Below are 252,056 nucleotides of genomic sequence, written 5' to 3'. Positions count from 1 at the left end.
AGGGTGGAGTGGAAATGGAGATTTTGCTGTATTTCCTTCCCCTGCCATGCCCACCAAGCCACACTCACCAAGCCACACCAAGCCCACATAATTGGTATTAAAATGTTTTGAATCCCACCACTGATAATGCATCAAAGACAAATTCCTTGGGTGTCCAATCACACTTGGCCAATAAAGGATTCTATTCTATTCCATCCCGTCCCATTCCATTCCATTCCATTCCATTCTATTCTATACTATTCTATTGACAATTTTAAAAAAGGGAAATTAAAGCAATAGTTTGCAACAGAAAAGCATTTAATAAGCAGGTCAAAACAAGGAATAAGATAAAGTAGCAGCAGAATGTTAAAAATCATAGCAGCACTATTATCAAAAACCTTTAGTAGCATGAAAACGTATTTGCCAGGCGTCAAAAAGATAATAAAGATGGTTCCAGATATATCCTGCCTGAAAGGGCATTCCAAGGCTGGGATGGTCACCAGACAGATCCACACCCAAGGAAGTCCCCAGTCCCACATCAGTCAATGGCAGGAATATCCAGGTGGATGTAGAGAAAGTAAAAGCACCATTCATCATTGAAATCTCATCCCTTTTTACACATCTGTCACCTGTAAAAAGATGCAAGGGTTTATTCCCATGCTGCAGCCACCATCATGATAACCTCCATCCCCAGCCTTGTCAGTCAATGGTATCAAGCCCTTAAATGGTGGCATTTTTCCAACCTTTCTCTCAGCAGAGATAATCCACCTGAGCTTCCCAAGCAGTTGCAGTGCCAAAATTAGGCCTAAAATTTCATTGAAATGTATCTAAAAAATCTAGTTCAGCCAAAAAGATCTTGGTGGATTTGATCAGCTATGACATGTTGAAGCATCTTGTTGGCCAACCGTCTTTAACATATATAAGGCTTTACCAACTCATGCTGACTGAGAGAGAATACAACTCAGAAAGCATAAGTAGTATGGTGGCTTACTTCATTTGTTCATTTTTATATGCTTTAGAAATAGACCGTACATCAGACTGGAGACAGACAAAAGAAACAGACAGCTTTCCTTCCTTCTGGATGTGAATGGAATCATAGGAAAGGGTGTAGATACAATAGAAAGGTAAATGTAAAGGTTTCCCCTGTTCAGTCATGTCCAGCTTTATAGAGCAGTGCTCATCTTAGCTGAAGGAGCCAGAGTTTTCCATGATCATATGACCACCATTTAATGGGAGCTTACTCCGTCACACAGCATTTGGGTCTCGAACCCAGGCTGTCAACTTTCCACCTGCCAAGCTCAGTATCTTCAACCACTGAGCCACCGAAACCCTTGGATACAATAGACACTATTGTTTATTGAACATGCTGATATTATCTAAAAGGACAGAATCCAAATAGTGTGAAAATTTACAAGGCAGTCATTTTTAATAGTTTATCAAAAACATTCCAATGAAAGGATTTACTATATTTCTTTATGTAGGGTAAATTACTCAACATATATAGTCTGTGGCCTTGTTTTATTCCCAGCTCTCTCCTGCAAGTCTGACCAGTGATCACTATATACATTCCAATTAAAAAAAACTTGCATTTATCTCCAATTACTCTTGTTTTTAATTTAAGTGATCATTTTTCCCACAACAGTGGCAAAGGTGAAGAAACACTGTGACTGATCAAGCCCATTCACCTTCAAATGCCATTCAGCATAACTCCAATGGGTGATAGTGATAGTGAGAAGACCCAACAGCAGGAAAAAAAATGGTGTTATGTTATGCCCTTTACTTTGTTACACAGTAGAATCAATAATACTGTATGTTCTTAGTACTCATGAGTACTGATGAGCTCTCTTGATTTGCTATTAAAATAAAGGGACGTGGTGGCTCAGTGGCTAATACACTGAGCTTATAGATCAGAAAGGTCAGAACTTTGGCAGTTTGAATCCCTAGCGCCGTGTAAGGGAGTGAGCTCCCATTACTTGTCTCAGTTTCTGCCAACCTAGCCATTCAAAAGCATGTAAAAATGCAAGTAGAAAAATAGGAACCACCTTTGGTGGGAAGGTAACAGCATTCCATGCACCTTCGGCATTTAGTCATGCCGGCCACATGACCACAGACATGTCTTCGGACAGTGCTGGCTCTTTGGCTTTGAAACAGAGATGAGTACTGCTATGTGAGGGGAACCTATAACTATAAAGGGGCTAAAAAGGCCTATTCCATTCTCAAGTATGATCATGTCAACTGTGTTGGTCATCTATGTATGCCATAAGGAAGTAAAACTATTGACAGGAGTGTGTATCATACTGTCTAGAAAATCTCCCAGAGTCTTCTGAAGTCCACTGAAATACAGTAGCTTATAAAGATAGTCAATTTCATTAGTTATCCCACTTTTCTAAAGAGGAATAGATGCAGTAATCTGAATTCCAACTGGAAGTGTGTGTGTGTGTGTGTGAGAGAGAGAGAGAGAGAGAGAGAGAGACAGAGACAGAGACAGAGACAGAGACAGAGACAGAGACAGACAGACAGACAGACAGACAGACAGAGACAGAGACAGAGACAGAGACAGAGACAGAGACAGAGACAGAGACAGAGACAGACAGACAGACAGACAGATCGAGTCAGACTAATGTGACCTGCCAGGTATGTTGGTCAATAACAATTGGAGAAAGAGCTGTGATTACCATGATGACTGTGATGTCTTGAACAGCCCTAATTCAGTCAGTTCCAGCACAGATATTGAAACATTGCAGAATTAAATTCTAAATATTTATAATAGGAGTTCCATGACCATTTCTGCCAGCTTCCATAAGATTGAAAGACAGTGGGATGATAAAACAGAAGCAGAATCCTATTCTTAGCTGAGTACAGATTGCAAGATACATATATCCTAAATTGGTCTTTGTACAGATCTGGGACTGTCTTCAACCTTTCACAAGGAAAAGACTTTGCCATCATTCCATAAAGCATCAAGATAAAACACTTTCATAAACTACTATAAAGTATCAATATTCCCTCAAGTGAGAATTTTAGCTTTCTAAAAATGTTAACTATTTTCTCACTCCATGAGTTCATGTGAAAGACCACTTGATCATTCCCAGGGATTATATTTTTTGTCACAAAACAATACATTAATTCAATTATAAATATTTTCCTCTGATACATGGAGATGTTCATAATCCATATTTGAGCAGCACTGGCATTCAGGGTTCTGGATATTGTCATTTTTGACAAAACATGCAGTTTGGAAATAGGGGTGTTGCACAGGGATAAACAAAATAGCCTTTTGGAAGCAATATAGTCTACCCCTCAATTTGCAAAGATCCATTTGGATTCCTCTGTACTGTGAACAGAACATTATTGTGGATACAGGACCTGAAGATGAATAGCCGAATGCTTCTGTGTCCAAAGAGGAGGAGGAGGGACTGTGACATGTTGAAAGAAAAGTTTTTGAAAGCATGGAAAATGAAATTGGCGCAGATGCTTAATTGCCTCAGGTGCTCTGGGCACACAGCAGGCATCTTAATGAAGCAATACTTGCATAGCCTTTGGATTTTTGCAACACATTTGGCTGCCTCAAATTATTGCCGAAAATAATTCAGTCTATAAATGATACAGAATGATTGCCAGCAATGCGTCACTGAAGGTGCAAACGCACATATTAAAAAGAAAACCAAATAGGAAGAAGACAGGCTGAAACAACTTCAACCTTTCTTCCTGCACTGTCAAGAATTCTTGTTCAAAATATGTAATCTCAAAATTACTTTTGGCGGGGGCAGGTTGCTAATGTTAAAACTAACATTTCCTGTTCGCATTCACAATTCATCACTAGGAACAAATTAAATTCATTTTCATTCCAGTAGATTAGTTTTATAGTCTAGTCCTTCTTAGTAGCTCTGTGTTGACAGATGGAAAGTTATCAGCATCTCGTTGTAGATTTTATGTTTTCATAGGGCCTTTCTGAACAAAATATGTATTTGATGATTGCCCAGTTCACTTTTAACAAAAATTGGCTGTTTACGAAGTCCACGGAGTGTCTGTTCAGAGTATAAGTAAATACTATGCTTGCCAATGGATATTATTAGAGCTAAACCCTGAATAGCCCAAAGAGTCTATAAATCATCCACAAATGTCAGTGAATCATCTCCTTCCCAAATCATCTCCTAAGGATAATGAGCAAATTTTCCAAACAGTAAAAATAACCTTATAATGAACTAAAAAAAATGAATGGGAAATGCAACAAATTCCTATATAGAAATCCTAAATACATACCTGTTTCAACATTGGTTTAATATCTATGAAGCATTTTCTTAAAATACCACTTTTTATACATACATACATATGCTGTAACTGTCTCTATGTCTATAGCAGTGTTGAAATGTGTTGAACAATTCCTATCACTTCTAGCTAGGATTGATGTCATAGAAAGACTAATTTACAAAAACTAAAGAACTATGTAATGCCAATATGAAAAGATATTCAAAAGGTATCTTGATACTTTCAAAATGATGTTCTATGTATCCATTCATGTCCACAGTATATCAGAATGACCACGGACAAATTCATGAATAGCAAAAGCTGATCTGCGAATTTCATTTGAAGTTACTGTATGCAACTATTTATATGTACATAAACTTAAACAGAATTAAAAAGCTATGTTAAAGACTTCTAAAAAGTTAGATTGGTAGTATTGGTAGTTTTATGGATTACAGGTAATATTCAATTTACAACAATTCCTTTAGTGACTGTTCAGAGTTACAACGGCACTGACATGGTCATTTTTCACCCTTAGGACTTTTGTAGCAGACCCATGATCTTGGGATCAAAATTCAGATGCTTGGCAACTAGTTCATATTTATAACCATTGCTGTGTCCCAATGTTGTATGATCACTTTTTGCAACCTTTTGACAAGGAAAATCAATGGGGAAGCCAGATTCACTTAACAACCATGTTACTAACTTGACAACTGCAGCAATTTGCTTAACAAAGGTGGCAAAAAAAGTTGTAAAATGTGTCAAAACTCACTTTAAAAATGTCTCATTTAGCAACATAAATTCTGGGCTCAATTATGATCATAAGTTGAGCACTACCTGCATAGTCCCACGCCCATTTGCACCATTCAGGGAACCCTCATGACACAGATAAATCTCCAAGTGGTCTTAATGACTCACTAAAAGAATGCAAATGACTAGTTGTCTGCAAAGAGTATAAATCCTTCCATTCCCCACCATCCAGTAAGAGCTGAAGAAGCTTCTTGGATGAGAAGCGAAAAGTCTTCAAAGAAAAAACAGAAAGTACAGTTGCCTCTTGAAAAAGCACCCTAGGAATAGTTACAAGAAACTACCCTTTGACAGAAGCAACTGAGAACTCAAATGCAATTCCTTTGGAACAGAAGCATGTGACTGCCAGAACTGAACTTTCTTTTCCAGTTCAATTGGCCTTTTGAACCTGCACTGTTCAGAAGTACTTGTACTGGTTTTTTTTTTTTAAGACAAATATAGAAGCCTTTTAGAAGAATACTAAACCCATGTTTAACACTGTGGTCTAGCACTTTTTCAAAAGTGCTATCTATAAGGAAAGCACTGGTGAGAACTTGATGAGAACTGCAAAGCACTGGTGAGAACTGGAAGATGCATTTCTGGAAGCAGGTACCTGGTCTATTCTGCATTTCAAGCCCAAATTAAAAGTAGTGCCTGGTGACAGGAAGGAAAGACATATCCTTCCAGGAGAAGTAGATAAATTTTTCTGGACAGATCCCAATCTCCAACTGTACCATCATGAATATTGTCAGTGAAGTGACATAGATTGATTAGTTGGTTGGTTGGTTAAATTTATTGCCTGCCAACTCCACATCATTCTTCTACTGGTCTTGGGAAGAGAGAAAAATAGAAGTATTATATGACTTCCACTGTGAACTAAGGATGAACCATAGGCCATATCATGAGGATGTGACCTTGATAGAACAGCTAATGAGGCATAAGGATAAGCCAACAGATTCTTTTAATTAATTTACAAAGCAATTTAAAATAATACATAGCAAATCACAGGCTCAAGCAAAATATAATTTCCCAAGAATATTTCCAGGTCTGCATAAAGAAATGTACTTAGAAAAGGTAAACAGTGAAGGCTTTATATGAAAATATTTGTGCTTGATAAAGTGATATCTTGTGGTTAGCTATGGCAGTTCCTTTTTGAGAGGATCCATCATATGGCTGCAGATTTTCATACATGCCTATTTGCCTAAAAGTATAGATGCCAGCATGACTGATGGATTGGAGTAGCCTGACAGGTCACAAATTGAACAAATTATTTCCTTGAATGCATTGAATAATAGCTTTGCTATTTCCTAAGGTTAAGATCATAGAAAAACAATCAATGATGTTAGAGTTATCTGAACTCAATGTATCTTTTGAATAAACTTTAAGAAAATAATAATACATTTTGAGTATGACTCCATAAATCTCAAAGTGCTATAACAAGAAACAAAAACATACCAGTCAGCATTTTTTAGATGTGTAGAAATAGAAAACTGTGATGCTGTGTTTTCTTCTGAAGTAATCCTAGTAGAATCTTAACTGAAATTCTAAGAATTTTGAAATACTTATGGATGAAGTCACAAAAGAGAAAATGAAGGCATAATCATCTAAAGTATAGTCACTAGTCTTATTAACAGTGCAGAACATGGATGTCCAAATAAAGAAGAGAATTATTCTCATATTCATTTCCAAAGATGTTTTCAGTGTCACATTTTTCTACAACAGAATCCTATGGAATCTAATAATTAAATTGTGTATTGCAGCCAACGCTTGTGTGTATACATATATATCTACGAGTTGGGACTAGGCGACACATCAGATTTAAGGGCAAAATGTGTTTCTGAAAGGCTGGGAAATGAAGCCAGCAAAGTTTCAGGAAGGTAGAGTGCAGATTTTCAATCAGTATATGAAACAATAATGAGTCATGAAATATATGAGCTTGCCTAATATATGTGATCAGCATCCTTTATCAAGGATGGAAACACAGTTTTAATCCTAAACTTACCATGGTTGCTTGTCACCTTATATATTTGAGATGGCCAGTCATATAAATTTAAATACAGACATACATTATGGGGTGAAATCCAGCAGGTCCTAACAGGTTCTGGAGAACCAGTAGTGGAAATTTTAAGTAATTCAGAGAACTGGTAGCAGAAATTTTGAGTAGTTCAGAACAAATGCCACCTCTGACTAGTCCCAGAATGGGATGGGAATGGAGATTTTACAATATCCTTCCCCCAGAAGTGGGGTGGGAATGGAGATTTTGCAGCATCTTTCCTCTGCCATGCCCACCAAGTCATGCCCACCAAGCACACTATGCCTACCAAGCCACGTCCACAGAACTGGTAGTAAAAAAATTGGAATTTCATCACTGCATGTATGCATGCATGCATGCATACATACATACATAATACATACATACATACATACATACATACATACATACATACATACATACCCTTTATCTTAGATAGTCACAGAATCAACGGCATAGGATTATACAGCATGTAGTACCTCTTCCTTGAATTTATTAGATGTTTGGAATCAGGTAATATTATTGTTAATTTACAAAATGCAAATCATTTGCCCTTACACTTTCAATATATTCAGATAACATAAAGTTGTTGACCATTTATCACAACTCACAATTTACAATACTGTTAGGAATATAATCTAATGGTTGGGTTGGCAATATATAAAGCATGTAACAATGCTACACCTTTTTCTTTAAATCATGCTGTAAAATGTGATTGGTTGCTGTTTCCTCAATTGGCCATAAGATGGAGCCAGAATCAGTGTTAGATGCTGATCTGATCTGAGTGTTTGGAAGCTGGCTGTTAGAGGTGCCATAAAGAGATCAGCATGAGCTATTGTAAGTTTTGCAACTGCTAGCAAACTTTGTGTACCGGACTGTTTGTATGATTATGGACTATGTTATTTGGATTATCCCTTAACTGAAAGACGTTGATGACTGACTGTCTTAACCGTATATGACTTGGACTGTTTGATGGACTCTGATACCTCTATTTCCATGAAAGTAAAAGCCTATTTAAACTGCAGTGTCTCTGTATGCTGGTTAAGCTCCCAATGGGGAGCTTACCTGACAAATACAATACAATACAATACAATACAATAGCAGAGTTGGAAGGGGCCTTGGAGGTCTTCTAGTCCAACCCCCTTCCTAGGCAGGAAACCCTATACCGTTTCAGACAAATGGCTATCCAACATCTTCTTAAAGACTTCTAGTGTTGGGGCATTCACAACCTCTGGAGGCAAGCTGTTCCACTGATTAATTGTTCTGTCAGGAAATTTCTCTTCAGTTCTAAGTTGCTTCTCTCCTTGATTAGTTTTCACCCATTGCTTCTTGTTCAACTTTCGTGTGTCCAGTTTTTATTTATAGCTAATTATTCAAGGGCATCTGCCAGAGGCAATAAGAAGAGTAACTAAAGTGCTACCATTAGAACCATCATGTTGAATTTGTGACATTCGCCACTTTCCTCCACAAATCCTCTTGTAGTCTCTGCTTACTGTACTTTAATTTCTAAGTGAGTTGTACCTCGTGTTCTAGGCTTTCCTTTTCAATAGTACTAAACTTGCAACCTTTTTTGGAATAGCATTTTAGCAGAATATTACTTAAGTCTATTCCATTAATTGATGTAACTTAGCATTTTTTTCCCATCTGGAAAGGCATCCAAATGGTTAGCAAATGGTTTGCATCCGAATCCTTCTGATTCCAGTTTAAACACAGTTTAAACACATCCAAATACATTTGATTTTTTTTTTCTCAATAGCACAATATTCTGATCATAGGAGGTGTGCATATGTCATAGTATAAACAACTGACAATTGAGCATCACTTTCCTTTTCTGTGCAATAGTTCAATGAGAACAGTCAGACAATCAATGATGGCTTGTTGGCCAGTAATTCAAAGCTTTCTCTTGCCCTTTCAGGTCTTGCCAGAAAACTCTCACCAAAATAAAACAACATATGTATCTTCTGTTCCCCATGATAGTAATATGCCAGCAGTTCAATATTTGGATTTTTTTACCAAGACATAAAACCTTGCAACACAGCAGATTTTAGGGCCTGTGTATCACTCTGGTAGGACCCCAGAACACACTGCAGATGCATGGAAATTATTGCTTTTCAAGCCATAATCATGCCTTTCAAATGGAAGCAGCTAGCTCATTGAAACAACAGAGATAAATCACAAGATAAATTGATAAGTTTTAGCATCTCGTTTTCTGTTTTGACCTTATCAATGAGACTAAGTCTTGTGGCTGCCTTTTTCTCTTTTCTTAAAGGGTCACTGATGCTACTAAGCCCATCAAGGTGTAATTTCCTGAGAAACATTGTAAAATTTCACATTGTTAAATAAAATATTATATTTGATAGACAAAAAAGAACTATTTTGTGTCAGTAATTGGTATTCCATTTCACCTCAAATAATTTGTGGCTATTTCTCCTTTCATCTTAATTATTACCTAGTAAAAAGTGTGCTTCAAGTAATTCATATGGTGACAATTAAATGATCACCTCTTGAATAATGCTTTGGCTTGCAGCTAATCTCCCATAATTCACTTTTTTTGTTGATAATATGGCTTATGGAACTGTTGCAAGAAAAATATGTGAAGCAAATAAATAGTGATATTTTTCTTCTTCTCAGATTAATAATTAGTACATTATCTGATGAAGATGAAATTCATTTTCCATAGCCATAAAATTAACTCTTTCTTCCATGCCTGAAGTGTTTGCTATTAGAATATCTTTTGTGACTTTAATTCTATAACTATCTTTCAGATGTTTTTAGTAACCTACTAAAAAATAAGGATAGGCACCTGATATCACCACACAAACTTTCATCCTATTTACAAAACTGATAATTTGGAATCATAATGCCATTTCTCGGAAGAACTTAAAATCTGCCAAAAACTCTTAAGCGAGAGGAAAAAAAAGGTACTGTATTTTTCAGAGTATAAGATGCACCCTTTTCCCTCAAAAAGAGGATGAAAATCTGGGTGCATCTTATACACTGAATATAGCATTTTTGGCCCCCTGAAACCCTGCCCCCTTCACCAAAATGGCTGTGCATAGCCTTTAGGAGGCTTCCAGAGTGCTCCTGGGGACTGGGGAGAGCAGAAATGAATGAAAAATCGGCCATTTTTTGCTCGTTTTTGTTTCCCCAGCCCCCAGGCGCACACTATAAGCTTCCTAAAGGCTACGCATGCCCTCTTTTTTGACAAAAAACAGACCAGTTTTCCCAAAAAATGGACTGTTTTAGGAGGTCTGCAGAGTGCAAAAACTTTTTTAAAAAATTTGCCTCTTCAAAATCTTGATGCGTCTTATACTCTGGTGCGTCTTATACTCCAAAAATATGGTAAGTATTCCATACATCTACCTCTAATACTAAAAAAATCTGTGGGGAATACAGTCAGCAAGTATTCTACACCCTGTAAGTAAAGTGACAAAAATTGATGGAAACCTAAGATAGTTTGAATTCATGTCATACCTTTACAAAAACATAATCTATTATAAATTTACTCTAAACAAGATTATATTACTGTTGTATTTTCAGCTATTGTTAAAACTGCTTTCAACTGATCAAATTTTTAAATGCTTAAAAGGTTGCTCTATTCACTTTTAGTTACAGAGCTTTGAAGCACAAAGACAGTGAGATCAAACGAGAAACAGAACAAATGCGTGGTTTCAAAAAAAAACTCTAGCCTGTAGCCTTCGAGCAGCAGAATTCAAGTATTTTTTTCACTTTCTTGTGTTTTCTCAGATTTAGGAGGGACAAAGTTCTTAAATGGAGTTTAATAGCAAATAATAGATGATTTTTGTTAGAGAGGGAGATTTTAGTCCTTAAGTTGAAAAATAAAGCAGGAAGGAGCCGAAGAAGAAAAACTGGTTCGTTCACTTTAAGAAGGGGTGGGGGAGAGAGAGAAAAAACTGCGAGGAACATTTCAATCCACAAAGGGTAGTTACAAAAAGAAAAGCATACTAACCAAAACAATCCAATGAAGATCAGTTCCGTCGCTAATGTCTTCTGCTTAAGGATTTAATTTAGCATAAAAAAGAGATTCTTTTGGGCATTTTTTTTTCAAAACAGAAAGGATTTACCAGATGATCACACTTTCTCTTTCCGTTTCCTTCCGTTCCTTAGCCATCCCCACTTCATCAGCCTAGACTGCCTTTTGTCACCAGCTTGAAGCCCTTCTCTTGTATCAATCAGAGACTTGCGTTGTCCCTGATATCAGCAAGACGTGGTCTTCCTGTTCACCTTCTCTTCGGGACGGTTTAGGTCTGATTGGACCCCACAGTGGCAAAAGTATCAGCTGCAGTCTCAGAACATCGAGACCGCACATCCGTACCGTTGGGACATTGGCTCCTCCTCAACGTCTCTTCTGGCATTTGTCCTAATCAAACCAATACTTATTTTCAATTTGTGCAGCACCAATTTCATAAAATGGCTCTCACAGAGATCAAATAGTGAGGATTTTTCACCACATTGGCACTCCCAAGGTGAAATGGATGGGATCATCATAATCAGCTGAACCAATTTTCATAGAAAAACTACGATGCTAAGCATTATTCACCATCTGGTTTTTTTAATTCTTTTAATAATACAAACATTAATATCAGTAAAGGGATATACCATTAGGAAACTGGCAAGTTTCAAATAAATCATTCATTTTTAATATTGTATTTATTTTCAGGAATGCCTTTGACTCTCAGAAAGATTCTTGTGGATTGGTAGACAGTAGTTTTGTATGATTACCTAGTCTCTTTCTGGTACATTAATATTTTGGGGAAATGCCAATCTTTGTAACCATTTTGTTGCTTCACCAAATATATACTTTTAAAAGCAATAGCAATAGCATATAGATTTATATAGTGCTCCATAATGCTTTACAATAGAAGTCCCCTACCCCCAGTCCATGGACTGCCACCAGTCTTCAGCATGCCAGTAGCCAGGTCCATGCAAACAAGTGAAGTCCCATCTGCGGGATGCAGGCAGCATACAAAAAAAATGTCCCTTACAGTCTACGAAAAACCTTTCTCTATGAAACCAGTCCCTGGTGCCCAAAAGGCTGGGGACCACTGCTATATAGCACTCTGAGTGGTTTACAATGTTAGCATATTGCCCCCAACCATCTGGGTCCTCATTTTACTGATCTTGGAATGATTATAGAAGGCTGGATCAACCTTGAGCCCCATCAGGATCGAACTCCTGGCTGTGGGCAGAATTAGCCTACAGTACTGCATTCTAACTACTGCACTATTATGCTCTGAATTGGTTGCCCCCCCTCCCAAATCCCACACTCCCAAGATTCGTTTTTCTCACCTTGTACATGTATAGATCTGAATTAGACTATGTTGTTTTTCTGTGTCATATAATATATGTGGGTATATGCATAATTTTGTATTTATTTATTTAGTCATGTTTATGTAGATATAGGTATTTATTATATCTAATAAATAAATATTAGAGATGGGATAAATAAATAATAGAAATTGGGAGACTTTGAAAGCTGCATTCATTGAAATTTTATTTTAATGTATGCTAATTAGTGTAAATTCAAAATGGCAATAAAGTTAGTCTTAAGTCTACGTTCTAATGGTTAAGGGGTTCAGTAAACACTCTCAACCATTATAGGAAGTTATCACCCAGCCCTCTCCCAGAAAAATGAAATATCCTAGGAAATATTGAAAAGGCAGAATATTTCTCTGGATGTGAAAAGAAAGAAACCTGTTTTAAAAGACAGAATAGCTGCCTGTAGCTTCCTGCCCATCCCCACTTTGTCAATGGGCCATGAAGAAGGCCAAGCTAGTCCCTTTACATAATAAAGACTTCTTCACTTCAGCTCCAGGGGGATGGGATTAAAGCATGATCATATTGGCCCTTTACTCAATTGACCACATGGCATCTGAGAACTCAACCAAACCTGGATTCAAAACGCAGCCTAGAGAGTTGCCCCTGCATGGCCCTATGGGAGTCTGACAACCAATCAGAATACATTTCTTACACAGGAACAAGAAACAAATAGATGGGATTGAACAGGTTATAAAAAGCCTAGGAAGCCCCTCCCTCAGCCCTTCACTTCTTATCCACCAACATTGAAGCATGTGATCACTTTTTCTGTTCAGGACTCAAGCCATGTGGTCCTGTCCACCAATAAACCATCTTTCCAACCAACCTCCATGTCTCCAGTGTCTTTTTCCTCACTTGGAGCCAAACCCAGAAGGACATTTCTTTCATCACCATAAAAACTCATTCTCAGCCCATCCTCCTTATCCAGTTTGGTGCTATGAGAAAAATATGGAGCAAAATGCTCTATGTAAGCCATTTTCAGCTTGTGAAGGAAAGCAGGATATAAATGAAACAAAAAAATTTTTTTTTAAAAAAAATCCTTTCTTCCATTTCTAAAGGGGACTGTCCCACTGCTACTAATGCCTTGCAGTGATTTTTTTTTAGTTGTCTTGGGAAAATGTGCAATGGTATGTATATTCTCCAAGGAGAATAACTTTAAAGGATATGAAGTATCCTGCCTCATTACCTTGGAAATGGAATAATGAATGCTATGGGAGTCATAAATGTAATTTCCTTCTCTCTTCTTCTTTTTCTTCTCCTCACCCTCAGTACTTTGAGAACAATTGGAAGTAAGCACTGAGGAACATTAAGATCTAACCATTTTTCTCCCTGAAATTCTATTTGGAATGTGCTTCCTTGCAATCTGCCATACTTCCTCACGCTTAAGGGGTTTGAGTTAATGAGTAATTCTGCTGAAGAAAAGAACAGATTCTCTGCCTCAGAGTTCTTTTTTTCCCCTCTTGTAAAATATATGCTCTTTGGAAATTTCAACCACCTTGGATTTCCATCAGTCCAAGCCAACTGCACACACATACAAAGACACTTTCTTCATTATTAATAAAGGGGTTTAATAATGCTGTTGCTTCCATTATTTACTTTATTTTTTGCCTCCATAACGGTCATTGCCATTTTTAAAAATGATGGAAGTTTAGACCAAGGAGATTTATACCACCTGCAACTGTTTGAAAGTCTATGAAAGAGAGAAGAGAATTGTGCAGTTAAAGCAGTTGTCTTCTGAAAGGTAAGGTTAGAAAGGGGTGGGGAGACGGGGTCATAAGTAATCCTGCTTTCAAAATGTTCAATAGTCAAAGATAATTGCATTCATTCAGTGAAAACAGAGACAACAAAATCCACAACATATAGCCATATATTCCCTTTTGGAGGCCACCTAGTATCCTATACATCAATGATGGCTAACGTTTTTGTCATCGCATGCTGAGAGCACATGCGCATATGTGACCGTGCACATGTGCCCATACCCATAATGCAATGTGTGCATGACACACACACACACTGCGCTCCACTTCCTCCATGCGCATGTGACCTCCCTGCCCCCCTATGTATGAGCAGGTGTCTCCTGCATGTGCCGCCCCCTGCACGTGAGCGATAGAAACCTGAAAATCAGCTGGCCATCAGGAGGTCCGCCCGCATGCGCAGTGGAGCTGAGCTGGGATGATGGCTTGTGTGCCTGCAGAGAGAGGTTTGTGTGTCATAGGTTCGCCATCATGGCTATATATCATTCTACTATTTCACCTATGACTGTGAAATAAGAGCGCTGGAGGCTGTTCTAAGCCATGTTTGATTTTAACTATGATTTCTTCAATATGCTATACTGTTACCAGTTAAGACATTAGCAATGCTCATCGACTGAGCAATTTTATAATCTGTGAGTGATGAGTTCATTTAGTACTGTAGGCAACAATGATGACTTCATTTAATACTGTACCTATATGAGATACGTATGTAATAATAGATGTGTGTTGTCTTGGTATAGTTTCGTACACATACACAGCCATATAATCATAAAGTATTTTAAGCTACAAGTGATTCTGTTGTATTATGATTTACTACAGAGAAGGGAAATGCTATATACTGCAAATGCATATGCAGACGCAAAGACTATTTGCAGTATGTCAGCTAAAATATTTTTAAAATGAAAAAGGTGTGGTTTAAAAGGCAACGGATCAATTCTCAGATTTCTTCAAAATAGTAAATATTTGTGAATTCTGTTAAAAATATTGAGGATGGTAGAAAGTTAAGAGACATGCATGAACTTTTTTCATGCATATATCTTAAATCTAACATGAAAATGTAGCACTAAGCCACATCAGACCAATTGTCAAAGGCAGATATATGGGTGATATGACTGGGACTAGACCAATGCTTCAAAAGGGCACAAGATTCTATTTGCTATCACCTGACTTGCCTTCATAAAAAACATTTCATTTTAATAAGGACAATGGTTTTAATGGTGCAACTTTCTGCAATAAGACTAAATTTTCTAAACACAAACTTAATATTTAGAAACTGGCTTCCCAGAAGTCTCACTGACACAATATGTACAGTTTAATTTCTTTATTACGGTCAAAAATGGACAAAGAAGTTCATGTTTACTACTGTTTGCTGGTGAACCGCATTTAAAAGTCTCCAAAAAGATCTATTCTGTGGAATTTAAATTCTAGGCATGTGCCTACTGCTGCCTTCCAAGTCAACAGAAATTTGGCCATTCTTTTCAAAGTTGATATAATATTTCTTTTGAGTCTAGGAATATATAGTTTATGTCTCATTAGCTTCATTCCTAATACTTGTTTAATTAGGATAATGGGCACCTTGAACTATGATATAGGTTACCATCTTCTCCCATCCTTTTGGGTCCTATGTGGGCCAACAGCAGTAATCACTCCAAGCCATTCTCCAGCCATCATCACACAGGTTGCTTAGCAACCTTGACACTTTTCCCCACAGGCAGTTGATATGTAGAATATTTGTTTGCATTGGCTAGGGAAGTGAATGTCAGAAGCTGATGAAGAGGCAGAGCTATTTGGTTCTTTAATTGTGTAACCTCACTAATTGGTTCTTGCAAAAAATGCCTCAGATTGATCTGCTACCACCTAGAAAAGGCATGCTTGTCTTTTACACCATGAATGCAATAGAGAACTAAATTGTTGTGATCATAACTTCTTTCCCTAAACCACCTCCCTTATCTGCTCAACCAATACTTATTGGTTACCTGCTCTACCTATTTATACCAATTATATTGTGCATTAGACCACATAACAGAGAGAGAATTGAAGGATAAATGGAAGATCAGGAAGGGAGAGGTTGGATGCAACATGTCCCGTTGCTTGATAAAGATTGGATCTGCAGGCAATGTGGCAATATTCAATACCAAGGCAAGCCTTCTTTTCACTGCTTCAGCCAGAAACATCTCAAGTGGAAGATATGAATTAATGACACTGACTCTACAGTGCTTCATGACTTGATGATCATAAAGTAACACTTGGGTATAGTTAAAGATTTACTCTATTTCCCCTCTGTTTCTATCCCTCTTCTGATCTTCGTTTTATAACATTACGGATCTCAGCCACTTCCTTTCTTCCCAGAGCAAACTGTTCTTTGTACATAGCAACTGCTCTTTGATTCTCTTCCAGGTAAGATGTAGGTAGGTATATGTAGCACTTTCACCTATCCCTGGAATTTATAAACTATAAATAAATCTCCTTTTCTTATTATTATAAAACCTATCTTGAAAATCTTTGCTTTCTAATTCTTGCTCTCACAGACACAGAACAGTTCTACCTCCAACATTTAAAAAAAACAAAACCAAACCTTTCTAGAGGTTGTTGCAGTGGCACAGTAGTTAGAATGCAGTACTGCAGGCTACTTCAGCTAGCTGCAGTTCAGCAGTTCAAATCCTTCCAGGCTTAAGGTTGATTCAGCCTTCCATCCTTCCGAGGTGGGTAAAATGAGGACCCAGATTGTTGGGGGCAATATGGTGACTCTGTAAACTGCTTAGAGAGGGCTGTAAAGCACTGTGAAATGCTATATAAGTTTAAGTGCTATTGCTATAGTGCTATTTCTGTGTGACTGAAATATGAACAGAGGACCAATGTCTTGTACGTAGTCAAAATGTTCAAAATTCAAACTATCCATAGCAACATTCTAGAATTTCATTAATTCTAGTTCTGTCTGGAGACACCAGAAATGGAACATGGAATTTCTGCATATGTTGGCAGCTTCTCCATACAACACTGATTTGGGGAGAATTATTATTTCTTTAAGCATTTCAATCCTTGTTATTGTAGATATGGAATATATATTGAAATCTGAAAAAAAGCAGTGGATATGTAATAAATGAATAAGCAAGCACAGGCTGAGACGTTCCAACATTTTAAGTGCTCTTCTGTAACCTATTTTAAAATGAGATTAACATAAACTTTTGCTACTTCTGATCTTCAGAACTGATTTTAAATACTTTAAGATTACATCTTCCCTTAGTTTCTTTAAGTTTAGCAATCTGAAGAGAAGGAGCTTCAAAGGGGGAAGGAATGATTAAACAAGATAATGAGGAAACAACCTTAGATTTACCTGTGGCTGTAATTATGAGCTTGTTCTACATGCTAAGAAGAACCCTTAAAGTAATTTGTTTTGTATACTTGATTACTCTGTCTTGCTATATATACCTTACTCCTTATCTGGCTTTAACCTCATCTTGTTTAAAACATTTCTTAAAATGAAAAACTGCCTTTTATAAATTGGTATTTTCCAGATGCCTGATAGATAGATTAAAGCATTTTACCCAATCTGGAGTTCTCCAGAGATGCTGGCTTTCTACCACCATCATTTCAAAAATATATTTTCTTGTCAAGAAATATGGGATCCAAAGTCCAACGCTTCTAGAGGCATCAGGTTGGAAAAGACTTACTGTTTCTTTGTTTGGTCTAGTTTCCTGGGGTTTCTATAATGTTGAAAGGAGAAAGCAGATGTCCATTTTACAAAGAGATCTAGCAACAAAGATCAGGTTGAGGTAACACTTTATGCATTTGATCCACTTTGCAACTTACTATATGATGGGAAAAACGGGACACAATAGATGGGCAGATTTGGAAAACTGTGCATTGGAGAAATGATTTCCCCCTCAAATCAGGCATTTTAGCCGCCTTTACTCATTTCAAGTTCATCCTACCAGGGATTTCTATCAATGAATAGAAGAACATCAAGGAAAGCTGAACTTTTGGTACTCTCAATTGTCTCTAAAAATCCCAAAGTTGAGACTTTTAATAATTCTTTATTGAATAGATTGAGGGAACTAATTTATAAATGACCTGTACAGTTCCAAGTGCAGCACTATATACAATTTTATACAATTTTCTGTTCTACCAAAGGGTCTTCAAGGCAAATCTATTGTGGTAAAAAAAAAAACTATTGCCATCTGCATTTTAGCTCTTTCCATTAGAAAATTACCTTGTGGAGTAATTGTGCCCTAAAGGTTAATGAACATTCATTATAGTGAAGTAAATGGATAATGAAAAGACAAAATGAGCTTTTAGCTCATGAATTTAAGAAATTGGGACTTCTGCATTGGAAACATTACAATTACATTAAGTGTTAAAAGCAATTTTGGGGTGGAAGCATATTGTTTATGAATTGCAAAAATTCTGAAAACTGTCCAGTTCTGCTGCTTATCTGTAGTCACACCTTGCCACTCCAATTAAAAATTTAATAAACCAACATTATTGGACTTTTGACACTGCTGAAAATCTGTGCTACATATAACTTTTCAGATTAGATTTATTGTTTTGCTTTCGGTTTACAAACTGCTATTGTAAGAAATCATTTAGGGGTGAGATTTGGCACAGGAAGATACTCATTTACATTCAGGAAATTATTAAAACATAATTTACTATATTTTACAGATGTATTATTGAAAAAGTGCTCCATCTGCAGGCTTAGCTAAGTTTATAAAATTCTTATGAACAAAGAAGAGGAAGAAAAAAAGGAAGAGGGAAGAAGAGCTAGAGACAAGATTAATAATTTAAGAAAAAGCAATTTGAATTGTCTAAGTTTGTCTTGTTGGAAGAAATGTCCTTCTGGGTTCAGCTCCAAGTGGGGAAAAAGACACTGGAGACATGGAGCCTGCTTGGAAAGATGGTTTTAATGGTGGACAGGACCACATGGCTTGAGTCCTGAACAGAAAAGGTGATCACATGCTTCAATGTTGGTGGAGAAAAAGAGAAAGGAAGCCTAAGATGCTGAGTTCCTGGTTTTATGCCCTCTCTGGCCTTTGATCTTGAGCTTGTATTCTGATTGGTTGTCAGACTCCCATGGGACCATGCAGGGTCAACTCTCTAGACTGCATTTTAAATCCAGGTTTGGTTGAATTCTCAGATGCCATGTGGTGAGTTGGGTAAAGGGCCAATATTATCATGCCTTAATTCCATCCCCCTGGAGCTGAAGGGGAGAACTCTTTATTATGTAAAGGGACTGGCTTGGGTTTCTTAATGGCCCATTGACAAAATTTCTCACTTTTCACATCCAGAGAAATATTCTGCCTTTTCAATATTTCCTAGGATATTTCATTTTTCTGGGAGAGGGCTAGGTGATAACTTCCTACAGTCTTAATCTGAGCTTTCCAACACTTTCCCTTGTGCCTATCAAATCCCTGTTCCTAATTAGATTTTACATTAGGATTGTCTTTCTTGGGGATTTTCATGGTAAAACATGGGCAAGCATTTGTCAAGAAACAAAGGCTGCCTTATCAGTTAATGTAGCAGCAAATGCTAAAATAGATCAGATTGCATTTCATTTTAATGGTCTGAAAAATGTGTACATAATATGCAGGAGTGCGATCCTACCAGTTTAATAACCAGTTTGCTGAGCGCACGCTTTGCAAAGCTACTGGTTCACTCAAACAGATCCAAACCAGTAGAATCCTCGATTCTCGATTCATATTCTCATATTCATATTCTAGAATACAGCTTGTGTGCCTGGAATCCACACTGTATATCAGACATTAATACAATTGAGCAAGTCCAGAGATATTTCATGAGAAAAGTACTCCTCTGCTCACAATAGATTACCTTATGCCATCAGGCATGTAATTTTGGGCTTGGACAACCTAGAACTATGCTGCCTTCAGTCTGACCTAAGCGTAGTACACAAAATTGTCTGCTACAACATCTTACCTGTCAATGACTACTTCAGCTTCAACCGCTTTAATACACAGGCAAACAATAGATATAAACTCAAGGTAAACCACTCCAAACTCAATTGCAGAAAATATGAGCAACAGAGTGGTCAATGCCTGGAATGCACTACCTGACTCTGTTGTTACATCCTCAAACCCCCATAACTACAACCTTAAACTTTCTAGTGTGGACCTTACCCCATTCTTAAGGGGTCTATAAGGGGGCATGCATAAGCACACCAGCGTGCCTACCATCCCTGTCCTATTGTCCCCATTTATTTGTGCCCACTTCCTGTGTTCTTGTCCATGTTTATGCTTACACCTGTTATCTCATACACATTTGATTAAATAAATAAATAAATTCCACCCCTGATAATAAGGTTCTCATGTTTTAGCCCACTATCATCCATAATTTTTAAATGCATCAAAGTTGCTATCCTATACACAATGACTAGAAAGTAAGATCTTTTGAATATACTAAGATATGTATTTGTAGGTAAACATGTTCAGTATTATAACTCTACCATATAAGAACCATTGGAATTCATTTCTCCTCCCACCCCTCATCGCCCAATATTCTGGTAACATGCATTTTGTAATTGCTCATAAATATAGAATAATTCTCTGTTCTCCAGAGAAACACAGAAACCGTAACTTGGTTGATGTCTACTGAACCTTAAGAAACTTGCATGTACTAAATTAATGAAATCTTATTAAAGTCTGGCTTCAAGGACAGCATGTTAAATATTTATTTAAGCCCTTTATATTTTGCATTTTAAAAAGTGAATGGTTACCATTTCTACCATGCATGTATTGCAAAACAAAAGCAACAACAAAACAACCCATGCCATAGGTGAAAGTAGACAACAAAAACTCTTGAAAATACATTTAGGAGATGCAAAACATATCACACCTATTTCCATGAATTTTATAAGGTTTGAAGTTTATGGCTAATTGAGATATCAGATCCTAAAGTGTGCCTCCATTAACTGAGCCTACAGACACTTGCCTTCTGCCCCACTAATTCCATGACTTAGGGGTTTTTTTAATTTAAGATTATTTTATATAAAATAAAAGGAAATTGTGCATTGCTGCTCTCCTCACACACCTCCTCAGAAAATAAAGGGTGCAAAATATATGTGGATATGAATTCACTAGCACATAAAGCAAACGCACCCTGAATGTTGATCAGAGAGTAGTAGGGAGCATTCTAGGGACTCCACTAGGTGATGTCTCCCTCTGAGAAATGTTCAGAAGGTCTCTTTGTGAACTGACAGGTTCCTGGCTTGTGGCAACTCTATTAGTGTTCCTATGAGGACAGTTCATGAATAAAGATTGAATTCCTCCACTACCTGAATAGGAAACAGCTGCCTGAATAAATATACAGATATATCTGAGCAAAGTACCTCAGCCGTAGCAACTGAAAGTCAAGAAACAGGTATATTACAATGGCACTCATATCCAAAGAAGCCAGTGATCCATATATTTTAATATCATGGTTTGACAGCTGTCTCAAGGGATGGAAAGTATAATTCTATTACATTGACAGAGCAACTTAAAGGAAGGAAAGCAAACAATTGTCCAAATTATAGAGGAAAACTACATAGACAAGTAATATGTGGAACATTATCTACATTGCTTGATATGTCCCAAACTTGACTTATCAGCAAAAAAGGATCCAGAATTGTGTGGAACAAAGAAGTGCTCATCAGTTTCAGCATAATGCGATATAAAATTAGCAGAAAATCTTGTGGACAGCCAACTAATTTTTACAAAAACAAGAAATTAAATTATTTATTAATAGCACATCATAAAGGTGATGACTGTATCAGTCTATCCCCAGCATCAGATACATAGAAATACGTTGGCCTTGAATCGTTTAGATAATATGGTGCTACACAACTTTCATATAGTATAGTACCAAGGCTACTCTCAAACTGAAGGAATAGTTAGCTTCATGTCTTTTATGTTCACTTTGTAATGATTAGAGATGATTCTATGATTAATATGCAAAACAGATAACCATACCACTGTAGCATGTGCAGTCATACCACTGCAACCTGGCATTTGGGAGTTGTCCACTGTATTGACGTTCTCAAGAAGCTCAGCCATATCATCATTTTAAGATACTAAGTGAATGGGACTTAGCAGAATACCTAGCCATCACTTCCACTCAGTCAATGAAGCCTGAGGAGAGGGAAGGATGCTTAGTTCATTACTAGTCCTGCCTTTTAATTAACCTTTCTAATGTACTACCCTTCAATTTGTTAGGCAACAACCCACAAAAGACTGATAATTATGGGAGCAGCAAGAGTTAAACATGGCTTTAAAACACATTTATTTAATATTATAATTCAGCACATGTGAAAGAGCTCAGGCTGAGGAATTTTCCAGTTCACAAAAAATAGGTGGAAGTTAAATTCTTGTAGTAGATTTATTCTTCTTGTGAATACAATGCTTGTATTATCAGTATTTTTCTGTATCAAATCTTGGCTGTGTTGTACAAACTATAGACTGCATGGTCTTCTAATAGATATTTTTTCTGGTCAGGATTTATATAAATAAAGCCAGTTACAAAGCCAGCTAAAGATGTCCTGAATTCTACAACTGAACATTCATTGCATTTTATCCCATTGTATTCCCCTAAAATGCACTGGAATGCAAACTGTATTTCTCAAAGATTTTCCACAAATTTCTGATTATGAATTGTTAATTTTCATGCAAGCCAGTGTATTAGAAGTTCCGAAATATTTTCCAAGTACTTACAATCCAATCCTAAGCATAAAGACCGAAGTGACACACTTAGAAAGGTAACTTTAGCATTCATTTAATCAAATATACATACACATATTTTAAAAAGATCAGAAACAGGTCCTTTGCAGCCAATTCACAGTATAGCTATGTCACACTTCCTTAGTCTGAAAGACTGACATAAATCACTGATGCAGAAACATCCCTTCTCCACAAAACCAGTTAAGCTTGACCTATCCATGTCAAACTGACATCTGCTAAGCCATTGTGACGAGGGAGTAGAGGCACACACACAAAGCAGTGCAATACCATTATAAGCAAAAGTAGTCCACCTCAGATTTGAGTCTTTTCAAGAAGAATGATGGGAGCAAGTAAAATGTGAGTTTTGTGGTAAAAATGGTGACTTGGAGCATGTGAAAAAACAATAAAGTTTATCATGCAGACTCCCAAGAAATGTCCATTGGACAAAAATAATTTAAATGAAATAAAACGATATCATAACAAACTGTGAAGGACAGCAAAATATTATAAAACTATTCAAAATCAGAATACTCTTCATCAATGCAACTCTGGCTTAATTTACATTTCCTTATCCTATTGTGTGTGTGTGTGTGTGTGTGTGTGTGTGTGTTTTCTCTATAATAAGAGTGGGGAAAGATTGATAAGTCTTCTACAAGGCAAAGTCCATCCATTTATATTTGTAAACCCACTAAAGATCTAGAAAAAGATATAAGAAATCCCAGGGTTGAAAGAATATAAAACATATTACCTTAGCAGAACTACTAGAAATTGGTCATTCTTTAACAGAATAATATACTATAGCCTATTTTTTGAAAGGGACTTGAAGGATGTATTTTAGCTAATGAAATTACAATCATTTGGCATTCATTTCTCCAGAGGTTTATTTATTCTGGAGAGTTAAAAGAAGAAGAAGTTAAACTAGCTCCTGTCCTGAGAAAGCAACATTGGTAAAGAATCTGAGCATCCTATGCCATTTTTATAAATTCCATCGTGTCTAATAGCTAAATCTGAATTTAAATTAAAGCCTAAACTTCTAAAGCATTCTTTAGAAGTTTTATAAAGTATCTCAAATATCCAGTTATGTCTGGTAAAAAGCGAAAAAGGATTAAATGAAACCACTACACAGTCCACTGTTAAATAGTGAGGTTTTTTTTTTTGTTGTCAAAATACTTAAACAGCAAAGAAGCTTCATTAAACACAGGGGGTGCTACATCTAAATAAATATGCAAAGATTTTGAAAGTGCGGCAGGCTCTCAAAGATAATGTGTCTGTTAATCATTTTTGTTCTCTTGTTTTGGGCAAAAATCTTTTAAAAATCATCACTGTTTTTGCTACTGGAATGTAAAGTAGCTAAGTCTGGCTCAGAGATCAACCCAACTCTTGACATTCTTCATTCACTTGGGGGACATGTGGCATTTCAGATGAACCTGGGCAATTAAATGATGGCTTGAGCATGAGGAGGCAGCTTTGGTACAAAAAGTCATGTTCTATTTATCCACAGATAGAACCAAAGTTTGTTTCTACGAATAATTTAGCTACACTTCTTAATTTTTCTCTTGTTTCATCAAATAGGGAACTTCTTATCAGTGGTGTGATTCCAAAAAATGTACTACTGGTTCTGTGGGTGTGGCTTGGTGGGAGTGACATAGCTGGGTGGGCGTGGCGTGGTGGGCATGGCAGGGCAAGGATACTGTAAAATCTCCATTCCCTCCCTACTCCGATGGAAGATTACTGCAAAATCCCCATTTCCCCTCAATCAGCTGGGACTCAGGAGGCAGAAAATAGATGGGGCAGGGTCAGTCATAGGTGGTATTTACCGGTTCCCCTAACTACTCAAAATTTCCACTACCGGTTCTCCAGACCTGGTCAGAACTTGCTGACTATCACCTCTGCTTCTCATGCTTTATTTGATTCTTATTTTTTCTAGGGATTTATTCCACAAATGTTAACTGCAAATGCCAGGAATTAAATATGGACATCATCTCCATTTTAAAGAGAGGTAATATAATATTTCTGTTCAGGGTATCTGAGGAACCATATTACCCCAATGGGATAACCCACCCCACACATTCTAGCAGAAAGGACCTACTTCAGATTCCATTTGCCAAAGAATTTTTGCTGGCAGGATTCCAGGAGAAGAGCCTTTCCCACTGTGGCCTTCTAGAATATTCTCCCATCAGAGGTGAGATCCATGAGCACATTCCTGGCCTTCTAGAAGAGCCTTCAATCTTAGTCTGCTATATTGGGGTGGTTGATGAGGTAGACAATATTCTTGTCCCCATGCTGCCCATCATCTCGGTTCTTAACTTTTAATATTTTTATTTGAATTTCAATGTAATTTTAATTTTTTTAGCAATTTTTAACTTTTGACCATCCACAAATATCATTATTATCAATTACATTTATATGCCACCTGACTTCCATGGAATCTTGGCAGTTTGCAAATTATTTATTAGTCGTATCATTTTTAGAAGGGCAGTCCTTCTAATCCCTAAGAAAGCAATAACTTCTTTTTTCCCAATTGTCCGTTAATTCTCATTATGATTTATCATGCTTTAGTAGTTGTACAAAATTAGACCAGCTGCACACTGATGCTCAATCTATACTTTGAATTTAAGCTGATAAACTGGCAGCTTAATCCTACCTTAACATATGCATTAAGGCAGTGAATCAGGAGTCAACAGGGGTCATGTAGTGAACGCAAGGCAACTTTATATCAGAATGAATCTGCTATCCTGTTGACATCTTTTTACCGCTCCTGGTCTGCCAATATCTGTCACTTTATCATAGCAGTTTTACGCTGCTTCATGATAAGCGGACTGAGGATTATGGCAACAGTCTAAACAATGCATTTAAAAAATGGGGACGAAGAAGAATTCTCTATTCCTATTCTTTTTCATTTCTTTTTCCATCAGTGGGGCTCATTGTCGCTGATGTCTGAATGGGCCGGGGACAAAGAAATGTCTCTGTTTTGAAACTGGTTGTTTGTGATGACTCACTTTAAGAATAAAAACGCCATCATACTCCCTTCCTGTTCTTGTCAAACATGAAGAGCTTTTAGTTAGTAGTTATACTGGCTAGAGTCAGCATGGTTAAGAAGCTAATTGGATACTGACCAGCCACCTTGCCTTCTGCAACATTAATCTTCTTACTTAACAGTAGGTCATGATATCCAATTAATTGAAGTGTTTTTGGTGTGTTCACTAGATGAGAAATATAGCTAAATAGCTATTGTGCATAAAAGACCACCAAATAGGGAGGCAGGTTAATCACCCGCTACACAGATATAGTGCAAGAAAAAAAATGAAAGAAGAGGTGATGGAACAAGTTGTTTCATTTGTAAGAGCCTATCAGGTTCATTATGATCTGATTATTGTTTTTGAATGGTAACTCAGAAAGGTTTCTCAAAACATTAATTTTATTAGTCACAGCCTAAACCAATATAACATTCATTAGTCATAAATGTCAGTAATTATTAACAAGTCCCCAAAAACATTTGCTTGTTTAATATCTATTACATTGATTTCTCATGCATTTTAAATATATGTGAGGAACAGTACATAGTGTTATAATCGAAAAAAGCTGAAACTTCAATGGCAGAAGGGACTTCCTTTGAGTTCATCAAAACTCTGCACAAAACAGTGCCTCTCTTGTAATTCTATGTTATGCTACAGAGACATTGCATTTTTTTAAAAAATCAACACAATATGTTCCAAGAAAATTCATTAATATAAATTCCTCATAAAAAGACTATGCATTTACAGACACACAAAAACAACACTCTTAGCTCATCCAGTTGACTTTACTATTAGGGCTTCTGCTTGTTCCATATAAATTTCAAATTCATTGGAAGTGGCTGATTTCTCTAATTGTGTCCGGATAACAATCTCTAGAAGAGGTAAGAAATAATGCTTCCCCAAACTCCACCTGGCTATCCTCATATACAGATAGTCCTCGAATTATGACTGCAGTTGAGCCCAAAATTTCCATTGCCCCATTTTATGATCTTTCTTACTACAGTTGCTAAGTGAATCACTGCAGGTGTTAAGTTACTAACAGGGTTGTTAAGTAAATCTGGCTTCGCCATTGACTTTGCTTGTCAGAAGGTTGCAAAAGATGAACATATGACCCCAGGACACGGCAACTGTCAGAAATATGAGTCAGTTGCCAAGCATCTGAATTCTGATCATGTGACCACGAGGATGCTGCAACTTTAGTTCACAGTGTAAGTGTGAAAAATTATGATGAATCACTTTTTTCAGTGCTATTGTAACTTTGAATGGTCACTAAATGAACTGTTGTAAGTCAAGGACTACTTGTATAGAGCTCTTCCAAATATAACAAATGAGCATAAACTTCACCATATATTTATATATTGAATTGAGAGCTATTTTTCAGATAGAATACAAGACTTCTATCTTTGATTTGATATTTTCATGTATGATTTTATAAACACAAATCATTTTGAATGAGATTCATCTTCTTGAGAGATAAGCCAGCACAGTGAGCAAAATAATTTTCATAGTTTAAGCATTGTTCATGTTGGATTTTATTAACCTTTAATCTAAAATATTCAAACTATATAATTACAACCCAAATTTAAAAAATTTCCTTCCTCGGAGGCACATGTAACAGAATAACAAAACAAAATAATTCTAGTGAATTCATGCAATCTATTATTATGGAGACCCAAAATCATTGATCACTTTCCCTTATTCATTTTATATCAATCCATTTTAATTAAAACTTTATCTGCAAGCACAGTATTGTAAACTAATGCTGAGCAATAATGCAATACTACAGCAAAAAGGTATGAAAATAATTAGACATCCATTGGTTGTTCTTTTTTAACTCTAAAATCTCAAAGCACATTTTCAATATAAATCTATAAGTAATGTTATAATAAAAATAAAAATAAACTATGCCAAGAAAAGCAATCACTTGGATAGGCTGTCGTTGCAGGAGATTATGAAGTACTCTGCAAAACTAAGCCCCGATTAAACATCTAATTGGTTTGAATAATACTGCCCTGAAAAGCTAAATGCCTCTAGCATTTAATTACAAATGACCAAAGATTTTATAGATCTTTGTGAACAAATATGTTCAGTAAATTGAAAGGAAAATTCACCAAGGTGATACCACACTCAACAGAGGAAAATGTGAATGAGAACACTCCAGAACCATCATCGCAACCTTCTGTGGTAGGTTTCCATAATTGATTGCTTTGTTGACATTATATTTGTTGTAGGATAAGACTTCTAGTGAATATTATCATCCACAAACATTATAAATGTTTGCTAATTGAATCAGAATACAACCTTAGTTGAGCTTATTTTATAGCACTTACTCAGAAATAAATTCCACTGAACTGAATGAAAATTGTTTGAAGATCTTTGAAACCAGATATAGTCTTAGTTGACATTATACTGATTATTGTCATAATAACTGTTGTTATTTATATAGCTCTATGCCTCCAAATGTTGGTTTCTATGCCCTTAATCTCTAATAAGGAAATTCAACTTCATATGATTCTTCCTAATGACATAAATTTCTTTGTAACAATAGAATGTAGCAAAATTGTCTCATCAATATAATTATTAGAATCCTAACAAATCTTACTATAGTGTCATAACTATTGTTGAAAAGATGTTTGGCATTACTTATCTAGATTTCATTTGGGTACAATATGTTTGGATGCAGTTACAGCATAAGCCATCCTATAGTGCAGCTAGTTTCCCTTATGCACTTAATGTTTTTTATTTTTAATGTGTACTTGGAATATCAATTAATATTTTAATATTATCAAACACTTGTTAACCTTTTAGAACACCAGACCGTAGAAAATGGATAATCATTGGTGGTATGATCTGTAATCTGCATGCTAGATTGGTTCTCAATATCTTGGCATTAGCATTTAACAAGAAAATCAAAGAGTTTCGATAATCAATAGCATATATAAAATCACTTATGTAAACATGATATGAAAGGGGGGGTATTAAAATCACCATTATAATCCTCAAATGGTACTGGAACAAAGAAATCAATACTCTGCTGATGTCAGCCTCTGCTTTGCTGCTGCTTTGGCTGTCATTGAAACGGGGAGGGGGGGCATGGTATCTGGGAGGGGAATCATTATGTGCTGGAGGAAGTTTCTAGTTGCTGATCTGACCACCTTACTGCGCATGTGGAAGAAGGGAGTTTCCCGCCAAGGCCAAATGTCCAGCATTCCATCCTGATGAGACTTTTTGAAGTTATCTCCCACCTGACAGTTGGGTGCATTATAATTGGACTATGTACAGGGGTGCCAAGGGGAGGGGATTGAATTGTACTTGATATTATCCGCTTTTGCACCTAATTAACCAGATTCAGCTTTCCTTTGCAACTGTTCATTTATAATTAGTAAAAGTACACTTGATTTCAATCAAATGGAATCCAGTGGTTTCTTTCCTGATTACTAAATGAAGTCAATGTTGACAGCTATATCATATAGATGTTGAGACTCTAGAAAGAGTGCAGAGAAGAGCAACAAAGATGATTAAGGGATTGGAGGCTAAAACATATGAAGAACAGTTGCCGGAACTGGGTATGTCTAGTTTAATGAAAAGAAGGATGTGGTTGACATGATAGCAGTGTTCCAATATCTCAGGGGTTGCCACAAAGAAGAGGGAATCAAACTACTCTCCAAAGCACCTGAGGGTAAAATAAGAAGCAATGAGTGGAAATTAATCAAGGAGAGAAGCAACTTAGAACTAAGGAGAAATTTGCTGATAGTTAGAACAATTAATCAGTGGAACAATTTGCTTCCAGAAGTTGTGAATACTCCAACACTGGAAGTTTTTAAGAAGAGATTAGATAACCATTTGCCTGATGTGGTGAAGGATTTCCTGCCTAAGCAGGGGGTTGGACTAGAAGACCTGCAAGGTTCCTTCCAACTCTGTTATTCTATTCTATTTAATGGATAACTTTCACAATCAGGAGCTCTTCCTGTTGCAAGATCCAATCCGGGTTGGTTTAGTTTTAGTTTTCTGTGCTTTCAGACACATACTGGAGCACATACTCAGGAAACTTCTCACTGGCAAAACATTAGAGAGAAGTGTTTGTAGATATGTTGGAATTAATTATTCTTTGATGAAATACAGATACAGCCAAGTAGACAGATTGATTGAGGGGAATTTTTTTTGTTACTTACATTTGACTCAGTATTATACAATTACGTATTATAAGTATGATTTTAAAAAGAGATGTTGAAGTATTAAATAAGGCATGTACTTTGCCCTGAACATTTTAATAATATAAATAAGTTTAGTATTAGTATTAGAAACAATATTATTTTGTAGTAACTGTTTCATTATTTCGGTTCAACTCTTTCAGGCCAGTAATTTATCAGCAGTTTAACCTTGTTCCTAATGTCTAATTCAGTGAATATTTTGCATCAAATTCAATAGAAGAAGCTAGTTTCCTTTTTAGCACTCATAAAAGCTTTCGTTACTGAGGAAAAAGCAATTAGTGCAGTGGCATTTGAATTTGTCTTAAACATCTGAAGGGCTGTCAAGATCTGAAGCTGACAGTCCTGTTTCATAGATTTATAATGCAAAGTTTAAACACTTCTTTTAATAGCTTCCCTAATTGTTGCTTGAAAGGAATCTTTAGATTAATTTAAAGGATTATTCAACTGCTTACAAACTTATTAAAAAGCTAAAGAGTAGTGTTGTGTTCTTTGTTATAACAATCAAGACAATTTGGATTGCTGTAAATCTGGTAGACCAACTATACAAACCAAAGGAACCATAAAACGACTTGATTAACTGTACCACTAGGATATAGCTAAAGAAGAAAAAAAGTAGTTAGCTCTGAGCCTTCTTCTTAATTGCTTCCTTATGAGCAAAGGAAACTTTGCTTCTGTTGGTTAAAGTCATTTAATTAAGGCTCTGACCCCAAACAGGCTTTATGCAAAGGATAACTTTATTGGACAGAAGAGAGCATGCTTCCCAATAAATGTGTTTATCATCAGTATGGAAGAGTATGGAAAGCATTTGATGGCTAGTTTACTCTCAAATGTAAGATAAAACTGATTGCCAAAGTCCATAAAAATTTATCCTGATATTAATTTAACCACAGACCTTAATAAATCCTAGCCCAGCTCTAACTTTACCTTACTACTTATTCCAGTACTTAGTACCAATTATAACACACACCTAAGACTATTATGGTTAAATTTAACATAAAGGTTACCATTAGTTTTTGGCTATATATTATTTTTAACCATACAATTAGATTTAAACCATCAAAACTCATCCATTAATTACATTACAATCCATTAAATTAAACATTATCATAAACTTCAATAAAGCTGACCCTTTACCGTTAATAACATCAACTTTAATAAATAAAAAGTTTTACCTTTTATCACTAATCTTGGAAAATATATATCTATGTGTTCATTAAGAACTGACATTGACTTGATGGTACATAATTAGTCAAGTTACACAAAACAATAATATAAACCTAAGACTACTAGTACTATTACAATAAACTTTAACATAGAAAAATAAGCTTCTGCAAAAAATTTAGTTTTATACACACATACACACACACACACACACACTTAACCCAGCACACAATCCAAATAGAATAAACCTAATAAACCAGTTTCCTAATTCCCCCAATATAATCATAAACCTCAAGCATATACCTAACCATAAGTAATACCAATGCAAAGATGTATCCCACTCTTTTCTCCAAGTACTCATTGCAAAAACAAATAATAGTACAACCATAATATAAACCTAAGACTACCACAAAACAAACCAATTCTTCCAATGTTAACTGTCACAAGAAATATGACCATTGGGCACAAAGAAGATTAAGTTTAATCTTAATTTTACCCTAACACCAATACAAATGTTTAGGCTAATATTTATTACACCACTCATTCTCAGTGGTAACACAAAGATTTCCTAAATAATTTATATAATATTCAAATGCAATTAAATGGCCAAACTAGATATAACTAGATAATCCATGACCCATTGAATAAATGCTTCAGGGTAAATCCTTCCCCCCCCCCCAAAAAAAAAAGAATGACCACAAGCAAGCAAAAAAAGTCAGTAGGAATAGGAGTTGAGTTTATTGAGTTTATTGGTCTTGTATGCTGCCCACTCCCGAAGGACTCCGGGCGTTATTTCCATCTTCCTATGAGCTTCCTCAGTGCGTCTGTACTGAGTTTCCTGGAAGGAAACTGGCAGTCAGCATAAGAAATCTCCCTTCCTCCTTCTATCCTTCCCAGCAGACAGGTAAGTGGCTATTGTGAGGTAGGGGAGAAAACAAGTGCATCTTGGCTGGTACAGGACAAGCACAGGACAAGAGGGACTAGACCTATAATGGCGAACCTATAGTATGCATGCCATAGGTGGCACACAGAACCCTCTCTGCGGGCACACAAGCGGGTGCCCAGCTCAGCTCCATCGCACATACGTGCATGCCTCCCACTGGCCAGCTGATTTTCATTCTCTGCCACACATGCAGGAGATACATGCGCATGTGCGGGGGATGGGGATTGCACGTGCAGGGGACCATCGTGAAAACATACATACCATGCCCATTTTTGGTCCCAGGAGGCTTCAAGGAGACTGGCTAGGCCCAAATGGGCTGCAGGGAGGGTGCGGCACCCCTCCTATAGCTTGTTTTTGGTCCCAGGAGGCTTCAATGAGGCCTGCTAGGCCCAAAATGGGGCACGAGGAGATCACATGTGCATGCACAGAGGAGCACAGAGGGGTCGCAAATGCATATGCAGGGGCGGGGCATATAGGGGGGCTGCATACATATTGCATTATGGGTGTGGGCACGTGAGGACAAAAAGGTTAGACATCACTGGACTAGACCATTTCTCCTTTGACCCTGTCCCTACAAGCTTTCCACAAGCAAAGTTTGCTAGCGGACAGGTAAAAAGTTGCATAAGAGTGTCAGTAATCATATCAGTTCCTTCTGGCTTCCCCTTTGCCTTGTGAGAAGCTGTCATAGAGAATTGAAAATGAGCATCCTTAGATGACAGCTGACAGCAGCCACACGACAGCACTGAAGTGGGCAAAAAAACCATCGAATTTTATTCTCTCAAGAGTAGAGAGCCTCAACATTCTGTAAATTAGCCCATGTGAAGTACTTTTCTTGACAAAGCTTTGACCTCTGATGCAGCTTTCATTTGTAAAAGTTACAAATATCAAACAGAAATGAGAGTTTTAGTAGTGTACAGATAAGGAACAAACAGTGATCTGGATATTTGTCTTACTTTGTAGAGGTGTTGTGTCCCCTGAAACCTAGCAAATGAGCTAGCAGTAACAATGGAATAAGTCAAAGTCTCTCATCTTGGGAGCACATAAGTATCTCCATGCAAAATCTTTGGGCAACTGGAGAATCAAATAGAACCTGCGAGTGAGCCAAAAATAGCATTACAAAACTAATCCAAAAGAAGGAAGATAAGATCCCATCCATGTAATTTTATGAAATGATGAAGGTTTGGTCTCTCTCTCTCTCTCCTTCCCTCTCCCTACTCCCCCCCTCTCTTGCTGTAATCTGATTTATAAAGCTGGAAACTATATGCTGTCAGCAATAGTTCTGGCTGCAGGGGCCAAAAGCTTTGTTAAATAAATAAATTTAAAAGTTAAGAACAAAAGCTGGGACAGGCCAAAGAATACAGAGGCTTCTACCGGTAGATATAGAAAAAACTGATCCTTTTAGGGGGGTATGTGAAATGAATTCTATTCCCTCCATATGGACAATCTCTAAATTAGCTAAAATTGTTCCTTACAATAGTCTGAGACGCTCTGGAGAAATTGTGGGACTGCAAAAGGAATGTATTGTAGCTTGTTCCGCAATGTTTAAACCCTGTCATCCTGTATTTTGATTAGAATTAGTTAACAGCATTTCCTACAGTCCATTATTCTGAATAACATGTATAATAGAACCTCTGGTCATGACCAGAATTTGTTCCATAACTTTGGTCGCAAACCAATTTGGTTATGACCTGAACTTAAATTTTGGAAATTTGGTGCTTACAAAAAAAAAATGGCAAGGAAGGAAAAATCGGCTGCGAAAAAAATAATTGTGAATTTTTTGGTCAGAACCCTATTTGGCCATGGTCAGAAGTGTTCGTGACCAGAGGTTCTACTGTATGTGTTCCTTTGTCTCAGCCATTATTCATTAGATTTTGAATAAGAGGATTAGATTTAGATTTAATAAAATTTATAGGCCACCCAATCCTGAAGGACTCCAGGCGGCTGACAACAATACATTTAAAAAATAGAAAAGTTAAAAACACAGAAACATAGATTTAAAAAGCCACAACATACACCCAGTCTAATCGGGGCTGGACCTCAGTCATGAGGTCAACAGCCGGGGCCTGCCGGAATAGCCAGGTCTTAATAGCCTTTCGGAAGGCCATGAGAGTGGGTAGGATGCAGAGGAAGGAAATACAGCCTATGGACCCTCCTTAACTAAGGTCTGTATCTTTCATCATACTGACTGGTACTCCAGACCCTAAAGGCTGAGCCAACTTCAGTCTTTGAATGGTCAGTTGTGCTGCTACCACGCAGAGTCGAATGTTGTTCTGAGCACTATATTTTCTCCATGCCCTGTAATATGAAATTGAGAAGCATGAGACCTTTACAAAAAAAAAAAAGAATTAACCCACCTCCCCAAATCGCAGAAAGAACCAGTTGATTTTTATCATTCAAATGATGTTAAGAAGCAACACCCAAATCAAAAAGGACCAAATATTTTGTCTCTGCCTACTGCAACAATGTCATATCACCAGATGGTCCTTTACATTAGACATCATGGGGGGGGGGGCATGCCTCCACTCTCAAAATCAAAATGGATGCCACCTCTGCTTTGAAACTTTTCCTCGTGTTCTTTTGTGCTCCCAACTGCCTCTTCCAAGTGCAGTTAGCCGTAGGGGAGAAGAAAAAACTTTTGATAGAAGCCTTGAAAAATGTGAAGATTCAGACTGGATAAACAGGACCAGTCTAAAGCATTTTGTTGCTGGAGGCAAAGGACAAATGTCACATTCTACATTCCAGATGGAGAAAACAGGTGGAGTGGCCACTTAATCTTACTTCAGTCGCGACAATAGAAGAAGACTTTCTTCACAGCTAAGGGCAGCAGATCAGTTAAGGCAGAGTAGAAATGCCAGGCAGATTCCCTTACCCAAAGGCCATCTGTCACCTGAGACAATGGATTAACACTAGCATATGGAAGAAGCACTCCTATAGATAAACATGACTGGAGAATAAAATATTTCTTTCACCTTCCATCCTTCTGTTTTACTCTTCTACCCCAATTCTATAGCCACTTGCCATTTAAAAAGCAATGATGGGAAATCCATCACAAATGTTGGTGTGATCATGGCATTCATATGGCAATGGGGAATGCTACTCATTTTATCAGTCATTGGGGAAAAAAACCTCCCCATTCTGAAATATCTTGAAATAACTGTAGCATGAAAATTAGTCTTTGTTAGCGGTATGCTTCTCATATATCAATAAAATGGAGCCTTGTATTCCTCACTGGAGTCAGTTATCTTTTCCAAGTCCTTTACCAGCAGAGGTCATAGGAAACATCAATGTTTTCAATGAAATGAAGAAATATGTTGGATTTATTTTGTCTCTGTGTTTCTACATTTCCCTTCTCATTTTTATTCATTTAATTAATTGATTTACAGTCTTGGATCAAGAGAACAATAAAAACGTACAGAATGACACAAATAGCAAGAGAATGAAAATGGGTATAAGAGGCAAAAAAAATTAATGGAAACTTTATTGTTGTGAGCTGCCCACAGTTGTGTTTTAAGATGGAAGGGCCATAACAATCTTTTAAATAAATAAACAAATTTTGTTTCATAAGAAGGTATAGGAATTGGTCCAATCTTGTGAAAGTCAATGTCTCCTAATTACAATAGTGAACATTTTTGTAACTCTCATGGAGAGCATAAATTGATTAAATAAGCAATGTAAATTCTATATATTCAGTTTTATAGATAGGCAGATTATAGATTACATTTTTTTTAAAAAAAATTGTTCACATGCTGGAATGAGGATTTTATTCAAAATTTATTATCTGAGCAAAAACCTTGAATACTTCTGTTATCTTTCGGGCAGGAAAAAGATAAGAAAAATGATGTTGAAAATGGGAAGTTGAAAGAAGAAAACATGGCACATTCAGACCCCAAGCAAGAAAGTGAGTAATATAACCTGAGACCTCAAAAAAAAAAAAAGGCTGTGACTGTGATTATAAGAAATATGAAGGTTCTAAAAATGTATTGTTGTCTTGGATTTCAATCACTGCAATTAAGTAATCATTTCTGAAATATTGTAGTACAGTATTATATTCTTAATGAGACATTAAACTGCTTTCCTAAAATATAGAATCTATCATCTCACAGATTCCTGGCTCTCTAAAACTTAGGACACGGAAAAGAAGATAAGTTTACATAACTGGGAAGAAACTTATTCACTTGATTTTTTTTAAAGGATCTAGCATACGAGTTTGTTATCTATTTTTGATAGACCCTTGTGCTAAAATAGAGAAGGTGATACAATGTGTTGCTCTATGATTTAATGATAAGATTAAGGATTAAATTAATTTAACATCTATATATCATTTGGATTTTGTCCTGTTAATTAGAACTTAAACAAGCTGGTTTTTGTATTCTTATTTTTTGTTAGATTATATTTATTTGGATTGTTGTTTTTTTGGTCAGGTTTGATTTATTTGAATCACTAAAATTTCTCTGTTTTATTTTATTTTATTTTGCTTTAAAATCTCTGTTTTTTTTCCTCTTGGTGTTTTTTCCTTTATTTTCTTTTTTATGTTTCACCATTAAGAGAATTAAAAAAATAAAAAGTAATCAAACTAGTAAAAAGGCTGCCTCATGGAGACGCAATTGTTGGATAGTTTACCCTATGTATGGATTGTAATTGTAGTATAGTTAGACCATATATAATTGACAGACTGGATTTTAGTATAGATTTTAGTTGTTATTTATTATTTTATACTAGAATTTTTAATTGTATATTTACTGGGCATTTTTATTTGTTCTGGTCTCTAGTTGAAGACTGTAATAAATTGATTTTAAAAATTACCCTATGTAACTGCAGAAAGTTAATACTATGGGACACAAAATGTGTAACTTTTTAATTACAAAAAGTATGAAAAACAGAAAGTATCATCTAATGAAATAATATGGTTGATTAAAGAAGTTCAGTCCATTTCTGATCTTCATGAGTCTGTATAGAAAGATGAAGCATATTGGAGGCATATTCTATATTAGCCTACACAACAATGCTTGTGCAACAGTTTTTTCCACCGCATATCATATTTAATTAGAAGAGCCCTGAACCTTTTAGGAACTCAGAAAATAAGGAGGCACTATCCATACAACTAGACCACTCTAATTGCTGATATAAAATACAAAATGACTTAGAAGGAAAGAAGGTTATTATACTAATATTCTTGAGCAGCTGAAAAGCATGAACATGCTTCTGCTGTATAGCTATATTATCCCTGAAATTACCTTGCAGTTAAAAAAAATGTTTTTAAGGCAATTAAAAAGAGCACAACTCTAGCTGATAGACATTTCACACATACTAAGCCTACATCACAAACCACAAACCACATCACAAATGGCCTTATATAGAAGACATTACAATGACATAGACATTGAGTAGAACAATGTTTGATTGAATGTACCTATATAACAACTATAGAGTCAATATGTCTCATGATATATGCTACTATGTTCCAGTGAACAAGCATGACATTGACACAATTATTGATAAAATAAAGGTGGAATTGCAAAAACAAGCCATTTCATTCTCACCCTGAACTATTAAAAACAGTTGCTTAAAATTACAGCAGGGGTGTCAAACTCAAGGCCCACAGGCCAGATCCTGCTCACAGAGTACTTAGATCTGGCCTCTGGGATTGCCCTAGAAACAGCAAAGGACCAGCCCGCAATGCCTCTGCCAGTGAAAATGGAGCTTGGGAGGGCCCCATGTGGAGGCCCCAGGCTTCATTTTCGCTGGCAGAGGACTGCTGGAGGCCATCACAGCCAAAAATAGGGACCTGTTTTCGTTGGCAGAGGGTTAGCAAGACAAACTAAAAACAAAACAAAAAGAGAAATGTTTCCCCTTTAGCATTTGAGCATGAAGGGACAAGAACGAGAAAGTGAAAGAGGAAAGAAAAAGAAGAAAAGATGGGAAGAGAGCAAGGAAGGAAAAATAAGGAAGAGGGGAAGGTAGAAAAAAGGAGAATGAAGAGGGAAGGAAAAGAAGGAAGAGAAAGAAAAGAAGGAAGGAAGGAAGGAAGGAAGGAGGGAGGGAGGGAGGGAGGGAAGGAAGGAAGGAAGGAAGGAAGGAAGGAAGGAGATTATAATGAGAGTGAGGGAGGATCTGAGGGAGGTCCTACCTTAGCACTTGGCCAACACAGGTGCCCCCAACACAATGATGTCAAATTGGCCATGCCCAGCCTAGCCATGCCCACTCCTACCATATATACCCTGCCCCCTGAGGTCAAATACAAACCTATGGCCCTCAATGAAATTGAGTTTGGCATCCCTGTTCTACAGGTATTATAGAATTCAGGCAGAAAACAACAACCACCAGGAATATTGCTGGTCCTGATTTATGGCCTTCAATAAAATGAATTCACAATCCCCACAGACCAGCCTTGATATTCATTAAAAGACAAAAGGACATGAAAGTAAGTGCTTGGTTAATAACTCTATTTCTTTCTTCTCCTTAAAGGAAAGCCCTTAAGATAAAGAAATAAAAAATGCAGAGAAGTATAAAGAGATATTCGTTGTCCCAGTAAGACAAATGTTAAACCATAATGGGTTTCATTTTTGTAGTTTTGAAGGATGCACCAACACTGAGTCAAAACTATTCCAAATATGGTTGAATGCCTCAATATTTGGGGTGGGGGCGGTGTAGAGATGTGACTATTTTGATGGAGTTTCACTTCTAGGCTTCTTTATTGCTGAACCTGTAAAGATGGAATGAGCCAGAATGAGAATATCATTTAGAAGCCAGAATAACTTCATGTGTATGATCAAATCATCAAACAAAGGAGTAATTTGTTCCTGTTGTATAATGAAATCATGATTTATATGATGTCATCACTGCTTTAGTGTCCATGGATCTGAATACCTTGTTATTCTGCTGTAATATTGTAAATGAAGATACAACAAATCTGGCTAGAGACAAAGAATTAGAGTAATTATTCAACTGGTTCAACCTTTAGTTGAGTTTGAGTTGAGTTTATTAGACTTGTATGCCACCCTATTCCCAGAGGGGGATCAAGTGAACTTGATGTAACACTGGGGGATCAGCTAATAAGTCAATGGAGTAACAGCTATGGCCTCTTTAAGGCTTTCACAGAATTTCTAAGTGCAATAAAAATACATTCGTGATACAGTTCTTTCTTGGACTCTTTTACAAAGACAGCCCTTGAGAATACGACTCATTTGATTCAGAGAACAATGAGAGATTAATTAGAAAATCCAACCTGACAACTGAAAACTGAAAATTAGATCTACTCTACCATTTCCATACTGACCTGACTTTTTTCAAGAAGAAACTGCTGCTAATTATGTAGATGTGAAAATTAAAGCGATAAGTAACAGATACTTTCTGCTTAACATCAGATAATGCACACAGCAATTACAAATTGCAAATTTTGGTGGCCTGGCCTCTGTCTTTTCAAAGAAGGGAGAGTAGCTTCTGGTGTCCAATTAAGCTACACCATGGTCTGCTTACAGCCAGTTCAAAATACCCAATGGGTCAAGTGAATATGAAAGTGTTAGCATCCTGAAAGAAAGTCAGATCAACAGCCAAGAAAATCTGTTTTGGGGTCAACTAACGAAAGAAGTAATTATAGCTATAACGGATATGTACTTGAAGGGTATTTACAATAAAAATAATTTTAATCATTCTAACATGGGGAATAGAAGTTGAGAGAGTCATTTCAGGCCAGTTCTTCAAATGGGGATGATGTAAAAGCACATATCGGTTTAGTACATAAAACTGGGAAAATATAAAAGATAGATCTCTTTTAGATAATTAGAAGAAATACACGGGAAGCCATCTTCTGTTTGCATTTCACTTATCTTCAGACCAGGATTCCATATTTTTTTCATTAAGAATAGATTTTCATTTTTTCAGTATTGTGATGTCTCATTGTTTAATTTTGTAAAAACCACAACATTTTCTTACATGTAATAAACAAATATCAACTTGAGTTTGGAAAGGTTGCTACATGGCCCATAAAATCCTTCCCGCTATCATAAAACATTGTGCCAACACAAAATTGTATTATGAATGCTTGGCAAATGGTTCACATTTATGACAAATTATCAAGGGCCCTGTGATTATGTAATCACCATTTGCAATTTTCTCTGCCAGCTTCCCCAGAAAGTCAATGGGTAAGTCGCAGAGAAGGTTACAAGCAGAGGTGGAGGCAGAGGTGGTATTCAGGAGGTTCTGACCCATTCTGGAGAACCGGTAGCAGGAATTTTGAGTAGTTCAAGAGAACCGGTAAATACCATCTCTGACTGGTTTCATCCCCATCTATTCTCTGCCTCCAAACTGATCGGGAGGGAATGGGGATTTTGCAGTAACCTTCCCCTGGAGTGGGAAGGGAATGGAGATTTTACAGTATCTTTCTCCTGCCATGCCCACTAAGCCACGCCACACCCACCAAGCCACACCCAGAGAACCAATAGTAAACATTTGAGAATCCCACCACAGGATGGAGGGTTCTGAAATTTTTCTGCAGGCTATAGGAACAGATCTTAAATCCCGAGGATCCTATCCATGAGAAGCTGAAATCTTTTAACAGGTAGCTCTTTCATTCTATCCTCTTAAGAACAAGAGAGGTCACTTAATGATAGAGATTACAGTCACTGAGTGAAGCAGCCACATGGGCATCTTGCTTAATAACTGCTACATTCAATCCTGAGATGCCAGTTTCAATTTTGATTGTTAAGCAAGGACCACCTATAAACTAGAAATTCCCACAGTATTTTTCCAACAATATGATGGAAGAAGATGTTGAGAATATTTTGAAAGAAAATGTCATCTAACTATTTAAACTATTTATCTTGATGGTTTCACTGTACATAAAGTTTTTATTTAAAATAGGCAATAATTTACAAGTAAAAATCTGAAATCAATGAAATGAAGCATCTGAGAATCATTTATATGGTGAATGCTAACATGTTTTTATCTTTTTGGAGCAAAATAAAGTGATATAGATAAAAAAGAGACATTCTATTTAAAGCTAATTCAGTTTAGCAAATATTTTAATATAAAATGCAATATTAACACAGGATCCTATACTGAGGTATATTCTAAGAAATTATTCCATGTTTTTTTCTCATGCAGTTTATACTTTCTTCAATATATTATATAAAATACCCTGAAGTACAGTTCTCTAGATTTATCATTTTGGGCTAAATATAATTTTGAGTATAATTTTCTATACCAAAAGAATGCCTGAGCAATTTTGATTATTATTTTTTGCCATTTTATTAAATAAACATGTGCATTAAATACTCAGTTACTAAGGTTCACATATACAAAATAGGTATTTGATTTAAAAGTGGAAAGAAAATATAATCACTGTAATTAAAGACTCTAATATTACTTCTGAAAAATATGGTGGTTTGTATTGATTTGCTTTCAGAGCAAATGTGAAATCCTGTAATTACTTTTAAAGGGCTTCACGACTTGGATATGAGTCATGTAAGACATTGCTTTCTTCTGCATGATCTGCCACATTCATTAAGGCAGGTGTTTCCAAATTGTGAGCCACAATCCCCCAGGAACTCATAAACAACTGGGACAGGAAAAATTGAAATGTTTTCTTAAAGCTAATGAAACTTGCAAATGCAAAGTAGAAATGTTATTTTAAAAATCCTCTTTTTTTGCCTTAGGAGGCACATGTAATCCTTGGACAAGCAAAGCAGAATCAAGAATATTTTAAATTGCAATTTTCCTTTGTTTTTGATAATCTGATCAGCTTTTAGAAATATTAAAGGTTCCCCACGCACATACGTGCTAGACATTCCTGACTCTAGGGGATGGTGCTCATCTCCGTTTCAAAGCTGAAGGCATCTCCGTGGTCATGTAACCAGCATGTCTAAATGCCGAAGGTGCACGGAACGCTGTTACCTTCCCACCAAAGGTGGCTCCTATTTTTCTTCTTGCATTTAACATGCTTTCGAACTGATAGGTTGGCAGAAGCTGGGACAAGTAACTGGAGCTCACTCCGTTATGCGGCACTAGGGATTCAAACCACCGAACTCCTGACCTTTCTGATTGATAAGCTCAGCATCTTAGCCATTGAACCACCATGTCCCAAAAATATTATAAATAATCAAAATTGGAACGCTGTCAAAATTTGCTTCCAATTTATCTAGAGAATCCAACCGAGACTTGTGCAGATAAAACAGGAAGGAAAGTCCATAGCAAGTTTTGGGAGATTGCTAAACCCAAGGGGTAAGTCAGGGGTGGGTTCCTGCCAGTTCTAGCCTCTGTCAAGCTGTCAGGTTTGAACACCCCCGGGTTTTTTTTCTAAAGGGTTAGGGATGCAAGGGTCTTGTAACTTGACAGCATTAAGACTTGCACACTTCAGTGCCAGAGTTCCTGAGACAACATGACTGGAGGAGAAATTCTGGGAGTTGAAGTCCAGTCCAAGTCTTAAAGCTGTCAAGTTTGAACACCCCTGGGGTTTTTTTCTAAAGGGTTAGGGGTGCAAGGGTCTTGTAACTTGACAGCTTTAAGACTTTCGTGCTTCAAATGCCAGAGTTTCTGAGCCAACATTTTGGTTGCTAACAAGAGCATTGTTAAGTGAATTTCACCACATTTTATAAGTTGGCCATGCCCTCCCAGTCACATGACTGCCAAGCCACTCCTACCCAGTCACATGGCTGGTAAGCCACTCCCACAAAGCAGGCCACACCTACAGAAGAGGTTCTAAAAAAAATTGAAATCCACCACTGGTCTAAGTGTTCACTATCCATAGCAGATAGTTTCCCACTGCATGTTAAATATGGCATAAAATATCCCTAATCTTTGGAGTCCCTGCAGAAATGTATGCTAATGGAGCTCAGTATTCTTACCCCTTTTTCTAAATTTCTAGATTTTCAAAGTTGAATTTTGGGAGAAAATGTCAACATGTCCATGATAATGCTGACCATGTAAAGTAAACTTAAGTCAAAAAGTATGTAAATATGTAAACATTATGTGTATTCCAGTAAATATTGTTCTTGTTTGGAAAAAAACCTAACTAAACTAAAATCATTACTTTTATTCATGAGGGGACGACTCAGAAGTATACTTAGCATTTTGTAGTATTACACATTTTGACTTCCACTGTGTTAAGGTCACCTGCAAATGTCCTTCACTCACTGCTTTTGGAGTTACTCTGTTAATGAATATCCCCCAAATGTAGTTTCACGACCAATGTTTTCAAAAATGTTATTATCCTTTGAAAAGTTTTGGCTTCCCCCCGCCCCCACTACTGTATTATAATGGGATTTAGTTTTAAGCCCTGTCCCAAAAATGAAAGTGAGATGATAGCAGAAAACCATGAGAGAATCCTTTACACATATACATTCACTTCAGAACTTGCACTCATTACTACAGAAATATCTGTTGAAAGTTTTAAGATTATACTAGGATCTATGCTCAGTCTAGTCTTCAAACCCCTATTTTCCTGAAAATAGTTAAAGCTGTCTACAGATCAGTCTACAGCAGGGGTCCCCAAACGTGACAAATTTAAGACTTGTGGACTTTAATTCCCAGAATGCTCCAGCCAGCTATGCTGGGATTCTGGGAATTGAAGTCCACAAGTCTTAAAGTTGCCAAGTTTGAAGACCTCTGGTCTACACTAAGTGTTTCACAATCCTTTGTAAAACCTAACAGTCTATACATCATAATAAGTAGTCTCTCAGTCGCTTCTGATTTCATTCAGGAGATGCCAGTGTCTCTCAGATCATGATTCTTCTAAAATCTTGTTTTTAAGAGACATAAACTAAATTTGCATTCCTTTTTAAAACTGGCAGACATTTTCTGTAGTAGATATTTTTTCATAAGGAAAGTTGCCTGAAAGTTTTTTTTTCCTGAAAAGTGAGAGGTTACAGGTTTTAAGGATCATAAAGACATGTTGAATGTGAATTCTTCCCTGGAGAAAGTTAACAAAAAGTACACGAGGGATGGTTAAACAGAGATTTCTTTGGAAAATGTGGGTTCAATTTAAATGAGGATAAATCTGTGAAGTCATTTGTGCTCTCTGAGCTTCAGCACAGATGTCACCTCGTCTGGTAACAAAACGTCTGCAGGAAAGCAATCAAACTCAGAGAACATCAAGGTCTCCACAGTTCAACCCTTAGCTCCATATAGTCTTATATTGGAGGATAAATATATTTTTAGACACTTTTGCTAGGAATGGGGATTAACAATGAATGGGATATAGCAGCCAGGTAAACACAATCAGTTATAATTTTATTCTATTTAGAATAAAAGGGAGAGAGAAAGAAATCTTCTTTGAAATAAAACTTACAATTTCAGAAAGTTTACTGGTAACTGAACAATATCCATCTGCCCAGATGAAAAATTCAAGATTAGCTGTTGTTGAAATACTATACATGAACTTTGCTGAACAGTTAACTATCATTACACTAACTATCCCCAATAGTATATTTGTACATACAAACAGCAGATAGCAACCTAGCTTAGTTGATCCTGAACTATTTTGCCCAGATAGTTTAGCTTTTTAAGCTTAACTGGAAAATCAGATATTTAAGTCAGATTTTGGTTCTATTATTGCTGTTTGGTAATAATATAGAATAAGTGTGTTCCATTCTTTCTGGGTTATTTCTATATAGTTAAAAACAATGATAATGTCTTAATTATTCTCTTAATTATTAAAAAATACCTCTTAAACTATCATTAAAATTATCCAGTTCTTTCAGCTGTTCTTCAACTACATTTAGGTACTTTCAGATCCCTGTTTAACAATAATTCTCCATCCCTTCAACAAGGCACATAACAGTAACACTTCCTTACTCCCTGCCAATTGATTTTCCATGTTTCTAGTTACTTTGAAATTCTTCTGGAAGAGGAGGAAGAGGAGAAGGAAAGCTCCCTCTGCTTTATTTTGTAGAATCTGGATTGTAGTCCTGAAATACAGAGATAACTACAGCACTACTCTTACCACTTGGGTTATGGCCCCTGGAGTCATACTTGTTGAGATAAACTTTTTAAAGGCTCAGTTTTGCCTGTGATCTTAGTGAAGCCAATGATGACTTTTTATTATCTAAAACCTATGCTGCTCTAAATGAATTTTAAGATTTTATGTGATTAGTTATTTTTTATTTGAACAGCCATATTGCACTGCTGATTCACATTATGTTTATGATTAAGACATATGGCAAGTTGTTATATCAGGAGGCAGGTGTCTAATCCCACAGCAAACAAATATATTCAATATAGCCTCAAAGCAAACAAATATATTCAATATATATATTCATTATAAATAATGCAGCTGCAAAATATACTCTGGTTAACTGTGGGTAGTGGGAAGAAGAATATACTTATATACCTGAAATTTATAACCAAAATTTCATTTGAATTATTTTTGAGCAGATATTAGAAATGCATGAATGACTATAAACATATGCAAGAGATTCATCTCAAATATTTGTATATCATATTACTAACACATATACTTTGTCTACTGATATTATAGACTAATTATGGAATTAAAAGCATTTAAAGTACGCATAATTATCAATAGTCTTTTAAAAGCAATTCATTTGATTCTATCTACACATCTTCATTTACAGGAAAAAAGGAGAGTAACACATCCATCAATATGTTTCATTACTGCTGGTGATAAGAGCATTAGAAGTGATTTTTGAAAAATATTAGAAGTGATTACTTAATGTTAAATGCCACCATTTTTCTCAACAAAGCGTTTTTTTAAAAAATAAAGTTCTTTATGTGTGGGCTTTGATCGCTATAATTCTTGACAGTGATTATGTGGTTGGAGAGTTACTTGAAATCCACTCAAAATACTCAGGTTTGAAAACACTAAGTAAACAATATTACGAAGGTTTTGATTTAATAATAGCACAGACAGCTAGTTTGCGGTAGTAGATTGCTTCAGGTTATAAACCTCATGAAGATCATGAATTGTAGTCCAACCTTAGACATGAAGCCAGCTGAATCACCCTAGAGCCAGTTACTTTCTCTAGGAAGGAGGCAATGGCAAAGCACTTCCAAAATTTTGTCAGGAAAACTGCAGGGAGTTATTCAAAAGTCAACATTGACTTAAACAAACAAATAATTAAAAGTAGCAATAATAATAGTGTTCTTTTGGTAACAATATTTACTTTGTATTATGTTTGTATGGTTTATTTTATTGTGAGTTGCCCAGAATCAGTTTTGAATCAGGAAGCATCTACAATAAATTAAATAAGCAAAACTTATACTACCTTCTATTACAGCACTTTATCCCTTTTCCAACCCAAAGGGATCAAAACAGCACTTTACGCTCATAGCATCTCTCCAGAATCAAGTCAGCCCTGAAATATAAAATACTTGCATCTATGTTTATAGATGCTCAGTTTTATTGTTCATATTTTAAGTGTGTGATATTCCTTTTTACAAAAAAAGGACATTTTTGCCAAAGAAACTTTCCTAGAATCAAGACAAGAGAATTTCATACAATGAATGATGGTACCTGCCATGAGTCTGAAATGCAAAACTTGTCTGCTTAGAATTCCCCTTTTGCTGCTCTAGCACATTAGAACAGCGGAAGCTTTTATATTGGATGGAATATGAGGGGAAGATAAAGATGGACTTTAATTACGTAAAGTAATTTTCCCAATTCTTCCCCTCTCATCATGACTTCAGAAACAGGCTCTTAATTAAGACAGCTATACCAGTGGGCCTTATCATCTCAGTGGATGAGAAAAAAGTGATTCAGATTCTTAGAACATTTCATGTGCAAATGATGGGATTTAGAAAGAAGTAGCCTAAAGAAAGTGGTCAGTTCTTCTTAGGCTGAATGAGATGGCAGCTTCAGGTGGAACATTGAGGATGAGTGGTCCTTGGTGCTCTCTGAGATTGGTTGTTTTTTGCAGACATTTCATTTATCCATCAGCAGAAAACTGATGATGTTACCTAGTTAGGTAATGAAACATCTGCAAGAATCCAACCAGGCTCAGAGAACATCAAGGACCCCTCATTTCAACTCTGAGTTACAAATATTCTCTTTTATTAATATTGGGAATGCTATCATAGTAAGCAAATTGCAACTTCTATAAATTGTTGAATTTTTACAACATGGAATATCTGTGTCAGGGACCACAGTAACTTGGTTGACTTTGAGTGATAGCCTCCTTGACTTGAAGGAGGGCATTGCCAATGCTTCTCCACTCAAAAATCAAGTCCCTTTGATTAAAAAAAAAAAAGATTGAATAATGGCTGAAGGGATTACTGTAAAGTTAAAGAGGGAAGAAGGATGATGAATTTCTTTGTGATTGCTGTAAAGAAAGAGGGAAGTCACTTCTTTAACTTCTTTCTTAAACTCTATTCTTTCCTCTACCTTTTTTTCTTTTCCTTTTTCTTGATATATTTTAGTTATGATTTTTTTTAAAAAAATAACAATAATTTAAAAGAAATCACATCTCTTAGTTTGGTATGTAGTGAAAAATATCAAATAAACAGCTTCTAGCCTTCTGAGGCCTCCAAGTCAAGAAAAGAGCAGGAGAGATAGCAATAGTACTAGCAATAGCAATAGCAATTAGACTTATATACGTTTAAGTTTAAGTTTAAGTTTAATAAACTTATATGCTGCCCAATCCCGAAGGACTCCGGGCGGCTTACATAAAAGACAATTTAAAAAGTATTAAAAAGTTTAAAAAGTAAAGAAAACAACGCAGGTTAAAACACAACACACTCAACCATAGTGGGGCTGGACCTCATTCAAGAGGTCAACAGCCCCAGGCCTGCCGGAAAAGCCAGGTCTTAATAGACTTTTTAAAGGCCGTGAGAGGGGGGAGGGTCTGGATCTCTGGGGGTATATCGTTCCATAGGGCCAAAGCAGCTACAGAGAAGGCTCTCCCCCGAGGAGCCGCCAAATGACAACCAGACTGAAAGGGATCTAGATAATCAGTTTCATCCAAGGTCCATCGGAGTTGAAAGGCCACCACCATTTCACAGTGCTTTTACAGCCCTCTCTAAGAGGTTTACAGAGTCAGCATATTATCCCCAACAATCTGGGTCCTCATTTTTACCAACCTCAGAAGGATGGAAGGCTGAGTCAATCTTGAGCCTGATGAGATTTGAACTGCCAAATTGCAGGCAGCCGGCAGTTAGCAGAAGAAGTAGGCTGCAGTACTGCACTCTAAACACGCACCACCATGGCTCATAGTATTATTAAATTCCAGCATAAACTTCGTCCTAGTCTCCTTTTTTTTTAGATACCAAGGACAAAAGTAGTTGAAAACTTGATCATAAAATCTGTAGTCTCTAGTAGCGCTTCATAGGGAAACCTGCTTTTCTTGCATGCTTTCCTGTCTGGAGTAGGAAAACAAAAGATTATTCCAAAGCTGCATTCAAACCCCTAAGAGACACATTATTCAAATAAATTCTGTGAGTTGTGAGAGGCTTATCAAATTGTTTTTAGGACAGGTAAAAGGTAAATGTAAAGGTCCCCCCGCACATGCGTGCTAGTCATTTCTGTCTCTAGACGGCAGTACTCATGTCCGTTTCAAAACTGAAGAGCCAGTGGTGTCCAAAGATGTCTCCATGGTCATGTGGCCGGCATGACAAAGGGGCACAGAACGCTGTTACCTTCCCCCCAAAGATGGTCCCTATTTTTCTACTTGCATTCTTATATGCTTTGAACTGCTAGGTTAGCAGAAGCTGGGACAAGTAACGGGAGCTCACTCTCTTATGTGGCACTAGGGATTCGAACCACCGAACTGCCGACATTTCTGATCGACAAGCTCAGTGTCTGAAAAAGCTTCACCTCATCTCAGTCTTTGGAATTCAAAGGCATAAAGCAAGTGATTTGACCGAACTGCAGCATAGTCTCCTTTTAAAATAAAAATCTAATATATTATTTGTTTCAAACCAATGTTTGTTTGGACTGGGCACCATCTCAAATAACTCCAGTATGAATAACAGGAATGCACATAACATTAATTAAGTCCTATGAATCTAAAAGTCTTATTTATGACTACTGTTTCTTATAATCCTAGGCAAATTAAAAATCACAGTTTACAATAAAGAGTGCAGATTTATGCATTAAGAATATGCTGCTAAGACATTTTCCTATAATCATTTTGTTTTGATTAAAATTATACTGTTTCTTCTTTGTGCAGTGTATCAGACTGCTGACAGCAACTTATGTTTTATAGGAATACAGATGAAATACCAACTAAGAGGAAGTAGAAAAATTAATCATTGCAGAGCTAAATGTCATTTAAAGGACTTTTTTTTCTCAATAATTCAGTTAAATGCTTTCTTCCTCAAATTTGCATTTTATCCCTACATTAACATCTGCATTGTTTAAAGCTACTGTACAAATAATGAGTTGAAAGAACAAATACATAATAACAAGCAAATACAAATCACAGATAAAGGATAGGGAAAGAGACAATACTAAAAATTTAGGGGTATATATAATGTCTATGGGGATTACTCAGTCATCCAGGTCATGGTGGTCTCAAAGGTGCTTTTTCAAGAGGCAACTATAGTGTAATACACAAAATTGTCCTCTACAACGTCCTACCTGTCAACGACTAGCTTCAACTGCAATAATACACAGACAAACAATAGAAACAAACTCAAAGTAAACCGCTGGAAACTCGATTACAGAAAATATGACTTTAGCAACAGAGTGGTCAATGCCTGGAATGCTCTACCTGACACTGTTGCTACATTATCAAATCCCCATAACTTTAACTTTAAACTGTCTAGCATGATCCTCACCCCTTTCCTAAGAGGTCTGTAAGGGGGCATGTGTAAGCGTATCAGTGTGCCTACTGCCCCTGTCCTATTGTCCCCATTTATTCGTACCCATTTCCTGTGTTCATATCCATATTTATTAATATTATACATATGTATTCCTGAAAAGCACCTTTGGGAATACATGTGATCTTAAGGAGTCAAAATGACATTTGTACCAACAAAAAAAACTCTTAGAAAAAATATTGTTAAAATAGCTAATAAATGCTGATGACATTTGAATAATGTTTTCTTCACTTCAGAGCATTTCAAAATCAATATTATATTATTTTTTTCAATGAGAGCAATTTCCCACTGATTTAAAAATAAGTAATCCACTAAAAAATAGATTTCATTTTCCAATGTTTTGCAATAACCAAACTGTCCACTGAACAAGAACTGAGTCAAATGCTTATACTGCATCTATTCTTCATGGAATAAGGACAATAAATCAACAATAGGATTTATTGAGGACAAATTGTTAAAAGTTCTATGGTTTCTTATCACTTGGGAAGCTTTAACCATTAGCGAAGATTTTTTAAAATATATAGGTTTAGGTTTATACCTAATCTCCATTGTTGTTTAAAAAGTAGTCATTTTAGTTTTTTTGAAAATGTGCTCTTATGGGCTATTTTAAGATTGATATTGTTTATACCAGTGGTGGAATTCAAAAATTTTATTACTGCTTCTGAGTGTGGCTTGGTGGGTGTGGCAGGGGAAGGATACAGTAAAATCTCCATTCCGTCCCCACTCCAGGAGAAGGTTACTACAAAATCCCCATTCCCACCCCATTCCAGGGGAAGGTTACTGCAAAATCTCCATTTCCTCCCTATCAGCTGGGACTCATGAGGCAGAGAATAGATGGGGGCGAGGCCAGTCAGAGGTGGTATTTACTAGTTCTCGAAACTACTCAAAATGTCTGCTACCAGTTCTCCAGAACTGGTCAGAACCTGCTGAATACCACCTCTGGTTTATACCTTTTCTAAGCTGAACGGTGTTGGGATTCCAACTATTTGAAAGACGCAGAATTCCCCTTTCTTTTATTTAGTACTAGGGAGGCGTGGAATGCAATACAGGTAGTCCTTGACTTACAACAGTTCATTTAGTGACCATTCAAAATTACAGCATACTGAATAAAGTGACTTATGACCATTTTTCACAGTTACAACCTTTGCAGCATTCCCATGATCATGTGATCAAAATTCGGATGTTTAGCAACTGTTTTATACTTATGACCAATGCAAGTAGAAAAATTGGGACCACTTTAATGGGAAGGTAACAGCGTTCTGTGCGACTGGCATTGAGTCTGCTGGCCATATGACCATGGAGATGTCTTTGAACAGCACTGGCCCTTTGGCTTTGAAACGGCGATAAGCATCGCCCCTAGAGTCAATAACGACTAGCAGGTATATGAGAGGAGAACCTTTACCTTTACAAAATTATTAGTTTATTCATTTGAAAACATTTTGTTTGAATATGCTAAATGAGAGCTTCAGCTGTACAGGAAGCATAAAACAAAGAACTAGACAGGAATACATGACCGTCACAGGCCCGTATAAGCAATATATATCTGTACCATATAGTTTTTATGATTAAATAGAAGAAAGAGCTATTTATAACCTTAATCTAATTGGAAGAAAAAACAACTAAGAAACAAATAAAGAATGAGTTAAATTTAGAAAGAGTACAGAGAAGAGCAACAAAGATGAATAGGGGTCTCAAGTGTGAATGATTGAGGGAACTAGGTATGTCTAATATAATGAATAAAAAGACTTGGGATTACATGATAGCAGTCTTCCAGTAGTTGAGGGGCTGTTAGGGGGGAAAACAGGGGATCAACTTATGACAAGAAGTAATGGATGAAAGGTCATAAAGAAGAGAGCAACTTAGAACTATAGACAAATTTCCTGACAGTGAAAACAGTCAGTGGAACAGCTTGCTTTCAGAAATTGTGGGTGCGCCAATATTGGAGGTTTCCAAGAAACTGGACAGCCATTAGTCCAGATAGGTACGTGCAAGGGGTTGGAGTAGAAGACCTTCAAGGTCCCATCCAGCTCTATGATTCTGTGGTCTATAGGCAACATTATCTACAATCCGAAAGGTCGTCTCCAATTGACATGAACAATATCTAGTTCATCTATGCACTACAACTCTCTTTTCTTTCTTTGCTATTAATGATTGAACCTTTTTTAAATTCTTTGAAACTATGGATCAACTGTCCCAAAGAGGCTTTTTCAAGAGGCAAATGTTCTGGTTTTTCTTTGAAGATATTTTGCTTCTCATCCAAGTAGCTTCTTCAGTTCATCCAAGATGTTTCCATGATCTGGATGATTAAGAATCTCTATAGTCATTTATGGATCAACTGATTAACCTCTAGATGGCAGGAAAGAATTGCAGTTTTTATGCCTCTTAGTTACTATCCAGTGATCATTCAGGGACGCAATGTCTCAGCGGCTAAGACGCTGACCTTGTCGATCAGAAATGTCGGCAGTTCGGCAGTTCAAATCCCTAGTGCTGCATAACTGAGTGAGCTCCTGTTGTCCCAGCTTCTGCCAATCTAGCAGTTCGAAAGCATGTAAAAATGCAAGTAGAAAAATAGGAACCACCTTTGGTGGGAAGGTAACAGTGTTCCGTGCACCTTTGGCATTTAGTCATGCCAGCCACATGACTATGGAGACATCTTTGGACAGCGCTGGCTCTTCGACTTTGAAACGGAGATGAGCATTGCCCCCTAGAGTTAGGAATGACAAGCACATAGGTGTGAGAGGAACCTTTACCTTAGTGATCAATCAGATTGTGCAGCTATTAACTAAGTGATGCTGATGAGCTGGATTTTGAGAAAGAATCAAGGCATGGGAATAAATATGGAAGCTGCAAACTTACTTTCAGAACATAATATAAGAAAAGGAAATGGTGTGCTGACACTCCTGGGAACCATGGTCATCAGGAAAAGAATTTGTCCAGACAGCCACACTAAAGTACAAGAGACATGTCATTTTGAATACAGTTTCAACTATAAGTATTAACACTAGTCAATTTAGGGCTTCACACTCTGTGATAGATTTCACCAACCCATTTATTTAGAAAATAAAGTGTGAAAATCAGGATTCCTGATCTCCTTTGAAGGAAAAAGAACACAGAAAGGTAGAGAACAGATCAAAGAATGATTGAAAGGTGGAGTGTCCCATAAGAACCAGGGGAATCAATCTGAACCATCAGACTGAGGATAAAGAATTTGTTATTTTAGGCTGCACATCAATCAACCCTACATTCCCCAAACAGAGTTTGGAAGTAAATTAGGAGGCAAAATAGCACTTTCAAAGCTATGTACCAAAACCTACCTTTACATCTCAGCTGTGGGTGGTGATTAGATACATGTGGTGGCATACACACATTTCCTCTGGAAATCATTAGTAGACCATCCTCATATCCAGGCAAAGAAGTTGTGCAGAGTCAGAACTTGGATTTTATTTAATTGTGCCTATAATGCAGGCTACAAATACATCATTTCTGACATATGATTATGGAGTTAATAGTAACTAGTAACTGAAGGGAGTCCACTACCTCCCAAGATGGTTTGTGTCATTGTCATTGTCATAAAAAACTGCCACTTTTAGAAAACATTGAAGTTGATAGAAAATCTATTATGCTTCAGTTTCCATTAATGATTTTATCCCTTTCTCCTGGAGGAAACTAAATAACTCCATCCATATTCTGCTTATAGGTGTGAGAGTGTGATGGAATGTAGTAAAGAGGTGGATTTCCAAGAGGGAGGATAGCAATAGCACTTAAACATATATACTGCTTTATAGTATTTTTACTGCCCTTTCTAAGCGGTTTACAGAGTCAGCATATTGCTCCCCCCACCCAAAAAAATCTGGGTCCTCATTTTACCCACCTTGGAAGGATGGAAGGCTGAGTCAATCTTGAGCCGGTGAGATCTGAACTGCAGAACTGCAGCTAGCAGTCAGCAGAAGTGGCCTGCAGTACTGCACTGCTTTCCAGAGGAGTAAGAGGCAACTCAGCCCAAATATTATGTGTGAAAGACAGACCTCCTGTAATAGTTTACAAAGTATATTGCAGATGCAGAAAGTAGTCTTCAGTTTGGCAAAATATTGTCTATCATCATCCTCTTCTTTTAACCACCCCATAATCCCTTGCAGGATGGAGTCAGGGCAACTGAATGGAGCTAGCAGAGTGTTTTAATGGCCAGATGCCCTTCCTGTCACCAATGTGGAGTTTTGTTCAGCAGATATATTCTCAGTGTGCCCAGAGAGAGAAATATGTGCCTCAATCTAGGATAGAATTCACAGTCTCCTGATTGTGAAGCAAGAGCTTCATCTCTAGGCCACTGCACCACTCCGCAAGATATCGTGTATAGATATGAAAAAAATAAAGAACTCAACTTGGAAAAATCACCATGTGTCATTCTTGGTTTGGGGCCTGACACACACACAGAGATTCCTCCTATTCCCATTGTTAATCTCTATTTCTTGAAAAAAAATGCAGTTCCTCTTTTGACATGTTTATTCTACATTAACTGTGAATGCCAGGCATTTATGGGAACCAAATGGAAGACAAGGAATTTGGTTGTTGTGGGAAGAGGCAGTCAAGTCCATTATCGACTAGGTATATATTTTCCTGGAATTTCTCTTCTCACTTTCAAGATTAATGTTTTTTAAACACTGATTAGTAGTCAAGATCCTTTCTGAAATATGTAGTGTTCTCATGTTTCTCAGCTCCATGGGGCTTAGGTTTTAGGTTTAGGTTTTATTCAACTTGTATGCCGCCCTATTCCCGAGGGATTCAGAGCGGCTAACAAAACCAAGGGAAGGGGGAGACAATACAAAAGGGAAGGAAACAGAAACAAACAACAATACAAAACAATTTAAAAAGGTCTCAACAAGCGCACCAATTCGAGTGGGGATGGAACTCAACAGCCCCAGGCCTGCTGGAACAGCCAGGTCTTAATGGCTTTGTAGAAAGCCTGAAGGGTGGTGATGGTCCAAATCTCTATGGGGAGATCGTTCCAGAGGGCTGGAGCAGCCACAGAGAAGGCCCTCCTCCGGGTGGTTGACAGCCGGCATTGGCCGGCAGATGGAATTTGGAGGAGGCCTAATCTGTGGGATTTAATGGGTCTTTGGGAGGTAATCGGCAGGAGGCGGTCTCTCAAGTACCCAGGTCCAATACCATGTAGGGCTTTATAAGTGACGACTAGCACCTTGAAGCGTATCTGGAGACCAATAGGCAACCAGTGCAGCTCACGGAGGATAGGTGTAACGTGGGTGTACCGAGGCGCACCCACAATCGCTCTCGCGGCTGCATTCTGGACCAGCTGAAGTCTCCGAAAACTCTTCAAGGGCTGCCCCATGTGGAGCGTGTTGCAGTAGTCCAGTCTTGAGGTCACAAGGGCGTGAGTGACTGTTGTGAGAGCCTCCCGGTTCAGGTAGGGACGCAATTGGTGCACCAGGCGAACCTGGGCAAATGCCCCCCTGGTCACAGCCGACAAATTGTGATCTAAAGTCAGCTGTGGATCCAGGAGGACTCCCAAATTGCGAACCCTGTCTGAGGGGCGTATAATTTCACCCCCCAGCCGACTAGCACCTGAGAGTTGGAGAACATGGCCAATTATTGGGAGGGGAAAACACAAGCCACTCGGTCTTGTCAGGATTGAGAGCAAGTTTGTTTACTCCCATCCAGACCCTGACAGCCTCCAGGCACTCCAGGCTTGCCAATATTGGCGTATAAAGCTTAAGGAACAACTACCAATTCTTCCCTCCATAATTGTGGTGGGCTTCAAGATATTTTACTGCTGGTTCTATGGGCGTAGTTTGGTGGCCATAGCGTGGCTTGGTGGCCGTGGCTTGGTATGTGTGGCAGGGGAAGGATACTGCAAAATCCCCATTCCCTCCCGATCAACTGGGACTTGGGAGGCAGAGAATAGATCGGGGTGGGGCCAGTCATGGAGGTATTTACCAGTTCTCTAAACTACTCAAACTTTATGCTACTGGTTGTCCAGAACTGGTCAGAACATGCTGAATACTACCTTTCCTCCATATGCCTCAGGATACAAGGATTACAGATACTTCTTTCTGGGCATCAACCATGCAGAAAAAAGAAAGTTATTGTGCGTTCATTTATTGGTCTCTTAACAACATTCTGTACTGCCTTCCTCTATGTTCTTAATTTCTATCCTTTTTCAGCAGAGGATCTTGTTCCAAGGACTTGACCTGGAGCAGTTTTTTGATCAGCTATCTGAAGAGTTGTTGTTGTTGTTGTTTAATTTGATGAAATTTCCACAAGAATAATCTGCCATTTTTTTAATTTGATAAAACTTTCACAAGAATAATCTGTCATTACCCCTTAAAATATCCTTCTTTCTTTTGGTTCCCACCCACCCACCCACCCCGGTTTATTTAGATACTGTCCTAAAGCTATAGGCTCAATTGAAATGCTAAGTATGTTTACCTTCTATAATCCAGGACTACCAATTTTAAACATACACTAGAAATGGCAGAGGGTGATGCAAAGACTATTCCAACATATCGGGAGCTATCTAAACTCTAGAAGAGACAGGCAACAAACATTTAGTATCTGCAGTACCTAATGCTGATATTTGTGAGTTTAAGTTATTCTTCTAGCTACATTTTCCCTGTCACTATTATTCTTTGGTTTTTAAAAATTAATATTCTGAGTGCAAGAGCATGCTTGCATAATAATATTATTAATTATTTGATTCTAGATAAACCAACAACTCCAAAACCAGAACCTTCTAAAGCTGAACAACCAAGGGAATCAAAGGAACCAACTCTGAAGGAGAAGGCACAGGCAGACAATGGGAAGGAAGAGAATGCAGCGTGAGTAGCAAAAATGCTGGCACTTCATTCATATTCAATTTCCTTACCCAAGCAGAGAAATGGAATGACCAAGGGCAAAAAGGTAGTCGGAGTGGAAGCCTCTTCTAACATCCTGCTGACTTGACTGTTGCTGATCAACTATGGCAGTGAATGGTGAGACTACTCCACCTAGCCTACAGAGGGCTAGAATGGGATTGATGTACTGAACCTGTGTATAGCATGGTAGCAACTCTGGAAAGATCACAACTTTACCCAATTTCAATCTTATGGGAGTTATGGGACCTAGATTTTGGATGCATTTTGTAAGTTAGCCCATTTGAGGTACCTTGGTTCACAAATTGTTGCCTTGTGATGCACTTAAAGGTTAAACAGTTAACGGTTACAGACACAAGAATTTTAGTAGTATGTAGATAGTATATAATATCTATATATACTATCTCCCTCTCTCCCTCTCTCCGTGTGTGTGTGTGTGTGTGTGTGTGTGTGTGTGTACATACGTACATACTTACTTATCGGTGGTGGGTTCCAGATCCCGTTGCAACCAGTATGGTGCAATGGGGCCGGGTGCCCACTACGTGCATGCACTACTGCCCACGATGCTCCAGCATGCACATGCGCAAATGCCCCGATTGGCTCAAATAGCGGTAAGGAGAGTGGGTGGGCAGGTGAACCCTCTGGAGCACGGTACCGGAATGTACCTGGTGCTCCCAGCAGGCACCTGTATGCCCATACCGGGGCGTACCGGTCGTATCCCACCACTGGTACTTATATGTACAGGTAGCCCTCAACTTACAACACTTCATTTACTGTTGTAAACGTACAACAGTACTGTTGTACTGTTAATTGTTCAAAGTTACAATGGAACTGAAAAAAGTGACTTATGTTTTTCACAGTTATGACCTTTGCTGCATCCCCATGGTCACATGATTTTAAGATTTAAGATTTTATTAGTATTTATAGGCCGCCCTTTTCCCTGAGGGGACTCAGGGCGGCTTACATAAAATAAGGAAGGGAGGGTACAGACAATAGACACAAACAATACATAGAAGTAAAATAGTAAGCAACATTCATTCATCATTCGGGTGGGGACAAATTAGCTTTATCCCCAGGCCTGACGGGCTAGCCAGGTCTTAAGGGCTGTGCGGAAGGTCTGGATGGTGGTGAGGGTACGAATCTCCACGGGGAGATCGTTCCAAAGGGTCGGAGCTACTACTGAAAAGGCTCTCCTCTGTGTAGTTGCCAGTCGGCACTGACTGGCAGATGGAACTCGGAGGAGGCCTAATCTATGCGATCTGATTGGTCGCAGGGAGGTAATTGGCAGGAGGCGGTCTCTCAAGTACGCAGATCCACTACCATGTAGGGCTTTATGAGTGACAAGTAGCACCTTGAAGCGCGCCCGGAGATCAACAGGTAGCCAGCGCAGCTCGCGGAGGATAGGTGTTATGTGGGCGAACCGAGGTGCACCCACAATCACTCGCGCGGCCGCGTTCTGGACTAGCTGAAGTCGCCAGATGCTCTTCAAGGGCAGCCCCATGTAGAGCACATTGCAGTATTCCAGCCTAGAGGTCACAAGGGCCCGAGTGACTGTTGTGAGGGCCTCCCGGTTCAGGTAGGGTCGCAACTGGCGCACCAGGCGAACCTGGGCAAATGCCCCCCTGGTCACAGCCGTCAAATGGTGGTCAAAAGTCAGCTGTGGGTCCAGGAGGACTCCCAAGTTGCGAACCCTCTCTGAGGGGTATAAAGTTTGACCCCCCAGCCTGAGCGATGGAACACTGATCGAATTATTGGGAGGAAAGCACAACAGCCACTCGGTCTTCTCCGGGTTGAGTACAAGCTTGTTAGCCCTCATCCAGTCCATAACGGCCTCAAGACCCCAGTTCATCACGTCCACCGCTTCATTGAGTTGGCACGGGGCGGACAAATACAACTGAGTATCGTCCGTGTATTGATGGTATCTTATCCCGTGCCTCCGAATGATCTCACCCAGCGGTTTCATGTAGATGTTAAATAGTAGGGGGGATAAGACCGAACCCTGCGGCACCCCATATGTTAGGGGCCTAGGGGTCGATCTCTGCCCCCCCACTAACACCGACATGATCAAAATTTCGATACTGAGAGACTGACACTGCAACCGTTATTACCACTGCAGTGTCCCAGGGTCATGTGATCCCTTTTTGCCACCTTCTGACAAGAAAAGTCAATGGGGAAGCCAGACTCACTTACTAACTTAACAACGGCTGTGGTTCTCTTAAGAAGTGTGGCAAGAGAGTTCATAAAAATGGAGCAAAACTCACTCAACAAATGTCTCACTTAACAACTTTGGGCTCCATTATGATCGTAAGTCGAGAACTACCGGTATCTGTATGTTTGTGTATATTTATATGTACATATATATAGGTGTAGGTGTATATGTATATGTATATGTATATGTATATGTATATGTATATGTATATGTATATGTATATGTATATGTATATGTATATGTATATGTATATGTATATGTATATGTACACTAGCTGGTGCTACTAGGATTATGGTAACTGGTACACAAATATATACCAGTTCTCAACCTCTGCTTGGGATGCATCATTTTATATAGAGTCCAAGGAAAACTGCCTATTTTTCACCGTTATCATCATAGGATGGGGAAAAAATCAATTTGTTAGCTTGTCAAAGGACTCATTCAACTTGTGATAGACAGGGTGATCACCTTAGAATAGCCTTGCACTCCATTAGTGAGGGAGGAAATGGCCCCCTTTTGCTTTCATCTCAGTACTTTCTTATTTTAAATACACAAAAATACATTGTGTTATTCTTTGGCAAATAGCAGCGGACATAGCTGCAATTTGCCAGGTCTCAAAATAATTTGGCATATGTGAATGCCCTATGTACTGGAAAAAAAATGTTGATTGAGCAAATGAAAGTCTTTTAATGTCAATTTCCTAATAATTTAAATTAAGATTCATTTTGAGTCAGGCTTGTCTAGCAACCTATTTTTTCCCTTCTGTCCTCTAATAACAGTACAATCATATCCCTATTAATAGCTTTTCAGGATAGCTATATTTTGTCACTGGTGGTTTTTGAGAGATGTGGAGAGGAATTTTCTTCAAAGTAAGAAGAGCAAGATTAGCAGATCATTTTGTCAGATCATGTTGTCAGTTCATATTAACAAGAATCTAATCTCAGGAAATTAATCCAAAAAGGCACCTCTAATAGCACAAAAATAATTCTGACATACATCAAAAGACTGTACAATGATAATAGTATAGAGAGAAATTGTACAATGCATTTAAACAGGAAGGGAATTATACTGAGAAAAATAATGTATACGATGTAATTTTAATGAAAAGTAACCTCTGTTACACTCATTTACTTATTTTCTAATTTAATTTAGAAACGAATTAATAATTCAGTCACTCCTCATAGCAATGAAATGGTGGAAGAAAAAAAACAGTCATGCAAACATTGATAGGTTGCAATAGTAACCTATAAAATTCAGATCAGATATTCTGATTCAACTGTTAGTGGTTCAGGCTTATGCATATTGTGGATCTTCAAGCACTGTGTTTACAAATTGTAACTATAAGAGGGAAAAGCAATGTGAATATTAAAGAATATTCACGTTGCTACCCTTAGATTTCCTTTTAATGCATGCAGAAAGGTTGAGGCCTTTTGAAAGACTTTTGTTATAAAGCAGTAATTAAGAAAGAAATGTAAACAAGCATGAAAGAATGTATATTATGCAGAAAATAGAGCATCTTTCGCTCAGTACTAAAAAAAAAAGTTACCGAATGAAAAAGTGCTATAAAATCCAGGACTGATAAAAATATTTCAACATGAAGCAAATAAGTACACTATGTTGCATACAGCAATGTGACAACCATCAAGATGGATAGTTTCAAAAAGATTATGTAGAACATACATTAACACCTTACTATACATCATGGGTATCAAACTCAAGGTTGTCATATTGCCGTCACATGATGTGTTGTGATTATTATAACTGAAAAAACCAGGCAGGTTCTTTAAAACACTGTAACCCTTTATTCAGTAGCTGAAGGAGTGTAACAAAACTCGCAACAATGTAATAATTGAAGCCGGCTAGGCGGCAGCAGAAGCAGCTGAAACAATGTACCAATCAGCAAGGTGGTTGCTCTAACAAGACAGTTAACTGTTAAAACGGCTTGCCTTTTATACTGCAGGCAGCTGGCTCGTGTTACAGCTCGCGCGGATAACAGCTCGGCAACTGACAGGCGCGTCTGATTGGCTAAGACGCGCCTGGCTGCTTCCGAGCTGTCATTCGTAACAGCGAGGACTTTCTTCAATACACAACACTTCTTCCCCCCCAGCTGTGCGCAAGCACGCGTAGTCTTTTAAATAAGCAGGGGCACGACGGATTCGCTCAGACCGCCTTAATTCTATTGCAGGCGGATCCTGGCAACGATGTCCTTGTGGTAATTGTGGAGGAATTGCACAACTAAGAGGTGAACTGTGTGGATGAGACATGGTGGCAGATGATGCTGGATGGGCATGAGGCTGGTAGTCTGCCTCTGAGGGGTTTGGGCTATGTATATAAGGATCTGGAACCCTTGGAATGGGAGGAGCATTTACACAGGCTAGATTTTGTTGAACTTGCGGTTGAAACCCTTGAACATCCGCTTTAGAAGCTATGGCTGCTGTCTTCCGTTTCCTCAATTGATCCAGGTGTCTTCGCCATGAGGATCCATCGGATAAGTTAACCCTATAGGAAACGGGTCCTGTTATTTGCGATATAACTGCTGGAACCCATCTCAAGTCCCCTCCATAATTTCTAGCCCAAACTAGATCCCCCAGTTGGAAAGAACGGGATGGGGTTGGAGGCCCCAGGTTGCCAGACTGAATTCCTGAATAGACGGGATGCAATCTATCCAGGGTGGTCCGCAGGCGCCTGCCCATCAACATCTCTGCGGGGCTCTTCTGTGTCAGTGGGCAAGGTGTGGAATGCTGTGCCAATAAGTAAGCATCCACCCTAGCCTGCCAGTCACCACGGTTTAGCCGGCCCAAAGCCTCCTTGGCCGATCTAACCGCCCTTTCCGCTCGGCCATTGCTTGCTGGGTGGTAAGGGGCAACCAGCGCATGTCGTACCCCTAGTTCAGCCAGGAAAGTTTGAAAAGTTGTGGCTGTAAATTGCGGGCCGTTGTCAGACACCACTGTGTCTGGCAACCCATGGGTTGCGAACAACCGTCGCAAAGCTCGCACAGTGCTGTCAGATGTGGTGGAGTGCATTAGCAATACTTCCACCCATCGAGAGTACGCATCCACAACTATAAGGAAAACCTGCCCATGGAATGGACCAGCGAAATCAATATGTAACCTAGACCAAGGCCCTCGAGGCATCTCCCATTCCCGGGAGGGAGAGGAAGGAGGAGAAGGCCGGGACTGTTGGCATGTCTCACATTTGGCAACCCAGGCTTCAATGTCGGCATCTAACCCTGGCCACCAAACAAAACTGCGAGCAAGAGCTTTCATTCTACTGACCCCAGGATGACTTTCATGAAGGCGTTGCAAAATCTGTTGTTGCAGGACCGTTGGGATGACCACACGGTCGCCCCACAACAGGCAGCCGGAATGAATTGAAAGCTCTGCTTGTCTGTTTTTAAAATGTTTGAATTGAGGTGGTAATGTACCAGAAGGCCAACCTCTCAGGACCCAATTAAGAAGTTTTGCCAAAGTAGGGTCAGACCGAGAGTGGGCTGCTATGTCTGTAGCAGACAAAGGCAATTCTAGCTCTGCAATTGCCAAAACTGAAAGGCAAGGAACTGGTTTAACTTCCTTCAATGGAAGTGGGCAGCGACTCAGGGCATCTGCATGCCCTATCTGCTTGCCCGGACGGTATCGTAAGGCGTAGGAGTACGCCGCTAAGAATTCCGTCCATCGTGTCATTCTTGGGGATAGAATAGGAGGGGTTGGCTTATCACCTGCCAAAAGCCCAAGGAGTGGCTTATGGTCTGTAAACAAGGTGAAATGCCGCCCGTATAAGTAATCGTGGAATTTTTTAATTCCTGACACTGCAGCTAGAGCCTCCTTGTCAATTTGGCTGTAATTCCTCTCTGCTGATGACAGTGTCCGGGAGTAAAAAGCTATGGGAGCTTCTGAACCATTGGGCAGGACATGGCTCAGAACAGCTCCCAAACCCACGGGCGAGGCATCACACGCTAGAGTCAGAGGCATCTTGTCACTGTATTGGACTAAGACTGCATCTGACATCAGCAGGGATTTGACAGCTGCGAACGCTTGTGCTTCGTGGCTGCCCCATTGCCAAGGCGCTGATCGGTCAAGCAACCGATGCAGGGGCTCGGCCAGTGATGCCTTGTGTGGAATGAAAGGTGCATAAAAATTTAAAAGCCCCAGGAACGATTGTAGCTGTGCCTTGGAAGTTGGAGCAGGAGCGTCCCTGATAGCTGCCAATTTTGAAGGGGTAGGGTGAATTCCCTGGGCGTCAATAGTGAAGCCCAGAAATTCCACTTGGGGAACAGCAAAGAAACACTTGCTTCGTTTCAATTTAAGTCCCGCGCCCCTGAAACGGTCGAGGACTTTCCTTAGAACTTTGATGAGGTCTGATCGGCTGTTTGCAGCGATCAGGACGTCATCAAAATATGGTACCACTCCTGGAAGCCCATGGAGCAACCGCTCCATGAGACTCTGGAAAATCCCCGGGGCAACGGATACGCTGAATTGTAGGCGGCGACAACGGAAAGCCCCCCGGTGGGTGACGATGGTTTGGGCAGCCGCCGCATCGTCATCCACAGGAAGCTGCTGGTAGGCTTGTACCATATCCAGTTTGGCAAAAATACAACCCTGCCCCAGGGAATGGAGCAGATGTTGTACAACAGGGACTGGATATGGGTTTGCTTGCAAGGCGAGGTTGATGGTGGATTTGTAGTCGGCACAGACCCTAATGGAGCCGTCGGGCTTCACCGGAATGACAATTGGGGTCTCCCACGGTGAATGGTCGACTGGCTCCAGTATGCCCTGTGCCACGAGCTTGTCGAGCTCGGCTTCAACCTTGGGCCTTAAAGCAAAAGGCACCCTGCGGGCCTTCAGTCTGATGGGAGCAACCTGGGGATCCAAGTTGAGAGAGATAGGGTTACCCTTGTACCGGCCCAGCTGGCCATCAAAAATGTCAGCGTAATCTGACAAAACTAATGCCACATCAGCAGAAGTGTCTGTCATGGAATGAATTCCATGTATTGAGAGACCCAGTGGGCTGAACCAATCCAAACCTAGAATGGATGGCAAGGGCTTAAGCACAATTAAAACAGGCAAAGTTGTACAATGCTGCCCATAAGAAACTCTGACATTATAGGAACCAACAATAGAAATGCTAGACCCCTGATAGTCCTTTAGGATAGAGTCAGGAGGAGAAAGGTGACAGCGTTTAACATGGGGGCACAAAAGAGAAAATTTGTCCCAAGATAACAAGGATTTGGAAGCTCCAGAGTCTACTTCCATGTTGCAAGGTTGACCTTCGATCAATGGAGTGACAATTATCTTGTTCGTACCCTCTGAGGAAGAATTGATGGAGACATCAGGAAGCGGCAGGCCAGCTTGCTTGACGTTGAAGCAATCATCCTGTCGCTGAGCAGACGCGCGGGGCTGAGGACTCCTGTTTGAAGCAGCTGTCCCATAAGGAGGTGGAGGAGCAGATGATGCAGCTGTAGCAGGCTGAGCAGCTCTACAAACTTTGGCCAAATGTCCTTTTTTTCCGCAACGGCGGCACTCTGCAGCCTTAAAGGGGCAGGAAGCCCTGGCATGCGGACCACCGCAGCTAAAACAGGCATTTGAATTAGAAAGTGGACGGCTGATAGACTGCTGCTGACGCTGTTGCTGTCTGCAGGGCTGTGCCCCAATCCTGTCCACCTGTAAATTAAGCAAATAGTCTGGAAGAGGGGCAAGCTCATCAATTAAATTGGTGATGTACGTTGGCTGTTGTAGTGGAGGAGGGACCAAGGCAGTTGAGGCTTGACCCGTTGGTAAACTGCCAGCAACTGTCATCTGCGCGAGGTAACGTTCTATCTCGCTGGATGACGAATCTGCCAACTCCGCAGCGCGAGCCTCATCTATGGCATAAACTAACGTGACTTTAGGCTTGCCCAAAAGCCGGCATCTGAGGAAAATGTCTTTTAATCCACAGACAAATTGTTCTGCAAGGTTAGCCTCTAAGTCAGGAAAATCGCACTGTGCTGCAGCAACTCTTAAAGCTTGCAAAAACTGGTTGACATTCTCTGCAGGCTTTTGGACGCGCCTGTGGTAAGCAAAACGTCTTGCTATTTGGGAGGGGGTAGGGGCATAGTAAGCCTGAAGCCCATCTGTGAGCTCTTGCCAGGAGAGGTCATAAACAGCTCTTGGGGCGGCAAAAGACCTTGCTGTGGCAAACATTTCCGGACCGCAAGCTGTAAGGAAAAATCCGCACTTTCGCGCTTGAGAATAACCCTGGCGGTTATTTGCGATCAGAAAGCACTCAAACCTTTCCAGGAATGCTTCCCAAGTCTCACCTCCGACTCCAAAAGGTGCAAAAGTAGGCATACCAGCCATGACGGTGAGGAGAACTCTAAACAACTGAGAGAAGAAAATTGCAGTTGATTTTCTTCAGGTTACAGGTCCCCAGTCTTCGTCGCCAGTATTATAACTGAAAAAACCAGGCAGGTTCTTTAAAACACTGTAACCCTTTATTCAGTAGCTGAAGGAGTGTAACAAAACTTGCAACAATGTAATAATTGAAGCCGGCTAGGCGGCAGCAGAAGCAGCTGAAACAATGTAGCAATCAGCAAGGTGGTTGCTCTAACAAGACAGTTAACTGTTAAAACGGCTTGCCTTTTATACTGCAGGCAGCTGGCTCGTGTTACAGCTCGCGCGGATGACAGCTCGGCAACTGACAGGCGCGTCTGATTGGCTAAGACGCGCCTGGCTGCTTCCGAGCTGTCATTCGTAACAGCGAGGACTTTCTTCAATACACAACAGTGATGTTTTCCCCATTTACGGATCTGGGGTGGGCGTGGCCTGTGCATGCACATCCAGCCCGCAGGCTGCCATTTTGACATCCCTGCTATATATGAACACCAACTAGCTGTTTAAACACAGGATGAAAACTTAATCTCACAACACATGGACAGACATACCACAGTTTCAGCTGGGAAACTATTTGCATCATAGACAACCCCCAAAATACTAGAAAATTCCTGGAAGTTTGGCATGCAGAGAAATCAGCCATCAATAGACACGTGGAGATAAACAACATCCATACACCATTCAAAAGAGGCAATAAAAAATCTAGAAAGAAAACAAAAATATTGTAGCATATCAACAGACCATATTCAGACAAGCAGGGACCAGCACCAGACAAAAAAATCAGGCAGAAAACAATATTTTAATCAAGGAATCACCAAGGAGAAAACTACACACCTACCTAAACTGGTTGGACAAACATTTAAATAGGCGATAAACCCACAGTCATTCACATTAAATATGTTACCTGTTTGGCTAATGAAATATATGCAAGCAAACAACCAAGAACTCCATAGTGATTATACAATTTCATAGAAATAAATGATCAGTTATTCCTGCCCCAGGTAGGAAAGTAGATAAGTAATCATTATGACTATGCATTCTCTAGTACTGGAAATTGTTCTAATTACCAGTTTGGGGGGAAAGTCTAGTGTAGCTATGTATCCGTGGTGAGATTCAGCCAGTTCAGGCTGATTCAAACATACTGGTTGTTAAATTGCTGGCTGGTCCCACCCTTCCTGCCCCGCCCCTTCAGGAGTCCCAATGCGCCCCATTTTTGCTCCCAGGAGGCCTACTAGGCCCAAAATGGGATGCAGGGGGAGGTGCCCCCCATGGCTGGGCTTTGCTCCCAGGGGGGTGCAGGAGATCAAGTGCTGCCTGCAACACTCTCTGGCCATGCCCACCATAGCCACACCCACCCAGCCAGTCATTAAGGCAGACAACCAGTTGTTAAATTATTTGAATCCCACCACTGCTGTGTATGATGAAAAAGCAACCATGAACTGGTTGCTGGAAGCAACCTGAAGTACAATAGAGGGTAGGTGATAGTACTTGCAGGAAATTGATGATAAGCTGCATTCAGTCTGGTACTAACTTCTTTATTTATTAATTTGCAATTCCCCCTCTCTTTGCTGATTAAGCAGAGCGCCTGCAGAAATAATATAACACATAAAACATACCACTAAAATCATTATTCAGGAAAATAATTCTGTTTCCTAAATGAGTTCTTGTGATGCTAACATTAAACTACTGATGTGGAATAATGGTTTGAATCATTTGTCTTCATTATTTTCTACTGTATTTATTTTTGTAAGTGTAGATGATTACTTGTTCATTTGGTCCCTTGCAGACATAGATCACCTTGAGCTCCTGAAGGGAAAGGGAAGGAAATATTAATCTAATCACATAATAGTTCAAGGAACATTAAGGAAATGCCTTCTCTATAATAAATTATACTTATCTTGTAATTGGAGGCATTAGCTTTGGGGCAGACTACCAAAAAAATATTGAAATCTGTAGAAGAAAATATATGTATCTGTTTCCAAATTCATAAACCTTAAAATATATGAGAAGAAACTCAACCATTGTTGAGATCATTTAAAACTCCACCTACTACCTCAGCCAGGAACAGGTTGAAAGACTCACATACTGGCTAGCTATACGTCCTGACCTATTTAGTCACAGGATTAAATTGTTAGAAGAATTTTCTTGGTTCAACACAAGAGGCAGCTTTTAGAAGTAGAGTAGCTTATTCAGTCAACCACATACAATTGTTGCCTACAATGTTAGATATGTATTACTAGAGCAGGGGTGGGCTGCTATGGGTTCCCTTGGTTTTGGGAGAACCCGCAGGTAACATTAGTTCGAAGAACCTCCAAATCCCACCCCTGGCTGGCTCTGTCTACCCCACCCCACCCTGCTCCTCCCAGGAGTCTCCATGTGGTCCATTTTGGATATGAATAAGTGCAGGGCCCATGTGGAGGCTTGGGGAGGGAGAAAACGGGCCTCCTGGACATTCCAGAAGGCCTCTGGAACCCGGGGGAGACAGTTTTCATCCTCCCAGAGGCTCAAGGAAAGCCTCCGGAGCCTGGGGAAGATGAAACCCCCTCCCCATGGTGCAGGAGGCCGACTAGGCCACGCCCACCATGGCCATGCCCACCCAGCAACTGGGCAGAGAACCCGTTGCTGAAATTTTTGATGCCCACCTCCATACTAGAGAGAGATATTATGACAAATGGGATTTGATGTTTAGATATGCAGATTGAGGTTCATGCCCTAGGCCTTGACTGGGAGGTGTATGTTTAGATATGTTAGGGATGTTGCCCTGAAGATGTGTTAAGCCCAGGAAAGAAGAATTTCCTAAGTGTGGATTATTATGAGAGAGTCTGGCATCTTCTCTTTTATTGTAAGTGTTAGGAATGTATGTTTATTCAAGGGATGGAAGTTACTAAAGGGAGGGAGGGTGCAATTGAAAAGCTTTCAACTACCAATATTCTTTTCTATGTTCTTTTCTATTTAAATCCTAACAGTATATCATAAAAAGTTATGAAATAAGTACAAAAACTCTACATGTCACATTACTCCCCCTTTTACTTACTATTAATTCATACAAGCACTGCTATCTGTCCCGAATTATGTATACAATATGCCTTTTTTCAGGAATTTTAAAAAAAGGTCCTTAGGGAATTAAACTCCTTAAAGATGAATACTCTTCAAAGCTTCAGAGTTATTTTCTGTATAACTGAGCCAAATGAAAATCACTTTTTCAAGCTAATCCAAACTTCAAAAGTTCACGTATAGCCGGGTATAGTTGATATCTCCCAAATGTAAAAATGGGAAATTGGAACAGAATCTATCTGTGAAAATATTTGGCTTATCTAGCCCAATTCAGCATAATTTATTTGATTTATTCTAGGCTCAGTTATAGTATACTGGCTGGCTGGATGGATGGTTGGTTGAAAAACCTGAAGCAAATCAGTTACAAAAACTTGTTAATTTGCAACAAAACGTGCACTGATTTTGAGTGGCAATCTATGATACTCATCTTAACTCCTATTTCATATTAGAACTAGCAATCAAAATCCTAGGCATTTCAAGTCAGAAATAATTTATAAACCCACAAAAAGCTTATATTTATAATAACTGGAATAGCTACATTGCATTTCTTTTTCTGTATAATTTTCTTTTTTATATAAAGACCACATTAGGAATACTGCATCCAGCTTTGGTCGCACAATGTAAAGAAGATGTTGAAATTCTTGAAAGGGTGTAGAGAAGAGAAACGAAGATGATTAGGGGATTGGAGGCTAAAACATATAAAGATTGGTTGCTGGAATTGGTTATCCCTAGCTTAATGAAAAAAAGTACTAGGGGTGACATGATAGCAGTATTCCAGTATACCAGGGGCTGCCACAAAGAAACTAATGGGTGGAAACTAATCAAGGAGAGAAACAACCTAGAACTAAGGAGAAATTTCTTGGCAATTAGAAAAATTAATCAGTAGAACTACTTGCCTCCTGAAGTTGTGAATATTCCAACACTGAAAGTTTTTAAGAAGAGATTGGAAAACAATTTGTCTGTAATTGTATAGGGTTTCCTGTATGAGCATGGGGTTGGACTAGAACAGTGTTTTTCAACCTTTTTTGTGCAAAGGCACACTTTTTTCATGAAAAAAATCATGAGGCACACCACCATTAGAAAATGTTAAAAAAATTTAACTCTGTGCCTATATTGACTATATATAAAGTAATTTTCCCACGGCACACCTTACAGTATGTCACGGCACACTAGTGTGCCGCGGCACAGTGGTTGAAAAACACTGGACTAGAAGACCTCCAAGGTCCCTTCCAACTCTTATTCTACCTCAGTCACCAAAGTAAATTTGGGTAATATGCAATGAACTAATGAATACGTTTTAAAAGCAAAAGAAAACCAATCAACCAGTAAACCAAAAGAAAAGCTGCATTAAACTCAACATTGGGAAAAACAGCATAAATCAAATAAGGATTAAAATTCAGGGTCATAAATCACCCTGCAGACACCATTAACAGCAGATAAATAATTATGTTTTACTACACATTTCCACAATTAGGCCTTAATATAGACTCCTATATGTGTTTGGCTGAACTAACTGCCTTTCTCTCAATATCTTTTTTTTTTTAATGCTTTATTTTCCAAAATTCCCAGATTGTGGGGCATGACAATTAGCACATAGGGAAAGGCAGCTCAGGAGCAATCCTGTCTCAGGCCACCATCCCTCCTACTTCCCAGGATCCCAATCAAATTGTCCATCAAAGCCTGTTCCATGCCAAACAGTGCAAAACTGTTGTGGCCCGCCAGCGGCCAGCAGAGCTGGCAGCAGATTCGGAACAGCGAGGAGGTTGGGGAGGAACATGGGCCAGTCCTGGAGTCTGGGGAAGGCTCTGATGAGGGTTCTGTGTCAGAGGTAGAGAGGGGACAAGAGCTGTATGCCAGTCATCAGTTGTTGTCTGAATCAGACAGCAGTGAGGCAGACAAACAGCTAGAGCCTGTTCCTAGTGTGCGCATGCACAGAGTTGCCAGACGAAGAGAACAACTAAAGAGCAACTTGGGAGTAAGGCCAGATGATGAATGGCCCTTCCCAGAGGAAATAAAAGAGGAGCAAAAGGGGAGTGGAGTTTGCAGGAGACAATTAGTTCACTAATTGGTTAGTGACTTTCCAAGACTCCTTGCCAAGTTCTGCTTGCCAAGTTCCGCAGATATCGACCTTCAGCTCGCCAAGCCAGATAAAGTGTGTGATCATAAATCTTCCTTTGAAAGACTTTGCCGGCTGTGAATGAGCAGAATTCACTGTAAATTAATAAAAGGGTTTTTTGCTGGGACAAGGAGTTTGTTTCATGCTCTTGGGAAGCCTAGGTCAGAACAAAAACAAAATGTCAGGTAAATACATGTTAAAAGTCTTTAATGCCATGTCATAAAATTCTTGACAGTAATCAGAGATAGATAGCTAGAATGTTAAGACTTGCCTTGATACTCGAGACAATAGTATTTTGATAGCAGGAAAAAGGCATAGACATTATCTGGAACAGTCCTGTATTTTGGCAACAGGAAATTATATGATCTGATCTGATTGTCAAGCAAGAGATGGGTATAGGCCCAAGAGTCAGAATGACAGGAACAGAAGTTCAGAGTTCAAGAGTTGTGCAAGGGTTTGATGGCTCCTCTTCAGCCCCAAGTGCTGAAATAACTGAATGAGGGCCATTGATTTCTTTTCCTCTCAAGGATCCTCTAAAAAATCATGCTTTGATCGGGAGCTGATGATGTGCTCTTGAACTAGGCAACCAGGCAATTTATATAAAAGATAGGAACAACAGTTCAGCAGAACAGGATAAAACAGACTTAACAATTCACTTAACAGATGATCTAAACTAACATATCCATGAATGAAGCATCTTGGATAATCTCGAAGGGATCACTTTGAATTTATTGTGGCATGAATATGGTGGACTACAACTCCTTTTGTAAGATGCTTGTAGCAAATAATACATATGCATTTTGTGAGTGGGTAAAAAAAAAATCCTTATAAGAAATAAGTTCAAAAAGGTAAACAACATGTGCAAAAATCACATATTATTGCAAGAATCAATTGGAGGTATAAAAGATTGAATCAGCAGGGATGTAACCTGTAATGGATTAATAAGCACAGAAAGATAAATAAATAAAGGTAAAGACAAATAACTTTCAAAGGAACAATTATTTTTTAAAAACGAGATTGCTATTTCCAGTATCTACTGAGTCCAGGTTTCAGAGTCAGAACAGATAAGATGGCAATCTAAAATTTGCATTGATATGTTTTCCCCTATGGATTGTACAATGGGGTTAGGCACAGGCTGCAGTGAAGGATCATAAATTGTGTAGGTCTGCATTAGAAGATGTCTTTTGTTATGAAGCTTTAATGTGATGGATAGTTTGCTTTAGCCTGCCCATAATTTAGCCTCACTCAAGAATAACTATGGCATTGTTTAGGCACATAATCAGAGCTATTAAATGAGCAATTAATTATGCTATTAATCACTGTGCCTTCATTAATTATAACAAAGAGGAATCCCTAAGAGAATCACCTAATAAAATGAACATTGCATCCATCTAAATTCAGCTTATCTGTTGGAGCATGAAACAAGTTTTAAGTGGCTGTATTAAAGTTGTGATGGTACAAAAGAAAAATGGGGGGAATGAGCACACTATGACAAATTGAGGAGATGGTTTTAGTCAAGCATAATGTGGCAAAGATTTGCCAAAACCCCTTTTGTTATGCAAATTTTATTTTTTTCAAAATTCAGTTGTGTTGGTAAATTTCTATTAAACAATTATTACCCTTTTCTTTTCTGCATTTAACATTTGGGGAGGGAGTTGAGGGCAACACCTAACAGGTTGGTGACTAAAAATAGGAGAAACTCTGTTACGTGGATAGGGGAAATTTGAAGGAAAATTTTATAATTACATTGCATTAATCTTATTTTAGGACTTATTTTAAATTTCATGCTTCCTTCCACAAATTGGCCAAAAGCTAAGCTGGTGACTTCTCTAGATCATGGTTGAAGGGAACTTTCAGGTACTGTATAGAGAAATGTAATTTGGAAACAAAACAAAAAAAAAGTACCATGGGAATCTTCCATTAGAGCAGGGGTGTCAAACTGGTGGCCTGCAAGCCGGATGTGTGACACGCAGGCCACGCCCACCCAGTTCCACAAATGGGAAAACACGTGATGGCAACGTAATGTGGTGAGTTTGACACCATACATTAGAAGGCTGCTGTCCTAAATGCTGAAATCAAATAGGATTGAAAACTCCTGGAATCAAATGTTGTTGTATCTGGATAGGCACCTTCCTCAGAAAAGATGGAGGAGGAGCGGATCAGGATGAAGAAAGTACTTTCTAGCCAGAGAGACCCTTTTTCCGTAATAAATAAATTTGAAAATGAATTTATTCAAGCCAGTTATTAATAAAATAATATCTCCCACTATAATGGGGACATTTAGATACAAAGGATGAAGAATTCAACCCCTTTCCATGCTATTTCAATGGACTCATACTATTTTTTATGGACTTCTCAAGAAGGAATGAAGAGAGAACCTTTTCTTTTATTCTTCTGTCCTGAAATTTTTTAAGCAATACTATACAAAAGGAATTGAAAATTTAGCACTTGTATTATAGCTTATGTGCTCCATATGGTGTCCATGGAAATCAAAATTCAATAATATAAATAATAATTTCAGGAAACTCTGAATTGTTGTAAGATGATCACATCTCATGTGTTGTGATGGCCTCATTTGAAATTTTGTGAGATTTGGGGCAAGTATGACAACTTGCAATATTTCATGATCTTCTGGAATTTTGATCATATTTGTCTTTATTTTTTTTCTCTTATTTTATTTTTGAACACTCCAAGATTCACTGATTAGTAGTGGATGTGTTAGAGCACATGTTGAAAACCATTAGTGTACATCACCGTTAACTTACTAGCAAACCTTATCAGGAAGCAATGAAATTCACCAATTGTTTATAAGAAAGATTTTAATTAATGTTGTAGGAAATTTCACTGAATGGAATTCATCCAAATATTAATGGAAATGGCATTATTAGAATACAGAATCATATTAAATGTTTTTTGATGCTACCAATAGCTGAATATAAAAAGAAATATCTCAGAAGTTTTACAAGTGTCCATATTTATTCTTATATGTATAAAAAAAAAGGTAAAGGTTTCCCCTGTCCACTCATTCCTGTCTCAAAGGGATGGTGCTCATCTCCATTTCTTAGCTGAGGGAACCAGCGTTTTCTGTGGTCATGCAGTTAGCATGACTATATGCTAAGACACACAGAATGCTGTATATTCTCACTGAAGTGATATCTATTCTAATCACATGTGCATGCTTTTGAACTGCTAGGTGGACAGGAGCTGGGGCAAATAATGGGAGCTCATCCTGTCACTTGGCGCTCGAGTCCCAAACTTGGGTTCCAGCTGACAAACTCATGGTCTTTAACTGTTGAGCTGTTGTGTCCCCTAAATCTGTTTAAAAAGGAGAATACAAATAAATAGTTTATATTTGCCTCTCGCAAGCATGTTGATTATTATTCACCTTGGTTGTTATGGGCAACTTCTTTCTTTAGAGAAGAACTTGGGGAAATAGAAATCATAAACAAACCTCTTTACCAGCAACATGTGGAAAAAGCAAGCAAACAATAGGACTGACCATGATTTTATAGAAATAGTTTAAAAAAACATGAAGGCTTTGTGCATCTACTATGATGAGATTTTTCTTTTTTTCTTTTTAAATGTCCAAAGTTAGAGCAAGATTTTTGCTTATGCCTTTTCGTGTTTGGGCTTGTAGGCCTTCAAGATTGTTTTTAAGCTCTAAGTATTTGGTAACTTATACAAACTAAAAGCAATCTCTCATATTCAGGAACCATTTTTGTTTTAAGTGAATATGTTAGAAATATTTAAATTAAATGCAGACTCTCTTTTGCAGCTGCTTTTAGCAGTGCTTCACTTGTGTCCCAGTAGATTTCTTTTCATGTGAGGAGTGAATGAAGGTCAAGAGAATGTACAGCTTTACTGCAAGCTCAGCACAATTTAATGTATTTTAGGCAACTGACATTCATGTCATAAATCCAAAATCAGTTATTCAGGAAAAGAATTCATTTCTATTGAAGGACTGTGCCTTGCCTCATCTGAAGTGAATTATCCAGTATCAGGGTAGTATTAAAACTGAATAATGAAGCAGCACCCTTTGGCTGTTTTGAAGGGCTAGCTAATCTAGTTATGTTCGTCGGTGAGGAAGTGGGTGTTCATTTCCAGAATATTTGACAAAACTCTGTATAAGCCTCTCATACTGATCTCGCTAAGTGCTCACCTGGACATGGTTTGCAAGAGGATACTTGCGCTAACCCATTTAATAGGATGCAGAGCTTTCAGGGCAGTTAATAAACTGCATTCTTAGAGGGTTAGGATGCTTCCACAGATACAAGTTATTTCTGCAAAGGTTCTCAAAAAGACACTGTATACTTCTAGCAGTTGGGACATCATCCTTTTTTCCTGGCTTGAGCCATGATACCTTCCTGAACCCACCCATTATTCTCTTACACTTAGTTAGAGGCAGTGGTGGGATTCAAAAATATTTACTACCGATTCTGTGGGCATGGCTTGGTGGGCGTGGAAATGCTTGCTGGGTGTGGCTTGGTGGGCATGGCAGGGAAAGTATACCTGAAAATCTCCATTCCCATCTCACTCCAGGGGAAGGTTACTGCAAAATCCCCATTCCCTCCTGATCAGCTGAGGCTCGGGAGGCAGAGAATAGATGGGGGTGGGGCCAGAGGTGGTATTTACTGGTTCTCCGAACTACTCAAAATTTCCGCTACCGGTTCTCCAGAACTGGTCAGAACCTGCTGAATATCACCTCTGGTTAGGGAGCTCCTGATTAGCCTAACTACAGCAGCACCAGAGCCATACATAAGAGCCTGCTCAGCAATCTAACACTGTAGAATCACCAGCTGGGTTTGTCAGCCTTCCATCCTTTCAGGGTGGGTAAAATGAGGACCCAGATTGTTGGGCGCAATATGCTGGCTCTATAAACCGCCTAGAGAGGGCTGCAAAAGCACTATGAAGCAGTATATAAGTCTAAGTGCTATTGCTATTACAATTTAGGTAAGGTGTGCTGATGGTATCACTGAAGGAAGCAGAGCACCTTCTTGTCTAACCCCAGAGTAGCTTATAACTGCAGTCCTTAAATTGTTTGTTTTCAGGAGCCCTTTACATTTTAAAAAAATGATTGAGGATCCAAAAAAGGTTTTGGTTTATGTGGCTTTTATCTACTGATATTTACTGTATTGGAAATTAAAACTAAGACACTTAAAAATATTTGACTTCACAGACTTCCTGACAGTCCCCAGACCACATTTTGAGAACCAATGGCTTATAGTATATAGACATTAGCTCACCAGAGACCCAGAAGCCATGCAAATTGTCCCCATTTTATTATTGTAATAGCATTATTGACATTATGAACTAGGTAGTATGAACAAGGTAAAGCTAATGAATGTATTATCTGCATCCTTTTAGATGACCAGAATTATCAGGTCTGCAGGTGAAAGTCCTTGGTCAGCAGTCAGGGTGTTATGCCAAAAAGGGAATGAATGAATTAGAGTGTATATTGAGATTTGCAATTCTCCAATTACACTGCAGTTGACCTCATTTTATCTGTAGGGGCGTGGAGAGGTGAGCTATATGTTTACTTTAATTATTCCTAACTACGTTGCTGCTATACTTAGCAAGGCAAGTCAAACAAAGCACCTTTCTAAAACCACTATTTCTAATATTTTAAATTTCAGTACGGTTCTACCTACTCCAGGAATGTGCAGATTAATAGATTTTTATCCCTCCTGTCCTTTAAGAGCTTAAGATGATGCATATAACATTCATCCTTTAATTTTATGCTCACAGAAACCTTATCAAATATGTAAGAGTGAGATGTGGTGACTGGATTTCTTTTCTTTCTTTCTTTTTGTGAATGAGAATAATGATGATCAGAGTACTGGAAACTAAGTTTTATGAAAACTTGATTTTATCAAAGTTTTATGGAAACTAATTAAGGAGAGATCCAACCTAGAACTAAGGACACATTTTCTAACAGTGAGAACAATCAACTAATGGAACATCTTGCCTTCAGAGGTTGTGGATGCTCCATCACTAGAGGGTTTTAAGATGACAACTACCTGTGAGAAAAAGTATAGGGTCTTCTGTGTGAGCTGGGGATTGGGCTGGAAGACCTACAAGGTCCCTTCTAACTCTGTTATTCTAATCTGTTCTGAATTATATTTGAGAGAAGCAAGTATCCTTGGTTTTGCGTAAGGATAATATAGTAGCATTTTTCATCAAGTGGCATTAACATGCCTATGAACAAGACACATAAAGGATGACACTGCATTTATGTGTTATAAAAACATTATAATAAAAATAATTTGATGTTGGAATAAGTAATTAAAAGATATGACCTTTTCTGGACATAGTTTTAACTGTTTTAATTGTATTTTAATAGCTTTGTTTCCATGAAATGTGGGGAGCCAGATTTTAGGGCAGCATAAAAGATTCAAACTGTATTTTTGAAGATGAATTGAATAAAAAATAGAAGTACAATGCGTTTTATATTTCTTTTAAAAAATCATCCAAATGTGCAAACACATAATTACAGTCTTAATTTTCCAGTTTATGATTTATACACTGGCAGTGAGAAACAATTAATGACTTATGTTCCTAGCATACCAGCAGAAGGAAAAGACAAATGTAATAGTGATATACTGATACTTTTGAATGCAGTTGATGACAAGCGTGCTTTCTTTGAATCAGTGGCCAATTATTTTTTCATACAATGTTTAAATTGGCCTGTTTAGGCTTATTGGATGCAAAAGAAAAGCTGAAAGGTTGCACATTGAATAATGAGAGGAAAGAATTTTGGCTTCTGCCGGTAACTATGTAAGAATGAGGAATGGTCCACATAATTTATGGTATAGAGAAATTGGTTCTTTAGCATAGCCAAAGGTACAAATCTATTGGCAGGGATGAGGCTATGCTGTCTCACTTGAGCATATGTTTCCTATATAGAGTAAGCAAGATCTATAACATTTTATTTCTGCAGTGTCTGCTCTTTTAATAATGAAATTATTCCACTCTCAAGATAAGGAACCATCTGTGTTATTACTAGATACTTTTAGCTTTATCTAAATATATGGATATAGTCATATTTTTCCAAAGATCTTAATCATTGCCCTACCACTTGCACCCCCATAAACAGCCCAGAAAATAAACCACCGGAAATCATTATCAATGAATATGCACAAATACAGCTGCAAGATATTGTCCAAAAAATGCGAGAAAGAACAGCTACTTATAAGGAAAAGGTGACTAATCCAGTAATCTCTTCACCAGAAGTCAGTCCAACTGCATGTAAGTTGTGGAAGCTGTACCTTTTTATTTACATTGTGTTATGAGTGGCTTGAAGGTGGTTATGAGTGGTTCTCGAGCTGGGCTAATTTTAGCGTATTAGTACTATCCTGGACAGTTATGTACAACACTAACTCAGGAAGTTACTCTTTATCTACCAAGTTATTTTTATAGTTTGTCCAATGCTTGACAAGAGTCTTAATTATTCAGCCTCAAAAAAATATCAGTACAGAAATATGGTGAGAATATAGTGAGCTGTCTGTACTTTTCTGGGTCACAAATGTTTAACTCTATGAAACTGTGTTCTTCAAAAGTTTCAGTATGCCCGTAATCCCAACCTGAAACCCTGAATTTATTTCCAAGAATACCCACAACATGGAAGTACATAGGGTAGAAGGATATTTTTGGGAGAAGACAATCCATCGCCATGATTATGTAATCAAAATTTGGACCCTTATTGATGGGGTTATTCTCCTGGAGTCATGGGTTCACCATTTGTGACCTTCCCAACCAGTTTCCAACCAGCAAAGTCAATGAGGAAGCCAAATTCACTTACCAACTACATGATTCCCTAACAAATGAAATGATTCACTTAACAATTGTAGCATAAAAAGCTCATAAAATGAGGCACAATTCACTTAACAACATCATTGTTTTACAATGGAAATTTTAAGACTCAGTTGGGATCATAAGTCAAGAACTAGCTTTATTTGCATGAGTATGGTTTGCACCAGGTAAAGATTATAAAAGTTGCTTATTCATTACTGTTTGTCTTTTAATTTGTCTGTCTTTGTTAATTTTTCATTTTTTATTCCCAGAGTTATAATGTTCAAAGCTGGAAAACCACATAAACTCTAAAAAATATGTTTTTTAAAATCATAACTGAAACCAGAGATATTTTTGCCCAGTCAACCTGTTATGACATTCAGAGACTATTTTCAATAAAATAAAATTATATAACTTTTGGTGCATCAAAAAAATCTCCCCATTTACTATCCTAATTATTTAGTTACTTACAATTCCAATGCTATTTGCTATGTTGAATAGATTCTGTTAAGTTCGTTATTAATTGAAGAGGCGTGAGGCAGCTGAGGTAAGAGAACAGCTACTTATTCAGAAGAACGGCAACAACAAACTATGTACAGAGATTCAGCACCTTGCCCTGTTTGACAGCTATTTATACTAGATCTGTCAAGCAGGGCGACCAGTAGGAAGGCTTAGGCTGCCCGCACTCAGCCAGCCGTGACTTAGCCAATCAGGCGCGATTGAGCTGTTGCCCGCTGTCAGTCGTAAGTCAAGGACTTGCGGCCAGTCGTAAGTCAAGGACTTTAGGATCGATCGCAAGTTGACGACTTAGCAGATTCATTAAGCCACAGTAAGATATGAATTTTATCTGACATCAATATTCATCATATATAATAATTGGCAGAATAAATGTTTTTCTCTTTTAAAAAAATAACAAGAATTATACCTGTAGTATATTCTATAGTTCAATGAAAATTTAATTAACTGCATTTAAAAGCCACAAAATCTATAGTGGAAAATTGAGATTATAGTGTATCTATTTTTATAATTTTGTAAAAAGTAGAAGCTTCAGCTTTAAAATGCTGTCTAAATGTTTTAGGGTTTTTATTCCTGAAGCATTATTCACCCAGTTCAGTCTCTTTGTTAAAATATTTTGTTTGTGTTACATTCAAGAATTAGTCTTTACGCATGGCACAGAGACCACATGTTCAGTAGAAAGTTTTATAAACACTTTAAAAAATGTAAGGACACATTATAATTTAACTCTTATCTTAGAAGCTGATTAGACATCAGTACTCAGAAAACTCTTTTGGAGTACAGCACTAAAGCTTCTGCTTCCTTTATCATGAAGCTACCTGACACAGTTGCAGGTAGTTTTTATTTAATGACTGCCTTGAACAGTGACCCCCTTCAATTATGACAGGGATGAAAAAGTAACTTTGAGACCAATCCTTGCATTTATGACCATTGCAGGTCTGTAAAGCAAAGAAAAACTGAAGTAAGACCATAAGCACAGTCCCAGTTTCACTTAGCATCCACTTTAACAACTGGGTTCTCAGTTCCAATTGTGGTCACTAAATAAGCACCACTGTATTTCAAAAGTCAAATTCCACCTTGGATGCCTTTTCTAACCTTTATTTCTGTAATGTCCTCGACTTGCGACCTTGACTTATGACTGGCCGCAAGTCCTCAACATACGACTGACAGCCTGGCAACCAAAAGCTCGCGCCTATTGGCTAAGATGCGCCGGGCTGGAAGTGGGCTTTTTACACTGTTACTATTGGCTGCTCTGCTTGACAGCTCCCATATAAAAAGCTGTCAAGCAGAGCAGGGTGCTAAATTGTACATAGTTACCTTTGAGCCTTGTTCTGTTGAAATAAAAGCTGTTCAATTCACCTCAGCAGTCTGTCGCCTCTTCAGTTGGTCCAGACTTCTACAACTTCTCTAATATATTTCTGTTCATAAGGGGATTAATCCTGCCCAGATCCCTTTTCTAAAGCAATAATAAATGTTTTTTTGGAAGTTGTAAAAAGAGTACCAAAAGGATAAAGGATCTAGGATAAAATTCTGTAGTTTCAGTGAATTTGATGCATTTGAGAAAGTGATATTAACTTTTTGACTCTTAAACTTACCTAGCACCCGAAAAGAAGCCGCCACCCCCTGCTGCCAAAGAAGAAAAGAAAGAGGAAAAGAAAGAAGAAAGCAAACCTGAGGAAAAGCCAAGTTCTATAGTCAAGAAACAATCCATGAAAGAATATATGAAAAAATTGAAACTGCCAGAGACCATAGATGCATTCACAGGTATGAGTCCAATTTTCCAGAGCAAGGAAGTGCTGGAGATAGTGAAATTCTCAATGATTATCTTTGGACATTACAAAGATCTTTGCAGACATCAAGTGCTATTGCAGTATAGATAAGTCATTGTGTTTTCCCTTTAACTTCAGCTGACTATTAACTCTGACCCGAAACATGGAATCTATTAATTGTTTGAAGATAGTGACTCAAGTTGAACCTTCTAAAAATAACTTCAGTATACAGGTTAACTAATAAATAATCTATGCATCACTTCTCAGACTACAATTAAACATAGCAAGTTATGAAACTTTCCTTAGGCGCTTCATTTATTTTTTCTGGGGAAATGCATTCCCAAATCCCAATGACAGTAATTTAAGCGAGCATATTATTTTTCTTTTCCAGATCGTCGCTATTTAATGTGGTTATTCTTAGTTACTGCTGCTTATAACTGGAACTGCTGGTTCATCCCACTGCGATTAGTATTCCCAGTTCAAACATCCAGCAACATAATATACTGGATTGCCATAGACATCTTAAGTGACATCTGCTACATCTGTGATCTCCTGTTATTTCAACCTCGAGTACAATTTGTGCGAGGGGGAGATATAATAGTAAGTAAAAAAAAAAAGGAAAGAAAAAAATGAGAACTTTGACACCTAGTGGGCTTTATCAGAAAATATTAGATTGAAAAGCCCACCAAGTGATGAAGTTCAATGTTATTTGGGGGGTTAGAATTTTTGTGCTACAAACAGAACCCAGTAAACCATTGGATGTCACCTATTACTATTGGTATTATCCAAGGGTGGGCTGCTGGGGGTCCACAGGGGTTAAGGAGAACCTCTAGCTAAGATTCTGTACATTTTGTAGAATTCCCAAATCAATTCCTGGCTGGCCCCGCCCAACCCACCCTTGCCAGGAGTCCCCAAGTGACCCATTTTGGATGCAGGTAAGTACAGGGCCCATGCAGAGGCAAAAAAGAAGTTCTAGAAGGCCAGAAATGGGCTCGTTTCTGGCCTCCAGAGGGCCTCCGGAGCCTGGGGAGGCCGTTTTTGCCCTCCCAGAAGCTGAAGGAAAGCCTCCAGGGCCTGGGGAAAGCAAAAGTGCGCATCCTCACACACACCATGGTGCAGGAGGCTGAACAGGCCATGCCACCATGCCCATGCCCACCCAGCAACAAGGCAGAGAACCCCTTGCTAAAAATTTTGAAGCCCATCCCTAGTACTATCTTTGCATTGTTTTACCATAGTTGTTGCATTTCAATTTGTAGGCCTTTCTATTTTGTGATTTTCCCCAATTCATTCCCTTCTGTTCTGCTGTCTTTGGGTACCACTACATCCACTATGCAGACATTTTGTCTTTCTTATTGACCAGTACTGGTAAGGTGACCAGACGTCCCGCTTTTGGCGGGACACCCCCGCTTTTCAATGCATTTTCCCGCGTCCCGCCCGCCTTTTTAAAAGGCACGCTTTTTTTGGCGCTCGCAGCTCCCGCCCATCAGCTGCTAGCTTGCTGGGCTGGCTCATCGTTCTGTTCTCTATCCTACCGATGAGCCAGCCCAGCAAGCTAGCAGCTGATGGGCGGGAGCTGCGAGCGCCAAAAAAAGTGTGCTTTTACCTACCTACAAATTTAAGCCAGCCCAGCCTGCCGCTCACTGATTGGATTGGCCTGGACTCCAGCCAATCAGTGAGCTGGCTGGGATGGGAAATTTTCAGCACGCCTGCGCAAGTCTCCATTTCCTTTCACCAAAAGACGAAAGAGGTTGCAGCTGCGCTGACTGGTGAGTATTAAGAGCCGCGAGCGGATGGTGTGAGATCGCCGCCCGGTAGCCGCCAGAAGCCGCTCCCGGCCGCGGGCCCCTGACCTGCCGTGTCCAGCGTGTCTTCAACAGCAAGCGGGTTGCCCGCCCGCCTAGCTGCGTTGCCCACACGCACGGGGATTCAAGAAATCCGGCTGGATACTTTGAATCCCCGTGCGTGTGGGCAACGCAGCTAGGCGGGGGAGGGGAGCTTCGCTTGAGATGACCATGCTATGCCCTCCATAGCCTGGTCCTCCCAAGCAGAGCCCGCCTAGCTGCGTTGCCCACACGCGCGGGGATTCAAGAAATCCGGCTGGATACTTTGAATCCCCGCGCGTGTGGGCAATGCAGCTATGCAGGGGAGGGGAGCTTCGCTTGAGATGACCATGCTATGCCCTCCATAGCCTGGTCCTCCCAAGCAGAGCCCGCCTAGCTGCGTTGCCCACACACGCGGGGATTCAAGAAATCCGGCTGGATACTTTGAATCCCCGCGCGTGTGGGCAATGCAGCTAGGCGGGGGAGGGGAGCTTCGCTTGAGATGACCATGCTATGCCCTCCATAGCCTGGTCCTCCCAAGCAGAGCCCACCTAGCTGCGTTGCCCACACACGCGGGGATTCAAGAAATCCGGCTGGATACTTTGAATCCCCGCGCGTGTGGGCAACGCAGCTATGCGGGGGAGGGGAGCTTCGCTTGAGATGACCATGCTATGCCCTCCATAGCCTGGTCCTCCCAAGCAGAGCCCGCCTAGCTGCGTTGCCCACACACGCGGGGATTCAAGAAATCCGGCTGGATACTTTGAATCCCCGTGCGTGTGGGCAATGCAGCTATGCGGGGGAGGGGAGCTTCGCTTGAGATGACCATGCTATGCCCTCCATAGCCTGGTCCTCCCAAGCAGAGCCCGCCTAGCTGCGTTGCCCACACACGCGGGGATTCAAGAAATCCGGCTGGATACTTTGAATCCCCGCGCGTGTGGGCAATGCAGCTAGGCGGGGGAGGGGAGCTTCGCTTGAGATGACCATGCTATGCCCTCCATAGCCTGGTCCTCCCAAGCAGAGCCCGCCTAGCTGCGTTGCCCACACACGCGGGGATTCAAGAAATCCGGCTGGATACTTTGAATCCCCGCGCGTGTGGGCAATGCAGCTTATGCGGGGGTGGGGGACTCCGCTTGGGATGCCGGGTCATGCTGTTGAAGACGTGCTGGACGCAGCAGGGCAGGGGCCCGCGGGCGTGAGCAGAGCCAGCCACTGCTCCCAGTTGGGACCGGACGCCCTTAACTTAGCAACCCTGCATTGCTCGTAATCTTGAGGCTCCACGCGAAAGGGCTGAACGTGGAGGAAAGGAAGGCGCGTCGGGCATCCAGATCGCAGCGAGGAGAAGGAGGAGGAAGTAAATACAAGTATAATAAATAGAAGTATTTATTATACTTGTATTTATTATACTGTGGATTTGGTCTGCATCAACCTGCCGCCTCCCCTCACCAGGCAAATCGCGGTGAAAACTCTGGGTGAGTCTCCGTAGAGAGCTTGGCGGGCAGCTGGCTGGACTTCTAAGAGGTGGGGGGGAGGAGCGGCAGCTCCTTGAAATGGAAAAAGGCTTGCTTCCTCCCCCTCCCCCAAATGAGACCGGGCTCCCAGCAGCGATTTGCCATTTGAGAGAGAGAGAGAGAGGGAGGGAGGGAGGGGGAGAACGTGAGTGTGTGTATCCCTCCTTCCTTCAGCCCAACACTCTAGCCCGGCTTGGCTCCCGCTTCGTCTCTCCTGCCTCTTCGCTTCTCTGTTCGATTGTTGAAAGTGGGAGCCAAACCGGGTCATTCCTTCCAAGAGGCAAGTTTCCCATTGATTGAATGACTCGCTGCCCTAGACCTTCTGCAGTCCCTCTCGTCTGGCCAGAATGCCAGCAAGAGTGTTGGGCTGAAGGAAGGAGGGATACACACACTCATGTTCTCCCCCTCCCTCCCTCCCTCCCTCCTTCCCCAGCCAGTCCCATGCCTTCTCCCAACCCCCGCCCCGTTCTCTTAGCTGCCCCGTTCTCTTAGCTACGTTCTGCCTTGTGATTGCTGTCTCCAGGCTCTCCTCTCCTATTATCGTGAAAGGTGTCTCATTTGGGGGAGGGGGGGGCAGGCCTTTCTCCATTCAACAGATCCAATATACAGAGTTTTATTTTTTGGCCCTAAAAATATTGTCACTGAGGATGAGAGAAATTTCTTCATCATTGCTATTGGCCTCAAGTAGCAAATAATTAAACATGGTTTTTAGTGTACTTAGTTAGCGATCTGCTTTTTAACATTACATGGTATCAGTTTCAAGAATGCATGCGATCCTGAAAATTTGTAACAAACTTGTTGAAGGGCCTATGAAATATTTTCTAGTTTAGTGTAGAATAAGTATTCTTAATAAAAGAAAAAGTCATTTTTATTTAATCAATTGCATTCCTGTTTATAATGGCATTAATTAACTAAACTGGAAATAAATCTATGTTTTGCTAGAGTTTTAAAATTAAAAAACCTTACATTTTGTTGCTATTATTTTAATCAGAGTTTTGCCAAGTGAAATTATATAATGGTTCCTCATGTCTCTGTAATTTTCTAAATCTCATCCAGAAGTACCACAGAATCTGGCATTTTCAGCAGAATGATGCTGATGCTAATAAAACATCCTGATTTTTGGTGAAAGGATGGAAAGAGGAAGGAAGGAGGAAGAGAGATCTAAAGTGCAGAAAGACAGAAGGCAGATAGGCAAGAGGAAGGAAGGAAGGAGAAAGAATGGAAAGGAAGGAAGGCTAGAAGGAAGAAAGAGGGAGGGAGGGAGGGAGGGAAGGAAGGTGAAAGGAGGAAGGAAGGAAGGGTACTTCCACTTGTAGGCCTGGGACTGAATGCAGGAGGAGTCTCTCCATAGGATCAGCTGCTCCTCTGATCATGGTCTATGAAAATGTTACTGCCTGCCTGATGCAAATTTAGACAGATGGTGCTTTGGGCTGCCCCTCAAATCCCCCCTTGACTCCTTCCCCTGTAGAATTCAGCCCCCTGAGTTTTGCCTTTGAGGGGCATGTGTGGTTATGGCGGATGGCAGAGTCAGCTGGAGGTTGAGAGGGGATTGGGGCTTTTGTCCGCCTGTGGAGTTCTCCCCATGGACAGGATGGGATGTTGGCATGAAAGGGATCTGGGCACAATCTCACCTGTTCCAAGTAAAGTTGCCTTTTGCAATTGGCTACCGGTAATCCTCGACTTACGACCAGGATTGATCCCCCAATTTCTGTTGCTAAGGGAGACGTTTGTTAAATGATTTTTGCCTCATTTTGTGACCTTTATTGCCACGTTAAGTGAATCATGGTGGTTGTTAAGTCAGGAACATGGCTGTTTAGTGACCAAAATTACAATGGCATTGAAAAAAGTGACTGATGACCATTTTTCACACTTAGCGACCATTTTCACACTTAGCGACCGTTGTGGCATCCTCATGGTTACGCGATCAAAATGTTGATGTTTGGCAACAGATTCGTATTTCTGATGATAGTTTGAAATGGTGACAGTATAAATTATTGCTGGTGTAATACTTAACAATGGTTTTTAAGGATTTCTTTTATTTATAGAATACCTTTTTTATTATTTTGGGGGGATTTTTACTTTTAAATTGTTTATAAAATGTATTTACTACAAGAAATGTTCCTTTTTGCAAATGTGATCTTTGCAAATCTTTGTGATGCAATATGTTCAGACCAGGTTTATGTGTCTCAAAGTGGCTGCTATTCTATGGGCAGGCCAGGTTGGTGCAAGGCAGCTTTGCCAGATTTGGTGTGTTTCACCCTCATTGAATTTTATATCGTATAAAGAATGGAAGGAGGAAGGAAGAGAAAAAAGGAGGAAGGGAGTGAGTGAGGAAAGAAGAGGATGGAAGGAGGGAGGAAAGAAGGAAGAGAGGGAAAGAGCAGAGGACAGATAAGGTGAAGGTAGATAAGCAAGAGGAATGAAGGAAGAAGTGAGGAGTCTCGAGGAGGGGGAAAACATTTAGTGACCAAAGTTACAATGGCATTGAAAAAAGTGACTGATGACCATTTTTCACACTTAGCGACCGTTGTGACCATTTTTCACACTTAGCGACTGTTGCGACCATTTTTCACACTTAGCGACCGTTGCAGCATCCTCATGGTCACGTGATCAAAATTTTGTTTGGCAACAGATTCGTATTTATGCTGGTTTCAGTGTCCTGGGGTGACCTTTTGACAAAAAAAAATTTTTTAATCAAGCCCCCCCCCCCCCCCCGGTCAAGGGTGTCCCTCTTTTCCAATCTGAAAATCTGGTCACCTTAAGTACTGGGTTTGTAGTGTCTGTTATATGGCAGGTGCTTATCTGTTTGAATTCCAAAGTCCAAGAGTGCTGGTATTTCTTGTAGATAGGCAAGTCCTGACTTGTTAGTGACCCTGAGGATCTACTTTTCTAATATGAAAGGGGAGGGGTTATATGTGTTCAACAGGAATTAAATGCTCAAAAATAAAATCCTCAAAATCACAATGCAGAAAAATAAAATTTCTGCCTGTTAGTCCAAAAACTATCTTCACACATAATGCAGGCTGCCAGTGTTGTTACTGAGTACACCCAGTCCAAACTCAAGAACGATTTTCCATTTGTTAAAAAAAAATCAGAATTACAATATTAACACAACATTATTAGTTGTGGTAACCATTTTAGTTCAATAGTGTTAGGTCCAAGCCTAAAGAAGACACAGTAAATTGAATCTGATCCGATTCTTTATTTGCTTACACCTAATGGACAGAATCTTGCTAAACCTTCTAACCTGCTAGATACCAAATCTATAACCCTCTATCCTGATCAGGGACGTGCAGTCAGGAGAGGCAGGGGAGGCAGAGCCTCACCACGGTCATCATGAAAAGAAAAAAATGTAAAAGAAAAAAGGCTGAGCTAGTTGCTGCCAGAATCACCATGGATTATTCTGCTTAGTGCTTAACTGCTTAAAAAAGCCTCTAAAAAAGTGCCCTCTACAGGAGGCGGCAGGAGAACTAGGTGCCTCATCTAGTTTGACTTTATGATCACTTGAGCAGAGTTAAGCAAGGGTTAAAAGCCAAAAAATTCCTGATGTAGATGAGGTACGTCGTTCTCCTGCCTCCGGTAGAGGATGTTTTTTTAGAGGCTCTGGCAGCAACTAGCTCAGCCTGACCTCAGCTCATGCCTATTTCCTTTTACATTTTTTTTCTTTTCATGATGGCAGGCAAGAGCAGAGTTGAAATCCTCTCTGAAACAGCTGGAAAAGGTACGTGTGTGGGTTGGAGGGAGGGGGAGGAATTCAAAAAGTTTGATTGCATGCAGAGCCACGTTGTCTTTTCAAACACACACACACGCACACACGCACACACACACAAACACACAAACCTACCTGGATAAAAGTATATAAGCCCAGATTCACTGATTACAAGTTTGAAAAGGCAACGTGGCTCCACCTGAAATCAAAGGCTCAGATTGGAAGGCAGCAGGGGAATGGGTGGGGGGGCGGTATGGCAGAGGAGCTGCTTTCAAGCCATTGGAAAATATATCCAATCCAACTTCTGTGTTTGTTTGAGAGTGAGTGAGTGAAAGAGAGATCCAACTTCTCTGTCTGCGTGTGTCTGTTTGAGAGAGGGGTAGGGAGAGAGAGGGAGGAAGGAGGGGGAGGGAGAAGAAAAAGAATGAAGGAAAACTTTTTCGCAAAGGAGAAAAACAAATGCTGTCGTTTTAAATCAGAACTGAGCATGCCTGGCTATGGAATTCTGGGAGTTGAAGTCCACAAGTCTAAAAAAATTGTGAAACCCCTGTGTCAGTGCCTCACCAGCCATAAACCACACTGCACGTCACTGATCCTAATAGATATGTTCTGAGAGATTCTAAGATGTGGCTACCTTGAATCCCCCCCTCTCCCCACTTACTCATCTAGCTTGGGACTGCACAGTCTCTTAGTTTGGTCTTCTCTCTGATGTAGTGCCTCCTCACTGGGAAAACTCTGTGCTATGCAGACTCTGTTCCACTGTTTCTCCAAGTGCATATTCCATCACAAACAGGAAGCACAGTCTGTTAATAAACTAACCTGCGACTTTCTGCTGAATAGCAGCTTTTTTTTTTTTACAATAATATTGTAAATATTAGATTGTCATAATTGCTATAATGTAAATCAATGTTTCTCAACCCCAGGAACTTTAACAAGTACAGACTCTTAAAACTGGCTGGGGGAATTCTGGAATTTGAAGTCAAAACTTCCATATGTTGCTGAGGTTGAGAAATGTTAATATAGATCACTTAGTCTGCCTTTCTTAAAGGTAAAGGTTTCCCTCGCACATATGTGGTAGTCATTCCTGAATCTAGGGGGTGGTCCTCAGTTCCATTTCAAAAGCGAAGAGCCATCAAAGACATCTCCATGATCATGTGGCTTGCATGATTAAATGCCAAAGGCTGAAGGAACGCTGTTACCTTCCCACCAAAAAAGTGGTTCCTATTTTTTCTACTTGCATTTTTACATGCTTTGGAACTGCTAGGTTGGCAGAGGTTGGGACAAGTAACTGGAGCTCACTCCATTACACAGCACTAAGGATTCAAACCGCCAAACTGCTGACCTTTCTGATCGACAAGCTCAGCATCTTAGCCACTGAGCCACCACTTCCCTTTCTTAGGAGTATCTTAAGTTGGCTGCTACCACCTGCTTATGTTCTTTCCTGATTTGTCTTTGCTAGAAAAGGTCTCAGCTCTTCCTCCTAGCCACTGCCTAGAATCACATTTTCCTACAGCTAGGAACCAGGACTACAACGTAAAACCTTCAATTTGGCCATTGAGTCCTTTAAACCTCATCAACTTCCTTTAAACCCCATCAACTCAAGAACAATCCTGCTCATTTTCAATCAAGAAGACAGTTCCAATCATGCAATCAATTCTTTTAAAATGCCCATGGAAGGCTTCAGTTATAAGCAGGCTGTTGCCAAGTGAAAGAAGACTAGATTTATTTTTAGAGTTCTTTAAACTTGTCTGATAAGGAGATAGCATCATTTCCCATCGGAGAACAACTTAAAAATAAACAACTAATCATTCTTAATAGATGCAATGCTGACAGTTCTAATGCTAATGAGAGCACATCCATCTGGCTTCTAAACGAAATCATTTGTACAGCAGTGTTATGTCTAATGGCTCATCCCTGCTATAATTACTACCAATAGATTCCAGCAAAGATTGATTACAATAATCATTACATTTTTCTGTAAAAACCCCATAATAAAACCCAAAATAAAAAAGTATGGATTTAAAATGAGGCTGAAGATTTCTTATCCAAAACCATGAATTTTATTCTCCCTGAAAATTTTACTTACCTACCCTTCTATTCTTCTTTTAGCTTGTTTTCCCAAATTTTGTTTTGAAAAAAGCCCACTTCTGACAGTATTTCAGCAATATGATCTTTCCTCTCTCTCTTGTTCAGTATATTAGTTCTTTAAGTATCTTTAATAGCATTCTTACAAAATATATGGACTACATATATTCTCCAGTTTAATGCCCTGTATCTCCAAGGCTGAGAAAGATAGGCTTCAAACATTAAAAGGCACCTAGCAACAGTAGAGGCAACATTGAATTAGTTATTTTCTACTTAGGTACCGGTGGAAAGAGATTCTGATGTTTCCAAAGCAATATTGGCCAAAGTCTAAGAACAAGTAATGCATCAAGGGAAAGCCTTAATAGTAGTTGAAATCACACCATATTTCTAGGTGTAAATAATGTGCTGATTCCTAAATGTTGTTATTTGAAGGAATCTATGCCGTAAATTATAAGCGTTAGTCTCAATATTTTCTCAGGATTTCTGACAAGACGGCAGCTAGATAATTTCCAAAGTTTTCTTCAAATCTATAATCAGGTTTAGGAGTTCTAGATATGGTCAGTGCTGAGAGAAAAATTGGGACTGCATAAAGCAACCAAATGAACTCCCTGTGAATACATAACTGAGCCCAAAATGTCTGTTGCTGAGTGAGACAATTTGTTAAGTGAGTTTTGTCCTATTTTACAATCTTTCCTGCCACAGTTGTTGAGTGAATCACTGCAGTTGTTAAGTTAGTAACATGGTTATGAAGTAAATTTGGCTTCCCCATTGACTTTGCTTGTCAGAAGGCGACAAATGATCATCACATGACCTGGGACACTGCAACCATCATAAATATGAGTCAATTGCCAAGAGTCTGAATTTTGATCACATAATCATGGGGATGCTGCAACGGTCATGTAGGGAAAGGTCACTTTTTTCAGTGTCATCGTAACTTTGAATGGTTACTAAATGAACTGTTGTAAGTCAAGGACTACTTGTAATTTAAGATCCATTGTTTTCAACCAAGCTAAGATGTAGCTGATTGTTGGGCTGCAATATAGCAATAGCACTTAGACTTATATATCATTTTACAGTGCTTTACAGCCCTTGCTAAGCAGTTTACAGAGTCAACATATTGCCCCAAAACTCTGGGTCATCATTTTACCAACCTCGGAAGGATGGAAGGCTGAGTCAACCTTGAACCGTTCAGAATCAAACTCCTGGAGTAAGCAATCAATTAGCCTGCAATAATGTATTTTTAACCACTGTACCACCATATACATTTGAAAGTACCTCTAGTAAATTTCTATTCATAGGGTGCACTATATTCTTTAGATAAATAACTTTGGAGTGTTTAAATAATATAAATATAATATATTTTGCAAGTGATTATGATATGATCCTATTCCACATACTAATTCTCATATGTTATTGAGATTATTTAACCTTGACTGTCTGCTCTTTCTGTTTTTACTTTTAGACAGATAAAGTAGAAATAAAGAAGTCCTACCGAAGTTCATTAAAATTTCGGGTAAGTAAGATGAGTAAATTGGGTAAACTTGACAGAGTAACAGTTACTTTAGTTCATTTGGGGAAACTATACTATTGTTATTATATTTGGTCTTTTTTCAACATAGCAATCAATAACAACAGTTTTTCAAGTTTTAATTATCTAAATTTTTACAAAGTCAGGAATCAGTGGCCTATACATAAATAAAAAGACTAAAAGAAAAATATATCAATAAATAAAATACGTAAACCAACAATTTACAAATAATGAAACAATTATTAGCTGGGAACAAAATCAAAATATTTTGAGAATCAACTGATTCTGTCTAACTACTTAATTTCCAAAGGAAAATGAAGGAAAGATATAGGGGTGGTAAGGAGACACAGTCCCTAAATGAAAAGGCAGTCACTGGGGAAACAGTCTATAGCTGTGATGGCAAACCTATGGCATGTGTGCCACAGGTAGCATGCGGAGCCATATTTGCCAGCAGGGCAGCCCTCAGCTCCGTTGCGCATACGTGCACCGGCCAGCTGATTTTCAGCCTTCCAGAGGGTCAAGGGAGGCTGTTTTCGCCCTCCCTATGCTTCAGGAAAGCCTCTGGAGCCTATAGAGGATGAAAAACAGGCCCAACAGGCCAACTGGAAGTTCATTCCTGAACTTCTGGTTGGGCCGTTGGGCCATTTTTTGTCCTCCCCTGGCTTCAGGAAACCCTGCAGAGCCTGGGCAGGCGAAAACTACCCCACCCCACCCCGTGCGGTGATGGTGGTGATTGTGCATGCATGCGTAGGGAGGTCGCACAGGCATGCGCAGGAGGATGGGGCATACACACGCATGCAATAGTGTACACGCACACAATTTTAAAGTCTTTATAAAAAGGTTAGCCATCACTGGTCTATAGAGAAGCCAGTTAGTGAGGCTTGTATTTCCTGCATGGGTGAAAGTAAGGTTATGGCCAAACAGTGGCCATAGTCCAGACCTTGTACCAGCCTGGGCCCAATACCAGTTTGCCATACTGAGTGAAATTTCTGAAGCCAGTTTAAGAAATATCAGTGGGAAGCATGGCAGTCAAATGTAATGCAGAATTCCCTTATTCTGTTACTGATCTCTAGAAATGGAATAGATTAAAACCACCCAGAATACTTTGCAAAATTTTAATCATAGGCTGAAAAGCTAACTTCAGTCAGTGAAGATGAGATGGGAAGTACCTAAACTTTACAAATGAATAAAATAAATCAATAAATTAAAATATTATAAACATAGATTATCCCATGTTTCTGTCAACATCTTGCAAAGAAGAACACATCACAGCATCATTATTGATGTGGTTGTTTTCTTAGCAACCATTAGATTAGAGGTCAAAACTAGAAGTTCCCCAGCTGTGTAAAATTGTAAATATTTTCAGTAAAAACAAGGAATAATGAGAATAATTTATTCTTCTTACTTTGCTTCTCAATTAGACACTGACAATTCTGACAAATATTCAGAACTCAAAACTCCAAATTAACTTTGAGTAACTTTTTTTATTATTATTTTTTATTTTCAAAACAAACACAACACAAAGAATCCTCCTTCTTTACAAACTGTAGAAAGTGTATCAGTTGGTTACAAAAGACTTTCGTGCATCTCTTCCACAGTCATCAACCATAATTCATATTAACTCAAGTATTTTGTCAGATATATTTATACATACCATCATCATACCTCCATTTTCATTTGACTATAATTGTTTAAACATCCTTCATCATAAAATATATTAAGATTTAAAACATAATCACATACTGGCATTTCATTTGCTATTTCTAAAATCCTCCAATAACACTGAATCCTTATGGCCTATTCTAGCTAAACATCCATAATATTTAGTAACAAAAATTTCTAATCTTCCTTTCCAAATCACTGTTTACAATTTACATCCAATTTCCTTATGTTGTATCATACATACATACATACATACATACATACATACATACATACATACATATGTTGTTATCATTATCCCTCCTTTATTTGACTGTATCCTTTATCATAACATTTTCCCCCTAATAATCAAAACTTTGAGTAACTTTTAATACAAGTATTAGATTAATATTAATTTAAGCAAAGACTAACTGAATTGTTTGCTTCACCAGCTTGATGTATTTTCAGTAATTCCATTTGATGTTTTATACGTTATATTTGGAATCAGTGCAATATTTAGAGTAAACAGGATAATGAAGGTAAGAAGAGATTATCTATTATTACTCTTAATCCTGGGATAAAATTCATATTCCTTATGGTTCATTGATCACACTGGGGATGAGACCAATTCAAAATAAAAGCATTTCCTACTATCTTTCAAATATTTTTCTTTGAGGAAAAAAGCTCATTCATTTCTTTCAGTTCTGAATGAATTTTAAAATGTTATACACTAATGTTAGACACTAGGAGACATTTATTTTATGAATTAATATTAATGTAAATTTGCAATGTAAATTTACAATGTAAATTTACAGTATAAATGTAATTGTACAAGTTTATCTAAAAATAGGTCTCACTGTGTTCAGTTAGATTTACACTTATACAAAGACATTTTAAATTAGATTAAATTAGAGATTGTCAGTTTTAAGATATGTGGACAGACTAGGGAATTCTGGGAGTTGAAGTCAACACGTCTTAAATTTGAAGAGGTTGAGAAACACTTCTTTAGGCTAATGGGTACATTTGGAATGTGGACTAGATTTTATTCCCTTTGGGGATATTTACAAAATTGCTGCTATGAAATTTCTGTCTCAAAATGCTTCTACAAATATTTTTATCTTTGATTTTCAATGTTTGCCAGTTTGTGTTTTGAGGAGGGAATGAAGATGCATGTGGGTATAACTACTTACTGTTTTTACTTTCTTAAGATGCCTGTGGATCCCAAAACTATTCATGTAAAGTATAATAGCTGTGACTGATATTGCATATATGCAATACGTATATCGGTTTCCTTTAAAAATAAATGGATAAATAAATCTTTAAAAAGCAGCAGGAAAGATAGGCATGGGCATCCACAGAAGAGGTCAAGGGTAAATTTATATACGTAAGATGATTTCATTATGTAAACGCTACAAATTAAGTACTTATTCATGATTTTTAGACTCTCTGTACTTTTTGGGGTGAGAGGTGTCCTGACTCATGATCTGTTTATCTAATTTAATTTCAAATTAATGGATTAAAGATGCTTTTTAATTTGCAAAGTTTAAGAAGAAGTTATTCAGACAATTGTCTCTCTTTCAAAAAGCTAATTATATAAAAATCAAGTCATGAATAAATATAATCAGCAAAACTTAGTCAGGAAAGTTTGGTTAACTGAATAAAACAACAGTGTCAAAAACACTGATTTGCTATCAGGGGGAAAAAAAACATCACCTCCCCTATAAAAAAGGGAACAGGTAGGCAATTTATGAGAAAAATGCATTATAGAGGTTGTTTTACTTTTTCTTGTTTTATATTTAGTATCTCACATTCTTTGAATTCAATGACAAGTTAGAGGCAGTAATGGATAAAGCATACATCTACAGGTATGTGTCACCAATGTTATAGTATCACATAGTATAGTCTTCATAAATATTTTAATATTTTGGAATGATGATGAGGAGGGGGAAGATGCAGTTTTCTATAGTTTTCTGCAGCTTTATCTGCAATCTGTAATGGAACAATTCATGCAATCACATGAAACATGTTATAAAGTCTAGAGTCTTGTGGGAAATCTAGATTTTGACATTTAAATGAACAATATTTATGTTACCAGAATTAAGTTCCGGTGTGATATAATGGAATCTACAATACTTAGCAAAATCTGTCAGGTTTCATACCTAGGCTTGGCTAGTCTTAGCATAAGACTCTCAGACAAAACTTTGCTAGATAGAATCTTTACTTCACAACACAAAAGGATTTATTGTTCATTCAGAGATGTGTCTGTGTGTGTATTAATTATTGCATTTTTCTTCCCACGTATCTGTGGCAAAAGATTCTTTGTTAGAATTTTGATTGCTGTGATAGACTACTCCAGATATTGTAAAAACAGTCAAGGTAGTTTTAACTGAAAAGTAGCAACACAGCCTAGATTTAGGGGTATGGAAAAAAGGTGTTTCAAGGAGTCTCTGTCTTAATTGACTTACTGTAAATCTGCCTGGGTAGGTACTCTTTCAGTCTTCAAGATTATGTTTTTGCTCTGGCTAGCACATTAAATATGCCTTTTTGAAATCAGTGTTTCTGCTTGAATTTGTCAACCACGTGGGGCTTTACAATTTATCTAATTTATTTATTATTTTTACAAATAGCAAAAAGCAGCAAGCCACATCATTTTCCTCCTATTTTCCCCACAACAACAAGCCTGTGAGTTGTGTTGGGCTGAAAGAGAATGACTGGCCCAAAGACATCCAGCTTTCATGGCTAAGGCAGGACTTGAACTCATAGTTTCCCGTTTTCTAGCCTGGTACCCTAACCATCAGACCAGACTGCCTCTCAATAAACAATGTCCTTGGGAGGCAACGAGAATTCATTTCAAATCTCTCTAGTCTGAGGATTTCTGATTTTAACATCACCAGCTTCCACCAAATATTATTTCACGAAAAGAAATGTTTATTTCCAAATATCCAGTGTAAATTTAATTAGCCAGCTGTGTTATCCTCCAGGAAACATAATTCACTAGTGTCCCTAGACCAGTTAAATAGGAATTGAATTTCAAAAGAGTAAAATATATTAGTAGCTTTTTTTAATCCTGTTAATATTGGGTGGGTGTCAGTGTTACTATTGACCAAAATCAAAATTTCCTAAGAAAAAGCAAACTCAGAAAAAAAATGCATCTCAGAACTTACATAAACTTTGGGTCTTTCTTTTTTTCACAGGGTCATTCGAACTATTGGATACTTGTTGTTTGTCTTGCATATTAATGCATGCATATATTACTGGGCTTCAACCTATCAAGGACTTGGTAGTACCAAATGGGTGTATGATGGCGAAGGAAACATGCAAGTGGTTTTATGTTACATTTCCCCTGTCATCTTAATTAAATGCTAAACATTCATAAACGTTTCCACTGGTAACCTTTTGCTCCAGTTTTAACAGCAGTAAAATGTGCTTATTATATGGAAGGCTGGTACAGTGAATGTTAGCATCCGGTTCATTTTATCAGTGAATGTTAATGATTTCATCTCTTTCCTCAATCATTTAGCCATCACGTGGCTTCATAAATTAAACTGACTCATTGTGTAAAGTGATAAGAAAATTACCACTTGGAAAAGATCGAAGAAGTCTAAATGCAATAAATAATGCATCCTTCAGATCATAAGAGACAATATCTTTCCTTTTAAGAGGCTTTATAGGATCTAATTCCACCATTTCTTTACTTACAGTGAAGGTCATATGCAAACATGTTCTTAAAAAAGATAATGCCTGTGGAAGACAACAGTATTTATTATAATTGACTGCTTGAAGTGACTAGGGAAGAGATGCCATATCATACATAAATTCACAGAAGGAAAACTAAAACGAATGGGTGGGTGTGATGAAGTGAAGATAACATGCTCTGAAGTATATATTTCTAAGAAAGTGAATAGTTACTATGGAAATGTCCAAAGACAGCTTAAATCTCAAGCCCTGTGTCCTACTGTGTACGAATGTCAGACATCTGCAGTAAGTAAAACTATTCTGAAAAGTAGGTAAAAGCACACAAAATGCAGAGCCCCCAACTGAAGAATTGGAGAGCTTAGAAACCATGCTTGCACAACACCCTGTGGGAACACTCAAGTAATATAAGCACACAGGGTGCCATTTTGCAGAGAATAGAAAAGATGACCTTGACAGCGATAAGCAAGATCCATTCTCACAGTGACACAGTGAGCAGCACGACTCAAGCCCAAAACAATCTGAGGAAGGGAGCAAACAGCTCAGATAAACACTTCCTTAGTTTCAGGAAGCTTATTTCACAGGAATATAAGAGAGGACTGGGAAGTGAGAAATAAAGCACAATTAGATTTGCTAGATTGCAACCTGGGGAAGTCTAAAACTACTGGATCCAGAGAAGTAGTATAATTCCGAAGTCCCCTGGATCCAGAGATTTGCAATTTTTATCTCTGAATTGGGTAGTAACTCCTCAAACATAATTTGGGGGGCTTTCTGCATTCACATCTGCTTCTAATTTATCAGGTAATAGATATGACTAGAGAACCTTTCTACAACCTAGATTGGCAGGTGCTATTGACTAAGGAGTGTAGGGCTTGGAAGAAACCATTTCTGCCATGACGCCTACCTTATGGAACACCATGCCACCTGAGATTAGACTAGCCCTGATCTTGTTGGCTTGTTACAAGGCCCCAAACCAAGGCTTTCTAACCAGACCTGGAGTCCTAAGTATGCGATGTTTAGAGTTTAGAGTTTAGAGTTTTATTAGAATTTGTAGGCCGCCCTTTTCCCTGAGGGGACTCAGGGCGGCTCACATAAAACCGGGAAAGGGGAATACAGACATCAAGATAGAAACATATAATAAAATGGTAGGCAACATACATTCATCATTCGGGAGGGGCAACTATCCTTATCCCCAGACCTGACGGGCGAGCCAGTTCTTCAAGGCTATGCGGAAGGCCTGGACGGTGGAGAGGGTATGAATCTCTACGGGGAGCTCGTTCCAAAGGGTCGGGGCTACTGCTGAGAAGGCCCTCCTCCTTGTGGTTGCCAGCCGACACTGGCTGGCCGATGGGATACGGAGGAGGCCTAGTCTATGGGATCTTATTGGTCGCAGGGATGTAATTGGCAGAAGGCGGTCTCTCAAGTATCCAGATCCACTGCCATGTAGGGCTTTATGGGTGATTAATAGCACCTTGAAGCGCATCCGGAGATCGACAGGCAGCCAGCGCAGCTCGCGGAGGATAGGTGTTATGCGGGTGAATCGAGGTGCACCCGCAATCACTCGCGCGGCTGCGTTCTGCACTAGCTGAAGTCGCCGGATGCTCTTCAAGGGCAGCCCCATGTAGAGCACATTGCAGTATTCCAGCCTAGAGATCACAAGGGCCCGAGTGACTGTTGTGAGAGCCTCCCGATTCAGGTAGGGTCGCAACTGGCGCACCAGGCGAACCTGGGCGAATGCCCCCCTGGTCACAGCCGTTAGGTGGTGGTCAAATGACAGCTGTGGATCCAGGAGGACTCCCAAGTTGCGAACCCTCTCTGAGGGGTGTAAAATTTGACCCCCCAGATGTAGCCTGTCTCTTGGGTTTGTCGGCAGTTGTTTTTGTGATGCTCATCTGCTATAAGTTTTTATTTGATATTGTGTATTTTACACATTGTGCAATGTGTAAAATACACAATCTAAGCTTATATAGTCAACATTTGTGAGATGAGTGGCATTAAATTAAATTAAAATCTGTTTCTGTATTGGGAGGCCCTACTCACAATAACTCATGTATTAGTTGCTAGCTGACTTGATTACTATAATATATTCTACATTTGGTTGCTCTTGAAGCTACAGCTGGTCCAGAAAGCAGCAGGGTAGGAAGTTTGGGCACTTTGCTACACACTCACATGGTACCTCTGACTCTTGAGCTATAGTGGTTACCAGCGAGCATCTGGGTGCAATTCAAGCTGCTGGTCATAACATACTCGCAACATATAAAGCTCCACACACACAGGGTTCAGGTACTTGCAGGACTATCTGCCTCATAGCCTTTGTTCATCCCATCACATCTAGCAAGGACAACATGGACTTTCCCTTCTATTAGGAAATTACCGTATTTTCACGACTATAAGCCGCACTGAAAATCCTAAAATTTGATCAAAAACCGGCAGTGCGGCTTATAACCCGGTGCGCTTTATATATGGAAAAAGATCGAAAATCTCTCCCTCCCGATTTTACGCTCAAACTTGAAACTCGCAAGCGAATGACCGCGAGCAGGCACGCACACGTCCCTTGGGTCTCTCCCTCCCTCCTTAGCCGGGAGGCACCAAACTGCGCCCAGCCATCCTCACTTCGTCCTGGTTAAGGGTGGGAGTGTCTGAGACGCCGCTGGGAGAATGTCCACTTCGGATTGCCGGGACAGCAAATTTCAAGGAAAAACGCAGCTGCTGGAATCGGTGCACCACCGAAAGTTCTCTGGTCTGGCTGCACCCGAGCTGGTGAAGCGCCCTTGCGATTGGAGCAATCGTGCGGCTCACCTGCACTGGCTGTCTCCCTGGCGATAGGCGGGCGGTTGCGAACACTCCATCAGCTTGGGTGCAGCCTGACCGGAGCCCTTTCTCTTCTCAGAAATGTCTTCTCAGTGGAGCTATAGCAGCCTGCATGCCCCTTTCAGGTACTTTAACCCCCCCCCCCCGGGAGGGAGGGGGCCAGCCAGAGGGGCATAAAGGGAGCCGCAGCTTCTCTGTGAATGGAGGGGAAAGAGTTCGGCTTCTCTCTGCCATTTAAAGGCTGCAGCAGGGAGAATCCCAACTTTTTTCCTCTCCCTCCATTCAGAACGAAACTGCTCCAGCCTCCCCCACCCCCACGTTGCCCAGTAACCCTAACCTTCGCGCTCTTCTCCGCGTTCTCCTCGGGATTGCAATAGATGTCCAGAAGCGGCTTTTGGGGCTAATGGGGATTGGATTTCCAGCTCGATATCCCCTGCCGCTTCTGGATGTCTATTGCAGTTGTGAGGAGCCAAGGAGAGTGTGGAGAAGAGCGCAAAGGTTCTTGGCGCTCCGGGAAGCGGGAGAGGCGCGCGGTTTGGTTTATCCTCCCTGGATGTCGCAGTAGCAGCCCCAAACTCACCGATCTCAGTGTTTTTCGCATCGGGGTGTGCTGCAAGAGGGAATGAGTGAAGAGTGAAGACCTTTTCCAGCCAGCGCAAAGGACTCTCCCGGACTTTTTTTGCTGAGCACAGGGCGACGGGCCCGCACCTCCACCACCAGCAATCCGGAAAGGTCTTCACTCACTCTCTCTTGCAGCATGCCCCGATGCGAAAAACACAGAGATCGATGCGCTTGGGGCTGCTGCTGCGACGTCCAGGGAGGATAAACCAAGCCGTGCGCCTCTCCCAGCTGCTTTCGCGGCTTCCTGGAGCGCCAAGAACCTTCGCACTCTTCTCCGCTCCTCGCGACTGCAACAGATGTCCAGAAGCGTCGGGAAACGTGCGGCTTATAACCCGGTGCGCTTTATATATGGAAAAAGTTTGAAAAATTAACGTTAACTGATACTGCAGCTTATAATCCGGTGCGGCTTTTGGTCGTGAAAATACGGTAACTTGTGGGAAGCAGGAGTTGTGTCTTCTCTGACAAAGCACCTGCCCTATTGGCTAGTTTATGACACAGACAGGCCCACTGTATTTTGTGCTACATGAACAGGTGTTTTTTCTATAGTTTATTGTTTTGTCTCGTTCTTCCCATCTGCTTTTCCAGGAACAGAAACATTAAATTCAGTCAACTAACACTGCAAACGGTGTGTGATATACATTTTGTTACATACACATTGCTCCATTGTTTACTTGGCTATTCTACAGGTATTTAAAGATGGCAATCACATTGGCAACATTCACACAGCACACAAACCAATAGCATCGTTTCTTTGATTATGTGAACTCAGTATGATTAGTAAATTTAAAGTTTATGGTTTAGCATGTTGCAGTATTGATTTAACAAGCTATGACTTTGGCTCTGTGAGCTCAGTCACAGTGTTACTTGGGCAATTTCCTAAGAGCTTATCCAGAAGAATGCAGGTTGATTTGAAACAAATCTGGAAGCCCAGCTTAGAAGCCAATTTAAAAGCATGGCTTAGTTTGGCTTAATAAATCTTCTTCCTAGCGTATTCCTACAGGTGCAGGGTCTGCTTTAGGATCATTGAGTGCCACTTTGCATGGTCAGCTGCATCTCCAGGGTGCAGGCCAGCGGCTTGCATATCTATGTTGATGGTGTCTTGCCATCTCTGTTTTGGACGCCAGGTTGCCAGCCATTGACTTCTAGTTAGTAGGCAGTCTTGGCTATGGTGGAAGATGCTGCTCTCTGGCGATGTCCATACCAGTGGAGTCGCCCTTCTCTCATCTTCTCTATAATTGGTGCCACAACAAAATGTGGTATCATTTGTGATGTGGTCCAGAAGTGGGATGCCCAATATCCAATGGAGCATTTACATTTCCATGGCATGGAGATAGCTTTTGGTTCCTGTTGTTGCTGCCCAGCATTCAGTGCCATACAGTGCAACAGGGTGGATGATTGTCTTAGACAGGTTGGCATTCATATGTCATGTAACACACCATTGAGTTCTCAACAACGGATCCAGGCTACATTCATCCTTGCTCGCACCTCACCATTGATGTCACCATTGATGCCTTGAAGATGATAGTTTGACTAATAAATCCAGTCATAATCTTAGACCTTTCTTGCCTTGGTCAATTTAGATTCTGATCTACAAAAAACCCTACATCCATGTAACTGACTAGAACCATGATGGTGAACCTATGGCATGCTTGCCCGAAGTGGCAAACAAAGCCATGTTGCCTGGCACATGCAGCATCACCCTTTTCCAGGTTTCTGGCATGCATGCATATGCAATGATCAGCTGGCCTTTGTGCGTGCGGCAGTTCTGGAAACTAGTCTTCCATTTTCCAGTGTGAGCATGAGCTGATTGTTGTGCATGCATGCATGCCATTAACCAGAAGACTAGCTGGCCGATGTGCATGTGCGCGCCAAAAACCAGAAGTTCATTTTCTGGCATGCATGCCAATTGGGCAGCTCCTCTTCAGGGTCATGTTCAAGACACTTGGTGCTGAAAAGGTTCGCCATCACTGGACTAGAACATATCTGCATTATTGGTTGTATGCTTAGCGCTTGATTTGTACAACTAGACAGCTACTCTTACAGGGCACACAATTTCTTAATTACTCTTTATCTAGATAAAATAGTAGTGAAAATCTCTGTGCTTCATTACCTAATTATTATTATTATTATTCCCATGATTAACTGCTTTGGAAAAAAGCATTATTCCTTACTCTGAATGTTAATATTCAGTACAACCATTGTAGAAAAATAATGATATCAGTAATTGTTTTATATCTACAGGTATCTAAGATGTTACTACTGGGCTGTTCGCACTTTGATTACTATTGGTGGACTACCAGAACCAGTCACTTTGTTTGAAATATGCTTTCAACTTACGAATTTTTTCTCAGGTGTCTTTGTATTCTCCAGTTTGATTGGCCAGGTAAACAAAAATATTACTGTGTTACTGTATTTGCCATATTATTATAGATATTCCATCAATTCCTGTAGCCTACCAACTTGGTAATGATCACAGTGTAGACTGAACATCTTCTAGTGGTAGGACCTCCAAGATCCCCTCCAACATTGTTATTCTGTTCTAGTGTTAGGATTTCTTGTATGTGTATACCAGGGCTGTCAAACTCCCAGCCCACAGGCCAGATGTGTCATGCACTGGTCATGCCATGCTCAGCTTAGTGAAGGGGGAAAAAGTCCCAATACATCACATGTTGCCACTGTGACAACATGAGTTTGACACGCCTGATATAGATTATCCTCCAAGTTTTCTAGGACTTTGTTTTCTCTACTATACAACATTCCTTCCATTCTCATTGATCTTCTTTGAAATACTTATTGACATCCCTTAGCATACCTAATTGAGATTTGAATATCATCGTCAGTCCCAAGATCTTTGTTTTCCCAGATTTGTTTCCATCTTCAATATCTTTACAAAGGTTGTGTGGTACTGCTTCTTGTCTCTTCTAAAAGCAGTTGAAATACTTTAAGTTTCTTCCTAAGATCCTTGCCTTTCTTGAATGATGTCTTGTGGACAATAAATAAGAACAGCACAATTGGATGATACCATGCCTGGGGCAGGATAAGGATTTTAAAGAATATGGGTTATTCATTATTATCATAAGAGATAAAGAATTTTAGGCCAGTATAATTTTCTGCTAGTTCAAAGGGTGGTGAACAACATTTTAGTTTGGTTATGAAAAAGAGCTCTTACTTGCAGTGCATATGCTTCACATGCAGATTTCAAGTTAAAATCCAAAAAGAAAAGGGAAAAGTGGTGGAAATAAATACTGCCAAAATAGAAAATCCTAAATTAAAATAGAAAATAATCTACTATATCACAGATCTCTCTGTTCCATTTATTAAATGACCTTCTTTTCAATTAGTGAATTAATAAACTGTTAAAATATATTCTAAGATAAAATAATATGGAAACTTAGAAAAGCCAGTACAAACTACAAAGACACCAATTTGTATTGCAACTAAAATTTTAAGTTAGCAAGATCCTATTATAATATAACATGTAATGATAATGGCTGATATTTGCAGATGCGTGATATTATTGGAGCAGCAACAGCAGGGGAAAACTATTATCGTGCCTGTATGGATGACACAGTTGCTTACATGAATACTTATACAATTCCATGGCTTGTTCAGAATCGTGTTCGAACATGGTATGAGTATACGTGGGATTCACAAGGAATGCTAGGTAAAATTCAAAATGTTTCCTTTTCCTGAGTCCGCTGTTTTAGGAATACCAGTTTCATTTGGTTTGATTGAAAAGGATTAGAAAGTTGGCGCTAACATTCACTGAATAATATCACTTAAACAACCGAGTTCAGATGATATGATGAGTCGCCATTATTCTATGTAGGAATGAGAGGTAAGGTTACGTAGAGACCTGCGCAGCAAACTGCCATGGTCTCAGTAGCCGTTTTCTTTTAACCTATGATCTCACCGAGCAGAGACAGGCCGTATCAGGGAGTTATGTGAGATTCAACCTTGGCTGGGATGGCCTTCTGGATTCACAAGGAAAAAAAGAGGGAGTAAACCAAAAACAATACTGTTGCTGTCTGTGCTCTGTTCCGCTTGATGAAATTGTATAAAAGGGCCAAATAAACTCTGCATAGGCAGACAGACATTTTGGACACAACCTGCCATGATGGATTTCTGAAACCTACATTCAAATCACTTGGGGGGGGGGTCATTTTTCAGTATACACCAATAGAATAAACCACCTTTTATCATTTTGTCTTGCAGATGAATCAGAATTACTGGAGCAGATGCCTGGAAAAATGCAGCTAGACATTGCAACTGATGTCAATTTTGCTATTGTCCGGAAAGTCGATTTGTTCAAAGTCAGTAGAACTTTGTGTAGTGCAACAATTAACATTAGCAAAAAAATGTATAGCAAACAATTATAACAAGCATGTTCAGTTTGTACTACAACAGATATAATCAAATTACAGCAATTACTATGGGCTTGGTGAGGATCATCAAGTTCTTACCAGTGGCTTAATAAGAACAATCCATAGAGATTCTACAAATACATTTGATTGATTTTTTTTTATTTTACTTTATTTGTATGCCGCCCTTTTCCCTGAGGGGACTCAGGGCGGCTCACAATTCAAGGGAGGGGAAAAGCAGACAAGTTACAAACATGAAAAACCATACACCATTAAAAAACACAACAGTCATACCATTCGAGTGGGGTTGCAAGTCTTTAGCCCCAGGCCTGTCGGAACAGCCAGCTTTTAAGGGCTATGCAGAAGGCCTGGAGGGTGGTGAGGGTACGAATCTCCACGGGGAGTTCGTTCCAGAGGGTCAGAGCAGCCACCGAGAAGGCCCTCCTCCAGTCGACATTGGCCGGTTGATGGAATTCGGAGGAGGCCTAGTCTATGGGATCTTATTGGTCTAGTGGAGGTAATTGGCAGTAGGCGGTCTCTCAAGTACCCAGATCCAATACCATGAAGGGCTTTGTAGGTGACAACTAGCACCTTGAAGCGCACCCGGAGATCAACAGGCAGCCAGTGCAGCTTGCGGAGGATAGGTGTTACGTGGGTGAATCGAGGCGCACCCACGATCACTCGCGCGGCTGCATTCTGGACAAGCTGAAGTCGCCGAATGCTCCTCAAGGGCAGCCCCATGTAGAGCACATTGCAGTACTCCAGCCTAGAGGTCACAAGGGCACGAGTGACTGTTGTGAGAGCCTCCTGGTTCAGGTAGGGACGCAACTGGTGCACCAGGCGAACCTGGGCAAATGCCCCCCTGGTCACAGCTGACAAATGATGTTCAAAAGTCAGCTGTGGGTCCAGGAGGACTCCCAAGTTGCAGACCCTGTCTGAGGGGCGTACTATTTGACCCCCCAGCCTGAGAGATGGAACACTTGGCCAATTAGTGGGAGGGAAGCACAGCAGCCACTCGGTCTTATCTGGATTGATTTGATCATCAAAGTGAGATATTGCAGCTATTGGAGTCATCACCCTGATGGTACTAGGATCATGTAAGATGCTGATCCATCCAGAAGGTTCAGTAAAGCAGGTGTCCCCAACCCCCAGTCCATGGAACGGCACTGGTCCATGACATGTCAGAAACTGGGCTGCACAAACAAGCGAAGTCCCATCCACCGGATGCAGGCAGCACACAAAACCATGCGCCCTCCAGTCTACTGAAAAATCTCTCTCCATGAAACTGGTCCCTGGTGCCCAAAATGTTGGAGGCCATTACAGTAAAGGAACTAACTCATACCACATAGCAAACAGTTATTCCTTGAACTCTTCCTATTCCAATCTTTGCTTCCAACAGTTAGATAAAATGGACATCTGTTTCTTTATGTTGGCTTAGATTAAGATAGGAAAGACATAAGATACATGGAAGTAGTAACTGAGCTTGATCTAATAGCGGCAAAGACCTGGAATTACTGGACAACAATGCTTCTATGTGTCCTAGCTGTTCTCCATTATTTAGCTTGATTCTCACAAAAAACAACCACAAGAGTAAAATTGTTGTCAATGTTTTACCTTTACCTTGCTTGGCTGTGGTTCTCATAAAGTAATTACCACATAAATAATCACATTGAAAAAAACTTAAATTTTTCTACACACAAAAAATGAGAGCCAAAGTTTTATAGGCCAAATATTTTGCATCTTTTCCCCCTTGATATTAGTCATTTGTGAGAAAATTATCTCATTTTAAGATTTTCAATTATATTTCTCCTCTTTTGAAGAGCTTTTGTTCCATTTATATTTCATGTTAAACTTTTGTAATACATAATTAGGCCAAAAATTTGAAAAGATCAATACTCAGGTGGTATCAATTTCATTATCATTTTTTTTTCCAGTTCCTGTTGCATCTTTTGTAATTTTTTTGTGTAGTTTCTTCTGAGCACTCCATTTCCATCTCCTTCAATTCTCCTTTAAATATTTTTTAAAACTGTGAGCATGGATCGGATTCCAGCACTGCCAGCAGCTCAGCTCCCTATCTGACTGCAAAAACTTTCTGTTTCTGCCGTTTATCCATGAGGAACAGCTGTCCAGAATGCACATGGAGATCTCACAATCTCTGTTTGATCTAGGGAGATTATTCCAATCAGAATCCATCTTCCAACAGGTGTTCTCAGTTATGATGCCTCTCTGCTCCTTCAGAAACATTAGCTCACCAAAATTCCCCACCAGAAGCTGCCCACTGTTTAATTTTGCTGATAAGATTTCACTTAAATATATTCCTGAAAGAGGTTTGTCTTTCCTTTTAAACAGGAATGTGAATCCCAAATGATATGCGACATGTTGCTGAGATTGAAATCCATTGTGTATTTACCTGGTGACTATGTGTGCAAAAAGGTGATGCAATCTATTTGTTTTTAAAAAATAAAAAACTAATAAGGAGTTCTGCTGTAGATCAAAAATGAATGTTGAATAAAATTAATATTAAAATTACATCCCATATATACTGTATATAATACAGAGCATGATCATCACACATGTTCTCAGATTTCTTACTTCGTCCAGAAAATATAGGATAATTTTAAAAAGAATATGAATGTTTAGTATTTAAATATGAATTATATATTGGTACATGTCATTAGAAGTGAAATATTGAAGCCACAATTTGCACAAAAATACTCCATAATACCCAGGAGGACAGATGAGGCTGAGTTATAAAACTTTGTCACTTGCCATCTGAAAAAAAATATATTGAGATACAGATATGCTGTGTTCTGCCAAGAATAATCAGCATTGATATTCATGTGTTCAGTAGCTCAAGGTCAGTAGTTTCCCAACTCTGGCTCTGGTTCCATGAAAAAATACTGTTCACCTGCTTGGCACAAAGAAGAAGCTTCAATTGATGCCAATGGAAGCATATTTCCAAGAGCAAATAGCAACTTTGGGAAGATAATTTTTATTGGGATGCTAGCATATTAGAAATTTTTTTTATAATTTCTAAGCCAACGTGGTAGAGTCCCAATTCACAGGTATTCCATAGCTGCTATTTACAGAGCATAATACATATGTTAAACATATAAATCCATTGGGCACTAAAGGAATGTTCAAGTCACTGGACCATCCTAACTATATATATGATAGATATGTCCCAGTTGTATGCTATTTTTCTTTTATAGCGCACTCAATTACTTTGATTGGAATATATATATATCACACAAGCTTAGAATTTTCAGTTCTATTTGTCCAGGTATAATTGGCTTCATTTGAATGCTAATCAACTCACAAATGAGCTGGTAAATATGCAAGAAACAGCAGATGCTTTGGTTGGTTGATTATTCTTGATTTCCCCTTTGAAATTATGCAAATGATCATTAGGAAAATACTTAAAATGCTGATTTACTTTTGAGTGTGCATTGTTTCATTTGTCTGCTTTGTTATTCCTGTTCTTGCTTTGAAGACTGAAAGAAGGTGAATTTAAATAGATATTTACTGCAGACTTCCATCTATAGGAAAAAGTTGATTCACTCTATTAGAATAAACTCCATGAAGGTTAATCTTCCTAGTTAACAAGAAATTGCAAAAAAGGGGGATATCAAATTAATTCACATTTCTTACGACAGAGAATTTCTTTAGACAATGCATGTTTAGACTTGAAGCCAAGATACAAATCTTAAGCTTCAGAGCCATCAATTTTCCCATATGGCATAAAAAGCTAGTGCTGAAAAGAATGAAATGTACCTCCTACTCAGCTTCACATCTCTTTCTACAGTGTAAGCATTAGCTTTGTTTTGAACTGATCTCCTAACTGATCTGCAAAAGTCCATATTAGATACCAGTAAAGAGTGAGTTTTCCATCTCTAACAGCTATCCATGTTTTTGCAATCCAGACATAATAGCCCTAATAATTACTGCATATGTAAACAATTCTTCATTTCCCACTATAATTGAATTAACATTTTAAAAAAATCTCATACATGAGTCTTCAGGAAAGCAAGTTATAACATTAAATTTATAACACAGGTTAGCAGAAGAAGAAAAATAAAGACCAATTCACTAAAAGCATGCTCAAAATTGATTACAAAGTAATACTAACTAAACCAGGTACCTATTAGAAGTAGAAGTATCTACTTCTTATAGAAAAAAGTTTAGGTTCATTGCAGTACAATGTCTTCTAGGTTCAACAGTTCTAAATTGGTCAAAGATACTGAAAGCTGCTTAGCTGTCCAAGAAAATTAAGGTGGTATTGTACTCTATAGTTTACCATAGGTAATCCAATTTAGAAGTCCAGAACACTCTCAGTCCTCATCTAAAATTATAATGAATAATAATACATATAAACTTTGGAAAAAGATGAATTGTCTTACTACATAGAAGAAAGTTGTTTCAGTAGCCAATTCTGTGGAACACTGTTTCTCAACTTTGGGAACTTTAGGACATGTGGACTTCAACTCCCAGAATTCCGCAGCCAGCATGATTCTAGAAGTTGAATCCCTCACATCTTAAAGTTCCCAAGTTTGAAAAACATTGCTGTGGAGAGAAGGAATTCAGTTTGTGGGAAGTTCACCAGTTGAAAATGGGATTTTATGTTTAACTCTGATTCTTCTTCAGATAGCATCCAACATAATTGGATATGATTCCTGATATGTTTTTTGCCCCGTCATGTGCATTTAGGGAGAAATTGGTAGAGAAATGTATATCATTAAACATGGTGGAGTTCAAGTACTTGGAGGTCCTGATGGCACTAAAGTCCTAGTCACCTTGAAAGCTGGAGCTGTGTTTGGAGAAATCAGGTATTCTTCTTTGTTCATCTTGTGATTTTTTTCAGAGAGCTAAACAAATAGCTATTTTAATAAATTATTATATGAATATCATTTCCAGAGAGGAAATGTTTCTTCCATCACAGATCAGTGCACATGAGAGTTTCTCCATATTGTCTGATGGGAACCAAGATGTAAAGTTCTTGACTGAATTCCTCCTGTCTTTAATCTGTAAGCCACATCTTCCACCATCTTTTTCCATTTTGACCTAGCTAATTTGTTCTGTGTGTTCAATAGCATAAGGGGTGGAGTTATTGGAGAAACTAAAGGTCCTTGCCTCTGTCAAGCTAACCAGCCAAATATTACTCGGAACACTGCAGAAATGTTCTGAGAAGCAACTGATATGTTGAGAAGATGATGACATCTGAAAACCTATGCACTAATTCTGTGAAATACAGCACACTTCATCCCCTTGTAATCATCTCACTATCCTTATTAACCTCAAAAGTTATCATAACTTTAAGAACGAGAATTATAAAGGAATAGTATGCAAAATGTGAAAGTGAATTAACTTAATCCTTGCACATGTTTTTACTTCCCTGAACATTTCATCTCATTCTAATCAAATTACACACACACACACACACACACACACACACACACACCCCATTTGGCACTTAATGTTATGGTGAAGCTCTAAGTTTTTTTTTTCTAATAACTCTCAGCATTATGAATGAGTCAGAAAAGGTTTTCTAATATTACTAGACCAGTAGAAATCAGATCAGGCTGTAAATTGTCCCTGTACGTTTATAGTGTGTAAAAGACTATAAAAGAATGTCCCGAGTCATATTTGAAGTAACATTTCATCAATATATAACTTCAGTAAACATATCCCTTTTTATTTTGTATAGGAATATATACAAATATATATATAGGAATATATATGAATATATACATTTGCATGGACTCTGACTTGTTTGCACTAGTTCTAGCTTTATACAGAACAGCTGGAACATAATATAATATGATTTTTCTTATCTATTTAGTTTTATTTATTTATTTTATTTATTTAAATTTAGCAGAGCTACCTAATCTCTGGGTGGCATACAAAACCATAAAAATCCTTTTCAATGGCTATTGCATCTGTCATAATAATAGAGGGGTTCAATAGCATTTTGTTTGGCGGTGGCTCCCCAATTCTTGTGCAGAAATCTTTTTCTTCTTGAGAGTTAGCACGCAGGTAACAGATTCCAAGCATGTATATATTTTTCATATTTTTAAACTACCCATCTCCCTCAGAGCATATTATCTATCACTGGCTAGGGCCCTTCCTATAAATTTTAAGTTAAAGATAGTGCTTCCAATTCTGTTGAAATAATTCCCAGCCAAAAATTCCCAGGCTATCTTATTGAGAATTCCAGTGTATCTGACAGCATTAAGGTGGATAAAGCTAGTTTGGACTTGTTTTATTTTATTTTTCAATAAAAAAAATGAAAGTGGCATATAAATTAGAACAATATACCAAGAAAGTAATTAGAGACCAGTAATAGGTTTTTATTCACAATGATATACTTTAATTCCAATTATCTTATCCCTTTTACCTTCTTTCAAATGTCTTATCTTAATGAGACCAGATTGTGATGCCTTCCCAATAGGCTAAACATAAATTGTCTTTCATGTAAAGTGTTTTCACATGCAAGAATAAAAAAAACTACCGGGATTAGTTTAGATTTATGATCACAAATAATTCAAGCTTGATCTAATACTTTCAAAAAATGATTTTGTTCACTCTAATATTGTACTAGCAAAAGTGAACTCTGAATAGTCCTGATTTATATGAATAACTCATAGATTAAGGAAAGGGGACATTAGTAACTCTTGGCTTCTCTGAATGCAATTACCTTTTCCCTCTTACTATGCATGTCTCATATGGTGCTTTGCTTGAATGATGGATAATTTATAATGTATTAATTTCATTTCATTCAAACAAAACAGACAGAAAGTAGTTTCCTACCAACTATTGGTTGCGGCTGAAAGTGGTAGTTCACCTCCCAAAAAGATTGTCTGCTCCAAAGAATGCTAGCCTTCTGCTTCCCACCATTCAGTGGTGGGATTCAAATAATTTAACAACCGGTTCTCTGCCTTAATGATTTCTTCCAACAACCAGTTCACCAAACTGCTCAGAAAGTTAACAACTGGTTCTGCCGAAGTGGTGCAAACTGGCTGAATCTCACCACTGTTGCCATTCAATGCTAAATTCAAAGCTAGAAATAGCTCAAGTTAAACCCTGGTGAGTTGCTCATGTGAAGAACATCAGAGAGAATTGGAACAGAGAAGATCCCATTGGAGGATATAGCATTTGTGTCACAATTTTTTATTTTTATTTTATTCAAAACAATAAACTGCAAACTCAAAAAAAATACAAAAATAAATAAAACTAATAGAAAGAGTGCATATAATAATAAATAAATTAAATAAATAAATAAAATTCATAACAGGCATAAGTTTCCCCCCCCCCCAGTCAAATACTGATAAAGATAAATATTCAAAGTATAGGAAAAGTTGTTTACAGGATGGCTAACTATAAACAGAGGTATGCCTGTTTCTTTTGTCTTTCAGCCTATTAGCAGCCAGTGGAGGAAATCGGCGAACTGCAAATGTGATTGCTTATGGATTTGCCAATCTTTTTATTCTTGATAAGAAGACACTGAATGAAATCCTTGTGCACTATCCTGAATCTGAAAGGCACTTGAGAAAGAAGGGAAAGTATGTGTTTTTTATGTCTATGAATAGAAAAATTGTTGCTGTGATAAGTGTTTTGATACATTACTATGGTATATCTTAGCCATAATGTTAGTATTATAGTTGCAGTATTTTAAAGGAGAAGCATGATTAGTGCTGGAAGAGAAACAATTCAAGATTAATATGCTAAAAACTATAGGTCTAAACCAAGTTCTTCAAAGTTAATAAAGATGTGTAGACTTCAACTCCCAAAATTCCACAGCCAAAATGCTGACTGGGAAATTCTGAGAAGTCTGTATATCTTAATGTTGCCAAGTTAAAAAAAAACATCATTCTAAACAAAAGGTTTAAAAGTTACTGTTTTATGTGAACACTACATGGGGCTACTTAGAGATTCTTACTGCAAAGTAGCATTATATTCTGAGTAATATTACAATTGGGTACAGAATGTGTGGGGTTTTTTGGTCAACTGAGATGGAAATTACCCATGCACAGGCAAAGCAGAATTGTTCATTTAAATAATAAGAATAATAAAAACAATTGTGCATTGGAAGATCTACAAGAAATCCTGTTTGCCTATAACCAAGAACTGGGTGGAACCACAAAACAGAGAAAGAAAATGAAGATGATAAAAAGCTCTGGGACTTTAGAATTCAAACAAAGAAGCACCTGGCATATAATATCCCACACTTAACAATTGTCAAAAATAAAGACCAAAAAAAGTCTGGATAATGAATATAGTAGTACCTGGCAACAGCAAAGTAGAAAAGAAAGAACTGGAAAAGATAATAAAACATAAAGACCCACAAATAAAAATAGAATGACAATGGGACAAGAAAGCAAAGATAATACCAATAGTAATAGGTACTCTTGACTACAATTCCAAAATGTCTGGAACACCACTTGAATACGATCGGCATTGACAAAATCTCCATTGATCAATTGCAAAAGGCAGCTTCATCTGGAATAGCTTGACATCCTGTGATGATAACTTTGACACCATGAAAAAGAAATACCTCTCTATCCTTGGTCCTTAGGAAGGAGTTGATAAGTAGGCAAACATGCCCAATCCAGTCTAAACCATCCAGCTAACTGGGCAATGAACTGTCATGATAACAACTGACAATGGAAAAAGAAGAAGACAACCATATATGGTACTCTTGACTTGGAAACAAGGAAGAGATAAAATAAAAAAATGTAATGTTAAAAATAATGGAAACAAAGATAGGGCATAAGTGAGTCCCAAGTGTCCAGCAGAAGTTGCTGTATTTCATTGACTAATTAGGAAAATAGGATTGGAAGACTTAACGGAGATTAGAATAATCATTAAGAAGCATTTGATGCTATATTTGATGATTTTTCCCCACCCTCTTCTTTTTCTACAATTTAGAGCACTTTTGAAGAAAGCAGGAAAACCTACTGGACCACCAGCACCATCTGTAAAGGGTCTAGCTCTCCTTATGGCTAAAGCGGAAGCACCTATGATGCTCAAAGCATTAACTGGTGGGAAAGGAGGCATTTTAGCCGCAATTAGCAGGGTGAAGAAAGAGAACGAGGCCCTGGTATGTATCTTTCATAGCCAGTATAAAACAAGAAAGACAGAAAATGGATCAAATTAAAGAAATACCTAAAATTCAGGACATTAGCAATTAGTAAAAATGATTTCAGAAATTAATTTTGCAACTATCTTTATGGCAGAGGTGGCAAACATAAGGGCCGGGGACTGAATCCGGCCCATGGGGTGGTTAGATCTGGCCCATGGGGCCACCCTGGAAAAGTGAAAGACCGGCCCACAGTGCCTCTGCCAGCAAAAATGGAGCTTGGGAGGGCTTCCTGTGCCCCCCCCCCCCCGAGCTCCATTTTTACTGACAGAGGTTGCAGGAGGCCATTGCAACTGAAAATGGAGCTCACAAGAGACATGGGCGGTACTCCCCAGCTTCCTTTTTGCTGGCAGAGGGTTGCAGGAGGTCATTGCAGTCAAAACAGACCTTGGGTGCCCATTTTCACTAGCAAAGTGCTAGGATCACCATAGGTGCCACTGACATGAGTAACGTCAAGCTGGTCATCCCCCCCCCCAGCCCCTCCAAGGTCACATGCAACCCTGATGTGGCCCTCAATGAAATCGAGTTTGATCCCTGCTTTGGGGTTAAAGAGCACTTTTCATACACAACACTTGAAACTTGCTTTAAATATAAAACTTATTGTGTGGTCTGCAAAACAAGTTTTTGAAAAAGGTTTATTTAAGTGTAAAACTATATTTAGATAGTATACCTTACTGATGCTATAGAAGGCATGCAATCTTTTAGTTATACGAGTGAAAAATGTTTGAATAGACAGATATCAGGTATTCCCTCAAGATTTAGAGATATTGGGAAATGCTCAAATTGTTATAAATGGTTTTAAAAAATAATTTAAAAATTATTCTGGTAGAAATAAATAATAATTAGAGATGTTTATGGTCAAACTCACTTCTGGGAAATTCTAAGACAGTTTATGTAGCAGCTTCTTGTCTTAGTAGTTAGCAGAATTTGTGAAGGGGTCCAGATGCTATATCAATCAGCCAATCATTTACTGTACTTTATTACCAGAAAACCACTTTGAAGTGAGAAAGGGTTGTTTACTAACTGTGCTTGGAAGTCTGCGTTCCTCTGGTCACTATGGACAAAGCTGTGAGGTTACACAATTAAGCATTCTTATTTAATAAGAGCCGAGGTGGCGCAGTGGGTAGAGTGCAGTACTGCAGGCCACTTCAGCTGACTGCTAGTTCAGCAGTTCAGCGGTTCAAATCTCACCGGCTCAGGGTTGACTCAGCCTTCCATCCTTCTGAAGTGGGTAAAATGAGGACCCAGATTGTGGGGGCAATATGCTGACTCTGTAAACCGCTTAGAGAGGGCTGAAAGCCCTATGAAGCGGTATATAAGTCTAACTGCTATTGCTATTGCTAATATATTTAGTCTATGTTTAGAGGGAAAATATGGAGGAAGAATAAGCAGACAAAAGGAGCAAAAAACACGGAAAGATGGTAGAAAAAGTTAAGTCAATATTTAATCTTTTTTTTAGAAAGAAAAGGAAGCCCAGGAAGAACGGGAAAAGAAAGAGAAGGAAGAAAAAGAAAAGGCAGAAAAAAAGAAGACAGAAAATGCCAAGCCAAATCCACAGGGGGAAAAACCAGCTGAAGATCCCAAGACTAAAGTCCAAGAAACCAAAGCTGAGTCCTGTGCTCCTAAAGAAGAGGCAGTCACAAAACCTTCACCACAGCCATCAATGCTGTCGGGCATCAATAAAGAGTCGCTTGTTATCAGCATGACTCCTTCAAATGTAGCAGGGGAAGGAGAGATCCTTACTGTTGAAGTCAAAGACAAAAAGGCAGCTTAACCACTGGATGTTACTATACATTCAGTATGTGACATCTCAAGCACAGTGAAGCTCTCAGATTATCTTATTTTCTGGTTCAAAAGTGTAGCCCATCTCAGATTTCTTTTGTTTGTTCCACAAACATAAATAAAAAGGCTAGTAGAGAGTTAGTGGTACTGCATTCATTATAAATTATAAGGCGAATATCAACTATAAGACCTCAAGAATAATTTGAAAGTAGAAAATGTGATCATTCTGCTGCTGATTGCTGATCAAACAATTTATAGTCCTTTCATCTCATTTTCTTGTCCAGGCTAGCTGGCTGGCTGGCTTAAAATATAACCCAATATTAATTTATATTTATTGAGGATTGTTCAGACTCAGTCCTGAAACACAATTGACTATGTTTCCAGATTTCTGTGACATGCTTTGTTTTTCAATGACCCAGTTAGCTGCATACTGCACTTTGCAAGTGTATGCTGCAAATCTACCCATTGTTTTTTTTTAAAAAAACTGATTTAAAAAATAAAAGTATAGTGTTTTAGGTAAATGATGAGCCTCCAGAATCATCCATCAAATTCTTCTCTTCGCCTCAGTAACAGCCACGTAAGTCTCATTCATCCTGTTGCTGCTGCTGAGAATGCCAATCCTCTTTCCCAAATCACAGACTCTATCTGATAGTTAGGTTGATCTTGAAATCAAGTGTTCAAATGACATGCCTGAAATGTTATTCTTCTCATTGGAAGACTTGAGACCTTGAAGCAAGCTTAAGGAAAAATTTTTTTCCTAGGGTCCACTTTATTAGGAGAGGGAAAAGTTTCATATCTGACCAAAAAGCCTAGATTGTGCTATAATAAGCAAATATATTATCTAGAAGGGACAACTAAAAATAAGTTGAGGTGGATTGTGTTTAAGAGTGTGCTATGACTTATTCAGAAATAAATGCCACTGATACATTAAAAACATTTCCAAATGACAACATAGAGCAGACCCCTGGGGAGGCCACGATGTTGTCACAGAGTGTTCACAAAGGCATGATGCAATCTAGTGCTTTAAATCTTGAATTAGAAGATCTTGGTGGTCCGTAGCAGTGGTGGGTTTCAAAAATTTTTAGAACCTCTTCTGTAGGTGTGGCCTGCTTTGTGGGAGTGGCTTGCTGGCCATGTGACCAGGTGGGAGTGGCTTGTCAGCCATGTGACTGGGTGGGCATGGCCAACTTGTAAATGTGGTGAAACTCACTTAACAACTCTCTTGCTTAGCAATCAAAATGTTGGCCCAGAAACTCTGGCATTGAAGCACGCAAGTCTTAAAGCTGTCAAGTTACAAGACCCTTGCACTCCTAATCCTTTAGAAAAAAAACCCAGGGGTGTTCAAACTTGACAGCTTTAAGACTTGTGGACTTCAACTCCCAGAATTCCTCCTCTCGCTCTTCATCTTGATGATGTGCGGATGGGCAGGGGGGAGGGAGCTGGAACCGGTTCTACATGGCACTGTAGATTTGTGGAACCTCTTCTATAGAAGAGGTTAGAACTGTCAGGAACCCATCCCTGGTCCGTAGCCATGGTCCGTGGCCACAAAAAGTATTTAAAGAGGATCTGTGGCAAAGAAAAAATTGAGAACCACTGACATAGAGGGTTCCAATCTAATAATATGTCAGTATGTGTCTTACTGTATCTATTTTTAATTTAGTATTTAAATCTAATATCTAGATTTTCCAAGATTTACGGAAGCAGTAGCTATGAGTACAACAAATACAGGAACACTGGGCTTAGGGGTCACTGTTTACTGTTAATATCGCTTAAAATTGTACTAGTGTTTCTACAAATCTCTTACTTACATAGAATACTAAGCAAAAATAACATTTTTAGAATTCCAAGGACAACACATACCACTAGTGAATCCATGCAGTTAGAAACCTTGGAAAAAAGGAGAGATTCTTTGGCTCTATCTTCTTGTGATTGCTGCAGGTTTGAAAATTATACAGTGTGCTGGCTTGCAGGGTGGCAAATATAACATGAAATATAACATGCCAAACAATGCCCAGAAGCAGGGGATTGACAAGGTACTTCCCAAGGATCAGAGTAAGATTCTGTGCTTTTCACAAGTAGTATAAATAATAAATACAATGTAAGATTTGCACAGTCAATTACGGTATCCAAAATAGTTTAATTGATGCAAACTGTTTACTAGCCTATTTGGACTTGAAAATTTAGCTTTCTGGCTAATTTTAAATAAAAAAAGCTTCCTTGTAATATTTAGAAAATATATTGTATTATAAGAGGACTTAGATTTTTCTATGCATGATCAATAAAATTTTTGCTCCTCCTTATCCTGGAAACAGGAAAATGATATTTGTATTCAAGGATTTTTGCTTTGACTATTTTAGATTATAAACTGCCACATTATTGTGTACTTTGGCTTGTCTAACTCCAGGAGGACATTGTCAGTAATTTATAAGTAGCAACAATAAGGATCAATGTGTGGTTTATAACTCAACAAAAACTGTAAAAATTATTTGAAAAGGATATCTGGAAACTAATAAGAAAAACCATTCTTTCTTTCTAATGGTACAAGTGTAAATTCCTTAGAAGGTGGTAAAACATAATGCTATCATTTAAACAATTGTTATAATTGTATAATTTATTTTACTTTAAAAAGTGCTGGATAATTGGATTAACATTGTTCTGTGTATTATTAAATAAAATGCTTTCTTTTCAGAATTTTGTTAATTTGAACGTTGTAATAATGGCTATCTGTTGATCTTTGCTTCAGAATCAATGGAGAAGCTAGCAATAAATTTGCAAACAATGTCTCACTTAATGACCATGGTATAAGTGAAGTTTTAAGTCCATCATGGTCATGTGATATCTTGCTTTATGACTACATCACAGTGAGGGAACTGCTGGCCACAATTGCGGGTTGTTAAGTAAGGATCAGTTGTATATATGACTTCTCATAGTTCGAGAGAAACATCTCTTCCAAAATTTCAGCATTCACTAAAGACATTTGTTCTACTTGTACAAGACATAGTTTTAAACTTATACGGCTTAAACGCACACACACATACACAGAAGTTAACTTAGTACATTAAAAATATAACAATGTTCAGTATATTCAATTATCTTTTCCCTTCCTCTTCAGCCAACTGGAACATGAATAAAGGTAAAGGTAAAAGTCCCCTTTGCACATATGTGCTAGTTGTTCCCAACTCTAGGGAGCAGTGTCATCTCTGTTTCAAAGCCGAAGAGCCAGTGCTGTCCGAAGATGTCTCCATGGTCATGTGGCCGGCATGACTAAACGCTAAAGGCACACGGAATGCTGTTACCTTCCCACCAAAGGTGGTTCCTATTTTTCTACATGCATTTTTACATGCTTTCGAACTGCTAGGTTTGCAGAAGCTGGGACAAATAATGGGAGCTCACTCCGTTAAGCGACACTAGGGATTCAAACCACCAAACTGCCTACCTTTCTGATCGACAAGCTCAGCGTCTTAGCTACTAAGCCACCATGTCCCTTTTGAAAGAGGAATAAGCACTCTTAAAACAGTACAGGTAGTCCTTGACTTATGGTCACAAGTGAGCCCAAAATTGCTGTTGCTAAGTGAGACATAGGTTAAGCAAATTTTGCCCCATCTTATGACCTTGTTTCCCACAGTTGTTAAGTGAATCACTGCAATTGTTAAGTTGGTAACACTGTTGTTAATTGAATCTGGATTTCCCATTGACTTTGCTTGTCTCAAGGTTACAAAAGGTGATCACATGACCCTGGGACACTGCAACCATCATAAATGAGTCAGTTGCCAGGCATCTGAATTTTGATCACATTACTATGGGTGATGCTGCAATGGCCAAAAGTGTGAAAAATGATCATAAGTCACTTCAGTGCGGTGGTTAACTATTAACTGTCACTAAATTAAATATAGGATTACCTGTACTGGAAACAAGAGAGAACCTGGTCACAATTTATTAGGCAAGCAACTGTAGAATTCACAACTCTTAATACTTAAAATAATGTCGTTCAAATGGTTTTGTCTTGAGCTCCAGACAAAACCTATTTTTCAACTTCTGAATGTTTTCCACATTCCTCTTATAAAAAAATAGTGATAAGAACTATGCACATACAAAAAAAAGGTTAAAGTTGCATAAGATTATAGGACTGGAAGACTGAAGTCCATTCTATTTTATTGATGCTACTAACCATGCATAAGCCATTCTGGAGCCTTTTCAGCAGAAGAATGGTAGTGGAACAATAGGGGTGGCGAGAGTAGTGCAGCTCTCATTTTAAACATGGGCCGGTTAAACATTCTGTAAAACAATTGACCTTTGCTTCCAAATAATTCCTCTGAAGGTTGTTTCTTACCTCACAATATACAATAATACAATAGCAGAGTTGGAAGGGACCTTGGAGGTCTTCTAGTCCAAACCCCTGCCCAGGCAGGAAACCCTATACCGTTTCAGACAGATAGCGATCCAACATTTTCTTAAAGACTTCCAGTGTTGGGGCATTCACAACTTCTGGAGGCAAGTTGTTCCACTGATTAATTGTTCTAACTGTCAGGAAATTTCTCCTCAGTTCTAAGTTGCTTCTCTCCTTGATTAATTTCCACCCATTGCTTCTTGTTTTACCCTCAGGTGTCTTGGAGAATAGTTTGACTCCCTCTTCTTTGTGGCAACCCCTGAGATATTGGAACACTGCTATCATCTCTCCCCTAGTCCTTCTTTTCATTAAACATCTTTTCTACATCGTGACGACCAATATGAAATTGAAAACCAACAGGAGAGGCCCTCCATAAAATGAACAAACTTAAGGTGCTTTTTACTAAAATTAGACAAACAAGAATAATCTTACCATTTTTATTGGATTATCAAGAGAACAGAAATAGCAGGACTTCTAAAGTCGTATCTACAATCTTGATAATTAAAAATATACTTCTGATTTTTTTCCCATTGGGAATTACTAGTGTTAAGGATAAAGTGAAGTGTGGCTTATACTTTTAAAAATATTTGACTGGGAGCAGTCACTGAACAATGCAATATATGAGGCAACAGTATATTCACTTCATTGGAACTTTTCCTACTTGCCAGAAAAATTGCTTTGGATGTCTGCATAATCCTCGAAGAGGAATCACTTGTGAATGAGAAATAATAATAGATTTCTTCACCAGACTTCCTCTGTTGTGGCCATCGATCATGTTCTACTGTTTCATTCATAACAATAACTTTCCAGGGAAATGCTCCATTTTGGTTAATAAAGCACTGCTGGCCAAAAGGTCAGCTCCAGCTGTACTGAGCTATTCTAAAGCCATTATGATGTTTTATGACCCTTTATTGTTCTAATGTTATCAGATTAGGGAGAGGATTGCAGGAGACTTCCCTAGCCTTGAGACTTTGCATTCTTTATATAGTGCCTCTAAGGATGAAAAGGTCTGCTGCAGGTCTCTAACTCAAAGGTGGCTGCTCCAGGACCACTAGCAGAATAAACAATGATGGAATTGAGCCAAGAATAAAGAATGCAATTGTACACGGCTTGTTCTTACTCCCAATAAAATACCTGTATGACTCTTGATTGAGAAGTTCCCTTCACCAAATGTCTTCTTTGCAGAATACTTAAAGAAACTAAAACAAAGACAGGGTTTCCCAATTCTGAAAGTGATGCAATGTGAATTACTCACCTTAAGTTTAGGTTGCTATATGAACTCAACAATTGTGAAGATGTTGGGAAACCATTTGTCTGAAATGGTATAGGTGGCACTCAGAACCCTCTCTGTGGGCAAGCGCACCATCGCCAGTTGCTCTTTTGGTTTACGGTGTGCATGTGGCCATATTTTGGGCTGTTTTCTGGGCCATTTTCCAGGCCATTTTCTGGCTGGGTCAAAAGCAGCTCAAAAAATGCCTGAAATCTCCCTAGAAAATGGCCTGTTTTTTTGGCTGTTTTCTAAGCCATTTCTGGCCATTTTCTGGGTCAAAAACAGCTGAAAAAAGGCCTGAAAATTTCCTGAAAAAGGCCATGGAAATGGCTTAATTTTTGGCTGTTTTGGGGCCATTTTCTGGATTGTTTTTCAGGGAATTTTCAGGTCATTTTTCGAGCTGTTTTTGGCCCAAAAACCAGCTTGAAAATGACCCCAAAACCAGCCTGAAAACAGCCCCCAAAAACAGGCATGTGCATCCCAGGCTGCTGGCCTTTGGGTTTTTGATGCTCCGGCATGCACACATGCACGCATATGCACACACGTTGAAAAGGTTTGCCATCATTGGTATAGAGTTTCCTGCAAGGGGTTGGATTAGAAGATCTCCAAGGTCCCTTCCAATGCTGTTATTCTGTTAAATTGTATTTTTTTCCCAGCACAGTATTAATTCTTCCTATTACTAAGTCTTCTAGGAAGCTATTCTCAGTCTGGTAACTTAAGGTAAAATGGGCAGCCTATACATTTTATATTAATATGATGAACAATTATTTTGGTCAAAGAATAAATTGGAGAATGTAAGCTAGGTTTTGAAAAACATATGGGCAAAATCATTTCTTCTCTTCTGCTATAATTGGACCACTAGTTCAGCAAACACATTTTCCTGGAGGAAAAAGTTAAAAGACAAGAGAGCTATTGGACTATAACAAATTTGGTTTATAGGTCACTAAAATATGCCACGTCAGATTCAAAGTCAGCTTCAACATCACATACAAAAACAGGTTTATTCAGAAAATATGATAGTGCAAGACATATATATGATATTGTATTTTCAAAGCAAAATACAAATTTATGATGAAAGTATCAAGTAGGAAAAATAAAAATAAAAAAATTGGTACAAATATGCCAATATCAAATTCTATCACAAGGTGGTGCTAGCAACTGGCTAGAAAAGGTATGCTGAAAACATACATAAGAAAAAGTATTACTTAAATAAAGTATTAAAAAGCAAATACTATATTCATATTTTATGGTTGCAGTTCTAATCGTAGTATTTTTTTTTAAGAAATGCAATGCTCCTATGGATTTACTTGCATAGCTGTAGCCTATGCTGTCATTTTTCAAGAAAGGAAAAGTTCAACACAGTAATTTTCAGAATAGTGAGCATTTGTTTAATTTTGTGAGCAATGGCTGACACAGTGGGCAAGGCAGTCACAAAATATCAATGGTCCAGAAGACAACCGTTCTTTTCAATTTAAAAAAATCCATTTAAAAAGTTGCATAGCTTGGCATATGGACTTAAGATCATATGTTGAAGGGAGTGAAAAACATGCAGGAAGAGGCCCCTGTTTGAGATATTGCCATTTCCCTTTTAGGTCAGAAAATACAGTATAAGGTAGTAACAAAGTGCAAAAATAAAATTTCAGTTTTTCTTACAAGAGCTCATAGCAAATATCTCAAGAGTTTACAAAATATAGCTTTTGTATTCTAATTTTTTGATCCTGAAATACTTGGGACTCCAACATGATAAACCTTTGATGCAAACTGGTCACAATACAGTAAGTAATATTCACAAAGCATACCATTACACAATACATTTTTACACATTCCGGACATCTAGTTTTTTTCACCGAACCACTAGCAACAAATCCCTGATCTAAATAAATAATCACCTATACATAGGCACGAAACAAGGAAAAAACGTTTCCCAATAGAATGCTAGAAGAGACATGCTAAATATTTTCTTATCACAGAATATTCCTAATAAAAATACCTTTAATTAGATGAATAGAGGATATTCTAAATATATGCGTACTTTTAAACATGGAATTAGTTATGTTATAAGCTGCAGATTTTTCAATTTTTAATATGATCTTAATGCAAAGCTTCAGGACAGAAGGCTGGTATTTTCGCTTTCCCAGAAAAATGCATACCTATCAGCTTCTTTGCTATTAACACTTTCTATATTTTTTTTTGCCTTTTGAGACGGGCCTACATAATTTATGCTGTACAGTTCACAATCCTTTTCAGACAGCTCAGTCCAATTTCATTTCACTTAATATGGGCACTTCTTTGTTACTGAACAAACGGGAAGAAAATATACTGATTATTGGTCAGCATATAGTTGGAATATAGAAAAAAAAGGCTGAAAGCAGATAAAACACAATCACAAACTGTCACTGATGCAAAAAATCCCCCAAAGACCAGAGGACCTGAAAGAACATGCAAAATAAGATAATCTAATACATGGGAATTATGAGAAAAAGAAAATTTACACTCTTTCGCTTCTCTAAATCAGCTGTGGGGAGTACTTCTGCTTATACTACTGAATGAAAGTGATAAGGCATCCTGGAATTAGCCACAGCCACAGAGAAACCTTTTAAATAATACTTAAAATAATACAGATTCTCTTAGGACATAGAGATCTCTATATATACAGCTATAAAACAGGTGAGCTTCCCCAGGCACACACACACATATAGCTTTTATGTCAATGTTCTTATTTTATGCAGTTGTATTTCTCAAAAATCAAATTGATTTGTGATAAAATAAGCAAGAAAAATAATGCTAATCCTATTTATATCCTTTATGTGGACACAAAGATGGACACAAACTGTTGGCAACTATGTATCACAGTCAGATGCCATCTTGATTTATGTTGTGGCCCGCCAGCAGAGCTGGCAGCAGAGTCAGATACTGAGGAGGTTGGGGAAAAACATGGGCCAGTCCTGAGGGTTGAGGAAAGCTCAGAGGGCTCTGTGTCAGAGGCAGAGAGGGAGTTAGAGAGCAGTGAGGCAGAAGAACAGCTGGAGACTGTTCCCAGTGTGCATATGCACAGAACTGCCAGAAGACAAGAAAGCAGAGTCGACTTAAGAGTAAAGCCACACCTTGGAGATGATTCGCCCTTCCCATAGGAAACAAAAGAGGAACAAATGGGGAGTTGGCTTTTGCAGGAAACAATTCATTCATCTGATTGGTTCAAGATTGGCAATTTCTGTGTGTGACTTTAAGAGACATTGTGCCAAGTTTGCCTTGTCCTGCGTTTGGAAACTAGTTATCTGGCAGCGCTCCAAACGAGATAAGGTGTGGATAAACATTCCCCTGAAAGACTGTGACTGTGAATGAAAGGAATTCATAGTGTAAATAAAAGAGGTTTTGCAGGGACCAAGACTTTGCTTTTTGTTTTCTAAGGAAGCCTGGGTCAGAACAATTTAATACTACAAAGCAAGCTGTAAATTGTAATATAATTCCGTTCCAGTCTCCAGATGATACTCAAAAGTTTTCAAATGTTTACTGTTTCATCAAATTGCAAATATTCAGAAATAGAAAGGCAGATGGAGGAGGGATGAAGAAAGATACTTAAATATCCTGAACTTAGCACCCTGGTCTTAATGGTTCTGAAGTTTGAAAAAAAAGATTGAATATTTAACATAGGGCATATGCAAGAATTAAGCACCCACAGCAAGTTACACTATCATTTCAAAGTAACAAAAATGTTTCTACTGCTCTGGGATGTGCTGTATATATTGTTGGAGACCTTGTATGCTAGACAACTTGCAATGGGGTTAAACACAGAGCATCGTTGGCAACTCAGAACAAAAAAGGAAAAGGCTATCTTAGCATGGCGCCTTTTCTGTAAAATGTATGAAAAAGCTTTTATTGTGCATCACAATCAAGAGACACCACAGACAGGCAGCACAGAAACTTCCCACAGAGCGATTCATGCTTGCTTCTGCTGTTCTTGCTTGGCTGACGGCTTGTTTGGTGGCTGCAATTTGTACATGCTGAAGTAGCCCACGACTTGCTGTGGCACCTCTGCCAGGACACTTTGAGCAAGAGCTTCCTTGGGAGCCTAATTCAAAGGACAGAGACAGAAGTAAAGCCAATTGATTTGATTCCTGCTCATCTAGGAAGATCTCAGGAGCGCTTTTTTCAAAGGAAAGACCGCTACCACAAACTGACTTGTTCATTAAGGTTGTCTTTATGAGCTGCCGTGTCATGGTGGAGGAGTTCTTCCTTTTACACTGGCTTCATAAAGCCAAAAAATAGCAGCAGAGCATTTTGGATATGAAAATTAGATGAAAACATTATGCAAGATCTATAAAAATCACCACTGTGCATTGTTGCAAGACATAACCAAACATTGAGCAATGTTAAATTGCTTAATTAGTGGAATTTCAGTAAGATTTATAAAGCCAAACTTTTCCTGTAGCCACCAATAGAGGGCATCCATCATATCCTCTTTGACTGCCAACTATATACTTGATAGCTTCCTCCAAGGTACACACATATTAATAGAAAGGAGGACTGCCAAGTTTCTAGTTACAGCCATTCAACTGAGAGTTCCTTATCTAGATCAGGTTGGGGTCAACTACCAAGAGGATGGTTTTATCTTATTTTATTTGATATGGTCATTAAACTAATCTGTAATTACTAGAGTAGTCACTTCAATCTGAATACTTTTTAAAGTATTTGAAATCAAACAACAGGTACTATAATCAAGTTCCATTTTTCAAAGCAAATGAATCTAGTTTCTCCCAGGCATATACAAGCAACTATTAAGTAGCAAACTAAAGTGTAATTCTCCACAGTGACAAAAATTTAAAATATAAAATAAGTCCTTTCTGTTGTAGCATTTAGCATTCAGAATGGAAAGTAAGGATTAACTGGGTTTTTTTTCCCCTAACAGACAGAGATTTGTTGCAATGATAACTATATTCACTGCATTACAAGTAGCACAACAAACTAGGGTAATGTAAGTTTTTAGTAGTATAGTAATGTCTCGAATAGACCTATGCAGTGAGACATAGATGTACTTCAATGAAGTGGTATGGGTCAGAGAGGTGACATATAATAACTATAATATTTTAGACATGTACTTACTGTTCTCTCCCTCACAGGGATATTCCTTTAAAAGAAGGCTCACTTAAACCTACTACTTCAAAAGTTTCCATTTGTGATGAAAATTGATTTCATTCAGAATTGCTCTTTGATAGTTTAATTGACTGCATGTTTCAAGCAGAATTCAATAAGAATGCTTGGGGTGTACAAGAGCACTAACATAGCATCAATCTACAACTTTTGAACAGCCATAGTTTTCCTAGATGGGAAAAGATGCAGCTGCTTTAAAGAGCTACAGAAAGTTGCTATTACATTCATCTTGTCACATGTTCTAAGCACACCTTCCTAGGACTCAACCTGAAGCAATGCACATCTTTAAAGAAGAACACTTACATTGTGGAAGTGTCTAAATGGCACAAACTGGACAATGTCTCGAACAGCAGCCTCTCCTGAACGTGATCTCAAAGCTCCGCTGTCACTGTCCAGAAATTCCATGGCACTGAAATCAGCACCTCCAACACCAACAATGATGATGGACATGGGAAGCTTAGATGCATTGACAATAGCCGATCTGGTCTCATCGAGGTCTGTTATCACCCCATCCGTGATAATCAGCAGTATAAAATATTGCTGTTGAACAAAAGGACTTTGTTAAAACTGAGGAAAATATATTCCAAAGGTATATTTGGGATACCTGTTGGGACTGGGATACCAATTCATAAGGATGGCAGAAAGGAAAAGTTCAGATGCTTGGCAACTGGTTCATATTTATGATGATCGCACAGTCCCTGGCTCATGTACTTTTGCAACCTTCCTGCAAGCAAAATTAATGGGGGATGCTATATTCACTTAACAACCATGTCGCTAACTTAATAGCTGCAGTGATTCACTTAGCTGTGACAAGCAAGGTTGTAAAATGGGGAACAACACTCTTAACAACGTCTTGCTTAGCAACAGAAATGTTGGTCTCAATTTTGCATCATAGGTTGAGGACTACCTATACTTTAAACAGTGAAACTTTCCATTAAGTTTTCTCCATCAAATCTTAAATCAACTTTTTACCCAACTAAATTTACTTTTATGTTTGACCAACACCAATACTCACTTCTATTTTAATTAATTTCATTTTAGTTGCCAGAGACATATTTTTATACAGAACCATTTTTGCTTCTTTAGACTTTCATTTCGTCCTATCCATCCTCTTATGTACGATTCCAGATAAAGGGAGTTTCTTGTTAATACCATATTGAGGTTTAGAGCATTTTAAGGATATTGCTGCATCTGAAAAATATAGCATCCACCAAGGCCAACTCACAACTCAGAAAAATAGCTAATATGTGGTGAAGAGGGTTCCTAAAACATGCAGGGAGGTAACTGCTATGTTCTATCACAAGGAAAGGAAAACTAGTTATATATATAGTTTCTTAGCCTGACAAATGGTAATAAACTCTTTTTACTTTTTTTTTTCATTCACGCATTGTTGCAATGAATTCTTGTTGAAGTTATATATACCTGCTTCAGGAATCTTACAAAAAGCCATAATTCATATTCTGAGCTTATATTACTCACTTATTTTCTAAATAAGTAATGATAGAATTATTAGCAGGAAGCCATAAATGCCTGGACAATTGGAATCAGGCTGATATCTCAATTATGACTTCCAAGTAGCATAATTATTCAAATCAACAGTTACCAGCATTCGCCCCTAAGTGTAACAGATGTAAATTTGCTTTATGAAAACCAAATTGCTTTAAGAGCATCTCAGGGAAAAGCAATGGACAGGTACAGGTATTTATGCTCTACACAAATAGCAGTTAGTACTGCTCTTCATGCCTCATCTTAAATAATTAATCTCCGTTTTGCTTTCTTGCAACATTTCACTCTTAGTACAAAGTACTAAAAGGATTCTAACATGGTAGAAATGCTTGCCAAATGTAGTTGCTTACTATATATGTCTGGGGGAAAAAATCAACTTGTTTGTTTATATTTTGTCATTAGCATAGACTTTGGCTAATTGAGAAATTCACTTCACTACTCATTCCCACACGGGTATCTTTTCACAACAATTAAAGAAAGAAAAACCCATAGCAAAAAGATACTTACGGAGGCTGTTCTCTGCTGTGAAGCTGCAGCAGCAAATCTAGCTACATGATTGATGATTGGAGAGAAGTTGGTGGGCCCATACAATCTTATTTGAGGAAGGCAGACCCGGTATGCATCAACAATACCCTGGACACCTGCAGGGAATAAAAACATAATGAAGGGAATTTATCCATCATGGTCACCCTCCACTCTAGTTTATGAAAGTCTACATCAGGGGTGTTAAACCGACGGCCCCCAGGCCAGATGCATCACGTGCAGGCCACGCCCACCCCAGCTACACGACGGGAGAAAACTTTGCGATACGTCATATGACATCCATGGTCTATACGCTGAAGCCTCAATAAGCTTTCTATTGCAAACTGTCTATATTTAAGGCAGAAGATCTACAAAGTTGCTTATCTGAAGCTTTGAAGTAAGCAGTCTAGTTAGTCAAATAGTGAATGAAACTTAAATCCCAAGGACTTTTGAAGGCCACGTGACTTTGGAGAAGAGCTGTCAGTATTTCCTGCAAAGGTGATTCTTTTCATATTGTTAAGTCCTGAAAGTATAGGAGCCAGCAGAGAATTACATCACGACCCAACATCAAAATACTTGTACCAACTCAGCTTCTTGTGCCAAAGAGAAATGCCTGTAGTAAAATATTAACAGTTCCACAAACAGCAACTCCTTTATGGAAAGAAATCATAAGAAATTCGTACACTTTAGAAGTCCCTTTGTGGCACTTCATTAGAGTGTTGTATTTGTGAAGGTTTTTTAAAAACAAATAATTCCTTCCCGTATTTTCAGAAGTGTCTAACCTGTTGCTAGTATGCAAAATTAACAGTATTAATTTTAGAATGTGCAATCATTGAGTCAAGTGTTGCTCTACTATTACATTCAGCATGCCTAGAAATGTCAGGACATGCTTTTGTGGTATATTAAAACTTACCATTGCAGAAGGGGTTTGATGGGTTGAAGCTCAACGGGAATTCATGAGACACCTGAAAATACATAAAGGTATACATTTTTCCCCCACAGGTTCACTTATCTTTCACCAAGTAGCTTTCCTCTAAATCAACCTTTCACAACTTCAGCAATTTTCAGATTGATGGATGTCAACTCCCACATTTCTTAGCCAGTAGAATTCTGGGAATTGAAGTCCACCTATCTTAAAGTTGTCAAGATGAGAAACACTGCTCTAAATCTACATCATGTCACTATTTTTTTTAATTTAATTAATGAACTTTAACAATGTTCTAGAGTTTAAATTATCTTCATAAAGCATACTGCTTACCTGCCACGAAGGAGGGATCTGAGCACCAAACCCAAAAGCTGGAAACATCTTATCTCTGTGTAAGCAATTTAGAAAAACAATGGTAAGTAAATCCATAGTTGTGCATTCATTGGAATATATGTTCATGAACAGTACAGGCAGCCCTCGACTTACAAACATTCATTTTGTGACCACTCGAAATTACAACGGCACTGAAAAATGTGATTTATAACAATTTTTCACACTTATGACTGTCGCAGCATCCTCAGGGTTATGTGATCAAAATTTGATCACTTGATACCTGGGATGTATTAGGAGTGATGCGGTGGTCCAGAGGTGGAGCTCTTGCCTCACAATCAGGAAGCTGTGAGTTCGATCCTAGGTAGAGGCAGATATTTCTCTCTCTGGGCACACTGAGAATATATCTGCTGAACAAAACTCTGCATTGGCAGCAGGAAGGGCATCCGGCCATTAAAATACCTTCTAGCTCCATTCAGTTGCCCCACAAGGGATTATGGAGTTGTTAAATGACAATAATAAGTGTCAGGCAATCGTTATTCGTGACCTTCCGAGCCAGCTTCAGACAAGCAAAATCAACTAGGAAAGCTTGAGTTGTTTAACAGCTGCATGATTCACCTAACAACTGCAGTTATTCCCTTAACAACTAGGGCAAAAAAGATCATAAAATGAGGCAAAACCTATTTAACAACTGCCTTGCTTAGCAAAGAAAAATTTGGGCTTAACTGTGGTCATAAACAAATGAGTAGAGTCCTTCCGTAGTTCCTGCTTACCTGAGAATATACCAAATTATCCCACTACCAAATTATCTGAGAGTAAATTTAATTGAATCAGTGAGTGTTTATTCTAAGTAGGTAGTGCAAAATGACAGAGAATAAAAAAATGAAGTCCATGGGAGGAAAACTCTTCCCCCACCTGTGCAAGCCATTCACCAAACAGACTGTTCAAGATTGCCCCAGATTGAAGATTTTAGGAGGTCCAAGTGAACAGAGAAGCAATATATAAGGATGAGAAAAGCCTTCCTTATTTACTCTTTTATGTTAGGTTTATCTTAGAAACCAAGTGTACTTTTTTTCCCCCCAGTGGACTGCCATTCCAGTCATCTGATTTACCCGAAAGAGTGTAGCCAAAGTGGAGCTGAAAATTAATCATACTTTTACTCCATCCAATAACTGAAGTTAAATCATGATTACAATAAAGCAAAAAGATCCAACATGATCTTCCACGTGACACCGACCAGTGTTTCCTCCAATTGCTCAATGCTAACAAAGTGGTTTACCCAACTTTGGAAAGACAGAAAGCTTGCATCTATGACTCATATCTCCTTCCAAATATCTGCTAAATTATTCTGCATAGATGGCCAAGCTACGATTCTAATCTTCTCATATCACTCAGTTATTGCATATTGTTTGCAACATCAATTCCAGAATAAATAACCTAGTGGCACCAACATATACAGTACATATTATACTGAAAGCTACTAAGGCAGCCCTCTAACCAATGTTTCTCAACTTCAGCAACTTGAAGATGAATGGACTGGGGAATTCTGGCAGTTGGAGTTTAGATATTTTATAGTTGCTGAAGTTGAGAGTCACTGAACTAAAACATTCAGATTTCACAACAGTTCTATGATTTATATACAAAGAAATGAAAAATCTATGAAATCCTAGTGCCATCACTTATCTGCAGATGAAGGATCTCTGATGAAACTGTAACTATTGCCAAGTAACACAGTGGTTAGAATGTAGTATTGCAGGCTAATTCTACGGACTGCCAGTTCGATTGCGACTGGCTTAAGCTTGACTCAGTCTTCCAATTCTTCCGAGGTTAGTAAAATGATGACCCAGATTGCTGGGGGCAATATGCTGACTCTGTAAACCACTTAGAGAATGCTCTAAAGCAGCGATATAATAAATCATTTGCTAGTGCTATTTCTCCTATATCCCTGCCCTAACATGCCTCTCTAATGTGACATTGCATAGAAGATATACACACTTTTCAAAGTTTAAATACAATTAGGCAAAACTGGAGATGTAAGCCTCCTAAAATCTCTTATTTCTTTGGGAGAAGAAGTTGAGTTGAAGGTCTGGTTCTGATTTCCAAATACTCAAACTGTGGGATATTAAAAAAAAATCCTTTTGGTTCATCAGATCCAAGAATTATGCATACAGCATGGAGTTGCACATATGGTTCTGCAAGTGCACAGGAAGTACATATCTGCAACAGAAATTTGGCAGGGGAGCGCAACAAAGGATAGGAAAAATGTGTAAGATAGTGAAAAAATAAATAAATAGAAAAGCCAACTAAGTAGAGAGCCAAAAAGATGGGATAACTAGTTAATACTTCACAGAAGAAAGATGATTCAATAATATCTAGATGGGCTGATGAGTACACTGAAATAAATAGGATGTATTTGAATATGAGAATACATTTGAGAGTATTAGTGCAAGAATACAAGGAAGGAAACAGTGAAAGTTTTAGAGGGAAGGTTGCTAAACATTGGACAAAACTCTCCTAGTTTTGTGAACAAATTACAGAACTTTTACAAGGAGGATATTCATAATACAAAAGTACAATTACCTAAGCAACTGTTGGAAAGTCATCATTTCCCCCCCCCCCCTTTATACTTTTTTTCACTGAGAAGATACATCAGTGAGAATATTTAGTTTTAGCTTAGCCATATTATTTAATGTAAGTGTATATTGAAAACCCACAATAATATCTTATTGATATTAGCAAGGTTGGGAAATTTTAAAAATATGCAAACAATGAAATAAAATATTTAAAATAAGCTTTGGCTTGTTGAATAATCCAAGTACACTCATCATGTTCAACAGTTTAAGAACAATTCAGTAAAAACACATACGCATCATAATCCTGAATGACCATTCCTACAGACCAAATGGCTGACAAGTATTCATTCACTCCATTGGGGCTGATGTAATGTAAGGAGTCTGAAGAACGAGGATCTCCATTAGACCCAGTAAAATCAATACCAACCTGTAATAATAAAAATAACAACAGCAATAATAATAATGTACAAACATTACTTTGTTTCATATTGCCTGTTGTAATATCAATCAACAGGACAAGCTAAGTTTGTATGGGAAAATGTGAAAGGTTCCCCCACCCACACTCTCAGGAATTAACAGCTTTTGTTTACAAACTGTATGAAGATTAGAAACTGCACTTTCTTCAGCTTCTTTAAAGGCAATTAAGATAAAATCACAGACGCAGGAAGTTATAGGAACTGAATTCCAAAGCAATGCTGCAGAAAGTAATGTTTAAAAGCACAGAGAAGCACTGAACATAAGGCTCCTGTCCCCCAGCAGGAAAATAGAACATCATGTCTCCTGTATTCTCTTCTGTAATGCCAGTGCCTTAGTACTAATGGAATAGTTCTGGCATGGAAGCATGTATCCAGTCTTTCTCAAATGAAGACAGTTTATTGCCAATACTTAAGACAGGGGAATTATAGTTTACTTACAGTAAAATTCAGCTGGCATCCTCCCATGACGTAGTCAAGGAAAGTACATTCTGTGATGACCTATAGAAAAGTCATGTAGTATAATGTCATATACATAAAGCAAGGAATCAGCTTTTTTTCCACAACATAGTTTTGTCCCAACAGGACCATGGCAGGCTTTTCTACATCTAAATTGGGGATGGGGATGAACTGTGAGGTGGGAACAGCAGTGTCCTAGTTGCAGAAATTTAAGGATTGACTAAATGAAAAATCCAAGTAAGATATCTGATGCTTGGTGCTGTCTGGTACTGTTGCAGTAGGAGTCACTAAGGCACTGCAGAGTCTCTGTTTGTAAGGCCAAGGCTGCTTTCAGAGCATGTGAGGACACAAACATAACATGTGCTGGCAACAGTTTTAAACAGTCAGATTGGGGGGGGGGGGGGGTAGCACAACTGTACTCTTATAATCCCTTAGAAAAGACATTTGGTCCAAGGGACTGCAGACAGGCGCTCCAGAGTACCTTTTACCCCTTTGAAACAGAACAGCATTTTACAGTTATTGCACAACTTTCACTAGCTTCAACTACCGTTTTTCTTTTTCAAAAAAAGGAAAGCTGTGCAGTGGCTGAAGCAATGCTGTGTTTGCAATCTTTCCTCTCTGCTAAACAAGGAAGATTCAGTTCTTCAAGGAAAAGTCAGAACAGATTACTGCCAAAGGCTGCACCAAAACAACTTTTTCAGACTAACTGATATCAGAATAGTTGTACGTCGTGACCCGACAAAAACGCAAACGTCATAAGTGAGCCAACAACACCGCGGCGCTAAAACCGCGATGTCAAAAGCGCGCTGACAACAGCGCGCCGACAACAGCGCGCCGACAGAAGCGCGATTTAATTTAAGGTAAGATTTACGGTTAGGTTTAGGGTTAGGTTTAGGGTTAGGTTTAGGTTTAGGGTTAGGGTTAAGTTTAGGGTTAGGTTTAGGGTTAGGTTTAGGGTTAGGTTTAGGGTTAGGTTTAGGGTTAGGTTTAGGGTTACGTTACAGCGCGCTTCTGTCGGCGCGCTTTTGTCGGCGCGCTTTAGGGCTAATTCGTCGCTCATTTGTCGCACGGTTTTGTCACCGCGCTTTAGACACCACGGTTTAGTCAGGCACGCTTTTGTTGTGCACGCATTTGTGGTGGAACCGTTGTACGTTGGGAGGGGGGGACACTTTGTGTTTGAGGAAAGACACTTTGTGCTCTTTTTAAAAAGCAGGATAAAAATCTAATACATGAATAAAACACTGCAAATTGTTAACCTCATAAAATTGCAGAAGCTGCATCAAAATGTTGGATTTAGTCACAGTGCAAGGAACAATGTTTTCTTCCAGTACAATCATTAAATCAAATACTATTGTTTCCCTTACTGCAGCTGGATTTGTCCACATAAATATGAACACAATATTTTGAAAGCACTGACCTCACAGTGTTTAAAGCTCACAATCCCTGAGTTCTTGTAGCTTTTCTTTTTCTGCCTCTTCTTTTCATTGATGCATTCAAATTCAATCTACAGAAAAGAGTAAAAGTGGCACATATTTAGACTGTGATCCCATGTGTGTTTACTCAGAAACGTGCTGTCACATACATGAATTTTGGCAACTTTTGTCTAAGTCCTGTTCAGATCTGGGTCTAATAAAATCTACTTCTGAACTTTATATCATGTCATGATAGCATAGTTGATAATTATTTATGCCAGATTGTGTGAAAAAACTACTTGTTTGAACTTGAGGAAGAAAAGAAGCAAATCTGTGCAATATGTTGCATTTACTGATTTTTAGACTGTTATTAAAATATTGCTGATATTAATATTTGGTAGATCGAATCTCACCAGGCTCAAGATTGACTCAGCCTTCCATGCTTCTGAGGTGGGTAAAAGGAGGACCCACATTGTTGAGGGCAATATGCTAACTCTGTAAACCACTTAGAGAGGGCTGTAAAGCACTGTGAAGCGGTATATAAGTCTAAGTGCTATTGCTATTGCTATTCTGCCCACACCACAAGACTATTAAAAGTAATAATAAACTTTTGGGAAGTAGCAGTCCAGGGCTAAATGCCATAACTGCTCTCAAACCTGTGAGAAAAGGGAACAGAAAGCAAGCGGATACTGTCATGCTGCACAGCAGTTTTCATTTTCTCCAATAATATATTTTGGATAACTTCATTTATAGGTTCCCCTTTTGAATCAATCTCTTTATTGTAGCAAAGCACCAAGGACCAGCAGTATTTACTTCCACATTCATTTCAATTAACATGATAAAGATGTATAAATAAACTAACTGGTGAATGTCGAGAGGCTTCCTTCAATTTAGACATTGTAGCTTGAAACGTCCCTATGAGATCATGCGATCCATCATTGTCGTAGTCATAGCACTCAACCTAAAATGAAGCACACAGCATGAGCCTAGAATATTGTACATGGTATCACGATATTTAAGAGTATCAAACTACGCTGCTGCTCAAACATAGCTATAAATTCAATAACTGTGATAGTGTCAACTTTGTTTTTAAAAACAATCCATCAAAACCTGAATGCAACAGTAGTAGTAATGCACTACTACTTAATGTGCCATTACAAGTCTCATGTATTTGCACCTCTGCTTTAAAAATTAAGTTTTAAAGAAATTCAGTTGCTGCATTTATCATTTTTGATGAGTTTACTGTTACTTCGTCTAATATATAAACACTGCAATGCAGCACATATCCAAAAATACATTTTTTTTAATGTTCTTAAGATACATGCACAGACATTCTCTTTAATGCAAAGCATGCAGAGACTCCTATTACCACAGATGATTTGTGGAAACAGATTTTGACATAATGAAAGCACACAGAATAAAGCTGAAGTCAGGGGTGGAAGACACTACAAATACCCATGATTCAACATGTATTTTATGGACATTCCTGAATTTTATGATTAACATACTGTAGTAATATGCAAATCATTGAGATATTCACCCAAAGTAATGTTTAATATAGATTTTATAACCTACTGAAAACATACCACTCATAATAGAAAAAAAAGAATTCATGCTTGCTGCTTCAACACACAAAGAGACACATTGAAGATAACTAATGAGGTATTCAGCTGAGATGCTTCTGCATTATGATTGAATAGAGAAACAAACCATTTGAACACATAAAATGACAGTATTGTCAGGAAGAAATAGAAGTTATTTTACTTACTACAACGAAATAGGAAGATACGTACGACACCGTGTGCATAAAGTATGAAAGCATTGTTCAGTTATTGTAAGATCATACTTCCCTATCTTGTTCATTATAACCGATTTTTAATTCCTGAAACTATCAAAGTTTTTCCATTTTGTCAGATGTACTTAATAAGGAAGTTTATACTGCAAGTCTGATCACACATCAGATCAAACATTCACTACATTTGATTTTGCTCCATCAAAATGAGAGACTGGCATTAAAATGGCTCATTGAAGAATAGTATTATTAATTATGCAAGAATGAAAATGGAAAGAGTAATTCTCCTAAAGTGTTAAAATGCCAGTTGCAGATAGGAATGAAACTATAAACATATGGCCTTTACTATTTTCATTATTTTTCCTTTCCTATGGAAATCCTTAAGTCAAAATAGAGAGCGAGAGGAACATCAACATATGGAATAAACAAAAAAGTATCAAAGCTAACAAAGGCAAGACAAAACCATATTAATAAGCTGAAAAACTCCTCTTGAATTCAAGGAAATAAAGATGTGAGTGAGCAGATGAGATGGTGTTCTTCTATTGCGGAATGAACTGCCAGGATTGCTACGTGATTCAGTATTGCTTCACACTTCCTCTTTAAAAAAAAAAAAAGGCTGTGAGGTGTAAGAAGATGGAGAGAAGCAAACTATGTACATGTCACATTAAGCAGCCCTGGAGATAAGTTCACATGAAATACATTTTTGCAAACACTTTTAGAGAACACAGCCTTTGCTTGTGGCTATCAGGGTGGTGTTTAAATTCCAAAACAGTATTAAAGGAAAAAGGTTTAAATTAATTATCCCATTAAAGAAATGTGGCCTACAGACAGCTCAGCTACAAGCATAGAAGCAAGATTTGATGTAAAATATATAAAACTAGTTTTAAAAACAGTTTGTAAAATCCAGCCAGCTACTACTGATTTATTGCATTTTAGAAAAATGAATGGGTGAGGAACATGGTCTTACATAAACTCAATTACAGTTGTATCACTAAAGAAGAACTAGACCATCTTTTTCCACCTTCCATATGTTGCTTTTTCATCAGCTGAAGATTGGCCAAGAGGCCTGCTGGTTGGATGCTGGTAAGAGTTTTAGTCTAATATAGTTTCATACAAATAGATGTTGACAAACTAGGGAAATTCTTGAATAGACAGCTTCTGTGTCCACTGACGCATATTCTCCTGACCTCAGATCTATCTATGATATTTTGGTAATTGATTAGAATAAAATTTTGCTTGTTTGATATCATATCATTCACTATCCACCAGTGTATTTTGCTGCCATATTTATGAATCTCTTTAATTTTCAGAATAGCATTAGGAAATTTTATTTAGCGTACAAATTCATTCATACCTCATAAAGCTACAGAACAGAAATTTATGTTAAGTTTCTAAATTAAAACACCTTTGTTCAAAATACTTTCAAATTATAATGATAGTTCTGCTTTCTTTCAATATTACCTTGATTGCTTTGTCCATGTCGCCATAACACAAAGAGTTGAGAGAGATTTTGAATGGTCTCCAGACAGGATTCAAATTATTTTTAATAACCTATAAAATATGTATTTGATATATTAACACGACTTCTGAATAAATCATTTTGGATAATACCTGCTGTTCAATTATTCCAACTAGCACAAATTTATCCAATAAATAACAAATGTATCACTGTATAAGAAAGTAGGCCTTTATTTCAATACTGACATTGTTCTATTAAGAAAAAACAATCTAATGAAAAAAATACCTTCTTAAAACTTACAGCTGATTTTTTTAAAGAGCTATCTATTCAGAATTTAGTTGCAAAGTTTCAGAAGTCAGAACTAAAGATGAAATAAGCTGTGATATGAAATAACCAAACCCAGAAAATGACACTTACTTCTGTCCTATGCACCATCACCCATTTTCCCTCAGACGTTTGCTTGTGAAATTCCAAATAAGGATCAGATTTTCCAAACAAATCCTGGAATTAGAAATAAGATATGTGAATTATATTCCAAATGTATTCTTTTGTAATAATAGTCCTGTTGTCCAAAGCAATTCTGTTTATTCCCTCTCACTGATAGCTTTGCAAAGGGCCAAGTATAATTTCTTTGATAATAGACTTTCTACCTTGAAAAAAAAATCAGGAAATGCATAACAACAAAACATTGTTCTCTAATGGCAACAAACTAGGAAGGCAATCACACACACAAAAATCCGGTTAAACAAGGAATGAAAAAAATCAATATAATACCAAGATGTTTGCACAAAGTTCACTGTAAATATAACCATTCCTCCTTGAAACAGAGTTATTGCAATTTTTTTACAATTTCAATGCACTAATCCCCCAATTCATTCCCCAAAAATGAATATTTAAAAATTAACATTCCATCCTTAGAACAATGCAGATGCAATGGTTCTGCCATAATTAGGTAATATGATTTGGGCTGTAGAAAGAACTTCCTTCTCCAAAACACCCCCTTATTTGAATCCCACTTATTTGCAAACTACACTTCAGTCAATTAATATTATATATTCATTTATTTCTGTTGTTTTATTTCTTTATTTATTACATTTATACAGCCACCCATATTTTAACCAAATGGGCGGCTCCCAACCAAAAATTAAAACAATACATGAAACCATATTAAAATTATAAAACCAAATATGATGAAACATTAAAAATAATCTGGCACCAAGCCTGACTTCCAATGTGCAAAATGCAATAATATCCGATTGCTGGGGGGGGGGGGCAGTTCTTCAAAGCTTTATGGAAGACTAAGAGGGCAGAGGCCTGCCAAATGTCAGGAGGCAGAGTGTTCCACAGGGCAGGGGCTGCCATGCAAAAGACACACTTCCTAGCTCCCACCAGATGGCAATATTCAAGACAAGTGACTAGGAATGTCCCCCACTCCCTCATCTGACCTGGTTGGATGGGAAAATGTTATTCTAAACCAAGAAATTATGAGAATCCAAAACCTTGATCTTATGCTATCAGTTTGAACCAGGTTTAGAATTTTGAGTAAAACTTGCCATAGCATGACAGATAGTGATTTCTAAAACAGCAAGTTATGCAGGAAATTGTTAAGAGAAATACTGCTGGGGTGGGGGTGGGGTAATACATTTAGCTAACAGGCACTTTTTTGATCCCTAACCCAAGAAACAAAGTTTAGGAATTGGGGTGAGAAAGTTTTCCAGTTATCTCACCTTGTTGTCTAGTTTTCTTGCTTCAGCTTCAAGTAGGACGACACGGTTGTCTTTTATTTCTTCTGCACTAATCTGAATAAACACAGACCAATATTTACCATTAAGACACTACATTCTAATATGGGCTTTGTTTTATTTTATGGAAGATGTTTAAACTATTTAAAAGTATAAACCCAAATCTGATATGCAGCAGGTTTGTCTTTGGATTAAAAATACAGTTTCCTATTTTTCAGACCACAAAATGAAGAAGAAAATGTTGGACAAATGAGAAAAACATAATAAATAATTTTATGGAAAAACACTTTACAAAACTTCAAACGCATATTTGCAGAAAAGTAAATCAAACCATGCTGAATGACCAATCATTCATTTCTCTTGCTTATATTTAAATACTGGAAGGAAGTGGAAAAGAGAAACTAAAAAATAATCAATCAGAAAATTTCTGCTTTGTTTTCATACCGTAATTACACCTTTTCCTGCAGGTTTGCCATTTCTTAACAATAAAGGTCTGGTAAGCGTCTTGCTAGAAACAATCTGTAAAATACAGAAATATTCAGGAAAAGAAAGCAATTTATTACAATTGTCACCTCTAGTAACTGAAGGTTGTTCCAGATGCAATTAATGTTTTATGAAGTCAAAAGCTATAATCAAATTCATAATCTCCAGTACTGCCCTTTTGCTGATAAGCCACCTTATACCTTAGTTTTTGTTATACTTCAATTCTTACATTTAATTTAAATTAAAACTTAGTTAGTTTCTTAGTTTAGATGAAATAGAAAATATTGCACTAAGGAAGATATCAGAGAAACTACAATATACCCAAGTATTCAAAAAGAAAATCATATCTGCCATACAGAACTTCTTGTTTCAATAAATATTAGTATAAAAAGCAATGATTATTATGGCTCAACTACCAAAGTAGTCAAATGTCCCAATATATCTTCATCCATTCTTATTTTTTAACTGCAGAATCATAGACGGTAACAGAAGGAAGGATCTTTGGAGATCATCTAGTCCAGGGGTGAAATCCAGCAGGTTCTGACCAGTTCTGGAAAACCGGTAGTGGAAATTTTGAGTAGTTGGGAGAACTGGCAAATGCCACCTCTGGCTGGCTCCAGAGGGGGAGGGAATGGGGATTTTGCAATATCCTTCCGCTGGAGAGGGGTGGGAATGGAGATTTTGCAGCATCCCCTGCCACACCGACTAAGCCACACCATGCCCACCAAGCCATGCCCACAGAAATGGTAGTTAAAAAAAAATTGAATTTCAGAACTGATCTAGTCCGAATGTAAAATTCACTATTTTATCAACTATGTTAAACTGAGAGAACCAGTTTGGTTTAAGTGCTTTAGATGCCAAGCTAAAAACCAGGAGTGTGACTACTAGTCTCGACTGAGGCATGAAGCCAGTAACTTTGGGCTTGTCAGTTTTCCACAGCCCTAGGAAGGAGGCATGTAAAGCCATTTCTGAAATCTTGTTAAGAAAACTGCAGGTGTATCTTCAGGCAGTTGCTAGGAATCAAAACTGAATTGAAGGCCTGCACATATTCACTCACGCACATTAAATTAGAAAGATTTTTAAGTAGCCTACTAGTTTCGTTCTTTTAATTTCTCGGAAATCTGTTTTGATTTTAAAGACAATTTAAAAATCTTCAAATTGCTTTTAAAGAGTATAGTTTTGTTTTTTTTTTGTTGAAAAGGAGATGGACAATAAGTAGCAATTTCTTCGATTTTCACTGTGTGTGTGCAAAGAACATTAATTAACCAGCATAAATGGGATTTCAAGTCATGCCATTTGCTGGATTAAATTCAATAGTAAATGAACTAATTACAGTTTCTAGAATGAAACCATCAGAAAGCACAAATTAACTGAAATTATACAAAAATCTGTTGATCAAGCAATGGTTATAATAGAATGTCCCTTGTCAAAATAAAGGTATCTTGTCAATGTTTTTTAGCCTTCCCCCCTCCCTCCCCCATGGCCAATGCTATTATATGTTAAGAAATGTCCAAAACCTGTTTGCACATACCTGTCCCAATGTGCATTCAAATTCTCCTAAGAAGTCATCGTCATTCAGCTGAACAGTTGTATTGTCAATGTCAAAAACCCCAAATTTGAGTTTCTGAACCAGTTCAAAATAGTAATCAATCTGGAATTTCTTGGAAAATTTAGGGTTCAAACTGTTTTTGATCCTTTCTGTGCGATCAACCTGCAATATAATACAGAGGTTCGTCACATATTTTTTTTCTCAAACTTGTTGAGCATTCTGAAAAATGCACTCTCCCCAAGACAATTAAAGCAAATAGGGGTAAATATGCAATCCCATACCCATCTACATTAGCATGGAGGAAGGAGTAATAAATATATTTGCCTCCTTGAATTATTTATAAAGTAATAAAGCAGGGATAAAATAATGAATAAAATGATATGCATAAATCTTAGTAAGAATAAATGGATTTGCACAGGATTATGCTGAAATTTTTGTAAAGTATCAACTGTACATTTTAGGCATGAAGAAAACTTTTTTAAAAATTTATAATGAGAGAATGCTGACAGATTTTCCTTCACAGATTGCTAAAACGTATAGTTTACAAGAAACTCTTTTTAATCGAATAAATAAGTTAATATAGCAACACAGCAATAACAAATATAATACAAATATTTTAATTACATCAATAATTAATAATCAATAATTCTGTTTATTTTGACCAAACTTACTTGGAAATAAATATGAAAAAAATGTTATTATACCGTTTTTTCCTATTTTTCAGAAGCACTTGAAATATTATGCAGTCTTTTAACACAAAATGTGATTTTAAAAAAACCTAGAAAATATGTACTTTTAAACTGACATTATTTTATTGATTCTTTCCTCAAGACACTGCAAATCTATCAAGGAACACCTATTCAATTACAAGGAGTCCTTAATTTATCACCTTTCATTCAGCAGTGGTTGGAAATTGTAGCAGTCATTTTAGCCCATGGTATGATGTGTTTTAGGGATGCGAAAGGTCAGCAGTTCAGCAGTTCAAATCCCTAGCGCCATCTAATGGGGTGAGTCCCTGTTACTTGTCCCAGCTTCTCCCAACCTAGCAGTTCGAAAGCATGTAAAAATGCAAGTAGAAAAATAAGGACCACCTTTGGTGGGAAGATAACAGCATTCTGTGCACCTTTAGCATTTAGTCATGCCGGCCACATGACCATGGAGATGTCTTTGGACAGTGCTGGCTCTTTGGCTTTGAAACGGACATGAGCACTGAGTCGGAAATGACTAGCAAACATGTGCGAGGGGAACCTTTACCTTTATGTTGTGCTTTATGACTACATAGCTTCCCAATTGTAGTCATAGGTCAAGGACTATTTGTAATGGGACTTCCTTCATACTTCTCCTTTAACTATGTGTCATGCACATTTCATCTCCCAAAAAGACACTCAAACTTCCAGAAAAGATTTGCAAGACACTTGGCATAAGAACTACTATTCTGTTTTTGTGTCAGATTGGCAAAGTGGGATGCAATCCTATATGTGAACAGCAAAATGGATTTTCTAATAAAAGGAAAAAGAAACAGAGCTCTTCTTACACTGCTTGAATGTGTAGAAATTCCCATTTGAAATGGTTAATGGTGCATTTTTGTTTAAAAACCAAGTAGTCCTGATACCTAAGGGCAAAGTCAAAAGAGGACTTCCTGAACTTGCTATTTCCCAACAAGAAAGCAATCAGACTATATTAATAACAGTAGCAATAGCACTTAGACTTATATACAACTTCATAGTACTTTCCAGATCTCTCTAAGCAGTTTACAGAGTCAACATATTGCCTCCAACAATCTGGGTCATTTCACCGCCCTCCCAATGGCCATTATAAACATACCTCGTACCACTGCTGTCCACTTGTGTATTGAAGTAGCACACAAAGTGGGTCTGACTTGGAGCTAATATCTTTATCCAGGAGATTGTTACAAGAAACAGTCAGTTCCACCTTTGTTACACACTGTGCCGCCATCTGCAATAAGATTAGAAAATCAATTATCATGTGTATCCTGCATATATCAATAATCTGTTATCTTGTTTAGCAAATTGTATCCACATGTAATTTTTGAAACTATATCCCTCCAGCTGTTATTGTACTTAATGTCACTTAATTTATCATTTATTAGACTTTAATATATCATCCCATGTTATCCACTGCTTATATTGTCTATTTACTCTTGCTTTCAATCAAGCACCTTGTGCAAATATTAAGACAGATATGGGTAATACATGAATTTCATATTTTCAGAAACACGGGGTCGATATACACTTCTTTACTTTAGATGTAACTTGAAAATCACACACTTTATGCAATGTAATCTCATCTAGTAAAGTTTGCTATGTAGTGTCACAATCTTAAGGATATCATCAAATGCATATTCTGTAGTTTTAATGTTTAGCCAACTGTTTCTTATCCTGCTATGAGCAGTTTCCAATTATTTATCAAATCTACATCCTATCAAATTTTAAGTATCTCATAGTGAATCCTCCATAACAATGTGTCAAACAGAATAAAAAAGAAACACATCATGAATATAACCAGTAAATGTGACTGGAAACCTCTTAGACTTTTTACATGAAACAAACAAAGAAAATGGCATGTGGTTTTGATAATTGGGAAAAAAGAGATTATAAAAAAAATGTAAGCTTTGTAATTGAGAGCCAATTTGGTGTAATAGTTATGATGCTGGCCTAGAAACCAGAGATTGAGTTTTAGTCCAGGCCTACGCATGAAAGCTATGAGGGTTAGGTTGTTGTAAAATAGGAGGAGGAAGGACTATTATATATGTCTGCTACTTTGAGTTACTTCTAGAGTAGAACTTTCAAACTCCCGGCCCATGGGCTGGATGCGCCACGCACTGGCCATGCCCATGCCCAGTTTAGCGAAGGGGGAAAAAGTCCCGATACGTCACGTGACTCCGCTGAGATGATGTGAATTTGACACCCCTGTTCTAGAGTAATAAAGGCACGATGAACAACTGTATAAAGTACTTTAATAGGTAAATTTACATTTGTCACTTATAACTGCTATAAAGACAATTGAAACCTACTTCTGTCTATATTTTTTCTTTCCTTCTTGCACTCTTGTCTTTTTTATTAGTTCTTGCTAGTTTTTGATTTTTAAAAACTTTATTAAAGCTACACACACAGACGTCACACAACTAGTGAACTAGTTAAAGAAACCAAGCTTCATAGGCTGCACAATCATTCTCAAGGGCCTTCCAGAAGAGTTCATTCTTCAAAATCTCCTGGAACACAACTGAGGACAACATAGCTTCCAGAGAAATGGTGATGAAAAAAACACCTTTCTTTGTACCCCTTCTCTTATGAACCTGGTATATCATAAGCAATCTTTCCCAAGGAAGAAAACGTAGAACATCTGTGGGCTGTTTTGTCATAATAGTCCTATTACGACTAAGGAAAAAATACAATAATGTACCAGCACATTAGTGCAACGATAACACTGGGTCCCATAATGTCATATGATAATCTAAACCAGAGATTCCCAATTGGTGGTAAAGAGGGGACTCAGCAGCAGTATAAATGGGACCCATGAAAAACATTTTAAAATAATAAATTACAAAACAGAATATCTTCCAGCATAATATCCTTTTCAGAAAAAAATACAACCTTGTACTTCTGAGGGAGCCAGTTTGGTGTAGTGGTTAAGCCATTAAGACATCAAGTTACAAATCCAGAGCTTTAGTCCAGCCCTAGGCAGCAAGCCAGCTGGGTGACTTTGGACCAGCCACTCCCTCTCAGCCCTAGGAAGTAGGCAATGGCAAAATCCCTTCTCAAATCTTGCTAAGGAAAATTGTAGTCTTGGTCCAGGCAGTCACCAGGAGTCAACACTGACTTGAAGGCACACCTGTCGTGCACCCACAAACCTCTGAACGAAAGAGAAGAGTAAATAGCCAAATAGGTTTTTGTTTCTAACAGTGGGGTCCAACTTCTTAAATCAGCAGGATCTGCACAGTGTTAAACTGCTCTTGCCACAGCCTGCACAGGTAAGGCATGAAGTGGACCTAGCATATCATTCATTGCCTTTGAGTCCCCAACACACCTAATTACGTCCCAGGAGCCACCACCTATTGGCAGCAGCTTCTTTTTCAAAATTATCAAACAGATACTAATTCGCCCAAAAGTTGTCTCCTGGCCTGTAATCCACGATCAATGTTATTGACTGATATTAAGGATCAATAACAACCAACCTATTTATATAACTTTCCTTCTCTGCGGTTATTCTCCCACTCACCCAAACCTTTTCTGTCTTTTTATCCCTCTGCCACCCGCCCCACACTTCGGGATCCACTTTCTTCTACCTCCACTAGTGTTGCTCACACTGATGCCTTTCAAGGTCCACCATCCCCCGGCCAACCCGACCAAAAAGGATGCAATTCGACCCATCTGGAAGGGAATACTCGCCACTGTACCGACCTCGAGAGATCACACCAGCCTCCGTAAGCAGCGATCCTTCTCCTCCGGCCTCGCCCAGTTTCTGTTCCACGAAGCACGGCAAATATAATGCAACGCAATGCAATCTGCAGCGGTAAGGCCGCGCAGGTATTTAAAGGGGCGGCGCTTCTGCTGTCTCCCCGTTTCCTCGCTGCCAATTGTGTAATCCAAGCAATTTTCCCAACGTGGAAAGCCAGTTGTTGGCACCCAAAGGCGCATGCGCTCTGTTTTGCGTCTATAAACCACCGTAAAGGTGGTTGGTTGTTGTTGTTGTCTTTTTAAGATTCCTAGACTAACCAAAATTTTGTGGGATGCTCTTCTTCTCCTGAAAATGACAGGGATCACGTGACCGAACTCTGGCAACTGGGCTTGTCCGGGCGTGGAAAGTCAGTGAAATGAAGTCTGCTTTTTTCAAACTGGGTAACTTTAAGACGTCTTACACTTCAACTCCCAGAATTCCCCTGCCAGTTGAAAAAAAAAAAAAAACTTAACTCCTCAGGGAAAAGCCAAGAGGGCGGTGGGTGGGATGCTTTGAGAAATCAGGGTTGCCAAGGAAGAGCGGAATGAATGCTGCTCAGATCTTGTTCCTTCCGGACTTCTTCAGAATGGGGCTTTTCCGGCGTAGATCACAGACATGCGAAAAGGCTGTGGAAGAGTTGAACAGGCAGTTCCTGTTTCCGGTAAATGCGAGGAAAGGGTGATTTTGTCGGTGCTGGGAAAAAAATAGCAAGGAAAGGTTTCTTGTCATGGCGCTGGGGAGGGTGGCGGTGCGACATTGGATTCGAAGTTGCTCTTTCCTGGAGACCCGTTTCTTTTGCGAGGCTCCAAGAATAAAATCTGGCGGCAGCCGTCAACTTTCTTCAGGCCATGGAGGAAAAAGGGGAGTCGAGGTATGACCGTTGTTATAGGCGCCGCCCTTCTTATCCTCGCCTGTGCAGGGCCCGAGTTTGTTCTGGCATAGGAGAAAATGATGGTCTTGGTTTGGTCGGAAAGCACGGCTCTCTTTTTTGGCTCCAATTTGGGGATGGGGACATAAGTCCTCGCAGCACAAATTTCTCGATTTTTGTGACACTGAAAATAAAACTTTTTTTAAAAAAAAGAAAAGCACGGCTCTCTTAAATGTTTTTTTTTAATCTGCCCTGGTGTTCTCCCAGGTATGAATTACTCCTTCAGCTTTAAGCGCTACTCTTCTTCGACCTTCTTCAATATCCCATATCTCAGTTACCACTGAATAGGATCCTCCAGCGCCCCAATCCTTTCATGAGGGGGGATGATTCTCAGCAGCCTCTCATGGGGTGAATGCAGAAGACAGGCTGAATCTCAGTGGATGAAATGGTCCTATGTTAACCTCTTGAAGGTTATGGTTTGGGACAACCATGATCAGCCAGACAAGGAATAATGGATGGAAACTGAACAAAGAGAGATTCAACCTGAAAATAAGGAGAAATTTTCTGACAGTGGGCGCAATTAACCAATGGAACAGAAGTTTCCTTCAGAGGTTGTGGGAGCTTCATCACTGGAGGCTTTCAAGAAGAGATTGGAGTGTCATTTGTCAGAAATGTTGTAGGGTCTCCTGCTTGGGCAGGGGTTTTTGACAAGATGACCTACAAGGACCCTTCCAACTCTGTTAATCTGACCTTCTAATTTGCTGAGTAGGAAAATCAGAAAAATTAAGTTAATAGACCTATCATTTTTCTTTGAGAAAAAATGTATGGCATTTTGGGAGTGTCTATGGAGATTGTCAGACATCCAGGTTCATGGTTGTCCCAAAGGTGCTTTTTCAAGAGGCAACTGGACTTTCTGATTTTTCTTTGAAGACTTTTCTTTAGAGTTGAAGAAGCTTCTTGGATGAGAAGCGAACTGTCTTCAAAGAAAAGCCAGAAAGTCCAGAAATTCCACCTTTAGCCACTTTGTGAACATATATGCTTAGATTTTAAAAATGGTATCAGATTTGTAAATAGTTATATTGATTTTTTTTTTACTAGGCATTTCAAAAATCCAGAATTTTCAGAAGAGGGTTTATATTCTCAGCATTGTCCTACCTGGGATACAACACTTATCTAGTAATCTCTCAGTCTGCTATGGTTCGTGCTGATGTGAAAAGTAAGAATTGTTTTTTCTAAAAATGTACAGTTGTCAAATCCAATCCTCTATTCCTAAAATATAATCTGATTTTTTTAGAGGAAGGATTAAGTATGGCTACTTATTTTTTGCTTGTTTTTTCTCTGTGTTATCCCTTTATAGATCAAATTTGTAAATCCATACAACTCAATAGAACTCTAGTGGGATACAGATTATATAGTATAGGGATGTCAAATTTAAGGCTGGATGTCAGGATGCAGCCTGTGAGTGTTTAATTCTGACCTGCAGTGCCAGCCTGGAAATAGCAAAACACCGGCCTGAGGTGCCTCTGGCAGTCAAAATGGGGCATGGTAAGGGGCGCATACTCCCCCCCCCCGCACCCCATTTTTGGCTTGGATGGCCTGCAGCAGTCTGCATTCCCCCCCAACAGCCTGTTTTGGCCGGCAGGGTGCTGCAGAAGTTATCCATCCCATCTCCCCTCCCCCACCCCAAGCAGGCCCTGCCAGAGGAGAACTGCAATGCTGAGCTGACACCCCTTTTTTAATACAATACAAAACAATGTGATAACCAGGGAAACAACATACCTCAATAGAAAACACATACTCAGGTGACTCCTACTCCACCTTACCTAAGGCCTGGAGGAAAAGCCAAGCCTTCAGTGTCCAATAAAAGGGTAACAAGATCAAAGTTATGTGATCCTATGGGGAATATCAAGAGGCCTAGCACCGAAGTGACTCAATGAAGAAAAATCCATATATTCAGCCTTGCAAATATTTAGATTCTAATTTTGTTCTCTAAAATGAAAAAAGAATGAAATATTATTTCAATCAGTATTTTAAAACCCTGAAGGTTTAAGGAATCTATTTTACTCCTCATACCCTATACCGAAGAGGAATAGTTGGAAAATATTGGATCCATCTTCAGGAGATCTTGGAAACTGCAAATAATGTTGCGGACTATAATTTTGTATGCTTTCTATGAGAGCTCTTAAATAACCTTGAAGCTCAGGAATTAATTGTATATTTAAAGTAATCAAATAGAAGGACTTTACTTAGAAAAATATTGATGAGATGAAAAGCTGTCATAAAATGATTATTGAGATGAAGATGGGCATATGTATCAAATTCTACAGAATTTGGTGCCAATGCATATAAATTGGATTTTGCATATTTTATTTGTTTACAAAATTTATATTTTTGTAAATACTTACATAAAATCATATTTAACATATTAACATATTCCTTCTCTAGCTGACTTTGGCCTTTTATATATCATCTAATACTTATATGACCTACATCCTTTGGGGTTTTTGTGCCAGTAAAACTCATCTAACTTATCTAAGAGGACATAAATTGGGAAAGATTAGACTAGATCAGTGTTTATCTGTAATCTTATATCTCTTTGACACTGGCTCAAAAAGAAGGGTAGTTGTTGGAAACACTTCCTGTTAATAGAATCAGCCTAACAGTATCATATAGAGCTGTTGATAGAAAAAAAGAAATGTGTTTTGACTATCATGATGTTATTTCTATTAAAACTGTCTTCTATTCCTAACTTGAAATACTAGTATGTCTGTGTGCATTATGAATTATTTTTATATTAAGTAATACCTGCTTCACAGATGGGCAGATTCACTGAATTCTTGTTTTATTATATCATAAGTTAATGAAATCCTAGATCAAGCAGACTATCTCTATGGAAGTGGAGAAACTGAAAAGCTTTATCAGTTGCTGAGTGAACACAAAACAGGTACAGTATGCTGTTTCGGCATGCTCTAATGAACTGAGGTTGGCATAAAAGCGCACAGCATGATACAAATCACTAGATACTGTAGATGGAAAAGTTGAAATCAGAATTTTAGAATACATTATAATGGACCTTTTAAGTCTTTTTACTCTCATTTAAAAAACAACTTTTTTTTCTAATTGCTTTCAGTGGAAAAGAAAACACTCAAATGAAATATTAACACATCAGTGCATGACACTATAATAATGATAATGAGCAATGAAACAGTTTGAAGTTCTAAGATCATTTTTTTAACACATTTAGCAGATTGGGAATGTACGGTTCATAAAAACATTCTCTTTGGGTAAATTTGAATATCCCCAACTTTAATTTTTGGAGTTGATTACACTTGTAGAATACCTCTTCTTTCACTAGATATAGTTCACCATAAAATACTCAGTTAAATTATTATAGTGTCATGCAGTGATGTTTATTAAGCTACCTTTATATTATTTTATATAAAGTTATCCCATAGAACTATTTGGTAATATATAAATATGTCTTTACATTGATACTTACTATGGTACATCATAATCAATATATCCTATTATATATGTTAATATGTAGTGAAAATGCACAAGTGTTATGGCGTCTGGCACGAGCTTTACGAGACCTTGCTCAGCTTAGTCAAACTTCAGCAGAAAAAAAGAAGCAGCTGGCTTATGAAGCCCTTGATTATGCAAAGAAGGCACTTGAGAAAGACAACCAATTGTTATTGTGTACACAAGGTCAGATAAACAAATAATTTACATTTTATAGTGGCTCATTTCTGAGTTTAGGAATTTGAAAGGAAATTGCAACAATTCCTTCATATCTTAAATGACAAACTCATACTCAATTAATTTAATTAGTATATAGCAATTATAATTTCAAACCAGCCTACCAAATGAATTGAAACCAGAAAGTTCCAGAAACTCTAGCTGCAGTAATATTTCTACTGACTTGATCACTTTAAAGTAGATACAATATTGAAAATATTGCAATGAGTGATCCATACCAAAGCATATTTAAAGGCAAACAATGCAGAAGTAGCTGCATGGTCTCAGTAAAGATTCAGTTGCTTTAAAAGATGAAGATACATATAACTTGGGTGACCCTGCATGCCCCGCAGCACCTTTTGCTTTTAAAACAAAATGTTGCATAGTGTAAGATAAATTATAGAAGTGTAATTGAACTAAGTTATTGCCAGTTATTTTTGAGTTTAATTTTAATTTTAAAAGCCTAGGTTGGCTTAGACAGTTATAGCTAGCAATGTCCTGTTGAATATGAACCTGTCTAGACATTAACATAGAATTTCTTTTAAATGTCTATTTTTCAGAGCCCTGTCTGAATGTAGGATGTGGGAAGTTTCTTCTTCACTCTTCCAAAAATATTCTCTCAGGACTTTTATGTAATCTCAACTTGCTTTAAAACCTCCTTCAGCTTGGCCTTGTAAGAAATTGTATGCCATTCATTTAGTTTTAACTATAGTTCATTTTAGACAGTTAACCACCTAGCATTCCCTGTTGACTGAAGCTTAAAATAACAAATCTTTGTGTAGTATGGTTAGAACTGTATTTATTGACAATATGATAATAATTTAATCCCTAAATATTTCATATTGCTAAATAATCTGTTTTATTCTTTTTATTAGTGGTATGCAATATGCCTCAGTGATGTGGGAGATTATGAAGGAGTAAAGAGCAAAATCTCCAGTGCTTTTGTTATTAAGGAACATTTTCAGGTATTTCAACAGTTATTAACTTTTGTATTAACCTTAAATTGTGTCCTCTGCCACACAAACCTGAACATGAGGGAAGAGCAATTTATGATGAAGAATAAATTAGAAACTCAAGTGTTTTTAATTGTTGAATTATATATGAATCATTGATCTCATTGTCTTCATTAATAAGGAATGCTTAAAATATTTTAATGGATTTTGTGTACATAGACACATTTTGGTAAGAAAAATATTTCAAAAAAATGTAACATTTTTGAAGCCTACATTGGATACATTTAAGTATTAAGAAACCAAAGGATAATTCGTGTCTCCGAAAAGTCATGATAGGCATGAGTTTAGAATGGTAGTCCTTCATGTTTCAGAAGTCTTGCCATTCTTTTTTCAGAGGCAGTAATTTATGTTTGCTGCATGCTTGCTGAGGACACAGTTCTAGTCCCAGAACTTGAAGGCTTCTGTACTCTACCATTGGATTTTGCATTTTTATCCTTTTCAGTGTAGTTAACTTCTTTGTTTAAAAGGGGGGGAGGGGGTTGAAATAACAAACGCAAAGAGCAGTTTAAACTTTTCAGTGTGTCATCATATGAAGTAGGACAATTAACATTTCATTAACTTTTAAAATATAGAGCAGAAAAAGGTTCACTAACTCAATTTATTTCAGTTTATTTGGCCATTTCCCCCTTTTTAATCCATGCTTTAAATGATGTTCATGTATAGCTTGCATTCTGTTCACTGTAGCTCGCCATATTAAAAATATGGCCACGTTTTAAAAATTCCTATTTCTAAGGTCTTGAACTTTTCCTGCATTAGAAATCTTTGTGGTCCATTTCTCTTAAAGTACATAATAGTGTAAAGGTAAACTCTATGAGGATAGGAAATTACCTGTGTCCTTGTTAATAGCTCCTCCAAAGTGGATAATAAGTTAGGTGTAAAATTGCTTCAGTTTTCATCCTGGAGGTGAGTTTTGCTGTTCCTGTGGTATCAAAATATAATAAACTACATTCTCTTTTGGCAAGATGTACTTCTCAGAATACACAAACCACTCTGAAATACTTGAATTAGGTGTTGGAGGTTCAGATATAAATCCTAGTGAGGACCTGTTGAATATTGCTATTCTGATTATAATTTCTTCAGTGTTTCCTTTTTCCTTCAACTACATGTTTCAGGATATTTATGTTTTCAAATATAGTTTTGGAAGCTTGAACAGAGAAAGTTCGATGCTAGAGGACTTAGTGGTAGCTTCAGGATTTACATCTTAACTATACAAGCCATAGACATGTGGGACTAAATATTAAGGATATTTCTCCCTAGACCATATGAAAATTCATTACTTTTTTCAGACAAAAATATGCAATGCTGTAATTTCATTGTTGCGAAGAATTAGGTAAGTGGAAAGGTAGGAGTTATGGAGGTAAATATTAAACAATGATAAAGAATGCTTTTTGCGTTGTTTTTAACAGAAAGCATTGATCTGAATCCAAAGGATGCTACTTCACTTCAGTCTTATGGGTTTGGTAAGACATCTTTCTAAACAAAATTATATTGAAAGGCCAACATTTTGCCTGATATGTGGAATGTGAAAATAATTACACAATACTTTTAATATTTAGCAATAATTTCTGAACAATGACATACCCTATCAGCATTGTCTTACATAACATTATATATACATTTCAGCAATATGTCTTCACTAGTTGTCTTTCAAAAACATTGTATTTGCATTTGATTTATCCTCATTTCCTTCTAATTAACACCCAAACTTACCCCTTCCCACTCTACTCTGTTAAGCTATTGATTTAGTGGTTTCTCAGTCATTATTTAGAAGATATTGTCAAGGAGAAATTTACTTTTTCTATATTTGATCCCTGAATAATTTAAGTTCAAGGATAAGCAGCGTATGGCTCTTTTGATATTTTATTATGTGCCCTCAATCAGTGACAACTCTTAACAACCCACATAGATAACAATTGTTAACAATCACATAGGATTTTCTCCATGACAATCTCCCTCACTTAGTCCTTCAGGTCTTAATGGTATATTCCTTCCCACTGTAACTTGATCCATTGATCTTTCCTTCAGTGATTACTAAATTTCAACTTTTTTTTTTACTATTATAAAATTTTTATTAACCATTTCCATAACATATAATCACATGTAAATTATTACCTAGACAATATCATGTTATAAGAGAGGACAATATACATGTGCAATCATCTTGCTTTAAAATCAAGCCTAGTATACTTCCCCCCACCCTCCCCCCGAGCCCCCACAACCTATCCCCCCCCGACTTCCCAGAACCCGTACACGGCATAGATATTTAACAACCACAGTCTAAGATATTGATAAAAATAAAGTAATAACATCTTTACGTTGAACTTAAGCTCCTCCTTGCTAAACTAACTTTAGACAATTTAAATCATTCCTAATTTTAAGCATAGGCTATCTGGAATTTCTTAGTCCCATATTTATTTGAATATAATCAATCCATTTTTTCCAGTCTCGTTTATATCTCTCATTTGAATGGTCTTTAAGATAGGCAGATATTTTAGCCATCTCAGCTAAATTTGTGACTTTCAGTGTCCTTCTTGATTGTAGGCAAATCTTGCTTCTTCCAGTATTGCGCCACCAACAGTCTTGCTGCCGTTATTAAATGCAAATCAGGTTAACCTCTACCACTGTACAGTCAGTAATTATACCTAACAAGAATAGCTGAGGAGTAAATTTTATCCTTTTTTTAAGAATATTTGTATAATCCACCATATTTTTATCCAAAATGCTTTAACCTTTTGACAATTTCAACTTTTGTTAGCACTAACATACATGACAATAATAAGAGATCGAGACTTGTATATGATAGTATTTGGAGGATCATATATTTTCCCATTCCAGTTTTTACCTAATGGTGTAGAGATTGCATTTATTATTCATTAATATTTACTTTACTAATCAAGTATCATGTCTTGTCTCTTGTGATAAGTTATTGACTGATTATATCCTAGGTGGCAACATTTTCCCCAAACCTTTTTTTAATTAAAAAAAAGTCTTCTTCCCTAATGTTGAGAAGCTCCAAACTAGGTAATACATCATCTTAAAAGATTTGCAAAAACAATGATGAATATTCTTGTCCTAAACAGGGCCAAATAGCATACAATGAAAGAGATACAGGCTTTGACATGTTAGTCATATTATTAGCAGATTGAGTATTGGCCAAGCCTTATCTGAGTAAATTAAGACTTTTACATTTCAGTTTTAACATTCTTTCATGAATGAATTTCCTCAGCTTCTCTAAGCATAGTCCTGCGCACTTCAGGTATTTTTCCCTAGACTTGCATTTGTTCTTAAAGCATTCTAAGTGAGCACATCTTTATTTATTTATTTCAATTTCTATAGCTGCCCATCTCAATCAGTTGACCCCTGGAGGCAAATTATATCACACTAATTAAAACCATTAAAAATAATTAGTTACAAATTTGTTCCTCTTGGCACTTTCTTCAGCAATTCTTGAATGCTTCGGTGAGGTCTTATCCTAATGTCAGCCAATATCCCATTAATCTTAATTAACTGTCAATCCATCTACCAGCCACTTTTAATCTGGACAGAATAATGATTCTGTCTTCAACAATTATCAAATGGCCAGTTTGTTTTAGCCACTGTTGTATGTTAACTGCCAGCCTGATCTTTCATTGATCAGTTTCTTCTAATTTGACATGTTGTCCATGGAGGTTTCTAACACTCTATGCCACCTTTGAAGCTGCGCTTCCTTCTCCACTGAGAAACTGAAGTTATATTCTTATAATTTACCAACCGAGCATAGCATAGACCCAGAAGAAATGTGTTTGGCTTACTCTCCCTACTCTCAAAATCATTTCAGAGTAAATATTTATATACTTATCTGACTAGCCAAGTCATAATATCTTTGTGAATCAAAAACTAGTGTTCATACAGAAAAAAAAAACTAGTTCGTGAGGCCTTTCTACACTTAAGTGGCATTTAACTTACAGCTTCTCTAGTTGTTTTTTTGGCAGTGATTTGGAAGTGTAATATTCAGTTAAGCAAACATCATTCTAGAGTTGGGTTAGTTAGAATTCACTGGCCTCCTCTAGTTATGTGATTTTAAATATCTTAGGAGACATATTTAATAAATACATTTTTCATATGTTACAGGTGTTACACATTTGCTGATATGCCATGGTATCAGAGGAACATAGCTGCTATTTATTCTCAACCCCACCAAGCTCTACCTATGAAGAAGTATGTGTCCCATTAGTATTTTCTATAACTTTTTTTGGTGTATTATCAAAAAATTGGGAATTGGGAAAAAAGAGATTGAAAGGTCAGTCTTTATAAGCTATGAGGCTATACTGTCAGGCAATAGATTTTTGTATAAAACTTGATATTCTGAAAATAAATATACCATCTACTAAATGAATACTTATTGATATAATCAATAATATACCAGCTATTTCATAAAATACATAAGATTGATTACATTTGTAAATAAATATATCCTTGAATATAAACTATACAGCTATAACATTCCCTTTTGTGTTTTCCCTTAGAAAAACATTACATTGCAGTTATTGAAGTATTTTAATTTAAAAGATTTAAATTACTTTAATAGTATTCCTCTAATTTTAATGCTAATGTCTTCTAGGCATTACAGTACTTTGAAAGGCTGAAAATGGTAAGTTATGTTAAGAAAGCACATTGCATGACAACTTACCTGAATCAAAATTAAAATGTGTTAGATACTATGTGAAAGTGTCATTATTATAGCAGAGTCCCCCAGCGTTTCCGGCTTTGCGGGGGAGGGGGATGGTTTGCTGAAGTGGTTGGCACGCATGTGTGAACCAACTCCATTTCCACAAGCGGCATGCATGTACACCTTTACTCACACAAATGGAGGCACGCTCACGAGCCGATGGTGGTGGGTGCCCTCACTAGCAGTTTCCATGCCCCAGTTGCAACACACAGCCCACCTAATGGGCATGGGCCACAAGTTGGGGACCCATGATTTATAGTATTACTTGAAACAAGGATATAGGTACATGAAAGTTCTTCAAATTCCTTCAGCTCTATCTATCTACTGAGGTATCATGTAGAATGAAAAATTAGAATTCTCTAGTCATTCGAGAGATACCCCAAATTATAAATTGGAAAATCCATAATGTTTCAGTAGTGAAACGTGAGTATTGAATATGCAACTTTTTAATTACGCTATTCAATACACTATTTAATATTCTTTCAATAGGGATGCTAAAGGAATTGTATGTTAAAACACCTATCGAGAGCATAGAACAAACATATTTATTAAAATGTTTCTATTGATTATGATAAGATTAAAATTAACACCACTTGTTTATACATTGGTGTTTCTCAGAAGAGGAATGTGATAATTTAGTCATAAACGAACTTGCATCAGAATTTGCATTATAAGATGTATATTGAAGTGATTTTCATATTGAGGAACAGAAACAAAGTAATTTCCTTCTTAAATTTAATATAATATGTGTTGCATTTGTGCTGATAAATGAATAAAGGGAGACTAGTATAGATGTATTTCAAGCTATTTAGCTCTCATCAGCTAGCCATACCCTTACTGAGAATTGAACCTGGGCTGAGAAAGGAAGAGGCCTGTGGCTTAGTGGCTAGCTGATGAGAACTAAATAGCTTGCAATAGATCTATCTCTCTCTCTCGCTCTCGCTCTCTCCCTTCCTCTCCTCTCCATGTATGTATGTATGTACTGTCACAACCCCTGGTATCCCCAATTAGGGAGGAAGCATACTGCTTCCCTTTTCTGTCTTTTGGCTCACCCTAAGAACCATCCAGGCAGAAAGCCATTTTTTTACATTTACTTTGTTACATTTGTGCTGATAAATTTATTTTTATCAACATAAATTTATTTATCAGCACAAATGCTGATACACACAGATGTCGATAAAAATATTACAGTGAAGATAGAACCAAATATCCTTCACCACTAAGCAAAATGTACATTATCTTTTTTCTATATATGTACTGAGATTATGCTTAACTTTTTAAAATATTAGAAATAAATAAGCTGTACATTATAAATGAAAAACCAGAAGTTTTTTGTTTGTTTTCATTTCTGTGTAGTTGAACCAAATTTCTATAGTAAAAACTTGCTGTTCTTGGGAAAGACTTACATGAAATTAAATAATAAAAAGATGGCCCTTCTCTGGCTAACAAAAGCTAGAGATCGGCTACCACATACAGAGGAAGATAAGCAGGTAAGTTACTTTCACAGCCAGATATGTATGGATATAAAAAATACATTTTCAAATATTCCTGTGCTAGAACACATACTGAACGCATATCAATGCTGTCATTAGCCTCACGTTTTAGCCTAAAGCCATGTTCCCCAATCTTGGTAATAAATTGTTCCACTTTCAGATCTAACCAGCCAACATGGTCTTTGTTGAGAGTAATCATCTGAGTCATTGTGAATTGGACATGGACAGCATCTAAATTTAATAAATTATTAATCTAAAGAAACAAATCTTGAAAATATTGAAATAATTCATAATTTTGTTATGAAATGTTAGATGCTGACATACTATCAAATGATTATAGAAATGTTAGATCTGGCATAATATGAATATTGTTATTAAGCATTGTCAATGTTTTTCATTGAAACTAAATTTAAAAATAGACGTTTGGAATACGCCGTGGTGGTGAATCTGTGGGCATGCGTGCTGTCACCAGCTGCTCTTCTGGTTTCTGGCATGTGCATGCGCCAGCCAGCTGGTCTTTGTGAGCGCCGGAAACCCGAAGACAAGCTGACTGGTGTGCATGCTGGTCTTTGGGTTTCCAGCAGTCTGGCGTGTGCGCATTCGTTTGGGCATTTGGTGCCAAAAAGGTTCGCCATTACTGGAATAGAGGAATTTCCTGTAGATTTCTTTCTGTCCCTTTTTCAGGCTTTGAATGGGTTGAAAATGATTTTATAAATTTTGATAACGGTACTCTGGTTGGGTTCCACTGAACTACTTGTGAGAATTTTATCTGAAGCTTGGCTTATCAGTTTTAATTTATAGCTGCCCTGAGGTAAATTGGTTTAAGCGATGATTATTGACTCAGATTTGTAACTAAGCAGAAACTTGAAGCCAACTCTCTCAGTGGAAGTTCAGAGCCCAATATTGTTTGTTTGTTTAATATCTTTGTATACCAATGCAATAAAGAAAACCTCTTTGCTGTTCACATTAAAAAGAAATGCAGCCCAAAACCCCATACAAAATAAATACAAGGTTTTTTTTAAAGATGGTACTATTAAATCAAAATGGGGAGGGCTCAGCAAAAAAGCCTGGCTTTTAAGATCAGATGCAAAAGCAATACAGAAAGATTTCTGATTTCTAGAGGGAGGCCACTTCACACGGCACCAATTTCTATCTGATCTAATCTTGGAAATCAATGTCTGTGTAGATTTTCTATTTTCTTAAAAAATAATCAAAGGCAAATTAGCAGACGAGTGCATTAACACAACTATTTCTCCATGATTTTCATGCTGTGTCAAACAATATTTTTTTCACTTCTATTGTTCCAGGTACAAAAAGAAGCTTTGGAAATATTAAATTCTATATGACATGATTTCTCAAAATATCTGAACTAATGAACTAAGAAACTAAAGAGAAAGCTAAACAGTTATATTGTGGTTCAAATTGGTATATGAAGAAAAGAATTTTTAGAGAAGAATAAATTCCAGATTTTATTGACATTTCCATCTACATCTATTAATCCATCTGTATACATTTTTTGTCCAGAATAGAGAGAGAAAAATCAGGAAACAGTTATGAAATTTACAAATATTCAGAAATAATAGCTTTTAATTTTAATCTCTACTTTTCTTGTTTAAACTGTTATTTTAAGTCATTTTCTGGCATGGTTTTAGGTAGTTCATTTGGATAACTATACTGTTTTTGTTTTGGAGAATTTAGTAGGATAGAATATGCTTGCTTTTATATGTCAAAGAATAATTCGTTAAGATATTGTTATAAGAGTGTGGTGGCACAATGTATGGAGCCGGGAGTTCAATCCTGATGGGCTCAAGGTTGACTCAGCCTTCCATCCTTTCAAGGTTGGTAAAATAAGGACCCAGATTGGGCCAACATGCTGACTCTTTAAACCATCTAGAAAGGGCTGTAAAGCACTATGAAGTGCATATAAGTATGAATGCTGTTGCTAATGCTATTGTTTACCTTAATATGTAAAGGTATTTTTAAGCACTGTAAGTGCTTATTTTACATTTTGACTTGCAGCCAATATATGAATAATTGAGCTTTTTGGTTTCTGGCAAGATTTAGTTAGATTCCTTATTGCCTTTCACATCTCAATCATAGTTCCTTAGAGGCATAATCTGTTTTCTGATTTTAAACAATACCGTTCATTTGCAACAAAGTTCTTTTAAAATAAAAAAGACACCAAAAAACCCATGAACAAATATAAATATGAGAAAGAAAAATTCAAAAACAATATAGCTTTTGACTAATAGTCTTGAAACACAATATTAAACTATATAGATTGGTATTTCTTTTGGTTAGGTAAAGTCATAACAGAGAGCAAATGAGCTCAAGGATTTAAAACTAGGATGACGTATCCTTTTATTATAAAAATAAGTTCATGCTTTACTTCAATATGAAGACTTCTAAATCAAAAATAACTAATGCAAATAACTAATGCAAATAACTAATATCTACCTAAATAGTTATCTTTAATTTTTTTAATGAAAAACCCTAGTCCTGAGAATAAGTCAAAAAATTTGGGTGCTGTTAATGTATCTGCATCAAATAGTGAAAAGTTTTTCTTAAAAAATGAATATATTTTTTAGCAGAAGAGCTAACCCTATATATTAAAAAGCTGAAGGTTTCACGCTCCCATCCTCAAAGCCTCTGTGCCTATACATAGCTATGTTTTTTTATATTGAGGTTTGATAGTTACATTATAAGAAAAAATTATAAGGAAAAAAAATGAGGACAGCATGACCATATAAGTGATTAGAAAATAGCCTCTATCTCTTTGGGAATGTAAATCAGCTAAGGCAAATCAGTGACATAACTTATATAGAAATTGGCATTGTTGAAAGAATTGGAAAAATGCTTTCTATTTTAAGCACCTAGTTGTAAACTCTGCTAAAGAAATAAAAATAGAAGTCTTCAAATCACTAACAGCATCTTAGAAGACATACCAGTAGAAAAATCTATACAAAAAGGCTCAGCAGTTCTTATTAGAAGAAAGTTTTTATCACAAGTAAAAGAAATTGCATTTAACACCAATTAACTTTTCTCTATTCTAGAAAATACTTCGGTACAGTTTTACTTGTATGCTATTTATTAGCTGAGAAATCCTTCCTGCAAATTCTAAATTTAAGCTTGGAGGAGCATCTGATTTGTTTCATCTTCCCCTCCCCATTTTAGCACACAGGTTCTTGGCTATCTCTCTCCTGCCAGAGAAATGCGTGCAGTTACTGAAGGAATGAATGCTTTACCACCTAGAGAATGAAGGGTCAGAAAATTATGTGAACCTTTTGAAATGCTATAGGTTGTTTTTTTTGGGGGGGAGAGTCTTTGTATATATATTTATTTTGTAAGCTGCTGAGAGTCATTGAGAATAAGTGGACAACCATATAGTTGTTTTTTTAAAAAAAATCATATTTTTAGTCAAGTTTCAGAGTTCCAACGCTTATTTGGAAGATATTGGTACATTGTTTATTCATATAAAGCCTATTTTTAGAATATTGCAAAGGGTTTCATGAATGCAATACAGAAGCCAAACCATTGAAACATTTGCTCATTAAAACCAGCAAAGTGCACTTTGGTTATCCCATTAGTAACATCTTTCTCAGGCATCAGTTACTTTTCTCTCCTTATAAAACTGCTTGGGGAAGCCAAGGCATCTTTTGAGCCTTTGTATTAGAGAGATGGAGATAGAAATTGAGAGTTGTACAAAAACATACAGATCCAATACATGGGAATGTGGATCCATTCTAAATTTTCCACATAAATTATAATGAGCACTATTGATTTTCGAAAGAGAGCATTTATATCTCCTTTCTTAAATACCGAAATCTTTTAAGTATATCCTTGTTTTACAAAAATATATACAAAGTAGCCAATCTCGTGGAGCTGGAAGAGATTTTTGAGAAGATTGCTTCTGTAAGCTATGAATATCGATACTTGGATTTCCTAATTGAACTTGAACGGTTTTAATAACTAATTGTGATGAAACATTGCACAATGCAATCTGTCTATCTTCCTTGGCAGACAAAAATACTGTTTCTTTGCTATTGGGAAATCATATAAGAAATCATAGTGTGATATCTTTAACAGCCAGTGAATCAAGGTCTGCCAAATTGTGCAAAAATTGGCAAAGTAAATAAGATATTCTGTTAAAAAAATAATAATACCCTGCACTCATGACTTGCACTTAAGTAAATTTCATTGCAGTCATTGAAACCTAAACTCCAACTGGGGTTACTGTTCATGAAAATCGCTCATTGAAACTTAGAATACATGCACATTGCCTAGTCTTCCCAGCATGGGAAAATTGCCATAGCACATTTGTTCAACTCTTGACAAACTTTTTTTTTGGGGGGGGGGGGGAGGGGGGAGAGAAGGAATTTTTGAAAAGTTGCTCATTTCCTCCAATCTTCCAGACATAGAAAGGTATTGCTAAATACCTTATTGCTTTCTCTTCATAGTCCATTAATCAATGTTTATGAACCTAAATATTTTAATATCTCATGCTGTAATTCTTAACTTCAGTAGTTTCCCTTCCCATGGTTGGAATTGGATTTAAGTATTCCATTCATGACTGCACATATGAGGAGCACAGTTCTCACAAAGTTAGAACACTGGGCAGTCAGCAGTGCTTGTGTTGAGACCTGTTGCTGCTATGAGGTGGGGTAAGCTCCTCTCACATGCTTCAGCTCCTGAACCAGCAGTTCAAACGAGGGTGACAATGAATAGATTTATGGGTACCACCTCAGTGGATAACTTCATGGGGACAGAAAAGGAACCCACAACTAGATGTCCCTAGGCAACGGTGATGTCATCGGCAAACCTATGGTGCTTCTGACACAGAAAATATCACTGCTATTAGCAGCAATTAGCTAAAAGATACATAATTTAAAAAGAATGAACTGAGCCAAGCCAAACATCTCTAATTTACCAGTAAAACATGGAAAAATATAAAATGGAAGAAAAACTATACATTTACCTTACTTACCTAGGGCTGCCCTTGTTTAGCTCTTCTAAATTCCAATAAAACTGGCCTTGAGTTTTATTTTCCTCTTTGCCCCTTTCCCAAATAACTTATACAAGCATTTCATTTGTATGTTTTCTCTTTGCAAATTGTCCTCTGAATAACAGACCAAATAAAAATAAGCATACTTTGTGATGCACTGTATTCTTTATTGTTAATTACTGATTTACAAGATTACCTTTGCAATGTTTCAGTCATTCAATAGTGCAAATAATAGTGTTTCTATTGTTCTGAATGTAGAATTAGGTAAACCATTTCTTTGGATTTTTTGAAGTTTTTTTCTTTATAAACTAGCATAATTCAGGTGACTCCAGACACATTTTTTCCCAAATCTTCAGGGTATTTTTAAGGCGCCTATGTATATTGTGGGAGGGCATTATGACATAAAACATATTGATAGGGGGAAGTTATCTAAAAAGATAGACTGAAGGCCCATTAATTCAGTGCTTTTATCAAAGCATTCTCAGGTTAATATCCATGAATAATAAAGTGTAACAATATGTAGAAAAATAAGGTTTTGGTAGAATTCAACTGCTATATTGAGAAAATGAATAATAGCAGATTCATACTGCATTTACAGATTTTTTTTGCAGTTTGATATGTTACAGAATGTTAATTCTAGGAAATTTATTTTGTGTGTGTACAAAACTGTAGGTTTAATGGAATTTACAATGAATAATGAATGCATGATACAATGGTAATTTAAAATGTTACTCTAGTAAGGAAGCACAGTTTGCTAAAAGTAGCATTTGATATAATTCACATCAATGTTGTAGAATTATCATAGATTTGCAAATAGCAAATGCCCTCAATACTGCTAAAATAATTTAATGTTTATATTATCTATAATATTGACAAATAGTGACAATAGCCGCTTTATAAAAACAAATTTAAAGATGTTTAGCAACATCTGCATTTATTGAGTTAAAAATGGATGAGAATACTGAACACTATTAAAATCAATTCAATTGTGCAAGCTTTTGTGACTAGTTTCAATAGGGGTCTCTAAATCCATAGCAAAAAAAATAAAAATCCATGAGCAGAAGAATTCACATTACTTTTCATATTCTACTAAATTTCAAATTAGTTTATCTTATGAAATTGAGGCATATAACCAATATTGTGGAAAAGCCGGTAAAATACCAGAGTAGGGCAGAATATGAAAGCAAATTTTGTTTTTTCTTTAAGATTACCTACTGTTCTCTTGGAAATAACCCAAGATAATATGTAAACAATTTTTAATGCTGATCAGTGAGTTAAAATAGTCTGTTCAGCTTCTGTTTGTGAGTCAGAACAGTGGCACCAATATCTTAATCACATTCATTTTACTGTACATTACTCTTGTGCAAGTAATAAAGGCTTTACCTATGACCACAGCTACCTAGACGTAGCAAAGAGGGTTAACAGTTATTACTTTTTAAAGAAATTAAGCTGATAGAATTATATTCTATCATTTAAAAGAGCCAGCAGCATTTTTCTATATAATGAGATGTACTTGGCAGAAGCCTTTTAACATCTTTTATAACAGCCATGCAATAGAAAGAACCCTAGAGATGTTGCATAAATTAGAAGATTACAGAGCAGTCTGTACATTTCTGAAGTCAGGAAGAAACTCCTGATCCTCTGAATGGCTGTGATATTTTTTAAGTTTAAAGCTCTATAAAACTAGAGCTCACTTGTTTATATGTGTATATATAGTGTATGTGTATATATACACACACATAAATACACATACACACACATTTTAAAATAAAGTCTGTTTCTGCTTCAATTTCATTCTGGCCGATCTCTGAGGACAAAATAAATAAGTAGAGAAAGTAAAAGTTTTTGCATATCTTTGTGGAAGAACAGAACTGCTTTTTAAAAAGATTTCCAGAAAAACTGCTATACAGAGAGACAGCTTATGTACAACTAACTGTGCAATTTAGTTGCTCCAGCCTATCGGGGGAGTGGGGAGGTGAAAGCTTCACTTTGATGAATCTTACTCTTGTCCAAATCCTTCTGTTTCTTCAATTGCAAAAAGCAACTTTTCTTTCAGCTGTTCATAGCTTTTATAAGGCGGTAAATCTAAACGATTAAAACTGCAGAGAAAAAAAAAAACGTTTATTTCCTATATTATTCTTTCTGATAAGATCTCGCCATTAGTTTAATGATGCAATAACTTATCATTTTATATCTTAAATACTTTCAAATCTCACATTTTAACATTTCTTTCCACTGATCCAAACATTCAAGAAAATTCTGAAATATGCATTACAGATTAGCAATTTCCACAGTTATAGCTCAGACGTTTACATTTCTTTGCCAGACAAGCATAGTGATATTGACAGATCCTCCTCCACTTATTTGTTGTATTTTCACTTAGCATGCATTGAGAAATATTTTGTCTGGTTGCCCTTAAAAACCCACCTCTGCTACAGAAAAGAATTCTTTTAAATCTTTCAATACCTGCATTAAAGAACACATTTGGTGTGAATTAATGTATATCTCTTAATAGGACAATGGCTGGCACTTGAAAGAGCTGAATACAATACATGCAGCAAAAAAGCAGTGTTATTATGTCGTTAGAAATCACCCCAAAGCTAAGATAAGTTGTAGTTGAAAGGGTGGCTAAAAAAAATTCTAGGACTGTAAATTACTAAAAAAAACCTAAAAAAATTGGCAATGGAAACTATTTCCATGTTATTGCTAAATAAACTTTGGATTTGTCTCTGTAAGAATTGAATTGCAGTACACCTCAGCATATCTTACTAGTATGCTAAGTAAATATAACACGCACTAGTCTATATGCTAGTGTAATATCTGCAGCCAGCGATACCTTAAAAGTGTAGCAAAACTACATCATAGATTTCTTGCTTGTTATCTTCTAAAATAATGGACCATGAATCCTATAAATGTACTTAGTTCAATGGATCTACATAGCACACAACTACGGTAAGTCTGCATTAAGGTCTTCCTCCACATCATTTTTCTGTTTTAACTCACCATGTGTGACTTCTTGGTAACCAGGTTTCCTTCCCAACCTTTTCAACACAGAATTTCTGAGGACCATTACTTCCTGGGAGAAAAAAACCCAAACCCTTTTTTTAGCAGCCATGAAGAACTTAATATCATTTTAATATTTCAGAAAGGGTAACTTTATAAGATACCAGCTAAGAATTATTTACACTGATTAGTTACCCATGAGCTCTGCAAATCCTCCCAGTGGTAACCGGCAAGTACCAGTGACAAATTGCATCAGTCTCATACGGACTTCATTATCAGCTTCTTTATGAACTATAAACAGATGTAAAAGAAATATTATTCTGAAATGTCATCTAATTAAAAATTATTTTTAATATAATTTTACTGTTATTACACTTGCCTCAACTTTTTCTACTAAAATAAAATGCAAAATGCAGGAGAACTGTAACACAAAACCAAAACACATACCCTATCAAAGAACTGAATATCATCAACATATCTGTACAAAATAAACCTCACATAAAAATCTAGGAACACAGTCCATAATAATGCGGTTACAACACATATCTCAGAAAAATAAAGAGCACCCCAATAAATATCTGCAGAACCAAGATTATCTTATTACATTATAAGATTTTACACTGATCTTCATTTATTTGACCTGTTTTCTGAATTGTTGGTTTTTTTAAAGCATTTCAGATGTCAAATATGCTGTCTTGCTAAACAGTAGAATGTGCATGACTCATTACTGGTTTCCTCTTGCTAGCAAGTACTGATACTCTATTATTTACATTTAAGGTATAGATGATGGCAGTCAGACAGGGAAAATTGTTTGTTTCCCTATTTGTGCCTTCTTTAAGTTCATATTTTCTTCATTCTTTGTTCCCTCTTTGATATTAATGATCATTTCAGCAGCTGGAAACTGCAATTCTACTTTTTGTTTTTGGCAGTCAGTCAAGGAGAAAAAGGTAAATCTGAAAATATTTTTTTAAATATTAGCCAAAGGACACAGTCCAATTTCTTGTCTGCCTGAAAGCCTACGTTCAGACACCTGATAGAGATTTACAAGAGAATATTTATTTTAAAACACTTTTAAAGTACGTCTTTAAGGGGCTAACTGGAACTATTTTTTATTCTTATTGTTCAAACATGTAACTTATTAAGTGTTATGTGAAAGATTAAAAAAAGTGGACCCATCCTCACTTTTTATCAGAATAGATAAACCCCTATGGCAAATAACTGTTGTCAGTGGAAGACTTCCAAATTTGGCTGCAAAAGCCTAGCAGGGTCAGTAGATCAGCAGGAAAGGCTTAAAGTTTTCAGCCTTTGTCCAGATATTTGCAGCACTAAAAACCTGTCCTGTATCTAGTGTTTCATAAAGCCAAATATCATAATACTGTTTTGCTTTAGAATTTGAGATTAGTACAACATGGCTCAGGAAAACATTTCAAATTTGAAACAAAATACATATATGCATGTATTCATGCGTTCCCCTAATTTCTTACAAGTGCCTTAAATATACACTCTATTGATCTTTATTTATTTGACCTGTTTTCTGAATTGTTGGGTTTTTTTTAGCATTTCAGATGTTGAGGTAAAATGATTAATATTTCAAAAAACCTCTTTATAATTGAAAGGTATAGCCAAGGAATTTTTAAAAGATGTCAAGATGAGCCTAGAAAAAGCTTTAGTTGGGACATTGGATTCATAGCCCAAGTGAACGTTTTCAACATTTTTGGAATAGATTAGCAAACATTCATATGTTCTTTAAGTACAAATAAAATTATTGCTCTGTCCAAATGCATCCATGTTTGATGTCTTCACTTTGAAAAGAAATTAACATTGAATTCCATCACTACAAACTTTTCACTACGACACACGGGAAACAGTAAATTAAGAATGCAAGATTATTTCAGTGTAGAGGAAAATGGGAAAATATCAATTACATTGAACAAACTTACCTAAATTTTTGGGGACTTCTGCAAATTACTATAGTAATCATACATGATGGATATACGAAAAATTCCTGCAAATATCAGGAATTTAAAAATTTTGCTTTATTTCAGAATTGCTTTTTTAAAATCCACATGATCACCCACTTTATGTTTGCTGATTCTCTGAACAAATAAAGTAGTATACCTGCCAGAACCACATTATTTGTTTGCTATTTCTTGTATAATGGCGATAAACAGTGTTTCTTTGCCAGTCCGCCATATCAACCTCTTGCATTCCACAAAGCATAACCTAGAAAAGTTCACAAAATTTAAGATACTATTAGCTTGTTTTTAAAAAAATATAAATTAAAATATTTTTCAATATACCATTTTACAGCACTGCCATCTGCTTGTTTATTTACTGAATACGGATATAGCTATTTACTTGTATTAATCCTCATTGTAATATTTTAATTTAGAAGAATTTTATCCACTACAGCTGAAAAATCTCACCTCCAATTCTTTTTCATCAAAATACTGTAGCCATTGAAGAGGAACAACTTCATTGAATCCATCCAAGAAAGCTTTGGTTTGTTCTTGTACTCCTCGTGAAAACCGCCACTCTGCCATTAAACTAAAACAGAAGAAATATTATAACTCTGAAAATAACATTTTTTTATTTTAAAGTATATAATGCAGGGGTGTCAAACTGGCGGCCCAGGGGCCAGATGCATGCAGGCCACACCCACCCTGGCTCCACATAGGTAAAAAATGTTGGGATACATCACATGACGCGATCGAAATTTGACACCCGTGATATAATGTATAACAAATTGAATAAACCCAAAAGACTCCAGAATTACTATTTTTTTAAAGACTGCATTCATAGCATTACTGATTATGTGCCATCAAGAGGGAGTTGATTCTTAGCAAGCATAGAAAACATATTTTCTCCATTGCAGTTTGTCCCTAACATGGTCCTTCAGGTCTGCCAATAGTCTGCTATTGTTCCAACATATTCCATATTAATATTAGTTCTTTCTTCAACATAATCTGAGCATTAACTATGAACATTTGCAGCCTGAACTCTAGCTATAAAAACAGAATTCAGGGCCATTTGAAAAACTGGGCTACCCAATTTGTATGTGTGTGTATATATTTTGGGCAATTCCTTTTTCACAAAGTCTTGGGATAAAGAAAATCCTTTCTGTCCTCATATATGGTTCTTAAAGTTCATCGCACTTTGGCATTGAGAAAAAGCCAAACATTATACAAAACATACAACTATGTATATAAACAAATTTATCCTTGTCCTTTATTTTACTCTATCCCCCTACCCAATATATTCTTCTTTGTTTTCTTCAGTGACAAGTAAATTTGATCCTCCTGATTTCAGCTCATGTGATGTAACCTTTCCTAGCAGCTCCATGTCAACACAGAAGTACATTTCTAAATTACATTCTTCTATATTGTTGTCCCTAAGAGAGAAAGGTTAAAAAAAAGAGATTAACCAAAAGTGTTCACTTTATTTTGACACAAAAAACTGTGAACATCCGAAAAGATGTACAAACCTTATCCAAATTAGAGAATTATAAAACTCAGTGTCAATAGATTCCAAATCTTTTATTGTGAGTTTCTTATTTAGCATGCGCTTGTAGAATGGCAGGGAAAACCCAGTATCAATGAATTTGCCATGAAACAATGCCTGTTGAAGATTTAAAAGGTCAATGTAGTATTTGATATAAACATTTTAAACTATTAACTAGAAAACTTTTAAAGAAAATAGTACATCTGATAAAAACAGTGTACTGATAACTCAAAATGGATTGTTTCTAGTTGTAAGTAGAATGACATATATGGATTGTGTGGAAGAATGCTTAAGCAGAATAGAAAAGAAGAACACTCCATACTGAAGGAAGCCTTGACAACAATTACCCTGGGAGGTGATATTTCAGATGTAGCTTCAGAACATAGCCATAGCCAGTGCTATGAACAGAATAATGGCTGTGAGCTTCATGTTCCAAGTCAACACTCTACATAATAATGCTCTAAACATACATCTGGTTAAATACCAATAATGTTAAAACCTAACCAAAAGAAAATAACCTATAGCAAGTATGAGGAACTAAAGAAGTCATTTTAAATACACTTAAAACACAAGAACAGTTTTTCCCCGAACACCATCACTCTAAACAAATAATTCTCTCACCACTGTCAAACTATTCACTAAAGCTGCATTACTATTACTATTAGTCTTCTCATTGTTCCTATCACCCATCTCCTCCCACTTATGATATATGACAGTAACTTTGTTGCTTGTATTCTTACAATTTATGTTGATATTGTTTCCTGATTGCTTATTTGTTCCCTGTGAATATCATTAAGTGTTGCACCTTATGATTCTTGACAAATGTATCTTTTCTTTTTATGTACACTGACAGCATATGCACCAAAGACAAATTCCTTGTGTGTCCAATCACACTTGGCCAATAAAGAATTCTATTCTATTCTAAGTGCAGTTAAGGGATCTACCCAAACTCTATTCTAACTTTAGAAAATATATACATATTTTTATTTATCCAGAGGACGCAACAAAATCCAATTGTTCTAGTCTGTATTAATAAATTTTGATTATATTCCAACAAATAAGTGATTTTTATATCTTAAGGTGGGATAGGGCAACTTTCTTAAACTTATTTATTAGACGTAGATCATCTCTGCCCTTCAGGAGCTCAAGGCAGCCTATCTAGTGCCACCCTCCTCCTATTTCCTCCTATTTACTCTTTAATAACCAACCTCTGAGATATACTAACCTGAAAGGGCTTAAATTCACTTAAAGAGCTTCCATGAAGGAGAGTACACTAAAATCTGCACATCTTCACTTTAACATTTTTCCCTAATACATCCATTATTGTATGCCCATTTTAAATTGGAAGTACACTGAAGACACTGAAGAATATGAAGAACTGTATTTTTATCAGACATAGTAGTCCAATTAGTGTGAATGATATCATCTCAGTTATAAATAATTTAAGAAAGTTAACTTATTTTCTGTACTAAATATATATGAAACCATGCAGATTAGAACACAATTCCCAGTATGTTGCAAATAAAAGCAAAGGACATATATTTCCATAACAAGATACTTTGCCTAGATCTTTCTATTAATTTAAGGCAGAATAAAATGTTAAAATATCTATGTTACATTGTTAAAATTTACATTGTCATGTTTATATTGAAATATATATTTACAATTATTAGTATTGGTAATAATAATATATACATAAAACTACATAAAATCATGATTTCCCCCAAATACATACAGATTAATATGTAGCTATGAATATAAGTATGCATGATAATCTTAAGGATCAAGTGCATTCAGATGAAAAAAATGTACGTCTTCTTTGATAACTGGATTTATTTACTGTTAGAAAGTAACACTCAGCTAGATACAATTTCTTGTTAATTTATGTCAACAACAACAACAAACGATTCAGGTATTTGAAGTAAACTTTAATATTTAAACTAAGATTTTTCTTCTCAAGGAAAACATAACTTGCTCCCTCCATATTCTAGTCTTCTGAGTTTCTTTTTTGCCTATCTCAGCACCTATTATTGTTACGCTGAATCTTATTGTCCCCAGAGCTAGACAAAGCATTAGTATGTACTTTAGTATTTTATGAAGAAAATCCTTGCAAAATCCAGTGAAAAGCCTTACTTTGATTTGGGATATTTTTACTTTATAAAAATAAGTTATTAGAGACACATCCAAAATACAATATTAAATCAGAGTAAAGTACATCCATTAAAGCAAATTAATAATCTGACCACAAGAGCTTGCTTATATGATAGACACCAAGGTTTTGTCAAATGAATAACTTTCTTCATGCTTTTCCTGTATATTCACTAACACTGCAATGGATATATACTGTACTCCTAAAGGTTTGTTTCTCTTGCTCTGTGCCAGCTTTATTACTCGAATTTCCCTATCTCAATTAATGATTGTCCTTCAATCGCATTCTCAAATCTCTGAGGATTTCTAGCTGATCTTCCCACCATTTCCTTCAGAATTTTCTTTTTCTCCTCCCACAACCTAAAAATATTAAAATAGCCCTTCCCTCCCCTTGCTAGGTGGTACTGATGGGATGCCTTTTCAGTGTCCTGGGCATGATTGGACTTGCCTTTTTTACCAGCCCATGTGTTCCCAGTCATTCCTATATGCAAGGCTGTATTAACTCTCCTGCTTATGGTAAAGGATATTTATTGTCTTGTCTGATAAGCCACTGATGGTACAAAATTCATGAATGGAGGTGGGATAGAAGGTTATTTATTATGGACCATTCAAAATAGTTTTTGTCTAGTCTAAAATCTTAGGAACTTAAATATGCCCACCTGCTTATTCTATTTCTCCTACTTTTTCTTCAAGTGCTGCTACCTATACTTTCCAGAAATACATGCCAATTCATTTTTCAGACAGCTACACAATCACGCACAAGAACTGCATGTGACTGTTCTATTCATATTCATGTCTGTTTCTTAAGGCATTAACCAATAGAAAAACTGTTATTTCTTTTTGTGATAATTTTCAGTAAATGCCATATTGTTTCTGGGGTAGATCAGTGTATGGGATCTGATAATACTTTCCTTGATTGAAAAGACAAAATCAGAAAAAAAAAATTAAAGACAATATATTAAGATTTGTTGAAGGAAGCATTGATAACAAGGTCCACCTGCTCTTCTACATATTTTCCTTCTTTTGTTAAAGTTTCTTTAGGATGTTTTCCAGTAAGATGGGTGGGTTTATGCTTCAAGCTGGAAGAAGGTGATAGCAACAATTTCCTTCAATCTCTCTATAGAAATCTGATATTTTCTTCATCATGAAAAATTATTTGTGAATATACTAGTAATCAGAGTATTTCACTGAGGATTTCTACCCCCTCTATATAATCATAATTCATGTTTTTCATGCTTATCTTGCCTACCAAAACACTCTTTGAGGAGTTTGTTGTCTAATAAATATATGCATGGTATGAATATTTACCATGTGTGTCTTAATTTTTCCATTTTAGCATAATTTTCTTAATTGTCAGTGTAACTGCCTGCTTTTAAAATTATTCCAAAGTTTGTAATAATCAGAGCATATCCTCCTCAGATGTTTGACACTATAATTTTAATCTGCTGTTTTTTTCAGTGTCATTTTCAATATGTAATGTGAAATGAGTGTATATTTTTAAAGATGGGGGTTTTAGCTCTGAACTTTTATCCTCTTTCTATTTGCCAATATGTCTTTACGTTAAGGCTGCAATCCTAAATTTTTACATTAGAATAAATATCACTGAACTCATAGAACTTACAAAAGTTCTGACCAGATAGGTTCAAGACTACAATTACATTTACTTCATGTAATTAAAACCATTTGTGAAGAAAGAAACCACACTCAAAAGTAGGGCTGTGCAAATCCTTTGAAAAGAGTACTATGGTACATGTGGAACACTATAAAACCATTTTTCTAAAAAAAAATTAAAACAACTAAATCTTTTTGGATTTATGTGGTGCTTTAACAGTTATTTCTAATTGTCTCTACATGCACAGAATTCAGAGATGGCTATAAATAGCTACCAAAGAAACAATATGAAATTCAATGGTGAAAAGAGTAAGGTTCTACATTTAGGCAAGAAAAACAAAATGCACAGGTACAGTATAAGTGGTACCTTGCTCAATAGTAGTAACTGTGAGAGAGATCTTGGAGTCCTAGTGGACAACCATTTAAATATGAGCCAGCAGTGTGCAGCAGCTACCAAAAAAGCCCACACATTTCTAGGCTACATAAGCAGAAGGATAGAATCAAGATCATGTGAAGTGTTAATACCACTTTATAATGCCTTGGTAAAGCCACACTTGGAACAATGCATTCAGTTTTGTTTGCCACAATGTAGAAAAGATGTGGAGACTCTAAAAAGAGTACAGAGAAAAGCAACAAAGATGATTAGGGGATTGGAGACTAAAACATATGAAGAACGGTTGCAGGAACTGGGTATGTCTAGTTTAATGAAAAGAAGGACTAGGGGAGACATGATAACAGTGTTCCAATAGCTCAGGTGTTGCCACAAAGAAGAGGGAGTCAAACTATTCTCCAAGACACCTGAGGGTAAAACAAGAAGGAATGGGTAGAAACTAATCAAGGAGAGAAGCAACTTAGAACTGAGGAGAAATTTCCTGACAGAACAATTAATCAGTGGAACAGCTTGCCTCCAGAAGTTGTGAATGCCCCAACACTGGAAGTCTTTAAGAAAATGTTGGATAGCCATTTGTCTGAAACGGTATAGGGTTTCCTGCCTAGGCAGGGGGTTGGACTAGAAGACCTACAAGGTCCCTTCCAACTCTGCTATTGTATTGTATTGTATTGTAATATAAACCTAGATATAGATATCATTTTAACAAGTCCAAGACACATTTCAAACTTGTTGTAGCATATTACAAGATCCTCCTTATCAGTCATATATTCTTTAGTGCACTGACACTTAATTCTGACATCTTCCGCACAATAAACAAATAATTTCTGAAATGGAAGGCCAGATCTACTTGTAGAGTTGATTTAACATTATTTAAGAATTGTAATCATGCAGAATTCTAAATATCTGTTGCAGATATTCATTCTTCTATGTGTAGAGGACAATGCAGCCACTTATGAGAATTAGCTGTATGAAATCTCTGTGCTGCTTAGCACATGTGCTGCTATTTTCAGAAACCGTTTTTGTTATATATTTTTCATAGATGATTACAATAGTTTAGACACTAATGTGTACATGTATTCCCTTTATTTCTAATTCTGTTATCTGCCATTTTGTTAGTCAATCAGTAAAATGGTTCTGTCTTGATATTAAACAATATATTACTTTAAAAAATCAACTAAGTATTTCAATGAAGAAAAAATACCCCAGTTCTTTTTCATGGTATTATTAGTAATTATTCTAATGAACAATGTTGGTGCCAAATATGAAGTAATTCTCAATATGATAGCCATATATATTTACATGCTAAATATTTTCAGAAAATAAAACAGAAATCACCCTTACCATAGCAATAAATCGTCCAATGAAACAGAAGTAGGAAAGATGATCTGGATGTATTGTTGAAGCTGGATTTATCTGTAAACAGTAGTTACTCTTGCCAGCGTATTCAAAAGACAATACATAGGATTCAGCACTTCATGTTGATAGCAAGAAGAACCATTCTCTATTCAAAATATAATAATAGATAATCAAACATGGCTATCTCCAAATGTTACAAATATTGGACCTAAAAATTTGAGGAACTAAGCAGATACGATAAATGTTTGTAAAAAAGGTAAAGGGAATTACAGCATAAACGAAGTTTGGTTCAAATGAACTCTGAATTAATTTAAGCTTTAATAATGCTATGAACAATTATATGAGTTCATGTAAACTGTAATTAGTTTAAAAGTTAACACTGAAAGTTATCTTTGAAAAAACAATACATGTCCACCTCACAATGCTTTTTTTAAATTAAATGTTATTAGTGAGATATATATGTTTTATATTTATATAAAATGCATAATAAAATAATATATAAGTTACTGGTAGTCCTCACGTACGACCAGAATTGAACCAAAATGTCTTTTGTTAACTGAGACATTGTGAATTTTGTCCCATTTTACAACTTTGCTTGTCACAGTTGTTAAGTGAATCACTGCAGCTGTTAAGCTAGTACATGGTTGTTAAACGAATCTGGCTTTTCCCCATTGCTTTCGCTTGTAAGAAGTTTGGAAAAGGTGGTTACAATCTTTTGCAACTGTGCAAAACCATCATGAATATGAACCAGTTGCCAAGCATCTGAATTTTGATCATATGATTGTGGGGATGCTGCACATGGTAAGTGTGAAAAACGGTCACAAGTCACTTTTTTCAGTGCTGTTATAACTTCAAAGTGTCACTAAATGAACTGTTGTAAATCAAGGACTACCCCGTAATTTATACATAATTTATTTCAACAAAATTATATTAATGGATGAAATAAACATAAAAAGGAATATATACATATGCACAATCCATATAGTAATAATTTGATAATATGTGTTAAATCTTATAATTAAATCTACATAATTAAATCTACATAATTAATCTAGATTTTGCTCCCTCTTGTTCTTGGAATGTAAACGCTTTTCAAAATGGTAACAAGCACATATCCTAATCCATTCCTGACCATAGAAAATATAAGTCCTGGTGGCATGTTAATTAAAACGTAGTATTGCAGGCAAACTCTGCCCACAGCCAACACTTGAGATCCTGACGGGGGCTCAAGGTTGACTCAGTCTTCCCATCCTCCTGAAATTTGTAAATTGATGACATAGACTGTTTGGGGGTAATATGTAAATAATGCTTACATTGTAAATCACCCAGAGAGTGCTGCAAAGGTGCTATGGGTGATATATATAAGACTAAATGCTATTGCTATTGCCACCTCTTGCTGAGCACCAGGTTCAAAAATCAAACACAGATTTAATTTTTCTTCATCTGGTTAATTGAATAATGTCTTTTTGTAATTTTTATCAATGGTAGAATCTAGGCATAGGAAGCCAATCAATAAGCACTGGGTAAAAAATATTAGTAATATTTTGTTCTCTTAATTGATCAATATATGTTACAATAACTGGAAGAGCCAAAATGTACTAATAGTCAATTAGAATCCAAAGAAAAAATGACCACTGAAATTTGAATATAGCAATAGCACTTAGATTTATATACCGCTTTACAGTGCTTTACAGCCCTCTCTAAGCGCTTTACAGAGTCAGCATATTGCCCCCAACAATTTGGGTCTTCATTTACGCACCTCAGAAGAATGGAAGGCTGAGACACCTTGGACCTGGTGAGATTTGAACTGCCAAATTGCAGGCAACCACCAGCAAAAGTAGCCTGCAGTACTGCATTCTAACCACTGCGCCATCTTCTCATCCAGTTGCAATTCTTGCCATACTCTTAGTTTCATTTTTTGTTGTTTCCTTCTTTCTGATGTTTTAAACAATTCATAAACCAATCAATGTCATTGGAAATTAGTCAGCATTTACATTTAATAAACTATTATGGTTGACAAATTATTATTATTGTTTTTAGGTCATGAAATTTCAATAAGCACAGTTACCTGGCTAAGCCTCCATAATCCAACCCTTCCTCTCCTCTGAATATGACATACAATCTTCTCCTTAAGTCATAAGGCTTTAAAGCCATGATCTGTAATAAAATAGTAAATCAAACTAGAAGTATCAGTGAATATCCAAGGTAAATTTAGAAAAATATAAAACACATATTACAATATATTAAGCATTACATCCAACTGCTCTTCTTCAAATAGAACTGCATTCTATTTCTAGAAATTAAAATGTTAATATGTTTTAATGCTTTAAATACAGTTTGTACTTTTGTTTGTTTTTAATTCATGTAGCAACCGCCTACTACTTGTCTATAGTATTTTTTACTCCCATTCTGGACAATCAGTAAGGTATGCATCATGTGATTATTGAAAAGATGTAACCATAAAGCTACATTCAGCATACCACACTGCCATCAAGGACAAATAGGCCACAGCATTCATCAAGGAATAAATGCAGAGTCTTTACTGAAGGAATAGGTAACGTTCCCATATTAGAATACTTTACTGTGGACTTGTCTCTTTGTTTTCTGCAAAACAAAGTATCTCCACTGTCAGATCCTTCCTACTGATCTTCCTACTCTTTGAAGAAACAATAACCTACTCCTAAAACATATAAAGAGAAAAAAATGGAAATAATCTTCTGTCTTAACATTATGGTCAAGTACTTCTTCCTTTCTTCATACATGAATGACTAGAAATTTATAAAAGTTGGCCTATTGCTCTAATGGAAAACAGCACAGTGGAAGTGGTTAATTGAGTAACAGATATCACCTCCTACCACTCCGCCCCACCTTCCACATGTCTTTAGATTTTAATGTTTTGTTTTAATTTATGTTTTAATGTGTGTGTCTGTGGAAAGAGGGAGAGAGATACATTTTGACTGTAAGCAAAATAAAATAATGAATACAAATAGAATAAAAGATAAAAAGTGGCATGGACATGCTGCGTAATTGCCACATTACACTGCACCAGTTCTGCAAGCTGTTGTTGTTGTATTTGTTTTTTTTCCCCCTTTGGAATGACAATTTTCTTTATTTGTTTAATTTTAAATGTAAGCTGCCCATAAATGTTCAGACATAGCAGTCTTAAAAAAACTAAACAAAAATACAAACAACAAATGGTTGCTTATTAATGTATAAAGACTTCATAGGCTACATTCTTTCTTCTGAAACTTCTGAATAAATAAATACCTTCAAATGTTTTTAATTAGAATAAGATTTTTTCCTACATAAAGTTGTTTTTAAGATATTAATTTTTTCAGCGTTGTGTGTTAGTTTCATACTTTAGGATATTAATAGTATTTACCTGTTGGAAGGAATCTTCAAACAAAGTTTGTCTGGATACATTGATCTTCACATGGCTTGGTAGAGCATTTGACTATAGAGAGAAAGTAAATGATTAATGCAATCACAAACACAAAAATTAGAAAGGGAAATTTAAAGTTTAAATTTAGACAGTATTATCATACCTGACATAAGTAGCGGAAATGAGCTAGTTTCCACCTAAAGCTGCGTTCATAAGCAATTTGTGGTCCTTTATTTCTATAAAGAAACATATTTAAATTTATTAAACACAACACGATTAAAATTTCTCAGCAATTTTATTTGGTCTAACAAATGATGTAACAGCTAATGTACGTATACTTCCATTCTAGCTTAATTTATGATCTTATCTTCTAACAAGATGATGAAATTCCCATCACCAGTACAGGTATCAACAAAAAGGAACAGTGTTTTGTTTTGAATTCCAAAGAAACACTATGTGGTTCAGAAGTTTCATCAAACTGTCCAGAAAGGTCAAAGTATGGTTAACCTAAACTCAGAACTTCTTGGTTACTCTGGGCTTTGCTAAGCCAAATTCTGGAAAAAATCTTATGAAGCAAATAGGACAAGTTTATACATCTTTCCTTATTTCTTAATGCAGTAGATACGTTTTTCCCAAGCTTATGGAGAAGCCTGGAAATAGCTGGGTTCCTTTAATTATTTTCTTTCTTTCTTTTCTTTCTTTTTGTTATTTGTATGCCGCCCTTTTCCCTGGGGGGACTCAGGGCGGCTCACAATCAAAGGAAGGGGGGGACAGACTTTTACATATAAGACAGTACATGGTTAAAATGCAACATTCATACCATTCGGGGCGGGTTACAATCTTTAGCCCCAGGCCTGACGGGATAGCCAGATTCTAAGGGCTGTGCGGAAGGTCTGGAGGGTGGTGAGGGTACGAAGCTCCCCGGGAGATCGTTCCATTGGGTCGGGGCTACCACCGAGAAGGCTCTCCTCCGCATGGTGGCCAGTCGGCATTGGCCAGCGGATGGAACTCGGAGGAGGCCTAAACAATGAGATCTAATGGGTCGTGTGGAGGTAATCGGCAGTAGGCGGTCTCTCAAGTACCCAGATCCACTGCCATGAAGGGCTTTATAGGTGGCAAGTAGCACCTTGAAGCGCATCCGGAGATCGACAGGTAGCCAGCGCAGCTCACGGAGGATAGGTGTTACGTGGGTGAAGCAAGGTGCACCCACGATCGCTCGCGCGGCTGCATTCTGGACTAGCTGAAGTCTCCGAATACTCCTCAAGGGCAGCCCCATGTAGAGCACATTGCAGTACTCCAGCCTAGAGGTCACAAGGGCCCGAGTGACTGTTGTGAGAGCCTCCTGGTTCAGGTAGGGGTGCAACTGGTGCACCAGGCGAACCTGGGCAAATGCCCCCCTGGTCACAGCTGACAAATGGTGTTCAAAAGTCAGCTGTGGGTCCAGGAGGACTCCCAAGTTGCGGACCCTGTCTGAGGGGTATAATGTTTGACCCCCCAGCCTGAGAGATGGAATATTTGCCAAATTGGCGGGAGGGAAACACAACAGCCACTCGGTCTATCCGGGTTGAGCACAAGTTTGTTAGCCCTCATCCAGTCCCTAACAACTTCAAGTCCCTGGTTCATCACGTCCCACCGCTTCATTGAGTTGGCACGGGGCGGACAGATACAGCTGGGTATCGTCCGCATACTGGTGGTATTTTATCCCCGTGCCGCCGAATAATCTTGCCCAGCGGTTTCATGTAGATGTTGAAAAGTAGGGGAGACAGGACCCGAACCCTGCGGCACCCATATGTTAGGGGCCTAGGGTTCGATCTCTGCCCCCCAACTAACACCAACTGCGACCTGTCCGAGAGGTAAGAGGAGAACCACTGCAAAACAGTGCCTCCCACCCCCACCTCTCGCAGTCGTCGCAGAAGGATACCATGGTCGATGGTATCGAAAGCCGCTGAGAGGTCAAGGAGAACCAGGATGGAGGCGTGGCCTCGATCCCTGGCTCTCCAGAGGTCATCGGTCAATGCGACCAAAGCGGTTTCTGTGCTGTAGCCAGGTCTGAAGCATTATTTCTGCAAAGCATTATCTTCCAAATAATATTTAACAGTATTTAATCTTATCACCCAATGCTTCAGATATCACATGGTATAACATGTAACTCCTGCATATCCTGCATTCATACAACACACAAACTCAGATATCTGCAGGTACCAGTAGTATCGGCTTATAAACATTTGTTCAGTGATTGTTTGAAATTATGACAGCTGAGAACAAAGGGATTTATGACTCTAACACTAACCCTAACCCTAACCCTAACCAACATAACCCTTTTTCCCACCTGCTGCCCTCTACTCAACACTCCAGCTGACCTTCACAACCATGTTCTTACTTCCCGCTGCTGTTAAGACGTATCTGGATGGTTGCTGTATGGAGCTGGCTTCGCATAGTGAAAAGGTGGTGGTGGGGAGTACAGAGCTGCTTAAAGGGGCAATAGCATACCAATATGCCACTTTTTGGGGTGCTCCATATGAGGTTGGGTTTATGCTCCTTTACTGGCACAAAGCCAATGCCATATGATCCAAGAACACAGAAAAAAAATCAATGTTTGTTGTACTCTAGCCTCTTTTTCTGTACTCTAGCTTTCTTTTTCACCATGCAAAGTCAACCACATAGGGCAAAACAGCCAGGTCAGGCACATCTCATCATCAACAGGAACAAAAAGAAAGTGATGAAAGTGAACTGAGGTAGCAGAGGGCAGGGATCTTAAACTGTAAGGTGACAAGGATGCTCTGATCTACTTGGTGGGCTTGACTTCAATCTTGCCTTCTTATAATTCAGCGTATTAGGAAGATCTCTGCCTGAGCTGTTTCCAACTAGTATCTTAGTTTGGACTGACACTCTTTTATTGATAACCAGAGTTAGAGAAAATTGAATTACCATCCCTGATTTTTTAAAGTCAAACTGCTCAAGTTAGCTTAAGAAAACAAACTATATATACTGGGAAAGAAGGAAGAATTATTTCACTGTATGTATTTCTTAATCCCCATTATATTTTGTAACATTACACATTCACAATGATTTAAAACAGAACCATAAAGCAGCACCAAAAATATTAAAACAATTACAATTATATAAATAAGGATTTTTAAATACCAACAATGAAATAATTCATTCCAGAAACCATGGTGATGGTTTTACAACGGTTTAATTCCAACCTACTGCCAGATGAGCCTTCTACAACGTCTTCAGTAGGGGAAAATAGAATATATAGACAAGAACATCATGGAGTTCATACAAAATAATTCATCAAACTACTAGTGGCCAAATACTATAAATTATGCTAACTCTATTACCGTATTTTCAGAGTATAAGACGCACCGGAGTATAAAATGCATCAAGATTTTGAAGAGGCAAATTTTTTTAAAAGTTTTTGCACTCTACAGATCTCAAAAAACGGCCCATTTTTTGCAAAAAACGCCCCCCCCTTTTTTTTTTAAAGGCATGAATAGCCTTTAGGAGGCTTGTAGAGTGTTCCGGGAGTGGGGGGATGAGCAAAAAAGTGCCCATTTTTTGTGAAATGGGCCCGGTTTTTGTAAAAAAATGGGGGGGGCATGCATAGCCTTTAGGCGGCTTATAGAGTGCTCCGGGAGGGCGGGGGGCAAAATTGAGCAAAAAACGGGTCATTTTTCACTCATTTCTGCCCTCCCCAACTTCCAGGAGCACTCTGGAAGCCTCCTAAAGGCAATGCACGGCCATTTTGGTGAAGGGGCGGAGTTTCGGGAGGCAAAAATGCTGTATTCAGTGTATAAGACACACCCAGACTTTCAGCCTCTTTTTTGAGTGAAAAAGGTGTGTCTTATACTCCAAAAAATACGGTATACATATTTAACCCACTATAAGTGTTTTCAGAATATCCATTTACTGAGTACCCTTCGGGGAAAAGGGCAGCATATAAGTATAATAAAATCAATCAAAATCAAATCAATTTACTTACGCAGACAATTTACCAGTACGAGGATCATTGAAGGTAGTTGTTCGTGTATTATGATCAACAAAGTATCTTACACCTTCTCTTGTGTATCTGATTTCCCAGCCTTCTGGAAGGGGATCTTCATTTTGTAAACTGAAAAAGTTAGTCAACAGCTTTTTTAAAAATGCAGTAATTTTTTTTTTAGTTTTGTTTAATGAGTAAAAACAGATTATCATCATACCCTTGAGTCCGTGGATCTTCCCACTGTGTTGTCTTTGTATTGTGATTTACAAAATATACTCTGTCATTTGAATCAACTCTCCTTTCTGTAATAAAAATGAGCTATGTAAACAATATAAACAATAATGAATGAATATTATTTTACATATTTCTATTTCTTACCCCAGCCTGGTGGTAAAGGACCTAGTGGATCATTTTCAGCAGAAAGCATTGAAGCCTAGTGGGGGGAAATGGAATTATTTTTTATTACTATTTAATTGCACTTGATAAAAATCAATCCTTCCATATAAACATCTAGTCAATATCAGTTCCTTTGCAAATTATATACATTTGCTAAATAAAGAAACAAATGAGTCTTTCTAATCAGAGAAACTACCCAATTCCCAAATTAAGCTTATACTATCTACCTGGAATGTAATAAAACAAAAACCCATTTTTGAGCTTTCTAACATTTTTAAAATTAACAAATTTATTATGGCAATGTTCTAAAGATATTTAGTCTGAGACCAAATAGTTTATCAGCCATGGACTGGTATCAAAACATACTGTATTTTTCGGAGTATAAGATGCACCAGAGTATAAGAAGCACCAAGGGTTTAAAGAGGCTTTAAAAAAAAAAGTAGGTAGGTAGATATAGGGATAGAGAGGGAGAGAAAGAGAGAGAAATACAGTAGGTAGGTAGAGAGAGAGAGTAGGTAGGTAGGTAGGTAGGTAGGTAGGTAGATGTTTCCAGGTGTATTTATCCATGTGCTGGAGAAGAAAATTGCTGACAATCTGAAGCACCTAAGACTTTCTTTCTGCTGGCACAGCACTTGATCAATGTAATTCTCATCAATCAGTTAAAGAGCTTTCCGAAAGGGAAGGAAAAAAAAAAGGTTTTGCACTCTGCAAACCTCCCCAAAATGGCCCGTTTTTCGCAAAAACGGGCCCGTTCTTTTTCCAAAAAAAGACATGAATAGCCTTTTTCATGGGGGTGAGGTTTGCAGAGTGCTCCTGGGGGCTGGGGGAGACAAAAATGAGCAAACAATGGTCTGTTGTTCACAAAAACGGGCCCGTTTTTTGTCAAAGAAATTGTATGCATAGCCTTTAGGAGGCTTAGAGTGCTCCTGGGGGTTGGGAGGCAAAAACCGGCCTATTTTTTGCTCATTTTGCCCTCCCCAGCCCCTAGGAGCTCTCTGAAAGCCTCCATAGGGCTATACATGGCCATTTTGGTGAAGGGGTGGGGCTTTGGGAGGCAAAAAATGCTGTATTCAGTGTATAAGATGCACCCAGATTTTCAGCCTCTTTTTTGAGGAAAAAAGGTGCTTCTTATACTCCAGGTTAAACAGGTCAAGGTTTTGGTTAAATCATGGCTTCACCTTATATCTGAGTTCAGTCATTGTTAGGGTAATATAAAATCATATCCGTAAAATAATATGTATTAAATATCTAGCTTTACCGAATAGAGGTATCGTTGGTTAAATTGTTGCATAGCTCCTTGCAATTGATTTCGTTGCGACTGCCATTGTTCAAAATTTCTGACTGATTCCATCGTTGGTCTCTGCCATGTTGTTGTTCGTGTGTTATGGTCCACATAATAAACTCTTCCACGATCATCAACCCTTCTTTCCCAGCTAGGAACAAATTACAATATTGAGAATCATGTTATAGCAATAAATAACTTGTTATAGGCACTATTAACTGTATATTAATAGTTATGAAGACTTAATCTATAACTTTTTCTAGATTAAAAGGTAGAAGCTTTTAATTTGAAAGCTATTACCAGAGGAATTGCTATTATAAAAAGGAAAGCATTCAACGACACAAAATAAAATTCATAATAAATTAGTCTGAATATAGAAAAAACTAGTGGTAGCCACTCCAAATCAGAATCAGAATTCTGTGAATTTTAAAATTATTTTATGTATTACAAATTTGAATATTTTTATTTTGAATTTTATTAATTAGCATATTTACATACTTTTTGTGGAACCGTTAATAAAAGGAATCAGTACTCTCTTCTCTCTTATATAATGTGAATTGGGAGTGAAGGGCAGTAAAGCTTCTGTGAAATAGATGTACAAAATGGGGAAGACTTCTGACTACTAATACCTTCCTATTCCTCTTCCCATTGTCCAGGAAGTTTACCTCAAAGTCAAAGAGCATAAATAACTGAAGAACTATGATGGAAGAAACTTTATACTATCCTAATTATAATTCAAGCACATGGATTTACTTTAAAGATTGCTAAAGACTAGCTTTAAAAAAATTATTTATGCTAAACTTATTTTAGCAAGCTTATTATAAAGAAACTTAAATTCCATTATATAATTTACATACAAAGAAACAAATACTGTAGCAAATTATCATATCTACATTTAGGTAGCCCTTATTAATATATGGAAGAGTATAACTATTACCCTGGTGGCAAAGGTTGAGGCCTTTCCCAAGTTGTAGTTCTTGTGTTATGATCAACATAATAGGTTCTACCATGTGGATCCTTCCTTTGTTCCCATCTTTGAAAAATATAAAAGTAGAATTTAATATAAACAAAAGTTCTATCCTGAAAAGCTGAAATTTACAAAAACTGCAACAAATTTCAGGTCAGTTATAGTTACATGGTTACATTCTTAAAATACTGTTACTCTAGCATTAAAAACAAGTTAGTCATCATCGCAACAACAATGCCCAATTATTTTTGCATGCATATATAACAAATTTGATGAAATATCTTCAACTTAGTTCCACTGGATAGATAAAATCAATAGAAAATACTGGGCATAACCTAAAAATATATTAGACATAAATGATTTCAAGAGAGATTAAATTCAGTTACTTTAGTATAAAGCAACACATTGACAAATACATTTCAATAACATAATGTACACACACACACACACACACACACACACATATACATGCATACATACACTAACGTTTTCATGTTAATCTAACACTTAATCTCACATACCCTGGGGGCAAAGGTTCTACACTGGTGTTACCAGGTTGCTGCCTTATAGCTTCGCCAGATACATTAGCAGATGGTTTTGCTACTTCTGTCATTGGTGTTGCATTGTTCTCTGTGCTAGAGGATACTGAATCTGAAGGAGTAGGCTGAACAACAGGCTGTGTTGAAAATTCATTAAAGGCAGTTGTAGATGTACTGCTTTCAGCGTTACTAGTAGTAGCCTCAGTTTCTATAGGAGTTTCTGAAGCAGTAGTGGTACAATCTGCAGATGTGGATGGTGCTTCTGTAGAATCCATAGGTATATCGGAGATTGAAAGATTATCAGCTTCCATTATAGATTCACAACTAACTGTAATACACAAAAAGAGAATAAAATGTGGATAAGCATTACTTTCATCTTTTGAATATGACATCTGAAATCAAACATGAAACCAGACTGCTTAGCCAGCAATGGTAACCTGCAAACATTATTGATTTTTAAAATATTATAGATTATTAAAAGGCTAAAAAGTGATATGCAAAGAAAATGGCAACTGCAACATGATTTAATTATGTTATGATCAACTTAATAGGTTTTTTCATTTTTGACTTCTAAAGTCATTTTCAACTTTTAGTAACCATATAGATTTTCTTTATGACACTATTTCCAACTTGTTCTTTCAAGTCTCCCAATGATGCACACTGTAATTGAATCTGTCTATATTGTTGCTGGTCATTCCCTCCTTTTCCTTTTTTCCCACCTCTCCCAGTAGAATAGCTTCTCCAAAGAGCCGAGTTGCCACATGACATGCTCAAAATAGGATAATTTGAGCTTAGTGATTTGTGTCTTGAATTCTGGATTTATTTTTTCAGTGATTCACTGGTTTGTTTCCTTGCTATCCATAATATACTCAGGAGTCTTTTTCAAAATGAAAGTTCAAAGGCATCAATAATCTTTCTCTTCTGCTTTTTAAAATCCAACTTTCACTTCCATACAGTGTCACAGGGAATACTATAGTTTGCACTTTTCTGATCTTGGTAAAAATAAATACGTTGCAGCATTTATTTTTTCTAAGGCCTTCATGGCTGCTCTCCTATACAATGCTCCTTTTGCATAGTCTTGTTCTATACAAATATAACAGTCCAACAAATTCTATATATTATTTGTTCTATAAGTCATAATTTGAGGTCCACTGAACACTTGTAATAGAAGTTAAAACATTCACCCATTGTCTATGCAATATAGGGATCTCTGATTCTTTGTTCCATTCATTTCTTACCATCTGCATATTAAGTTGATTTGCTGATAACAAATATTTATAAATAATAATAATAAGCTTTTTAGTTCTAACAGATTTAACAGGTTCTAGTACCTCAGGTGTTTCAGAAGCTAAAATTGGTGCTAGCCAATAAAATATTACTAAGAAATGTTGCTGTAAATATTTCCATTGGATTATATCGGATAGATAATATTTAATTCTTAACACAGTGTATGTTAAATATTAATCTTCATCATCAATCAGTTAATTCAAAGTAAATATATCCATCTCTATTCAATTTTTCATAGCTTCATTAGATTAGAAACTTGACATTCTTTTTCTGCGGTTCGTCATATTTCAGTGAGTCCTCCATCAATTCTTGTAACCCTCTGACTTGTAATGCTAATATAATTTCATTTTTTGATACTAGAGTTTCTTGTAAGTAAGAAATATCCTCTAAGGTATCTTGGATGTTGAGATTTCTATTGCATAGTGTTTTAGTATACTCCTTCCCTCTACTTTGGCCACCGTATAATTAATTACTATTTATCCATTGGTGTCCTTTAACATAGACATTTGAACCTCCTTCTGAATTCTGAGATCATTTGAAAGACTCTCCATGTTTTTCGATGCCTGTTTCCATTTCTACATTTTTGCAGATGTTGTATATACTGCATTCTGCTTGTCTCTTCTAACAGTTCTCAAAAACTGTTCTGAAAAAATCTCTTTTTGAGATTTTGTCTTCCTTGCCTCTTCTTGGCAATTTCCACAGTTTATCTTGACATAGAGTTTGCTTTCTTTCTTATTTCAGTTTTAACTGAATCGTCACAATCATATTTAAAGACTTTCTTTACATAATTCCTCTGGTTCCCCATTATTAAAGTTTAGGAAAGCAATTCCAATGTTCTTGTATTTCCTTGAATCACCTTGACATTGCAACGTTGCATGTGAAAAATAATAAACTTTATTTCCAAAGCTGAAGCTGAAAAGGTCAGCTGTCAACATTCTAACAATTTTAATGCAAGCACATTGTCCTCCTTTTGAAGTTGGGAGGAAATTCTGAAAAGTAATGAAAAGAATCTGCAGCTAAAATTCTGTACTTTACTTTAGAATAAGCTTCAGCATTATCTTCTCAAGCTAAGGGACGGTTTTACCATAATACTGAGTAAAACAACATTTTTTGGCAGCAGAAGCTGGGAAATAAAAGATAAAAATTAAATACTGGGGTGAGAATCTGAGCATTACATGATTTGACTTAAAGTCCTAAGTATTTTATTGTCTATAAGAGCAGATTATGCCCTCTTGTCAGTATTAAAGATTCAACAATTGTTTTAGTCCGACTCTGTACATGACTTTTGCCTTTTGTCTTAGAGAGAAAGACAAACTATCAATCTTATACAGAGCAAGGAACAGCCAATACCCAGTAGGGAGACTCCAGCAGTAACTGAAGGTAAAATCTTTTATCCACTTTTCCAAAGTGAAAGGGGTACTCACCATTTTTTTAAAAAGATCTTTGCTTCTATCCAGCCAGAACAGAAGGTGAATCTGGCAACTTTTTTTGCTTGATAAGCAAAATCAATTAAAAACAATAGATATGGTAGATATGTAGCTTTGTCTATATACTTTAATATTAATTACCTTGAGACTTTTATAAGGAAGACATAATATCTAAGAAATAAATTACATTATCACAGCAGTATATTTTATTACATTTATGATTCTTTACTTCTAATTAGTTTGAGTTTTCAGGTAATATACTGTTACATTTTAAATCCATAGAAATTAGAAATAATAGAATAAAATAGATTAATAATAATAGAAGAGACTAGCTCAGGGTGGAATTGTGGAGTCCTTGGGCTCTCTGAGCTTGGTTGTTTCCTTGCAAACATTTCATTATCCAACTAGGTAAAAAACATCAATGCTAGAAGGGAGGGGGGGTTACCTCTCTGTTTATATACTAATCACTAATGCCTTGCCCTGTCAGTGTCAGTGACAGTATTCTTGGTGGTTCCTTGATTAGTCATTACTGCATCCAGAATGCCATTCAGCAGTCCTGTTTAGTGTGGCTTATAACCTCTTAGGGAAAGACAAACAGAGGAATATCTCAAAGGATAATATGCCAATACTACTAGAAACTTCATAAATAAGTTCACTTAGATCAGCTCTAATTTGAACACTGCCTGAGCAAGTCCTACTGAAATGACTGGTATCTGAGAAGAGTTAATCCTGTGGGTCTAAAGGAAGCAGACAGAGTTCTCAATGTTTCGAGCACAACCACCTGTATGATGAACCTATGTTCCTCCTGGTTAGTCAAGGCTGTTAGGAAATATGTGTAATGATAAGGGAAAAAGACTTTGGAAGATGGGGCAAAAATATGCTGCCTAGGGAATAGTCAGATGAGAGTTAGCATAGTCCCCAGCTGTCTAGTGAGTGAGCAAGAGGCTCAGGAAGGACTTTCCCTAAGTTATCAGGCTGTAAAATTGACAGCAGGAAAATTGTAAGTTCAAACTTGCAAGATTTTCTTAACTGTACAAGAAACTGGAATTAGCTTATCTGGTCATTTTCCTGTCTGGTCTACCTGGTAAAGCTGACACCAATCTTGCATCAAGGTCCTCTTCCTTACACTCTACAGGAATAGCATTGGGCCCCAACCCTGTTGACCTTCAGGAAAGAATTAAAAAGTTTATTTTTCCTGCAGGTCCTAGGTAATTTGTAAATTATTTGAATGGTTGCTATTTGAATGCTTGTACATTCCTTAACATGTTGCTATTATTATGGTATTTCATCTTATATTTAAATTATGTTTTAACCTATTATATGCTAGCTTGAGTCATTTCACTGACGTGAGTCTTTTAAATCAGATAAATCAACAATTCCACATCCCCAAGAAATCTGAGTTCAAGATTATTGCATTTTTATTCCACTTTCCCTCAAATAGATGTTGACCTCGTTCTTATAAATTAAGCTATATACATATTCTGAATAAATGTTTACAATTTGCAGTTTCCTTCTATTTCAATGAACCTATCTAATAGCATTGATAAAACATCTCATCTCAAGGTGACATACAAGCCTTTTTAAATCCATTTTTTTACCCAACATTTTTCCATATTATGCTTTAAAAGCTGCTGCAAAAAGTCAAATTTATTTGATGCAACAGTAAGTGTAGCACAACAGAGAAAGTGACATTTTGATACATACACATACTGAAATATTCTCATCCTATGTACTAGATTCTCAATAATCTAACTTAATAAATCACTTCCTAGCTTTAATTTAATATTTCCTTTAAAAAAATAAGTCTAGTAAAATGCCTTAGCCAACATTATTCTTACCAATGTTGTTATCCTGTTCACTTGACAGTGGTTTTGGTATTGGTGAATTTTTGGATCTGGTCACAATATGAGGAGATGATGAGTTGTCTCCATTGTCTCCATTAATGGCATGTATAGGGAATGAGATTTGTACTATGGAACTTGATGGTGTTTGATTATCTAATCTGTAGGAAATATCACACAGGTGATAAAAAATATGTATTACATCTATATATTCCCCACTCCAATAACCCACTACATACAAATCCAATAACCCACTACATACTAACAATTTTCATATTCTTCTTCCTTCACCTGTTTTCATTTCTCAGCACCGTATCTAATTTGTGTATCTGTCATGTTTTCAGCCATTAGAGCAAAGAATATAGGCAGTTCTTGTCAAATGACCATTCATTCAGCAATCACTTAAAGTCATGATGGTGCTGAACAAGGGGGATTTACAAAGGGTCCTCGTAGTTGCAGCCATCACAGCATACCTGGGGTCACGTGATCGCAATTTGGACACTTGGCAACTGGTTCAAAATTATGATGTTGCAGCATGCCATGATCACCATTGTGACCCTCACTGCCAGCTTCTGACAATAAAAGTCAATAGGGAAACTATCCTCAAACAGTGCTCATTTGGCTGCAGGATACTACAGCTATACAGGATTTGCTTCATGACAGCCACTGGGATTGTCACAACTGCCATTGTAAGTCACAACTGCCATTGTAAGTCACATGCCTTTTCACTTTACAACCACATCACTTAGTAACAGAGTTGCAGTTCCAATTATCATCTCTAAGAGCACTACCTGTGGTTTTCATTTGTCTGTTTATAAATAAAATTTATTGGCCGACCATCTTACCATAAGGTAACTCTGGGAGACTTACAAACATAAAAAACCATCTACATTAATTCTGTTCTTTGTAAGAGAACCACATATCTATAGAAGAATATAAACAAATGGTGTGTAAAATATCAATTATTCATATTAACTATTTCAATGTGTATTTGGATGTTTATTGAATGTGATCTATAACATCTTGCCCCTTCACAAACTAGTTATAATTTCTTTGTTTTCTGAATGTGCATGCTATTTTAATAAGTATATAAGATTTCTTATTAGGTAGAACCCCCAATTATTTTTTGACTATAATAAATTTTAAATTTCATTACACAAAAGAACATTCCTGGCCACTAAAGTTGCTAATTGATACTTGATAAAACTGGAAACATCCTGTCAAAATAGCTTAGCAAAACAATTCAGTGTAACACATTTTGCACTTCACAGTAGTTTCAAAACAAACTACCAGTGGACAAATAAAAATGAAGAGGACAAATAAATAGATATGCTCAATGTAAATAAAGACTATGCTGCTTTATCTCTGTAAGAAAACAAGGGACACATTAGACCTAAAGAAACAAACAAACAAAAAATAGCAAGAGGTAGAATGATGTTTAGCTGGATCAGGTATTTTGCTGCTAAACTATAGCCTTCTTTTCTTACTTACTTACTGTTTACAAGAGAATCCCAGCTGATTTACAGCAAGAATAAGTGGAAACAAGGATTGATTTTGAAGTATTTTTTGTAGAATTCATCTAGGTAAGTTTCTTCCACAAACAAATTTACTAAAATAATGCTACACTGCATTTAAGAAAGCAACAGCACAAGGTACTGAACCAATTTAACTATTTTTTTCAACTACCTGAACAGGAGGGAGAGGTTAAAAAGAAGATTTTTTTTGTTATACTGATGTAACATAATGTAAATTCACTGCCATTCTTTTCTTAACTGTTTTCCTATAAATTAAAGTCACACATATCCCCTATTAAAATGTTTTATCCAATATATTAATTACTGTAGAATATTTCACAAAATATTTTCATTATGTGCATGCAAAAATATACACAACTCAAATTCCTCAAAGTAAACATTTAATCAAATTAATAACATATTTGATACGGCCTACAAATTATTCCACTATCTCTTAGCCGAGGCTACAATGTAATCTGATATTCCGCATATTCAATTCAATGACATTTAGTATTCAAATAGTATTCTTCAAAAGAAATCTAACCTTGAAGTGGTCCTAGCTGGTGTTTCTCTATTTTCATGTAAAGCATCACCATTTTGCTGGACTTCTACTAAACAATAAAACAGAAAATTAGATTTTTCCATTTCTCTTTTTAAACTAAGGGATAATAATTTTAATTCCCTTGAATTTAACTTACTGGTTACTAGTGAACTGCGATTTGAAAGAGATTCTGTTTCAAGCACCAAACCATCAAGCACTATTATCAGTTCTCCTGTTTGTATCAAGCCACTCTTATTTTCCAGTGAAAGCTTCAAATGTTCTTTGACATGTTCTACTATCAGAAAAAAAGTGTTTTGTAAAAAAAAAATAAGCCACTTATTAAAACAGCAAATGCATTTTTCAGATCTAACTCTACTACCTAAATATGTAGGAGAAAAAAAAATCCCTGTGTATGTCTAATCATTTCAAATATTAAGATTACATTTCTAAAACATGGTTATCAAATTATACAGAAATCTATACAGGTATCTCACTATTTATGGAGCATAGTCGGTAATAATTGTCTAATTGCCTATGTGCAATGCAAGATATAAAGTCTTACATCAAAATGAACCTATAACACAGGGGTGTCAAACTCAAGACTTGTGGGCTGGATGGGGTCTGTGCGATGCTTAGATCCGGCCTGTGGGGTCACTCTGGAAACAGTGAAGGACCGGCCTGTGGTGCCTCTGCCAGCAAAAATGGGGCTCAGGATAACCACACGCAGTCCTCCTGAGCTCCATTTTCACTGGCAGAGGGTTGCAAGAGGCCATCGCAGCCGAGCACTTGGGCCACCAAGGAGCCCAGAACACAAGTGACATTGAACTGGCCATGCCACCCTCTACCCCACCATGGTCAAACACAACCCTCATGTGACCATCAATGAAATCGAGTTTGACACCCCTGCTATAACATATAAGGATCTTTATGCATTTAAAGCACAACTCACACAGACTGAAAGCTGTTCATGAAATGGAGGGGTTTTTTAATTCCTTCTTACCCAATGCAATATTTATTTATTGCATTTATATTCAATCTTTTTTATTCTAATATTGAGCATTTTTTAATTCCCTTCAATTGTGTCTGATTCTTGGAAACTACATAAATAAGCCTTGGTATGATTTTTCAGACGTGATTTACCACTGCCTCTTCTGTAGGGTTGAGAGAGAATGACTGACCCAAAGTCACCCAGCTCGCTATGTGCCTAATTGAGGACTAGAATTCATGGTTTCCTAGTTTCTAATCTGATGCCTTAGTTACTGCATTTCTTTACATTCATTATGGGTTTTAATAATAAATTACATAGCACAAACAGAAAAAAATGAATACAATTAAAATATAAAGAAAAGTTAAACTTATTAAAATAAATAAAGTTTAAAAAATATATAAGAATTTACCATTTTCCTAAATAATGGGTGAATGGGAGCCAACTGCATCTCCTTAGGGAACCATTCAATACCTGGGAGCCATACAGAAGAATGTCCTTTACTAAATAATTGAGAGCCATGTTTTTAGCAGCAGGAGAATTTTCAGAATTGTGTCTACTGATCTACGCAGCTAGCCAGGTTCATGGTGGGAAAAATGGTTCATAGATAGTTAAGCCATAAGTCATGAAAGAGTTCTAAAGATCAACACCAGCACGTTATATTGTGCCTACTAAGCAACCCAAAGCTGACACTGGATTTGCATAGTTTTGTTCTTATCACCTATGGAAATTGCTTGTAATAGTATGTATATGCATATATCTGTGTATGCATGCACATATGTGCACATAAACACCCACATCCACAGACATATATACATATCTCCTTCAGAACAGCAAGTTTCATTAAACTGGATGAGTTTAATCCTTGGCAACAGAAGTTTTACAAAAATTGAAGGGCTTTTTTAAAAAGAAAAGAACCTTATTTTGGAATAAATAGCAAAAGTGTGATTAGAACATTGGTATTCTGAAAGTTGTAAATGGACCAGGGAGCCAGAGGAGTGTAAAATAATTTTGAAATTAAAAGCAAGAATCCTTCCTGTGAATTCTTTAGAATTCTACTAAACATGAAGATGAAATGAAATCTTATGAAATTAGGTATAACAAAAATTTCCATGAGAAATGCTGTTGATTAGAAAAAATACCGTATTTATCGGCGTATAACACGCAGTTTTAAAACTAAAATTGCAAGCTTAAACCCTGCCTGCGTGTTATACGCCGATACTGCGTGTTATACGCCGGGTCCCAAACTGCCTGCTCCAGCCGTTTCACCTTGCGCAGCGAATTTGACTGGGTCCCGGGGCTTCTGCCGGGTGGCAGAAGCCCGGGAAGGCGAAAGGAAGTTTTCTTCCCTACTGAAACGGACGCTGGCCGCAGGAGAGGGAGGCTGCTGCCAGCCGTTTCACCTTGAAGGTGAAACGGCCGGCAGCAGCCTCGCTCTCCATGGATACTTTGACCTTCCCACAGTTGCTTTTCTGAGCAACTGGGAGACAGAAGGGACGCAATCTCCTTTCATTCTCCCTCTGCCTTATTCACTCGTTCGGGCAGCAGAGAACGAAAGAAAATTGCATAGCCAAGGACAAAGGAGCCTGCAGCCTCCTTCATTCAAATGTTCAGGCAGCGGGGATGGGGGGGGGGCTTTCTCGCATGCCTTCTTTCTCTGAAGCGCTGCAAACCTTGGGATTGTGTAGCAGCCAAAGATCGCCTGGTTAAAAAGGAGGAAGAGGAGGCTCCACTAGTCCGGAGCCCATCCGCGGTGGCAGGGATCCCCCACACACATACACACACACACAAGGAGGGAGGAGAGACAGAGAGAGAGACAGACACACACAGAGAATGACAAGAGAGACAGAGAGAGGGAGGGGGGGAGATAGAGGTAAAGAGCCACACAGAGAGTGAGAGACAAACAGATACAGGGAGAGGGAGGGGGAGAGGGAGGGAGTGTTTATGCACAGAAGGAAGATTTAAAACTTCGGAGTGAATCCGGGAAGAGGGAAGAGATGGAGGACTGACTTTTCACTCCGATTTCTGAGCCCCCAGCTGTTAGTGACGGAGAAGGACGAAGGAAGAGATTGCATTTTTGTTAGGCTGAAAGAGCTGTGGCGTTTTAAAGAAGTCCCGTTCTTTTTATTTAAGCACGAAAGGAAAAATCTCCAAAAAGCCCGGGGAAATGTTCCTTGCAAAGCATCACGGTCTCAGAGAATGCAAATGAAGGTGCTTATCTCCCTGCCCGGCTCAGAGTCATGCTGAGTCCTATTCAGAGGGCGGAGGGACGCTGTGCTTTTTTTTTTTGTTTGTTTATGTTCTCACAACCATGCAAAGGTGGGTTTTGTGCTACAAGGATCTTTCTTTCTTTCTTTCCCTGTCTGCGGTTCCTTGCAGTTGCTTCGGTTTAAAGCACCGTTTCTCATTCCTTGCAAAACTGGGGCAGGACTGCCTCTCCTTGCAGCAGGCTCGGTTGCAAAATGTTTCCCTGATTTGGTTTATAAGTTCGCAGCAAGGCAATCCAACAAATAGGAAAGTTTTAATAAGATTTTCTGACTTTATTTGGTCTCTGCTGCCAACCCCAACCCCTCCCAAGGAGAGAGTGGGAAGGAGAGGAAGGAAGGAGGGAGGGGGAAGGAAAAGAAGGGAGGGGGGAGAAGATGGAAGGAGAAAAGATGGAAAGAAGGAGGAAGATGGAAGAAGAAAGGAAGAAAAAGAAGAAGGGAGGGAGAAAAGAGGGAAGGAAGTGGGAAGAAAAGGGGAAGAGAGGGAAAGAGCAGAAAGACGAGGAGGATGAAGTTGATAGGCAAGAGGAAGGAGGAAGGAAGGAAGAAAGAAAAAGGGAGGGAGAGAGGAAAGAAGAAAAGATGGAACTAGAAAGGAAAGAAGGGAGGGAGGAAAGAGGAAGACAGGGAAAGAGCAGAAAGACAAAGGTGAAGGTAGATAGGCAGAAGGAAGGAAGAAATAGGAAGGAGGGAAGGTGAAAGGATGGAAGGAGGAAGGAACAGAAGCGAAGAGGAAGAGAGAAATGGAAAGAGCAGAAAGACAGAAAAGATAGATAGGTAAAAGAAAGGAAGTTGAAAGAATGGAAGGAGGAAGGAAAAGGAGGAAGGGAGTGAGTGAGGAAAGAAGAGAGGATGGAAGGAGAAAGGAAGGAAGAGAAGAAAAGAGCAGAAGATGGATAAGGTGAAGATAGATAAGCAAGAGGAATGAAGGAAGAAGTGAGGTGTCTCGAGGAGGGGGAAAACATTTAGTGACCAACGTTACAATGGCATTGAAAAAAGTGACTGATTACCATTTTTTACACTTAACAACCATTTTCACACTTAGCGACACTTTCACACTTATTCTAGAGTGGAATAAATACATGTGTGATGAAACTCAACATGAAGTTACAAATTCTGGGCGAATGAAAAGACCTAGCATTTCAAAAGTGTGTCAGTGGGTGAAAACATCATGGGACGCAGTCAAAGAAGATATTGTTATCAACTCTTTTAAGAAATGTGGCATAAGCAATGCTTTGGATGGGGAAGAAGACGAACTGATCTATGAAGACAGTGAAAGCAGTGAAAGCAGTGCTCAGTTTGATTTTGAGGATACAAGTGAAGATGAGGAAGAGGTTTTTGGTTTTCCAAAAAGCAGTGATTCTGATTAAGTTTTTTTGCTCAAAGAGGTGTTTTTTCATTTCATATTTGCCTTTTAAGAGGAGTTAATGTTATAATTCATGTTCTAATGTTATAAATTTTAATCCAACATTAAGTTCCGAGCTTCCAAGTCATTTATTTTTAATGAAAAAAAATTTTACTCAAATTTTTGTGTTAAAATGGGGGGTGCGTGTTATACGCCGGTGCGTGTTATACGCCGATAAATACGGTATATAAGATGGGACTTTTGAAGTCTGGACACTAGAGGGAACCAAAATGAACTAAAGATTATAATTAAAGGAGAGGAGACCCACTAATATAGAATAGATCAAATACTCTACCTTTGAAACAACTCAAGGTTATTTGAAAACAATGCACTCTGAAAATATTATTAAGATTATATGCTATCATAAAATGGTTTGAAAAGAGATTATAGAAAAATTAGTTTTACTGGACAAGAAAGAGTTTGATTAAAAATGACAACTTAAAAACGATATGGAAAAAGATGTTACCTAGAATTTACAAATGAAACCAGGTGATGTCAAAATAATTAAAGGGTATACGCAAATAACAAACCTGAAGATGTACTCCAATAATTTTTTTTTCTTTTGGATTTACCAAAGAGACATATTGGGTTTTCAAAGGACAAAGAAAAAATGAAAAGAAATTAAGTTCTGGGATGCTATTGAAAGGATTTAAAGATCAAGGTTAAAAACAAAGGGAAGGAGTACATGTATTTGATCAAGGTTAAAATATATATCTTATTATTCAGACTATAAGATGCACTCCCCCCCCCCCAAAAGGAGGTGGAAATGTCTGAGCGTTTTACAGAGCAAATGTTACTGAAACCGTGCCCACCTGCCGGCCCCCACTCGCTGGCCTATGCCTGAGCAATTTGCCTCCTTACAGCAAACAGCAATCAGCCTGGTCAGCTTCAGCACATCTGATTTAGCATGAGCAGATGATTGGCGGTTGGATCTGCATCCCGGAATACCACTGATCAGCTGTTCCAGCTGTGGGGATCTCTGCCATCCATTGCCACTGCCACCTATTGCCATGTCCACGTGCACCATTTCCGGGCTCCGCATGCCCCGTTTACGGCCTCTGTGTGTTCAGGCGGCGGCAGGGAAGCTGAAGCTGACCAGGCTGTTTTCTGTTTGCTGCAAGGAGGCAAATTGCTGGGAGGCAGAGGCAGATTTTTTTTTTCCTCCTCAAAAGCTAGGTGTGTCTTATAGTTCAGAGCATCTTATAGTCCAAACAATATGGTAGGTTGGTGTTTGTGGCAACTCTTAATGGATTTTGCTGACTAGGACTGAATGCCAATTAAAATTTAATTTTAATTAAAACAAATGTAAAGATTTGCTTGACGACAAGAGATCACATATGGAAAGAAGAAATCTTCTGTTGTACTTGCAGAGAAAGTGACATTACTCATATGAAAGTAAAGGAATTTAAAGTTGTTTTATTTAATTAAGTTTAATATATATATATTAAACATATATATATGTTATTTCTGGAAACTTAATGGACTTCTGTTGATTAGGGCTAAATATGTTTGTTTACAGATAAGAAATGACATATGGTAAGAAGATATATTTTGTTGAAGTACCAGGGAAGGTGATAAGTTTCTGAAAATGTTTCTATTTATCATGATAAAGGACAAGTCTTTCTTTATATAACTTATTTTTTCTTTATTATATTTTCCTTTCTTTTTAATTTGTTTTCTTTGCACTTTTTCACTTTTTTGATGGGATCTGCAGTAGACTTCTTCTGCCAGCAAGAATATAGAGGGGCAAAATGGTTCCTAAGATAGCTTGGAACTATACCATAAAGGACTTTAAAGGTAATGACTCACATTTTTAATTGGACCCAGAAGCAAATCAGCAGCCAGTGCAGTTGCGTAATATTGGGATTACATGTGCCACCCTAAGAGCCACTAAAACTATATGCGTGGCTGCATTCTTAACCAACTTTAGTTTCCAAAAAATATTTCAAGGCTAGCCCCCTATAGAGTGTGTTACAATAACCCAAATAGGGGATGACCAGGGCATGAGTGATTGAGTGCAGAGCCTCATAATCCAAAAAATGATGCAACTGGCATATGACCCATGGTTGTTCAAAAGATCTTCTAGTCACAGCTGCCATGTCCTCTTCGAGTAGCAGTCACAAGTCTAGCAGAACTCTCAAGGTGTTCACTGAATCTGCCTGGGGTAGTTCAGAGGGAATTATTATCATATAATATTTAGCGTACCTATATTGGAGGCATAATGGGAGCATAAAGTACAGAATATTAAAAATAAATAAATAAGTGGATTTTATGCAGACTTTAACTTACATCTTCTATTGTGAACTTCCAAAGCTTGTCTAAGATCTATGGTGGCCTTTCCTAATAAAGCATCAGCTTTTAAAGTATGATGGCTCCAAACTCTAAATTCCAAAGTGGTCTGTGGAGTCACATTCCTATACAGAAACAAATTCCTTTTTTAAAATTGGAAATACATTACTGCATATATTTAATAATCCCCAACATGTAAAGCAATAATTACTTTATTTGAATATTGTCCTTTGATTAGAAAGCAGCATGTTTAGATAATATTACATCAATACAATTATAATACAGCCTGCGTTCAATAATTAAAAGGGTTAAAATTAGGTCATATAATATAACCTAAATACACAATAATCAAACTGTTATAATATTTTTTCAAAGTAATCTTCATCTTCTTCTTCCTCAATATTCAAACTATCCTGGCTGTTTTATTGCTGTGCATATCTTTTTTTAAATTAATTTATATATATATAAATGGAAGTATCACCAAGGAATAAAAGCCAATTGCAACTAGTAGAAATCTTCCAGTTTAGGATCTAACTTCAATACAGTATGTGATACTCTTGAAGTTTCACAAAAACAAAGGTAACTAAAGTTCTTTCTTTAAGGATACACTTTCTACAATTTCCAGATAAAGCTTTCTAATTCGCTTTCCCTTGACTTTTATTTTAACACTATTCAATATTGCCTTCTGGTTTGTTAATATAAAATATGCTTCAGTTTATTTATGTTTCCACTTACCTGTATTTCCTTTATGGATAGAAACAAAGCCAATTATTGATGAAAAAATTATTTTAAAAAATGGGGATTAATTTGTGTTTGTTTCTTCATCCCAATAGTAGGTGAGACAATCCTGGATGCTATCTAAAACAGTATCTCGTAAAATCTAACAGAGGGGAAACTACTCTCTTATTCCATCATAACACAGACACTAACTTCATATCACCCACTGTTTTTCCCTCATCTTGTCCATTAAAAAATAATCTGATTAAGTGGTCTGCTACCTGCATATTTATTCTGGACATTTGAAATAGAAATAGTTAATTATACAAATATTCTACTTACACTGTCAATTGTTCTTCCCATTTTGGATTTGAGGAACTGCCAGACTTAGATGTTTTCTTCACTTCATTGTCTGCTACTAGTTCTGTATAAATGGCAGCTAAACCAAAAAAGTTCTTTTTTCTTTTCAATTTGGCACTAGAAACTAAAAAAAAAATACTTAAAGCTACTGGAAATAGTTCTTTTTAGAAAATGACAATTAATTACAATGTCTCTATTCAAAACTAATGAATGGGGGAGCTTAGTTTTACCACTATCCAGAAAATCCAGGCCAGGTGAACATTTTGTGATTACAAACAGTGTTTTACTGTACATTAAAATTGCCTAGAAGTATTACAGGACTCTAATTTGGAACATAGTGACAATCAAAAGGCTTCTGCTTTGTTGCAAGAAAAATCCCTTGTATATATTCCAGCATGACAGTTGAGATGCAGGAACAATCACACTTCACACTTCCATTTTCATCTAGCTAAAAGAACCTATGTTAGAAAAAAACAACTGATGGATGAGTACTACTGGAAGGGTGCGATAACAAGCAGTTAAAGAGATCTATTTGAAGTTGTTCTTCACACTTCACTAGTGACAAATCAGTACACTAATATTAACTGTTCATTGCTTGAGTTGTATTTTCACTGAAAATGGTTCCAGCTCCTTAAATAACCTTCTGAGAATGTTTTATAAAAGTTACTATAGCAACATGCCGACAGAGGTATTATGTAATCAAACAGCAAACTTTAAAATCTACAGATATAGTTTTCACTAACCCTATCATCAAGAACTTTTAACAATTCCTACTCCTTCTTAACCGACGTTTTGAAAGGTCTTAAACCTAGTTTTGTATAATATCACAAAAGCAAAAATGCTTACATGAAAGCTATACCTGAAGAACTGGTCTCTTATACCCAAAGACTATATTTTGCTTACTAAACAAGTAAAAATACAGGTATTCCTCAACTTAGGACCGCAACTGGGACTGAACCTCTGTCACGAAGCAATGTAGTTGTCACATAATCACACTCCTTAGTGACAGCACTTCCAGGGGTCCCAAATAAGATTAGAAATTGCAGAGCATATTCGTATCTTGGGATTGTAGATTTAGGCAGAGGTTTGTCCTCCGAGCTTGCTGGTTGGCTCCCAGACTTTTTGTTACCAAACTAGGTAACATCTTCAGTTTGGGTGAAGTGTCTTGTTTGTTTATATAGGTTCTGGGTTGTCGGTTAGTCTTGTGATTGTCATGTAGTTTGCTAACAAAATGTCCACAAGTGAAGCAGCAAGCTCAGAGGACAAACCACCGGGATAGACGTAAAGTAAATAAGAGGATTTAATGAGGCCTGATTGTGAAATTTTAACTTTGGTGTTAAAATTTAAAACATTAAAAAGATTTTTAATGTTTATGATTTTAGGATATACTGAACAGTCAGGTGAAAAAGAAAGCAAACCCTCCTTGAGTTCTAGACTTTTACATATCAGGACATAGTAAAAATCATCTGGTCCTTAACAGTACTTAAAAGTAAGTAAATACAATCTCAGATGAACAACACATGATATATTACACCATGTCATCATGGCTTTTCCATTTTGACTTTATTTTTGTAAAATAAATGATGATATGATGCAATGTCAGGATGCAGTCCCACAAAGGATTTCCACACACATACACCTATGCATGGAGGGAAGAGGAATTGCTTCCCTGCCAGCTTCCCAACTGATTTTCTGGAGAAGCCAACAGAGAAGATTGTAAATGGCAATTACATGATCATGGGGTGCCTGGCAATTGGTCATAAGTGCAAATTGGTTGCCAAGCACTCACCTCACAATCATGTAGCCACTGTGACATTTCACAAGAACTTTATAATTTGAATATACCTAAAGCTTACTTAGTTCTTTGAGATTTACTGTCTTCCATGGGATTAAGCTTCTTTAGATTTCAAGTATCCTAAAACATATCAATGCAATGTTCTTGTTTCACAAAGATCCTTATAGCTGTTTTACTGCCTGTACTGCCTTGGAACAGGTGCTTTACAGCCGATAAAATATTTTCAACTTTAATAAAGCTTTGTACTGGATCCCCTTGATCACATGATCACATGTACTTGACAAGTGTTTGCATTTATGACCAGTTGCCAAATATCTTGCAATCATTTGAAAGTCAATGGGGAAGCCAGCAGAGAAGACTACAAGTGAAGGGGAGATTGAAAAAGGTCTGTTCCCTTAGCATGCTGGAAGGAAAATCTGATCTGGCGAAAATGCTACTGAATGCCATTATTCACATGATTGTTCTCCCTAATGGGGCTGGGAAGGACCAAGACCTCCGAAGTATGGTGGAAGGCCCAGTCCCTGTCCTTACCCTACCATGTTTTGGAGGCACAGGCCCCCTCTCCAGCCCTCCACTTAATGACTCATGTATTCACTTACCAACTGCAACTGGGAGAGTTGAGATTGTGGTTATTGAGCAAAACAACACATTATTTAATGGCCACTTTGCTCAATCACAGAGATTTCAGGCCTGTGAGTGGCCATCGGACTATCAGTACAATACCGATAACTATAAAACCTTTTATAGGCAAGATTTGGTATCTACTTAAACTCCCAAAGCAGACCTTTCACTGAATTTACTCCCCATCATATATCCCAAACTTCTATCAGCAACTGTAACAATGTAAATAAATAAAGATACTGAGAGAAAACTCAGAAAAACCTAATGTGATTAAAACCAATTTGAATAATCGCCTAAAATATTCAAACTAAACTAAAAGTCATAGTTACTAACTGTGAAATACAAAGAGACAATGTACACATCCCTCTTAATTCAGAAAATTTGTTAATCTTAGCAATTGAAGCATAGGACAAGCTAACTGGCCTTAGCAGTTTTCTATGCCAAAGAAACACCAAAAACATTATGATTAGTGATATTAAGATTTGTTTAAAATGAATGGTACAAAATTCAAGGAAGGAAAAGCAATTTTCTCTTTCTTATCAAACTACAGGTGACCATCTAACTAAAGCCAAAACACATGGAAGTTCAACAAAACTTGAAGGACCATGATGTTATTTCATCTTTCTATGTGATTAGCTATTTTTAAAGTAAACACAGTAATAAATTCAAAAGAACCAAAATGATATGGCATAGGGTTTCCTGCCTAATCAGGGGGTTGGACTAGAAGTCCTCCAAGGGCCTTCCAACCCGTTTCCATTCCATTCAAATGTTAGGGTACCACATTTCTCTTTGCTCAAACTAATAGGATATAATGTAGTATTTCTATTTTAAAAGGATATATAAAATACAATTGTAAATCTGCAAAGGATTAAATCTGTACTAGTCACTTCAGGGAGAGACATAATCAAACACAGATAAAAAGAACAAGAGATAAATCTATTTTTGTTTATCAATGGCAGGCAAATAATAAGACACATCGTTTGAATATTTTAACTTACTTGTTACTTGCATCTGTAGTCTTCCATCGAAGTTATTACTGCTTCCAGATGTTGGGGAGGCTGCAGCCATATCAGAGGATGCACTTTCAGCCTATTGAAGAGGACAAAATATTTGACTATATGTCCCCACTATTCTACTAAAATTGCAATTAATTGATAATAAATTCATGAATCAGGTTTAGTTCCTATAAGCCTATTCTATTAATATTATATTCCTTGTAGTGTTTATCAATTTAAGTAATGTTTACATAATTTTTTTGAAATTATTGTCAAAAATGTTTATTTTTATTTGTGTTTATGTTTTATTTTTAAGAAAATAAACAATAACTCTAATCTCATACTTCAGGTCTTCATCACTTAAGCAACCATTCAAAGTTACAATGGGCATCCTCAGCTACTTATGACCTGTTTTTAAAATTCAAATGCCCACATGCAGTCCCATGATTGCATTTTGGGCACTTGGCAACTGACTGACACTTAGGGCCATTTACAGCATCCCAGGCACATGACCACAATTTCTGACATTTTTTGTCAGTTTCATTTCTAGTCCCCCCCCCCAAAAAAAAAGTCCATTGAGTATAATGGTTCACTTAACTACTGCAGCATTTGCTTACCAGTGTTTACATAACAACCACTTCAAAAAAGGTTGTAATATCAGATGAAGTCACTTGCTAAACCACTTAATAATGGCTACAATGTACGACCATAAATCTGGATTAATTAGCCCTAAATCAAGAATTACCAATACCAGTGATGGCTAACGTTTTTCTCCTCGCACCACACACAAAAAGGCTGTGCTATGCTTTTAATCAGCGTGGTCTTTCCTGAACAATTAAGGGCAGCCTCAATGTCCATTAGAAGTTCCTGAGACAAAAGATCGTAGCTCAAAAGGGCGAACGCGGAAAGCGCTAAATCTAGGGCTAAAGAGCCCCGCAACAGCGCCTATGGCGCTATGTCACAGCAAGATATACTGTCGTTCTCTTCTATTGATGTCAAACCGATTTATATCACAATCCAACAATCTTTCCAAACCTAAGCTGAGAGGTCAAGAAAACGAGTCCTGTGAGCTGAGACTGAATTGAAAGACTGGGGACCATTGCCAAGGAGGCATGTCTTCAGAATTTCAATTCAATTAATGAACTAGCAGGCTAGAATAACGTATCCTGGACTCTCCCGTTGATACATGGAGAATGATACCATAATCAGGCAGGGGTATTACAAATAGCTTTTCAGGAAGATTGATGTGATCTAGGGAACTTATGCAGGTGGGATATAAACAGCAAACCAGTAAGTCATTTATTCAATGTTAATAGTCTAACATGCTACAGAGCTCTCTGTTATGCCTATCTTGTCCTGTGTAATACTGCAGGGAAGGTAGACTACTTTTGCACTGTAAATTTGCCTGTGTTTTAGAGGAATATGAGAGACTAGCCAACATGTTCCATCAATGCCCTTTCAATAATAACTTGTTCCCTGCCTTTGTAACTTTACCTGTTAACATGCCCTCTGAGAATGACTTTTGTTTGCTTTATAATATCAGATTGTACATATGTAATATTTAAGAAACCAGTTGAAAACAGACTTGAACAGCTGAATTTTTTTTACTGCCGCTACTGCTTTATACAGAAAGGGGTTAGGTATATAAATAAAAATATGCTTTTATTGTTTTATGTCTTGTTACCATGTAACTGGTTATTGACAGCAATAAAGTTATACATAAAGAATAATATTTGATCGCTGTTCTCAGGGTTCCTGAAAAGAAAATTTTATGTTTGTCTTTCCAAAATTCACCTAGTAGATTTCCTGTAACTGTTGACTAGACTGGTACCAGAACTTGGCCTTCTCTGGTTTTGCTTTATCATTAACAACAACAAAAAAGATCTGTATGAAATGTATGCTAACCAATTTATCTCAAACAAAAACAGAGAGAATTTACAGATAGTCCTTTACTTACAACCATTCAATGACTTGAAAGAAGGACTTGCAACCCTGATCCAAAGTTCCAACAACCAGGTCCCCTCTGCAGTCAAATGATTGCATTTAGGGCAACAGCCTCATTTAAAGCCATTTGCAATATCCCACAGTCATATGACTATATTTTATGCTGTTTTTGTCAAAATACAGCACTTAGTTCCAGCTTTCAACAAAATACTGAGCAAACTATTGGCTCACTTACTGTCTGCCATATTGACTTAATGACCATTGCAAAAAACCATAAAATTGAGTCAGCCACATGACCCAAGTCATTTTACAATTGTCACAATGTAAGATCCTAATAGTCAGGCATCATTGTAGACATATGTCAAAGAAAACCTGTACTACATTTCTACAATCATGTTCCTCTTATTCTCAAATAAAAAACAAATAACATATTTTACTTTTTGCTCCCTTAAACTAAATTAGAATCATATATAGTAGTGGTATGCAACTATGTATTAGTTAAAATATAGAAAAAAATGGCTAAATATTGAGAAAAACTATAATTATAGTAAATAGGACAAAATTGTATAAGTAAAAACTAAACATAGTTTGATCCTAGGTTAATAATTTAAATATGTTACTGAATAATAATCAATTGAAAAACAGCTGACATTCTGGAATGCAAGCAGTTGTTTATTGTTAATATTAGCTAAGATAAAAAATAAACTATTGATTTACTTTTAAAGTATTTATACCCAATTCTTCAGCTGAAAAGCTTTCAGAGCAGCTGTTATAATTAGTAACAACAGTTCCTGCCCTTAGAGTCTTATAATGTAAAAGGTATGAGACAAGTAAAATGATACTCCATATTTAGATTAATAATCCATATTAGTGAAAAAGTAAATGTTAGTAAATGTTACATATAAACCTTAACCTAAACTGACAAAATACTTTAGAGTGGATGTTAGCTCACCTTCAATATCTTGGTATGGGTGGTTTGTCCCCTCTACCATTCATCTCTTCACTTAATGCTATTTTTCTAACTGAAATATCAGAGCATAGTGCAGATCCATTGTAACAGCAGCTTGATTACTCATTTTTCCTTTTTTTTTCATTCTAGGTCTCAAACCATAGTTCGAGTACCAAAACAGCAAAAATCACACCATTCCAAAGCAAACTGATCCTAATATTCCATATTGAATAATACATTTTGGAAACTGTACGTATTGAAGAATGTATATTAATTGATTTAATTTCAAACTAAGCTTTTGTACTAGTTGACATTATAGAAATGTCTACAATGTTATAAACTCCAGTGTTATAAAGCAAAGTGTAACACAAGAAGGAAAAACAATGAACTATCAAAAACCTATTCACAGATAATTAACCACTAAGCTCATTATACCACATTAAGACAAAGAAAGAACATTCTCTTTATCATTTTTCCAGATAACAGAATGTCAATACAGATATAATGTACCTTGCCAGACAAAAACACACAATCACTACCTCCCACAAGAATTTGGAAGTCTCAGAGGAAAACAAACCTCCTGCACTTGTATACAAGTTGGAAAGTATGTTATTTATTTAACCAACCTGAATTCTCATCAGTGCACATATCCACTAAGTCATCCACAGCAGGTGACTATCCAGTCTTTCTAGAAAACTTCCAACAAAGGAAGTTTTTCACTACATTCTAGATAAATTGTTATATTGTTCAATCACTCTTACCATCAGAAAATTCCTCCTAATGTTGAATGATTCTTTATTTCAACATGTTCATCATACTGCTCTTTTTCAAAAAAGAAATCCTCTCTTCCACATGACCTTTCCAATATTTACAAATCACTACTTTATTCTCTCCCCACTTTACTTCTCACAAGTGAAATATGCCATGCTGATGTAACCATTCTTCATAATGCTTTCACCTCCTTACATCCAAGTAGTTCTGGTCTGAATTTACTCCAGTTTCTGTATGTCCATTTTAAGTTGAGGCACTCAGCAACTGACACAGAAGCCCTAATTCTTTCTCATATGCAGTGTCACTTTATAAGTCTTCTACTTTTTATAATATGTTAGCTTTTTCCAGTCGTCCAGCACCTCAACAGCTCTCTCGGAATTTTATTTGTTTTGCACGCCATTGCAAGTAACAAAGATTCCTGACAATTAACTTACTTTTTTAAAAACCATAAAAACATATAAAATTGCAAAAAAATAATAATTGTAAAAGCAATAACCAACAACAGTATATCACTATCATCTTTCAAAATAGCTTTAAAAATTTCAAACTTCTACAACTTTCCCGGTGTTTAATATTAGGGAGAAGAGTGTTACAGAAGTCATTAAGAAAAGCATGTTTCTAGGCTTCAGCTTCCCTCACATCCTAAAAAAATGAGAACCACTAATAATTACAAAGAAAATGCTAATCAGTTCTGCTTTCTCCCTATTCTGTCATTATTCCTCCACTTCCACTTTTACTGTACTTCAAACATATTAGAACACTCACAATCAGATCCAAACTCATGCTATATTTTGAATTCCTTGCTAGCCTTATTGTCTTCTGAGTTTTGTCTTTCTGACACAAAGAAACATCCTTACAAGCTTGAGGTACCAATTTCTTGTCTCAGTTATTGCTCCTCAGCTTGGTCTTATAATTGTTTCCCAGCTTGTCGCATCTTGGTCTTCATTCAATATAGATTCATATTTTTTTTCTCACTGAGATCTTTTAAGCCTATACTTTTAATACACTTGGCCTTTGCTATCCACAGTCTTTTTATACATGCTTTCTCATATACATAATTAACAAAGAGTGTGGTGCCCCCAGCCTCCTTGCCTCTGACGGTGAAACGGAAGTCAGGGGCACCGTGCATGTCAATCCGGAGCTCATTGCTCAGCTGCCTTTCCCAAGGCCTCGGATAGCAAAACAGAGGTGGGGGGCGACACATGCATAAATCTGGAGCTCATTTTTCAGCTGCAGAGGTCTTTCTGAGGGTTTCTGAGGGCAAAACAGAGGTCAGGTGGCAACACACATGTCAATCTGGAGCTTGTTTCTCGGTTCCTGAAGGTTTCTGATGATGAAACGGAGGCCGAGGACAATGCATGCAAGGGGCCGCATAAGAAGTGGGCCAGCAAGGCGAGGCAGGTGTTGGGGCATGGGAGGCCTGGCTGCAATTGTACTAATGTAAGCAGGTGCAGGACACGAGGCAGCTCCACCCCCCATCCCTGTGCGCCTCCCATGCGCCACGCCCCACCTCATGCAACCAGGTAACCATAAAGTGGGTGCAGTCTTAATTAGTGCTTATTTTTCAGGTAAGGCTTATATTGGGCACAGACGTAAAAATCAAGCTAGGACTTATTTTTGGTGCAGGTCTTATTTTCAGGAAAATGAGATACATACCAAATAATGTAGTTAAGAATGTTAAATCAGTGGACCAATTAGGCAGACCAATTGAACTGTGCAGTTTTAGGTAAAACCAGGTATCACAGAAGTAATTATGTTGTTTGTTTTTTAAAAATAGTCCTTGGAAAATTATGTACTACAAAGATTGTATGTATACAACCAGTGACAAAGAAACAGCAGTGGTAAAGTAGTTATTGAGACTGAAAACAAATGCCTTTGCTACCCTGTGCTCTGCCTCAAAGACTCAAATATTCCTAAACTGCTTTGCATATCTTAAATCTTCCAATACCAAAAAGACATTTTAGCAAGTGATCATCTAAGAGGCAACTTGTTTGGTCAGATCAACAGTTATATAGTCCAATAATTTAGTCAAGTATTCCATTTTTCCCACTGGTCAAAGGTATGATCCTGTTATTCCAGGGCAGAGATGGCGAACCTTTTTTGGCCCGCATGCCATAAGTGGGGGGAGCGCAGGGGGGTCGTGCGTGGGCATGCCACACCCATAATGCAATGTGAGACCCCCCCAGTGCGCATGCATGCATGACAGGCCCCCCCATTTTTGCATGCTTTTTTCGCACTCCCCAGGCTCCAGAGGCTTTATAGGAGCCTGGAGAGGCTGAAAACAGCCCCCCGCCCCTCCCCAGCGGCCCTCTGGAGGCTTCAAGGACCTTCAGGCGGCTTCTCTCAAGCTTCCAGAAGGCAAAAAAAGATCCTACGAGGGCCATTTTTAGTCCTCCAGAGCCTTCAGGGACCTTCAGGAGGCTTCCCTGAAGGCTCCGGAGGACTAAAAATGACCCTACAAGCAAACCTCTTAGTGTCATTCTTAGGGAAGGCTCCTGAAGGTCCCTGAAGGCTCCGGAGTGCTTAAACCGACCCTACGAGCAAACCAGAAGTCCGTTCCCGTACTTCCGGTTTGCCCGTAAGGCTATTTTTTTTTAGCTCCGGAGGCATCCGGGAAGCTCCTGAAGCCTCTGGAGGGCCTCCGGGGTGGAGGCTCTTTTCGCCCTCCCCAGACTCCTATAAAGCCTCTGGAGCCTGGGGACAGCAAAAAATGGCTTTAAAAAAGGCTGAACTCAGCTGACCAGCACGCCGCTGGCCAGCTGACAGGGCAACGCCTCACGTGCCCTGACAAATGCCTTGGCGTGCCACCTGTGCCATAGGTTCGCCATCCTGGTCTTAGACATAATTCATCAGGATTGTATTAGAACTTGGGCTTAGTTTCATGGTTCATATATGAAGCAAAATGAAAGAGTATCATTTACTAAAAACAAAAGGCCATCACAGCTCTTAGATGAGAGATAAGGTTTTGGGGTCAAATAGTGAGATTGCTCAGCATACTTAACCCACTAGCATTAATGCAGAAGTAAAACACATTGCTATAATAATTTAAAAAGAAACGTGAAGAAATTTATCTCTTCCTTAACTTTCAGAGAGTGAAATCAGAAAACTAATCAAGAATTTACTCCACAAGGCAAGAAACATTCCTAGTATATCTATTTTATTTTGGACACTTAAGCCAAAACATAATCTATACTTTTTTTTCAACTTGAGCTTGACTCTTAGACATCATAGGCATCTCCATGTATTGTTACCAGATAAAGCAAGTTTTTTCAAGCAAAAAAGAACTTAAAATTATTTTTTAAAAGTTCTTAATGATTTTTGTCTTTCATAAAAATGCAGAAAGGTCTACTGATATTGATTGCATAGCCAGTTTAATCAGTATACCAGTGATTTAACTTTCAGAAGCCTACCAGGATTATTTGACATGGCCATTTTAAAAACTATGCATTTTAATGAAATGTATAGTGTGAAATGAAACTTTTAAAATATTCTCCAAAAATATGTAGATCACAGGTTCTTTTTTCTGGAAACATTGCTGAACAGAGCAAAATATTAAATACAAATCGTAACTAAAAATGCTACTAATGCTATACTATACTATACTAATGCTATACTAATACTTTTCTGGTTTGACTAGAAATATATGATAGAATATTTTTCCTCAATACAAAACTATTATTTAGGTATACCAACACTTCGATAGTTATTTGTTCTAGGAATCATGACTGAAAGAACAAGATAACATATCAAGTCCAGAAAGCATACTGAAACAGTCAATTCTTTATTTCTTCATTAAAACTCAGTAGCAGGAGAACTGAATCAATCTCTGAAGGAAAGTTTTTCTTGATATGCCAGGCCATGTAAATTTGACTAAATACATTATGAAGAATAGATCTTGTACTTTATAAAGCCTTGGTAAGGCTACATTTGGAATACTGCATCTAATTTTCTATGCCACAATGTAAAAAAGATGTTGAGATAAAGATTGCAGAGAAGAGAAACAAAGATGATTAGGGAACCCAAAGAATGGTTGCTGGAACTGGATATGTCTACCGTGTTTCCCTGAAAATACGATAGGGTCTTATTTTCTTTTGCCCCACGAAATATGGCCTTGGGCTTATTATCAGGGAGGCCTTATTGTTTTGAGGTTGCCGGGTGGCTGCTCCCTTGCAAGCGGGCTCCCGAAGAGCCAGGCACAGCCTCAGAGGCGAAGCCATGAGGTAACCATGCTCACGAGCAGCTGCCCAGCAAATCCCCTCTCCAACCAGGCAGAGCACCATTCACTGACCTAGGGGGTATCACTAAGGCTCCAAGTCATGTGATGCTCTGCCCACCCCCCCAGCTTGGCACATTCGGGATATCCCCTAGGTCAGTGCATGGAGCTCTGCCTGTCTGGAGGGGGGGTGTGAGCGCCTGTTCAACCCCCAGCCTTACCAAGCCCTTGCGCAGCTCTCCCAGGGCACTGCTGCTGGCCGGCGGCGGCCACTGCCACCACACTCCAAGCATAACTTCCAAACTCTAAAACTCAGGGCCGAGTATTCCAGCATCGGCCGCTCTAGGAGTGCTCTCTATGGTGGACCGGCTGCCGGACAGAGAGTCTTCTGGACAGAGAGTCTTCCGGGCAGAGAGTCTTCCAGCAGCCGGTGGGTTGAATTTGATTGGTTCTTGCTATTTTATCTCTGGGCCTGACACTTCATCTTCTTGTAATGACCATCTTCTAAGTTATTTTGGATACTGACATCTTTATTGCACAAAATTTCATAAGCTCCATATTTGTTTGATCTTCTTAATCAATTAAGGGCAAGCAGCCTAGCGGGGGGCAGAGGAGCAGGACAGACCAGTCATCCATACCGTCCTTCATCAGCCACAGCAGATAGGGACAGTGAATGCCAGCAGTGGGCACTCGAGAAGCAATTTGAGAAGGCCCAGTGCCAGGCAGCTCAAACCACTCAGCAGGCCCCAGCTCCAGTAGCGCCAACCCCTTCCCTCCCCTCTATTGGGGACCCCCTTCAGGTCATTGAAGAGGAGGTGGAATCCCAAGATCTTTCACCTGACATCTCCATGGCAGACCCAGGTTCATCAGTGCCTTCCTTTGTTTCTGAAGTGGCCCCTGGCGCCATGGCGCAGCCAGATGGGAGGGCTCCAGCTCCATCTTTCATAGAAAAGTCACCCCCCTCTCCCAGAGCTGAGTCCAGGATCGACCAAGAAATCTGAGCTTTCCGTCCAGGCGCAATCTCTCAGGGCATCACAGAAGGGCTCCAGAAAAGAGATCATGCTTCAACTAATCCAGCCCCACCCCAGGCAAGGAAGGAGGTGCCCAGCACTACCCACAGGGTACGCCACCCTTCCTTGGAATCCTCAGTGGTCAGTGAGGCTTCGGCATGGGAAGACCCGGAGCAGGAGGAGCAGGAGCTGTTGGAGGACGAATATCTCCCCCCGGACGTCCCTGCTTTCTCTGGGCTCTTTAAGCCCACCCTCTTTAAATCTATTCTGCACAAAGCCAAGGCCACTACTCAAGTGGGCACCAAGGCCCAGGCTGCCCAAGGTTCAGCTGAGCCTCCAGTGGCTAATCCTAATGAAAGCATGTTTAAGTCTCAGGCCCCACCACAGGAACTGGTTCCGGTCCCCAGCCTTTTCCTGGATGTAATTCAGCGACAATGGGTTGAGCCGGGCTCCCTTGCCACGGCTAGTGGTGGGGATAAGAAGTTATACTCAGTGGAACCTGCACTGGAGGACATCTTAACTCTGCCTTCAGTGGACCCTCCAATAGCGGCCCTCATTCCAATCCTGTTCTCACAGCAGACCTGATGGAAGGTCTTAAGGCAGAGGACAAAAAGGCAGAGAAGGCCTGCCATAAGACTCATCAAGCGACAGCATGGGCCATTAAGGTGTCTTCCTCTGCTTCGTTCTTCAACAGAGCTTCCATCATTTGGCTGAGGGAGTTGCAGGCTAAGCTCCCAGCGGGGGATACTCGCCTCTGGCAGGAGTTACATAGATTATTGGAGCGGCCCAATACTCTGCCGATGCCTCTCTTAATGCGGTGAAATTCGCCTCAAGGGCACTGGCCTCCACTGTCACATCCAGATGCCTCGTGTGGCTTCGCCACTGGCAGGCTGACCAGAAGAACAAGTGGAAACTTGCTTCTGTCTCCTTTAAGGGAGCCAAACTCTTTGGGGAGGTCCTAGATCTGTTCCTGATCGAATCTAAAGACAAACATAAGGTACTTCCCACTCTGAACAAAAAGCAAGAGCGTAAGTCCACTCCCTATTCCAGGAGGCAATCCTTTCATTCCAATGATTCCTCCTCCACTGCCCCAAGATCATATAATCAATCTTCCGATCGCTCCCAGGACAGACAGTCCTTTTGGGACAGGGGCAGGCAGCAGTTTAATTTCCGCAAATCCAACCAGGAGGGGGCTCTCACAGACCCTTCTGCAAATCCAACAATCACCTCCCATCGGGGGATGGCCCCAGCTGTTCGCCTCCTATTGGGAGCAGACGGTGGACAGCTTCAAACGGTCAGGGAAGGACTGTCACTGGAGTTCCTCTCCTCACCTCCAAGGAACTTCATTCAATGCCCCACCCCCTCTTGTCGTCTCAAAAGAGAGCTCATGACCCAGGAGATTCGTTATCTCCTGGAGATAAATGCCATAGAGCAAGTACCATCCGACCAGGAGGGGAAGGGATTTTACTCCATTCACTTCCTGGCCCCCAAGAGCTTAGGGGGGTGGAGGGCAATCTTGGACCTCAAGTTCCTCAACCGTCACATCGCGTACAAGAGGTTTAAGATGCAGTCCCTGCAAACCATCTTCGCAGGGATTCACCAAGGGGACCTCCTGACATCCATCGACTTAAGGGGGGACTTATTTACACATCCCAATTCGGCCATAACATCGAAGGTTTCTGCTGGGTTTTTTTGCCAGCCGACACTATCAATACAGGGCCCTACCATTCAGCCTGTCATCGGCGCCCAGGACCATCAGAAAATTTTTGTCAGTAGTCGCAGCGCACCTCAAGTGCAGACCCGTAAGGCTCCAATGTTACCTGGACGACATTCTCATTCAGTTGTCGTCCAGGAGACAGGCCTTGCAGGACCTCCACATCACCATGACGTCCCTCCGCAGCCACAGGTTCTCCTTGAACCTAGAAAAGAGCCACCTTTCCCCGACTACCAAACTTCTCCACCTGGGGTGATGATAGACACTTCCACCTGCAGGGTGTCCCTCTCCCAGGACAGGATAGACAGCCTAGTCTCCCTAGCCCGCAGGGTTCAAGGGTCGAGGCAGGTCCCAGTGCTGCTTCTCTCACAATTGCTGGGGAAGATGATTTCGTGCATCTCTGTAGTTCCATGGTCACGTCTGCATTCCGGGGAGTTGCAGTGGTTACTCCTGCCCCATCAGAGATCCAACAGAAGCAACTCCACCATGAAGGTCAGTCTTCCTCCAGCAGTCAGAAGGTCCCTCAGAGGGTGGCAATCAGCCGCTCTTCAAAAAGGTCATCTTTTCAAGGAACCTGAGAGGATTGTCATCACGATTGATGCCAGCCTTGCTGGCTGGGGCGCACACATAGAACTTCGTGTGACTCAGGGCAGGTGGTCCCCAGGCGAGACGACTTGCAGCATCAACTTCCTAGAGCTGCGGGCAGCCAGGCTCACACTGCGTCATTTTCAAAAGGACATTCTGCACCAGCACGTGCTCTTGATGATGGACAATGTGACCACCAGGGCCCACATAAATCGCCAGGGCAGCACAAGATCCAGAAAGCTCTTGGGGAAGGCAGAGGTCCTGGGCAGGTGGGCAGAGCGTCACATCGATTCTCTCCGCTCTGATCACATCTCGGGGGTGGACAACACCCAGGCTGACTGGTTGAGCAGAACCACCATAGACAATGAAGAGTGGAAACTATACCCAGTCCTGTTTTGCCAGTTGTCTCGCAGATTCAGCACACCAACGGTCGGCCTGTTTGCCACTAGCGAGAACACACAACTCCAGTGGTTCTTTTACCGCTTCCACTTACTTTGAGCTCTTAAAACATTTCACTTTTCCCCATATTTTTCTCCCACCTATCAGTTCCACTGACAAAAATAGTTAAAACTACCATGCAACCTACCTAATTCGTATCCCGACCCATTTTTTATTTATTATGTTTGTTGGTGTTGTTTTTGTTGTTAGTTACAAAGTCGTGTCAGACCCATTGCGATCTCATGTATAATGTTTCTCCAGGCCTCCCTATCCTCTATCATTCTCTGGAGTCCATTTAAGCTCATGCCTACTGCTTCAGTGACTCCATCCAGCCACCTCATTCTCAATTGTCCCCTTCTTCTTTTCCCCTCAATCTTTTCCAGCATTAGGCCCTTCTCCAGTGAGACCTTCCTTCTCATTAGGTGGCCAAAGTATTTGAGTTTCATCTTCAGGATCTGGCCTTCTAAAGAGCAGTCAGGGTTGATCTAGTCTAGGACTTGATCGCCTTGCAGTCCAAGGGACTCTTGGGAGTCTTCACCAGCACCATAGTTCAAAGGCCTCAATTCTTTGGCACTCAGCTTTCTTATGGTCCAATTTTCACAGCCATACATTTGCAACTGGGAAAACCAGCTATTATGTTTACCATGTTTACATTTATTCATCTCCGTACAAAGTCATCTCCATGTCCACTATCCTCTTTTTCCCCTTGAGCTCCAATATATGTCTTTGCTTCTGATAGCTTTTAAAAGAAGTTAAATTAACGGACTAAATGAAATTCTACTCTTCTTTTGGATTTCTTTTTGAAGAGAATGATCTAAATCTCAGGGAAGCATGGAATGGTAGGCATTAATTCTGCTTTAGCTATTAATTATGATCAGTGCCCCCCTCTTCAACTGGAATAAGCTATTGCAAGAAAGCTCGGTTATGGTGGTGAAAACTTTACTGTTTTTGATGTCAATAGAGGAATAAAGCTAATTACATCTGCTCTGATGAAGGGCAGCCTTTCATTCTTTCTAGTGAATAGTGTAGCAACAAACATTTTACAACACTGTAGCACAATGACTTATTTTAAGGATAGGAAACTTGCTCTGGAAGCTTTATCAGCTGAAAAATAGGACATAAATACTTGAAGTAAATAAGTATGGTCATTCCACTGAATCTGCTGCATTTTGGTTTCTATCTGTCTCTTCTAAACAACTTTCATCATTGTTTAAAAAACATTGTTTATATTTAAAAACTGGTATCTGTACTGTCTTCATCCTTTTTGCAGTACTGTATTTTTTATATTGCAAAGTTGATTAAAATATGAATTAGGCTACAATAGTTCTTTAAAACAACATGATTTATAGTTTAGTGTGGCTTAGTACAATAACTGAACCTAACCTTCATGAGACTTTGTTGAAATAACAGAGAATTGCATAAGAAATGATGCTGCTTAAATATTCAAATACTTGTGTTTCTGTTTATTCATATTTAGATCTGTAATTTGAAAAGGCCATCAACATTTGAACAGAACAAGCAATTACATTCAAATCCCGCTTGGTTCATTTTGTCTCATTAGCAATAATTTCAGAGTTCTGCAAAACTATTACCTAGTCAAAGAGTAGCAACTTTTCTAATTTTCCATATCCATTAAAATCTACCTTATCTCTAGCTACTAGTGTTTTGAATTATGCTCAGAAAACAAAAATCAGTAATGCTATTTTAATACTGCCAAAATAAATTCTACTTTTTTTAGTTTCCAAGCATATAAAACAATTAACTTGATAGTATGCTTCATTTAGCTCAGTGAGACTAATCTTTATGTCACTACTATAGTTATAAATATAGACACTAAACTGCAATTAGTCACTATATTATGTTTCAGTTGATGTTTATAAGTAATACACCATGTTGCACTGTAGCACATTAACATAGATGCTAACAAGACATATGTACTTATGGCAACGCTCTCTTTGTTTCAAATATTATTAAGCTATAAATCTAACTTTAAGAGAAGTCTTAGACTGGGAAGTAAAAAAAAATCTCAGAAGGATGCAAAAACAAACCACTTCCATACTATTGCCAAGAAAGCCTAACAGATATAGTCATGTCATCAGTACTAGCTGAGCTTGACTTGAATACATCTGTATCTTTTAAAATTACATATTTTTCTTTCTTTTTTGAAGTGTCATTTGCCACCAGCTTTTATACATGTTGAAATGGAAATAAATCCTGCTAACGGTACTTGGTTTTGTTCCCAGTATTGTAACTGGAAAACTTCACTTGATTAGTTTCTGCTAAAGAATAGTAAATCGATCACATATAGTACAGAATTCTTAGTGGGTAGGAGCTAAGTTAGTCCATATCTCAACTTATTATTAAGGTAAATTACCAGCTAAATAAGCAATATTTTGAAAATTAATATTTTTTGTCTTTTTAAAGTGAGAATTGTGACTACAGAGATGACAAGCTGGAGGAAACAATATTTTTATGTTTAATAGTGATAAAAACAAAACTATGGCAATTACAGCCTGTTAATGAAGAGTGACAAAGACTACTGCCCAAAATTCCTATTCCACAAGTACCTGTGCATTTTATTATCTTAAAAGATGACCTATATGTAGTTAAAATATTAAACATCAGTTCCATACTGTAGGTTAGATCTGAACCTAAAAACATTTAAGACACTAATCTGCCAAAAACAATTGAAAACATGTTTAAGATCTAGGACATATTATTCCAAAATGTGGTAGATATTCCTGAGCAAAGCAAGCCTTAATGGAAAGCCTTGTATCACATTACAGTGCTTGATAAAAAGACAAAGATAAAAAGTTTATTCAATAAACTTTTAAATAAAACTTTATTAAATAAAACACTTCAACCTCAAACAATTGCATAAAGCAGAATCAAGTATGACTTGAATACTAATATCCACCAACCCATTCCAGAAGACTAATGTCACATCAACTTCACTTTAAAATGCAGAAAGATTTTAGTCTCAAGACTTCATTATTCGGGTTTCAGAAGAATGCTATTAAACTTATTACATAATACTTTTTTCCTACCATTTCAATCAATGCTACACCCCTGCACTTTTTTATTGAAAACAAGTCAGGGACTTAGGAAGCTGTTTTCAAATCAGCATCGGCACTATCTAGCCAGCTACAAAAAAAATGTTCAAAAGTGTGTGGAAATGGGGAATATTTTGGTAAGATATAATCAAACCCTTCCAGGCCTTCAGCCTTCTAGCAGCAATATGCCCTACACTTGGAGAGAAAAGCTGTATTACTGTATGCAGTATTTTGGGGCAAGGGGGGGGAGGGGGTTGCACAGAGCAATCGAGCACAAGAAACGCTGCAGAGTTAAAGCAAGTCATCCTAAAGTGAGACACTCCTTTTCCTCATCACCTCCTGCCCAGAAATAAACACCAAACAAACATAAGGACAGAACCCAATATCCCCCCCCCCACACCGTCCTTTGGATCCAGAAATAAGTCACCCCTGGTGTGGCCAAAATGCTTCCCAGGGCACCGGGCGCCTCTGCCAATCAACGCTATTAACGGGGTTCAAAGTTCAGCCCTCAACCTGGCTCGTCTCCCACGGCCCGCCTTTACCCTGACCCCCTCCCGGCAGTTAAAGACCTAAAATGCGAATAAACAAGGTGACACCAGGCCAAGGAGCGAGCCGGATCTGTGAAGAGAAGGCTGGCAATCAGCCTCTGCCCTCCGGGTTTCCCTTGAACAAGCCGGGCGGGGGGGGGGGAGCAGAGGGCAGATCTCGCCCTCCTCTCCCATTTCTTCAGTCGGGACGTCACAAAACCGAGAGGGGTCTCCGAGGGGCACAAACACGACCCTCAAAAGAAGCAATAGCGTCTCTTCCCCCCACCCCTCCTCGTGTGTGTTTTTGTGTGTGTGTGTCAGCCCCCCCCCCCCCGCCAAGGAATAGAATAGCAGGGGCGAGACTACGGCGGCGGCGGTGGCTACGCAGCCTATTTATTTGTCAAGAGTCAAAGCTGGCTGAATGGCTGCTTTTCCTCTCACTCGCTCGGTTCTTACCGTGGCTCGGAGCCCAGCTGCGAAGTAGTGCCGCCACCGCCGCCCCCCTTTTCTCTCTCTTTCTCTCTCTCTCTCTATCTGACAAGAGGGGTTGGGTTCTCCTCAACCTTCGGCACCGCTCCCAACCGTCGGCACCATCGCCGTCTCCGCCGCCGCCTTTAGCGCCGCTGCCGCCCCAGCGCAACAAAATGATGCCATCTCACAGCAGCGGCATCGGAGCCTCTCCTAACAGGAGAGCGCGCTCTCGCGCTCGGGCTCCCGTCTGCCCCTGGCGGCGCGCGCCTCAACCGTCGAGGAAGCGGGGGGGTGGGGAGCAGGCGAGACAACCCCTAAAGCCGTCAGAGGAGGGCGAGGGGTGTGTGAGGGAATGGATCGAGACTTCAGGGCAAGGGAGGAAGAGTACGCACGCGCGCAACATCCGCCGCCTAGCCAAGGAACTGAAGTGAGAGAGATGGAAGTTGCCAATGCAAAGAGCGGCTGCGCTTGATTTACTGCTCCCCGCTGGAGCAGAGGTCATGGACTGAACCACTACGTGTGAAAGGTAAAGGGGTGACATCTGAAAGTGAACACTGTGTAGCAGGGTAACATTCATGTCTCGCCCATCCCCGGTACAGTTCGGACTGAACCAATTGAGAAGAAATCGAGGAGGAGCCGTTGTCACAAACGTAACGAGAAAAGCTGGGAAGTAGCAGTCGCTTGTACCTCTTTAGGGCAACCTATTACTTAATTAATATTTATTGGATAAATCACATTATTCAACCAGTTGACCGGATAATCTGTTATCTTTAGCCTACAAGGTGTACACAAGTCTTTAGCCTACAAGGTGTACACAGGTCTTTAGCCTGCAAGGTGTACACAGTAACAAAAGTGAATTGGTACACACTTTGTATAGATGGATGCCTGTGAGTAAAGCCTACTGAACAAAATAAAATCTGCTGAACTAGTTACAAGGCAGGCTAAATATTTTTGTCTAAATTGTTTACCTATAAGTCACTTTATGTTATATATAGTAGATAGAAAACATATCTGTATATACGTATCTATATCTAATATCATCTATTAATATTAAGATGGAGAGGAAATCTTAAGGAGCTTTGGGATAAATGTGACACTTTGGTTAAAGTTGCATACGATTAAGCTATGTAGCAAGAAGCGGATAGAGAAAGAGTGAGGAATGCTATCTAGACCACTGAAACACTAATAGACCATTGAAACAATGACACTTAGTCCATCATCAAAGTATTTTGGTACCAGTCCACCTCACAGACTGTCTTCTGCCAACCTAGCAGTTCGAAAGCATGTAAAAATGCAAGTAGAATAAAAGGGACCACCTTTGTTAGGAAGGTAACAGTGTTCTGTGCACCTTCGGCATTTAGTCATGCCAGCCACATGACCACAGAGACATCTTCGAACAGCACTGGCTCCTCGGATTTTAAACGGAGATGAGCATGGCCCCCTAGAATTAGGTATGACTAGGACATATGTGCGAGGGGAACCTTTACATTTACCTTACCTTTCTCACAGGGAAAAGTGGGCACATCCTGAGTGTGTGTCTATACACTGCATATACCTTCTAGTTGATGTGATGGAGCTTGCAAAATCCTGAATAGAGACTCCAAAATGAACAGAATAATATAAGCATCCTTTGGGCAAAGTATTAGTACAGGGTACAAGGATGATGAGAGGGTCTGAATGTGGGACAGGTCATTATTTTATCAGGAGTGGATCTTAAGAAAATATGGACATGGAATCCAAGGAAAGAAGAAAGAAAAGGCAAAGGCAAAAATGGTTCTGTATAAGAGTTTGTTTCTATTCACTTTGTTAAATAGATGTAAGGCATTTAACATATGTAACCAGTAACACTGAAGTGCTTAAGAAATGTGTTTGCTGAAACTAGAAGAAATAGAAAGGGTCATGAAGATTAACCAGTACAAAAACTATGCTAGTTTGGTTGGTCATACAATTCAGAGAATGAATCGGATACAATTGCAAACCTAATATGTAAAACAAAAAGTGAATAGATTAAGAGAATGTAAACATTGTGGTTGGATGGAATTCAAAAACAGAGAGGTCACCTATATGTTGTTGCCAGTGATGGGCAAATATGTCTAATTTCACATAGGTTGAGTAAATCTAAAGAATAGGACAGGGGGAGGGGGGAAAGAAGACAATGTTTATAGATGGTCCTTGACTTACCACAATTCATTTAGTGACCATTCAAAGTTATAACTCTGAAAAAAGTAACTTATGGCCATTTTTCACATTTACGACCTCATGGGTCTTGTGATGAAAATGACACTTGGCAACTGATTCATATTTATGACCATTGCAATGTCCCAGGATCATGTGATCACCCTTTGTAACCTTCTGAAGCAAAGTCAAGGAGGAAAGCCAGATTCACTTAAGAACCATGTTACTAACTTAACAATTGCAATGATTCACTTAACAACTGTGGCAGGAAAGGTTGTAAAATGCAGCAAAACTTACTTATTAAATGTCTTACATAAGCAACAGAAATGTTGGGTTCAATTGAGGTTGTAAGTTGAGGACTACCTGTAGATAGCAGTGGTATGTGATCAAACATTTTGTAAGAAAGACTGAAATGCTTAAAAGGATGGAGAAAGAAAGAAAAAACAAGTTGCCAAGTGAGAAAAAATATGCTCTACCTCTTTCAACTAGTCCCTTTTCTATTTCCTAGCATATAGTCCTCCCGAATTTATTAGTCCCAAAGTAGTATAACCCTTCTACCTAAAGCAAATATCCCATTGTACTCCACATAATTCTATCCAGTTTGCTGTCAAGTACAGATTTACAGATTCTGATCCAAACTTTTTTTCTATTCAATGTTCTTGTTAAATTGACATCTATGAAGACCTTGCATTACAGTAACTCACTAGATTTATTGATGTTTGTTTATAATATCTTCAAAATTGAAACTGTAAAGCATTTTTCAGCAGGACTACATTTAGCAAACAGTACAGAATAGTATGCCAAGAAGCAATGCTCACATGAAAACTATGCAATTTAAGAATCTGCATGAAGCCTAATTGGTATAACCAAGTTTGGTGCAATATCTCATCATAATTTCACTGCAAGTGGGCCACAACAGTAGCAGTAGCAAAGTATATTTAAGCTAAATGTTGGTCCCATTATGCATGTTTGCATTGAAAGAGGGGAGGTTTTAAAAGATTAAAGTTAATTGAGGTATAGTATCAAGTTCTCCATATCATCATACATATGTTGAAAGAATAATGTGATTATTTAAAACAAACAAATCCCATGGCATTGTTTATTTCCACAGGACAAACAGCATACCCATTATGGTGCCACATAACAATTCTGATAGAGGCCTGATGTTGCTGCTGTAACGCTAATATCAATCCTTTCCACAAGTCATAGCATTTTTGTAAAGATATGTGGGAATGAGCTAAGCCCAGAGACGTGCATATGGAACAGTCAGCAAAGAGATAGCATAGTCCATAGCTGAACATTAAGCAGGATAAGAGGCTCAGAAGACGCACGCCCTAATATATTGAAGTATAAAGGAGACAGAGGAGGAACTGGACTTTTAGACTTGCAAGAGTCTGTTAAAATAGCCTTATAATAAAGTAGAATTAGCTTATATGGTTGTGTTTCGTGTTCTGGAACTATTCAGGTCCACTGGTAAGGCTAAAAAATTCTATAGTGATAATGTTTAATCTATTTTTTGTTCTGGACATATGTTGTTCCATAGTCAATTTATGATGTTCAGTTTCTTTTGCACATCTCATCTATGCTCTAGACATAAAGAAAAAGATACTTCAGCACTTATATAGATGAGAAACTTGCATCACTCTTCCACAATCACAAATCCTCCTAGCAGATTCCATTTTTTAACTTTTTTTAATTTACATCTATTAAGAGTATTAATAAAAGATTAATCAAAAGAAAAAAAGAACAAGAAAAACAATCGAGTGCAAGAAAAGAAAAAGAAAACGAAAGTTAAGAAATACAGTATAGAAATAACTTCTGGCCTTTTTTTAAACAGATAATAATGTCTTTACTATTCCTCCTTCCTCTTAAATATTTTACAAATCCCTCATCCTCTCATTGTGTATTTTTCTTAATCTTCAAAGCCATAAATCATCAATTCACTTTTTTTTTCTTTCAACTAAAGGTTTGTATAAGATTTCCAGTCTTTCAAAAAAAAAAAGTTGTTATAATTTATCTTGTCACTAAATACCATATTTTTCAGAGTATAAGACGCACCCTTTTCCTTCAAAAAAGAGGCTGAAAATCTGGGAGTGTCTTATACACTGAATACAGCATTTTTTGCCTCCTGAAACCCCGCCCCTTCACCAAAATGGCCGTGCATAGTTTTTAGGAGGCTTTCAGAGACTCCTGGGGGCTGGGGAGGACAGAAATGAGCAAAAAATGGCCCATTTTTTGCTCAATTTTGCCCCCCCCCAGCCCCCAGGAGCATTCTATAAGCCTCCTAAGAGCTATTCATGCACTTTTTTTGACAAAAAATGGGCCCCTTTTTGCAAAAAAATGGCCGTTTTTTTGCTTGTTTTTGCCCCCTTCCCAGAACATTCTACAAACCTCCTAAGGGCTCCTGGGGGCTGGGGAGGACAGAAATGAGCAAGAAATGGGCCATTTTTTGCTCAATTGCCCCCCCCCAGTCCCCCGGAACATTCTACAAACCTCCTAAGGGCTCTTCATGCCCTTTTTTAAAAAAAAAAAAGTGGGCCCGTTTTCACGAAAAATGGGCCATTTTTGGGAGGTTTGCAGTTTGCAACAACCTTTTTTAAAAAAATTGCCTCTTCAAAATCTTGGTGTGTCTTATACTTCGGTGCGTCTTATACTTTGAAAAATACGGTAAGTGAATTTCTCCATTTTTGCAAATTCTGTCATTCTTACAATCTTTTCCGCTGCTACAAGAATTTCATTATTTCTCCATCTAATGGGTTAAGTTTTGAAAGGCTTGTCATATTTAGAGCAAATAGCTGTTATGCCGAACACAGGTGCAGCACCATTGCCCTGCATGCAAAGTCCAGAGAGAAAAAATGGCAGCCAACTAAACAGCAGAATTTGTCTGTAAAATATGCAAAGTCATTTCTCTGTAGTAGCTGATATCAGCATAACACTAAACACACATAAGTTCATAGGGATGGGAGAAACTGCGCAAAAATCATAACGAATAGCATAACATCCCATTCCATACACTACATCTATGTGAAATGAATATCATTTAGTCATGAAAATAAATATCATGAGAACAAAGGGAGAATATCCTGTGTCTCTCATTACTAGTACGTTTCATTGGGCAATTTCAGTATGTGTTCACATTTATCTGGCTACCTAGAACAGAGAATGTTGGCATTAAAGGACAGTTACAATTGACAAAAATAAAAGTACATTAAACGTTATATTTGAACTATTTTCAGTTCTGAAAATTGCTGTTGTAAATTGCTGTGCCTAATTATCCCAGCATGCAAGATGAGAAGGATAAGGTTAGAAGACCATGTTGCTGGGACTCATCATCTCAGCAGGACTGTATCTTTTCATTACACTACAAGGAAACATAATCTGCTCCATGTAGTACTCTTCCTTTGTAAATTGACCTTGAGGTGCCATAAAGGTTATATGCCAAAGCATAAATCAACCCATATTTAATTTCTTCACAAAGGGACTTCATTTAACCTTACTTGAAAAGTAGAATGAAAAACTGTAGGTCAGCAGGACACTGCAATCCAAATAACCTGTTAAAAGTTTTTTGAATATTAAAAAAAAACTATGTCTCTGTCTTTTTTGAAGATTTAGAATTATAATTCACTACTACTCAAAAGCTAAAAATAGATTAAAGCAGTAATGCTGATGAAAGTAGATTAAAGTTACAACTATGATTTCAGAGAAATTAACAAAAATCTTAACATTTTGCTACATTGGTTTTTTGTTGTTGTTTTGTTTCTTTTAAAAATTAAACATTTACAAGGAGTAATATGGAATGTCTCTGTTTTAGAAATAGGTAATGATTAAGCAGCTTAGAAATATAAACAACTAAGTACTCAAATTCAACCCTCAGTTTTTGAGGGGAGAGAGCTATCACTTTATCTGCCTTTCATTTTAATTCATGGAACAAGACTTTTGAAGATAAAATGGGAGGGAAGAACAACCATGGAATATATAAGTGGAATATAAATTATTAATATATAAGGTAAATACTGTATAATGTAGTTATTACGAACTGGGCAGTAGTACATGCTAGAAGTCTGATTCTAATTGGACAGATGTGGTTGTTTCTGAGTAGAGTTAATATGTTTATAAAACAATACAAAGTAAGCACTAAATGAAACAAGAAAGCAAGTAAAAACAAAGGAAACTGGCATATAGCTGCTGGCATTGCTTTTTATCCTGTTTGTAATAGACAAGGGCTGCAAATATCAAACATTATAAATTTTAGTATTTTTTTGCAAAACAAAATATTTTTATACAGTCTCACCTCCAGAAATTTGTTTGTTTGTTGTTTATATCCCACAACCTACATGAATACTTTTCCCAAGATAAGTAACACAACAAATGTAGCTCTCAAATTCTGAGCCCTGGGAGGTCATTGAACTCCATTCAAGCACGTCATGAAATAGCTGCAAAACTTCTACAAGAATTTTAAATCACATCAGTGGCCTGTCTAGTTCAGAATTTAGTTCTGACAATTGCCAGCAAAAAGCCTATGAAAATAATGCAAACAAGATATTTATTTGTAACAAATTTATATAGCTACCCAAGTCACACATAGGTGATTCCAGGTGGTTTATAAAAAAATTTAAAATTCACCATATAATAAAAGCCATGGCAGCAACTGAAATTAGCCATTTGATGGGCTCCTTCTACATTCCCAGGTCCTCTGACAAAACCACATTTTCCAGCCTTTCAGAAAAGCAACAGTGGAAACATGCCAACAGTACCTCAGAGGGAACTATATTCCATAAGGAAGGGGCCACCACCAAGAAGGCCCTTCTTAGTCCCACTAATGACAATTCCTTATTGATACAGATCTAAGACTAAACATAATAATGCAGTACTTTCAGCTAAGGAAGCTCAATGGATGAGCCAAGTCCTCTCTCTCAGATAAATGTGGCCATTATTGTGGAGGAAAATTGGAGAGGAGATTTTTATATCCAGGGATTATGGTCTTGGAAGAAAGGCAATATATAAATCCAAACAAATAAAGAACACAAAATGGCAATTATGGGTCAAGACATAGTGTAAATATAAGGAAAGAATAAAATATTACAATCAGAATATCTATTTTAACAAAAGAAATATTGCACTATTATTAAAGTAGCAACATTTTAATAACTTTTTATTCCACATTACACTTTTTTTAACCCGTATGTACTCCAGGTAGAACCAAATCTGACGAGCAAGGAGGCTCCAAGATCCTTAGGAATGCTGAGATCAGGAAGAAAGGGTGGCATAATTATTTTATCAAGCCATCCAGGTTGGTGTGCATTACCACAGCTTGTGGGTAGTGAAATCCAAAGTTTGATTACCTGCTGTGTGACAAAGAACTTCATTTTTCTTTCCAAATCTCCCATTATTCAGCTTCATTAGGTGATGCTCATTTTTTAATTTAAGGAGAGAAGACAGAAATGTCCTCATAGTTTAGTCTCCACAAATATTTTTGTAAAGACTTCACCTCAAATAATGTGCATATAGTCCTTTATTTCTAAAGCCATCCAAACATTGATATAATTTGTGTCACTTGTTCAATAAATGTCTTTTGCATAATTATAAAAAATATCATTCATTCAGTGACCGTTACAACAGCACTGAAAAAAAATGATTTATGACACTTTTTTCACAATGTTGCAGCATTCCCTTGACCATGAGATCAAAATTCAGACATTTGGCAACTGGCTCATATTTATGACAGTTGCAGCGCTATCTGCTTGAGAGCTCAAAGCATTGTTAGAGACCCCACACACCCACTTTACGGTTTGTTTCTGTTGCTCCCCTCTGGCAGGAGGTTTCAAAGAATTTCTAGCAGGGTTACCCGATTTTGTAACAGCTTTGTTCCTTATGTTATCAACATTAGCGTTGTTGTTGTTCCCAAAGGTGCTTTTTCAGGAGGCAACTGGACTTTCTTGTTGTTGTTTTTTTCCTTTTGAAGATGTTTTGTTTCTCATGTTATTGTTGCTGTTACCATATTTACCATCAGATAGCTAGGGAAATGATTTTATTAATCACTATATTCCCTAAAAAAATACAATCACTTGTCCATGATCCAAAATGATCTGCTGCTTTTAATAGGCTGACTTAATATGACTGAGTCCCTGAGTGCACTTTAAAAAAAAAAACCTCTGAAATGTTGGACTGGAAACAGAAATATGTTCAATCACTTTAGGTGCCATGAGTAAATTATTGCTTAACTCCGCTAGCCTATTAAAGTTAAACCTGACTTCTTGCCCTCTGAATTCAGTGGGATTGAATGGTACTTTATTTTTGCTAGCTGCTACTACTTGTGTTATGTGGGGTATATTTTGAGTCTTCAGAATCTGAATCTGTAATTATAAATTATGTTATGAAAGAATTGGATGTCCAGTCAACACACACGGTTCACCCACAAAAGGGCGAACGACAAAAGCGCGCCTGACTAAACCGTGGTGACAAAACCGCGAGTTCTAAAGCGCGCCGACAAATGAGCGCTGAAGCGCACCAACAACAGCGCGCTGACAGAAGCGCGCTGTAACCCTAAACCTAACCCTAAACCTAAACCTAAACCTAACCCTTACCTTAACTTAAACCGCACTTCTGTCAGCGCGCTGTTGTCGACGCGCTGATGACATCGTGGTTTTAGCGACGCGGTTTCGTCGGCACGGTTTTGTCGTTCACCCTTTTGTCGGGTCACGAACACACACCATGTCTTTTTTAAAAGAGTCTGCATTGCACTGCTTTTGTTGCAGCTGGCTCCAAACATTTTACTATCTAAGAAGTGTCCATAGCTTCTTCCTCCTCCTTCTCTCGTCCATTCTTCCATCCCTATTTGATGTTTTTTCCATCTGTTAGATGGAGGCATTCACTCCTTGATGTCCTCCAGGCAAAAAGAAAAAAGTGGACCCTCAGAGTAAAGAATTGTGGCAAAAATTGCATTATAATGGGTTTAGCCCAAGTGTCAGCCCTTATCCCTCCCTAAACTGGAGAATTCATTTTTCTTTTTTCTTGCAATATCACATAAAATTTCTGAAAACAGATTGCTAGAAAGAGTTCAATGATTTTTTTTGTACATTTTAAGTTTCTGGTATGCCAATCTTAGGTGGATTCTTCAGAGTAATTCAGTTGTGGGTGTGGAATCTCGAAGAAGAACTGAGGCAATTTGGAATGAGTTGTGCCACTTCAGCCTTCACATAAACAACATTTTGGAACAAGCTCCAAGGTTTTTGGAATGAGTCATTACAATTGGGGCACTGACTAAAAACACCTGGCAAGCAGAATGAAGGTGATATTGTCAAATATGTAAATACTGTAAGGATTCCCAGTTGCTGGCCAATAAAAACAAACAATCATTTTGAGTTTTCAGAATGACATTAGTCACAAAACATGGTGATAGTCTTCAGTATTTCAGACACATATTATAAAAATATATAGTACCTTTAAATAAAGCAACCTATTTCTTGTTAAAAACTGGGCATTAAAAAAATCCTGTTGAGCTTGAAATGAAAGTGGTTTAACATGACTTTTAGGCTATAATCTTTTGCGTATTTTCCTGGGGTAATTTTAATTTAACTTAATAGCAATATCTCGTGTGCACATTGCACATAGCAAGTCCCCATAGATGACATTGTTTGATTGAAGGAACCTGGAGCACACTCATGCTGCTTGATCTCACTGGGACTCTCTCTAAGAGATAGATGGTCCCTGAGATAATCAAGGCCAATGCAATGTAGGGTTTTATAGGGGATTACCAGCATTGTGAATTGTACATGGAAGCAAACTGAAAACCATTACACTTCACAAAGTAATGATGATACATGGGCGTATTATGAGGCATCCACCAATGCCTGTAGGACTGCATTCTGGACCACTTGTAACTTCAAGAATAGCCTCATAGCAATAACACTTAGATTTATATACCTCTTCACAGTGTTTTACAGCCCTCTCTAAGCTGTTTACAGAGTCAGCATATTGCCCACAACAATCCTCATTTTACAGACCTCGGAAAGATGGAAGACTGAGTCAACCTTGAGCCTAGTGAGATTTGAACTGCCAGCAGTGATCAGCATAAGTAGCCTGCAGTAATACATTCTATCCACTGTGCCACCAAGGCTCATGTACAACACGTTGCAGTAATCCAGTCAAGAAATGATTAGGGTGTGAGTGACTGTCTGAAAGGCCTCGAACTCTAGGAAAAGTGTAACCCAGGGATGTCAAACTTGTGTCGTCACATGACGTATCATGACTTTTCCCCCTTTGCTAAAATGGGAGTGTGGGGGACAGCGTGTGATGTATCCGGCCCACGGGCTGCGAGTTTGACACCCCTGGTACATCCTCTATAAAGGCGTCCCTGGTTAGAGTTACCACCTGCTCCTTGAGCAGGAATCTATGAGTCCAGGAAAAGCCCCTGATTGCATAGCAACCTTGAAGGGGGAAGTGGAGCTCCATCAAAGACCAGACATGGAAAACTTTCAGATCCAGGGAACCCAAATAATCACAACCACTTGGTCTTGCCAGGCTTGGGATTGAGTGTGTTTTTCCTCATCCAGACATGAACAGCTTTCAGACTCTGGGTTAAAATATTGACAGCAACACTTGGATGGAATGGGTCAGGATATATAATTGGATATCATCAGTATATTGATAGTATGAGAGCTTAAAATAATAGACAATCTTACCCTGTTATTTCATGTAGATCAGAGTTCTCCAACCTTTCCAGCTTTGTGGACCAGGGGTATTTGAGGGGAGAGGGGAACATTTCAGGTGAGTGGCTGGCAAGTTAGCATATTGCCCCAACAATCTGGGTCTTCGTTGTACTGACCTCGGAATGATGGAAGGCTGAATCAACCTTGAATTGGTCAGAATTGAACTCCTGGCAGTGTGCAGAGTTAGTCTGCAAGACTGCATTCTCATCACTGTACCATCACAGCTCCTACTGAAATGTTCGTATTTTTCAGCTCTTATTGCTACAAGATAATCCTTAGCTCGAAGTATTTAAATGATTAAATGGAGGCATGAAAATACAGTATGATGTAGAAAAAATGTAAAAAATATCTCCCATTTTTTTCAGTATTTTACATTTTATCTCAGACTTCTCTCTACTTGGATATTGATAATAATGGGGGGGAACCATCATGTATATACAATTCCGTGGGAAAAAAGAATAAAGGAAGATAAATATGTCCCTGGACTTTTTCTCCAAGGAATAGAAAAACCTTGGCCAGATTCTCAATGATAACATACCAAGTGTTTACAATTTCAGCAGGGATACAATAACCTTGGCAAACAGCCTCCAAGTGGCCAATTTGCAACATAGAATTTTATTCCAATGGAATGCTAAAATCCAATATGTTCTCCAGTTAATAGAGATGTCCTTGATCTTGTTCTTTCTTCCAGGAGCTCAATCCCTGGGCATAACAATCCCATCTCCAATTTTCCTCTACTCTAATGCCCGCATTTATCTGAGATAGAGTACTTGCCTCAAGGTCATCCAGGGGGCTTCCTTGGCTGAAAGTGGACTTGAACTTTATGATCCTTGCCCAATGTCTTGACCACTGCACTGGCTCTCTAAAAGAGCCCTCCAGGTTAAAAGCTAACAATGGCTATGACTGGTAATCTCACTTGATTATCTCCAGCGTCAGTTTCCTTGGCAGACCCTAGGATGCACTTGTAGACTGACCAGTAACTTTGAAAAACAATTTGCTTGGAAAGGCTTTCACTTCATTTGAACCTTGCCACCGTTTTACTGTCATATTTTACAGGGCTGTGACTAGACCTTATGCTAACCAACTTATATTTTGATATTTGTTACATTTTTATATTTTAAAGTTTGTCACACATTTCAAGCTTCAGTTCTGCTTGTCCCCTAAAAATGAGGTTTAAATAAATAAATTGTGAAATCAGCTTCCTTAATCCTCTACCCCCCTGGCTAAATTGGGCTCTGCTAGCATGCCTGTTGGAATGATACTAATGATTATACCAACATCAGATTAAGGGAATTTATTTTATTGCCTTCCTTTATCTCCCCCAGCTATCTTGTTTTTTAAAAAATCAAGGCCTACAGACAATCCCACATTCATAGGCCACACTTGCCAACACTGGACATTAATTCACACAGTTCATACCTTTAAAAAAATCCTGAGTATCAGCACAATTTATTTGTAGATATCTGCTGTTATTAAAATGATAAAAGATAACTGTAGCATACTCCTAAAATATTAGGAGACTGGGGTAAAAGAAAATGTGTGGCATGTGGGTGGGTGGGGGAGAAAGGGGAGGGGGACAGAGAGAGAGGCTGCTATTTTGTAAATTACCTGGAAGTAAAGAATAAATTCAATAATACGCTTGAATAACCATGCCCCAAACTGAGTTGCTCATGATCATGCAGTATTTCATGATCTCTTCTGTAGCATAGACAATAAGTGGACATTCCCATCAAACCAGTATGACCAGTTCAAATACCAGTTTAGAAAGAGCAATAATGCGAGTAGAGGAAAGACTTCTGTTTTCAGTTTAGGAAACTAGAAGACTGTCACAAATCCATTGTGTGTCTATTGGCGGGGGTGTTTTTTTTTAATTCACTGTGAATTATATGTTCTTTATTGCAATATGTTGTTCACAGGAAAAGAAAAGGAAGTGTGCAGATTAACAAAAAAAAAAAAAAAAAACCCAGAAAGGAAAACGCTGATGTCTGAATGAAATGCCTAATTGTTTCCTGTTTTATGAAAGTTTCAGAATGTTCACATGACATATATTTTAATTTTATCTTTAGAATTTGTATCAGTAGAATTCAGGAAGGCACACATACCTCCTCAAAACAACAGACTGAATGCTCAGGCACAACATGCATTTTGTGTCTTGCTGAGCCTCCAGTGAGTGTTGTCAAAGCAATTATTCTGCTCTTTTTAAAAAAAAAATAGTGTTCTCATTCCACTTGATGAAAATGCCCTTGCCTTAAAAATCTTGTCAGAGGAGAAGAACAGTTTAAATAAATGTTAATGAGTGAAGTGTATTAATCCTACCCTTGTTTAGGTAAGACATGGCCGTGGGATGTGTCAATGTCCTTTCCATTATCCAGTCCTTTCCATTATTCTGTAAGTCGCTTGGTTTCTCATCCTTCCAAGAAAGTCTTAATCCTCAATTGCAGGAAAAATTATCCTGTTTAACATGGCAAGATTGGGAATAAGGAAATGCTCAGGATGGTACACATGCTGGAACATGTTCTTTCTTACTTCCTTATTTATATCCTGTCTTTATTATTTTTACAAGTAACTCAAGGTGGCAAACATATCCACCAGTACATCTTTCTCCTCCTATTTTCCCCACAACAGCAACCTTCTGAGGAAGGTTGAGCTGAGAGAGAGTGACTGACCCAAAGTCATCCAGCTGGATTTCATGCCTAAGGCAAGACTAGAACTCATGATCTCCTGCTTTCTAGCCTGGTGCCTTAACCACTAGACCAAACTGTCTCTTTTATAGGGCCCAGATCAATGGTTTTAATCTTCAACAGTCTTAACCTAATATTCAAAAGGCACTCAACATGAGTAGCATTCTTCCAATATTAAATTGGTATCCAAAAATAGTCTGAACATTAGCAGGTAGACATGGTAGGACTGCATTATACAGCAACAAAGAAGATAATCTCTCTCACACTTCACTGGGCAAACTCTCTACCACCCATCACCAACCCAACTGCTGGTCAGTTGCTGTTCAGATTTACCGAGTTTCTGAAGCATAAATAATGAGTGTTGATTTACAACTGTACTCTCATGCTGCCCAAAGCGGAATTGTCCTAGAAGTCAGTGCTCATGAAACAGAGATGAGTAGAATTTATCTTTCACCAATCTAAGGGGGCTTATAAGTACCAGTCTGATCTCACTTTATGAAGGTTACCTGACTACATCACAGACAGAATAGTTGGTGAAGTATTTTGGATTATATCTATGGCAAAGTTGCATTGTTCTAAGCAGGCGAGGGGGAGAACTGTTTTAATGCAGACATGGCTTAGGTTGGCTTAAGGCCACCTCAAATACGTTCAGGGGAATCCGATGAAGGCAACCTCATGGGGTTGTGGCAGAGAAAATAAGCTGACAAGGCATTTTTGTGCCACAGCTAAATGCAAGTGAGAGAAGACAGTCTGAAGGAGGGAAAAAACCAAAACTCTTTATCTTTTCTTTTCCGCAGTCACAAGAATATTGATGCAACTTCTAAAACTGTCAACAGTTGGTTGCAATTGAAAATGAACAGCAGAAATAAATTAGGGAGACAGACTAAGCCAAGAACAATGAAAAGCATAAGAGAGCTGAAGAATTTGAAGCCAAATCATTAAATAGTAAATACTCCTTTTCCTCTTTCTTTTTACCATATACTCACCTATGTGTTGAAGTTTTAAGTTGTGTTGAGTTTTAGTTTTAAACCCCCTGAGGCAGCCAATCTTATCTGAGAGGTGTAATTATTGTGATCAATTGGATATGCCTAATACATTAACCATTGCTAAAGATTTTTTTTTCTATCATTGCAAGGTTTGAATTGCTTCTTGATCTTTTTATCAATAATAATTAATACTTCAAAAATAATGATAAATATTGAAATATAAACAGCTGAAACATTAAAAAACTCAAAATGGTTCTACAATAAAATAAATGTTGCATAGATCATAGTAAATGAAATAAGTGTAACAAAGGGGGAAAAACACGTAACAAAAACAATCCTTATATCAATTTAGTATCAATATGGGATTAATTCAATTCTGTTTCAGTTCTTAAACTTGTCACTAAATCTACACCATATAAAATATATTGCTTTATTTTCTCATTTTTTTAGAATATACTTTCCAAAAATGGAAAACAGACTTACATCTCCAAGCTACAGAGGGCCTTGGGTGAAATGAATTTTTTCACCTAGGAATCAGGTCAGGCTATAGTACCAAGACAGCATTACTTGCACTTGTGGTTAACATTTGAATATGGGTGGTATCCTGCTGCACCCTCAACTTTGAGTGTTTTACAGGTCACCCAAGTAACACCTTTGTTGCATAAGTTGCACTTCCAGTTGCTTTCTGAGTACAACTCAAGGTGCTTGTTAAATAAAGGCATGCATGGCACAGGGCCAGGTTTACTTGAGGGACTGCCTCTCCCTGTGGGTATTTGCCTATCTTACTAAGTTAATAGTATGGGTGCAGTCCTTAAATGTTGCCATATAATGGAATCTTGGGAACATGTCTTCTCAGTAGCCATCTCAGTCCTTCAGAACAGCTTCCTGCCAGTGATTAGAAGAACCTTTACTTTTCAATACCCCCTTTTTAAAAAAGAGGCAGACAGAGGGGTGGAAAGGGGAGGGAGGAAGGAAGAAAAGAGGAAGGGAGAGAAGGAAAGAAGGAAGGAAAAAGAAAGAGAGAGGGAGAAAGGAAAGAAGGAAGGAAGAGAAAGAAAGAACAAAAGAAAGAAAGAAAGGAAGGAAGGAAGGAAGAAAGAAAGAAAGAAAGAAAGAAAGAAAGAAAGAAAGAAAGAAAGAAAGAAAGAAAGAAAGAAAGAAAGAAAGAGAGAGAAATTTCTATTTTCTGGTTATTAATTTCTGGACCTATTTATTTTCCAAGGTTGGATATTCCAGTTGTTCATTTCATGATTCATGTTTGCAGCTAATGCTAACTTCCCCTTTCCTTCCCTTCCCTTCCCTCTGCAATTGCTAATGCATGGAACAAGAGACTCAGAAGGGATCCTCCCTAACTTCTCTGTAAAAGAGATGGCAGCATAATTATTCATCACGTCATGTTTCCTAACTGGAAAGATCTACCTGGGAAAGCTGACACTAATTCACAGATGTTACACATGTTCTGATTATTACAAGATCAGTAACACTTTAATCATGATGCCATCCAGCATTCACAAGATTAACAACTGTTCCCCAGATAGGAAGTACAAAACAGATACTCTCTACTTATCCCCATCTTTGGAGGGGTCTCCCTGAAGATAAGTGCTTACTTTTGCCAAATGCAAGATGCCACACATCCTTTCTTTCCAGGTGGGAAACCTTTGTTCTTTTGGAAATTACAAGAAGCTTTCCAGTGGTAGGAGAGAAACATGAAAGGGCTGGGATCCAGAAAAGAAGAGAGAGCTAAGATCCTTCTCCAACCTTTGACTAAATGTGGACTTTCATAAAGAAGTATTTCCAAGTAACAAACCAGTGATGGGTTGTAGGCCCAGTATGCGCATACCGGAGCCAGCCCGGAGCACCGGATACCGTTCCGGTACGGTGATCTGGAGGGACCACCCGCCTGCCCGAGCTCCTTACCGAAGTTTAAAGGCTTTTGTTCTTCTGCACAGGTGCATGATGCGTACAGCAGCTGCGCGACGCTCTGCAGAGCAGCTGGAGCATCACGGAGGCGCTTGAATGCATGAGTGCTGCGTGCATGTGTGCATGCGCTGTGCACGTCCATGAGTACGGTTGGAATGGGGTTTGCAACCCACCACTGTAACAAAAGGACACAAAGGCACATATTTAGTAAAATAAGATAAAGCTAATTAAAAATTATGTTGATTTGTTTTCATTCTTTTTGTTCATGTTAAGATAATGGATTGTCTCTGGTGGCTATTACCTTCATACAAATTCTGTCCTTGTGTGTAAACTATAATTATGCATACTGGCTCCTTTATATGTCATTGCTTTTAAGTAGGAGACAATTAGCATCATCTAAAGATCTGCTCAAATCTTTTTTTACATTTTATTATTGGAGGTTCTTCTAAAATGTAGTGTGATTTACTAGCTAAATATGTTTATTTGTTCAATGATTATGTTTATGCCTGGCATACTGTTGATTTTTTTTAAAAGATTCAGTTCTATTTACTTCTTGTGTAATAATCCTATTTCCTCATAAAAGAGAAAATAGAAGATGATTTAAATAAATAAAAGGTTGATTTCCCTAGTCAAATTTCTCAGTACTACAGGACAAAGAAATAGTGCTATAGAGTACATTAAATATCCTTTCAGTCGTATTTCCTTTTAGTTGCCAGTAAATTGCACAAGTCCTAGGAGCCCTATTTCCTTTGAATATACTGGTAATTGGTGGCACCCAAACAACCAAGTTGCTACATCAAAGCAAGAAGTGGAGCTATGCTATGTAGGCATCAGTGATGTGCGGTGAGGTTTATGGCTGGTGAGGCAGCAATTTTTTTAGACTTGTGGACTTCAACTCCCAGAATTCCACAGCCAGGCATGCTCAGTTCTGATTTAAAGCGACAGCATTTGTTTTTCTCCTTTGCTAAATAAGTTTCCTTTTTTCTTTTTCTTCTCCCTTCCCCTCCTTCCTCCCTCTCTCCCTCCCTCCCCCTCTCTCAAACACACACACACACACACACACACACACACACACACACACACACACAAAGTTGCACCAGGATTCAGAAAATTTAAGTTTTCCTCCTCAGCCCATGTTAGCAATATCACTAGCAGCATTTTGGCTGGGAGGTGTAAGTAGAAGTGGAAATTCATTCTACTGAAAATATTGTTTTTGCTTATGATTGGATAATTAAAATTTCAGAAGACCCAAAGGCATAGTATTAGAGTGTTACATAGTGCAAAAACTAAAGAACTGTCTCAATAGCAATAGCAATAGCAGTAGACTTATATACCGCTTCATAGGGCTTTCAGCCCTCTCTAAGCGGTTTACAGAGAGTCAGCATATTGCCCCCAACAATCCGGGTCCTCATTTTACCCACCTCGGAAGGATGGAAGGCTGAGTCAACCCTGAGCCGGTGAGATTTGAACCGCTGAACTGCTGATCTAGCAATAGCCTGCAGTGCTGCATTTAACCACTGCGCCACCTCGGCTCTTTCCCCCCTCTCTCAAACACACACACACACACACTTGAAGTTGCACCAGGAGGATGAAGTTTGAATTCCCCCCCTTCCTCTGACTCACACATTTTCCAGCTGTTTCAGAGGGGATTTCAACTCTGCTCTTGCCTGCCATCATGAAAAGAAAAAAAATGTAAAAGGAAAAGGCAAGAGCTGAGGTCAAGCTGAGTTAGTTGCTGCCAGAGTCATCATGGATGACTCTGTTTAACTGTTTAAAAAAGCCTCTTAAAAAACACCCTCTACAGGAGGCAGGAGAACGACGTGCCTCATCTATGTCAATTTTTCGGCTTTTAACCCTTGCTTAACTCTGCTCGAGTGATCATAAAAAGTCAGACTAGATGAGGCATGTTGTTTTCCTGCCGCCTCCTGTAGAGGGCGCTTTTTAGAGGCTTTTTTAAACAGTTAAGCACTAAGCAGAATCATCCAAGGTGACTCTGGCAGCAACTAGCTCAGCCTGACCTCAGCTCTTGCCTTTTTCCTTTTACATTTTTTTTTCTTTTCATGATGACAGTGGTGAGGCTCTGCCTCCCCCGCCTCTCCTGACTGCACGTCCCTGGTAGGCATACAGTGTTTCTCAGAGATGCTTGAGACCTCTAAGCATTTGTCTTACCCTTTCAATCTTGCCCTTACAACTGCTTTACAATTTCTTAATAGTAGGGTATAAGTAAGGAAGGAAGGTTGAAAGCCAGGACAAAGAACTGAGAAGTTTGCAAGCTAGCTATAAAATTGCACTCTTCTTTTATGACTGATTACATTAAGGCAAAGTCTCTATGTGTCATTTAAATTCTTTTTCTATAGAATCCCCAGTTGATGGAAGGAGGGCTCACATAAGAAATATGGCTAAACTGTCTCTCATGGAGAAAGGCAAATGTACATGTCCCAGCATAATGTTGCAGGATCCAATCTGGATCCGTCACTGGGACCAAAGGTTTTGTCTTCTGAGCTTTTGGGCTTGTGCTGGAGCCCATCCTCAATGTGACACATTATGGTGTGTGAGAAGCTCCCTGAGGATGGGCTCCAGCATGAGTCCAAAAGCTCGAAAGACTAAACCGCGGGTCCCAGTGACCAAGCTAGCTTGGATCCTAAACCATATCTTTCATATTTGTTATATTTCCAACATCTCCCTTTTCTTTTCCAGTTTCCAAAATTACCCTTACATAGACCTTTGAAAAAAATACCCCAAATACCTAGACCCCCACTAGACCCCCAAACTTTCCATTCTATATAGCACCTGAACCAATTTCTTCTGGCCACCTATAGATAATCAGAACTTGCAGGTTTCCAGTGGAAATTTACTGAGCTATTGGAATTTCCCCATGTTAAGAGTCCTGGCTCAACCCACTTCCCAACTTCTGGATCCTTCTCCCAACCCAGCAACACGTTAAGGTTTTGGAAAATTACTTTTTAATAGTGATATGCTACTCTGTTGACTGTATAGCTACTTCTTTTTACAGTTAGTCTTTTTACAAAACCTCAAACATCAAACAGGACATAAATTGAGAAGAAGGGACAGTGTTTGCATGTCTTTTATTTTTGCAGCCTCCTATTTTATCAGTTGGAAGTAAACTCATTGTCTTATTTGGAGTCGTTTGAATTTTGAGGTTAGCAGGGAGGTGAATGGCTTAAAACTATAAATGGTGGTGGTGCTGAAGAGATTTGAGCTTGTTCAAATATTTGAAAATGTCATGTAAAGCACTCATCATATTCTTACTTCCAAGTGCACTTTCCAATCAACAGGCCCCCAAATGGCAAAGAACTGTAGGGTTTTTAAATCATTTTAAAAGCATGGAGCAAGAGAGCTTAGTCTTCAAAGAACAAAAAAACATGTGGTTGTTTTTTTCCCCAAACGTTTTGTTGTGAATCCTCTGGAAAATAATCCTAAATTCCAAATACAATGTTTGATAAATTGTTGACAAGCTAAGCTAGATTTACTAACTTCATAAAGCAGAGAGAACATTTTCCCAACCTGACTTCCTCCAGATGTTTTAAATGCAATTTTTAGGATTTTCAGAATGTTCACTGGATCTTCTGGGAATTCTACTCAAACATCTGGAAGGTGTCAGATTGGAAAAATATTCTTTAAGGATACTGAAATTTATATCTATAACTCTATCATTACTGCTGATTTCAGCAGAAAACAACTTTCTATATTTTTTGTGTTGGGTAGAGAGTCATGTCACTCCTTCCACCATAGGTAATAATAATAATGAAGCAAACATCACTGGCTTCTTTTATGTATTGCTATATTTAAAAAAAAAATTTGAACTATTGCAAGCATATTGATGGAGCTTTCTGTTAGTTCAGTAATCAGACCATATCACATTTTGTGCTTCTGCATTTAATATGAACTCAGTCTGGGCATTTTGGGTGTAAGCTTGGAGAGGGCTGGGCTGGAATGATTATGTTCTTGCTATTTTTGATTTCTTTTAAAAATGTTCTTCAACTTTGCATGGTAATCAACTAGCAGTTCGGTACTTGGGAATGCTGTTTGAATAATATACCAAGATTTATCCCTTGGAGAAATAAAAAGACATTAGTACTCTGTAGGCAACTCTGTCTGGGGAAAATAGAGCTCTCCCCACCATAGGTGCTTAGTCTTCTGTGTTGCATTCTATTATTGTGCAAAATGCATAGTTCCTGCTCATGAGGATCTTATTGTGTGCCAAATTCACCTGAATTTTTTTAAGTAGCATTTTCAGGTTACTGCTATCCCAGCAGTTAGACTACAAGAAACTGCAATTATGACTGACTTTGAAATTATGTTGTATTCATCGTCTATCAGAGAAAAAGGCAGAAGCTCAAAATTCATAGACTTTCATTAGAAATCAAGATAAACATGAAGGAGTTGAAAGCATTATGGGAATCAGATATAAACATTTCTGTATCTGTATTTTTAGTATATTATTAAATTTATATAGAAATTCATGAAATAGATTTTGGTCAAAATTAAGGCCAACTCAGTGAAAGATGGGATTTAATGTCAATGGAGAAAAGGGATTGTAATTTCAAGTTATGGTTTATTGAGGGATGGGCATAAAGACTGGGGGAAAAAACAAGCTTATTCAACTGACGTTGAATGAACACTTAGTTGACATTTTCAGAAATAAGCTTAATTTTCAGCAGGAAGGCTAAAACATGAAAAAACAGTTCTAAGCAAGCCATAAGAAGGCTTAGAGTAAGCTTAAAATATATCTAAGAGTTGTCTCCTGGGATATCTGACCAGCTGGTTTGATCTTACAGTATTAGCATGCACCTGGTTCCTCCAATTAAGCAATTATGACTCAGGAGGTGTGCTTTCTCTAGAATGAGATTCCCTCTGAATCTAGATGCACAGGTACAGTATAGTTGGTACCTTGCTCAATAGTAGTAACTGTGAGAGGGATCTTGGACACCTAGTGGACAACCATTTAAATATGAGTCAGCAGTGTGCAGCAGCTGCCAAAAAAGCCAGCACAGTTCTAGGCTGCATAAATAGAGGGATAGAATCAAGATCACGTGAAGTGTTAATACCACTTTATAATGCCTTGGTAAGGCCACACTTGGAATACTGCATTCAGTTCTGGTCACCATGATGTAGAAAAGACGTGGAGACTCTAGAAAGAGTGTAGAGAAGAGCAACAAAGATGATTAGGGGACTGGAGACTAAAACATATGAAGAACGGTTACAGGAACTGGGTATGTCTAGTTTAAGAGAAAGAAGGACTAGGGGAGACATGATAGTAGTGTTAGCAATAGCAATAGCAGTTAGACTTATATACCGCTTCATAGGGCTTTCAGCCCTCTCTAAGAGGTTTACAGAGTCAGCATATCGCCCCCACAGTCTGGGTCCTCATTTCACCCACCTCGGAAGGATGGAAGGCTGAGTCAACCTTGAGCCGGTGAGATTAGAACCGCTGAACTGCAGATAACAGTCAGCTGAAGTTGCCTGCAGTACTGCACCCTGACCACTGCTCCACCTCGGCTCTTCGGCACCTCGGTGTTCCAATATCTCAGGGGTTGCCATAAAGAAGAGGGAGTCAAACTATTCTCCAAGGCACCAGAGGGTAGAACAAGAAGCAATGGGTGGAAACTAATCAAAGAGAGAAGCAACTTAGGAGAAATTTCCTGACAGTTAGAACAATTAATCAGTGGAACAGCTTGTCTCCAGAAGTTGTGAATGCCCCAACACTGCAAGTCTTTAAGAAGATGTTGGATAGCCATTTGTCTGAAACGGTATAGGGTTTCCTGCCTAGGAAGGGGGTTGGACTAGAAGACCTCCAAGGTCCCTTCCAACTCTGCTACTGTATTATTGTATAGATATCTCCTCACTAATTTCTTGCTTCAATATTTTCACCATCTTGTGTCAATTTTTTCGCTGACTGTATCTTTATTTATTTTTTATGTTGTGAACTGCCCAAAACAAATTATCATTATTATCTCTGACTATACAATAGGATGCATGTCACTGCCTACTATTGTACAGAATGGTCCAAATGCTGCTATCACTTTAATGCTTCCAGCAATAGAATTTAGAACCATGTTTCTGCTTGAAAGAAGAAAAAAAACTTCAGAAAAATCTCCGCCTGATTAAAAGGAAAATGTGGAAGGCAAGATTGAACATATGCCTCTCTTGAAAACGATAATACCTACAGGGCTGAGAGGCAGCATTGATCACAATCAAGATTAAGCACAATGCTTGGGGAAAGAGAATGAAGGGGACCATGGCTTCAAAGAGGTATTGAATAGAAAACAGGAGCAGAGCAGGAAGAGTGAAGGAGAAAGAGTGCAAACCTTGTGGAGCAATGACTATTATTCTCATTATCTTGTATTGGAATCAACTCCTCCCAGTTAAGCCCCTTTGCTCCCACTGGAAGTCTTAGGGAATGTTAGGATTTCTTTGATCTTGTGCTTAGAATTTTCCTCTCTTTATAATGAAGACACCGTATGCTTCAATAAGCTTGTGCACCTTAATTTATTTAACTATAGTGGTCACAAATTTCTAACTATAGTCAGATCTTACCCTGGTTCTTCTTAAAAAGATCCTTCTTTGAAGAATGCTTCTTCATGGAACTAGCTTTGGTTTTATGTTTAGGGAGAGGGGAAAGAAAAGAGAGGATATAATGATTTGGGGAGAATCTAAGTGGCATTATATGATGCAGCAGGCATTTTGGTATCCAAAGTTTCCTTGTTGCTAAGATCCAATAAATCTCTGACTTGTTTAATTATAATTTGTTGAATAAACCAAACTTCTCTAACTATAGTTTACAAGTCAACATGATTAGTTTGGCAAGGTGCACTATGCCAAAATCAAGCAAACTAAATTGCAACTGTGTGACAATGGGATTGTGCTGTGTGGGTAAATATGTACTTTTTTCCCAAATGTGACTCAAACATTCGAAAAGTTATTTCCTTGTTGCAAACATCTGAGAGAAAGCATCCAAATCATGGTTCAAGGCTATAGCTGAGTAATTAATAATTCCATCCTGCTTGAGAAAACCGTCTGCCTGCCAGATCCTGATTAAACCGGTCATATAATCTAGCCATATAACCCAATTCTCCAACCAGAAGGTATAGAATTTAATCTGCATTATCAGAAAGAAATATGGATTGTATCAATTAATTGGCATATATTTCATTCTCAAGGCTAAGACAAGAAAAAAAAAACCAGCTACTGGTAAAAATATTCTGGGCCTCTGGCACTGTTCATTCAGAGAAGGACCTCAACTCCTAAACAAGGCAACTTCACATTGTTTAAATAAGATCTTGTTTTCATGTGGTAAATATTCCACACAGAAGTGAATAGAAAGCCTGTGTTGTTTCCCTTTGGAGTGGGGGATCCTTGAAAATGACATTCACTCCAACTGAAAGCTAGATTCACTCAGATTTAGACACTGGCTTGCATCAAAGGCAATCTGAAAAAGAATTCCAAAGAATGTTCCGGTTTGCTGTCAGCACATTTTTCTCCATAATGCTTAGATTTCTGAATAAAAAGGCTTGGGTCACAACCCTTTTTTCAGCTCAGATTCTTCCTGTTGTCAGTGTTTTTGAAAATGGTATAGGAAGAAATTGATAGGGTCAGGCTAGGAAAACATTATCCCCTTGGCCAGTTGTTTGGAACTTCATGACATACCAGCATGTAATGCCAAGTGATCTCTTCAGCATATTTCCTATAGCACAAGGCATGCTGTAGGAAAACAACCCTTTTCGACAGCAGCACTGAAGACCTGTCACTTCCCTGTTTCCAGAGTTGAGGCCACTTGGGTGAGGATTTGTAACTTAGGTTGCCAAAATACATTGGGGTGGAGAATAGCGAACTGGGGAATTCCATAGTTTGCTATAGAAAGAACAATTGGAGAAGTATTCAAACTAGAGTCATGCTGTCAAATTGTGTACATTCAATCATGACCTTAGAATGGTCACAGTCTCTTACACATAGGAAAGTTGGAATGGAATTATTGAATTATTTTGCCCATTATACCTTCTAATGAATATCACAATTGGATTGATTAGATATTGATTCTGAAATGTGCGATCCTAACCAAGATTTTACAAGTCATGAAGGTGGTATTATTATTATATACTTTATTCATTAAACATGAAACTCAGTCAACTGAACAAAACGCATCAAAAAAACCATTGACTGATGCTAATGGTTGATATGGATTGCTGCCAGTGACCTAGGTATCAACCAAATACCTTCTTAAGATGTACAGTGTTCTGATTAGTGCAGTTTTTTGGAGTTCCACTAGTGTTATTGCAGGAAGCTGCAATTTCTTGATGTGTTTTATAAAATTCTTGGCATGGTACCAAGTGCCCTGATGACAATGGGTATCAATTATTAATAATTATTAATTATTATTATACAATTGTATCACAGCGGCCAGTTGTTTCGCCGGATTTGGCATTGGTTACTAGTCGGGCCCCACCCAGGGGCCTAGGACGTCGTAACGTATTATTATTATTATTATTATTATTATTATTATTATGTTAATCTTTGGTGAAATTCACAGCCTTTGGGGCTGGTTGGTAGCTCAACAGCTCGAGTCCTAACCAAGGACCTAGGAACTGTTAAGGTAATGTCGGAGGATATAAGCTGTTCCGAGTAGGGTGGTTTTTTGTAGAATCAATATTATTATTATTATTATTATTATTATTATTATTAATAATAATAATAATAATAATATATGGTTGCTCACACAGTCAGCCAGATATTTAGACTTGATTTGTAATTTTTATCCACCTATCGAGTTCTTCCCATGGACCTGGGATAAGCAGATTCTGTCGTTAAAAGTAATGTCATAGGATGCAAGCTGCATGGTACCAAGTGCCCCGATGACAATGGGTATCACTTATTATTATTATGTGATTAATCTTTGGTGAGATTCACAGCCTTTGGGGCTGGTGGTAGCTCAAAAGCTGAAGTCCTAACCAAGAACCTAGGAACTGTTAAAGTAAAGTTTTTCCAAGTAGGGTGGTTTTTTGTATTATTTTTAATAACAACAACAACAACAACAACTCTTCAGGAATAATTAACTGCCCACATGGAGTTGGACAATTTTGACAGAAAAACAAGGAAGCTTATGACAATGAATCATGCTTTGCACCCTAAAAGTGATGTTGACCGATTATATTTACCAAGAGCAGAGGGTGGTCGAGGACTCCTACAAGTAAAACAGACTGTGGAAGAAAAAAAACACAGCTTGAATGATTACATCCAGAACAGTGAAGAACCAATGATTAAGGAAGTAAATAAAGGAGGCCTTTTAAACACAACTAAGTCAAAAACTGAATATAAAAAAGAAGTAATTGAGAAACGAGCTGAAAATTGGAAAAACCAAGCTATGCATAGCCAATACTTGAAAAGTATTGAAGGCAAAGCTGACCAAAAGCTAACTTGAAACTGGTTAAGATCAGGAGCACTGAAAAAATAAACAGAAGTCTTTATTTTGGCAGCTCAAGAACAAGCCTTAGCCACAAACTGTATGAAGGCAAAAATTCAACGTTACCACCAACAGCAAATGTCGCCTCTGTAATGAGAAAGATGAGACAGTCAACCACTTGATCAGTGAGTGCAGCAAAATTTCACAAACTGACTACCTCCAACGCCATAACCATGTTGCTAAGATCATTCACTGGAAATTGTGCCAAAAGTTTGGATTTGAGTACAGCAAAAACCACTGGGAACATCAGGCTCAGAAGGTTTTAGAGAATGAGAAAGTCAAGATCTTGTTGGACTTCAGAATTCAGACTGACAGGCACTTGGCCCACAACACACCTGACATAACAATAGTTGAAAAGAAAAAAGTATGGTTCATTGACATTGCAATAGCTGGAGATGCACGAATTGAAAATAAACTGCAATAAAAAAAATCACAAAGTACCGGGACTTGCAAATTGAAGTTGAGCGACTGTGGAAAAAGACATCGTGTGTTGTCTCGATTGTAATTGGAGCCCTTGGAGCAATACCCAAAGGGCTACCTTGGTATTTGGAAATTTTAAATTTATCAGACTTGAACATTCTGATTTTACAAAAAAACACCCTACTTGGAACAGCTTATATCCTTCGACGTCACCTTAACAGTTCCTAGGTCCTTGGTTAGGACTTGAGCTGTTGAGCTACCAACCAACCCCCAAGGCTGTAAATCTTACCAAATCATCATCATCATCATCATCATCATCATCATCATCATCATCATCATCATGCTCACATAGCCAGATATTTAGACTTGATTTGTCATTTTTATCCACCTATCGAGTTCTTCCCATGGACCTAGATAAGCAGATGCTGTCGTTAAAGGTAATGTCATAGGATGCAAGCTGCTCCAAGTAAAACTGCCTTTTGTAACTGATTGATGGTGATTTTGTCAATGCTAGTGTTATTCAAGTGGTGTTCCAGATGTTTTGGAATTGCACCCAAGGCACTTTTATTACTATTTGTACTATCCTTATTTTCTTTTGCCATATTTGTTGTATTTGCAGATCTTTATATTTTGTGACCCCCCCCCCAAGTTCTTTCTCTTCTATTTTGCTATGCTCAGCTATTGCAATGTCCACTAATTAGACTCTATGGTGGGTCTTCCTTATTAACAGTTACGTCTGGACTGTTGTGTGGCAGATGCTTGTCTGTTTTTCAGCTTTTTTGTTTTCTGTTACTTTAGCTGTTTTGTGGTCCCACCAGTCTTTGCCTGAAGGCAAGTGGCATTTCTTGAAGATATTCTATTGAATTATTGTTGCTACTATGTCATGATATTGTTTGCAATCAGCTTGTGCAATCTTCTTGCAACAACTAACAAACTGGTCCATTGTTTCTTCAACTTCTTTGTAGAGGCAACTTTTGCTGTTGCTGTTTTCTCAACTCTGTCTTTATATGCATTTGTTCTTAAGGCCCGATCTTATGCAGACAGAATTAGCCCTTCTGTCTCTTTCTTCTCTTAGCCATTGCCAGATAAAGAAATTACAAGGGCCAAAACTCACATATCCATAGATATATATTGAGAAATAAAAACAGGCTATATAACCTGTAGATGAATCTTCCAAGCTCTAGCTCATAGTATATATGTTATACATATTTTGACCTTATTTTCATTCAGAGACGCAACTGAAAAATGTGTTGCTGAAATTTTTCTTGTTATCATCCAATTTTGGCAGTTCACATGAGCAGAGAAATGGTGCGGAGCAGGGGTGGGTTGCTCCCGGCATTACTGCCGGTTCGGTGCACACAAAAATTCGGTCCACGGAAAAACTCTGGCCAGCTTTCATGCCTAAGGAAAGACCAGAACTCACAGTCTCCTTGTTGCTAGGCCAGTGCCTTAACCACCTCAACATACTATCTGTCTTCCCCCAGCCCAGGGGCTGGCAACCTTAAACCCTCAAAGAGTCACAAAGATCTTAACCAGAAGCCCCCCATTCAATTCTGGAGCTGACCGGCAGTCTGGTTTTTCCCACTATAGAGTCTCCTCCTAGCGTGTCCTTTTTTCCTCTGCTGACCAGAAGACCAGTTTCCCCACCATAGAGTCTTCTCCTAGTGCGGCAGAGGGATGAAAGAGTGACATGTAGCTCCAGCTTCATCATAGCCATGGTGGGCGGAATGGGACAACTCACCACAGCCATTTTGCCAGAACCAATGCGCCCCAGGACAATTCCATGTGGGATAACTCAGTGTGATAAATGTGATCTTCCACCTTTATTTCTATTAACAAAAATGGAAATAATGTCCATGAAACAGTAGTGAATAGCATTTATTACATTGAGTGAAGGAGAAGGAAGGAAAATGGAGGGAATTCTACATTGTCCATATTAAAAGAAGAATGTATGAAATATTACATTTTCTTGAAGAGAAACAAAACATAAAAACAGAAGAAAGCTTATAATTCACATGTGTAATATAATCCAATTTATCCATTGAATCCATTGAAACATGTTTTATTTCATCAAATGCGAAAATAAGGAGGTTTTCTTATAGACTGGTGTATACATTTAAAATGGTAGATTCTCCTTGAAGTCAAACTGGAGTTCTGATAACGTCATGAATTTCCCAGTCTAGTCTATAGATTGGATGAATGTATGTAGGTTATTTCTGTGTATCATATGTGTAGATGTAGATATCACACATGCTCACAAATTTAAAGCAAGCAAATCTTCACACAGAAGAAAAACTGAAACATTTGTGCAGATGATATTGCACTTCATTTCTGAACAATTTATTTACTCTACTAGTTATTAACCAAGCAACAACAAACATCTATAATTCAATTTTGTTAAAATCATTATATTTTATACATTTATTGCAAGTTTTTTAAACAGCAATTATAACTCAAAATAACTCAAAAATAAGATTCAAAATAGTATTAAGGAAGATTCTGTTGTTGCAATATACAGTGCTTCGAAAGGCAAGCAAATGCCAGAGAATGGGGATGATTTTGTCTTTGTGGTTTCTTATTGACTCTGATTCATAAATAGGGCATTATAAGAATCTTGACATTTAACTCAAAGCCTGCAATATAATTTGATTCTTTTAATGAAATACAAGAGCTTTAAAAAGATGTTTCTTTTCCCCTCTCTCCTCCACCAGTGGTGACATTTCTTAGAACCAGCTATGATATTAAATGCATTTTGTGAAATGTAATACAACTTGTTGGAAGTGCAGACTCTAATATTTATATCCAACTCATAACCAGTTTAACTTTTTTCTCTACTGTTCTGACCCACAGGAAAATTGCTCCTCTGAAGCTGCTATTTGAATTGGAAGAATTTTTTTTACTATAATTTTGATAGTTTTGTGATATATCAGATTATGCTACTTTAAAAAAAAAATTAGGTGAGTCGAATCTCACATATAGTTTAACCTTAAATACACAAAAGCCTTTAGTGGCTAGTTATTGCTTCATATTTCTATATAGAGAGAGGGTTTTTTTTAAAAAAAGAAAATTTCTTAATACACATAGAAAATATTGCTTGGAGATCACACATTCTTAATTGGAAATTGATTCCTATCCACAATTGATGATTTAATGATACTCATAGCTTAATTAAGCCTAGCCATCCACTAGTAAATAATAGAAGGGCAGTAAGGCTAAGTATCCCTTTCCTTCCACAAGAGTTAAAATTAAAGGATAGCTTTCTTTATATATATTCAATAATACAATAATACAATAGTTGGAAGGGACTTTGGAGGTCTTCTAGTCCAACCCCCTGCCTAGGCAGGAAACCCTATACCATTAAAGACTTCCAGTGTTGCAGCATTCACAACTTCTGGAGGCAAGCTGTTCCACTGATTAATTTTTCAAACTGTCTGGAAATTTCTCCTCAGTTCTAAGTTGCTTCTCTCCTTGATTAGTTTCCATCCATTGCTTCTTGTTCTACATTCAGGTGCCTTGGAGAATAGTTTGACTCCCTCTCTGGATCAAATTGAGGACATCTTTATCACAGAAAACCCAAAGGAATCTACAATAATTTTATGCAATGTTGCATAAAATAAAGGCAGATTTTAAAATAATTACTGTGACATAATAGAAATGACATCCATCTTGTCAAAGTACGGAAGGCTATGATAGGGTGACTTATATGCCTTTGCTTAATCTCCAACTGAGGGAGTGTTCATGGAATTCTCCAACACTGGAAATTTTTAAGAAGTGATTGGACAACTATTTATCTGAAATGGTATAAGGTTTCCTTCCTGAGCAGGAAAACCTCCAAGATCCTTTCCAACTCTGTTATTTATTCTGTTCTGTTCTCTTCTCTTCTGTTCTCGTCTCTTCTCTTCTATTCTATTCTATTCTATTCTATATCAGAAAAGTCAATATGGCAGCCATAATGGTGTGATTAATGGTATACCTGTTTACTATGTGCATCACATATAGGACATACATTAAAACACTCAGCATTTCAATTGCACCATTCTGCCACCAGTTTCAATTTCCTGAGCACATCCATAGAAACCTTTGCTTCAGGTGCTAATTATTCACAAGCATTAAAGTCCTGCATAAACTGATTATTATTTATCTTTAAGCCATACATGTCTTGAAAATCTCTTCAAGTGGCGCTTGCCTTTATATTGAAAATCATCTTTGACAGCCCTTTAAATGGATGATTGCCTTTCGTAAAGTAGGATATTTGAAACATCCTAATCACAAGCTTTTGTATTCACCTTACATTTGTTGTAATATAATAACTGAAAATTGCTCAAATTAGGCTATGAGTTATTTCATTTAAACAGATTTAACATGTGGGAACAACGAAATGCTACATTCTAAGACAATTTCTTCCTAATGGCCAAACATGTAAACAGACTGGTGTGTTTTTTTGAGGAATAATTTAGTAAAGGACCCTTAATAAATGACAACAGGTACCACTAAGAATCAATTTAGAATATGGGGATGTAGTTGTTAATCTTTGTTCTGTGCCTTTGAGAAATGCATTCAGCAATCCATACAATATTTCTGCTTTCTTGTTCCTTCAGTTTAATGTAGGAATAAAAAACGCCAAAATGAAATTGACTGTTAAATGCCAGCACATTCATTTTTACCTGTACAAAAGGAGAAATATATTTAATTATTTTTTTTTTTTAAAAAAGGATAACTGGTTATCTCTAAATCATGTCTTTCCCTCTTTGGAATTCAAAAGAGCTTTACAAATGCCATACATTTAAATTGATTTTCCTTTTAGTTTGCTCAGTAAAAGCTGGCCTGAGGTTTAACTATATCTGAGCATTTGTGGCAATGCTTCAAATAGCTACAGGATCATCAAAAACAGCAGCCTTCACAGAAGGGTCAAGAAGGGCAAAACTGTCTAAAGCAACATTGTGGTATGGTGCTACTTGTCCAGCCGGTTTCTATATGCATTGTGACATTATACCTGACCCATAGGGAAGTAATTTGTGGCCAGACGTTCTGATGCGGCTTTCTTCATATTGATGCCACTTATCACAAAGGTTAAAAATACACCTTTTACAAAAAAAATTAGAAGCAAGGAAGTTTGTGAATCTTAGAACAAAGTCCACACCAACCTTTGAGTCACATATCTGAAAGGCCCACACTGCAAAAGAGGATGGGTGCACCAAAAGATGTTTAAAGGGTGAGTATTACATTAAAGGCTTAGTGTATTAAAATTAAACAAATGAAATATTAGTATTATAACTTTGTTTTCATTTTATTATATTCATGAAACATGGATTTTCACACATGATTACAGTGATTTCAAACCTGTCATGTCTCAGTCAATTCTCAGAATTTAAAATAAATTGAGGTCTCTGTGAAGAAAATCAAATGAGCCCACAGTCACTTTGTAAGGAGAGCTGGGCAGCATGATGGATGGATGGATGGAACCAACCTGTTCTGTTGGTCACATAGGGAACAATAGATATACTAATCTGGGAAACCTTTTCTGAAGTCCTTTCCTAGTCTTGGGAACATCCACAGTATATATGTCTGTTGGGGGCCCCACAAAACAAAATGTCTCGGAGTACATTGAAAATAAAGATTTCGAGAAGACAATGTTTGAAAGGAGGATCAAATCTTACCTCGAGCTCAAAAAAACCATCTTCCAAGGTTTTGTCACCTGTACTACCTCCAACCATTTCAAAGCAAGCCTTGTATTCCTGAAAGCACAAACAGCTACTAAATATTATGTAAAACGTTCACAAATTGCTTCTTTTTGTCTATAAGTGCTCTTGGTAAATTGCTTCTTCAGTGCATAGTTTTACTTCACATGTTTTATAAATTGCAAAGCATGTTCCCTCCCTCTTTCTTTCTCCCCTTTCTTAAAATACTCCTTCAAGGAAAGTTTACAGAGGCTAGCACTCAATGACAATGCATTTGCATGTATAGTTCTTGGATTCAGTTCTAATATCTCCAAAGAGAACTGCTGTTCACTCACTATAAACAGAATCCAACTAGGTGGATTGCTGGCCTGATTCAGTTTAATGTGTGTACAATGAATCTTTTATGGCAACATCACTATTACATGGACTGGAGTCACACATCATGCTAACCTATAGTGTGCTTGGTTTGTTTTCGATTTAATATATTGCATAAATCCAGTCAACATAATGAACGAGCCATGCTTATAATCAGGGTGTAATGGGATCCCAAATAATTCTGATTTATTCAAGACATTAAGATGAATAACCTAGCTTAGTGTCAAGTATAACCTTCAGCATTCCTTATTGCATGTACAGTAGCAAAGAAATAAAGCCATGTTAAATATTTTTTTCTTGCAGCTATATCTTTACTACATCATTTTATTAAATAATTTTAATAATTTATAATTTTATGAGAGATCATAAAAATAGAAAAATAAAGCCTTATTGTAAAAACATACTTTATCTATTCCAGGAAATAGACATTTCTTTTCTTTGAAGCCACTTACATAAATATTCTTACATTATGTTCAAATAACTAGCTCTTGTAAGCTCTTCTAAGTGTTCAACAACTGGTTGAGATAGAAAGCAGTACATATTTTCCTTTAAAGGTAAGATACCTATCCTCATATCTTTAAATTATCTTCTAACCCAGGATCCTAGAGTGATTTTATAGGATTTGGGGGTTAATTCCTGTTTGCTTTGAGAACTTGGAAAGGAAAATAATCTGAGTTATTTTTCAACAAGAAAAAAAATTAAGACAATGAAGATACTATCAGTGAGCCCCT

General features: G+C 37.8%; 5 protein-coding genes across 5 annotated transcripts in view; 2 read left to right on the top strand and 3 right to left on the bottom strand.

Annotated features, from left to right (window-relative positions):
- Positions 1-27,937: 27,937 nt before the first annotated feature.
- On the top strand, positions 27,938-115,306 carry CNGB3 (cyclic nucleotide gated channel subunit beta 3). The gene is made up of 18 exons (XM_032222281.1): positions 27,938-28,039; positions 35,990-36,068; positions 56,655-56,769; positions 77,640-77,791; positions 80,450-80,614; positions 81,011-81,219; positions 91,204-91,254; positions 93,363-93,449; positions 94,711-94,775; positions 96,105-96,227; positions 102,277-102,418; positions 103,540-103,699; positions 104,251-104,348; positions 106,746-106,829; positions 109,104-109,222; positions 111,809-111,955; positions 113,322-113,493; positions 114,992-115,306. Exons 1-18 carry the CDS (start codon positions 27,938-27,940, stop codon positions 115,304-115,306), a joined length of 2,385 nt encoding a protein of 794 aa, XP_032078172.1.
- A 9,073-nt stretch (positions 115,307-124,379) lies between these two features.
- Positions 124,380-146,179, bottom strand: CPNE3 (copine 3). The gene is made up of 16 exons (XM_032222410.1): positions 145,766-146,179; positions 143,169-143,300; positions 141,327-141,506; positions 139,757-139,831; positions 139,298-139,369; positions 137,988-138,071; positions 137,573-137,662; positions 135,182-135,280; positions 134,325-134,411; positions 132,890-132,949; positions 132,269-132,402; positions 129,406-129,460; positions 129,061-129,112; positions 128,133-128,266; positions 126,423-126,659; positions 124,380-125,040 (listed from the first exon to the last, which is right to left on the bottom strand). Exons 2-16 carry the CDS (start codon positions 143,298-143,300, stop codon positions 124,909-124,911), a joined length of 1,623 nt encoding a protein of 540 aa, XP_032078301.1. The 5' UTR covers positions 145,766-146,179; the 3' UTR covers positions 124,380-124,908.
- A 290-nt stretch (positions 146,180-146,469) lies between these two features.
- Positions 146,470-160,559, top strand: RMDN1 (regulator of microtubule dynamics 1). The gene is given in 13 exon segments (XM_032222411.1): positions 146,470-146,673; positions 147,769-147,886; positions 149,528-149,611; positions 150,214-150,356; positions 150,358-150,378; positions 151,284-151,384; positions 152,832-152,876; positions 153,262-153,267; positions 155,532-155,578; positions 155,581-155,618; positions 156,022-156,055; positions 157,486-157,619; positions 158,930-160,559. Coding segments are annotated over 13 exon segments (954 nt in total). The 5' UTR covers positions 146,470-146,529; the 3' UTR covers positions 158,969-160,559.
- A 2,969-nt stretch (positions 160,560-163,528) lies between these two features.
- Positions 163,529-219,344, bottom strand: WWP1 (WW domain containing E3 ubiquitin protein ligase 1). The gene is given in 26 exon segments (XM_032222545.1): positions 163,529-164,723; positions 165,628-165,700; positions 165,823-165,918; positions 167,730-167,850; positions 168,054-168,174; positions 168,878-169,018; positions 169,112-169,245; positions 174,620-174,729; positions 174,732-174,756; positions 174,758-174,779; positions 176,703-176,791; positions 178,017-178,088; positions 178,180-178,252; positions 182,002-182,130; positions 182,219-182,303; positions 182,380-182,434; positions 183,656-183,830; positions 184,617-184,712; positions 185,168-185,513; positions 189,738-189,901; positions 191,799-191,865; positions 191,953-192,090; positions 198,742-198,866; positions 199,801-199,942; positions 203,233-203,323; positions 218,890-219,344. Coding segments are annotated over 25 exon segments (2,769 nt in total). The 5' UTR covers positions 203,303-203,323; positions 218,890-219,344; the 3' UTR covers positions 163,529-164,623.
- Positions 219,345-249,137: 29,793 nt separating this feature from the next.
- Positions 249,138-252,056, bottom strand: part of ATP6V0D2 (ATPase H+ transporting V0 subunit d2) — a 23,998-nt gene continuing 21,079 nt past the window's right edge. The window contains exons 7-8 of the mRNA XM_032222436.1: positions 250,930-251,007; positions 249,138-249,936 (exon numbers count right to left, since the gene is read on the bottom strand). Coding sequence (XP_032078327.1) covers positions 249,775-249,936; positions 250,930-251,007 — 240 coding nt within the window. The 3' untranslated portion in view covers positions 249,138-249,774. The remainder of the gene's footprint in view (positions 249,937-250,929; positions 251,008-252,056) is intronic.

This window comes from Thamnophis elegans, chromosome 8, assembly GCF_009769535.1.
Source record: "Thamnophis elegans isolate rThaEle1 chromosome 8, rThaEle1.pri, whole genome shotgun sequence".
NCBI lineage: Eukaryota > Metazoa > Chordata > Lepidosauria > Squamata > Colubridae > Thamnophis > Thamnophis elegans.
Note: the sequence above shows the minus strand (reverse complement) of the source record. Positions and strands in the feature narration are given on the sequence as shown.

What these genes read in the sequence shown, in the direction of transcription:
- CNGB3 (XM_032222281.1), top strand. Translation starts at nt 27,938, where the DNA reads ATGTTCAGTAAATTGAAAGGAAAATTCACCAAGGTGATACCACACTCA. An exon ending in GAAGTTCATTAAAATTTCGG is followed by an intron (nt 91,255 to 93,362) that starts GTAAGTAAGATG and finishes TTGCTTCACCAG; the next exon opens with CTTGATGTATTTTCAGTAAT. An exon ending in GATAAAGCATACATCTACAG is followed by an intron (nt 94,776 to 96,104) that starts GTATGTGTCACC and finishes TTTTTTTCACAG; the next exon opens with GGTCATTCGAACTATTGGAT.
- CPNE3 (XM_032222410.1), bottom strand. Translation starts at nt 143,300, where the DNA reads ATGGCGGCACAGTGTGTAACAAAGGTGGAACTGACTGTTTCTTGTAAC. An exon ending in AGATCCCTCCTTCGTGGCAG is followed by an intron (nt 129,113 to 129,405) that starts GTAAGCAGTATG and finishes ATGTATTTTCAG; the next exon opens with GTGTCTCATGAATTCCCGTT. An exon ending in CATTTAGACACTTCCACAAT is followed by an intron (nt 125,041 to 126,422) that starts GTAAGTGTTCTT and finishes CCTTTGAATTAG; the next exon opens with GCTCCCAAGGAAGCTCTTGC.